Genomic DNA, 284,667 nt, shown 5'->3' with positions numbered 1-284,667 from the left:
GATTTTTTTAGAGGCTTTTTTAAGGGTCCCCGGAACCGCCCTGTATATATATATAATACGGTTTGGAACCATAACCGTGAACGTGAATCTACAAACCAAACCATATAACACGGATTCTAATTTTTTTAAACCATGACCAAATCATACTACTAAAAAATCAAACAAAACCTTTCGGTTTGGATTGGATTCGTGGCTTGACAGATTTTTTGCTTACCCCTAATATTTGGATTGAGGTGGGGGTAGGCTGCAAACGAGCCAAGCCGAGCTTTACGGTGTTCAAGCTTGTTTATTAAGTTTTTAATGAACGCGAGCTCGTGCTCGAGCTCAGTGAAAACTTAACGAGTCGAGCTCGAGCTGAGCAGGTCTTGGCTTGACTCGAGCTCGAGCTTGTTCACAAGCCTTAATGAATCAACGAAAAATGTATATATATCATTGCATAGGCCTAATACAACCAAAAATATTTTGATTGTGAAGGTATATATCTTTCATTTTCCTATGGAGTAGGGGTGTACTAATGCGCGTAACTAAATCCCCCAGGATAGAGTAGAAAGTGAAAATGGAAAAAATAAATTATGAAATAACAATAAAAATCCTAAACTTAAGTATATATACTCCGGCTCGCGAGCCGACTCAAGCCGAGCTTATCCTAGCTCGAGCTCGGCTCGTTTACAAAATGAGCTGAAAAAATTGGCTCGAGCTCATTCGTTTAGCTTCCGAGCCGAGCTTGAACGAGCCACTAACGAACCGAGCTGCGAGCCGCTCGCGAACGGCTCGGTTCGTTTTTAGCCCTAGGTGGGGGTGTCCAAATTATATCCCTCCCTAATGAGATATAGATATCCTCCCAGCCACTTTTTACCCGGGTTCTTCAGTGCAAACAAATGCCGGAGATAGCACACTCGGATTTCTATATCCGGCTCCTGTATCCTTCTAAACAAAGAGCCCATGAGGGTGCTTTCTGGGCGGAATGTGAGGCAGTGTTACCAAATACCAATCCCAACCGGAACCCAAAATTTTGTACTATTTCTTCTCCAAACCTAAACCAAATTAACCCGAAAAAAAATCTCGAAAAGCCACCTATATTATAGCGAAGCAGGGGAAGGACCACGTTTTTTTTTAATCGGCAGGGAAGGACCACGTTGGACCCTAGTTGTAATTGATGCCAAAATACCAGTTAGAAAGTAATGTACTAAATGGTAGTTGTTCTAAATAGACATTGTGTCGAGGCTACCCAAAATACTCATGTAAATTTTCTACGCTTTTGGAACACTACTAACTAGGGCATATAAGAAAAACGTAACTAAATCCCCTGGAATAAAGTAGATTACAATTAACGAATGACCCAAAAAAAAAAAAAATAGTGATGTGGATACAGTCGAAAGTGAATAGATATGTTCAAAATCGTATGGTACACGTGAATCTAACACACTTGATGTGCGATTTGTAAAAATCGTATATATACTCCCTCCGTCCCGAATTACTTGCCTCTTTTGGAGAATCGTGTGTCTAGCTTGCACACAAAAAGAAATAATGTGTTTATGAAAACAAATTTTACACAATTTTTTCCTTTTCAATGAGATTTTAAATTGGTGTATACAAAATGCACGCTAATACATTATTTTTTGCATGGCAAAATGAATGTTTCAAGAAAAAAGGGCAAACAATTTGGAACGGAGGGAATGATTACAAATACACCTGTAATCGGATCTGTACACATTAATATAATGTGTTCGAGTTATTTTTTAGGGTAGTGATTTTTCATATTTCTTTTTTTTTATAACCGTATTTTTATTTTTGTCCTCTTGTGATGTGAATTCATAATGTTGTCTTTCCAAGAGGGTAGGAGTTTACAAATTAAAGGTTAATTTTATACGTTTACATCACAAGAAGACACTTGGGTAAGTAAAAAGAAAAGTATGGTTATAAAAGAAGTGTAAAATCAATTACTCTCTCTTTTTAATGTGAGTTAGTACCTAATTAAAGGGTTTTCAGTACTGTTGAAATAGAATAATTACCCCATAGAGGGAGTAGTATATATATCCCGCGTTTGGTTGATTGGATGATAAATGAACCAAATTAAAAATATATAATTGCTCGAATTGAATATTCGTAATATACGATTCCACAAAATATATAACGCATATACTGCCATGAGGGCCGTTTGTTTGGCAAAATTAAGAGTGGAGTGATATATAATTTTCAGAAATATAATCTATTTGGAATTAATACTTATGAGATTAATAATATTACACAGTACCAGCCGTTTTTATTGCATGCATATTGCTCGCATGCTTTATAAATTCATTTATCTAAAGCATTTTAATACGAACCATTGAAATTCTAATTGAACACCAGATACATAGCCCTCTTGGATATTTCGTCAAAATTTGATGCTCATATCCCGTCAAAGAGCCCGGACCTAAAGGGTATGATAGTCAGTTCCATAAAATTAAATAAACATCTCATTATATTACTTTTGCCATATACAATATATTTCATTACAAGTCTCGTCAAAAAAAATAACTACTCCACTAGAATAGGCGTTTCCGGTAGTGAATAAATTTTGAGAAATAATATTTTGCAATCAATTTGTTAGCTGTTTTCGATAGTGAATAAATTATAAATGGGTATGTAAATGAAAAAGTTGTTGAGAAAAAAATTGTTATTGTCAAGTTATTAGTTAGTGTGAACAAAAAAGAAAAAGCAAAAATAACAAAACTTGTTGATTAGTGTGAACAAGCAAGATGGTAAAAGGACAGTTTTTTCACCAAAAACTTGGTGCAAACGCCACCTGAGTGGCCAACTGCAGCTTTGTGAGTAGAAGTTATTTGTACTTTTTTTTCTGTCAAAAAAATATATGCAGTTATAAAGTGTATAAATTACGCAGTCGAAAAATGAGAGAGTGAAAAAAAAAGAATAGAAACACGAAGATGAGAAAATTGAAAACAAAGAATAAAAACACGTACGATGACGAGAAAAATGGAAAATTAGTATGGCGCGCAAATATCGTTATCATCATGCCGATCAAAACAAAAATATCGTTATCAACATACATACTGAATCGGAGTCGATGGAAGATGATTAAAAATACCATTGGGATCACAATTATTGATGGTTTAATTTTAAATGAGGAAATCACCAAAGAGTTTCAGTCATGATCAGTCCTACAAGTAATTTTTCATGAGGTGGGACAATAGTAACCACACAATAGATGCATATGGTACACACTTTAAAGGGGTGTGTATTGAAGACTTTCCCCCTGCCATATAATGCATTTTGATGCTGTTCGCTTTCAAAATCAAGTTGTGGAACCTGCAAAGAGCAACTAGAGAGTAGACAGACCCCTTGTTGGCCTAGCTATCTTATTATTATGAGAGATGCTGACGACCAACCCGTGCTTAACCATCTCTTTCTGGTTGATTGCAGCTGTTCGCTTTCAAATTCAAGTAGTGGAACGTGTAATATTGCATACCGTTTCAATGGAATCTGTGCTATCATTAATTTGGAGATGTTTGGCTTGATTAATTCAATGCTGAAGAATAGTCTAGGATGTTAGCCTGCCATGCCGCTTTCAATTCTGAGGTGTTTTGTTGCTTGTTGAAGACCCCAAGTCAGCAAACATGCTCATTTTCATCTTGCTGATGCAGAGTTTTAGTTTTTTTTTTTTTTTGGGAACGGCGAAAAAGAATTTTATTAATCTTTGAAGATGTTACAAAGATTAATAGGACAAGGAAAGAAGGGGAAGTCCAATCCGAGACCCAAGCCCATGCAGAGTTTTAGTTGGTGCATTATTTTCCATTTTCATCAAGTTTTCGTAGAGTTTTAGTTAGTTCATTTATTTTACCCTGTGTGTTTTTTAGGTTCATTTACTGGTTTATGGTACGTTTTTTAGATTTGATGTTTTTAGTTGACTTCTTGCCAACTTCTTCTTTCTTTTGGTGGCGGCCGGGTGACATATGATTGCCTCCAACCACCTAGGTGTCAACATAGCTAGAATGTAGGTTGTGAATTGTACGTGATGCAGTTTTTCCTGTTTCCTGTTAATCTTTGTAACGTTGGTTCTTTGATTAATAAATTTTCTTTGCCCTAACAAAAAAAAAAAAACTTGGTTATTCGAGACTTTTGCAAAAACTCGATTCGAAGATTCCGATATACCATCAGAGATTAGCTCAATTGATCACCTTTATACGGTTCCACAGTAAAAATCAATGGGTCAATCATTGCCAATAGTAAGTATTCATCACTCGTTCTTCTGAATGGGGGTTATTTATTTCCTTAGAGCATCTTAATTTATAAGTGCAATTCTTAAAATTGGCAACGAGCCCTAAATTTAACACATATGCAAAAGTGGTGTCCAATTTTATGTGCTTAAAGATTTGCTAATGTAGTCGTGGGAGGGAGCTCCAATGAGTTCCCTAACATGGGCTCTTAAAGTGTGTCCTTAGAGTTTATTTGTGCAAAAAGAAATGTGAAAGGCTAGGGTTCCCCATTTCCCGCACTCTCCTCCTCTCTTTCTCTCTCTTCTCTTGACTCCCAACTCACACCCCTAAACTAAGCACACCAATTGGTAGCCAAGCCATCCTTGGGAGCACCTGAGCCACTGTGGAAAGTCCATTAGAGAATTAAAATGAAGAAATAATTACTAACTTTATCCATGTCACCTAGAAGCCTACTGAGGATGCTCTCAATGGGCTATTAGGTGGGCTTATTATGATTGGTGCCTATTTTCCAATTTATGTAATTCGAATACTTCTATTCTTCTACCACTTGTAGTAAAACGGTAGTAAAACAAAAAAAAAAAAAAGGGTTCGTTCCTTCGAGATATGTTTTTTTTTTTTGGTTAAAATTGTAGAAGATTCATTGTCAATCATACAAAATAACCGAATACATCAAAAAGACAGTCACCACTCCCAAAAAGGAATCAATATACATGAGGCCTAGCTTCCAAAGTTCTAATGTCAAACCTCACAATCCCCTAATCTTGCGAACGGGCACTGGAATTTTTTTTTTTTTCATTTTCTTGTTGGTTCGCGATTCTTTGTTTCTTCTTCTCCCTTTTTGTGGAGGTTTTCTCTCCGATTTCTTGCCGTGAGTTTATCTCCCGACTAGGTTTCTCCCAGTTTGGTTGTTTTGGGTTGTTTCTTGTCTCTACAAGAAAAAGATTTAGTTAGTTTGGGGTATAATCTGTGGGATGAATTTCTGCTGTTTTGATTACTTGATCCTTTGTTTAAGGATGAGTTTTCATCTTAATGTAATCTTTAATTGGAGTTATAATATCATCTATTATCGGTTGGCAAAAAAAAAAACAGGGAGAAACAACTCCACAGAAGAAAATTTAAAAAATAATAAATAAATCTACCGGTTTCCCTTCTCGTTTATTTGGCCGACAATCCATCAACCCCAAACTCGGTCGGATTCGCACGTACGGGAAGGGTTGAGATCAACTGCATTTCATTATTGAAAACATTATTATTGAAAACAACTGCATTTCATTATTGATTTGATGATGTGGTGATCGATTGATTGCAACATTCTAAATTTCTAATCCAAATTAATTTGGGTTACAATTGGTGGGCCGATGGAAACGTGGTCGAATGTGGGCCGAGTGGCCTCTAGATCGGATATTCCAAGTTCACACTTCAGGTTTCAACTTCCAATTCACGTGGAAGCAATTCTTCTAATAAGTTCTAATAAATCTAGATCAAATTTTATTAGGGTTGGCACTCCTCTGGATGCAACAATCTTCAAAAACAAATAAAAAATAAAAAATATAATTTGAAATGTGAGAGTCAGAGAGGTTGGGCCCAGAAGCAGGCTCAGGATTGTGTAATATATTATGTGGTTCTGCCCTAGGAAGAAATCGAGAGTGCATTATATGTATATCCTCCATTTAATTTTATGCATGCGACCAATAAAATTGATAACTCGAAACTTTTTTGGGATTTTTCAACGCACATAGGAATTTTGAAGAATCTCTATTATAAAACAGAAGGATGTGGGGACAAGTTATTGTAACGGCTCAAATTTGTTTGATCCATGAGTTAATATGTGCTTTTCAACTCTCTTAAGAAAATATCCACAATTTTTCAAATATTTTACAAAAATGTCATCTCTTCTTTTTACCCAACTTCTGTCATTGGCATAATAAAATAAATAAATTCCAGCTCCTCTCTCTCTCTCTCTCTCTCTCTCTCTCATCTTTCGAATCCCCACCGAGGTCTATAAATCCAATCGGAAGTTACGCCAAGAAACATTCCTTTCGATTATCAAAAAACAAAAAAAAACATTCCTTTGGGATTTTTGATTTATTCCGGCGAATTTGGTTGAAGAAAGTTCCGTGAAAGCTAAAGTAATGGGTCTAACAAAGAAACCATTTTTTGAAAATCGTGTGAAACATTCCTTTGGAATTTTTTTTGGAATTTTTTGGTGTCTGTTTCTTTCCAGGATACAAGTAGTGTTTAAATTTCAATCTAGCTGCTCTTTCAGGTGGAATTTGTGCTTGTTCTGAGTGTTCAAGAAATTTGGGTGATTTTTTTGGTGTGGGTGGATGGGTGTATTGTTAAATGTTACACATAATCGAGTTTTGTTATTTTGATTCCTTTTGACATTCCGTTTTGAATTATAGTTTAGTAGTATAGTCCACGCCCAGATCCATGTGTTTTTAGACTCTTCTCTCTTTTTTTCTCCCTTCCTTTTTTTGTTATCATCAGGTTTTTCGTGCCTACAAGGGTAGAAATTGATGCAAATCTTGACAGAAATTGAACTTCTAAATAGTAACTCCATGGGTGATTTTCAGCACATTGAGCCAATTCCAATCGGGATGGGTAGTATCATAGGTACACGCAAACACTATGCCATCGGTGATCGCTTACACTGAGGGGTTTCAACCAAAGTCTGAGTTCTCTGTATCTTTTTTCGATAGCCTATTTTTTTCTCGCGGTTCGAACTAATTTTTTTTTACTCTTTATATGGTTAGTTTATGGCATTTGATAACTATTAGTGATTGAAGTTACATTAAAGTTTTTGATTTCTGGGTTCTAATATGTTCTTTTATTTCTGCAAATAGGTTTAATGTATATGATGGGGATCCAGAGCAGTGTTATTTTAACTTTTTTACTTGGTATTTACTTCGATTCCATAAGCAAAATGATATTATTTATTACAAACTTAAAAGTTTAGTTGGGAGAGTGCCGTAAGCACAGATAATTCTCTTTCGTGTTACTAAGAAAAGGATCACATACTACACACTAATGAATTGATTTAGCATTTGAGCCACTAGCTAACAAGTGCCATAGGCACCGGTAATTCCAACCGGGGTGCATAGCGCCGTAGGCACGGGTAAACAGTAGTCTCTATTATAAAACAAAAGGGTGTGGGGACAAGTTGTTGGAATGACTAGGATTCATTTGATCCAAGGGCTCATGTGTACTTTCCAACTCTCTCAAGAAATCACACACACTCTTACAAATATATTACAAAATCAATTTGTTTTTTTTTTCCCTACCAATCTGCTTCTGTTTGTTGATTAAAAAAAACCTCAGTAGTCACCGCCCCATCTCTCTCTCATCAAAGCCTCTCCTCTGATTGTTCGGCCACAAACAGTCATCACCCTTGCTGGTGAGTCACCCGGAATCCGGAATCCAGTGTCCTAGGTAACATACTCTCTCACTCTTTCTCTGATACGTAGTACTTTTTGGTTTTGGTTATCATTTTCTCTATTTTCCTTTATCTTTTCTAAAAATTTTACAGCTACTTAAAAATTGAAATAATGTTTTGAGCCACTATCAAGATTTAAATGGTAATTTCAATTCCAATTGGGGTGAGTAGTACCGTAGGCACGGGCTGAGGTGGGGTGAGCAGTGCTGTAAGCACGGGTAAACACTATTTCTTTTAACTCACGAGACTTATAGGGGCCAATTCCATGGAAGTATTTTTGGTAGGGAAATTAACATGAAAAACTAGTAGAGTATGTATTCGAAGTTGTGCAGGAGCCCGAGCACCCCAACACCCTCTTGTGTCCGCCCCGATTCTTTAAGTTGTGTTTGGAGTTGGAGGAAAGAATAATGAACATCAGATGCCTGCTTACTATCTACGAGTAGATATTATCAGATAAGTATTAAATAATGAAAATAAATTCTTTACACCGTCGGTGTAAATATTTGTTTCCTCCAAATCAATTGCATTACGCCACGTCGCCATGTTTTATTAATTGGGACCACTATTTTAACACGTGTCGCAATGCAATTGATTTGGAGAAAATAAATGTTTACACCGACGGTGTGAAAAATTTTTTCTTAAGTAATATCATATGAGAGAGAGAGAGAGAGAACGCGCGAGAGCGATAGAGTTGCATGCCCAATAAATTAAGGTCCCTCCCTTGCCCCATTTCCAATAAATTTGCAATCTCAAAGTAAACGAATCACATTAATACAAATCCGATCAAAGTCCATGTCACTCTATTACTGCATCACATTAATACAAATCCTCAACTACTTTTGACGTATTTTAATTTTTGAGTACAACCCTTGCGACTAAATCGATCCAACTAAATCACTACCCTTTTGGGGCGTCATGTCATACGGACTCAATCACATGCGTGGTTAGACTTTGGGCTTTGGCTCAATGATCTTTCGCCTTCGATTTGAGTCATAACTGTGAAGTCATTGTTGAGGAAATAAATCTCACATTGCTTGGGAGTGGAATGGGTGATCACTTAATAACATATGGGACCTCTTCACTCATTGTCAATTGGCTTTGAGATGGATATAAAGTTTTTACATAGTATCAGAACGGGGCCCGTTCCACCCCACATTTTAAAAATTAACAATCAACACCCCACGATGACAGACCAGCAAAAAGGCTGCATGATACACGTAAAGGGGGATGTTAAGGAAATAGAATCACACTTTGCTTGGGAGTGGAATGGATAATCACTTAATAACATATGAGACCTCTTCACTCATTGCCAATTAGTTTTGAGATGGATATAAAGTTTCCACAGTCATGTGTTCAAGCTAATGGAGCAGTTGTCGGCCTCTTTGTAATACTAACATTCTACTGTGTTGCAAAAAAAAAAAGTTTACCAACTTTAATAAAAGACTGAATTACATTAAAAAAAACCTCAACTATGACCTATTTTTACCCAAGGTGTGCCACAAAGATAGATCTAATGAAAGCCTACAATTTAGTTTGTTGGAGATTCCTTTTTGAAGTCATCATGACATCTATGGAGTTTCCACGTCAATTTATTAGTAAATGGATCAAGACTTGCATTTCTTCTGCGATGTATTCAATGGTTATCAATGGAGAATTAGAAGGGTTTTTCAAGGGTGAACGAGGACTAAGACAAGGACATCCAATCTCCCCTTACCTCTTTCTTTTTATTATGGAAGGGTTGTATGCTATCTTACAAAGAAGAATAATCTAGGTAGAGGTGCACAAGAAAACCATTAGAACCGCAAAATCGGTCTGATCCGGACTGAACCGTATTATTTGGTTCGGTTCTGCATTTCTATGATCAGGTTCCAAAAAATTAAGAACTGTTAATTTCCGTTCGGTTACTGGTTCTCAATCAAAGAACTGTGGTTAGAACTGAACCGGACCGTTTACAACGAAGATAAATATAGAAATACATACGTGTGTGTAATTAAATACTATGTATTTGGATTTGGTAGTTTAATCTTTTCCTTACTAAACTTAATTTTATTTAGAGATGAAATCTCATTTATTTGGAAAGCTTTTATCTTCTTCCTTCCTTTCTTATTCCAGCAGATTACCTTCTTATTTCTTTAATTTTATGAGTTTATATTTTGTGAATAAGTGTTTGAATGATAATTGAATAGAACCGGAACCGAACCAAAATCGGACCGGTCTTGCGGTTTTGTTCTGGTTGGGTTCCATACATATATTGATTAGATTCTGGTTTCCAATTTTCTGCAACCGTTTGAAATAGACCAGTTACTGGTTTTCTAGAAAACCAGGCTAATTTGGACCGTGTGCACCCCTAATCCCAAGGACATTTTATTTTTCATCCAAAATGCAATGACCTTTCCATCTCCTACCTGGCTTTCTGTTTTTTTTAATTTTTATTCTAGCTGGTGCATATTGTAGTTCTATTGAATTTGAGATTATTAAATATGCCTTTGATGAATTCTATCACTCTTCTGGGTTAAAACATAATCTCCAAAAGAGTCGGATCTTCTTCTGGGTTGGTCTTGAGCTGAAAACTACTATCTTAAACATTCTCCCTATCCCTAAAGGAACTTTGCCGGTGAAGTGTCTCGGAGTGCCCCCTTATCTCCACCAAATTGAGGTATGAGGATTGTGTCCTTAAAGAAAGAACACAAGAAAGAATTGAACGTTGGTCCAATAGAACTCTCTCTTTTGGTGGAAGAGCTTTGTTGATTCAGGCCATTCTCTTTAGCATGCAGACGCAGACATACTGGTGCTTTTTGTTCATTCTTCCCTAGAAAATCTTGAAGGAAGTAGAGGCGTTACTTAGGGCTTTTCTTTGGTCAGGCCTTATCCTTAAAATCTATGTAGTCTTTGGCATCCCTCTTCCAACATGCTAGGGATCGAGAATTCTATCCCTTAGTGGTTTTGATTTTTTAGTATATATAGTAGTTTATTGTATGCTTTCGATCTATATAAAAGTTTGATTATAATGGGGTTTTCCTTCCCTGAAGTGTTTGGTTGGTTATAAAATATTGCATTATTTACCAAAAAAATTAAATTAAATGTTGAAAGGTTACGTCTAAAATTCTAATGTTTTGCTAATGAAAGTGTAGACATCCCAATTTAGGACTCTTCGAACCACTTCAGATCTCCAGTGATGATACAAGAGAACCATAAAATTTGGAAGCTTGATCAATGAACTTTCCAAAGATCCAATTCAAACCCTGTTTAGCGCTAAGAATGAACTCCTCAGCACTGGGCAATCTAGCCCCAAGCCCAGCAATGGGCATTCCAACCCCAACGCTGGTGTCAAGCCTCATTAATGACAGTTCTGACTGCTGCAGGAATCTCATTATGACCCTACTAAGCATGCAGTCGACTCTCATAAAAAGCTAGGCTAGCATAGACGCTCCTCCTCCATTTTTTCCTTTGAATACAAGTGCTTTGAGCCATATACAAAAACTTCTCCAACTCTTGAATCTCTCTCAAAGATATTTGCAACTCATATTTTGGAATTTTCCTCATATGCACTTGAAGAAAATTCTGAAATATATATCTTGCACTTTGAGCGAAAAATACCATTTCAAATCCGGGTATTTTTCAAATCCAAAAATTCTCATTATTCTCCTACTCCATATGTTAAAGTCTTCTTTCACCATTGTCCAACTCAAATCAACCCACAAACCATTCAAACCAAGCTCAAAAGGTCTTGATCAAGCATTCAAAGAGGTAGAAAACTACCTACACTTTTGGTTTCTATCATTCTGAGGAAGCCAAAAGCTCAAAACAACTTTAAGAATCAATTGAGGTGTCCTAAGACTTGTTCCTGAAAATGTAGCCAAAACATGACTAGCGCTGGTCATAACTTCCCCAGCACTGGGCATGCTCTCCTGGACTTACTGATTTTTCTTATATCAGTTAAGTCTAGAGGCTCTATATTTTACTTTTGTCTTTTATTCGATCATTTTTAGTATTTCTTCTTTCTGTTTTGCTTTGAGAATGATCATAAAAACCATTTTTCCATGAAAACATTCTCATTAGCCCACTGTTTGGATAGTCTGGAAACATTTTCAGAAACTGTCCTCTAGACAGAAGCCCAGCGCTAGATATCACAACCCTAGCACTGGTCTTCTATCTGTATTTTCTAGATTATCAGCAGTCTATACCCTTTACATGCTATCATTGTGCTTCATGTTCATTTTATATTGAACTATACATTCTGCACACACCTACACCGCACTTATCACATGCTACTTGCTTTAAGATTAAGAATATAAGCATTTTCAAAAATTCCACAAGTATTTAGTAGAGAACGATCTTGGCATCGAGCGAGAAGAGTGCCAAATAAAAACATTCTCTTCTCGTAACCTGGCTCCTGAACCCAGAATCTCTGGTTTATTTTCAAGCTCAAATATCATTTTCAAGTTCAAGGTTTCTTGAGTGACAAACCATTTTATAAAAACTCGGGTGGCGACTCTAACATTCATTCAAAATTCTCAACACAGGGGCCCGGCCTCAGGCATGGTAACCCACAGGAAGGAGCTTAATGTCATATGAATACTTTAAGGGTGTTAAGCATTGAGTTTCATACATTAAGAAGGTTAAGTGAAATTGGTCATAATTAAGGGAGGTTTAATATAATTTACTTTTTTTTTAGTGCCCCTTTGAAAGTTAAACTTTTTAAGGAGACACATTAATCGCATTTGAAGGTTGTTAAACTTTCTCAAATACCCTTTTGATAAGCACCCAATAATGCATATTCTTGGTGCTTAAGTCCTCTAGTATGTTGTGTTTGTACATATATATTGTCATTTTTATGCGATATTGCACGTAAGGTATGTTTTTGTGTATTTCAGGAAAAACGTGCTAATAAGGCAGTTTTGATGCCAATAAACGTTCCGGGATGAACCAAGTGTCCAAATGCCCGCCGGTACTCATTTCATTGTCACCGAAGCCTAACGGTGCCACAAGAAGCCTCAGAGATTGGCCGGAGGTCAAGGTTGGCAAGGAACGTGCCAAAGTGGTTTAAGCAAGGCATATGCATCGAGGATGGCCCTCGAGGGTATCCGAGACTCCAAGGCCACTAGGCATACCTCTGCCAACTCCCGTTGATCATGTAATGAAGCATCGGAAGGCCGTCGGGGCACGACAAGGCATGATGGCCCAAGCTGACCCTGTTCTGCTGTTTTCACACAGAGGTACCAATACCTCATTTTTTAGGTATTGGTACCATCATGCCGAATTAGAAGACAGTTGGATTGGTACCAATACCTCACTTTTTAGGTATTGGTACCAATGCCCTTCGGCCAGCAGCTTTTTGTGCTGAACATTTCAACCTTCTATTAATAGAAAGTTTCTACTTCTAGTATGTTTTTGGGATATTTTGGGGGCCTTTTTGTCCATTGTAAGGCTGATTTTGTAAGGCCTATAAATAGTCTTGTATGCCATTTATGGAAGAGATGGCCATTAGTTAGTTTTTAGGCCTAAGTCTTTTTCTTGCTTTCTAGGATTTTCATGTTGTGTTCTTAGCTTTTCAAGCTTTCAATCTTCAAGAACTCAAGTAAGTTTAAGTGTTTTGATGTTTTCTCATGTATTAATGTTGTAGCTACTTGTTAGATCTTCTTATAAATCAAGTTTATTTTCGTTTTCATCGGTGAATCATGTTTTTCATGCTTAACTCTTTTTCTAGTCTTTTTATTATGAGTGAGTAGTTAATCGGTTCGGTCATGGGGTGAGGTTCACCCTATGGATTAGTCCATTAAATGGTTTCTCTTAACTTTAGCTTAATCTCAAGGTTTTGAATGAATTAAACCCATGATTTCTAGCTTTGATCATGGGGTTGGTGGCTTCTTTGATCAATGAAGTTTATCGCCTTGTGCTACGAGCTTGATAATCCTACGCGTGCGAACGATCTTTTTTCGTCTCTCACTTGCGTTAAATGAGTTCAATTTGAATTAGAGCTTTGAATTAAGTTATAAGTAGTCTTCAGCTTTTAATTCTTCTAGTGGAATCCGGACGGTTTCGGTTCACTCATGAGTTAGATGAAGGAACCGTTTGATGGCTAAGTCGTGGGTAAATCAATCCCTTTGACTCGACCATCTTAACCTAGTTTATTTCCAAGTTTAATTTCATCAATCGAATCAAAACTCTAAAGTTGGCCGCTTGAACGCCGCAATCTTTAAGCAACTTCTATTCCAAATTCGCTAAAGAAGATTTCTCTGTGGGAACGATCCGGTCTTCCGGTTTATATGCTATCAACGACCTAGCCCTACGCTTGGGGTGCAAACCTATTTCTAAGAGGTTAGGTTGCGACGAGAAGCAATTTTTGGCGCCGTTGCCGGGGAAGTCTTATTATAGCTTATTTGGAGGTTCGACAAACCACTGTAAGTACTCCGTTTATTTTTCCTTTGTGTAATTTGAACTCGATTTAGCGGATACCTCTAACCGAGCCACCAATTCGACTTGAGGTGTAACGAAGCTAGATTGAGCATCAATTGCCTTTTCTTTTGTTGTGTATATATGTGGTGGTGGCTTAACCCCACGGAACTGTTTTGAGAGAGGTGAAGGCATAGCCCCTCTGGCCTGTTTACTTTATATTTTTATCTTTGTAATAGAATGGCGGCGGCAAATGAGGAAATAGTCCCCAAGACTATGCGGGAGTACCTTTATCCCAATCAAATTTTTACACCCTCTTGCATAGTCACCCCTTCTGCCAATGTTTTAAATGTTAAGTCGGGCATGCTTCAAGTGTTACCTCATTTTCATGGCTTAGCCTCTGACAATCCATGTGCACACATCATAGAACTCGAGGAGCTTTGCATGAACGATAAAGAGGTCTTATTAAAGATATTTCCATCATCTTTGAAAGACATGGCTAAAAGTTGGTTTTATTCCTTGAACTCAAGATCAATACTTACATGGCAAGATATGGAAGAACAATTTTTCAAAGAGTTTTCCCCAATGTATGAGACTCATATGCTACTATGTGAAATCGTAAATTTTTATCAATTTGATGAAGAGTCTTTTGCATGTTGTTGGTGGCGCTTTAGATCTCTCATGCTTTATTGGTCGCAACATAGCTATGAAACAAGACACCTTATTCTCATTTTCTATAAGAGTTTAAATTCTACAACGCGTCAGCTTGTAGAAAGGATGTTTGATGGTGCCTTTTTGGATAGAACCGCTAATGAGAGTTGGGATTACTTTGATAAATTAGCTGAAAATTCGGAATCTTGTCTTAATGATGTCAATGTTGAAGATGCCACCTTAAATGTCATGGAAGAGGAAATTGAGCCACATAGCATTGTTGAAAATGTTTGTTTAGATTGTGAAAGCTCTGCAGAGTCAGCATGGAGTGATGTGCCGGATGATGAGCCCGATATCCAGTGTTCTCCCCCTGTTGATCCCCCTTTGTGTGACAATTCGGGGGAGAAATTTCTCATTTTTAAGGAAACGAATGCGGAGGTAGACTTCTTGAATGCTCTGCTGAATGAGCAGGATGGGAAGAATGTGAATAGACCTGAGAGTTTGTCTCCTTCCTTTGAGGAGATACCTTCCATAGAAATTTTGAACTATCCAATACTCTCAGGTCTAGACGATGCCACCCCTCCTATCGAGTCTCCACCAGTGCAAGAGTTTTTAAAAGTTGAATTGATTGATTTTGTTGGTGTTAATGAATTTGATTTCGTTTACCATCCTTATATTGTGGATTTTGTCAACTCTTTGAAAATAAATCTATTGTGGAATGCGCACTTGGTTGAACTTAAATGTCTTAAGCAAATTCGGCAATTGCGGTACTCAAAGTATCTATTTTTGTGGCATGGTCGGATTCAATTTTTGAAGCAAAGTGTGGAGTGGAGTGCTATGTTCATTTTATTAGCGCTCATTGGCATATTAAATGTTAGAAGCCCGCGTTTGGCTGAACGTACATAAACTCTTTCTTTTTCTCCTTCTCTTTTCTTTTTTCTTTTTTTTTAATTTGATGGTCTGGTATAGCCACCCGTTTCTCGCTTGAAAAATGGGGAGAAAAGTAGTACCCGTTCAATCACGTGACGATTTGGTGGATTTAATTTTACTTGTCAGTTGTTAGGGCCGGATAACATGAGCCGGGTGGTACTAATGTCACTTGCTTCTTAGTAGGTAGTTGGTTCTTAAGTCTTTTGCAGGGTAAGCATGCTACCACACCAGCCTTGGTGGTTTAGGTCTAAAAGCTATAGTGAGTGAGGCATTCAGGAGCCCTAAGCATGGGTGCGATTACGTGTCGCGGTTGTAAGACCAAGAAAGCCCCAGCGATGACCTTGTGTGACTAGCTGTGGTTCCGATGGAGGAGCCGAAAGAGTGAGCCTTGGAAGCAGTTCCAATGATGAAGGGAAGCAATGACAAGAAAGCCTCCAACTTGGTCGAGGTATATGGGGGTTGACATTCCCTCCGGAGGTACAATCTTTTGTTCTTTCCCTCTCAATACTGTTGTTCTCCATGCTATGAGGACATAGCATCATTTAAGTTGGGGGGAGGGATATATATGTTATATATATGTTTATGAGACTTGTCTCATTTTTCTGTTTTTGGTAAAATTTTCAATTTTTTTGTGCAATCCTCCCTTGTTAGTAGTAATTTCGCTTGATAGATACTTTAAATATGCTCAATTGTGTCAATATGGCAAGAGTCTTGTATCCCATCGAATTTGATTTTGTGTTTGAATTCATGTCATATGCATATACATGAACGATGAACAAGTTGAGCCTAAAAGTCAAGTCAAGTGTTATGCATCGCTAGAGTAGATATTCATTTCTTAAGCATCCCATGCTTTTTGCTTTCATTTCCCGCACTTGCGTAAATAACACCTTTTGTGCATGCTTAAGTAGTGTTTATATCTTTCATGCATCTTGTTGGAGTTGCTAGCGTACTTAGGAAATGATTCAAGGCATTTTTGTTTGATTAAACCACATAAGAGTCTCATCGTCCTTGTTTTGAACCACAGTCCGAGTCTCTTCCATTGTTCAAACCTAGGCAACCGGATGTTTGGAGGGTTGTGTGTCAATGATTTTCAAAGATTCAAGGAAGTTTGGAATGGTATGAATATGATAAAAGTGGTTGAGATGTAAAAGGCAATGAATTGATATGTGATTCCCTATCTCTCCTCTCCCACTACAAAAGGTAAAACCCCAAATTTTCATCTCCCTCTCCAAAGCCCTCAAAATTGGCTCCTCAATGTCTCTCACTACAAATTTCACTTCAAATGACCCTATTCCTCAAAGAAAAATCAAAGAAATGCTATGAAAGAGCAAAATCATATTCGAAAGAGGGTTGACTATTATGATGAGAGGATTGGTGTGACCTCCGGGTTAGCTTACATTCCGGATGAGAAAGAGTCCGATGGAAAGGGGGAGCTCGAGGCTCAATACCATGAGGAGCCGGATGAGGATAACGACTATGTGTTGTTGAGTCGGTGGTAGTAGTTTTTCTTAATTTCTTTTTCGTAACTTTGTTTGGTGTTTGGCCGATATGTGGCCATGCCTTGGGTAGTTTAGGGTTGGTAGTGGCCAAGGGTAGATGAACCGTGCAAGTATATGGCCACTACATTTTTGTAGTCTTTTTCCCTTTGTATCCAAGGTCGTTATAAGCTAATAAAGTCCTCCGTTGATCTTTTGTACGCTAATTAACTCCGTTTGATGCATGATCGATATCTATTATTACTTAAGTTGTGATATTCCTAGTCTTTCCATACTTGTCAATAATTAGCTTTTCTTTCTTTCATAGCGCTCTTTTGATAGCATGCATAGCTTTTTGTCTCTGGCTATTGCATTTACTCGCTAGCGCTTGTCATGGGATGTATCTTTATCTCACTGTGTGAAAAGTCGAATAAGAGCGTTATCCTTGTGAGTTTTGGAGTTGAAACTCATTGTGATGCATGCATGCTTGACTATTCTAATATGGCATAGTTTGTTCATCCTAGTTCATGGCATGTTTGTGCGTGGATTGCATATGGTCAGATTTGAAGGGGTGTTTTGGACTCTTGCCTAGTTGTAGTAATTGAGCATAGTTTTTGTATCTTAAATCTCGGAAGGATTGCATAGTTTAGTTAAATACATTTTGTTTTAGTTTGCTAGGGACTAGCAAAGTTCAAGTTGGGGGGTGTGATAAGCACCCAATAATGCATATTCTTGGTGCTTAAGTCCTCTAGTATGTTGTGTTTGTACATATATATTGTCATTTTTATGCGATATTGCACGTAAGGTATGTTTTTGTGTATTTCAGGAAAAACGTGCTAATAAGGCAGTTTTGATGCCAATAAACGTTCCGGGATGAACCAAGTGTCCAAATGCCCGCCGGTACTCATTTCATTGTCACCGAAGCCTAACGGTGCCACAAGAAGCCTCAGAGATTGGCCGGAGGTCAAGGTTGGCAAGGAACGTGCCAAAGTGGTTTAAGCAAGGCATATGCATCGAGGATGGCCCTCGAGGGTATCCGAGACTCCAAGGCCACTAGGCATACCTCTGCCAACTCCCGTTGATCATGTAATGAAGCATCGGAAGGCCGTCGGGGCACGACAAGGCATGATGGCCCAAGCTGACCCTGTTCTGCTGTTTTCACACAGAGGTACCAATACCTCATTTTTTAGGTATTGGTACCATCATGCCGAATTAGAAGACAGTTGGATTGGTACCAATACCTCACTTTTTAGGTATTGGTACCAATGCCCTTCGGCCAGCAGCTTTTTGTGCTGAACATTTCAACCTTCTATTAATAGAAAGTTTCTACTTCTAGTATGTTTTTGGGATATTTTGGGGGCCTTTTTGTCCATTGTAAGGCTGATTTTGTAAGGCCTATAAATAGTCTTGTATGCCATTTATGGAAGAGATGGCCATTAGTTAGTTTTTAGGCCTAAGTCTTTTTCTTGCTTTCTAGGATTTTCATGTTGTGTTCTTAGCTTTTCAAGCTTTCAATCTTCAAGAACTCAAGTAAGTTTAAGTGTTTTGATGTTTTCTCATGTATTAATGTTGTAGCTACTTGTTAGATCTTCTTATAAATCAAGTTTATTTTCGTTTTCATCGGTGAATCATGTTTTTCATGCTTAACTCTTTTTCTAGTCTTTTTATTATGAGTGAGTAGTTAATCGGTTCGGTCATGGGGTGAGGTTCACCCTATGGATTAGTCCATTAAATGGTTTCTCTTAACTTTAGCTTAATCTCAAGGTTTTGAATGAATTAAACCCATGATTTCTAGCTTTGATCATGGGGTTGGTGGCTTCTTTGATCAATGAAGTTTATCGCCTTGTGCTACGAGCTTGATAATCCTACGCGTGCGAACGATCTTTTTTCGTCTCTCACTTGCGTTAAATGAGTTCAATTTGAATTAGAGCTTTGAATTAAGTTATAAGTAGTCTTCAGCTTTTAATTCTTCTAGTGGAATCCGGACGGTTTCGGTTCACTCATGAGTTAGATGAAGGAACCGTTTGATGGCTAAGTCGTGGGTAAATCAATCCCTTTGACTCGACCATCTTAACCTAGTTTATTTCCAAGTTTAATTTCATCAATCGAATCAAAACTCTAAAGTTGGCCGCTTGAACGCCGCAATCTTTAAGCAACTTCTATTCCAAATTCGCTAAAGAAGATTTCTCTGTGGGAACGATCCGGTCTTCCGGTTTATATGCTATCAACGACCTAGCCCTACGCTTGGGGTGCAAACCTATTTCTAAGAGGTTAGGTTGCGACGAGAAGCACCTTTCCATTAATTGATGCATTTAATTTGATTCTTTGAATTTGGAAGGGTAAATACAAAAGAAAATGACAAAATATGAAATTTACCAAGTTTTACCCATTGAATTTTCAAAATGGACATTCTTTTAGGGACAAACCAAAATAGAATAGTGAACACTTAAAAAAGGACAGAAGGAGTAACATCCGAATAATGGGCTAGTTTATTCTCGGGTTTGGTCCGAGTGGGCATGAGACATTAGTTGGAGGGCATACGCCAAATAAATGTCGCACGGTTGAATCTTACAAAGGTCAAACATTCCAAATTTTGGAGTCACTAAATGTTTGTCCAATCGTTAATTTCAAGGTCCGACAAATATCGAGATTCACGAAAATTGAAACGCCGTTCTGGAAGAAGGAAATTGGCAATGGGTTAGTTAAGTTTTGTTTGCAATAGCTTGCATGAGTATGATATAGGAAAACTATTACTAGTAGCGGCGGAATTTGGACCTCAACATCACAGATTTCTTGAGGTGAATTTATAACTTGGCCTAATGTGGACAAAGTGTATTTTAATTAGCAAATGGACAATGGAACCAAACGCCGGAGCCGAATCCATCAATCACACTCGTGAAGGTGGGTGGAGAGACCAAGGGGAGAGGCAAGGTATGAAAAGAGCAACTCTCGAGATGACCCGCCGCACCAACTAGAGCTCGTGCTGCCGCAGACTGAAGGACTGAACCCGTCGTAGACGCCGCCTCCGCTGCCGTCGAACCGCTCATAACTGGGATCATCTTGCTCGTAAAAAAAGAAAAAAGGATGGCCAAGCAATATTAGACTGCGAGGGTGGATCCACAATTGGGCACAAGATGGGACTCTCTTTTTCTTGATGGAATCAGTTCTGTAAATGTAGACTTTAGATTGATCTAGTCAAGCCCAAGGCAGAAACAACAATGATACAACCACACCCATTTACGTTGGCTATATACTACACATCGCTCAAATTCCTTCTAAGTCCATTTGAACGATGGACTAGAGAGAAGACGAGTCCAACTCAAACTTAACCCATATACAATTATCAAAAAACAATGATCGAATGTATGTGTGAATTTTATAAAACATTGGTCCTGAATTACCAAAGTGAATATGACTTATACATCCGAATTTAATACGATTTAATGAAACCGCAAGTCTTCACGCATGTAGGATAATTTTCTCCAGACAAAAATAATATGCAGAAAAGGAAACACAATAAAAAAGTAATGACATTGTAAGAGCATCCGCAATCGCAATGGGTTTGGTATAAAGGAAACAATGAGAGAATAATGCGTCGTGTGTTGAAAGGTAAAATAATACTCCCACAACTTTTCATATATAAGTAATGTACGACTATTTTCATCCTGTAAATTAATTTGGTTGTGAAGGAGAATTCGCTGCGGCTTTGAACATCACGTCAAAAGAATTTTGGACGCATGACTTGAACTTATTTGGATCAATGTGGCCTTTCTCTGTGCCCACTGCAACCCTCAATTTCCCCATGTAACTCACCATGGCTATACTGAGACTCTGCGATTGCAAAAAAGCAACATTTCAGAATAGTCAAGTGCATGTTATCGAGTGTATCTAAATTTATACTGCTTTCGAATTTTGGATTTGCGGAAGGAAACCGAAAACATAGCCAAAAACATTGCCCGAGTCGTTATAACGAAACAAGAAATCAAGAAACGATGAACGTAGCACAGAGAGAAGGTCACAAGATTCATATGGTTAGGCATAAATCCTATGTCAATGTGCCTGGATCAAGGAGGGATCTCTCTATGATAGATGAAGATATACTGGACTAGCAAATTGAGGGATCTCTCTATGACAGAACAGATGAATATAAAATTGAACAGAATCTGGGAACAAACTCTGCAACACAGGATCTGTGAATAGATTTTAAGAACGTAATATGAAATAGCAAATTGAGGCAGCCAGTATATCATACAATATCCTTAAAACAGATTCGCCCCCCTCATCGAACGTGGTTGAGGGATTTCTCTGGCATCTGCCTCCCAAGATATACAACGCTTTCAGGCAATTAGGTCGCACCAAACTAAATTGTCCGTGAATCAAACTATGGCTTACTCTCACACTAGAAGGGAGATCGGACTAGATGATGAATTGGAATTCAACTTTTCAACTTCTAACTCAAACAGTGATGAAATCATAAGATTCTTTGTTTAGACTCTTCCGTTCTTGGACCAGAAAATTCTGGGAGCCCAATCGATACGAGCGCGTGTGGTAAATGGAGTCAAGTCCTATGGAGGCCGGGTTAAGGATACTCGACACGTATCGCGATACGATAGATATACCGGGGAAAAATTAACGATACGCAATATATATGATCCCGTTGTTACAACCTTGATGTGCACACAAACACATTAGATATACATCATCCACATTCACATTTAGTATACCTGTGGAACACCAACAACCATGAAGTAGATGCCAGAACATGGATGATTAGCTATAGCCATTTGTTCGACAGGTCCAACCATGTTGGAGATTGTCATGCTTGAGTTCTTGAGGGTGTTACGTATGTGCCGTGCTGTTGCCTGCAGTATATATAACCTCACTCATGACCAACTCAATCAAAATTTCGTGTTTTATGTTATGTTTTTTGTCAAAGATACTTGAGATTAATTAATCGTCTCGACTTGATAAATAAATAAAAACACATAAGAAACCGGACTGACGCTGAAAAAAATTCAAACAGGACAGTCTTTCCAAATGTTTTTGGTCTTCAGTAAAAGAAATTTAGTTTCTGATCATAATGTTTTAAATTCTAGAGTTTAATTCGCTCATCAAAACGAATGATTAATCTAAAAATATCGCATGAATATGACAAAAATTCAGAAACAAAAATACACTTGATTTATAATTCATGCCAAACCCATCCTAATTTTGTTTACTCTTAATCCCAAAGGGTTTGGCAAAGTAGTTGTGAGAAAGCAATAAGTGCTCCCCCATGAGGTCACAGGTTCTATTCCCGCAGGGGCTAGACATTTCAAACCTTGGGACCACAGGGGGTTATGTCCGGTCGTTACCTTCACAGCTCAGTTTGGATGCCCGTAATCTTTTGTAGAAATAAGAATTTGATTACTAGGAATAAGAATTAAATTCCTAGTAATTTGATATCCGGAGTGATTTTATTCCATCGTTTGGATTAATCAAGTAATTAATCTTCTCTAGGAATCATTTATTTAAGAAATATTCTAAAGCCAAATATTTACTTTTTATATTGATCGAGCTAGGAATCCAAGATTCCCAGGGGGTGGGAGGGATCAAATTCCTCATGGATTGAGAGATCAGTAATCTCATTCTTCACAAACATAGGAATGTCCGGAATCATATTCTCATTTCCCCATAAGATACTTTTCATCCAAACACAGCCTCTAGGCTTCAGAATTAGTCAAGGCGCACATAAACTGTCCCGGACATCCAGTTATCAAAATAAAATAAAAATTAAAAACAAATTGTTTACTCTTTCTCCGTGTGTGTGTATTATGACTGTATATAAGGGCAGCTATAAAAGATGCATATATATGTACCTCAGGTCCTCTGTATTTCCTCAAGGTTTCCAAAAGCTTCCCGGTGAGGAAAACCGCAGCAGAGTTTTTCTTCCTCTTGATTATTTCCTGGGCTTCAAACACAAACTTGATTGGGTAAATCTCATCGGCTGCCTTCATCAACTCTGGGATCGACACGTGTATGAACCCGAATTGGTTGCCCCACTTTGTATTCGGGTCGGGTTTGACCATCTCCTCGACGGATTTGTACCCGGAAATATTCCTTGTGTTGAGCAAAACCAATGCAGTGGAATTGGATTTGGTGGAGTGGTCTTGGCCCGTTTCTTGCATGTATAATCGGGTTCCGTAGAAGATTATACCCGTAATCACGTCGTTTATCGTCTAATTAGAAAAAAATACAATGGTTAAAAAAATATTTCGAAGAAACTCCAAAACTCTAGACTCTAGTTTAGGGATAACTGCACGTTTTTTCACGATGGTCTAATTTTACGAGACAGATTAAGTATCGAAGTTCATAAAAAACGGAAAAAAAATAGTTTAGGGATAGGGAAAGACTATAATACATACCATTTATTTTGGTGTGCATCATATGCATCCCTCAAAATGTTATGATTTGTAAAGAAAATGTTACGAATCGTATTGCTAAAAAGTTACGAATCGTATAAAGGTTATGAGAGACACTAAAATGTTATGAATCATAATGAAAATGTTACGAATCATACTGTTGAAAGGTTATGAATTCTAGAACAAAAGTTACGAAACACATTAAAATGTTATGAATGAACCATAAAATAGGTGCATATAGTACACCCTTTTAAGGGTGTGTATTGTAGACTTTCCCTAAGGGATATAATTGTGAACTACATAAAAAAAAAGTTGGGATATTTTGAGTGAGCTTATGTAGGCAATTTTTCCCGTGAGATAGTCGAATTATGTAGGAAAATGAGGTTGATGGAGACATTATATAGGTTAAGTTGGGACTATCTTGAATTTCTGATTGATTTTTTTTTCATTGTTAGTGATTTTTAAGCTTTTTTTCCTAAATATTTGAATTTTTTAATTTGTCTCAATGAGAGAAAAAATTGGACTGATTTTTACTTAATTTGCCAAATCTCCTAAATTAACAATAATTTGCTGCAAAATTAACAAAAAATTAACAAAGATAAAAACTAAGTGAAAACACATAACATAAGCCAAATTTTCCTTTCATGAATGAATTCAGGGTAGCCTAATGTCAGCAACCTGAAATGATAGAGAGTAGTCTCATGTATCGTTATTAGAAGGTGCCTTCATGAAACGCAAGGGCTGTTGTGCTCATCTCAATGTCTGTTTCGACAATTAATAGTTCAGAAAAGAATAATTATTTTATGACCGATAATAGGATACTATTAGCTAGAGGTGGCAATTTCAACCCATATTCTCTAACCCGCCCAAATCCGCCCACTTAAAACTAGGGGTGAGCAAAATGACCATGAAACCGTGAATCCAGTCCAAACCAATCCAAACCGAACAGTTTGGTTTGGTTTTTTAATGATGTGGTTAGGTCTCGGTTTAAAAAAAATAGAAACCGTGTTAAATGGTTTGGTTTATGGATTTACGTTAATGGTTTTGGTTCCAAACCGATCCGAACCGCGTGATATATATATATATATATATATATATATATATATATATATATAGTTTGTTTAGATATACTTAATAAACTTAAATTCTTTATCTAATACTCTATTCCACCGCCCTATTCTTTTCTTTCACTTCCAATATTAATTTCCTAAACTTTCTATTCCTACAATTTCATTACGCTAAACATACATGGTTTGGGCTTAGTAAAGTAATTTCCTACTTTTTTTCTCGGTAACTTATTTTCTAATGTATTCTATTCTTATTTAGTTGGTTGATGTTAGTGAGTTTTGATGATTTTAATATATTAATTTCAATATAACTTTTAGTTTAAGTTATCTATGCAATTTTAAGTACTTAAAATAGTTTATAGTAATGATATCTCAATTTTAAGCAAACCATGGTTTCAAACCGAAACCAAACCGCCTTTGAATGGTTTGGATTGGCTTGGTTTTATGAATTTTATGGATTGGTTTGGTTCTCTAAATTCATAATCCGTAAGTAGTGGTTTGGTTAATGGATTACTATAAAACCAGACCAATCCAATCCATGCTCACCCCTACTTAAAACCCAATCCAATCCGCCCATATTGTATAATGGGTTGATATGGGTTGAACCCATATCAATCCATATTTACTTGGGTTTAGATGGGTTGAAAGTGAGTTAAATATGGGTTAGAGTTAAAAACCCACTTTACACACTCCAGCCCATACAATGCACACAAATCTAACAATTCTACAAGTACCCGCCCATAAATCAATCTCTCTCTCTCTCTCTCTCTCTCTCTCTCTCTCTCTCTCATGCCAAAAAGGGTCTCCCTACGAAAATGGATAGTCAAAATCAAACCAAATTACTCTCAATTTTGATCGGTTCTAGCTCAAACAAAATTGAGCCGACTGATTCTTTTAAATTGCTTTTTACTAAACATATAGGTGGCATACTTACCCATAAGAACATATAGGTGGCATTTAATTTTTATTCTCCCCTGTAAAAACGAAAAAAAAAACACTTTCGTCTAATTTAAAATAACTAATTTTGTTTTGTAATTTGCTAATTTCATACACTTGTTTTTTTTTTTTTTTTAAACCAGTCAATTTCAGACACTTTTTGAAAAATTCCTTTTTCTATAATTTCCATTCTTTCAAAATTTCTTCCTGCTGCCAGGTGTTTTTGAATTCAGACCCCGTCCCACTTTAAATTATAAGTGATGTATTGTAAGAGAATGACCTGTCTCGTAAAAAGATAAAATAAGTACGTAAAAAATAAAAACCTTAGCAAAACGGAGCCTCATTGAAACAATTGGGCATTCCTTCATTATTATTAATTTAAATAAACTTACTGATGTGGTCTGGTCAGTTTTTTTAATCCTTTTTATTGAAGTGTGCTAAGTATAGCATAAGCAATCCATTTCGACGCCTCCAAAAACGGTTTGAAGAATTTGCTCGATGTTTTTTTTTTTTTTTCCTGAAAATTTCAAGTGTTCTGAGTATATCCTCCGCGCCGTACCGGACCGAATTCGGTCTTCATTCTGAATGATCAAAAAATAAAAGTTGGTCTTCACTATTCAATCCAATCAAATTCGTCCACAAAAATTATTTTTTCGATTCTCACGTCGAAACGAACTAATAGGGACAAATCAGAGAAGGGGGGAGGAAGAGAGAGGAAGGACGGGGGAAGGAGGAAAAAAAAAAAAATTGAAAATGGGTCGGGTCGGGCGGGTTTGGGTTTGGCTTGACTCATATTTGACCCGACCCATTTCAACCCGTTTACTTTTTGATCCATATTTGACTCGCCCATATTTAACCCACGACCCGTTTCAATCCGCCCAGACTCACCCGCTTGCCACCTCTACTATTAGCAGTAGGCTGCTGGAGTTGTACCTGCTTATTAATTGGGATGTACCACTTTTCAGGCGCCCTTTTAATTCTTACCTTAATTGAAGGGCCCAAAATATGAGGCCAAATCCACCCCCCATCTTAATACAATTATAGACTTAATTTATGACGAAAGGCCCCTAGTCATACCATATGGTTGAACTGTAGGAACACCGGGCCCAATCAATCACACTCACACATATGCCTAGACACATATGTTCGAAATAATTAATAATGGATAATAGGGTAATTACTCCACATATCATTTTCAATAACTCCCAAAGATTTAATTTCATTGCCCAAAAAAGAAATGAAGATCATAATTATTGATGTGCACACAAGTATCAGAAGTCTTACCACTTGAAGATTGGACTTGATTAGCTTGATCTGATCCAAACAAAACGTGATCGTAAATATATCGACAGGCCGAAACTCCACCCCATCGTCCCCGGACCGGATCGGCGTCCGATCATCCTCCGCAAAGGTACTCTTCATGAGGCTCCACCCGAAATCCAACACCGTATTGAAAAACCCGGAAAAAGCATTCCAAATCCCCTTACCACCCTCCGCGTTCAAACTCAAATCGTTCCGGAGCAGGGGAAACGTCAGGGGCAGGGACGGATCGTCGGCTCTCTGCAAACAAGAGAGCAGGGCCCCCATTATGGAGAACCCGTCGCCGAGCGCGTGGTGGAGCTTGAAAACCACGTGCCCGGCCGCAGCTCTCGTCGGGTACTTGATTACGTGAATTTCCCATAGTGGCCTGCTCTGGGGGAGCTGGGACAGGGATATTTTGGTCAAGTAGTCGTTGAATTGTTGGTCGTAGAATTGGTCTCCGGTGGCTGTTGGGAAAATAGGGACGTTAATGTGGTCTTTGAGATTTACTTTCACTCTCTTCCATTGTTTTATCCCATTCTTGTCCCTGACCTGTTCACAAAATATCCAACGTGCAATAATTGGAATGTATTTATGGAAATTATGAAAAATAATTATGACCGAAATATTGCCCGTACGATAGTGGCTCAGAAAGCAATGAATTCCTGGCAAGGAGGTCTTAACTATTGCCTTAAATTTGCAGCATGGGGTTTGGTGGATGAGATTCTTGTAGGTTTTCTGCATCAGTTTGCACTACTTTTGAAACTAACGTCCGAGCAAATCTTCAATGACTTTTTAAGTCTTTTTTAATATATCATATCTATCGTAGTGATTGAATTAAAGTTCTTTCGTATATACAAAGGTTTGAAATATAATTTGCCGTAGGACGATGTATCCTAATCCATGTCGTGATAGTTTTTCGTTTCCAATTGAAATACGTATCCATTATTCTAGTTGAATTTTAATGTCTGATTTCAATAGACAATTTAAATGAATACAATCCAAAATGAAATAGCGATAGGTAAGAAATAGGGTGTCTTAACTTCAAAGAAACAGATTCTAACATATAGAACACATCAGTCTATTAGGTGAATTATATAATCATACCATGACCACGAAATTCTATTATTACGCTACAAATATGAATGATATGATATAATAGTATGATCAAACGTGACACTTACTGGGCATTGCTGTTATTCCGCGGTGAAATTTTCCATGACAAGTTTGTTGTTTTGTAAAATCATTGGTCAAATCATGTATTTGCGAATTTGGTGGGAGGCTAGCTTGAAAGTTGAGAGGGAGAAACAACGAACAAGAGAGTAACCCTAAAGCTCGAACACTAGAGTTATCAAAAAAAAGACTGAGAGTAAGCCTGGCTTACATGACAATGTGGTGTGTGTGTGTGTGTGTGTGTGTGTGAGAGAGAGAGAGAGAGAGAGAGAGAGAGTATTGTATATATACCATGATGGAGGAAAAGCGAGGGTTGATGGGGAGGAAGACATCCTGGAGAAGGGACAGGGTTGGGGAGTCGTCTATGGGAACTTGTGATTCCAAAACTCCAAGAACTGAAATTGATAGGACTGAACTGTTGAAGTATTGCCCGGTGGGACTCACTGGCTCTTCTTCTTCCTGCTCCAACTCCATCGTTATTAATGGGCGGGCTTTCTTGCTTTCTTTCTCCTCTCGTGCTACCCTTAATTTCTTCTCCACCACAGCCGTGAACTGAAGTATTTAAACTGGTACTCTCTCTCTCTTCTCAATTTGTACACCGGCCCCCACCCCCCCCGCTCTCTGTGATCTCTCTGTGCGAAGTGAGAACCCACCTGTCCCACATCGGAACTTTAAAGAACCACCCCCCCCCCCCCCCCCCCACTTGGCAACTATTTTTTTTTTTAAAAGCCTTTTTTTTTTTTTTTTGGAAACGCATTAGAAATGCATTGATATAAGAGAATATTACAACCTACCGTTGGAGCAACTAATTAATACAATTGTTACAAAAACCTATTACACACCGGGAGAAAAATAACACATCTAAATCAAATGAAGTACGAGTCCAACGATAAATTGATCAGACAGTTAGATGTCCAAGCCATGCATGGTTCTTGTCAATGTTCAGCTGTCATGGTAATTCCACAATTGACTATGCTTCCCACAAAGACCGGCCGATGCCAACCTAGCGCGACTGATACCAACGTGGTGGCTTTTTTTGCACTTTTTGGTAGAAAGCACTGCGTCCATGGAAGAGCCGCATGCAACTAGATGGTTGTGAAGCCAACTACAGTGCAGAATCAATAGTGAAAAACCAAAAACCACACCAAAACCATGGTTATTGAAACTGAAACAGCTACAGCGGTGTACCCTTGATTAGCAGCTATTGTGTATAACCTGAAATTAACTTTTTGAGTCACATGGTTAAGCTAAGGGTTGTCAGGTCAGCTGGCATGAATCGTTACACTCTCTCTCTCTTGAAAATCGTTGCACGTTTATTCAAAAAAGTCAGTAAAAATAGTATGCAAAATATTGTCCTCTAGCCAAAGATTGTAATTTTTCAATCAAAGTAAATCTCAATCATCAATTTCACTTTTTCGGATATTTTCGGAGAAATTTTTCCTAAATCCCAACATTTTCGGTAACTTTCACAAGGAATTAATTTTTATGGTGAAGTTCTGAGTGATGAGTAGTCCAGCTGTGTGTTTGTGCCATGTTTTCATGCATGGAATATAAATGACAAAGATGATACCAAAAAAATTCATAAATCAAGCACTGCAGATTGGTAGCAAGCTCACTGCAGTCCTGTTTTATTGACAGGGGTTAGTCTGGCACTCTTGGTTTGGGACATAAGATTTGCTCCTAGTTAAGGCTCTCAAGTTTGATTTCTCTTTGCCAGCAACCAATGACGGAACGGAACCGTTTCTCTTTGCCAACAACCATTTCCCCCTGCATAGTTTCTGTTATTTTTTTTTAAATTTTAATATGAATACTTAAAGTTCACACGACAAGTTAGGAAGTTCAAACAATAGTTTCAAGAATAAATCTTAATCATTTTGAGCATAATGCCGTTTGGCAACCGGAATTCAAACACTTGAGAAGTATTTTAGGGTTATGTCAATGGTTGATTGAGACTAAAAGATCAACAACCTACTTACTTGTCTATAGAGTGGTGATACTTGTGCTTAATTACTCTTCATAATTCGGCCTCCCCGTTTACGAAATCTTGGTTTCCGTCCCTGCCAGCAACTCGATCTTGAGGCTACCTCACCCCTACGCGTAAGCATATGCAAAGACTGGGGGAGGGATTATTAAAAATATTTCGAGATGCACGCAAGCTGGCTGGGACACGCCGCATTACCAAAAAAAAATACTAATATTTCACCACTCCACTACAAGAACTTGGAAAATACATTGCCAGATAGTCTTTTTTCTTCTCATTGCATTTTCGATCGAGAGAGAGAGAGAGCGGGGGGGGACACGCATGGATAATGCAAAAGATTTGGACATGTATTGAAATTAAAAGCCCCAAGTAATACCAAATCATAATGACTAAACTTTTTACTCAAAAAATGGAGGAAAATTTTGATCTCTGTTTATTGACCCGACCAAACTTTTCGGTTGTTTGGGCCAACCGAAGACCAACTCGTATGGGGTATATCATTGTAAAAGAAAACATTAATTCCTAATTAACATAAATAGTTATCAGATAGATGGACGACTAGTATGATATAGTACATTAAAACCAAATTGCCCCAAGGAATAGTCCGGTTGTTTGGCGGATTTGCTCCCCAAACAATTAATTAATGTTCTATTCTTGGAATCAAGCTGCAAAAAAAAATATTTTTTTGTAAATTTCTTAATACCAGTGTGGATATCCATTTGTATTTGACCAAACCGGGGAGGAAATTAGTCGATGTGCTCATAATTAGCTAGCCTAGACACCCTTATCTGTCAAACCAAAAAAATAAAAATAAAAATCAAGCCTTCATGGGTAATATATTCAGATCCATTACATAAATTCGTTTTTGCCAACCTACTTTATTGATGGGTATTAGCCTATTATAGGTTTATGGGTTTTTTTTTTCAATCGGCATCACTTGTACTTGTATTATTGCTGGAAACTTGAAACATCAAGAGTAGCCTCCCTACTAGTACAGTTCGGAAAATCTTCTTGCCAGGTCATCGGATGTTCAATAGATAGGCCATACTTAGCCTTCAATGAAATAGATAAAAACAAATACTATCCTCATAAAAAAAAAATCTACAATAATTTTATCGGAACACTATCGTAAATTTATTAATTATAACTTCACAAAATCGAATGGAACAGATGCCCCACTCGACCCGTGTGCGTCCGTCCCTGATTGCAATGGATAGGAAGATGCAGCCCATTCCCAACATTAACAGCTGTAAGCTACGTGAGCTCCATGCATGTGATCAGAGCATGAGAAACACGTGACCGGAATATCAGCCAATCTTTTAAAAAAAAAGAATAGCAGCCAATAAAAAAAAAAACCAAGTTATGTGGGTATTTTGGTGGTCATTATAAGTAATGGCAACCACTTTGGAGGTGGTTAGCTAGGCATTCATAATCAAGATTCAATGCTCTCAGCTTTCCTTTTCTGTTTGTTTCCCTATTCAACTTTAATCAAGAGTACTCCATCAATCAAACTAATTTTTTTTGCATTTGGTTGTGTGAGATCATTAATGTTCTTTTTAGTGATTTGGTCTTCATTGTGGTTATTGTATTTCCTTTGGGATGGCTATCCGGTCGTTGTACTCTCTTCGTTATCAATGAAGTATCCTATCATTTGAGTGCAAAAAAAAAAAGAAAGAATTATAACCCAAGTGAGGAGGAGAAAGTAATAATGTTCGTCCTCTATGAAATCGCATGTCCGAAACTTCTGAGGACAAACTTTCAAACCTTGGGCTAGGGCCACTGAGGTGTGCTCGGTCATTTACTTCACGGACTCAAAATTAGTCGAAGTGTGAGCAATCCGGCCCAAATATATATCAAGTTATAAAAGAAAATTAAAGACTCTGGAATCATTCAATTTTGACTGGTTGTTTTCGAAAATGTCCTTTTTAGTAGGTGTGCGGTGGTCACATTTTAATATATTTAATAAAGTGGCTTTAGATTGAGATTGATTCGTACACAGCTCACGAACATCATTCCATGTCTGCGCTGATTGAATGTATTTCTTGCTTTACGTTATTTATTACCCAATTCGATATTCCCATGTGAATATGAGTCTATAATATTTAAACGATGTCATTTGGATATCACGATCAGACCGTGGCGAAACTAAAATTTAAATTCGGGAGGGGTTCAGACCGTGGCGAAACTAAAATTTAGATTCGGAAGGGGTTCAAGTTAAAACGGAAAAAAAATTCAACCTCAAATTAGTGGAGCCTTAATAGCAATATTCAAATCAAAAAAGTCAAAAACACAATCCCGAATTCCTAATTTGATTTGTCAGAAATTATGCAATCTCATCGAAATCAACAAATCCGTAGTTTACAGGGCAAGGAAAAAAGGAAAAAATAATGAAGTGGGGCACTTACACACCTCTGCCATTGCGTTTGAGCATCTCTATCCTTGGCTTCAAAAATAGGAATGTCAATTTTTTTTACAGGCTTATGTTTGCAATTTGGCAGGTTAGAATTGACATATTTACAATGTCTATTCCAACCAATACGTCTATTATATCTATTTAAGGATAGTTATTAAGTTTTGGGAAGTAAAATAACCAAAGAAAAAATTTGACATTAGATTCCAAATTTGACATGAGAGAGGAAATGGCAAATGACACCCAAGCATTTGACACTTTGGTTGGACTTACTTCACATATCAATTCTTCCACTTGGCATGTCATATCAAATTTGACATTTTTTTGTTAGAGATGCTCACGTGGATTTGAAAGGAGCCTCATGGCTACCAAATTGGACGCCACCATCACCTCATGCCAAATTACATTTTCTTCAAAGAAGTTATCATTGGTTTTTAAAAAAAGAACCGTTTGATGTAAGAATTCGATGTAAGGGTTGGAGAGAGAGGGTTTGATGCGAAAATGCCACGTAACCTTTCAAAAAAAACTTGTGACATCTCCAATTTAAAGCCATGAATTGGAGATGCTCTAATTGGCATAAGGAAAGACAGCTTGGTTAGATGGGTTCTAGCTGCCAAAAGGAGGGGAAAATAACGGCTCAGGGCGTGTTTTGATAATTAATACCCGCCAATGACAAGTTGAGAACATTTGAGAACATTTGTTAATACTGAAAATGTCCTTAGAAAGTATTAATTATCAAACACGTCCTTGGCCGTCATTTTCCCCAAAAGGAGCCGTTACTTGCTCCATGTCACTTTTGACATCTACCATTTTAGGCCCAATAACATTCAAAGGCCCAATTCCTTGTTCAATCGCAAAGCACCCATCAAATATTAACCCACTCTTTTGGGCCAAGAAATCTTTTGAACCCTATTCCTAACACAAATATGCATACAAAACAAGAAGAAGAAAAAGGAGAGGAGGTACCGATCTTGGTGTTTCCATTACATATTCGCTAAGGGATTATCCAGAGTGCACGTACTTGCTCAGGGCACCCTGCATTACAAAAATAATAATAATAATAATAATAATAATAATAATAATAATATATTTCCTTGATACTCTAGTGTGGTTTGATCTTGAAAATACGACTTGTGCCAAAAATTAAGTCTATGGTTTGAGGCTTCATTCACCTAATCTCAACAACCAGGGCCCAAGGCTTTCTGTGTTTGGGGCTGCAACATGAATATTAATGCCTTTTGGTCCAAATCTACATACATACCGCGTAAATGGTAAGATACAATTCTGTTTATTTATTCTTCCTCATGACTTCATTCGATTGATCTAACCCTGGGGAATATATATACATCTACGCAATGAACCATTGAGACTAATAGTCTAACGCTGAGAAAATTACATGTATCGTAATCCCAAAGTGTTGTATATCTCGTGTTTGGTGATTAGTCGTTTAACAAAATACGTAATCTCAACACAAATGCCGCATTTATATAGCAAAAAACGCGGGTTCATGAACTGTGTAATCTGATCCTTTTTTTAATTTAACCAATTAAACAAGCAACTGATTTTTATCAAGAGTGACAAATTGAACCCAAACTCACCCACTAAAATACAAACCCAACCCAGCCCATTTATTAATTGGATCAGAATGGGTCTAACTCATCTAACCTATTTATTAATTGAACTTAATTGAGTCAACTTAAATGACCCAATAAATCATTAACCTAACCGAACAAGAAAGACCCCCTCATCACTATGGGTCGATCTCTCTGGCCGAGTGAATTGGTCTCGTTCCGTCTCTTCAACTAACTAACTCTCTCTCTCTCTCTCTCTCTCTCTCTCTCTCTCTCTCTCTCTCTCGTTTCGTGGCTTTGTTTGATTATTGTTTATTAAATTATTCAAGGTTCTGAAAATATAAAAATCAGTCGTTCATAAATTAATAATAATCTCCTCCGTAGTTTGATCGCAACCATAATTCTTGATCACATGCATGATCACCTAAAAGCAATTTCATTGTCTGAACTAGGGGTGGCAAATTATATCCAAACCCATTAATCAATCCAGATCCATCTATTAAAAAATAGACCCAACCCAACCCAATTATTAATTGGGTCAGAATGGATCCAACTCATCTAACCCATTTATTAATTGGGTTTAATTGGGTTTTAATTGGGTCAACTTAAATGACCCAATGGGTGAGGAGTATATAACCCAACAAAGAAACCCTTTTATCAATCGATATTGATCTCCTCCCTTCCTCGCAAGTCTCGACCTCTCTCGCCGAGCGAATTCGTTTGCTCTCTCTCTCTCTCTCTCTCTCTCTCTCTCTCTCTCTCTCTCTCTCTCTCTCTCTCACATCTGGGATTCGTTCAGAAACCCTAATCTAAACCCTAATCTCTATCGAAACCCTAGACCAATTTCCTCTGGTTGAAGTAGTAGTGGGTCGTGGTTCTAAAACTCTCGTTTGATTTCGGAAGGACATAGGACTATGCCTGTGCTTCTTGTGTTTGATTCCAGTTAAACAACCCACTTGGACAAACCAGAGGAAATTGGTTCTTCAATTTGGGTCTGTTCTTCTCTGCAAAAAAAATATTTAGGAAACTCTGTGACTAAACTTAATTGTTGTTTGAATTTTATCTCTTTGGGCTAATCCTGAAACTATTTTTCTGCATGAAGAATTTGAAGAGGTGCGATGGAGGAAGAATTGGGAGAATTTGAAGATTTTGAAGATTTTGAAGTGGTTGATGAGTCTGCTTCAAGTGCTACGAGGAAATTTAGATGCACGACATCTTCAGTGTGGACAGAATTTGATAAATACAAGGATGGTTCTGGGAAAGAAAGGGCAAAATGTAAAAGGTGTGATCACAACTATCTTGCTGGTGAGAGTGGCACTAGTAATTTAATCCGTCACTTGAAAAAAATGCATAAAGACGATGACACTTTGTTCAATAATCAACCGTTGAATCAAGAAATTTATAGGGAACTGCTTGCAAAGGCCATTGTTGACCATAATTATTCCTTTTCATTCACAAAACATGCAAGCAATAGAAGGCTTCATGCTTATTTGAATAGAAAGTGAGGATCAAGTAATTTAAGCAATGGCAAAAGTTATGAAAGAAAAATTTGGTAAATACTGGGATTGTTATAGTGTTGTGTTGTCGTTTGCTATCATTTTAGATCCCCGATATAAGTTACAGTTCGTTGAGTTTTGTTATGAAAGGCTCTATGGCAATTAACATGCCAACAAGGGCAGTTAACTGTTTTTTTCATCATAAAAGTTTTTTTAAGTGGTCTTAGAGTACTCTTAATCAACCGAAAGGACAACACTTTAGGATCAAATTAATGCGACTTAACTAAGCAAATTAATTAGTGATAATTTTTTTATGCCAACCGGTAGGAGAATTACATTCCAAGAGTTACATTAACGGAATCGGGTGCCTCTAGCGAGCTGTTATATATCACTTGAGCTTCTAACGCCCCAAAACCCGGTTGTTTTTGGGCCAAATTAGTAGGGATGGCAATGGGGAGGGTCTGGGGTGGATACAACTATCCCTGTCCCCGATCTCCGAACTCAAATTCCTCCCCATCCCCGCCCCAATCCCCACCGGGGATTTATTTTTACCCTCCATCCCCGCCCCAAACAGGGAACGGGGATCCCTGTGGGGAATTGGAGATCCAAAGATCCCAAAACTTTTTAAAAAAAAAAGTCACCTGTCATAAAATACGAACCAAGAAACTAAATTCAAAAAAAAAAATCAATCTACGCTGCCATTACAAACCAAATGTCAAGGAAAATAGCCACAGTTACTGCCATAGTACCATTACAAATCAAATCAAATCAAAATGAAAACAGTCACATCTGCTGTCGTAGTGTCATTATAAACCAAATTTAAATTAAAACAGTCACATAATTGCTGCCATAGTGCATTACAAACCAAATTGAAATAAAAACAGTTTCAAACAAACAAGACAAGTAGGCTAGTGGGGCTGGGGATTGCAGACGTAAGTCTCTAGAGTGGCGACTGGGAAATGGAAAAACCCTAACTTATCTATATATATAGTAGGCTAATGGGGCGGCAATCAGGAACCCTAAGTCCCTAACTTGTGTGTGTGTGTGTGTGTGTGTATATATATATATACACACACACACACAGTCGGGTTCCGGTGAGGGATCCCGCATTTTTTTAAAATGCGGGACTCCCCTTCCCAATTGAATTTCGATGATCCGAGCCGCTCAAAGTGATCAGAACGTGATTTTAAGGGTTCCCGCGAGAAATTAGCAAAAAAAATGACCGGGAAGGGCTTCATCCAAGCAATTTTCATTGAACGGTTCAAAAAAAACTGCTCGGATGAAGCCCTTCCCGGTCATTTTTTTCCCTGATTTCTCGCGGGGACCCTTAAAATCACGTTCTGCATACATTGAACGGTTCGGATTTTCAAAATTTGATCGGGAAATGAAAGTACCTCGTTTTAACAAAGTGAGGGATCCCTCACTTGATAATTTGTGTGTGTGTGTGTGTGTGTGTGTGTGTGTGTGTGTGTATATATATATATATATATATATATATAGTAGGCTAGTGGGGCGGGGATCGGAGCGGGGCGGGGATGGGGCGGGTACTACCTCATATCCACCCCCTACCCGTTCCCCACTTTTTTTAAAAAATTATCCCCATACCCTACCCGATCCCCAAATAATCCCCGAATCCCCTACCCATTTGGGGCGGGGAACGGGACGGGTTGGGTCGGGGCGGCCGGAATTGACATCCCTACAAATTAGGCGCAACATTCAGCCCTAGCTCCTCCCCTCCTACGTTACCAATTGTTGTGTCAGGTTCACTTTTGGTCCCATACAATTAATCCGAGCCAGTTAATAATTTTATAATAATAATTCGAGCGATCTCGTAAAAAATGAGCTCAATGTGTATGCATTTGTTATGTTAGTATCTTTCATTTTTGTCGGAAAAGTTTTTTACACATACAGAAAAAAGCAAAAGAAGGTTTTTAATTTTTTTGCACTAGTCATGGGCAGAACTCTAGTAGTATTATACTGGTATTATACTCTGTTTTGAGTATTATTGGTGCATGTTGTATGAAATGGTTCTCTGCCGCCCATAGGGATAATATGGTAATTTTAGTGTACATGGGTATTTTAATCATTTTAAATTTTAATGTATAAGTAATTGGGTTAATGAGCGGGTCAGGTTTAATTTTAAATAAATCTGTCGGGTCGGGTATGGGTCATTGACCTCATAACTAATGGGTTCTAAATGGGTCAATGACCCATTCTAAACCCAACCCACTTATAACTTACCCAATTTGATCCTAATCAGCCCATTTAACACCCCTAATTTATACCAAACTCTGGAATCAATCGCAGTCACAAGAAATCTCTAGAGCCCATCAGTGCTCTTAACAGTTGAGTCACTCGTGAAAAATAAATGCCAACTTATTTCAGACCCAGATGTCTCCACATGACATTAACTGGTTCATAAAATCCAAAGGGTAATCTCAAGAGGTAGAAAGTTACACAAATCCGAAGGGTAATCTCAAGAGGTAGAAAGCGCGGAATAGTTGCCTTGCAGACAGAAGTCTCTCGTTCGACTTCCATTGAAGACCTAGCGGATCCTTCATCCTTTCAGTTTAACCGTGAGAGTTTCTCTTCTGATCAATTGCCTACTCCCTATGCAGAGATGGCTTGACAAAACTGGAAAAGAGATTAGTCGAATTGCCCACATTTAAGTCGGCATTTGAGCAAAGTTATTGTCCATCCAAATTTAAGGTACAGGGAAATTTCGTAGCAGCTTTGCCAACAAAGAAAGTCAAGGCCCCCATTTCCTTTGGATAACTCATACTACTACTAGTAAAAGCTAAACCCTCCAACCAAAAGGCAAAGCGAATGAAGTCCACATGTTGCCATTGTAATCAATAGTAAATTGGATCTTTAATTCTTGCTAAATTTGCACGACAAGTTTGATTTTGAGATCATCCAACTCGTTAGGTATTTAGGTGTGGACAACTTGTTGGCTGTATGTCATTTCGTGGAAATAGATGAATATGATGCTCTCCTTACATATCATGATGGACTGAATTTACCTCACTGGTAATTTACTCAATAGTTCTCCTTCATGCCAAGGAAAATGGGTTTTCAGACACGACCTCAACGCAACACGAAGTTCAAGGGTTTGGATCGATCACTTTTTTTTTTTTTTAACACGAACTCAAATAAAAAACGACCCACCCGACAATGCAAAAATTAAACAGGACGAATACGGGTAGGACTTGCGTTACTCAAGGATATTCAGATAACCGTGTAATTATCCGCGTCAACCCGTTAACTCTAATGACACAACTCAAACACGGCACGACATTATGCAAGTTATTTTAGTAGTATTAGACTTTTAGCGTACTTTATATATTGAAACTTATATCATAGTGTTGGTGCTTTTTATTTAGGTAATAATAATCATAAAAATGTTCAAACGTCTAGCATAATCTTCCAATGTCAAATTTTAAGAAATTCGAAGGTTTTGCAAGGTTATACCTTATAATTTATTGGTGCTCCTGAAGACTCTACAAATATGGAATCAGCCTTAAATTCTTTCTTTCCCCCCATCCGCCTCCTCATCAAATTTTACGTTCCGGTAGCGCACTTCAAATGCCAAAATCATCCTACAAAGGTGAAATTGAATTTGAAGAGCTTGTTGGAGTACACTATCAAGGTAGCAAACGCTAAAAAAGTAATCAAACAACACAATTTGAAGTATATTCTGGTAAGTTATCAAAATACACTGGTAAGTTATCAAAATACACTTTTGACTTTTGAGGCTAATTTTTCCTTTAAGTTATATATATGCTGACGCGTACGCTTGTGGAGAATTTCAGGATTATTAGTAGGTATATTATGTGGTGAACATATTCTAGGGTCTGATCCCCATTATCTTAATTTGAACTGAACTATTACAATTTGAAGGTTTAAAGTTTTCTCCAAGTAGACCATTAACTAGGATAGTGGTGACACACCAACTAAAATCTAGAATATAAGTTGGAAAAAGGTTGATTGCTCAAAAGAGAATCCAAGGTAAACATAAATATGCTAAGTAGCTTTCTAGCTAGTTAGATAGAAAGAGATTAGAAGCACTTGGAATCCATCCTAGTATTACTCTCGTCCACGCTCTCATCCTAGTACTACTCTCGTCCACGCTCCCTTCCTAGTACTACTCTCGTCCAACGTGGACAAGAGTAGTACTAGGATGGATTCCAAGGGCTTCTTATCTCTTTCAAGTCATAAGAGTAAGACTACACATGTTAGTTTTCAAACTAAACACCATTGTATTCAATACAATTATAGTTATCATCAGGAGCAAATCCTAAATTATAATTTATTTATTTTTGATCGACAAAAATATATATAGATAAATAGATAAAAACTCGACAAAAGTACATTAAGAAAGGAAAAAAGCCAACACCGACAAGGATATTGACATGCCATGGGACCAAGGGAAGGTGGAGGAGAACCAACGAAGTGTTGGAAATAGTGAATAGCATTCTATGCATGAGTGACCGGAATAGGTATTTACAATTTCTTAACTAAATACAATTTTACGCTTGAATGACCGAAGGCTTTTGTAGAACTAGACTATTTAGTGTGTATGTGCATGCGCGCGTGTTTCTAATCTACAAATAGCAGATAGGCAACCACGTATTCTTTTATAATAATAAAAAAAAGGATAATTTTCCCGACTTGAACTCACCAAGTTCGAAACAGATAACACTCGTCATAAGGCGCGCGTTTTGTATATTTCCCAAACAAGACTCTTTCATCAAACCTTGCTCTATTGAGAAGGAAACACTCAGAGGTCGTTTAATTGGGTGAATTTTCTCCATGTTTTTCAATAGTAGGTAGACTTTACTTTTTGAAAATAATGTCACAATTATCCCGATAGGGAATTTATGAAGTTGCAAGTCTCTTCTAGTCCAGTTGTTGGACTTGTGGCAGACAACATAGTCCTTGCCTTTACCTATTCTTCTTACATTACATAAAAGACTTTTGACTCCCTACTCGCTAGTAGAAAAGAACAAAAGAGGGAGAATTTGATTCTTCTCTTTCGTTTCACTTTTCCACTCACTGAAACCAGAAAGTACGCCAACTGCCTAACAAAGGCATCTATAGGCTATAGGTAGCATTTGGAATTTTCTTAGGAAATTAAGGTTTAAGTTTTAGCTTTAGGTAGCTTATTCCTAATCACTTGTGGAAAAACAGTGGATATAAATCAAACTCATAGTTGAACCTTATTTAGGTTGGGAGCCATGATCTCTGTGTGGTATGGTCAAATACACAAAATTAGTGAAAATTCTCAAAATTTTAGTGGGGTATAAAATTTGGAGGCCCAAATGTATGAAAACTGATTTTATAATGCGTAGTAATATTAGAGGGTATCTTGAGTAAGTTTACGTTGTCGGGTTTCACCCCACTTACCACTATGTGGCTCTGCTAGTCTACTCGAACCTTATACCTAGAGATGTCGTCACGTTAGTTTCTTAATTATCTTTGTTTTAACTCAGATAATCACGATTTATCATATATAGAGGAAAATTTTGGGCCCCCGGCAAGTACCCATGATACGATTGGTCCCCCAGACAAGTCCATTGACACTGGTCTCAAGTAAGTAGAGAAAAAGAAAGAGATAATTACCAGAAGTGGATAACATTGGATTAGTCAATCATATTGTTGGACACTACAGCCCTGTATCTGCATTACGCTATTCTATAAATCCTACCATCTTAATGAGGAGAAAGGTAGAATCAAACTTATAGACATGACTTTATTGGCAGGACTTTACCTAAATTTTCCAGATGTATGATTGGTTTGATAATGATTAGTAGGAAATTAAGAGAAGGTTTAAACATATTTGAATGTTCAGTTTAGATGTAAGATAGGTTCGAAACTATGTGAAGTGAACTTGAGCAACTGGTCAGACACAATTAATCACCACATATGTATTGTATAACATTTATAGATGATGTGTACCCTATCATTTATCCGTGGGGGTGGCCTGGTGGTTAAGACCTAGGACTTATGGATTTACTCCCACCTAAGATTACAAATTCGAAACCTCTCGAATGTTTTAAACTCATTCGGGGTCAGTCCATACAGAGCTCTCCCAAATGGACGGTGGGATTAGCCCGAAATTATCGAAATCTGCAGCTTGTCAACTTGGGTGTGGAAAAGCTTGGTCTGAAACAGTTAGGTGAAAATGAGCTGTGTGATAAGGACCCACTATTAGACCAGACGAGATTGTAGACTTTAATTGAGATTGAGAAAATCATGAGATTCGCAGCCACAAGAAAAGCCAAAAGACAGAATACATATATTAAGGGGTTGTTTGGCTAAATAAGTCAAATGACTTCTTTTTTTTGTGTTTATTTAATTTTTTTTTTTGCATTTGTTAATTTTTTGTCAACTTTTTATGGATTATTGCTTCGTCACGACAAGAAAAATCTAAAAAGTACAAATTTATGATCGAAATCCAAATTATTTTAAATAAAAACGAAAAAATTTGGCTTTATCCTATTTTTGGAGACTTCTCATAGCCGTACGCATATTCTATTTTTGAAGACTTCTCGTATCACCAAATCCATACTCAATTATTGTATCCAAATTCCATATTCATATCCATATCCATGTTTCATAATTTTCTGAAGGCAAGAGAAATGTTACTGATAAGATATATTCTCCACGTGTTGGCTTTACTTAGGCGATCCCAAACTAATATCCCACAATGATGAGAAAAACAAAGGTAAAGGTCACAGAAATCCTACACAAACAAAAGAGGCTTCAATCTAAGAAATGGAACTATGGAAAAGCTCAAATTACTGGTCCATATAATCATTGCCTCCAAAATGATTTGTTGTCTTCCAGAAGGCTGATTGAAGTTAAGGGTATTGTTTAATAAGAACATCCAAAATTGGGCACCCACTTCCTTAATTATTTAACAGGGTGACTAACCATTAGACCAAATCTATTAATTAATTACATTGATCACTTGTACTTTAACCACCACCACAACATTAGTGTCAAACCATATAATGGCTGCTTTTTCCCTAACTCAATTAAACTCTTTGATATGGTCTTTCTTTTTTCTTTTCTTTTCTTTTTTTTTTATAACGAGATGCCTGGGCCCGCTCAACTTAACTAATCCTGGGGACCAATGCTACCATCCACGATCCAAGGTCCCATTCAAAGTCAAAGCAAAATTCTGTGTGGATTGGCCCCAAAAGTGTTTATAGCACCTAAGAAGTTTAAAGCCTGAGACCTTAAGAGAAAGCAAACACCTAAGCCTGGGCTAAACGGTTTTCTTTGATATGTTTCTTCAACACCCGTCAAACTATCAAAGTATCAAACCCACCCCCCAAGGCCCCAACTGAACAATAAAAACCAAACTTCCACTAAACCAAGCCAAATTTGTATCAATCTCTCTCTCTCTCTCTCTCTCTCTCTCTCTCTCTCTCATCAACCTTAAATAACCCTTCCACACCCAAAGGCAACCCTACAAAAACTAACCACAAGAGAGAGGTAAGAGACCCATCAATGGAGAATACACAAAAGGCCCTAGAGAGAGAGAACCCATCTCTGCAGACCTCCCCTAAAAGCAATAACATATGTATCACCACCAATAACAATGATGTTGAAAGCCCTTCAACACCAAAACACATACCCAAATCAGAAACCAATGGCTTTCCAACAACCTTTATTCATGCAGACACAAACTCCTTCAAACAAGTGGTCCAAATGCTCACTGGTTCCCCAGAAACCGCCACCAAACAAGCCTCCAAACCAGGCGGTCCAGTCAAGACCCGACCCAAGAAACCAGGTTTCAAGCTCCATGAGAGAAGGAACAGTACTCTCAAGAACCTCAAGATCATCACCGGGCTTTCGCCCACAGGTCACACCAAGATATTGTCACCCAGTTTTCTTGACCTACAAAAGCTTGATATTCGTGATAGGTCTTCTTCACCTTCATCATGTAATTTTCTCTCTCTAGAAGAAAAACTTGTTGCAGAGAGAGGGTTTTATCTTCTTGGATCGCCCGTAACAACGCCCCAAGGGTCGGAGCCTCAGCTTCTGCCATTGTTTCCGTTGACTTCCCCAAGAGTTTCGGGTACTTCTTGAAAAGTTTGGTTTTTACCGATAGATTGTAAGATTTTAGCTGGTAGAAGTGAAAAAGGTCATCAGCGGGAGGGAGAGATTCAGGAGTTGATTCTAATTTTATATACAGTCGTTCTCTACATGATATGGCAATGGTCTAATTTTAAACTTCTTTTTCCACCTGTAGTTTTCTGCTTAGTATTCTGTTATTGTTCCACTAGGACCTGAATCTATTTTCTGGAAAATGGATTAAATGTTGCAAAGCAAAACAAATAAAAAGGCAATCTATTGAAGTGAATATGCTCTCAGACTCATATATATAAGTTCGGTATCCAGGACGATATGGGACTTCTTCCCTTTCACATGCTACACCAAAAATAGTGCGATATTCTACGAGAAAAGAATACAGATCCAAATACAAATGTCCATACACCATTTAGCAATCTACACCCTAGTTGATGGCACTTGTTGAACAGTTAAGAGTTCTTCTAGAGGGACAAGGCAGGAAGAACTTACTTGCGAAGGCTCAATCACGTAATCTCCCCTAAGGGCCCCAGCCTTCAGAACCCTTGTCACATTCCCCTGCATTCACAAGTGCCATTGACATTGCAAGCAGAACATGGCACATGGCTTAGAGTAGACCAGTCCAATCCCAATTGGTGAAGCTTGATGACAGCATCAAAGAGAGTGATAAAATTCAGCCTGATAAAACAACTGGCACGTCTGAGGAAAGTCTAAGGGAGGATGAACCACATTATACAAAGAACAAAAAGTTTGTTGCAAGGCTATTGACACAAGCTTGAACTAAATTTACCCCACCGGGCCCCTCCCCACATAATTTGCCTAGAGTCATGTGACAAAACTCTCACTAATGTTCAGAGTGACAGCATTCCTGGCTGATATCACAGCAAACATCTAGTTGTGGGCAAGATTGGCTGGAACCGAATATTTAGGTAGGTAACGATTGGTTGATTAGGCTGCCAGGTTACGAGAAAGATTATCATTTGCCATAATACAAGAATCAATAGCAAATATGTATCGAGATTAATGGGAATGACAATATCTTCTAAAGTACGAGTACAAAGGAACAAGGGATTGACGATCTTTTTCACCCAATAACCTAATCTAGCTCTTGGAATAAAAGTCTACTTCCTAGGAAGCAACTTTAAGACCTTTTTGTTTAGGAAACCAGATGATAGACAGTAGTATTTCAGCAATCCATTACAGTATGTTAGAGCTCACCATTTCCAATAGTTAGAAGATAAGTTTTAAATGTAGTAAGGCAGGAACATTGCAGAATCAAGGTCGAAAGCAAGGGAAATCATGTTTCATTCTGTCACAAATATCGAGGTATAACTCCAATACCAATTTCTTAGAACTTTTTCTCCAAATCTACAAGAGACACAAAACTTCTCCCGTGAACATACTAGAAAACGGGATATAAAATAGAAAATTGCAGGTTTTGGGTTTACACAGTCACCAACCACTAGCCTTGGAACATATCTGAAAGGTTCCCACCGGTGGTCAAGCATCTTGTTTTGTTCAGCATTCCAATAATTTTGAGCCTCCATCATTCTCCATCAGAAGTCAAACCTTCAGAAGAAAATGGACAGAAATGACCTTGAAAGGGCCCATCTACAGATCCAATGGACCACATCCCTGTGTTTGGTTAGAACATTAGCTGCCAGGAGTAAATATCCGTCGCACATTATGTTCAACAAAGCATACGAGATACAGTAACATGGGGGTGTGGTAATATTAATCTCTAACAGTCAAACAAACAGGGCCTAAGAAAAAAAAAGAGAAACATGCACAAGCTCTTTTCTGTTTCCCGTGTGAGTTTAGTTGTGCACACGCAATTATGGGTCAGAGAGGGGGCTCGCATTTCATAAACTGCATTCCGGCAATTACAAGAACATATTATGTTTCATAGTACATACAATTCATTACTAACACAGTTATTTCTTTTGTTCAATTCCACCTTTCAGTTTAAAACCATTCCTTACTACTCTGTTGTCTCTGATTACATCAACTCATCAAATGCTTACTTCCGAAAACATCGAGTGTGTAAGCCTCAGCTATTAGCAGTCATTTTCCAAGAAATTACACTTGTAATAAACACCCTTGCACCTACTGATGATGTCTGTGGGGGGCTGAAATCACCTTTGACCCTTCTTCCCCTTTGTTGAACGGAGGAGGGACGGAACGGTGAACTGAGTACCTGAAAACTGAAGGGGGGTGTACCTCCGGGAAGTGTGAATACATATTCTGTATCTTGAATATATATTATGTATCTTCTTGTAATATGCTATTTTAGGACATGTATCGTAATCAAATCATAGCATAATCATAGGGTAATCATATCGTAATCAAATCATAGTATAATCATAAGAAAATCATATCGTTATCAAATCTTGTAATCTTCCTTTCTTAAGCGTAGCTTTACTCTATTTAAAGGTGTACTCACCTCATTGTAATTCATTCAGAAATAACATTAGTATTTTCCGTTTCTGTTTCTCTATTTTCTATAATGGTATCAGGGCGGGTTCCGAAACCCTAACACAGGGACAGACTAACATTGAGGCAGTGCAAAATTTCTGTAGGAAGTAATATAGTTTTGGGGGTATTTCTGTAAATTTGCCCCATAGAATATTTTCCCCAAACATTTTGCCCCTATACTGCAACCAAACTACAATGTTGCCCTTTCCACTTTCCAGTCACTTTTTCCTCCTCCTCCTCTCTCTCTCTCTCTCTCCGGAAAAAATTGAAGAATGGAGAATAACTCACCCTGTGAAGGAAAAATCTAGAAACCCTCGAATATCGATCACCACCGCCGACGAACTCAGCTGGAATTGGACCGGGAATAGACCCGTTTTACAGGCGAGTAGTTTAGATCCCATTTTTCTTTTTTACAGAGTGGATTTCAGCCATAAATACTCTATTTCTCTAAATACTTTTTCTCTCTATATGGATAATGAATATGGGAATGAAAATAAGAGTTTCTGGCTATTTTTTGGAACTTATTTTTTGGAACTCATTGTTTCTGGAACATGGACGAGGGCCATGAGGCCTAAGGGAAAGGAAATCAACATTTTATAAATAAATATCTCATTTTGGTTATTGTTCTATTATTTTTGTTTTTTCCAGATTATTTGTACAAGAACAAAATTATATGTTGTAAATCGCATAAAATCCTGGGTCCGCCACTGCCCTAACAATGCAATACAGCAAGCAATCATACAACAATTATGCGATCAAGAGATCATATGTACAATGTGCTATGCAAGATACAAGATTGACAAAACCCCCAATTTTTTTTTTTTTTTTACTTTTTTTTTAAAAGATCATGGCAAAAATAAAAAATAAAGAAAGAAACAAATTTATAAAACCTACCGGAAAAAGAAAGACTTTTTTTTTCAGAACTCCTAACAATTGAGGACTGTGGCAATCTCTCACAAGTCAAAATTTATTTATCTCAAGAGAGAGAGAGTTATGTAAAGACTTCTCTTTATTTCAAGAGAGATAGACTCTATCACAAACTCGTAACAAAATGAAATTCATCTTCTACAACAATTAAAACTCTAGAGAGTGATAATCATTTAATCAAGCAAGAGTTTGAGATATAGTGCAACACATAGTCCTAACCTGTTTTAGATTTCCTGTCCTAGTTTGGAAAGAGTTCTATGGCTTTCTACTATATGCAAAGTTTCGGGTAGTCTCAAGGGGTGCTCCGTTAGGAGTTTGCTGGAACCCCTAACATAGCCCGTGACATACCGGATATTAGGTGACTCAACGTGGGTTGCCCGCTTGAGGCACATGACAAAGAATTAAATAAAGCAAATATTAATTCCATGTTGAACTTTCTAGTTATGGCTCTCAAGTCCCCAGCAGAGTCGCCAAAACTGTGGACACCACCCCCAAGGGGCATCACCACACATATATTCTCACTACATGTTTCCTCTTCATAAACTCAAAATCGTGGATATTCCCATGGCTAGGAACATCGCCACACGATAATTAGTACCACTGAATAGAGTCACCACTTAGTTTATTAAAACTAAGAAAAACAGGTAGAGATTCTAGGTACGGGAGCCGAAACTACAATAAGGGGAAGGTGTTAGGCACTCCACTTAGCCCGGTTGCAAGACCGGCCCATAATTATTCAACATAGATTTAATATTCGCTTTAATCTAATTCTACAAGTAAACTAATTGTTAGCCTTTAAACAGTTAATAGGTGATCCAAGACAGTAAGTAAGCCACATGCAACAAAATAAATTAATAAACAAAATCTATCCCAACAGATGGATTCTACTGGATTAATATACCGACCGTGGGAACGATGTCCGCCGATATTCTTCCTCACACTAGAAAAACGAATAGTTTAACAAAGAATCAGAATACTATGATTTCAATACAGAAAAGGGAAATAGATTAAACCATAGGCCCTTGGGCCTCACCACCTTAATCCCTCAGTGCACAATTGCTTCAGATTAAGGGTGATGTCCCAGCAGATATTTTTCCTCACACTAGAAAAAACGAACAGTTTAACAAAGAATCAAAATACTACGATTTCAATACAGAAAAGGGAAATAGATTAAACCATAGACCCTCGGGCCTCACCACCTTGATCCCTCAGTGCACAATTGTTTCACATTAAGGGTGATTGATTGAATTGCTTCTTGAAACCCTAGGATTAGGGTTTGTACTTCAGGGTTTGATCACTCGAATTGCGACTACTCATGGGAGGTTAGGGTTTTTGTAGAGAGGATATGAAAGATGATTTCTGCAGAGTTTAGAGGTATGAGATGGAGGAATTGAATGTGTATTTTGGAGCCCTAAAGTTCTCTTTATATAGGCACTAGATGACATCGCCCCAACCAATCACAATGTACGAATTAAATGAGAAGTATATAATCATTAGATCTCTTCTCAAAATCCTTTTTGTAGCCCTAAAGTTACGTGAATTGGCTGCTAGGGTTTTGTGATCGGATTAAAACGCTGACAGAAGGTTCCAGATTCTTGGCCAAAACAATCTGCTGGCCGCCAAATGGATCTGGCGGCCGAGAAATCAATCTCACGGAGAGATTTCCAACACCATATTCTACAAGATTCCACGGGTAAAGAAAAGAAGTAACGTTCGTGAGATCAATCCAACGGCCAGCAAATCTATTCTACTCAAAAATTGTACTTCTGTTCCACAAGGCTATTTGGCTCTCAGTTGGGTCCTCTAAATAGCTAAACGTACTCATCAAAGTCCTCAGGTTTACGAGAAGTCAATCGTCAATCGCATTATCCTATTCATCATCGGGATGGTCCCCAAGGTGGAACTTGAAATACTTGTTAGGCCAAATTGGGGTGTCTACGCTACACCTTCACTATCTATTCCAAATGTCTTTTATGTTCCTCAGTTGTCTTTAAGCCTACTTTCAATCAGCCAATTATCCGACTCTGGTTTTGATGTTTTCTCTTCCTCTGGTTGTGTTGTGCAAGATCGGGATTCCAAGAAGCAAATTGGGGCAGGCTGATGTGAAATTTTAATGTACTTGCAAGCGCACGAATCGTACCGAAGTATAGTAATGCAAGAGCGAGGTCGAACCCACAGGGACTTATGATTCTTCTAGGAAAAATAAATAACTTAAACCGATTAAACCCTAACCTAGTCGACAAAAGTTGTGATAGATTTTTTAAACTAAAAGTAAAAAGTAAAAACAATAAACTAAATTATCAAAGACGAGGAAACTAAAATTTCTTTTTAATCAAAGGAGAAAATACTAGGGTTTCGGAATCCACACCCATTAACTAGTATCATTATATATTCATGATCATTAACTTTACCCAAAATTTCTTCATGATAATCTGAAAGCTAATTCTGTTACCATGGAAAATATCATCGTGAAAATTCATCAAAAAGTCTAATATTTGTTCCTCTCCGCTCGCAAGTATAAAATCGAATCATTAATTGTATCCGCTTTTAACAAATCACAATAAATATCCAGTTTTATAGTTAACAATGAAAATTCAGCGTTCAATGTTAAAGACAATTCCAAATCATGAGAAAAACATGATTGAACTCATATCCAAAATTTATCCCTAATAGTTGATTTGGAGTAAGAACAATTTAATCATAATCAAAATCACATATTTGGGTAAAATCAAATCTCATAAATATATAAATAATAATCGTTAATGGGGCTTCATCCTCAACCCTAGTTGAAGAGTTTAGCCGCTCATGGAGTCAAAACACATACTCAAATAATAAAAGAACTCCATTGAAGAAAATAAGGTCTCACAAAATATGAAAAGATGTTCAACACTTATTCCTCCTTGCTCCAGCCGAGGTAGTGCTTCTGTTCTTTTGCCCGTCAGTGAGTTCTCTCCGATTGATCTCCTTATGCAAAGCCTAATGCCTTTTGTTTATACACACTGCCGAGATTTATTTCCTTGTTACTTGGTCCACTCAAAGATTTCTCTTAGAAATTGTCTTTCCTTTTTTTTTTGATTCTCAAACCCAATTCTGCCTTTTATGATAGCCTTTGATTTCTAAGAATAAACTCTTAGCTGCGTGTAGATTTCCAATTACCAGTACATGCTCCTAAATCATGAATCAATGACTTGCCTTAACCGAGTCCTAATCACGTGCAGAACAAAATGACGTGTTGCAAATCTTTTCTTGTATCAGAACCAAATCCGTTGCGGCCTATTCTTGATTCCAAATCACCACTTAATTGGACCCCCATTTGCTTTGAATACAATTATCATCTTTCCTGCATAATTAAGTAATTTAGCATAAATGATCAAAAAGATGATAACTATATTTAATTAGGCACAATAAAGAACTAGAAAACATATGATATTGAGGCTTCAATATGTCAATATTTTACGCTCATCACAGGCCGTAGAGTTGGTGCTCTATCTTTTGGAGCACTGGCATCTCCCAATAAAATCTTCTTCCACTGCTGTGCTATCTTTTTTTTGTTTAGATCATAAGTCGTCTCTGTTTTATCTTTGGCATTCTGGATTAGGACATCTGTCTAGTGAGCGTCTGAAACTTTTAGTTAAGTCAGGTCATGTAGGTCATTTCTGTCAGTGATATTTCAGAATGCAGTGATTGTAAGTTTGAAAAAATGCCAACTTTAACTTTCAAAAAAAGTACTTCTGTTTCTACTTCGCCTTTTCAGCTTGTTCACACTGATTTATGGGGCCCTTCTCCGGTTGCTACTAAAGGTGGTTTTGTCTATTATGTCTCATTTGTGGATGACTTTAGTCGGTATACTTGGGTTTACTTAATGACACACAAATCTAAGTTCTTTAAGACTTAAAAGAATTTCCATGCCATGGTTCAAAATTAATTTTCTACATAGGTTAAAATTCTTCGGTCTGACTTGGGTGGGGAATATCCACCAATCGTCTTGCACTGACACTCCTGCCCAAAATGGTAGAGCTGAAAGAAAACATCGTCACCTTCTTAATACTACTCAGTCTCTACTCCTGTCTTCCTTCGTCCTATCCTGTTACTGGAGAGAAGTTGTTCTCACCGCGGCCTATCTCCTGAATCGGATGCTCACCCCTCTTCTCTCTAGTAACTTTCCTTATGAGCGGCTTTATAGTCAGGTTCCTAATTACTCTCTTCTTCGAGTGTTTGATTCTACCTGTTTTGTTCTCCCCAAGAAAGACCGCACTAAGCTCAGCGCCCGTTGTGTCTTAGGTGTTTTTTTGAGGTATGACATTAATTAAAATGGGTATCGGTGTTATGACCTCGTGACCAAAAAGCTTTATGTTTCAAGGCATGTTGTCTTCTTAAATCATCTTCCTTATTTTACTTTTCCTCCTACACTACTCCTGTAGCCAAAGAAGACTTAATCCATATTGACCCCTTTCCTATGGATATGGATATGCCTCCCGAAGAGTACACCTCCACTCTTGAGCTATCTGATATTTCTATAGCCCCCTCAGCATCACCTCGCCGTGCTCCGACCACCCAGGTCTACACCCATCGTCCAACTTCTACAGCTGCTCCACAATTTGCCTCCGCAGATCCTGATCCGCCTGCTCGCCGGTATCCCCTTTGCGACAATCGTCAACCACCGGTAAAATATGACTTTACTAATACCTGTTTCTCATCTTCTTATCAATCATTCATTTCCCGCATTCACACTTATTTTGAGCCTAGGTCCCATAAAGTAGCTTGCAATGATCCTAATTAGGTAGATGCCATGCAAGATGAACTTACTGCTCTTGCTCACAATCAAACTTGGGAGTTGGTTTCACTTCCAGATGATAAGAATCTAATTGGTTGAAAATGGGTCTACAAGGCTAAAACTCATTCTGATATTTCTTTGGAATGGTATAAAGCCCGTTTAGTTGCTAAAGGGTTTTCTCAGGAGTATGAGATTGATTTTGAGGAAACTTTTGCCCCCGTTGCCAAAATGACCACTGTTCGCACCTTGATCTCAGTGGCAGCAGTGCATCAGTGGCCTCTTTCTCAGTTGGATGTAAAGAATGCTTTTCTCAATGGCAATCTCCTCTTGGCTTCTCTCATCCTTCCAGTATGGTTTGCCACTTACGTCATGCTCTATATGGCTTGAAACAGTCCCCTCGCGCTTGGTATTCACGCTTCCAGGATGCTGTTCTTCAGATTGGCTTCACGCCTAGCATGCATGACTCTGCTCTAATCCTCTATTGCACCTCTCATGGCCTGGTACTTCTCTTACTTTATGTTGATGACATGATCATCATTGGTTCTAATTTTGTTGCTATTGTTGTTGTTGAAGTCAAAATTCATCTCTTTCGTGAGTTCGATTTGTAAATGTCCCATTGGTTTGCATATGATCGATTAGTTTTTGAACCAGTAAGTAGATTAAGCATATTTGCATTTAAACTACAATTTAAAAAAAGGGTTAAATACCCGGACACCCCTCCAAGTATACCTCTTTTTCTCGGTCACCCCCTCTAAGAATTTTGCCTACGGCCAGACCCTCTCATTAAAGTTTACTTTTCTCCTAAACCCCTTCTATTAGCCTTTTGTCAAGAACTGTTAATTTTTCCATCTAGATTCTGTCAAAAATAATAAAATGTTCCAATATTGCCCCCTACTTGAATATACTCCCTAAAATAACCCATCCTCCTAAAAAGTCTGGTTTACAATTTCGTTCCCTTTTGGAACCAAAGGGGTTTGCGAGAGAGGTGAGAAGATTTATCGTTTTATGTCGGCTGAATTGGTTGCGTTTGGGGCTCGATTGAAGCTCCAGATTTCCTTCTCTTTCGCCTTCTTTTCCGCTCTCTGCATGCGACAACACCTCTGTTGTCTCCCCTAGCAGACAACCCACCTGTCTTTCCCCTCTGTTTCGATGCGTTTGAAGCAAATGAGGAACAAATATTTTGTCCATTTACATGTTTTTCGTGGTTTTTTGTGTTATTTAATGTTTTCGGGCTCCGATTTGAACGGGGTTTTGATTTCTGTTGTTGCAGAACTTGTTCGGGAGTGGGTTTTCACGTCTCTTCTTGTTCTTGAGACGGCCTCACTTAGTAAATCTCCATAATCTTGATTAGTGATTCCCTTTCCTTTTTTCGATTTCTAAACAAGACTTACCACAATGGGGGGCAATATTGAAAAGGGAAAACAGAGCATATACACCCCATCTAACAAAAACAGAGCAGATCTACTCGTTGAACCTAGATTAGTTCCGACGCATATGAGAGAGAGAGAGAGAGAGAGAGAGAGAGAGAGAGAGAGACTTCTGAATATTACCGAGAGGTAGAGCCGGTGAAATTAAAGTAATTTTTCCAAATCAAAGAGAGAATAAGTAATTGAAGAAAATTAGGTTTCAAATTAGTAAGATTGTTGAATGTAATATAGCAATCTTTTCCCCCTTTGACCTTTTCCTGCATTTATCTCTCCTAGCAGAGAACTGATAGCATGAGAGAGACGGAGAGGTGGCTTCGGTGGAGGTTGAAGGTCGTGAATGTGTTTGGGATTTGGGGCAAAAATTTTGGTATTCTATTTGCAGAGAGAGAAGTGTGGATGCGGGTATATATATGTAAGGGCAAAATGGTCATTTCATTTATTCCGTCCAAAGGAGTTAGATCCTCCAAATGAAAACTTTAATGAGGGAGACTGTCTGTAGGAGAAATTCTTAGAGGGGGTGTCCGAGAAAAAGAGGTATACATGGAGGGGTGTCTGGGTATTTAACCCTTTAAAAAAACTCACCATTGCATCTACCCTCACTGGGATGGACTTCGAACCACATCTATGTTTGGACTTCATTTCGCTCCGATTCTTTATGTTTTTAGTTGATTTGTTCTACAAAAACCGCAAAAAAAAAAAAAGGAGAAACAAGATCTGCAATTGATTAACTGCCTATATCATTACAATTAACTGCCTATATCATTACAAGTCGAAAAGAAAAGTACCATGCAAAAAACATAACCAACCCAATTAAACCTGTTGAAACAATTTTTCCACATGTCCTATACAAAATAAGCTCGGGTAAAAAGCAATATCATGAATCACTAACTGAAAGTTCATGCATGCATTTCCACATAAATGAAATAGCAACCTGTGCATTTCCATTAAATACGCTGAGCTAAAAAGGAAACTAAACATGTGCACTTCCCTGACTTAAAAATGAAAATGTAGTCTAAATTGGAACTGATGCAGATACAGAAAATGAAAACAGGTTTCTTCCGAATTGATGCAAAAACAGTAACAGAAAAAAGACATCATAAATGCAGAAACAGATGCAGAAGAACCAATACAAAGCTTCTCTTTAGCTTGTTTGGTTCTATATGGATTAAATCTCCTAAAAAAAGAAAGATCAGGGTTTTACGAATTTTTTGTTAGGATGCTTGAATAGGACATGGATATTCCTTGGTCAACGAAGTTACCAGAATTCGGTATCACTCCATTTCTTATAAATTAGACCGATCCACTGCTTGTGACTGACGCCAGATGGTGGGTGGCTTCTGGCATACTCTACCCCCTTAGTAGTTTTAAGCTTATTGTACTTTCTGTAAAGCATATAACTGTAATCACTCAGTCTACGCCAGTTAGGTAAATATTTTTGATAGTCGTCATGCTTAAGATTTGAGAGAAAAAATTCAGGGGTACTCGCTTAAATTTTCTAATCTCTACTTCCGCTTCAGTTTACATCTCTATTGTGTTGCTCAGTCGGTCATATGAGATGGGGTTTTGGTGACTATAGATTGGAGAAATACTAACATATAAGTGCATATATATACATCGATCCATGTACAAACATATATATACAAGATTATGAGACCTTTGGCCCAAGTAATCACAACAAATCAACTGGATTTAGGATCTTTGGAGGAAGATATGTAAAAGACATAGAGAAACTTACCACCGTACCTGAAATCTTAGACTCGAGCTATTAGAAAGACAAGTAGAACGCTATTGTGATTCTTGATGCTCCGATCAAAAAATAATTCACTGTGGCAAGCTATGGCGGGTTCATCAAAGTGTTCTCTGCCTTTTTTCACCACCACCTCTGTCACTCCACCACCTCCACCTCTGCCTCCTTTGCTGCCCCTCTCCCCACAACTCATCAGCTTCTCCCCAACACAAAACCCCCACTGCCACCTAAAACCGCCCGCTGGCTGGGTTTCATATCCACCTCACTGCAGTGGATAATTCATCTTATTTAAAGCATAAATAATGCTCAAAGCCTCACAAGAAGAAAGTTACTCACTCGGTAGTCCACCCATTTGTCTAAGAATATCAATTGGTTGGGTATCGAGAACTCTCGCTTGTACAACCTCCCGAGTATGCCTACTAAGCTAAGCAATGAAATCAGTTACTATTTATGTATTGAAATATAAATATTCTGGTTCATGTAGTAAACAAACCATATATAATCAACAGTTCCCATGAACTTGGAGTGATAAGATTGCCAAGGGTTCCCCGTGGTTATCCCTTGTTATCTCGCATCCCTGGGCAATTGACTCGATGTGTATTTTTTTAATATCAACATATGCAGCACATTTAAGTAATAAATAAGATAGGTGTATTGTCTTGTATGCTACCGCTTTTTACTTTCACCTGAAATAAGATGAGTTACTCCTTCAGTCCCCGTAGCAAAACATAATTCTTCACAACTCTATCTATAAATCGGGGCCTTGAGACAGAACTCCAAAAGCTGAATGGGCATAAAAATCAGTCGATTAAATTGCTTATATCAAACATAGAATTAGATTACTCGACCTATGCATGATACGGTAACACCTGAGAAGTAATAGTGAATAATGCCATTCTTTTCCATAGAAACAACAATCACAGTAGCTTTGTTCGGTTAACATTTCTGTTTTTGTTTTTGTTTTGTTTTCAATCATTACCCTATTTCTTTCTCCAATTATTACCCTATTTTTTCAATTATTACTTTCTCATCTCTCTCTATGTCTCTCCAACCATTACCCATATCTTCAATCATTACTCTATTTCTCTCTCCACCCACTACCAAAACTAAACTAAACTCCCAACCAAACAAAACCAGTACAACTTTCTTTTTTCTCCTTTTTCCTTCCAATTTTCAGGTTCAAATGGATAATCTCATTTCCATTGTGTTTATACATTTGCTGGTTCTCCTGTTCAAATGCAAAGAACACATGTAGACCATTTCACTTTCGCCTTGTGTCTCTCTAAAACACTTGAGAATATGCAAGATGGAAAAAATTTTAGGAGGAATTATGAGTACAACCGGGCAGCATACTTGTCCTGATGTTGCGATGGTTGATCCTCCAAGGGACAAATAGCTCCTGAAATATTTCTTCTATCGTGTAGTTGAAGGTCCAACTGCAACAGATTAGAACCAATTGAGTTCCAAATGCATAAATCTGATAACAGACTGATGGATGTATTTTTTAGTGGAGTGCAAATTTCAGAGAATGCTTGTTAGACAGTGGCAGTGTCTATGGTCTGGATACAAAGAAACGATCTACAACTCACCTCAGTTGAAGCTAGAAACTGATACATTGCACTCTGCACATGATAAGAGCAGAAGTCAGTAATACTGAAGCGAAGGGAAAACTAAAACAATGTATTCGCTTACAAACGACGAAATTAACAATTGCAAGTGAACGAATAACTTGGAGCATGCTGTTAAAGTCCCCAGCAAGCACGACAGGAATGCTGCCCCACTCCTGTGACAGTTCATAGGCCTTATTAAGAAAAAGTCAAATCTACAATAGTCATGTTACATGGAAAAATCATAAACAATATCAGCGATGTCATATATTGCAAAGCTATAAGTTTTCCCATTTTAACATGTACTCCATTTACTCCCTTTTCACATGTAAACCTTTTTCCTTTTAGCATCTAAACAGTTTCTTTCCCATTTAACATCTAAACAACTTATCCATCAATAACAGACAAAGATACCAAATATAGTATATATTTACGAGAATACAAATTCCAAGCGCAGATTTGAAATCTGCATCTTAATATCTTTTGAGAATATAAATAATAAAGTAATAAAGTTTCCCCTTTCTCTAACAGCATAAGCTTTTAGATGAGCTGGTAGTTAACAACCTAATATGGTATCAGCGTAGACAACAGATCATGTGTTCGAACGGCACCGCCTATCTAATGATTAAAATTTACACGTGTTTAGTCTGCTTATAGAGGAGAGTTTGGCTACACATGAGTTGAGAATATAAATAATAAAGTTCTCCCTCCTAGTAGTTAACAACAAAATATAACATAACCTTAAGCTAAAACGAGTGTACAGAATCAACAAATTCGAAGAAACCGACCACCTTCACCACCCACACTAATCTTGATAAGCTAGAACGAGCAATCCCTAGCCCAGCTTGATATCTCCCCGCTTTGGGTTGAAGAGCACATGAATATTTCCAACCAATAAACTTCGAGATTTACCGGCCCTAGTGAAGTCTGATTAAAGAAGCAACATAACAGGTATCTAAAATGGTTACTTCATCAAAGAAGCAACATAACAAGTATCTCAAACATTAATTTTAAAATTCTAATGAAAGGACGAAAATTTCATTCAAGCAACATATCATATGTGATTCAAAAAGAAGGATAGGAGAATTGCAAGATACCCGAAGATGTTTGTTTAGAAAATGATATAACAAGTATCTAATAGGGGTTTTGATGTGCACGCTATCAGCTGCCTAACGCTTAGAAAATGATATTGAATATGTTAAATTTAGATGGTTTAAAGCCCTTGACAAATTGAATCACAAAGAGGGATTATGTAGCCAACCCAATTGATTGGGAATCAAGGCTTGAACTGATTTGGTTTGGTTTGGTTTGGTTAGGCATCTTTCTGAAAGTCTAATTTGGCTACTATACGCAGTTTAGGAGTTCCAGAGAAGCGAAGCTCTACGAGTGATGAATTAAGACAAGAGAACTTTTATCCTCAAAACATGTCTAAAGGTATCTATACATATTAGGTGAGGCGCACGTGCTAGCACGCGGAGTCTCGAGCCTGTGAATTTTGTGCCCATGATGTGGAATTACCAAAAGTCTCTATGAATAGGGATAGACACCAAGAGCATTTCTTTTAGCCAAGAGGGTAAATTGTTTTAAACATAGAGGGCAGGGGGGAAAGGGGGGTTGGGTTTAGCGTGGAAGAAGTGAAAGAAATAGAGACCGAACCAAGGATGAAGGAAGCACTCCTTTACAGCCTTTTTTTGCAGCTTGAACTGATAAGCCCGGACCAGACTCAAATGTTAAGACTAACAACCTAGAATCATATGTGAAGTTTTGTAGCAAAATAAACATCAGTGCTAGAGTGCTTGAGAATGTCAACGCATGTAAGACCTTTGGTCTTAGCCCATCTAAAAGGCTGAAGAGATGCCACACTTCCACTAAAGTTGGCAAAGCAGCGTCCACACAATTAGAGATGGCAATATTGAGGTTTTCAACTCCAAACCTCCCAAAAGTCTTCATGCAAGTGGAGAGAACCCTATGCATTATATTTCATTTGACACTTGACTAAAATTCTTAGCCAACGATTAAAGGCAGAAAACAATACATAGATCATCACGTTGAAGCTCATTATGAAGGGTCAACGTAGAGTGTGATTAAAGGCTTATTGCTTCAGTAAGCAAGCTACTGATCTATGTCAAGGAAGCATCAAAGGGTGATTATAATCCTGCCTTTAACCCATACAATCACCAATCATACCTGAAACGGATAAAATTGAAATTAGCTCCAAGAACGAATTGTGTGGCGAATTACCACTGATCTACCTCTGTTTCCTTGCCCAAATTGTGTACTTCTTGCATGCTATCTATCTTTTGCCCCTATGTCAAATTACAACATGCTTAAGGGAAAATGGAAAGGAAGTTTTGGGCGGTGATGCATCAAAAGCGGGACACAAAACTTAATCTAGCACATGTAAAACGTAGGGGAGAAGGATAATTCTTCTACTATTTGTTATATACGTATCACTATTTATTTATAACTGGTTTGCCATGGTGATAGTTCTCCTGCGAAAATGAATTTTATAGGTATATAAGTGAAACAAAAACAAAGGAATCTTGCAAACTAAATCACAGCAGGTACTATTAGATAAAGATGAAAACATCACTCCCATATATTGAACACTTTATTGACAACTAAATATGGACACTGATGAATATGTCATCCATCTAGCTATTGTTTTTTACCTTTCAATTGTGGTTGTCCTTATTCAAAACAAAGGCACCCACACTTGAATAAGTAGTCTTCTTTGTTTAGGTGGGTCATAGTTTTAAGCGAATTCGGTTTAATCAATTTGGTGGGAGCCATGGTAACAAATTGGTTTATCAATTCTAGATGTTACCCAATTTCAATCTCAACAAGTTCATGGGTAGGGGTAGTGGCCTAAAGTGAAGCATAGCTTCGAGAGTCTACAAAAATAAAAATTGGAGATAACGAAAAAGTCTCTTAAATAGGTGATCAAACACACATGGTCCCACACACAAAAAAAAACCAGAATCAGTGAGGCAGTGGTGTCCATTTATTCTCTGGCAATCTTAATAGAAACTCTAGACATTAGTACGAGAAAAAGATAAAATAATCATCACTTATATTCATATATCACCTGCCGAAAGTATTAAATAATTACAACCCATGTTTTACATATAATAAGAAAGGGTGAGAAGTAAAAATATATAGGAGAAGAAAGTGCCAAGTTCTACGAAGCAGACTTTCTGTTGTACCTCACTAGCCGAAAGCTGCAAACATCACTTCCATAACTCTGTCATCGTTTGCATATAACAATGGCCTGTAAGTAATTGCTAGTACAATAAGCAATAGGAATGACACATCAATGAAAAATAATAAATAAAGATATCATTTTTGTTAGGAAGAAGCAATGTAACCAACTTACCACAATGAAGTTCCCTAATCGGTCATATGACCATGTTCATTAAAATCCAATCACAAACCAAAATATATATGATCGCCAAAAGTGAGGCCCCATTGCTTCTCAAGAACCCACTAAAAAGAAATCTATTTTTCAGTTGTGTTCTTCGTAATATCAATTTCCTCGTAAATTGTATCATAAACTTGAGCCCGTTGTACGAAAGATACCAGGAAACAGTGTTAGCCCATAAAACCATATATCTCAACTTCTAATTTAAAATACTTTGATTCTTTAAACCACCCAGTTTCAACCACCGACGCTCCTTTCTGCATTTAGAGAACCACGAACTAATAGCAGATACCTCAAAGTGACTAACCAAGCTCGTTAACTCATTTGCCTAACCTTTAAATACAAACAAGTGCAGGCCTGCAGGGATCCGCAAAGATGTTATGTTTGTCAAGAGTCAAAATGAGAGGCAACCTATGCCAAAAATGCCCCCAAATGGGCATGCAGTTGTACATAGAGTTCAATGGAGTAAGACTTGGAACATTTTCACAAGAAGTCGATTAGTGGGTTTTGCGATTCTATGAACATATTGCAGACATCACAAATATGCCACTCGACAAATGTATCAAATATCCTTGATCTTGTATCTTCACTACTTATGTTAGTTTACCACAACCATTCCCAATTTCCCTTCAAAAGTTGGATTACTACTTGGTCATGCAAACTCAATTTACATAAACTACATCAAGAGGGTATAAAATAGTTTTGTACTATACTAAATTCTCTATAAGTGAAATTCAGCATTGATAGCATGCTCCGACAAATTGACCAGATCAAAGCATGCTCAGACAAATTCATTTCTGGAATAAGAGTACCATCCCTCCAATTATTACAAATAATACAAATCTTCCATCTACGCCATATGTTTTTCTTACAGTATCACTACACATAATATGATAAAGATGCTACACATACAAACGAAAACCATTTACAATCTTCTCTCTAATTGGACTTTCATGAGACATCTTTTGGAGAGGGCGTTAAATCTTTGTTCCACAGATTCACACATATAAGTTGAGCAAAACCTAGGGTTTGGTAAACTGGTTTGATCATTTAGATAAATGCAGTGAGAACACTGAAAGTAAGAACTGGCCGTACTCGCACTAACAAAAGAGAACCTAATATTACTTTTTGATCAGCCCATCTGAGTCGTTGATTGTGGGAGGTGGTGTTGAGTCTGTTGGCTATGCTGTTAAAAAAATTCATTTTAATCATCAAATGCCTCTTCTATCGCTACACCAAGGCATATTTTTTGAAGCAAAAACTCGTGGGAAATAAAGGGAACATGATTTCAACCACAAAAGAATTCAAAGCCAGGGAGATCTCATAAAACCCTATTTTCCCACACCAAAAGCATATAGTGACAGAAATTAGTAGGAAAGACACAATAGTACAAACAATTCATATGAGAAACCCGAAAAAGGAAAAGGAAAGAGATTCAGAGAGAGACCTATGGGCTTTGTTTTGACTCTCAGCTCTGCTGACTTCGGCTAAGAAGTTCTTGAGAAGTAATCTCCTCCTAGCTTATAAAAAATGCAATGATGAAGCTCTGCTTGGTGAGTTAGGAAAATTTTAAAAATAAGTCCCTAATTGTAGATGCTAACTTACATCGCAAAACTTTTCGAATCTAAAAGCAAACACTAGGGAAAAAATAGTAATGATTTACGATCACAACGAAGCCAGTACAATCGACCATGGACGCAACAAACTGTGTCAAAAAAAAAGAACTTTTTTTTTAAAAGATTGCCAATCCAAGCGTTTTATTTCATCATTCAAACATACCGATTCTTTTGCATTTTCTTCGAGTGTTTTCACATCGATTGCTAAAGTTTCGTGGTCAATATTCTCATAGACACCGTAGACGTCTTCAATTCCTTCCAATTCCTCGTCCTTTATGGGTGTGGTTTTGACGCACTCGAAGCGACTATAAATTTATGGAAAACTCAACTCGACATAACCCATTTGTTCACGTCGTTAGCCTGTATATCCAAATGAATCTTATCAAGCAAAAAAGTGAGCAGACAAACTAAAAATCAAGATCAACTAGCCCAAGCACAAACAAAAAATCAAAACCCTTGGAAAAAAGCAACATACCCAACTCATGAGATAAGCACAGAGGCAGAGGAATGGAAGATGAATGGACCAAACTCATACGGATCCCTTGGTTGTTAGCGATGATCTCGATGGGGTCGTGCTCCCAACGCACGAGTATGTTGTTCCGAGATCTATTCCAATCGTTGGTCCTCAATAGCAAATATACCCTCAATAGCAAATATATATATCAAAAATAAGAACACAACAAACAGATCTATAAGCACCATGTGGTATGCTTATTAAAACAATCATATCAAACACTACACACGGATCTATAAGCACCCTCAAACACACACTTAATAGCAAATATATATTCAAATCAAGAACACCACAAACAGATCTATAAGCGCCGTATGCTTAAAACAACCATATCAAACAACCCAAGAAGCAAAGAACCCAACCTGAGGGGAAAATAGTATCAGATCGCATAAAACAACCCAACTATTATCATCATCAGAAGAAGAGATAAACAGAACAATATATATGACAAAATCAAAACTATATTGCTTCTTTTGATTGTCAAAAAACTTGTCCCAAAATTTCATATAACTCTTATAAACTCCATCATTACCTATGCAGCTCCTTTACAAATGAGTTCTACAGCCCACGTGTATATTTATTTATTTATTTAATATAATTTTGGGAAATTACAATGTCCATTAAGCACAAATGAAAGCAAACCATAAGGAACTAGTCCTTACTCAATTTACAAGCCCAGGAAGCAACTGGGAGAAACAAACAAATGAGACAAGAAGCCAACCCCAAAACAATCAGGGGGAAGAAAGTTCTAATTGCCCCCCGCCGTGACGTATCCGTGTCTCATCCGTTTCCCCCTCTAAAAATTCAATCTAGCCGTGTTCCCCTCCACGCGGCGTGTACGGACACGTGTCCCGACACTGTGATACGGTAACCCCGAGAGGTGTCAGTGCTTCATAGGTGGTTCTCTATTATGCTGATCAAAACAGCTTTCTCGCACAACTAAATTGAATTATCAGTCCTCTACTCTTCATGGTGTTCTATAATCCGTATGAAATTTATAAGAAATGTCTATTTCGAGGAAAGTTCTTTTTAATTTGCTGATCAGATGTTAGGTGCAGGGAAAAATATATGTAGTGTTTGTTGGTCGGCAACCTGGACTCTATACCACATGGGAAGCAGCAAGCGCTCAGGTCACCGGATTTAGTAATGCAACTCACAGATCTTTCGAGACTAGAGAGGATGCAGAGAGAGCTTTTGCAAAGTTTGGGCAGCTCAATGTCGACATCCAACATGCTAGTCCAGCTCCAGCTCCAGTTCACGATAGTGCCGAATACAAAGAGTTGGAATGTAAGTTAGACAAGGTGCGTGCAGAGAGGGACTTTGCTTTTGATGTTGCTGGTGCATATGCTGAAATGTTAGCACGTTTGACAAATGTAGACTTGAGTGATTAACACCTGAAAGGTTCTTATAGGTGTGGAATGTAAATGTTTGTGTGGAGCTTTTGTGGGTGGGTGCTAATGGGTGAACATTTGTGTTTTGTGGATTTATTTTTCTTTTGGGGCTTAATTTACTAGCCACCCTCTAAAACTTTGCCCGTTTGTATAAACCATTTCATGATTTTGCACTAGTCTTTTTTGTTTTCCCTTTTTTGGGTTTTGTGGGGTTATGTCTTTGCTTCCCTTGTTTTTGGTCCCAGGTGCATGTTTCTCTGAGTATACTCATCTCAGCTTGGGAGTATGTTTTGATTATGCTGCTGTCACTTGGGACTCTCTCTTAAGATGATTCAATGGGGTCAAAGTGTAACTTCACTTTGCCTATTTTGGAGTAGATCAATGCTGCTACTGCTGCTTGTTTCTGGTGCGCGCTATATGAGCTCTCACTTCTGTTTGGGAGAAAATGTTGTTTATGCTGCTGGTACTAGTGACTCATTATTAAGATGATTCAATGGTTAAGTTTTGCTTCAACTACTGAGAAGTATTTGCATCTACTAAGAGAGGATAAAATGGAAAATTGCTCAGTTCAGATAATCAGAATTTTGCCTTATGAGGTAGCTTTTTTAGTAGAACCATACTTAAAAAAAAAGGTAGAACCAAAATGAAAATAGAACACCACTTGCTGGAACAATAGCTTATGGCAGCCCTAAACTCCTGGCTCATCCACCAAAACAGATGGTTTCTTGGCTTTCCAAAGGATCCCCTGGCTGTAAATATAACCAACAAAATGTACGTACTATTTTGACCAACTAAATACAATTTTCAAAGAACACAAATAAGGGAAAAGGGAGGGAAAGTCCCTGGCATCTATTGAAGAAAATCTTGGAATACATTACTGTTGCTACTGCCGCTTGCTTTCTGTGCAATGCTGCTACTGCTACTTGTTTTTCCTGTGAAAAGGGACATGCTGCTATAGTGGAATACTGGAATGACAATCTCAAGCGAAGAACAAACTGTGGAATGCGAAATGCAAAATTGATGATGTCGGATTGATACATTTGATCCAATATTGATATGTTCGCCACATTTGATCGAATATTGATACATTTGGTTCAACAATATATCAGAATATATCAATATATCATAGTTGCATTATATTCGAGACATTTGATCCAATATATTGAAATTTAGGAGCTCAAGGTAGTGAAATTCATGAACTTCAAGCGAAGATAAAATTTAGAGCTCTAACGTAGTGAAATTCACGAACTTCAAGATAAGTGAAATCAAGAGCTCTATCCTAGTGAAATTCACGAGCTTCCAGGTAAGTGAAATCAAAACCTCTATTCTAGTGAAATTCACGAGCATCAAGGTAAATGAAAATCACACGCTTAAGCTCGTGAAATTCACGACCTTGAGGTCGTGAATTTCATTACCTTCAGCTCGTGAATTTCACTAGGTTAGAGATCTTGAATTTCACTTACCTTGAAGCTCGTGAATTTCACTACGTTAGAGCTCTAAATTTTAATTTAACTTGAAGCTCGTGAATTTCATTAATGAAAATCAAGAGCTGTAACCTAGTGAAATTAACGAGCTCAAGGAAATGAAATTCACGAGTTAGTTAAAATCTAAGCTCAAGGTAATGAAATTCACGAGCTTCATTCTCGAGCTTCAAGGTAAGTGAAAATCAAGATCTCTAACCTAGTGAAATTCACGAGCTTCAAGGTAGTAAGTAAAAATTTAAAGCTTTAACCTATTGAAATTCACGAGCTCATCAGAACAACTGAGACATGTCTTAAGGAGAATCTGAAATGAGGCATGTCCCATAGTCGACTTTCAGAAATACACCATGTTTGTATTTGAGGGTTACAAAACACTCGTGAATTTCCAGCACACGAGTGTTTCAAAACACTCGTGTATTTCATGTTGTATGCTACAACATGAAACAATATTTCCAGCATGGAAGGATAAATAGCATTTTACCATCAAATGCTTTAGATAACTTAAGAGTGGAGAAGTTCGACATCGACAAAGAGAAGCTGACGACTGCTCGAGTGCCACCCCCCGATACCAATCTTTCCAAGGAGATTATGTATTTCAGAGAATGTGGGAGCCGTTTGCTTCGCATACAGATTCAGCACAACGCTACAGACTTCAACGTGCTTGAGATGACCGACGGAGATGATAACTTCCGGTGGGCTCTCAAGTACCGAGTAGATCTAGCACCATTAATTTCATTGCCATGAAGAAAAACCGGTAAGTTTATGGTGGTAAGTGTCACGAAAGTAGGAGAAGATGAAAACGATCTTGCAGTGGTGTTATATGTTGGGCGCAAAGTCGTGCAATACAATATGTGCAAGACACTAACGGTGCTTTGTGATTTGCCCGGACGCTACTTTGCTAGCATAGTCCACCCTTACATGCATTCCTTCCACTTCATCGAAAGTCTAGCGCCTCTTTGATTGATGTACAGTTCAAGCTTGAGTTCAGCTCATTTGTAAAGGAGCTGAAGCCAAAGCTAACTTACTTAATGAGTCTTTTTAAATTAACGAGTCGAGCTTTTGAGTGTCGAGTTTGCAATATATCAAAATATAACTATATATCAATAAGATGCAGCAATGATATATAGATATATTTTGAGCCAAATATATCAATATTGAATTTTGATATATTGCCGAGCCAAATATATCAATATTGGATCAAATGTATCAATATGATGCAACAATGATATATAGATATATTTTGATATATTGCCGAGCCAAATATATCAATATTGGATCAAATGTATGCAGCAATGATTTATCGATATAGTCCGGGGTTGAATATTGGATCAAATGTATCAATATTATGCAACAATGATTTTTTTTTTTAATTTGCTAGATTGGTGCGAGAAATCTGAAGTCTACAGGAAAATAGTCTGGGGTTGGTGGGAACAAACCAACCAGAAGGGAAAGCTTACTGACTTTGAAGATGTGATGCGTTTGGACGGTGATCGCCTTGAGCATATTATGAGTAGCATTGGTGGTTTTGACCTCGTGATTGGCGGAAGCCCATGTAACAACCTCGCAGGTAGCAACCGCCACCAAAGGAACAAGATGGAGGGTAAGTCAGTAAGCTTTCCCTTCTTGTTGGTTTGTTCGCACCAACCCCGGACTATGTTCCTGTTGACGTCACGAAAATCTGGGAAAATTATGAATACCTAAAAAAGAGAAGCAAATATTAAAAAAATACAAGAAAGCATAAAAGGGAGACTAGAATCACAAGGAAAATCGAGAGGAATGTACCCTAGATGGGTAAGAAACATGCGGATTAAGTAATTATGATACAAACCAAATCAGGAAGCACCATAAATCGGCTGGACTACATATCCACGGAAGGGAGATCTATAGCCTCGATCAATTTCGGAAACCAACAATCTACAACTTGGATGGGCAAAAGACATGCACAGAGAAACAAAACAAATCAGAAAGCAGAATAAATCATCCTAACTATATTTATGGAAAGGAGTACTACAGCCTCGATCAAGGTCGAAAACCAACAATCTACAACGTACAATAAACAGATACGAGAGAACCGATCTTTTGGAGGGGTAGAAGATGGACCGAACCTGCCGAAGAGAAAGTGTCAACCTTTGAGATGAGATTTCAACACCGCAGTTCGACGAACCAGAGCAATTAAGTGGCGTAGAGACCAATCGCGAAGGACGGCAGCTGATCTCGTTCGGCAAAGTAGTGCTCTAGAAGCGCAGTTCTGGTATCATGGTGCCGAAAAGACTTAATTGCCCATCACAATAATCCACCAACACAAATTAACCCAGAAAGATGAAATTACCTTAGAGTTATAAAGGGAGCCTGGCCAATGGAGGAGCTCAATTGGAAAATTCGGACAAAAATTGCCGAGCCATTCAATTGGCTTCAAGGCTCTTTTACTTCACAGGATAGACAGAAGCAAAATGGGGGAAACAAACCATGCATTTGCCGAATAGCAGTACAAACAAAAAGAAAGACGAAAAAAGGACCAAAAGTAGTTACACTAGTGACCAGTATGATGAAAACAAAGTAATTGAAGCCATCGAACGCCAAAATCATGGGCCCACCAGGCACCAGCATAAAACCAATTGATTACACTTGAAAATATGCACTACATACTAAAAAGGCACAAATTATGGCTTGAAAAAGAAACTACATTGACATCAAGAGTAACTTGGAGGGGAATTTGTGTATCAAAAGTGGCTCAAAGGCACAACATGCCAATCCTGTGGATGTTGTACAGGATCAGCGTTGTAAGCCCAGGCTGGACTAAATAGCATGACTACCTTCCCCAGCACAAGCATGGGCCACATCTCTACCTACTGAGGAGAATCGTGTCAAGGATATTCATGATGTCCAATTGCTATTTCCCACGACACTACATGGGTTTATTGTCTGCCACACAAAAATCAACCAGATACACAACAGGACCGCGACTAGTAGGCTTTACAACTTTTTGAGAGGTAAATATCCCTAGCACAAAACTTCCTATATTGAATAATTTACTTGACAGCCTCAAAGATGGGAACAAATAATTGTCACTGAACAATAACATGGCTATGTGAGGAAAAAAAAAACCTTTTAAAGCAGTAAAACATCAACAATCCTTTTGGAATCAAAAGTACAAGAATAAATAGAAATACTCAAACTCAGTAAGTAACCATCTACACTGTAGCATCTTGTACTTGAAAGATAATCAAAATTCGAGAAAATAAAATGTAGATAAATCACGAAATCCGCAGACCTTCAAAACACAAAGTTGAGCGACATTATTAAGAAGACCAAATATCTGGAACTCTATGCTCTCTTGATGAAAAAAGGGTATCTCTGTATTTGAAATATGAATTGCTAAAAGTCAGAAGCTAAAGGGGTATCTGAATGCAACTAAAGAACCAAAACCATTCCAAACATACAAAGCCATTAAACTCGAGAAAATTTAAAAGTGGTATTTTCCTGCTTAAGACAATTAGTATTCTGAATAAAGTATGTGTTTTGTGCGACAAAATACTCCAAGTCCAATAACATGTTTGGATGATGTTTCACGGAAATTAATGCTCTTAACAATTGGTCTCTAAAATGGTTCGTGAAGAATAATTAGAAGAAGAGTTGCATGAAAGCGCATTTTTTATGTGGGAGAACCTCAAAAAAATTCTACCATAAAATCAACAGCAAAAGCATAACAAGTTAGCATACCCAAAGACAGTAGGAAACCTTACAGCTCATTTTTCCAGAAAATAGCACAGCCATCACAAGCTTCACCTGTTCGAGCCTTTTGTAAAAATGGAAGCAATGAATTGAGTTACCTCAAAACATTGATAAAAAAACACATTAATGAGCTTAAATAATCTTGGATGAACATAGATACCTGGTAAACACCTCTGAAGCCATCCTTTTGGAGAAGATTATCTATATCAGAGAAATGGTTGACCTCCTGCAATTTTATAATAGTAGCTTATAAAAATGCAAATCATGAACAATTAAGCGTCCTAAACTCCAAACAAAGATTATAAAAGAAGTTTGAATACCCACAGCTAGCCACATACTCATTCTCTCTTACAGCATACACATGTACTTACTCAATGGTTCAATGGTTTGTCTGATAAAATCAAGCCTACATTAATGGTTTCTCTGGTTACTCATTCAAGATGAATTGATCTGATTAATCCCAAAACACTCCTACCGTTACAATTTGGTTTAGCCCAAAAGCTATTGTTGCTTTGATTAGATCATCTCTAATTTGTGGCCAATATTTTTTCCATTCAACTATAACTACAGGTGATAAAATTTGGATACAAAGTACAATTACTACATGCACTTCTTACAAACATGAAAAAGAGAAAAAGAAAGGTACGGAAAAAGACTCAAAAGTTCAAGATGAAGAAACAGAAAAGATTTGAGCATATGCAACACCGAAGTATATCACTACAAAAAAAGAACATAAAAGACTGACACTTAAGTTTTAAAGTACTGCAACATTGACCACAAGAACCATATTAGAGACTCATGTTTTGTATTCATTTACTTCTGGTGATAATTAGATTCTAGAAAGAAGAAAATTATTAAAGAGAGACAGAGGCACACATCAAAATGGGTCACCCAAGAACTTGACATTGCTAACTTATGACATCGGTACAAGTGGCTCTCAATGACACACAAACTATTCTCTCTCTCGTGTACACGCATATACACCCTCCGTCCCAAGATGGATGTCCATTTTAGGGGTTCTAAAAAAACTAGGAGACAAAATTATTACCCTTTTCAAGTTATAGCTTTCCAAAGATGCCCTTCAATCATTACTTTTTTGTCCTTTTTTTTAATACCCTAATTAGTTAGAGAAGGGCAAAAGTGGAAAATAAGTGGTTTTGTCCTTCTTGACTTTTCAAAATGGACAACAAATTTGGAGCAGCAAAAAGCGACAAACTGGACATCCATTTTGGGACGGATGGAGTATAATGCAAATACCAAGGTGTTGCTCTTAGGGTTCGGTATTGATATTGATGTTTTCACCCATACTCAAATTATGTGCATTAGATAAGCCAAGGAAAAGTTAACTGGCTGGGTTTCATATCCACCAGCTTAAGCACCTCACTTTAGTGGATTATTCAGCTTATTTAAACCGTAAAAAATGCTGACAGGAAGAAAGTTACCTTACTCAGTAGTCCACCCATTTGTCTGAGAATATCAATTGGTAGGGTGTCAAGAACTCTCACTGGTCTCGAGTATGCCTGCTAACCAATGAAATCAGTGACCAATATTTATGTATTGAAATATGAATATTCTGGTTCATGTTATTCATCTTATTTAAAGCGTAAATAATGCTCAAAGACTCACAGGAACAAAGTTACCGTACTCAGTAGTCCACCCATTTGTCTGAGAATACCAATTGGTAGGGTATCGAGAACTCTCACTGGTACAACCTCCCGAGTATGCCTGCTAACCAATGAAATCAGTGACTAATATTTATGTATTGAAATATGAATATTCTGGTTCATGTAGTAAACATACCATATATAAGCAACAGTTCCCATGAACTTGGAAGTGATAAGATGTTGCCAAGGGTTCCCCGTGGTTATCCCTAGTTATCTCGCATCCCCGGGCAATTGACATTGACTCGACCGCGTGTATTTTTTGATTAACAGCACATGCGACACATTTAAGTAACAAATAAGAACAAGAGATATTTCATCGATCTATATATCCCGGTCAAGAATGGAGAAGAGAATCAAGCGAAAGATGAGAGAGAGAGAGAGAGAGAGAGAGAGAGAGAGAGAGAGAGAGAGTATCCGACATACCTATAGGGTTGCGTAGGAGAGGGTTGGTGGTTGCGCTGGTGAATCGGGGTTGCAGTATGATTTTGATCAGAAATCTCTGTGCACCGTTGTGATCAGTGGATAGGAAGAGAGAACGTGTAACGTTGGGCCGCCGCAGGCAAATAGGGTAAAACCTAAAAGTCGCCGGACTCCTTCCTCCCACTACTCTTCAATTTTGGACCTAAAAGTCGCCGGACTCCTTCCTCCCACTACCCTTCAATTTTGGCATCGAGCAGACCCAACGGTATCAGAAGAAACTTGAACTTATCGTGGGGAGGAAGAAAGAAATTTCAATTTAATTTGGGAGTTCCAGGGATTTTGGTATATATATATATATATATATATAGAGAGAGAGAGAGAGAGAGAGAGAGAGAGCAGAATGCCCAACGGTAGGAATTTATTTTGGAAATTCAAGGGAGAGGGAATGACTTTTATGCGTGTAGGGGAAGAAAGAACCCTAGTAACACCCGAAATTGAATCGGAAGGCCCAACACGGAAGAATTGTGCTATCCGCACGCACGGATGAATAATTATGCATAGATTGTTTGGAAGTACCCACACACACATACAAAAAAATAATAATAAGCATAGATAATGCATATACTTTTTGTTGACCCCACCCAAAATCCCGTAAGTACAATCCAAATTGTTTTTTAAGCATCATAAAAAAAAATCATCTCAATCGGATATTGATAAGAATTTTTTAAAATTCGTAAGGCAAAATCAGTCAATTTCGCGCCATGAATTTTGCAAAAGTCATTACTGATATCCGATCGATATAATTTTTCACAATGATGCATTAAACAATATTTTTTTAAAAATGAGCAATCGGATTGTCCTTGCCAGACCTAGGGTGGGCCCTACAAAAAATCTATCAGCAGTGGAAATTTAAATTCTTCCTCGACCAAAAATACCATCGGCCCTATATATTTTGGAGCCCTGGGCCGAATTGGAGTAGGGGCTCTATTTATTTTTCAAAAGAATACAATTAAGACCACTTTAAAATGTCAAATACAATTTCCCAAGTAAAAATTGTGTTAAAAAAGTATCTTTAAAATATTAAAACTCCAAATATGAGAAAATAAATTTTGCATGGGGATGTAATTTTACTTGGAAGTTTTTGTTTTTCTTTATCTAAATGGCGCTCACTTTCTTGTTAAGCTATAAACATATCTCAAAGTGATTAGGATACTCCGCTTAACTTTGTACGTCTCAAGTTCCAAACATTGGCAAGGTCAACATTTATTGGCATTCTCCATAAAATTATTGGAGCTCGCAAGATTCAGACTCTAACCATGCCAACTGTGAAAAATCATGCATCCTCACCATTGATCTAATGTATAAACCGTACCACAGTACAAAATGGAGCTCTATTTTGGCCACAACTTATGAATCCCTGCAGCCCCTCTTCACAATGGTATATACAACTATACATTCAAGAAAATTCTATCCGTTAAAGCATTGCCTTACAAATTCAACTAAATTTTACTCCAGAAAACAATTCAATTGTCCACAAACAAGGGGTTAGACCGTACCGTTGAAGTTTGAAACCAAAACAATCTGGAACTCGCATTCCAAATTAGGGCATTTTAAATGACGATGGCGATGAATTTGCAGAACAGAGTAAAGAGAGAGGAGAGAGAGATTTTTGAGAGGGAAATTGGTAAGAGAGAGAGGCTTTCGTTGGTGGAACTTCCAACGATCCAGCGAACACAATTGAATGCCTATATCTTGGGCTATAAATGAGCCAAATCGAGCCGAGCTTTATAATATTCAGATTTTTCAAGTATGTTCAGATTTTTTAAGTTTTAAACAAACTCGAGCCGATCACGAATTCAATGATAATTTGGGATTTGGGGAGCCTGCTGACTGGGGTGCTGGCCAAAAAATGACGTAGGTATGGAACAAAAAAACCAGCTACCAACTATATTATTGTTGTGGGACTCAAAATGGCCCCTTAAAAAATCAAGAAACTGTTAATCTTAAATTGAGTGATTCAACCAAATTTTAAAAAAACTTTTACCGATATCAGTTTGAACTAATTTTTTTGTAAGAACACATAAAATAAATTTCCAAAAAAAAACGAGCAGCTTGAATTAGGGGATGAGTTCAACTAACTCCACTCACATAGGAAATAGTAATACTAGTTGGCATATTGGATGAAACGAAAAGTTTTTTGTATTTTGACTCAAATACCCTTTTGCTTTACCTTCCCTTCATTTTCATTTTCATTTTTCTTAACCTTTCGCATTTCCTAGATTTTTACTTCTTTCTCTAATATTGTATTAGTTAATGGATTAGTCTACGGTTTGATTTTTTTTCTTTTTGATTAATCTATATTTTGATGTTGTCCATCATTGGGGACCTTTTTTTTCGGTCGGCCGAGCACGAATGTAAATGGGAGAAAATATTGGACTAGTATGGATGGTAACCGTTCGGTTTGGGCATCATAGTTAAAATAAAATAAAATAAAATAAACATAATCAAAACCATCGGTTACCGTTTATCTAAACCATCGGTTACCCCAGTTCAGTTAGATTTATTGTAACGACCCTAATTTTTTCGAATAAAATTTAATAAGCTTACTCCTAAATTTTTAATTGATTAGAATAATTAATTTAGTTAAGGGTAAATGACCTTGTGACTAGAAACCTAACCTAACTAAACCCATTACATTCCCATCCATCCATCACCCTCCACCCTTTCAACCCATCACTCCATGTTTAGCCATATATGGTCGTTCCCTTTTCCGAACCAATGAGTTGTGGACTTAGAAAATTTTTGTTGATGTTGTCGTGGTTAAAGAAAAAAAAGGAAACAGATGAAAGGTTGTAGGCTTAGTAAGACCTTGGGGGTAGCCTGACAAGATCTCGTGTTATCGGAGGTAGTCTGGTAGGAGCTTGAGGGTAGCCTAAAAGACCAAGTATAGCTAGGGTGGCCAAACAGGACCTTAGGGGTAGCCTGGCAGGACTTGAGGTATTGAGGGTAGCCTAGCAAGACCTTGAGTGCAGCTTAATGGACCTAGAATTATGAGAGTAGCCTACTAGGACCTCGGGATGTTGAGGGTAGCCTAGCACGACCTGTAAAATATGTCAAGTGAAATTCTGAGTTTGGAACGTAATGAATATTACGGTGTTGAAATGTTTATCGAAGTTGAGAATCTGATATCTATCAATGTAATTACTTGTAGAGTAAGAATTAATAGGTAAGATTTATCTACTGAGTGTCAAAACTCTTTTTAATGCCGTTTGACCTGGCGTTTCATGCCAGGTATTCAAGAGACGAGAGGTGATCAACACTTTGAAGAAGAGAACCCAATTACTGAGACTACGCAAGAGGAAGCTTGGAATCCGTATCAGAATTAGAGTCTTGCCTAACCTTTTGTTAAATTAAGTTGTCAGACTTTTGTACTCGTACTCTTAGATGCTCTAATTTATTTTTAGTACTGATTTCAAGTTCCAAGAAATATAATCTTAAGTGATTAACTTCTTCTATTGTAAGACTCAAATTATGTTTATCTTTAATTTGAATTTTAAGATTTCCGTTGCTAAACTCTCTTTTGAAGATAAATTAACCTAAATTCATTTTAAAGTTATTAAATCAATTTAAAATAATTTAATTAACATTTCCAAAAATCGGAGCGTTACATTTATCACCGAATCCAATGGTCAACATTTTCAGTCATCTAATCTTAATCGACCAGGGGTAGCAAAAAATAAACAAATGTAAAATTAAAACAAAGTGAATCCATCATCTTCAATACACCGACAAAGTGACGGTTATAGTTCATACTTAGTTTTATTTCTAACATAATGGAATTTTCTGCAATTGGTGCAATTTTCTTCATTTAGTTTTATTTCTGTATGAATTTGGAAAAGTGGCACCGAGTGAGAATAAATCAAAGACAAAACTGAGGAAGTTATTATTTTCTTAACATATGCCTTGGGGGCATACATTAACAAAATTCTTGTTCCAAATCTATGTCTCGTTTCTTTGACCAGCGCAGCACATTCCCTGAATCTGAAAATTTGACGAGCCGAGCTTGCCAAGGTTTGACTCGAATTTGTTCACAAGTCTTAACAAGTAAAAAATACTTGATATTTATACTGTCATACGAGTCTAAAACTGCAAATAAAATTCTTCATATTTTTATGGACTTAAAACTTAAATCTAAAACTTGTCTTTATTTGAATTTTTTTCGCATTTGTTATTTTGCACCAAATTTTTGTGGGTTATTGATTTGTCTCGACAAGATGAATCGAAAAAGTAAAAAAATTCACTTTTACCCAAGTGTTTTGAGAAATAAGAGCAAAAAGTCACTTTGTGCTCTAAAAAGTGGTTATTTCTCAAAATATTTGGATAAAAGTAAAGAAATGCTACTTTTTTCCGATTCCTCTCGTCAAGACGAATCAATAGCCGTCAAAATTTTAATGCAAAACTAACAAATTCGAAAAAAATTTAAATAAAAATAAAATTCTCATATTTAAGTTAAATTTAAATTTAGTTCATAAAAACGCAACCTAAACCAACTCAGAGACGGAACTCAAACCCATCAAATCATTCAGAGCAGGTTTGATTCACATTGCTTATTTGGTTTGACTATCATTTACTTTTTTTCCTTGTTGTACTATTGCTTAAGTGATTGTTCAACGGATAAGCAAAAGCAAATGCATTAATTAATAATAACAAAAACCATGCATTAATTAATAATAAATAATAGTAACAATAATCCAACCTAAAAATGAAATGAAAACCAAAAACAACAATGTAATCCTTGAAATACACACCCCATGAGTTTCACAAATTGAGCATGCAGCCCCTAAATCCTACATTCTTCTCAACCCTTTAGGAACTAAATTAAACCAACCCAGAGACCAAACCAAGAACCAAACTCAAACCCATCACTAATCCAACCGAACCACCACCAACACCCGCCGCAGTCGACGGAGCCGGCGCCGGGGCTTGAACAACCGTCGACGGAGCCGGCTCCGGCGACGTTTCGATATTCGGGGACTCGGCTTTCGGGCTCTCAACAACATCGGGAGAGGCCGCTGCTGGGTTGGCAGCAGGAGATGGAGACAGTGTCGACGGTGTTGGGGACGGAGCTTTGTGAGTGGTGTTGTTCCTCACGGCCAAGACTATGATCTCGAGCTTTTGGCCCTTGTTGCAATTTTCGGCCTCACCACTTATAAAGAAAATCGGGCCCGATCGATCGATTTTGTACACGGAATCACCACCGGATAGAGATTGAATGGGCTTTGCTTTGTTGCAATTGTAGTAGTCATTTTTTTTCACGATTAGAACCGAATCAGACCCTTTATTGTACTTGAAGACTGCAACAAAAAATAAAGTCACAAACGTAACCCGAAACCATTGGAATCTAGTTTTGCTGATCACTTATTTTTCCTAATAAATTATAAATCACTCACCAACTTATTTACTTTTAAGCAGTTCAATGGTTTTCCTATACAAGTAAACTATTTTGATCTTCTCTAGAAAGGGGGGAAAAAAAAAGACATCTTTTTTTGAAATTCCAAGGAGTTATCAAGAAAATCCAAGTCCCGAAAAATCGTAAACCAAAAATCTTGCGTTTTTTTACAAAAACTAAACCCGGGAACAAATTTTGAAAACAACAAAACATTACTCGAGCATGACAATTACTATATGCACGTTATGAAATAAACAGACGAAACATGCATGCATAAACTAACATGTAAATATACATATATATATATATATATACATATATATATATATATATATAGAGAGAGAGAGAGAGAGAGAGAGAGAGAGAGAGAGAGAGAGATTACTAAGAGTATCATTGACTTGAAAGCGATTTCTTTGAGCCCAGTGACTGTAGCCTTCAGATGGTTTCAAGGCCCAACCATCTTTCCCACCAACATGGAAAGTATAAGCTTGTGAAGACCCCAAAAAACACACCAACACAAGCACAAAGCCCATCATCTCTCTCTGAAACTCCATTCCACAACCAAATCTTTAAAAAAAATGCAGAGAGAGAGGCAGAGAGGAGAGAGAGAGAGAGAGAGAGAGAGAGAGATGGAAACTCAAAGGAGGTGTGATGGGTGTATATATAGGGAGGGTGTGGTGGGGTTACCGTTGGGAATTAGCTAATGCCTAATTGCAAGAGTAAATGAGGAAAACGAAAATCTGTGTAAAGGCTAGGCTGGAAAATTAAATTTTTGGAATCCCACGACATTTATTTTGCAAGCTAAGCGTTTTTTCCAAAAATGAAAATAATCACTCCAGTTTGATTCTCCTGCCAAGTGTACTTGGCATGGCCTCAATGATTTTTAACGGTCGTTGAGTAATTTGAATTAAGTTAAAATCTTTTCTTTTCTGATTTCACAGCCTATGGTTTATCTATTTTTATATATTACAAAAATACCCAACAAGAATGGGATTTTTTTTATATGGTCAAAAAGAGTAAGATTTTTAGGATTGTGGGTATCTATATGATAACACCATAAATCTCAAAAAATAAAATTACAATGAGTCAATTGGGGGAATAAAGCAGTTTGACCATTTGCCTCACCAATTTTTTAAGCGCCATGATGACTGAATTGAAGAGAAAATAATTAAAGCATTTTATAGTTTACTACGGAGTATTTTTGGTAGGGCAATTATTATTTACCAAAATTCTCCTATGGTCCATAACTTGATTTTTTTAAATCATAGTTTACAACTCTGAGGTAAGTAACTTATTCGTGACTAACCCATAGTTTTCTCTTTTTTTATTCCTTATATCTCTAGAAATCACTAATAATAGAAATGACGGGCTGGTGTACACAGGAGCAATGGCTGCCAACTAGGGGCGAACGCAACAAGGGGCACATGACCCCGACTGGCTGGTGTACACAGGAACAAAGGCTGCCAACCAAGGGCAGTCGCAACAAGGAGCACGTGGGGTCCACCCAAATTAGAGGGGTTAATTTTTTTTTTTTTTTTTGTAATTGCTATCCTTTTGGGTTTTATCCCTCAAATTTCTAAGAGGAATTGTTCCACAGCAAGCTAACCCACCGCTACAATTTTGGTTTGAGAGAACTAGATATCCGGGTCATTTTGGGCGCATCTCGACTAAATCTGGGGTACTGAAGTTTAATGACCGAACAAACCCTCTAATGGCCCCAAGGGTTTGGAAGGTTTGGTCTCCTCAGGATTTGATCATGCGACCTCATGAAGGACAAACATTAATTTTCTCATTTCCATTTGGCCAAACCCGGGGTGGTCTTTTGTTTGATATATTACATATTGACTACTGTACCTTTACATTGGAGCTTTGATTTTGATTAGTTAGGAATTCTTGTTAACTAAATTAGGGGTACCTTTTTTGATAAACAAATCACGACTTTCTATATTGAAAAAATTAGGGCTGTTAATGCATTTTGTAGCCTCATTTGTAAGATTTTGTACTTTTATTGGTAAGGTTTTGCCTCAAACTTGGTAGTATTTGAAGTTTATCTTATTTGTGTAAAGTCAAGGAGAACCATTTTTTTTTTTATTGAAAACATGGAGAAATACCTTAAAGGCACGTATATTGTGGAAACTTTTTGTAGACGTACATATTATATAATTTTATTCGATACTGAATAAAACAATATGTGCCCCCACCGTTGTCATTTTCTGGGTCCGCCTCTGCTGCCAACCAACCCAACTCAGCACTGATGAGCAAGGCCGGCCAGAGGGTAAGCCCCGCAAGCCGGCCAGCTCGGGCAACCCCCGGCAAGGGGCAACCAAAAAAAAAAAATTTGTATGTATACAAAAAAAAAAAAAGAAATCCAGCAAAAAATATATTTAGGGGCATCATCCAAAAAATTTTGTACAAATTTTTTAAAAAAAAGTAAATATGTATAGTTTCCACCTACTTTAAAAAATTATGATACTTGAGAAAATTAGGAGGGTAAAAGAGAGGTTTTAACATACCTGGGGTAAATAACAGATAAAAAAAAATTATGAGGGCAAATTATTAAGAGAGAAAATTATGAGGGCTATCAGAAAAAAAGAAAATGGACGCTATAGCTAAAACAAAAAGGGACGAATGATGTAATTCAAGCTAAATGGACAATATAATCTTGTTTTTGTCCTTTTGTTTTTGTTGCTTGTATGTCTTTTTTTTATACTTAACACTAGTGGGCAACGAGCCATGTTATTCGCAATAAAGATTTGCAGACAACCACATAAGAAAAAATTTGTTTGGGCTCATTCCAGGTCCTACAAAAATCTAGGAAAATATCCATAAATTTTTTAATATTATTTTATGGGGTCCTGTAAAAAATCAGCTCCAACGGACATCAGTAAGTGTTACTTTTGAATTCATATGGGCGAATTGAGCAGTTTCGCCCCAACGAATCCAAAAGTAATACTTTACCGATCGATATCCCTTAGAGACCATTTTTTACAGGGCCCCATAAAATAATATTCAAAAAAATTTGGATATTTTTCTAGATTTTTGTGAGATCCGGAATGAGCCCAAACGCATTTTTCCTTGCGTGGTTCTCTGCAAATCTTCCTTGCGATTAAAATTTTCAAGTGGGCAACCAAGAGGAAGGTCAGGCTTGGGCAATCCAAATATCAGGGCCGGCACTGCTGATGAGGTATATCTGAACCACACATTACTTTTACGTTCTTGCTAGTTTTCTATATCAGAAAGTCTACACACACATATAATCTGTGCACAGATTTCATTGTGGGATCCACCACGGGTCCCACACAAATCATCCGAGCCGTTCATTAAATGTAAAACATTTTTTTAAGGGTCCCCGTAAAAAATAATCTCAATTCGATACCTATAGGTGCTCGATCCAATCATATAACTTTTCATTATCCGAAAATCTGAATGAAAAGTTAGATAGTTGGATGATACACCTATAGGTATTGGATTGAGCTTATTTTTTACGGGGACCCTTGAAAAAATGTTTTACATTTAATGAACGGCTCGGATAATTTGTGTAGGACCCGTGATGAGCCCCACAACGAAATCTGTGCACAAATTACTGTGTGCGTAGCAGGACTGTTTCTATACTTGTAGAGCTGCTTGTACAATAATTGTCACGCATAAATAATATTATTATACCCAACTTGGGTACGACTTGCACATTATTAAATTATTATGAGCTCGAATTCTCTTTAATAACGGAACGTTCAGTCCCAAATTTGTTTGGCCGTGTGAGATAAGATAATTTGAACAATCATACACTAGAGGCTGCATTCTTTTGACTTAAACTTAATTTAAATTTGAAAATTTTGTCTTTATTTAAATTTTTTTCGTATTTATTAATTTTGCGTCAAACTTTTGTAAGTTATTGATTCGTCTTGACGAGAGAAATCGAAAAAGTAAATTATTTTTACTTCTACCCAAGTATTTTAAAAAATAACCATTTTTTAGCAAAAAAAATGACATTTTGACGCTAAAAAATGATTATTTCTCAAAATACTTGTGTGAAAGTAAAAAGAGTTTACTTTTCCAATTTCTCTCGTCGAGACGAATCAATAACTCAAAATAGTTTAGCACAAAATTAACAAATGCGAAAAAAATTAAAATAAGGACAATTTTCAGATTTAAATTAAGTTTGTTAATGTAAAAGAATGCAGTTAATTGACCAAATCTTCCAAAGTACACTATTTCTGTTAGTTGCATAATCAGTTTTCAGTAGAAATATGTCCAAATCTAACTTCAATTGTAGAGTTACCCTATGCTATCTCTCTTCTTCTCCTCTTCTTCTTCTTCTTCTTCTTCCCAAATAGTACGCTATCGCATTCGACGAAAGACTAAGTATGCGAACTCCTGTTGAAATAATTATTGATCAAAAAAAATTGGAGGCTAAAATCTCAAATAGTGGGAAAAATAGTTAAAATTGTGGCTCATTGAGTCCGGGGCTCTAATCCTAATTATATATAACCTTTATCCTTTCCTCACATACTGAACGTCACAAAAGAAAAAAAAAAATCTAAATCTTATTATGAAAGGCCTTTTTGTATCCATATTATTGTATGGTCCTTGAGAAAATTATTAGAGTAATTAAGAAATTCAATGGTTATGAATGCATAAGAGGCTTTCAATTTTTGAGTTGACCGAAAAGACAATTATCTACATTAGTCAGCAAGCTTAATATATTGGTGAATCAAGGAAATAAATGCGTAATAGGATTGTTATGATGGATATCAATTATTTTTTCCTAATTTGTAGTTTTTACATTCTACAAAAGAAAAAAGAGAAACCAAAAAGAAAAAAACAATGGAAAATAACATATTGTTTGAACATGTCAATTTTTATTTATTTTTATTAGAACTAGGGTTCTTCTCCGTTCCGGAACTTAAAAAAGGTCCTTATTTTTTAAGAAGGCAATTTCAAGCTCAAAAATTATGGATTTATTGAAATCTAAAAATATGCATTATGGATCTTATTTGAAAGATCTCGATGAGATGTTTTATATGATGCAAAAAAAATTAAAAGAATATTTTTCATTTACATTATTTTTTAGTTTGAAAATATGAAATAAGCTGCTTTTTTTTTAAGAAGGTTTCTGGAACGGGGTATGTTTCACGTAACTAAGGCCTCGTTCCGCAACGCTAAATAAGTACTTATTTTTTAAGAAGACAATTTCAAGCTCAAAAATAATGGGTTTATTGAAATCTAAAAATATGTAATATGGATCTTGTTTGAAAGATCTCATTGAAATCTTTAATATAATGAAAAAAAATTAAAAAATTATTTTTTATTTGCATTATTTTTTAGTTTGAAAATATGAAATAAGTACTTATTTTTTAAGAAGGTGTTCTGGAACGGGCTCTAACACACCCACTGTGTTGGTATGCGGAGTTTGAGTGAGAGAAATAAAATACAAAAATTGTCTAAAGTGAGACGTTATTTTCTTCTAAATTGCAAATACAACTGTCTAAAGTGAGACGTTATTGTCTTCTAAATTGCAAATACAAACGTTACACATATAATTGGGGACCACATGAAAATTTTAAGTGCAAAAAACCCTTCAACCTGCTAAAGACGTTATTGTCTTCTAAATCGCAGATACAAACGATACACATATAATTGGGAAACCACATGAAAGTTTTGAGTGTAAAAAACCCTTCAACCCGCTAAATCGATTACGACCAACTCGTTCTGACACGTGGTCGGGGAAGATGAGCAGGTTAGGTTTTTTATTTTTGATAATCACATTTCATTGAAAAAGCACAAATCAATTACAGAACTAAAAGGGGCATACCCTAGTAAAATCAAATCCCCCTATAAAACATTCTGGAGCCAAGAAAGAAACAAAGCAAACAACAGCCTATCTAAGGTATCAACCTTTACACCGAGAAAACGCTTTCTGGAAGCCTCCAGCTTGCTCTCAATGATTTGTTCAAAGATGGGCAGGCTAGGTTGAGCGGGCGATAAACTGTGCGGTGGCGGAGATTGACTATAGGTTAAACATTATTTCCATGCATTATGAACCCGTGTCGAACAGTTTTATATGTGTTTGAAATACTGGGCATATTGCTGGTAAAACTACGGAGTATTAAAATCTCCAAGGAGTTAGCAAAAGTAGGCGTAAAAAAGTAACAAGTACTTAACCGTTAGAGTGCATGACTATCGTAAACCTTGGACCGCTAGGGGTTTTTCTCGTTCATTACCTTCATGTACTGGAATTTAATTTGAGGTGTGCGGATCTCATTTTTTTTTTTTTGAAAACAGGTAATTCAATCATTTATACCCGAAGACAAAAATTATATCACAATATACAATAATGTGCCAAATTATCTAAATCGGAGACAAGAGTCACTCCACAAAGTGAGTTATTGCACAAATCACACAAAAGATTCAAGGACATCCACTAAAAGCAACCGAAACAAGTTTACAATTGGCGGTTGCTCGATTATGAAATCAAGAAAAGCATCAACAAAACAACTTCCAAGAAAACCTTCTCCAGTACACAAAACAAAAAGGGTAGATCTGAAAACACACAGAAAACTGAGAATTCCCAGTTTCCATGTCGTGGCACAGCTTCAAAGAGACTCTCAAGCCCTGCACTAACCTTTCATCCTCCTCCTCTGAACCCATCTCGTCTTATTCACAGTCTTCAGTTTCCCACCAGTTTGACATCCAAACAAACCCTAGAAAACCCCCCAAATCCTCTCTCTCCCAGCAGCTTCTGCGCCTCCAAGACCCCCAATTTCTGCCCCAAACCCAGCCACAAAGCCAGCCGGAGCAAACCCAGTTGGTAAATGAAGGTGCTGGAGAGGATGAGGATGAGGATGAAGATGATGAAAAACAAGGTGGGTCTGGGAAACCCGTGTTGGATTCTTTCCAGTTTGATCAAACTGGACCCTACGAACCACTGGTTCTGTCTTCGCCCGGAGTAACCCCCGTGATTCAGGTGATTGTTTCCTCAACCTGTTTACTGTTATTGATTACTTCTTTTTTTGGCGAATGTTAGTATGGTTTGAATAGCTAGGATCAGGGACTGAATCAGGATTTTGAATACGGAGAGGCCCATAATAGCATCAACAAAAATTTCAAATTTTAAAAGCAAAAAAGTAAAAGTTTCTCAACATGTTACCTCAACTAGGGAATCAAAATGTAATGCGGCGCTCTTTCAAATCACAAAAGCCATCAATCATATCATTGAGTCTACATTAAATTTCGTTCTTACAAGGAAGTGTGGTTTTATTGTGCACCTAGAGAGAGAGAATTGAAATGTGTGGTCCCGAATGAGGAAAAAATGTGTATGAGTGTGAAAAATATGGTTGTAAGTTTCCAATTCTTTCTAAAGTAACGTTTTTTCTGGCAATTTATGAGGGGGCCTGGCCTGCGCATGGTAAGTATTATATGTGAAATGAAAATAACTAGATAATTATAGATTTGTCCAAATTGGGGGTGGCCATTGCTCCCTATAGACAACTGCTAATTCCGTCTATGGTTAGGATAACACCATGGAAGAGGAGTTGAACTCCCGACCTCCTTTCTCATGACACCTAAGTGCAACCTTGATGCCATAGGGCCGAAGGCCTCTTGGCTTGATTACTTGTTAGTTTTAGTTGAAATTGTGGGGTTAAGTGCCGATTTACTGCTTGTACAAGTCTTGTTATTCTGATATGTTACGGTTTCGGTAGAAAGAACGCGTTTCAGGAGGTAGAAGTCATTTATTTTGAGGACTAGAAAGATAATTTACTCCTTTAGGAGCGCACTTCTGCATATCTTGAGTTATGATTTCCGCACGAATATTGGTGAAGGCACTCTTTGTGGTGCTGCGTTTTCTCCGGTGGAACTTTGAGAGGGAATGCGGTTGAGTTAGCGTGCTTTGGTTATAGCCTGCACAAGAAGCACCTGCGTTAATACACAAACTCGTTTGAAGGTCCGGGATGGGCACTCCGACGGCTTAGTTAGTCCTGGAAAAAATGATGATTGTCTCGTAGGTTTTAGGTCTCTCTGCCTTTTTTTCACCTTTGTTATCCCTGCCCCTTATATAGACCGAGGAAGTATGGGAATTAACCCACGTCCGGGTATCACGCGCCGCCTATTGCGCCCCCAAATCAGGTCAAAGATATGGGTTTCCAAAAATGGTCTCCACGATTCGCTCCCGCAGTTTTAGGTAGCGATATAGGGCCACCTGTCGCCCCTATCAAACACTTCCTGACTTTCCCACGTCAGGGAACAGGGGCGGTTCGGTGGCTGGGGGCTCTGCCGATCGCATCACTCCGGCTGCAGTCTTATTCCACACGCCAGGTTCGGCAATAATCCGCCGAACATAGCACGCACCGTGTGGTCCGTTTAATGGATTGGGTCCGGCTGATGGATATCTCAAGGTATGTGCCGAACCCCATTCACCGAGCCATATCCGCCACACTCTTCATGCAATTTATATTACTCTTCATTGAATGTGTTTTTATCTGTCTAAGTGATTTGTTTTCTATGACCTTGCCACTAATTGGATTGTTTGTTTTAAACTAAGGTTAAATTCATCCTTTTTGTTAGAATGGACGGGTCAAGTGATCATATATAGTTTTAACCAAGCACAAATAGTGGGGATGAGGGAAGCATTTTTCTTTCGTTATTAACCCCTTCAAGATGTTAGAACCCAAACCTCACTGGAGAGTGGGACGGCAATGGAACAAGGTTTCTTTCAGATGGATGGTGATGAGCGACTATCGATGAGAATAATTTGGAGCTGCCTCATTGGCCCCATTTGCTAGCACTTATAATCTAACTTAAAAAATAACAATTATGAATAATTACTTATTTGGCTTTTCTAGCTTATTTGACCCAAGAAAGCTCGATTATTTTAAGCTCTTATTTGACGCTTTTTTGCTTATTTTAATTTGTTAAAACATGAATGGACAAAAGAATCCTAAAGTAAGTTATTCTTACTCAAGTTTTAAGGACAATCGAGACATTTCGTTAATAAAAAGCTATTCGACAGCTTATTCAAGCAAATAGGTTATATTTTTTTATAACTAGTAAAAAGCTATAACAAACACTTATATAACTTACTTTAGTTTGTTTAACCGAATAATCTAAAAAGCTAACTTATAAGTGCTAGCAAACAGGGTCATTGTTGTTCGTGTGACTATTGTTTTTCTCTGCTAAAGCAATATCAAGCACGAGTGAGTTATTGAAGTTCCCATTATGCTAGTGCTCTATAAAATCTGATTCAGAATTTGGTAATAATTTTAACTTTTAAGCTCTCCAACAACACATATTTTATAATGGCTGAAGAACATTTTCCTAGACCTTTCAACAAGCTTGTTTGACAGCAAAACTGTTTTTCTTGTCGCAGGTTCCTGCATCCATAAACTGTAGACTTCTGGAGCATCAAAGAGCAGGAGTGAAGTTTTTGTACGACTTATATAAGAACAACCATGGGGGCATTCTTGGAGATGATATGTAGGTGTATGTATTGCATTACTACAGTGCAGTCTGTACTGGATTGTCTTGCTGGCTCTATCTTTAGAGTTTCTCTCTCCTTGGCGGCAATTCCAATTGGGCAAATGTTTGTTCCTTTTAGATGCATAGAGTTGCATAGAAAACGTATAAACTTGTTCTCTCTTGTGAATATGATGAGATTGGTGTTATTTACTCAAAATGAGTAAATATGAGGCACTAAAGAAGGGCTGAGTCATAAGTTTCTGTTCCTGTGCTCACACAGTTGTATTACCAGTATATCTGAGTTTGGGCTGAAGTTTCTTCCGTCCACTGAAAGTTGCGAATCTATTTGACATTTAGTTAATTAGTTGCAGTACATAATTTTGACAAGTTAAGCTAGGTGCTCAAGTACTCTTAATTTCAGATCTTGTTATTTCTGATTCTATTTCGTTTAATATTACGTATGTTTGGCATGCCACTGTGATTGGATTGGATTGTTTAATAGTTGGTATCCACGTCGTCTGTGTGTATTAATATTAAAGGATATGCTAATTAAATGTACTAGTCTGTGTATTGTGGTGAATTGGTGATAAATGACATTGTGCGCTAGTATTTTCCTTGATCTATTTACAGCAACTTGATTTGTTTTTTTTCATAAGCCATTTTTCATATTGCTGAGGGCTTTTATTGTGGAGATAATAGTACATAACCCTGTCCATACGGATTCTGCCTATCCAGATTATTGTGGGTACATACTTTTTTTATTGGCGGAATAAATTTAGTTAACTCAAACACTAAGTACAAGGTGCTAAAGGGAAATTGGCTAGAAGCATCATTGCAAGAAAAATATAACCCAACAAGATTGGAACATATAAACCTGCAATTTAGCATTAAGCCAAATAGGGAAAGGTTAGCAAGACGCCAACATAACAACAAAGTAACAATCAACACCCCGAAACTACACTGTACAGCCTAGACACGAAGAAGTAAACTCATGGTAGTACTGCAAAACTGGCTGATGGCATTAATCGAACGTTCGCACCATAATTGAAGCTAAACCTACACCTACATGCCTGTCAAATATCAGTAATTAGATCTAACTCTTCAAGTCTCCTAGGTTGCTAAAAGCCGTGACCACACTGTGCTTCACGTGTATGTCGGTAATCTTGCCCAAACATCCATTTTCGTTGCGTAGAAAGTTCAAACCCAGAGTTTTGCCCACGTCAGTATCTGTTTTGGCATATCCTTAATATCACTTGATTTCGGTTCTGGATGTCGTCCAATGATAGATACTCAACCTTGGTTATGAGCACTGTTCTATATGCATCATGCTTTGGCATTGGATTGTGCTATAAAGTATAAAGTTTGGTAATCTAGCGTTAAACAGAGCCAATGCTGTTTTGTTTTGGTCAAGACTCAAGAGTATCCAAGACATTATTTTCCCTGCTCTGCTGAGCATGTTTATGTTAGTTCAAATAGTGAATTACCGAAGGATAATATCTAGAGGACAGTACGTAACAAATCTCACTCTTTTAGCAAGTTGGAGAAGCTCATGTCACTACCTTACTGGTACCCATATTTATGTTAATGTTGCAGTTATGTTTTCTGGAAGTTCTTATGGGGAGTGCAATGCTTCTATAGTCAAATTACAGGTTTCTCAACTCCTTCAGCTGTGGTGGCTAACTTCAGTAGTCCTGTTTTATAATTTGAGTTGACCCCTTCGTGTTTGGGTATAAATAAATGATAGTGATAAAATAAAGAACAGTTGGTTTCACACATGTTTTCTGATAATACAGTATCTGCATAGGCATGCAAATGGAAACAACTTTATCATGCATAATACAAGAGAATGTGGGTATGTGGATGTGCATAATGCTGACTAGAAGTGCAGTGTGTCTATTGAATGTTTGTCCCCCAACGATGTCATCAATATTCTTGCAATGTTTTATCTGTTCCTTTTGCATGGATTCAGCTGTCATGTTTCTCTGTGGTGTTTTTTATGATTCTTATTTGCAAGCTGTCTCTGTTTTACTTCATATTTGTTTGCTCCGCTTCACCATGTGATGATCATTTTGTTTCCTGTTTCCGGAAAATTTGTAAAAGGGGGCTGGGAAAGACCATTCAAACAATTGCTTTCCTGGCAGCTGTGTATGGAAAAGATGGAGACTCGGGTGAATCCACATCTCTAACTGGAAATCGGGTTGGGAAGAAGGGCCCTGTGCTAATAGTCTGTCCTACTTCTGTTATTCACAATTGGGAATGTGAATTCTCTAAGTGGGCAACATTCAGTGTGTTTGTTTACCATGGACCAAACCGTGACCTGATTTTTGAGAAACTAGAAGCGCATGGCGTCGAGATACTCATAACCAGTTTTGACTCGTTTCGAATTCATGGCAGCATTATGTCAAACATACAATGGGAGATTGTGGTCGTTGACGAGGCACACCGGCTTAAAAATGAGAAATCAAAACTATACATAGCATGTTTAGAAATTAAAACCCTGAAAAGATATGGTCTCACAGGGACTGTAATGCAGAATAAAATTATGGAACTATTCAATCTCTTTGACTGGGTTGTTCCTGGGAGCTTGGGAACTCGTGAACATTTTAGACAGTTTTATGATGAACCCCTAAAGCATGGTCAAAGGTCAACTGCTCGGGAAACATTTGTTCGGATTGCTGATGAGCGGAAGCAGCACCTTGTGGAAGTTCTACGTAAATATCTATTAAGAAGGACGAAAGAGGAGACAATTGGACATCTTATGATGGGTAAGGAAGATAATGTTGTATTTTGCGCCATGAGTGAATTGCAAAAGCGAATTTATAGGCGAATATTACAGCTGCCCGATATCCAATGCCTTATAAATAAGGACCTCCCTTGTAGCTGCGGAAGCCCCCTTAAACAAGTAGAATGTTGCAGAAGGATTGTGCCGGATGGAATCGTGTGGCGCTACATTCACAGAGATAATCCTGACGGTTGTGACTCATGCCCCTTTTGCCTTGTTCTTCCTTGCCTTATCAAGCTTCAACAGGTAACTAACCTTCCAAGTGTGCATTGTTTACGGCCTTGTGAGGACTAACTTGTGTGAAAATGTGTATGGTCCCTCTTGGAAATATTTGTACCTCTATTACTGTCTGATGTTTACATTTTGTAAGATATTTGACAGATCAGCAATCACCTGGAGCTAATCAAACCCAATCCCAGGGATGAGCCGGATAAACAAAGGAAAGATGCTGAGTTTGCCTCTACTGTTTTTGGTGCTGACATTGATTTGGTGGGAGGGTATGGTCAAAATGAAAGCTTTATGGGCCTGAGTGATGCTGAACATTGTGGAAAAATGAGAGCACTGGAGAAATTGATGTTCTCATGGGTTTCAAAGGGTGACAAAATCCTCCTCTTCAGTTACTCTGTCAGGTGATGTGACATGATAACACTCTTTTGGCCTTTTGCATGACTTTTAAGAAATGAAGAAAAACTCTATTTCCGTGTGTTCTCAGCTTACTAAGCAATACATTTCTGGTGGCATACTAAATTGTTAGTTTTAGCCATGAAATTTTTGTGCTATCATCTCCAGTTATTGCTGTCATTCATCGTGATTCCTAGTGTACTTGTTTTTCCGGTATCATGATTATACTTCGGGATGACAAATTGAGGATGCCTTGTAGGATTGATACAGCAAATTGGACATTTGGGTGAAGCACTCATTGATGACTGTGTCCCCTATTCTGGGATTGCATACTTTTTACCATTGATATAGAGGTAACAGGGAGACTGTTTGCGGAGGCATACTCCACTTTTGGGGTGCTCCTAAATGGTCCCGAATCATGTAAGAATATATGTGAGTCAATTCAAGTCTGTAGGAAGGTTTGTGCTAGAAATTTCCCTATTCTCTGATGTGGCTAGTAGAGACTGAACTGAAAACTGTAGTTGGATTTGATTTGGGGATTAACCCATGTACATAACATCGTACCTTTTTAACTTTTCTTTTCGTAGTGTCCAATTTCAATGTATGGTAATCGCGAGGATGGAATATGTAGTGTAGAAGTTGTTTGTGACCTTTTATTTTTTTTTATCTTTTTCCTTTTCTGTTCACCTTTCTTCTGCTACTTAAGTAATATATGATTAGCAGGATGCTAGACATACTAGAGAAGTTTCTAATCCGCAAAGGCTATTGTTTTTCACGACTTGATGGTTCCACTCCGACTGGCTTGCGTCAATCTCTCGTTGACGACTTCAATTCAAGTCCTAGCAAACAGGTGAATTTCATATATTTAAGAATCAAGATCAAAATATGTGATCTAATTTCTAAGGCAGTCTAGTTCCTGGTTTAGGTTTTCCTAATATCAACTCGAGCTGGTGGGCTGGGATTGAATCTTGTCAGTGCAAACCGTGTGGTGATATTTGACCCAAACTGGAATCCAGCCCAAGACTTACAGGCCCAAGACCGGTCATTTCGTTTTGGGCAGAAGCGACATGTTGTGGTTTTCCGCCTTCTCGCTGCTGGATCACTTGAGGAACTTGTTTATTCCCGCCAGGTGTACAAGCAGCAGCTATCAAATATTGCTGTTTCTGGAAAAATGGAGAAACGATATTTTGAAGGTGTCCAGGTAAGGGATAAGCCGAGGGAAAAGAAAACAAAAAGAAAAATTAAGTATTGGTGTTTCTCAACAGTATTAAGAGAGAATAATGGTTTTCCTGCTTTTACATGTAATTCGGTTTCTTCTCAGGATTGCAAGGAATTTCAGGGCGAGCTTTTTGGAATCTGCAATCTATTTCGTGATCTATCTGACAAGCTTTTTACCAGTGAGATCATAGAAATACACGAGAAACAAGGAGATAAAAATGGGCATTGTGCCAGTAGAAAACAGGATCTTAATGAACTTGGGATGTATTTTCTTCCTGTGAAAGAGGCAAATGAAACTACTTCATCTGGGACTGCTGCAAGTAAACCTAAAGATACTCAGAGACTGTTGACAACTAAGCCAGTACTATCAGATTTAGGTGAGCATATATAGTTCTCTTTCTTTTTCCTGTTCTACCATATCTTTGGAGCTTTAGGTAGCAACTAGTTCAGGAAACTAACTGTGACTCAGTGATTTGTCGTGGTTCTATTGCACTGTGTTTGGTTTAGTGGATTTGTAGAGGGATCTACCAAGGGAAAGGAAAGTGACGGAGGTTTAAAGAATATATTTGGCTTGTTCACTTTAATATCTTTTAGTATTTTTTGTTTTCTCTTTTCCTTTCCCTCTATGGAATCCAAACCCATCCTTAGTCACCATGTTTGAGGAAATAAAACTCACGTTCTGGGTACATTAACATCTCAACAATCAGTCGACAGAAGTATTTCATATCTTCATGATCCCAACCAGATTGTCACTTTCTTGATGCTCAGGAATTTTGTATGCTCATCGCAATGAAGATATCGTCAACTCTGGGCCTGGGACCCAAGGAAAGAATGAAGTGGGCATGCCTAAAAAAGATGGCATTACGCAGTCACGTCTCCCCACTGTGAGGAGGAAATCAGATGCGGTTTGTGGGAAGGAAAATGCTGCTGCTTCAATCAAATCCAGGAAAAAGAGCCAGTATAGCCTCCTTGCACAGTTCATGAATATGGGAGAGGTTGAGTTCAGCAAGTGGCTAATGTCTGCTACTCCTGCAGAGCGGGAAAGAGTGCTTCAAGACTTCAAGAGGGAGGAGAAGGTACCCGATGGTTGATGCTCCCTTCGCCTTGTTTGTACACTATTCTAACTCTAGTTGTACATTATTGTAGTATATGAAAAGAATGGAGTACAGGTTTCTCACTGTTTGTTGATAATTTTTTCCTCAATATTTGGTTGTATAATTGTCTGTTCATCTTTAGTTTGATTACTTGCGGCAGAGCAATTTCAAAAAATAAAAGTTCATTGTGGCAGATAGCCCTAAATTCCCTGATTTACTTTTCAGGTTGTTTAAAGGACATAATTTGGTTTGACTTAGCAAGAAAAAGAAGCGACTTCTGCAATTTGGTGAATTTGGGTATTAAGTTGGGGGGCGTAGAGCTCTGAGAACAAGCAGTAGTTGGCATGAATTTTCAAATTGTTGATTTTTGTTGTTTTTTGTTTTGTTGTCCACAGAAGTAGAAACAATGAAAAGTTCAATCACTTCCTTCTGATTTCATATGCAAAAATAGTCCAAAATTTCAGGAAACAGAGTGCTTGGTGTTCTCGAGCATTTTCAAGAAAACTTCACAAATCTAAGTCTTTGCAAACAATTCACCTGGAAACGGCACGAAAATGTTACTGAGCTGGTATCAATGTCCTTGTTCATTTTCTAATCTTCTTAGGGTGGTTTGCTGGCATTTTCAATCTCCGGCAAGGCTTTCTTGAAGTTCATTATTTATCATTTCTATTTTCGGAAATGGCTAAGCTAGCCCAGCAGGATAAGGCAAAGCTCTGCTGCAGAAGTGAAACTTTCAACCTTTGTCTCACTTGGTACACCGTTAGAGAGAGAACTGACAATCAGGAACTAGAAAAACTCAAAATCAAGTTGTTCAAGGGAAATTTGATTCACTTTTCACCAACATATCATGTTCCATATCATCTACTTTGTTCATCGTTGTTGAGAAAACATTAAGTTACACCACCTCCTGCACCCTCGCCAAAAATAAAAAAGAAAAGAAAAAACCCCATGTCAGATCTGAATCCCCCTGATTTAAAGCTGTGTTTGGATCGTGGAATCATGGACGGATTTCCCTAGGAAACTAAAATGACGAGGCAAGGAAAGAATATTTAACTTCACTTTATTTTTCCTCATCCTTTCCATCATTCTTTCAATTCAAAAATCCCTCCACAACTCCACGGTCAAAAGACTCAAAGCACCACCCCTAAACAAACAGGACATGATCGAACCCAAATTATCATGTTTACATCATTAATCACCATCTTGCACCTTTCCTCTTTTCCTGCTTGGGGTTTCACAGAAACTGCCTATACCAAAGTGATAAGTTGGATCTCTGACATATTCTGCGTATTCGCACAGCTACCATGGCTACCTTCTCTGCATCTTGAATCTAGATACTGGTTTTGACGGTTGGGACGTAGAAGACTGCAAAGGACAAAAGTAGTATTCGGTTGAAGTTAGGGAACAAACAAGGATCACAAGACTGCTGCAAGGATATAAAAGACAGTAGATCAACCTTGGACGAAGTAGTCGTCTGTTCCCTTGGATTTGTTTCTAAGTTGTGAGTGTGCTCCACAATTGAGCCTGTAAAGGCCTGCAAGTTGAGGAAAGAGAGAAGGATGCATTACACATTAACTTCCTTTTTATCCAATAACTGAAATCGATTATCAATAACTGCTCTGAGGACACACTTGCTCTATGACTATCGCTACCTAGTTTAGATGCATAGATAGGAAATTGTGAGAAAAATGCCCAAAGGTACATTAATACTAGTAAGTATTTTAGACAAGTTATTTGCTGACCTATGTGTGCCACCACTATTTCAAAACAAGCAAAAAATGAATACTCATTGCGCCTATGTAGGCAAGCAACCGGGGGTTTGAACTGCACAAGACGATAAGTAACAGAAGCAATAAAGCACAAAGAATACTGAGGAAGGACTCAAATACCTTATTTTGCGAATAAGGTTCTGCTTGAATATTCTCCTCCACTTCAGGAAGTACCAAAGCCTTCTCAGCCGAACTGGATTTAGTATGTGCAGAAATTTGGTCACTTGGAGATTTACCTGAAGTTAATAATGACTGCGGGGTCAATCCGTGGAGGCAACTTGAGATAGAATTACAACTATTGGTGGATAGCTTATTTCCAAATCAAAACTTATGACTACATGGCAATCAGCTTAGCAGAAAAAGAGCATCTCTCCAACAAATCATGGTACCATGAAAACTACAAAAGCTTCAAAGGAAGTGCGTCAAATTGAGCGATTATTCAACACAGAGATCACTATCTCAAAGAAAATGTGGGCCCTGAGGTAGTCCACAATCCCAAAGGGATGTTGTCTTTCAATTGTTCCACAGGTTCTAAAGCTATGGAGGTCTTGCTTACTTTTGCGAAGAAACAGAGAAGCTAACACATTATTTTTCTGCAAATTGCAACTATCTCTAAAACTTATCAATGAATCTTAGACCTCCTTCAATATTAACTGGACGAATGTTGCTTAAATCTGTTATCCTATCAGAGCACCTAGGGAACCAAATCTTAGAGAATGAACAAATTCATGTAACATCTCTTTCCGTTTTACAGTTTCTCTGAAGGTCTTTGTGGGACTGCATCAGATTAGGTTATAGAGGCTAAGAGCCGGGGCTGGTCACATAAACCTCAACGGTAAATTCGATCTTACCAGGGTCTTGGTTCTTGAGTTGGTTCAGATAAACTAACCCAGAACTCACCTGACCGGGTTGGTTCTCCAACATTTGTGACCAGCACAATTGGTATGGTGCTGATTAGTGATTACAAAAATTAAGATAGGGGGAGTATAAAAGAACAGATTTCGCAAATGCATTTCTGATAATACATGAGAAAATTCTTGCAAATTTGACACAACAATCATATACAAGCTCATCTAAGATGAATTTTCAGAGACACCGATAAGGGATCAGAAACAGACTAACCTTGACAAACTGATTGCAACAACTTTGAACCTTCAAACTGCATTTTCAAGTTTCACAAATGAGAAAAAAAAAAAAAACAATAATTACAGTGACTGTGAGTTACGAACACACTCACAAGACGTGTAGCTAATCCAGAATCAGAAAAAGATGGAAAATAGTATAGAAAGAAAAGCGATGATGAAAGATACAAATACTTCATTCACCTGCTTGTGCAATTCTTGTTGAAAAGTGTGTTGTTTACTTGGAAGCTCTTTAACAGTAGGACGCTCATCCTTCGACTGCTTTGGTGGATTAGTTAACTGATGCCCCTATTGGATCAGTTACAGAAACTCAAGAGGATCGAATGAAAATTGGTGATTCTGCCAGCTTACATAATAACCAAAAATCAACTACCCTCACTCCTCAAAACTTACATGTCTTTGATCAAAAGAATGCTGACTACTGTAGCCTTCATCACTCTCACTGACGCTTTCAGTTGCAAGTTCCTTTTTCTCAAGTTCATCGAGCTTCGACATCATATGACCGTATTCTTCATCATTTTCATCTTCATCACTTTCTTCTGCAAGTTCTTCTTTCTCAAGTTCATCAATCTTGGACATTAATTTAGCAAATTCCTCTTCTTCAGTAAGAGCGTTCATACTGTCTGCCTCAGAAACATTAGGATCTGGTTTTGCCGTACCGGGAACCATACAAAGAGTGTTAACTCCCCAACTACAGATAATCTAAAATTTGGGGGGTAACAAATCGAGATGTCCAAATAAGATGCATTCATGTGACATGAAGAAGTTGACGAACTTGACCATCAAAATAAAGACACGCGACTATAAGTCCAGGTACTTAACACCTAACGGTGCAGCAAAGCACCAAGAATATATCACATGTTAACAGGAACTGGAAATGATTTCTCTTGGTTGACGGTCAACAAACAGCACTCCGGTATCATTTGACTGGGAATGTATATAGTGTAGGTGGCCAGTCAAGTAACTTCAAAACATGTATAAGGGGGATTGTATGAAATACAACATACACAAAAGTGGCTATGTTCTCGATGTGTGGAAAGTGGAAACATAAGTTCAATAGCATCAACTATCTAGTAAGGATAACTTCAGTTAAAAGATGACGCATAAATAAGAAGCAAAGCTTTTTCTTATATAAACCGGTAGAGCATCAACCTCCAGATAATGAATAAGACTATTGTTAAATCACATAGCATAAAAATCCAACAGAAAAAACATTTAAGAGAATAAAAGACAGCAGCAACATCAATCGACATATTCTCCAAATAGTTGCACATTCTATCACAGTCCAAACAGTTCAATAGAAGACAATAAGAGGCAGGAACCTGCCTGCTTTTGACACCTTCTCAACCGAAGTTTCCTCAATATATTCTTCCGTTATATCCACAAGACCCTCCTGTTTTACCCACGGGTTAAAATATCAATAAAAGAACAGCAACATGAGAAAGAAACACCAGAGAAGTGAAGAACAATGACAACTTAAGGAACAGAATATATAATTACATAAGCAACCCACCAAATCAAGCAAAAACACAGGTTATTTTGCCCTCAAAGCTTGGACGAGAAGTTGAGAACGAGACAAGGGACACTGGACACAGTGGTACTTTCAAAAGCAAGCTGCTATTCCACTAATGATAAATCGATACTCTATGCGGAGTCTGGACAAAGCGTTGAGTCATACAGTCCATGCCACATGGTGACTTAGTATCTAAGACTCAAAACTAGTTAAAAAAATTTTGAAAGGCCAAAACTAGTTAAATTTAAGGCACACCAGAAGTTGCTAAATTTTGCAATCATGATATTCTCCACCACTCACTAACTGACTAAAGCCCCCGTTTCAGAATGGCCCTCCGAGGTGGGCCTTGCAACCCAGGTGACGGTCCCTCTCCAAACTCATTGTGCCCCCATCAAAAGATGGTCCGCATGAGGATCTTGGGCAAATAAGATTTTGTTACACTTAGACACACCATACTACAGATACCGCTATCATGGCCCCAAGTCCTTTAAAAGTGTCTACCGTGTACTTGAATATCGGTTCACCGGTCATTTTAGTTAGTTTTAGTAACAAAAATTCTTTGGATTTTTTTGGATACTAGAAAAAGACGAAAATGAAACACAGTACATGTTCGAACTTCGAAAACCAAAATAAAACCTCTAAAGTATAAATTATCAGACAACTAAATACTAACCTGGTAGAAGCTTATTCTATTATTCGCACAAAGGGCGCAATACAACAATTTGGTATTGAATCTCAACATGAATTGGAATAAAAAAGTTAGAAGCCAAACAAATTCCCAAACACAGAAATTGTATGAATCTGACAAAAAGGGTAGGGGGGGCTATAAAAAAAGGTTCACGGAATTATAAGAGATACCATTAGCAACAATTAATTACCAGAAAAGATCAACAGTGCTTCAATGTGTGGGTAGGTCTTCTAAGGGAAGAGATCAAAGAAATCTTCCTAACATGGTAAAGAACATGATTCAACAAACGTCAATAAATCTAAGGATTCAAAAAACTGGTTTTTGGGACTGGGGTTTGCCACTGTAAGAGAAAGTAAGAAATGTTGGAGTCTATAAGTCATAGAGAAGTACAAGAGGAAGAACATCTTGTAATAACAATTGAAGCAGCCCATCTTACAAAAGGAAAAAGTAGGGAAACAACTTTGTTGGGGAATCAGGGTAGCCTTGGTAGGTGCTAACTCAAATTTATTTCCGATAAGGAATGGTAGTACAATCTCCAAAGTCCAACCCTATTTCAAATCTTCAAAATGAAGAACGACTCCAAAGCCCAGCTGACTTCAAATTTTCAAAATGAAGAATGAAACCTTTCCAACCATTCTTCATTTCCCTCCTTCGAAATGAAGAATCAAGTTTGAGTCTCTGTATATGAGACTCATTCAAATACGAAGAGCATTATTCATTTCTAAATGCGTAGCTTATGACATTATGATCTAATATTGATAAAATTAGCACCGTTGGAAAGGTATTCACGGCACATTCAAAATAAGATCAGCATTTCATATACAGTATGGATAATAGTTTTCCAAAATGCAAATTTGAATTTTGGTGAAAATTTTAAGTTCAAGAAAATAGAGATAGAAGTGAAGAATTATTGTTCGTACGTGTAATACATATATATAGTAATATACTCTCTAAGCAATGTTGGAATAAAGAATACAATTCTGAGTTTTCAGAATGAGGAATTAGGTTGGAGATTCTCTCTGCATATATAGACCCAAAACTTGATCTTTGATTTGATAAAGGATGCCAATAAAGTTAAGTATGGTTGGAGATGATTCTTTCTTTTATTTGAAGATTTAAAGAACAGTTTTGAGAAAATTTGAAGGATAGTTGGAGATGCTCTTCAAATATAATATGTCCAGACCCCACAAAACAATGAAAATGATGGATCACATTACACTATCTATCAACAAAATTAAGTATTTCACAGACTTACTGCCACTTCAGCAGCTGTGGCATCAAAATACGAAGCCTGGGCCATAAGATCCTGCATCACAGCCGTAATGGAGTTAACTTGGGATTCCAAAGCCTTCCCTCTTCTTTTTAAAAGGTCAATGGTTTGTTTAGATGTTCGTTCAGCATAATAACCGTCTCCCAAGAGCACCTGCACATCAATCCGTCCAATAATTGTCAAACAGAAGGTTGAATTACACAAATTTCTAGGCTTCGTTGGTAGATTGTCTATAATTAATCATAAGTTCTATGAAGAAGTCATTGTATAAAAACATTACTAAAAGGCTAAAGAGTAGCTACATGCATCCAATCATGTGATAGTTTGACGCCCAATCCCTCCCCCAAAACCTAGGAAAACTATTCTGCAATTCAGTAGCATAGCAGCGTTTACACCAATTACCAGCATAAAATTAAAGAATTACCAGGAATTCATTTGTGTGAATCAAACGACCAGGGAAGAAGGCAGCTTTCCCAAATGGAACCTGACAACCATACCGACAAAATGAACAATCAAAGACTAACAATGAGACTCATCATGTCTATAGGTATACATGCAATAATTCAATCACAGGGTTACTTCACAGCTTTTTAAGCTTTCATGATAAAGTATCTAAACTAGTGGGCAAATAAAAGAAGTAAAATTTCCATATATTGACCAATTAAAATTGCCTCCCAAAATCAATTACTACCTCAAAAGATCCTGTATGCATACATTGTGGGATCATTTGAATGACACTCAAGAAGGTCTAAGAGCTCTCCAGTCCTTACTCTGCAATTGACTCAAAATTAAATTCTGAGTAAAAGCCCCTCTAAACTCACTCAAGTCCTAGACTCAAACTCATACCACATTGATTTTTAACCAAATAAAGAGGACTCAAATTTTTTTAAGGCTTGTTTTGGTCTTCACAATTTACGACCATGCCAATAATGAAGCATTTTTTTGAACTTTGTGCTTAGATTTGGATTTTTCCAGTAGAATGGTTCATACCAAACACAGCTTTTTACTCAATTTTTCACTCAAATTTGAGAAACGGCTGGAGATGCTCTAATAAATTGGCACATTTTCGCATCTAAGATACAAACAGATATTGGACATCGTATTCACGTAAGTAGTTTGATATGTGCAAATAGCCCACCAACAATCAATAATTGCCCCAGAATATCCCGTATACGTACAAACTATAGAAAATTAGTCTTAGGTCCATTATGTGAACTTCATAAGCCCACTAGTCCACCTACCTATTAATTTTTAAAGCTCTCAAGTCCATTTTTGGGTACCCTACCCTGAGGTTTAGGTACTTTCATAAGATTTTAGGGTGCACATTTTTATTATAGGATAGGGTATCCTAGGTATGGTAGATTACCCTAGCGCATGGTATCCTAGAGTTTAGGCACTTTTATAGGATTTTAGGGTTCACTTTTCTATTATAATGTTTTAGTAGTTTAAGCACTTGGTTTAGAGTTTTAGACACTTTCATACAGTGTATCCTAGGTTTATGTTGCGTGGACTTGTGGCTTTACAAATTAGGTGGACTTGTGGGCTTATGACACTCAAGAATGTCTACTGAAATTGGAAACACGTGAAACAAACACTGGACATTTCACACACATGAACATTCATACATGTATGAATGACTACAGGTGTGTTGTGTGCTTGCCATGATGTCGTGGTGGAGTTGATCGGGGAGTTTCTGGACGAGACTGATGAGACTGGCGTTATCGGCGGTGAAGTCGCGAAGCTTATCGAGATCTTTTCGGTGCTCGGAGATGGTGTCCTGCACGCGCTTCGAGGCTTCATGGACTTCCTCCGCCGGGAAGAGAGATGACAGCGAGGTTACCGTTCCTTTCGCCGGCTCGTCCATGGCTTCTGTAATCGGTCCTCAATTTCAATGGCTATTGGGTAGTGAAATTGATTGTGAGCGTTGTTTGTGGAGAGAGAGAGAGAGGGAGAGGAAGAGGAAGAGAGGGACCTGTCTAGGGTTTTAGCGGGGTTATGCAATTCTACCAGTATCACAGTCAGTCGAGTCCCACTCCTATCCGGTCTATAGGCCCCGCTCAAATGCAGAAAAGTACAGGAGAGAGGATAGAAAAATTAACTTTTCTATAATTTTTTAATGTTCGGTTGGCAGAAAAGTAATGAGAAACTTATTTTTAAGTTTTTCTGCAAGATTTACTTTCTTGCAAAAGTGATCTGGCCAAAAGCATAGGATTTTGGGTCACGCGAAAAGTTTTTTTGCAAAAGTGATCTGGCCAAAAGCATAAGATTTTGCGTCACTCGAAAAGTTTTCTCTATTATGGGGCCAAAATAATTGACAGGTAAGAATAAAAGTGAATGACGCCAATACCAAAAAATACGAATTAGGTTCTTAAAAAGACACTTTGAGATTTACGTGAGTAACAACAATTTTGACTACTATGGTGCTTTCTGAGATAATTGTTTTGAAAAAAGATTGGTAGTTTATTTTTTTTGAAAATATTTATTTATTTTGTCATTGGTCTTCAATTTTGTTTTGTACTAACTAATTTTCAGTGAGTTTTTGCATCGGCAACTAATTAAGCATGGTTGCTTAATATTTATTTATTTAGTTATCATCTACTTAATTTTTAAACTTCATTTGTACGGTTGATTATCAGAGAGTGTCAATTTAAATGAACATTTTGCATGACCATTCAAAATATAGCCAATTGAATATGGAATTGCAAGTCAATTTTTTTATTTAATGTTAAGGCATTGCATTAAATAAAATACATTTTTCGTATGTGTTAATTTTTGAAATATGATAGTCTATTATTTAGCTCTCAAAATTACTTTTATTTAAAATTAGCCATGAGAATAAAAATAAAGAAGTTTCTCATAAGTGTCTTTTTCCGGCAAATGAAACACTAAACTTTAGTTTTTTTGCAAAAAAAATTGTCAAATGAACACACAAAAAAATAGATTTCTTTTTCTTTTATTTCACTTTATTTAACTTTTCCTGAGAATAATTTTTAATTTTTCGATACAACATTCATGCCAAGTGAACGGAGCCATAGGGAATTGGAGGAGGAAGGAAAGGGAATGAAAACGATTTGTACGGAAGTAGTGCACCCGTCGGATTACACCGTGTCGTGCGGTTGATCTAATCGTCTATTTCGGCATGAACGACTTAGATTTAATCTGAGCTCCTACAAATCCTAACCGTTCGTTGTTCAGATAAAAATCCAAACCGTACATTGCCAAGATGGACTGACGAATTGACCGCACTACATGTGTAATGCAGGGTTGCACTACAACACCCTAGGTCCGAAAAACACAAGAAATCAAAAAAAAAATTGAGACGTTGAGTGGGTTTGAATTAAAAAGTTAAGTAACTTATATTTTTTTTGTCTTTATTTAAATTTTTTTGCATTTGTTTATTGTATATTAAACTTTTGTAACTTATTGATTCGTTTCGACGAGAGAAATCAAAAAAGTAAAAAAATTTGATTGAAACTCGTAATTTTTGAATAAAGACAAAAATCAGTAAAAAAAAAAAGAAGAGTATTTTTTTTTACTGATTTTTGTCTTTATTTAAAAAAATTTGCATTTGTTTATTTTGCGATAAACTTTTGTGACTTATTGATTCGTCTCGACGAGAGAAATCAAAAAAGTAAAAAAAAAAAAATTGATTGAAACTCATAAGTTTTTTAATAAAGACAAAAATAGGTCAAAAAACCTTTTTTATACTTATTTTTGTCTTTTTTTAAAAAAATAATGAGTTTCGATCAAAATTTTATATTTTTCCGATTCCTCTCGTCCGTCTCGGCGAATCAAAAAGTCGCAAAAATTTGATGCAAAATTAACAAATGCGATTTTTTTTAACAAAAAAAAATTTATTCCACTTATAAAGCCAAATCCACCCGTTGTCGTTTGCCAGTAGACAAACTTCACCAAAGACTTTCCTTGGGATCCGAGGGCTCTGCTGCCCAGAGGGGGCAGCAGCCCCAACCCACACCCTCAAAACGACAAAATGACGTCGTTTTGAGGGTAAATTGCTGGAGCAGTTATAGAACGGCAACGTTTCGATGGCAAAAAAATTTATTACCTTCTGTTTGCAATCCTATGAAGCAGAAACGTGATTATGAGAGCTTTAAAGACAAAATTTGATTATGTCTCTTTAGAATAATATGATCAAAATAATAAGATCTTCATATCCGTTCAAACGAATTAAAAATTGGAACACTTAATTTTTTAACCATATTTTTTAATATTTAAATGGTCTCAAAAAATTAAAAAATTAAGTGCTCAAATTTTTACTCCGTTTAAATCGGTGCAAAGATCTTATAATTCTGATCATATTATTCTAAAGGGTCATAATTAAATTTTGTCTATAGTGCTCTCATAATCACATTTCTACTTCACAGGATCCTAAATAAAGAGCATATACTTAATATGAGAGTCATAAAAATAAAAAATTAAATTACGATCCTTTAGAATTATATGATCAGAATAACAAGATCTTTACACCGATTTAAACGGAATGAAAATTTGAGCACTTAATTTTTTTACACTGTTTATATATTAAAAAATATGGTTAAAAAAATTAAGTACTCCAATTTTTAATCTGTTTGAATGGATGTGAAGATCTTATTATTTTGATCATATTATTCTAAAGAAATATAATCAAATTTTGTCTTTAAAGCTCTCATAATCACGTTTCTGCTTCATAGGATTGCAAACAGAAGATAATAAATTTTTTTGCCACCGAAACGTTGCCGATCTGTAACTGCTCCAGCAGTTTACCCTCAAAACGACGTCGTTTTGAGGGTGTGGGTTGGGGCTGCTGCCCAGAGAGGGCAGCAGAGCCCCCGGATCCCTTTCCTTGACTTTTTGAGAGTGTTTGGGCTTGAATGCAGAAAATATTTTGTGACAGCCTCCAACCAAGTTGTGCTCAGCTCAGCATAAAGATAAATTTATGCCACCTTCGCTAAAATTCTTATTTTTTAAGTACTTAATTTTTATTTTACGAGACAGATTATTATTTCACTATCTTTAATTCAAAAAATAAATATTTTTTTAATTTAAAAAAATACTTATTTCAGTTAGTGAAACAACACACCTTTACTCTTACAATAAATTTAGCCCAAAAAGTTGCCTTCTATTCAAATACATTTTTTTCGAAATAATCAAAATGTCCCAAAAAAATTTTTTTTGTCCAAACTCATCCTTAGTGTCTTTTTTATCGTATGATTTTTTTTTTTCAATGTTAATCTGTATTTTTATAGCCATTCATTGCGAGAATTTCCTTACACTCCTCTTCTATTATCCATTTTTTGTTTTATTGTATTTGTTACTAGTATTTTCCATAAGATTTGCCTATGTTTAAGGTTTTTCTAAGATACTACAGTAAATGCGTATTTTTAGACATTTTTTTAGGGATGTTCATTGAATAGATGTGTGTCATACTTATTAATGTAGTTGATTAAATGAACTCTGTTCGAAGCTTATTTATAAACAATTAAGAGAAGTCGGCTTGGTGTGCTCAAAGCGTGTTTTTTTCGTGCCGTTAGTCACAAGCAAACCCCTAGTGTTAAAAAAAAATGAACGGTTCCGATTATTATTACGAGCTCATTTCAAACCCACAAAAGCCCAAAAATGAATCATAATTTAATTATAATTTGGGCTTCTATTGGTTCAATATGGGCCCAAAATTATGATCGAAATCATTCAATTATGTAGAGAGAATTAAATGCACTATTTACACACAAAAATTAGCTTCAATGACATCGATTGGTGTATAAATAGAACAAATTTGTGCGTACAGTTTTTATTTTTATTTTTAGAGAAGGCAAGATAGTAATTTCACCTATCAAACTCACCTAGGCAATTGCTGATTAGGGAAAGGTAGAGTGAATCCTTTAAACACGCACACACAAACCCAAACTCCTGATGTGAGAGTCAGCCCAACTGACGCAGGCCCAAAAGCCCTGCTGCGAAACGCAGCACAACGACAGCGGACCCAAAAGGCCTACAAAAGAGGTCGGATCCCTTGTTTTTCCTTCAACAGTTTAAGGCCCCGTTCCAGAACGGATTTTAAGTCCTTATTTTTTAAGAAGGCAATTTCAAACTCAAAAATTATAGACTTATTGAAATCTAAAAATGTACAATATGGATCTTTTTGATAGATCTCATTGAGATCTTTAATACAATGCAAAAAAAATTAAAAAATTATTTTTCATTTATATTATTTTTGAGTTTGAAAATATGAAATAAGTATTTATTTTTTAAGAAGGTGTTTTGAAACGGGTCCTAAGGCCATCCATAGTGGTATAATCAAAAAAGGATAATCAAAAGTTGACACATCAGCTTTTGACTATTCATTTAAGAGGTTTTCTAAGCTTAACAATGTTAAGCTTCACTATGGTCACTTCTAGTCCATAACCAAAATATGGGGTCCACTACAATTTCACTCTCTATCCCCCTCCATTTTCCGTCATTCACTTCCCTCCATTTACGTTTTTTATGGGTTAAAATATATCGATTCCCTCTCTTAATTTTGAGAAAAAAAATCGGTGACTTCCTTCCCTCCTATTATGAATTTTTTTTTTGGTGGGGTGTGTGTGGGTGGGGTGTGTGTGTGTGCGCGAGGGGGGGGGATTGAAACAGGAAAGAAGAGTTAAACACCTTAATCCGGCGACGATGAGTTGAATTGTAGATGATCGAGAGATATGAGTTTCACTTCTGAAGGAAAAGAAAGAGAAATAGTTTGTGGGTGAAGTGAAGAAGACATAGAGTAGGCGAAGAAACTTGGCTACATAAAATTTTTATTCTTCAATTTTATTTTTTTTACCAAAAAAAAAAAAAGAGTAGGCGAAGAAGAGAAAAAGAAAATACTAATTGAAACACGTGTGTATACAAATTTTGGAATTAGTTAACTTATGTGGTGTAGGGTTCACAAATTTTGATTATTGAAAAAGGTTGCTAGTTTTGGTTATCCAAATCCTAAAATTTGATTATTTCTAAGAATGTTGTTAAATTTGATTATACTATTGTGAGCGATCTTTTGTAACAACATTGTTAACTTTAAAAATAATTGACATTTGATTATACCACTGTAGATGACCTAAGTTCCAAAATTTTCCCCTTGTTTTTCCTTGAACATCTCTGCCATCTGCTACTACGTTAATGCAGCATTTGATGTTAGATGAACCTGAATTTTTCACATCTCTATCCCGTAGTTAATGTGCTCTATAAAATGAACGACGTGGATCTATCGTTACTGATGGGCGCTCATCCTGTACCCGTAAAAGGCCAACCCGAACCATGATTAAAAAACTGGAGGAGACCTTGTTTACCCGCACAAAGAACGAACAACCCAGAACAACGTTGCCACCAACCATTACTCCAGCTTAGAGAGAGAGAGAGTGAGAGAGAGAGAGAGAGAGTCAAATTGAGCCCAAACCGCCCCAAAAAACACCCAGAAATCCTTTATATCTAATTGTATAGACTAGTCTAATTATTGCACATGTATACCTGTATCTTCACATAAAAAATAAAAAATAAAAAACTTTTGTAATTTCTGGGTCTCTATTGAATTAACTGGCGAAGGTCTTGCTTGTTCAAACTTCAAACAATAGTAGTTTCCATCATCGGTCGTTGGGCTCTCACTTTCGGCCCAACCGATCGGCGTGAAGGTCTGCGTCGCCGTTGTTGGGTCGTTAGCTCTTTATTGTTGACTCCACTAAGCAACCTTCTCCCTCCTCCAACTCTCTCTCTCTAAAACCCTCTTATGGGTTTCATTTATTCTCTCTCTAAAACCCTCCTCCAGTTAATTGGGGAAAATCGCAGATGAATCGGGCCGGTGCCGACGAGTGTATGGCGAAATGTTCGGATTCTCCGGGGTTGCAGTGGAAGAGATTAGGGTTTGTGGTTGGTTTCTTCGTCTGTTTCGTGTTTTTTCGGCCTGCCTCGGGGCTGAGGCCTTTAAGAGAGAGGACTCGCTCGTGGGGCGATGAGGTAGTTTGAATTATACTTTCTCTGAGCTTACTTATGGTTATTTTTTTTGGGATCATTGATTTGTCATTGGTTATGCAAATTTGCTGTGTTGGTGCTGTCTGATATGTTTTTAGCAATAAAGTAACGACCTTTAGGATATTATTAACGAATTTTCAGTGAATACAGTATTGTCATTGTGATTCTATGTACAACAAGAAAGTAGTGTAGTTGTTGATTAGATTATTGATACATTTAACTATACAACCAGGGTTAGTGATTTTTTGGGCTTGATTTTCTGTGCGTATATTGATTTGACTTGGTTTGTAGTTACTGGATAAAAATGTCATTGTTGTGGTTCAGAGGAAAAGGAATTATGCCAGTCACTGATTTGGTTGCTGATACATGTAAAGATAGTGATGGTTTGGTGTTTCTTGAGCTTGAACTTCGATTTCTTTTCCCTAGTTATGATAAAGACGAGTTTGAATTGTTGTGGATTGTTGATGATCAGTTTTGAAAACTAAAGGCAGGAGGATTATGTAAAGGGCAACAAACTCTAACATAGTTTTTTTTTGCAAAATAGTTCAATGCTACATTGTAACATTGCTATATCCTATAGATAGAAGATAAGTTCTGGGGTTGTGTTGGTAGATACACGGTCCTATAATTTGGATTGAAGGATTTTCCCACTTAGGAGCCCCGAATTCTGGGTATAAATATTAACAATGGAGGGGAAAAAACACAAGGGAATGTAATAGGAGTGAGAGCAAGTGGGGGGAAACCTATAATTCCAGCTCTGCGTGTAAATTTGCTGGTTGGCATCTGCAGGATTAGGATGCATCTTTGCTGGTGTTAGGGTGCAAATAAAACTTACTGATATGATTTAGGAAAGCAAAACAGTTTCTCAAACTGAGTAGTCGTGGTTTTTCTTTCTTGGGTTTCCTTTTTGGTTGTTTGTAATTTGTGGTTTACTGGTTTGATTCAGCGCCTTATCGTTTTCTTGGAGACAAACATATTCTGTCCACTTGAGAAGGAAAATCGATTATACCCTTTTTTTTCAAGGGCTCATATGTGTATAGAATTGTACAATTGCTCTCGGAATTTGTTTTCGATGTTCCCATAGGTACATGAATATGATAATTTCTGAACATTTGAGTGTTGAAATGTTAGGCATTTGACATTACTATGGCTACCACGTGGTCTTATCTGAACTTGTTCTTTCTTTGTCATCTGTCTTGCAGTGGCTCCCTGTAAGAAAAGATGATAATGAATTTGGACCATTTTCTGCTTGGAACATAACAGGGACATACCGAGGTTTGTAAGTTCTCTTTTGTGAGTATGACCATCTACTTGTTGCAGCTGAATGGACAGAATTGTTGTTTTAAGAGTGTCAAATTGCTTTATGAATTTTCTTCTTTAACTGCATTATATGTTCTATCCTTTTGGGGCATTCAGTCATAATCCATCAATTGTAGCCTGACCCCTTTATAGCTTAGTCGTTGCTGCATTTGGTTGTCTGCAATAAGGAAGACAATTTCAGACTCATTTCATATAGTGGGCGCAGTATAGTAGAATGTTATTTCTCCATTACTTACGATACACCCCATTTGCTTGGCACTTTTCTTGTTTGCTCTCATTACCTACCTGTTTGGCATGTGAGATGCAGGGTCTTGGAAGTTCATAGACTCAGCCAATAGCTCTTCAAGATTTCCAGATTTTAAGAAATCCAATGGCAATTCCATCATTGAGTTAGTTAGTACACCAACAAAAATAACTGGTGTTCACTATGTCCAGGTGAGGTAGTCATTTCGATTGTAATCATTGCCCTCATGTCTTCTCAGTATTTTTGTTATATTTTTCTATACAGATGTGCTTCTCGTATTCCTCTTTTCTTTCGCACTACATCTACTAAATGAGTTTTTTTTTTTTTCACTCAGAATGGGTTATTCCTCTTTTCTTCCTATTTGAGTTTACTGATATTAACTGCCTTTTCTATTATTCTACATAAATGCAACCTAAATTCTGCTAACTTCACTTTTGTTTTTGGTTTAATTAACTTAAATGAATGTTTCCAGCATCCTACTTTTCATGTGGAAAATGTCAGAAAGGAAATACCATATTCCCACGCGCACAGCTACGACCCACCCACCTGCACACATACACGCTTGTAATTCCTTTATTGACTGAAGGAAGCTTTCAATTGTTGTCCTATATATCTATATGTTACACGGTCTTGGGTTGAACTCAACTCCAAAAGCTAGCTATTGAAGTAAGGGTGCCCTCACGCTTATATTCTTCATATTACTTTGGTACCCAAGCAAGGTTGGACTTCGCTTCACACTATACACGTCTCACGGGTATAGTATATATAACTCGTACCGTTGCATTTTTATTTATAGCTCCTCATATGGCTAAGTCCAAAGTCAACATAATGGTTGTCTTCGTTTCTACTATTTTTGTCTTAAGTTGCAAAATGCCTTGTCGTTCTTCATTTATCTGATGGATTGTGGCCATTGTTTTTGTAGTTTGGTAATTAGATATTTTCTTTACTGGGCACAACAGGGGGTGATTATTTTTCATGATGTGTTCGACAATGAACATGAAGTTGGTGGTGCTCAAATCAAGGTAGAAGGAGTATATATCTGGCCGTTCAGACAACTTCGAATGGTAGCCAACAGGTATAACCCTGGGTTATTGCCTGAGATCTTAAGCTCCTCATATTATTTCCAATGAAACGTTCTTGTCAGACAAACTTAGAACTTCTTTGTCATGGGTGTAATGGAGGGTAAGCTGAATATAGCTGGTCTTGCCTGCAAACTAATGAAACCTGACTACAGTGGACATAGTGTCCTACATTTGAATATTACATGCTATGGTCCATGGACTCTTCATTATAAATCACTTGCCTGACACTTGAGAACTGGATAAGGTTGTGGAATATGTGACCGATACTTTTCATCGGACACCTGTTATCTACATCATTATATGTATGTTGTGTTGCATAGCTGCTATAAAATGAGTGAAGTGGCTTTTTACCTTTATGGGTTTGTGTAGCATTGTGTTGAAATAAGGGTTTGTCTTGTGGAATGCTTTGATGCTCCCACCATTTAAATTTTTTGTCTGCCACGTGGTTTTGTGATCAGTTTGTATCACAAAAAGAAAAGAAGAGAAAGATGCTCATGAAACAAAAAACAGATTATGGTTTTGGTGCTCCTTGGTTCACCGACTCGTTACCTATCCACAAGCCAAACATTTTAGCATATAAAGACTAAAATGTTCTTCATGACATCCCTGTGCCACAAAAAGGCATTAGCTAGGCAATTACACACACACGCACAGAGACAGAGAGACCTGTAGAGAAAGCAGTTAACCAAAAAACTAAACGTGATTGCTTGGGAGCAACGAGCAATATGGATTTATCTCGGATCCCTTTCTCTTTCTGTTTCTGTTCTAAGTCGCAACAACTGATATTCAATCTTAGCGTCACTTATGAATTTTCCAATTCTTGTTGATTGAGTGAACAAGTTCACTGTCCTCCCATATATAGGTTTTTCATTGAATGATTTAGCTCACTTGATTGTCTTGATTTCACTGGCTTGGAATCTGGTAATAATACATGAATGTCTAGAGGTGGATCTTTAGCTGGGATGGTCCTTGCTATTGACAAATACAGGATTGAAATTTCTAATTGAGATAATAATTAGAGGAATGAGATTAGTGTTAGTACATGATAAGCTTGATTGTAATGTCTTACTTTACGTAGCTGATCATCAAATTCAGAGCTTTTCTTTTCTTCTTTGATCAACAAGTGTTGGTTTCCCCAATTTGTCGCTTGGTTCAATAGGGCCCACAAATGAGCTCACTTTTGCATCCCTTGCTGTGACGTTAGGGTTTCCCTTGCAATTTAAATGGCTATCTCATGTTCATTTACTATTACTTGCAGCGGAAAAGAGGGAGAGTTCGGCCAAGAAGAAGATTATATATTATCCAATCCATATCACTTGGTAACCCCTCTACGTACCTTGATTAACATGTTATTAATGATGATTCGTCACAATTTTTTAGTTCTATACATCTAGCTGCTGCTTGATTTTCATGTAGTTAGATAAAATTTGCGTTGTCATGTTTCATTTGTTCACATTACTGGTAATAGAGTGATATGGCAATCGAGTTATTTGTGTTGGATGGTTTAATATATATTGATGGGGCCAAATTTTTTGCAACATAAGCTTTTGGGACAACTGCTGATCTCAACATGTTAGCAGACTCATCCCGGCTTATCAACAATGTACTTCCTTCAAGGATGGAAAAGTTCAGCTTAACTAACCAAACCAAACCAAACCGAGCCTTTAGTCCCAATCAATTGGGGTTAGCTTAAATTATGTCAGAATAAGTATTTCTACAAGAAGATTTCTGATGTTTGTTACATGTGTTACTTTTCCAGCTAGGAGTGTTCTCGTCTCAGGTATTCCAGGAGTCTCCTCGGGACAAGATTTGGAAGAGGAAACATTGTAATTTTGTCTTTACACTTCCATGTTCGGTTTGTTTTACCTTAACCTGGTTTTAATTATCGCGTTTGCTTATTGCAGCACCAATGTATGACATGGAGAAACGTTGTAATATAGAAATTGCTGCTCAAATTTCTCGTGTATCGGCAACCCAAAATGGTATTTGAGTTCTCTCAGCGTATGAATTCTTTCTTCTTCTTCTTTTTCTTTTTTCCTTTCCCACTATGCGTGTCTGCAATCATATCCTCGAATCTTTTTCTCGCCTGTGTGGTGCTGAAATTGTTTCCTGCACACCGTACTTGTTCTACCAACTGCTACTCCACTAGTGCAGTCCATTTTCACAAGGAGCGATTTCAATGTGGGCATGGTTATGCTGCCGGCTGGGATGTGTCCATATCCAAATCCACTAAACTGTCGAAAAATCTGGTATATGGGGACAAGCTGAGCTGTGCTGTGCTGTCAAACTTTTCTTCTGCTGGTCTTATGTAGAATGATGTGTCATATGAAGTGCCTTCGATAGGTTCTTAAGTTACCAGTAGTCTCAAAAGCTCATGCTGTTAGGAAATGGGCCCAACAAAGTATATCAAGTTATTCACACCCTCCCTTATGTGCAACCTTGTCTTGCATGTGGAGATGCAAAGATTCCAAGATAGATTGAAATAGAATGTGAAGGGGTGAAGCAAAATGCTAACGAGGAACAAATGCAGACGGAGAGACCTGAATTCAAGAGCAATCCGGTCATATGTTTTTCTTTTTGTCATGGAATGGTTTAGAATTTAAGAATATGACCTAACTGAATTCAATTCAAAGTCCTTGACAAAGCATAAATGGTGAAAAAAGGATTCTTGTGCAATGCCCCAAATGATTGGACACAAAGCTTAGTGTGTTTGGATTGGTTTCGACTTGCTACTTCTTGTTGGGTACATATGCCACGTCAGATGCTTTCAATTGATCTGATACTGGCAGTCTCACAATAGGCCTGACACTGGCATTTTGCCTTCAATATTCTTATTTGTGAAGGAAAATAAACACTTGCGCTTTATACCTGTATAATATCAGTTAAGTTACGGGCTTTTTCCTTCATTAGTAAAGTTGCTCAGGGCAGAAAATCAGACTACAATCTAGAAGATCTTGTCGAATGGTGGAATAATCTATTGGCTTGCAATTGCCTTTTTACATCATTCCTTAATGGAAGTTAAAGTAACCTGAATTATGTTTTCCTTCACAAATGTCCGCATTACTACACTGAAAGGACTGCAGTTTAACTTACAAGGCATTCCAGGCAAGTGTCCAAGAATGTCCGAAAGGATTAAATACATTTTCAAAATGAAAAAGGTCTCTTTCCTTTCTAAAATATAATATGGATAATCTAGGAAGCATTGCAGATGCATCACAGAGCATTTTGTAGAAGTATTCGGTTGCATTGGGGCCTGTGTTGTTTGTTCAACTGCAGATAGGGGATAAGAACTTGTGTTACTTCCGTACATTAACTTCTGATGAGGTTTTGGTTTATGGTTCATCCAACATGAATATATTTCCTCCTTGTAGATGGTGATCATGATCGCTATCACATAGAAGGATTAATGGAAAGTCCTTCAGTTGATGATGATGGAGATTGCTTCTCCCCCATGCTGTTGAACACTACTTCTGTTAACGTTGAGGTTTATTACAACAAAGCAGTCAACTACACCTTGATGGTCACTTTTGTATCCTTCACTACTTTTTAGTCTTGTGGCATCATCACATTGTTATCAGCTGCTTTTGGATGGATTCCTTGATTCTCGATGCATCAGGTTTCGTTCCTTCAAGTTCTTCTGTTAATACGGCAAATGGAACATAGCAACACACAATCTGTAAGATCAATGTCTCTATCATTTTTGGTACTTTTATTTGGCCAAGACTTTCCTATGTTATGTTGTTAACAACATTTTCAGTTTGCATAGATGCTACTTATAGTTTGTGTTTTGTGTAACACGATAATTTTTGATATTTTGTCTTCTGTGTCTTCATTCTTATAATAAAAAATATGAATTTCATTCTTTTAGGGGGCTGCCAAAGTTTCAATAATAATGATTGGGCAACAGGCTATTATGGATGCTTATCTTTGCCTTCTACATCTGACTGCTGGGATCCTAGTTGGTAAGATTGATTTAGGCAGAGTGTTTCTTTTTAATCTCCTTTACCTTGAGAGTGTTACAGTCTGTGCTTTTAATGCCTTCCAATGGAGTTATAAAAGGTTATTGCCTCCCAGAGTGGTGAATATGAATGTAACTTTCGGCCATTGTCTGCCTAAATCATCCTAATGATAGCATGGTTAGTGTCTTTGAGATAGAGGGCCTTCCTCTATTGGTATTAAGTCCTTTTGCGCATTGCGATTACAGACACCAAATATTCCTTTTACATGCTTCTGTACAACGTGGTAAATATGTGAATTTCATCTTGTTAATCTGTGAAGGATTATGATCATAAGGGAAAAGGAGATGCTATTGACACTTGATGAATACATTGAGTTCTTTATATGTGCCTTTGTAAGTGTATCATATAGTAACACTTTCCCCATACGATGCATGAATTGAATAACACCAGTACACCATACTATCCCGCTTTGACAACCTTGACTGTTTCATATGAACTTAAAGAATGACAAGTACATGCTTGGAAGAAACAGATATCATAACTATATACTGTACCTAACTCACAACTGTATGCTTGAGTTTTACTAGAAAATTGCACATCCTTTTTTGTTTGAATCCATGGTAGCATGCATATTTCTTGTCCTGCAGCATGCATTTTCTTTCTACTTTTTCCTTTTGTCGTTTGCATTATACCAAACATGCATGTGTGTGTACTTTTACTTGTGGAATTAATTCCCCTGTCCTTCCTGTCTTGGAGTCCTTGTTTCAGCGCTTTTGCTGAAAGGGTCTGGTATGCAATTGTGTAACGCAAAGTGCAATAAGCAAATGTATCTGGAGTAGCCAGAAGGTGGAAACAAGGCCATATATGATTGGTTGTTCTGAACTGGAAGCAATACATTAGTTTCTACCTGTAGAATTGGTTCCAGTTTCTCTTTTGACTTGAATGCGCCGGGGGTCTCCCAAGGTTTATAGAACCGGCAAGTCTGCAACCCATGCTTGTTAACATATTTCAGAGCATCTCCATGTAATGCCTATCGGTGTTGTGTACGGTATTACCATCATCACAATAAACTTTTGCCTGTCACATCACATAACCTCCTTTCTTGTGTGCCTTCATTGCTGATTGTTAGTTTGGTTGTTGGGACTAATTTTTACTTCTTTCCATGCAGAGTCCCTGTTTAATGCTTTTGCAACTGCTGCTTTTTTCAAGTTTGTTGTCTTTTCAATATTTGAGATGAGGTATCTTCTTGCTATATGGAAAGCAAGTAGGCCTATGAATAGCGGAGAGGGCTGGGAAGCCATGAGGCGTGAGCTTTCTGTTCTTTATAGCCGGTTCTGTAAGTATTATGCCTTCCATCCATACTTTTCATATTTTGAATGCAAACTAGATATTGTTTGGAAGAATTATTTTAAAGATTGACTTGGTGAGGAAGACTGTTACATATTGGAAACCCATTGTTTTACTTTGAAGTTGTGTATTTGGTGGATATATTCTTTCAAAATGTAGTGAAAGGACAATCACATCTCTTAACAATTTCTTGCCCAACAAGCTCAAGTCAATGATATAGAAGATATTTTTAGTTTTACATTCCTTTATTAATTACACTCTTTCAGCATTGTTGGATCAACTGTTTTTGGCTTCGGAAGTATTAATATTATCGGGTCATGACGGAGTGGGATTTCCATGGAAAAATCTTTGCTCGTGCCATTGGATATAGATGGTATTTTTAGTTACTTTCCCGTATTAATGTGATTTTTTCACCAATGTTGAGTTAAATGTTTTTGGGTTTGGAAGTGTTATCTGATCATGACGGAGGGTGAGGAATTTGGTTTATTCCATGGAAGAAATCCCTGCCCCTGCCATTTGATAAATGATATCCATGATTACGATCTGGATTCTGGACAATCTAAACAGACACATAAACAACAGTTTAATGCTTGCCTGTTGGATATCGTTTTTGGTTTTGTTTTCTGTTCTCATTTCTCAGAGTTTTCCAAGAGAATTTTTTTCAAAACCACCTGTTTTTTAGAGACAAGAAGTTTTCGAATTCTCGACAACTATTTTTGCTAAACACTTAACATGATATTAACATTTGGTTTTTGCTTTCAAAACTAATTTTCGAAATCGCTATGCAAAATTGTACGCTAGAATGGGAGCCAAACATGGTATTTCAAATGCATATCGAACCATATTGTAGTTACATTTCATCCCTTCGATCCTAATTTGTCCTGTGAAACGTCTTCAACCAAGTCCAAAAGTGGAAAGTATTGCTATCTGTCTCCAAAATTTAGGCATCTAGAGCTTTGTTTGATGCTCTTTCAAAGCATTAAGCACATCTATGAGAGAATATGAAGACCCAGGCAGTTTAGCAGAGTGATGACATCAGCACAATCATTCCAAATCACTCTGTTGATTGGAAGAAGAGGGACTTCCACAGAAAATTTGAAAAGTTGGGCAATGATGGTGCTCAAAGTAAACATGATCCACCTACGGCTACAAGTAGGCCCCACATACCAAATAACTTCTTGACCTTCCTCAATGGCAATATAGGGATTCGCTTTCAATTCTCAGACTAAATTATTTGAGGTCACTATGCAGTTTTTCCTTCATTACCATATGCTTTTGCATATCATTTAGAACGGGGCGGTTCAAGGGACACCCAAAAAAACACCCCAAATCTCAATCTCATAGTTTCCGATCAAATTTTTATGATCCGAACCGTTCAATGTGTGTAGAATGTGATTTTAAGGGTGCCCCCAAGAAATTAGCAAAAAATATGACCGGGAAGTGCTTATTTTGAGCAGTTTTTAATTGAACCGTTCATCAAATCTAAGCTAAAAACTGCTCAGATCAAGCCTTTCCAGGTCATTATTTTTGCTAATTTCTCGCGGGTAACCTTAAAATCACGTTTTGATCACATTAAGCGACTCGGATCATCAAAATTTGATCGGGAACTATGAGGTGTTTTTTTAGGTGTCTAATTAGTTGTCCCCGGAACCGCCCCGCATTTCGAAATTCCAACCCGTTACTGCATTTGTGGTGATTAAAAAACTCACTCTGATCTGGCTTGAGTTCCTTATTTAATCTTGGAAAACCTTTGTATAAGATATTTACATAAGTTACTGACTATAACACCATGTTGCAGATGGGATACTTTTAGGTGGCATTTTGGTCATGTACGAGTTTCATAAATTTTTGCGGCCTATTCTTCTCCTTATACACTCCTTTTGGATACCTCAAATCATCACCAATGTTGTTCGTGACTCAAGGAAACCATTGCATCCTCATTACATATTAGGCATGACTGTCACAAGGCTGGCTATTCCATTGTATGTCTTTGGTTGTCCTCACAACTTCATGCGCATTGAGCCGGACAAGATTTGGTGTATTTGTTTGGGTGTATTCCTGGGATTCCAAGCATCAATTCTTCTTGTACAGCACTATCTTGGATCTCGGTGTTTCATTCCTCGTCAGGTTTGATTCATGATCATTTTTAAGCTGCAATAATGATATTTGCTTTATTTACTGATAGTATACAGAGTCGATAGTATTCTCAAATACAAAATTATGTACTATCTCGACTTTCCTCCACAAGGAGCTCTCACCCACACTTTTGATGGACATATGAACCTTTCTTATAAACCAAAAAAATCAGATGCCATCTTGGTATGCAAAGAATTTCTGCCATAGGGCAAGCTTGACCCAAGTATGCAAGTGACTTCCTTGTGGTTATTTCTTTTCTTATTTTTTTGATTCCACAACGTTCTTTAAAACCCCAAGATTTCGTAATTATGGACCTTGATTATCTATGTGAATATGCTCATCTGCAGTTCCACAAGCACTTGTACCCACACAAGTAAGATTCAATTTTTTTGAGCCTTCATCAAGTGATTTTTGTAATACAGTTCCAACTACTTTATGCCTTTACGCAAACTAGGACTGGAAATGAACCAAGTGTTTGTAACTAGTTAGCTGTACCTCTTTATTGACCGATTCAAGCCCAGTTTAAGTGATGAACAAGTTGATTTTGGCCCTCTTGAATAGCTCATTCAGTTCTCACTTTAAGAAATGCTGATTGAATTAGCTTGCTGAGCCAAAATGGGCCTAACCTTGCCTCTATGAAGCTCATCGATTTTGGCCCTCGTGATCCAAAATTTGTATGGGACCTTACTGTTTCACTCTACAAGTAATTATACTTCAGGCCCCATAGTATTCCTCAGAACACAACTCCCTTGTGGTTCAAAAGTAATCGTTTAACCACCATGTGGTTTGGATTCATGAAATTTGATGGAAGCTTTCACAACTGATATTGTGTGAGTTGCGTTGATGAACTAAGTGGAGAGTACTTCGACAATATAGGGAGCCTGGAAAAGTAAATTTGGGGCATCTAATGTGAAACCAGCAAGTTAGAGCTTCTAATATGCAAATCCATTTATCAGGTCCTCAGACTATTCAATCATTGTACTGTTTCAGTGGCACCTTGGAGTTCTTTGGAGCAAACAGCTTTAGACCCAGCTAGTTTGTGTGGGTCTTTTAGGATTATATGTTCGGGTAAACTGAAGGGTCTAATACTTCTACTGTCCCTCTTTCTAGTTGTCATTTCTTTCGGATGGCTTTTATTGTACAATAAATTTATTTCTCATCTTTGGCCTAAGACAGGTTGCCTTGTATGACTGTGCATGCAAAGTACTTGGTTGATCAACGCAAACCTATATAACTTTTTTTTATCTCAAAACTGACAACCAAACAAAGTGGTCATTGTTTACAATTGAGCTTGAATTTGTCATTAGTAGGGTAGCTTTGTTAACAAGTTCAATTAATGACACGATCTTCTTTGTAAAACAAGAAAGCAGAAACTATTCTGCTCTGAAGCACGCATCGTTACAGCTATTGTTTTGCATTTTATTTTTCATTTACAGAAGCAGAACATCAATTGGATTGCGATGCATGTGTAACTTTAGCCTTAAGGTTGCAATGGCTGATTTGACAAAGATTTTATCTTGATATGATGCTGCAGATCCTACCTGAGAAATATAGCTATTATAGAAGGTTTGAGCAGGATGGAAATTATGCCACCGACTGTGTCATTTGCATGACTTCCATTGATCTCCCTCAACGTGCTAATGACTGCATGGTATTGTATTTTATTTCTGGTTTAATCCGTTAAAGATGCAATCTCTATTTGAGCATTATTGACTCAACTTTCCAATTTTCATTTGATAGGTAACGCCATGTGATCATTTCTTCCACTCTGGTTGTTTACAAAGATGGATGGATATAAAGATGGAGTGTCCAACTTGCCGGCGTCCACTCCCACCAGCCTAAGAAGATCATATTACTTTATGCTTTATATCTCTGGATTACTGACATGGTGAAACCTGTTAATTGAGGTAATATTTTCACACAAAGAAGAATTGCTAGCCTGTTGTGAACTTTTAGGCCATGTTTTACTGGACTATTAGTGAGGGATATATATTGCCATAGGATGAGCAATCCGCTCAAACTGATTGTGTGGGGATTAGCAACATTTGCTAAGGTACTTTATACCCCATGTTTTGCTAAATTGGTTGTCCAACCAATTGTTGCATCGGAAGGCTGGACTGACCTCCCGCGGGATTGAATCCAGTCCCGTGTCTCATCGGGCCAGTCAAGCGGCCATAAAGAACTTGTGGGCCAGGTGGTTTTGCTGTCTCTCCCATTGGGCAGGGTAGAGTTTGATTTCCCCAGAGGGCATGTAGATGGTGGATTGGGAGCCCTGCCTATTGTCTAGGGTCAAATGTTCAGACTATGAGTGCATTACTAGGTCACTGACTGCTGTTTTTTTCGCATAACCTAAATTTTGTTGGGGTTATGAAGACTCTTGGAAAGTGTTTGATTATTTTCATACTTCACGTATGACATGTGGGAAAACAATGTCTTGAGTATTTCAGAAATACTTCAATGTCCATTATACACGCGGCTCAAAATGGTGTAGAATTTTTTTTAATCCAAGTGTTTTAAAATTAAAAAATATATTATTCATCTGAATTTTAATTTTGTTAGTTATACATTTTGTATTCATGCTTGCTAGCATTTCCTTATCCCTGTGATTTGGTTGAGACTAATTTTTGTAGTAGTTTTCATCTCAGGTCAATCTTTCATTTATGTACTTACCATGCCATTTCATTTCAGGTGGCAAAAAATTGTAGATTTTTCAGCAGCACATGCTATCATTAACATAATAAATCTGGGGGTTTTGCGACTACGCAACTGTTTGTAGCTGGCTTCAGTAATGTTGTTTGTACGATGTGTATTATAGTTCCTGTTTTTCGATGCCAAGATGTAAATCTTCCGATAGTACTTTGCTGTACCGCTACACTTATTTTTCTTTCTAAAGAAGTAGGTTAATTCTAGGTTACTGCAGAAAACCAAAAGCAGTTTGAAGCTGCCAAGTTGATGTAGATATCCTTTTTCCTTTTCTTTCCTTCCTCTTTCCGTATCGTTGTATCAGTGTACATTTATTGTAAGGGTGATTGGATTTTGGAATGTTCACCACAAGTTCACAAACCCTTTGGAGATTGGAAAGTACAATAGAGTGAGATTTTATTTATTTTTTTTATCCGAAGATAGAGTGAGATTAATGGAGACTATTGTTGAAGATGTGATTTATTTTTTTAGAAGACAGAGTCCACTCCTGTTTCCAGAACGTATCTTTGCCGAAGAATTGATACGAATTGGTCATTTTAATGGGTTGATTACATTTGATTTGGAAACTTTTACAAGCTTTGTTTTCAATTTGGTCAAGTTGTAGACAAATGAGCTTTAATCGATCGAAGCTTAGTGGTTCGGTTTTTGAAACCTTTTAAGCTCATCAAGTTGGTAGCACACTGTTTAAGCTTGTTTTGAAAACTTCCGCAAGCCAAACACAGGTAATTGGGGTTTTTTCCGGAGAACATGGATTCATCAATTCGGGTGGTAAATTTTTCTAGACTTGAGTAGACTGTCTCGTCCGATTTTTCTACCTTTTGACGTGTAATATTACAAGTCGGTCTCAAAAGGAATTGGATTATCTCTGGTCCTTAATTGGACGAGTCAGCCTAAATCTGGATCATATATTGCAACATTCAATGGCTCGGATTTTATTGGCAACTTTTATTGGCAAGAGTTACTCTTTCTTACCGGTATGAGCTTCTGGGCAAAAAAGTTTAGATAGGTTATAAATGCATCGTGCAACTTATTAGCTCTTTTATTTGCGGATGAGCTTCGACAACCGCTCAAATAATTTTCATTTTTCAAACTTTTAAAGGTATATCCAAGATGATGATGTACATATTATAAAGACGACCCACTCACCAGGACACTTTAGCAAAACATAAACAGGCGTAAAAACTCACACAAATGTACAGACTCAAAACTAAAATTGTTCACAACAGACTTGCAGATTCAAATTTGAATCTTTATTCTAGTTTGTTACTCACTAATTAGGCATGGATAGGAGCTGGAGCCTGCGCCACCGGGGCACCACCGCAGGGATAGTGATAGCAATCCACAGGATGCTCAACCACAGGATCACACTGCTCCTTGGTCCTCTGAAGCGGCTTTTCCGGCAAACAATTCCGTCGATCGTCGAACACCACCCCTTTGGAAGTCAAGTTCCGGCAAACCCCCTCTTCCTCACAGAAAAAGTTGTAAGAATAAGTGAAATTCACCAAGTTTGGCAAAATACAAACCCCTTCTGGCACGTTTCCACTCATGTAATTGTGGGCTACATTCAGCTGCTCCAAATGAGCTAACCCTGAAATACTATACGGAATCGGACCCTCCAGTCTGTTCGAACTCAAATCTAATAGTTTCAATTTATACAGAAATCCCACTTCAGGTGGCACACACCCAGATAAATTTGTGTTGATTAGAACCAATTCTTCCAATGTATCGGCGAAGTTTGAAATGCTTGGCGGGAGACAACCACCAAAGTTGTTGTTTGCAAAAACTATAACAGTTGCAGAGCTTTTACCGAGATTTGGTGGAATTGAGGAAGTGAACCCATTGTTATTGAGGAAAATAGCATCAAATGATTTACTAAAGAGCTGGGGAGGAAGTGGGCCTTCGAATTCATTGTAACGGAGATCGAGGTACTGGAGACTGGGAAGAGAGAGGACGACGGTGGGAAAAGGGCCGACGAGTCTGTTGTTACTGAGGTCGAGCTCGAATAGGAGAGAAAGGTTCGATAGAGTTTGTGGGACTAGTCCACAGAATCGGTTGCTGTTGAGGTGGATCAGGGCGAGGTCGGAGAGGAGGCCGAGCTCAGGGGGGAGGAGTCCGGCAATGTTTGCGGAGTTGAGGTCAATTCCGGCTACGGTGATGGTGGGTTTGGTGGCGTTGGGAAGGTTGCTGCAGAATACTCCGGTGTAGTTGCAGACGGACTCACCCACCCAATCGGACGTGAAGTTGTTCGGGTCATAGAAGATTACCCTTTTCCATGCTTGGAGAGCAATGTAAGCTTGTTGGAGTCGAGGGTTCGATATGGTGGTGTTGGCTTTGGTGGTTTTATACGGGGTGGGTATATGGTGGTGGTGGTGGTGGAGGTTGGCAGAGGAGTAGCTGTGGTGGATGTGCTTCGCGGCTAGATTGTTGTGGAAGGAAGAGAGGTGGAAGAGTGAGAGAACTAAGAAAGTGGTTAGGAGGGTAGAAGAGAGTGAATTAACCATTGTTGTTATTATCTCTCAAGGGTTTTGGGTGTGGAAGTGTTGCGAGATTTCTCTGTTTTTGTAAGCAGTTTCTTTCATTTTCAAAACCAAGTTTTCGGTCTCCTAATCGATCATAGTGTCCATGCCTACTGCTACCAACACTTGATTTCCTTCACAGAATTTTTACAACATGTTTTAAGGAACTATCACGACGACTAGTTACAGCGACCGTTAACCGTTACAAAATGACTACTAATATGTATTGTTTTCAACATGTTTTCAAAAACCAGTTGCAGGAAATGCTCTTGTGAAAATTGAGAGAGAGGATAATGGGCATGATAACGACTTACTTCCTTCCCTGTAGCTTTCGCAGTTGTTTGTAGTGGAGCAGGAGAGAGACAGATTCAGCGACCCATGAGAGACAAAGAGAAGATTTGTTTTCTTGAAAATGAAGGGATGGTATCATGTTTTCCGGCAAAGGTCTTGAGGTGATCAAAGTAGTAGACTAGCTTCAGACATATGACAGTTACAAGTTCACTTTTTTCCTTTGTTTTGTGCTTTCCCGGATGAACCGGTTGCGAAGGACGACCGTGCGTAATGACCCCCTTAAGCGCAACTACAAGGTTCCTAGCCGATGTGCTATGTTCGGCTGGAGGTGCTCTTGCTTGCAAAATAGCTACCATCTTGGAAAGGACAATCCGTCACCATATATAGCCTCACTAAGGCGCGAGTTTTAGTTTTACAAGAGTACCCCCACGTAAGGCATTTAGTTCACAAGATTACTACCGCAAAGGAGGCTCAAACTCGCTACCGCATGGACAGGGAGGGAGTTTCACCCTGGCATATTTGCCTAGTCTTGCTACCCGGACATTAACATGCCCGAGAACCTAAGAGATAATTCAAACAAAAATGAAGAAATGATGACTAACGCTATACATCTATTGTCAGCGACTAGCGGAAAATAGAGAGAGCGACTAGCAGAAAATAGAGAGGGCGATTCGCATCTTTACGAGTGGGATTTAATTTTTCCAATGTCAACAAGAGAAAAAAATCCACAAATATGAAGAATGATAGATCATATAGCAAACTAGACATTCATTCATGTAAAGGAAGTTAACAGGCATACAACAAAATGAACAATCCCAACGTCAACAACCTCTACGAGTCGAAATGGAAAGCCCAAAAACAAATCGAGTAATCCCATGTGCCTGTGTCATCACCTGACAGTGACACTGGCACTAACATACGTCGTGCCAAAGGAGCCAATGGGCTAGCCCGGTAGTAAGCAATACGGGATAGATTTTTTTTTTTGATCCGCATAAGGGATAGATCAGTTGGCCGGAAATTTTATTTATCATCAAGAGGTTAAGGGTCCAAGTCTCATCATATGCAAGATCCCTCTCCCTAGGCTATGTCCTCTGAAGTACCAAAACAAAGGGATAGGCCAAAGAGAAATAAAAGTATATGCGGGCATGAGGCTCACAGAGGCACAAAGATCTGTTGGGGCCTAGGCGAGAGGCACAAGGCGATGTGCGCTTTTTTGAAGCAAAGCGCACCTGGGCAAAAAAAAAAAAAGAAGGAAAAATAGCATACACCAATACTATGTAGCCTAATTATATGTACACAAACAACACTCTTATATATACATATATATACACACACACACAGTAGTTTTCAGGTCCACTCGCCCAGATTTTCTTATGGTCCAGATTTTTCATTTTCCGATCAATTTGCGATAATCCGAGCCGGTTAATGTGTTCAGAATGTGATTTTAAGGGCACTTGCAAGAAATCAGCAAAAAAAATGATCGGAAAGGGCTTGATCCGAGTAGTTTTTTACTAAACCGTTCAATAAAAAACTGTTCGGATCAAGTCATCCCCGATCATTTTTTTTTGCTGATTTCTCGCGGATACCCTTAAAATCACGTTCTAATCACATTGAGCGGCTTGGATCATCGAAAATCGATCAGAAAATGGGAGGTCCGGACGGTCCACACCGTAAGGCGTCCGGACCTGAAAAGAACTATATATATATATACACACACAGTAAGCTTCTAATGCGGACCTCCGCATCCAAGCAAAGTGCGGACCACCCCATTTCTCCCCTTTTCCGATTGAATTTTGATGATCCGAGCCGTTTAATGTGTTCAAAACGTGATTTTAAGGGCAGCCGCGAGAAATCGGGAAATAAATGACCGGGAAGGGCTTGATTTGAGCAGTTTTTATTTGAACCATTCAATAAAAAATAAACAAAAGCTGCTCGGATGAAGCCCTTCCTGATTTTTTTTTTTGCTGATTTCTTGTGGGTACCCTTAAAATCACGTTCTGAACACATTGAGCGACTCGGATCATTGAAATTCAATCGGAAAAGGGGAGGTCCGCACTTTGCTTGGATGCGGAGGTCCGCATTAGAAGCTTACTCTCTCTCTCTATATATGTGTGTGTGTGTGTGTGTTTCTGTAAACATTGAAAAAAAAAAAGCTTTTTCATTTTCATATACAGTAATATATGTCAACTATATCCTTGAAGAGAGAAGATGGACTAATGATCGAGAGAGAAGAGACGAGAGGAGAGTAAAGAGGAGAGGACCGAGAATAGAGAGAGTAGAGAGAAGATCGATCGATGATAAGAAGATATATGTGCTATTTTCGTCTCTAGTGATCGAGAGAGGAGAGATTTACAATCAACAGAAGTGAAGGCTGAAGGAGTGGAAGTAATACGTTTAACCCAGCTTTCATCCTATGGCTGTGATTAAAACTGAAATAGGGGCGCCTTTTCTCACCTTCGCTGCATTTTATTGAAGGCGCCTCGCCTGGGCTCAGTCAAGGCACTAACCCAGCGCCTTGATGCACCTCGCGCCTAAGAGGTGCGCCTTTAACTATGTATCAACTAGGATAACTTTCATGACTTCCTCTTCGTCTTCAGTTCATCAGCTTAAATAACTTTGATAACTTGCTGACATCAGTTATTATGAAGATAACCATGTTCTAAAAAATCACTAGGCGCTAGTCGGGCGGACAAGGGGGCGCCTAGACTTGACCACCTAGTCCCTAGGCGCCGAATAGTCAACTGCCTAATCAAGGCGTTAGACCACCGCCAAGCACCTACGCCACCTAGGCGTGGTCTAGTCGGCCGAACACCGAGGAAAACAAACAGTGATCACCCATAAAAGTATTCATAATGTATCCATAAGTAATTCTCAGAATAGTTCATTGCAATAACTTGAAAGCCACAAACAAGAGTACGTTCCCAAACACATCACAGTTGACTAACCATTGTCTAATTACTTCTCTCCAAAATGGCCACTAAAATAAAATCTCCAGCTCTAGTGCATGAAGATGCATATAGGTAAGGACTAGTATGAAAAAAACTCGGAGACATATATCAAAGGCACCATAGTTCGTACAAAATGTTCCAAACAACACATAATTAACCTAAATAACCATACCATACTTTATCAACGTCATCATCATCACCATGGACATATTAACCACCACCGCCAGAACCATATTTCTTACCAAGAAGAACGAGCTGCAACTTGTCGTAGCCGGCGAGCACTCCAGCTCCTGCAACAGCTCGTAAGATGTTTGCTCCAGCACCCTTAAAGAGTGATTTAGGACCTTCATTCTTCACGATTTGAGAGAATGCATCAAGGGAGCTCTTATACTTGACAGCTTCTCCTGAAGTCATCATCATCCTTCTCCGAACGGTGTCAATTGGGTAAGAGGCCAATCCTGCACCAATGGTGATCCCCCATCCCAGCAAGAAACTCGCCAAGAAACTATCCTGCAGATATCAAACACGAACAATTCATGAATGCCCTAACAGAAAGTTGCTATGGCAGAGCAAAGGGTTCAAAAGCATTAAAACTAATGCCATCCACAGTGGGACAAAAATCACAAATGGGTTCAAGGCCGAGACAGGAGAACAAAAGTCATACAGTGAGGATGATGCAGAAGAATAACCGCTTTGAACTACCAAGTGTCCAAGTCTTTAATCAAAATATATGTTTGGACTCTTATAAATGTCCAAAGCAACTATTTATGGTACCCAAGACTCATAAGGATATAAGACGTGTCCAAAATTATACACATTCACCTCGAAAGCATATCGTGCAGTTTGAATGCATAACACTAATACAATATGCATAACTTGCTCTATGACAGGGCAAACACCGTTTACAAAACAAAAATATACACTCAGAAAAAAGGAGTATAGACAGTTTCGGAAAATAAGAGTATTCCCGTCTTTGACATGAGAATAACACAGATCTGACGCATAGACATTTCCAATTGCAAAAAACCAAGACACAAAACTTTTGTTCCCTCCTATTTTATTTAGTATAGAACATGAAAGCGAGAAAAAGTTACCTGCAACTTATCAACCAGAACAACCGGTTTCAGGGAATCATACATCCCAAAGTAGAGCCCCCGGTAAACTATAATGCCCACACATGAGATGTTGAATCCACGATAAAGCCCAGCAAGGCCATCAGTTTGGAGGGTTTTCTTGTAAACATCAATTAAGCCATTAAACTGCCTTTCACCACCCTTCTTGGCAGCTTTAGCATCATTAGCCAAACGTGTTCGAGCATAATCCAGGGAATAAACAAACAGAAGAGATGAAGCACCAGCAGCACCACCTGATGCCAAGTTCCCAGCAAACCACTTCCAGTAACCATCCTTATCTTTCTTGAAATTAAACAAACTCTTGAAGTAATCCTTGAAAGCAAAGTTAAGGGCCTGAAAAGGACAAAAATACAAGAAAATAAGAGATAAAATTCAAAAGATCATGGATTTGTGTATTCCGCAAGCCATTCTCAAAATCACCACATGATCTGCCAACTAAATGATACGTCAAAATGGAAATTAAATCACATCACATCAGTAAGGCAAAATTTGTGATTCAGACTTCCACAAATGGCAGGATGAAGCAGCTTGGATGACCTAAATCAACTCCAGATTATACAAACGAAGACAATATCAACTTGCTTGGTTTGTTTGCATCCCTAGCTCTGGAAGATGCGTTCTGGACCATGGAATAATAGTTCCCTAGCTAGTTTTGTACAGAAAAAGGAAACAAAAGAAACAGCAAGACTTTGTTATGCTAAGTCTTATTAAATGGAAAAATATCAATGCAAGAAGAATTTTGACTAACCTGGGTTGGGAAGTATCTGATCACATTGGCAGTGTTGCCTCTCCAAAGAGCAATAATGCCTTCGTCCTTGATAGTTCTTGCGAAGCAGTCACCAATTCCCTTGTATGGTTCAGAAAGTCGACCAGTTTTGAGCATCTCGTCCTGATTCTGAATCAAGAGCTTAACTCGCTCTATTGGAGCAGCAGCGGTCTTGGATACAGCAGCAGATACTCCTCCCATGAGGAAGTCCACCATAAAACCTTTAAAACCTTTTTCCGAGGGAGCTTGTACAAAAAGAGGGGATAGCGGTGATACAATTTCCAGGCCAGTGCCTTGGCATGCTGCCAACAGAGGACTCTGCAGACCTCCATTCATGTATGCACTAGTCACATTTTGTAAACCAGCATTCCTGGATTGCAAGTTGGGAGAAATCTGAGAGAAGAAATATGATTGCCCATGCATCTTCCGGAGTATTGATGGATGCTGTGATCCATCCGCCATATTTTGAACTCAAGACAGTGACCTGCAAACCGAGAGTAAGATCAATTGCATGCACGAATCAAACAAAACAAGAGTAACCTGAAGAGACATAGACTCAAGGGGATCATCAAGATAAACGGTTTTCCCTTGCCAATGGATTCCCTATAAAAATTGATGCCACAGAACTAGAATTTTCATTAAATTACACTCAAGCATCCCTCCCCTTAAATAATCAAGACAAGAAGATTAATGTGAGTATTAGCAGGTTGATTTATGTTGTCCATGATCAATAAAAGCACATATAAGCCTATAACCCAGCCCAAGTCCAGGTCCCCACACAAAATAAAATTTTGAAAAGAACCAAGGAAAGTGGATCAGTAAACTTTAGCAGAATCTTTGGATCTTTTGACTCTTTCATCTAATTACAGGTATTCCCTCTTTCCTTCCATAACACAAGGCCATATCATAGATTGACCATTACACAGGTTACAACAATGTTCGCATATTCGAGAAACCTAAAATGAGACTACTGAACACTATTGAGAGATAATAACGTAAACACGAATAACCCCACCAGACACAGGACTTAAAAATAATATGACAAAATCAAATAAACAAGAATTAGTTTAAAAAAATTACTCCTACCACGATAGAGGTTTCGAATCATGAAATATGCAGTCCCTAGACTCCCTACATATACTTAAACCATTGCTCCAAAAGGCCAAACAAGCTTAGAAAGTTCCATTGAAAGGGAGGCAATGACTCAAAAGTTAAAACAATAATTGACCTTACAATAGAGATCTTCCTTAGGCTGGCAGCCAAAAAAGAAGCAGAAAATGAAAACAAATCCAAGCTCTTTTCCCATAAGAATCCAAAATAAACAAACATCTCCTTTAAGCTGCATGGTATTTCTATATTGATAGGTATCCACAAGCTTCTCATCCTTGGAATACTAAAACACTGTCCATCAGAACCCAAGCTACAGGCCCATCATTCCAGTATTTTATTGCAAGCAGGTTTTTAAATAAAAACCGTGCCATAAACGGGATTTTGGACCTCCTATACTGTTATTTACCGGTATCGGCCAATACTATCTGATAGACAGATATCGACCATTATATGGCCGTATCACGTATAGCACTACATTTCCCGATTCCACTACATATTCCGATACCGCAATTTAAAACAATGGTTGCTAGTGACCGGAGCGAATAAATGGGGGAAGAAATATTCGACTTCTACTTCCCAACCCACTGTATCTACTTCCTAGTAGAATGTTAACATCAATTAGAACGAACAAGTTATGACAGTTCTCAATCATTTGAGAAGTCAACATAGATATACACTAGCCAACTTTGCATGGGCGTATTGCTTCTGGAATCACATAGATCCCTAACAAGTTCAGGAAAACATACTAACAACCTGACATTTAATTCCTTCTGATGGCTCAATTTGATTCCATTTACTTGCCATCGCTACTAAAAAGAATGAATCAAATAAATAGTGAGCAAATTCTCGTACTATATCTGAGAGCTAGTTATAACTAATTACACGATTACATCCTCAAACCATTCAACAGCACTAGTACAGTCAACACGAACAGAGCAAGACGGCACTGAAAATCAGGTAAAGATCACAAAATCAGAGATGCAGACAAATTGTGACAAAATGAAAGCGAACCCCAAACCTGATACTTCTCGCCCTCGCCCCCCTAATTGAACTCTATGAAACCATAAACCTAATCTAAATGAGATTTCATCACTCATACAGAAAATCACAACGTCAGACATTCAAACCATAATCATTCGTCATTTCCATTCGTCTGTTCGATTTTCGCGATTAGAAAACGCAAATGCGAAGATCGAATGGAGAGAGAGAGATAGAAGAATCACCCGAGAGAGGTCGCGGAGGTGGAAGCAACGATCCTGATTCTGAGGAGAGAAGAAGGATGCGGAAAACCCACGATATTGAGCGTGAGAGTCGAGAGAGTGTTAGGGCTTGTGAGTAATTTACGGATCTGACACTGGTATGTCTTCGTTATTACGAGGTGCCACTCGCTCGCTGCAGAGCCGAGCCAGCCAACTATCCCGAGAATTTCTAGATTTCAATCCCAAAATTAGGACCGTGTTTGGATTAGATTCTCTTCTAATATACGAGTACATTTTAACTAGGAGTATTTATTTGGGATACATTGGAGGTCGTGAATTTGGGACCGCTAAACAAACCAAACTATTCGAGTCTGAACTTGTATTCTTCCATTAAAAGCTCATACAAGATTGGTTTGTAACGTAAATAAACCAAGCTTGAACAGATTTTTAAAACTCGTTAATAATTCAAGCTAGGTTTGAACAAGCTATTACTCGGCTCGTTCGGCTTATTATGTATTAAAAAAATTCAAGCTACTTGATATTGGCTTGTGTTTTGACTTGATTAATGCTCGTTTGAAATCGGCTCGTCTCAAAAATAAGCTAAGGTCGAACATATTTTTTAAACTCGTTTAGTTATCAAACCAAATCTGATCAACTACATGTTTGGCTCATTTATCACCCCTAGTCATGAAAAAAAAAAAAAATGGAAGTCACAACCTGGATTTTGGGAAGGATATTCTCCTCTCTGGAAAGACTTGAACTCTTCAACCTACTTTTGCTTGCATTCCAACAAGTACTTTAAACTTTTTATTTCGTAATTTGGTGTTTGAAATTTAGTTCTCACATATCAAATTTGAAGAGGAGAGAAATAAAATTTGAAATGGAGTTTGATGTTTGAATTATCTAGTGGAACACCAACATGCCACCTTCTCTTGAAGATCTAAAATTATTAACCATGCTACTACAGTTAGAAAGTACTGGAAAGGTTTTTGTCTTGCTATTGATATTTTCCATCTGTCTTGGTACTTCAAGGTTAGTTGTGTCCGGCTAAATGTTGCGATGCGATCCATATCCTACTCCATTAAAGTGTCCGACTATGGGTACACTAGACTAACTAATGGTGTACCCATAATTTTATTGCTCAGGAAATTAAGTAAAAGATTTCATTTGGCCCTTTCCTATCTCAACTTTTGACTAAAAACTTCATTTGATGTTTTCCAGAGGTAGAATCATGCAAGCATAGCACAAGTAGAAGGTCGAGCAAATGAAAAGCAATTGATTGAACAACAAGAAGTTATGCATGAGCCATAAATCATGTGATCAATGAAAAAGTGTCAGGTTCTCAAGTTTGCTTGTCGACACACAAGCAGGGGACCATATGTATTGCTGTACACACAGACAATTGGAAGGATCATCAGAAATAACGTCCACCGTTGCAGGATTGGACGAAGATCTGGAGAAATATTTGTCGGAAATGGACTAAGCAGAACACAAGGAAGTTCTTTGCTTCACCAGTAACTGCTTTAGCATTTTTATCAGTGAAGGATTTGAGCAAATGTAATCCTGGAATGACTCCCTCAAATTCTTCAATAACTCCTTATGATTCTCACTGGGGTTCACATTAAGCAGTTTCGTGAAAAGATTCTTCCACAGATCAACCTGCCAATAGCTGAAGAATGGAGAAAGAATTTCCATTAAGTAAAAACTTTACAACATAAGAATGTAACTTTTAAAACAGAGAAATCAGGGCAAGCTACACGTAGGAATTATGTGTATCAATTTTACTGAAAATCCTGTGTAACACATATCTAGGAGCATATGACCAATTTGTTGTTACATTGTTTCTCACCATAGCTCTACTCTATTAGATTTTCATTTTATTAAATGGAAATGTCTCTCCAACTGAAAAATTGGATGAAGTCAATACGAATACCTTTGGGAATCAGAAGTTCCAAAATGTACATGCTAGGATATTGACGTACTTTTGGTAAATCATGTTCAACAACAACAGCAAACTTGCTGCATGTATGCAGAGTGAGAGAGCAAATACCGTTTGAAGGATGATTTGGGCAGATACAAATAGCCACCATCGGAAGATGATTTCTTGTCAATTTCCATGTATGAATTGTGCAGCATCATATGAACAATGACACAGAGGCCATAAGTGTCCACCTGATAGTCAGTCAAATGGAAGTGTTAATGTGCAGCAAATGATAAAACATTCATGTGGATTTTCAGAAATGTGCAGTTAAGTTGACACTGGCCTGGAAAGTCCAGGGCTTGTTCTCTTGCATTTCGACACAACGAAAACCAGAAGTCCGACAGTCTCCCTTAAACTCTGTCTTGTCAGGAAAAAGACTCAGGTCTATTCCCCTCCCCCAATCCACAAGACAAAGCCCCTGCACAATACGCACATTAGAAAGCACATAACTGAATCGATATCAACATTTGAGCCAACAGGAAATAACCTGATCAAGCCAAGGGCCTGTACGGTCACGAAAACCATCTTCGGTAAGGTCATCCCTGCCAAAGAGCCAGGTAAAGTCACTGCGTTCTAAATTTGACATTGCTTATGTCACGCCAGTTTACAAACCACAATACCACAAGCAATGAAGAAAGAAAGCAACTAATCAGACCAAATATGGACCTCGAATAGCCAGTTTCCTGATAAACAAACCAACCCTTTTTCACTAGGTCTAATGAAGACCTAACAAAGAAGCTAAAAGGAAAAACAGGCATTCATGCATGCATAAGCAGTATCAGTTTCAGGAGAGTTATACAAGAACATTTTTCAATAACAAGCAGGTAAGCAACCAAAAAGGAAACATCATAAAGCTCCAGGTTCAAGCAATTATTTTTGGCCCATTTGAATTTTATGAATGCGAGTCTCCTAAAAGCTCTTTGAAAACTAGAAGTTGACTGCTAGTAAATTTTTTCACCAAGTGACGATGCACCACATCAGATTAAGCCTTCACGACTGAGGAAAAGAAGTTCAACCTAGTTCACCAGTTAACAGTTACAGGTCATCAACTGGTTCAGATTGTTCACATCATGAAATCTACTCCTACTGGAAGATCAAATATTTGGGTATAAAAGAGCCAGTTATCCACATTGATAAGTTTCATTCCTGAGTACATTGACAAGGTTTGCATCCATGAAGATATGAATTCTATTACCTAGGATAGCGAATAAGCAGATTATCCGGCTTGAAGTCACCATGAACCATGCCAGCAGAATGCAGAGTTTCCAGCATGTAAAGCATCTCTATTGTGTAGTACATACATAGAACTTCTTCCATGAACTCGCCAATCACCACACTAGAGTTTATAGCATCCTGCGGATGTGCTTGAATGGAAAAAAAACATAAGGATTATAAGGTTGGAACTGATGCAAACATAGAGTATGGTACACCTACCTGGAGTGTCCCGTGTGATAAATAGTCACAGACAAGTATACTGTAGTCAGAATACAGATGAACTCTGTGCGCACAACCAAAGCTTGACCTCTGGCAACATGAGATAGAGAGAATAAGCAGCAGTTTCATGACCAGAAAATGCCAATGAATGCTTATAAATCCAGAAATGGCATACCTCCTTATCAGGGATCCGTTTATCAAGTTGACGATAAATGTAAAACTCCCAAGGAAAAGCTGGCTTTTGTATCTGCCAGAATGTCTCAAAGAATTTAGTACAGCATATTGAGGATAGATACAATGATTCTGAATTAAGTGAAAACAAAGTTTGAAGTTACTGGTCACCTTCAACGCAACAACATCATCAGGATTACTGTTCACATATGCTTTGAACACTTGAGCAAATCCACCTTGGCCTGCACAGCCTTTGATCTGGTATTTCTTTCCACCTTTGAAGATCCCGAATCCACATAGGTAGAACAATCATTAAAAATAAGAATGGTAGAACGCAAAGAAGTGAAAAGTAAACAGTACTGTAGTATACTATTGTGAACGTAGGAAAAATTACCTATCTCAACAACTTTATTCCTTGCTGATTTTTGCAAAGAAGACAAGGCCACTTTTCCCGAATAAGCTTTAGTACTTGAATGGTATCCCTAAAACAAGTTTCACAAATGCTTGTTAAAAAAAGGTATGAATTATAAATTAGAGGACTATACATCATCAAGTCAACATAATCAACTATGATATAGATTATAACATCCACAAAATAACTGTGTAGCCTTACATCGTATTTTGATATTTCAGAATGCATCTTCCGCAATAGATCCTTAACAATCGAGATTGACCATGGATTAATACAACTTTTATCATTCTCTATAGAACCAGTATCACCCTTCTGCAGTAGGAAATGCAATGGATCAATCAGCTCATACCAGGTATAAAAATTTAATGCACTAAATACTCTGTTGAGAAATGCACTGGAAAAGCAGCAAAAACAATTAAGTGAGATAAGACAAGTATATTCATCAGCCTCCAATCTCCATTCCTTCAAAAGATTGGCCTTATTTCATCTAAAAAAACATGCTTTCTAATTGAAAACGATAAGAAATCATGTGAGTCAAAGTTGTCATAAAATAATGCAGGATGAAAATTATATGCTTAATTACAGAATAAGGATAGCACAAATGCCAAAAAATGGTGAAGAAATATGCAATCTGCTTTCAATGGAAGGTAAATGACTAGAGAGACTTGAGATTCAGTGATTGGAAAAAGATACTATTCTAGACTTTGGGGGAGGGTGGGAATTGTGAAAGGAATTATGTCGTGGGCCTGCAGCCAAAGTGAGACCATTTTGGTATTCATCGGACCTCAATGTTGAAATCCAGATCAGGTCCTACTATGCAAACTTACTTGAGTCCATTTTATGTTATTTATGTCATGAACTACTTTCTTTTTTTGTTTCAGAAGATTTTAGTTTAGTGATCTGTAGCTACATTCTCCCAATTCTAGCAAAATGATAACAACAACGATATTACCACATGCCGATCACAAAAACCAAAATGTTACCACATGGCACAAACAAGAAATTTATCTCCAGTTCCAGAGTTCTAGCAACATAAAATCCAAATATGTTAGCAACCTAGAGGGACAAAGAAAGAAATATTGGGCCACTATTCCAAGGCAATAAGCCTATAACACAAAAAGTCAAAAATAACATCAACATATGTGAACCCAGAAACTTGAAGGGCTCTTTGGTTCTGTATCAGACATTAACTTAAGCATACCTTCTCAAGTGAACAAGCATTTACTATTTCAGACATTCTATCGCAGAATAAAGCCTTTGCCTTCTTCAACCTCTCTAGTGGCTCAGCATTTCTAGCATTAAAGCAACATACAAATTATGAGGCATGAACATACATAAACACCCGTACATATATAGCGTCTATATATCTACACGCAAGCACACACCCACCCCCCCCCCCCCCCCCCCCACACACACACACATATATTTTTATTACATAGTACTATTATAAGGGGAATACCCGTTGTGGTGTGAACCTAAATTACGAGGCTGAGTCATGCTTTAGTTTCCTAAATTACCCTTTTAAATGGCTAAAGAAACTACCAAAAAGAACAACAAAAACTGCCACCCTAACTTTTTTCTCCCCTATGCCATTTGAGCACATCACGTGTGCCCAAGCGTCTATTATTTTTATATCAGTATCTGGGCTACGACACACACACACACAGAGAATGAATGAATGAATGGAGAACCTTGAAATGCCTAATTGATAAACCACAAGTGCATCAGTCAACTTCCCCTTTGCTTCCAGAAACAACGCATATGACTCGTACAACATAGAATTGTTCACACACATCTGATTCTGCTCCATTTCTCTGAAAACGCTTTCGAAATCAGGGCTAGCATCCATCTGGAAGACCACCACAAAGACCATCTAAATATTGAAAATCACGAAAACGCCCAAAACATCACTCATTCTCAGCAGACAAAGACATTACATGTAGAAACCATATCTTGAGAAACCTGACGTCGTTTCGGTACCGTCCGTCAGTCTTGAATGTCCTGATGCAATTTGATATGAGCTCATCGAGATCTGTGCCGCCATGGTCGGATGAGTTGAGAGCATCAAGCGATTTCTTAATTGACCTGGATTACAAAGCAACAATAAATTGCAGATGATTTATAGAGAGAGATAGTGTGGATGAACCCCAGGGGTTGGCCTGGTGGTCTGGTCTTCGCCTGTGATTTAGGGTTTGCTCTGTCCTAACTTCTAAGGTTCGATTTAGCAAAAAACTCTTGGGCAACCTCACCTCACACGTAACATGTGAAACGGCCATGAAGGGCTGTATGAATTAGTACGAGGTGCGCGTAAACAGGCTCGGAACACCTTCATTCCAAAAAAAAAAAATGTGGAGTGAGAGAAGTTAAGAGAGAGAAAAAGTGTACCGGAGCCATGGCAGGAGAGGGTCGTGGACGGGGGAATCTTTGTCCGTTCGATCTCTGCTAATCACGGCCATGTCCTCTCTCTCTCTCTCTCTCTCTAGATTAGCATGTGCAGATCGAAGGAGTGGAACTGAACAGTGGAAGAAATGGTTTGAGGATTCAAACGAGGCGGGGAAAGTGTTGGGCTATGCGGTGTTTGGATCATGCGAGAATTTTGAACACCCAACAAAAAAATAAAAAATAAACGTTGTGGACAGGCGTGTTTGGCTACGGAAATAAGTTGTCCCAACCCCTCGTAGGGATGGATGGCGTGCACCGTCCGTGAATCTAAGCCACTCCTGGCACCAACCAACTCCCTTGCTCCCTTCCTTGTTCTAATTAGTAGTGTTGTACCCGTTCGATGCACGAAATAATAGAATTAAAGAATGTTTACATTGATTTTTTCGTTTTCATGCATCGAACAGAAACAATATTAGTTATTATGTTTTTCAAAATAGACTGGTTGAACCATGTAAGCACTAAAGCGTTGTTTCTGTTTTTGCTGGGAAAGCTTTTATCTCTTTTTATGAATTACTTAAAATCTTAAAGTGTAATTTAATAAATTTACAATTGTAAACAAATATATATATATATATATATATATATATATATATATATATGATAAAACCACCAATAATTTTTTGGGGTGCCTCAGGAACACCCAATAATTTTTCTCATCCCATGCTCTCTCACAATTCCCTTCCCCACCTGTTAAGGATAGTTATTGCCGTAAGAGCAAGTCCAAGTCCACAGGTGTGGCATGCTACAAGGATAGCTATTGCGCGTATAAGAGCAAATCCACACGTCGCTCACAGAGTGGTATTACCAAAGTCATTCTTCAGCTTGTTACACTGTCATGAGGCCCCCCAAAAAAAGAGGAAAACCGTTGCACCGATTTACCGTCATCTTATCACAGTCTCAGATCTAGATCATTAAATTATAGTAGTACTTAATGTATTTTTCAATGCAAATTAAATGGTTCGAATGAGTGGCAAGTTTGACGATTTTCAATTTTGATGCCAAATTTCGCGCCAAGAAATTCATTGCCAAAATGTGACATTGAGTTTGGCACAAAGGCTTGCTGTTCCTGATTCCTAATTTGGCTTTGGCACATAGGTGGACTAGCTCTGAGAGCAAGTACAATGGTTAGGGGTGTGCACGGGTCGCACGGGTAGGGTTCAGCCCGAACCCCTGACTCGACATGTCGGGTATCAGTTTTTTTTTTTGTCCCGAACCCGAACTGAACAAGTGGGAATAATCGTCTGATTTTTTTGGTTGGGTCAGGTCCGCCCAAAACCGAAGTAATCTATATGAATTGGTCGGTTTTGGTCGGGTCGGGTAAGAGAAACAGCGTCTCGAGCCTCGAACCGAAAACTGATTTTTTTATAAAAAAAAATGAACCCGTATCCGACCGAACCACATGTTCGGCCCCACCCGAGACCCTTCGGGTCGGGTTGGGTTCGTTGGGTCATGGGTTTTTTGCACACCCCCAATGGTAGTTCAAAAAATGCTAGTCTCATGGTAAAAAAATGGCATGAAAAAGAGTTTATTTGCCAAGTTCTGACATTGACCCCGAGTGATTGGTAATATTACTAGAACCAAACGATTACAAATTTTCTCTTACCTTCTCTACCTCCATTAAACTATATACCTTCTCACATAATAGTGCTATGAACTTGATATTTTCAATTCATTGATGCATTTTTTAGATAAAAAGCGATCAGAGCCCATGAAATTTCTCGCATAAGACAAGGACTGAGCCCTTTTAAGATAAGAGAATTCTTCCTGCGTTCACCCGTTCCGGATTCGGAAATAAGTACTTATTTTTTAAGAAGATAATTTTAAATTCAAAAATCATGTGTTTAAGCAAATAATTTTTCTAGCAATATGGATCTTGTTTAATAGATCTCAGATCTTTTAAATGGTGCAAAAAAAATCAAAAAATTATTTTTTCATTTTCATTATATTTAAGTTTGAAATTGTAAAATAAGTACTTATTTTTTAAGAAGGGAATGTGGAACACCATAAAATTGTCCAAAACTTATTTCAGTATTTTTTTTATTTTTTCATAACGTTTTGTTTAATTTTTCTCGTGATTTTTGGGCTTAACCGTTCGTCTTGTCGAGACGAATCAGAAAAGTATAAAAAATAGATCGATGTTTGAAAAAGTTCATATAAAACGACTTGTCTGATACTTTTTCGTCTTTAGTGATTTATTATTATTTTTTGCTTATGTCATAAATATTTTTTACTTTGCAGACTTCTCGTCGAGACGGATGATTAATCCAAAAAATATAACTCAAATCTAACATTTTTTCTTGCTTTTGTCATAAATATTTTTTACTTTGCAGACTTCTCGTCGAGACGGATGATTAATCCGAAAAATATAACTCAAATCTAACAAAAATTTAGAAAAAAAGAAGAAGAAGAAGAAAACACATAAAATGAGGAAAAAATTTACTCCTATACAAGAACCCACCCATGTACATGAGATTAAATTAGGGTTAATTTTAGAAATAGTCCCTCTAGTTTGTATGCAATCTCAATTTTGTCCCTCTAGTATTAATTGTGTCATTTTTAACCATGTAGTTTATATTTTGTCTCAATTTGGTCCCTCTCACTGACGGTGTTATTAGAATTAACGGAACTCTGGGGCAAAATTGACATTTCACTCGTAGAGGGACGAAATTGAGATAAAATGCAAACTAGAGGGACCGTTTTAAAAATTTTACATTTTTTTTTTGATTTTGCAAAAACAAACTCATACCTAATATATTTCTCACCTTAATTATTTTTCTTTGATTGAATAATCAAAATATATTTGAGAAAATAAAAAACATTATTTTAGAATATAATACAGATAATATTATGAAATTTGAAAAGAATCCCTTAGTTAAATAATTTTGCATTGTGTTTTTTCTTTCAATGGATTTATCTTGATTTTTACAATCTCATTATGTTCTTTTTTACGCTATTAGAAAAAAGAAAAGTGTTTCGTACAAAATGTTTCATCACAACTTTTTCCTTATTCACCAAAAAAAAATCTTTATTTTCGCTATTAGAAAGAAAGAAAAATGTTTCATATAGAGATTAAAAAAGTGTTTCATAGCAAATTTTTTTTTTTTTTGTAATTGCATAGAAAAGAACATATATAACGGGATTGTAAAAATTAAGATAAATCAATTGGAAAAAAATCGATGCAAAGATATTTAACTAAGAGACGCTTATCGAATTTCATAATGTTATCAGTAATATATTTGAAAATAATTTTTTTAATTTCCTCAATACATTTTGATTATTCAACTAGAGAAAGGTTTTAGGTGTGAGTTTGTTTTTGCAAAATAAAAAAATGTAAATTTTCTAAAATAGTCCCTCTTGTTTGTATTTTGTCTCAATTTCTTCCCTCTTAGAGTTAAATGTCAATTTTACCCACGAGTTTCGTTAGTTTTACTAACGCCGTCAGTTAGAGGGATCAAATTGAGACAAAATATAAACTATAGGGTTAAAAATGACACAATTAATTCTATAGGGATGAAATTGAAATTACACGAAAACTAAAGGGACTATTTCTAAAATTAACTCATTAAATTATTTCCACCAGCGGTAGAAACGATGAATTTTCTACCACTGTAGTTATGGGTCTTATTGTGCGTTTATCGGTGATCCAAAACCGTTCATCTTCAAGGACCCGCAGAAATCATAATGTCTATCTTATAAACTAAAATTCAATTTTTGATAGATCTATCGATGTCCAAACAATTTTTTTTTTTGCGTAAACACACTACTAAATCTGTCATACAAGTTGAACAGCTTAGATTATAACATTAAATGTGTTGTAGGTCCCACAACGGTGGTGGAGAAAAATCCACCGTGGAAAGAATTTAGGGTTAATTTTAGAAATAGTCCCTCTAATTTGTATGCAATCTCAATTTTGTCCCTGTAGTATTAATTGTGTCATTTTTAACCATGTAGTTTATATTTTGTCTCAATTTGGTCCCCCTCACTGACGGTGTTATTAGAATTAACGGAACTCTGGGGCAAAATTGTCATTTCACTCGTAGAGGGACGAAATTGAGATAAAATGCAAACTAGAGGGACCGATTTAAAAATTTTACATTTTTTTTTTGATTTTGCAAAGACAAACTCATACCTAATATATTTCTCACCTTAATTATTTTTCTTTGATTGAATAATCAAAATATATTTGAGGAAATAAAAACATTATTTTAGAATATAATACAGATAATATTATGAAATTTGAAAAGAATCCCTTAGTTAAATAATTTTGCATTGTGTTTTTTCTTTCAATGGATTTATCTTGATTTTTACAATCTCATTATGTTCTTTTTTACGCTATTAGAAAAAAGAAAAATATTTCGTACAAAATGTTTCATCACAATTTTTTCCTTATTCACCAAAAAAAAATCTTTATTTTCGCTATTAGAAAGAAAGAAAAATGTTTCATATAGAGATTAACAAAGTGTTTCATAGCAATTTTTTTTTTTTTTGTAATTGCATAGAAAAGAACATATATAACGGGATTGTAAAAATTAAGATAAAACAATTGGGAAAAAATCGATTCAAAGATATTTAACTAAGAGACGCTTATCGAATTTCATAATGTTATTAGTAATATATTTGAAAATAATTTTTTTAATTTCCTCAATACATTTTGATTATTCAATTAGAGAAAGATTTTAGGTGTGAGTTTGTTTTTGCAAAATAAAAAAATGTAAATTTTCTAAAATAGTCCATCTTGTTTGTATTTTGTCTCAATTTTGTCCCTCTTAGAGTTAAATGTCAATTTTACCCACGAGTTTCGTTAGTTTTACTAACGCCGTCAGTTAGAGGGACCAAATTGAGACAAAATATAAACTATAAACTATAGGGTTAAAAATGACACAATTAATTCTATAGGGATGAAATTAAAATTACATGAAAACTAGAGGGACTATTTCTAAAATTAACTCAAGAATTTAATCTAAAAAAACCCTTACATTCACATGTGCTACCAATCATTTTATAGTCACAAATCTACTCACATTTATATTGGGGTCCACATACATTACATCTTCAGTGTATGTAGGACCTAGGGATGAAAAAAAATCCGTTAAACTGTGAATCTAGTCTAAATCAATCCAAATCGGAAGGTTTGGTTTGAGTTTTTAGTAGCATGATTTGGTCATGGTTTAAAAAAATTAGAAACCGCGTTATATGGTTTAGTTTGTAGATTCACGTTTACGGTTATGGTTCCCAACCAATCCTAACCGTATATTAAATACATGTTACACACACACACACACACACATATATATATATATATGTGTAGACACTATTAAATCCACCTCAATATTTAATTTAGAAAAATGATATTGGCACTCCAAAAATTGATGTAGACACTCTAAAATCAGTGTAACTCTAAAGCCATTTTCTTTATTTTTTGGAGTGTTTGCATCAATTTTTGAAGTGCCAATATTATTTCCCCTTATTTACTTCACTGCCAAGATAATGATATGAACCTTGACTTGGAGTGATATCACAAGTTGGTTTTTACCAAGCTGCTACTGCTGCTATTTTGCTGCCTCATTTCAATTCAATAGTTTTAGAAATTTTTTTTGGTCTTTTATTTGTTTAAACTATCTTAAGATGTTTAGTAGTTGGCATTCTTAATTGGTTCATTTTATTGACTTACCAGCATTTTATTTTCTTAGTTTAAGATTTGAGACAATTTTTGATATCCTATTCGTAATTAGTTGATTGATATTTTAGCGTCTTTTAAAAATTTGAATGGAATTGGTTTAAATATATGTATTTTTTTAAATTTATCTTCATAATGTCAAGTACTTTAAATATTTTTTTAAAATAATAGCTTAGTTCAAAGCAAATCGTGGTGTAAAACCAAAACCAAACCGTATTTTAATGGTTTGAATTGGTTTGGTTTTATGCATTTTGTGGGTTGGTTTGATTCTCTAAATTCATAATCCGTAAGTATTGATTTGGTTCTTGGTTTATTATGAAACCGAATCAATCCGGACTATGCTCACCTTTAGTAGGACCCATCAAAAGATGTAAATGTGTGAAATATTTATGTGAGTGTTTGTGATTATATAATATAATAAATTATTAATTGTGGTGCTATAGCCTCTAGTACACGAAATTTTTTTCAGTGCCGAGCGGGTATCATGTGGTGCCCGCTCGCGCATCTGAGCTATCTATTTCATATTTGAACAACTGAGATTTAAAGGGTTTTAATTCGAATTATCCAAAAGTATATCGGACGGTTCGAATGTGCCGAACAAATACAAAGTACGATGTACTCCCTCCGCACCGAAAAATCTCTCCCAGTACACATCCAGAAATGAAGAAAAACAGCTGAATCACCAACCGCAGCAAGAACTATTTCTGCCTCTTCTTCGACGCATTCCCTCTCCCCGCTCCCTCTCTCTCTCCCCGCAAACGACCAATTCCCCTTTATTTTCTCTCTCATCAACAGACGAAGAGAGAGGGAGAGAAAGAGGGAGGGAGGGAGAGAGAACGTACATCTCCGGAAACCCAGAAAGCCTGGGTTGTCTCACCGAAAGCATCAATGCCTGCACAGAAGCGTCACTCGCCGTCAGAGAATCTTCTCAACGGCGACAGCTCTCTTCAGCAGCAGCATCACCGTCGTCACCAGCAGTCGCGATGGGAACGAGGAGCTGAACAAGAAGAAGAAGAAGAAGAAGAAGAAGAACATGAAGGAGAAGGAGTAGAGCGAGATCCAGACGACGAAGAAGTGAAAGAAGAAGAAGATGACGAAGAAGAAGAAGAAGAGGAGGGTAATAATTCATGGCGTTCGCTTATATATAGATATTTAAAATATATCTGTGTTTGTGATCCCTGATTTGGCTTTTTTTGTGATACTCTCCATTATTACTCCTTAGATTCCGATGGAAGCCGTTCGTCTGACGACCCTGCAAAACTACCCGAGTACTCTCTCTCTCTCTCTCTCTCTCTCTCTCTCTATATATATATATATATATATATATAATATACATCTTTGTATATACACACACTCTAGAAGCTCAGGCACGTGATGCGTGTGCAAATCGCAACGATGCAAAGAGGAAAATCTTGAATTGAGAGTAGTTTGTAATGAAATCTGGATGTGAACGTAGTGCTAGTGGCTACTCTACCACAACACCAATCACACCCGCGTGCGTGGCACTGCATGATGGTAACGGGAGAACAACCACTTTGAAACTACTTTACATAACGGGAGAGCAACCACTGCATGATGATTATGCAAAGTAGTTTCAAAGTGGTGGTTCTCCCAATACCATCATGCAGTGCCACGCAGGCAGGTGTGGTTGTTTTGGTGGAGTGTTGTGATCCTAGCATTATTGATGTAGAAAATAAAAAAGAGGGGAGAAGAGATTTGGGGCAACATTTTTGTTTCTTCCTGTATTGGTAGTTTCTTTAGGTAGTTAAAAGGGGCAGTTTGGGAAAAAAAGTGTGAGCTCGCCTCAAAACTGTTCCCCTTTGTAATAGTAGTAGGTATGGGTTTTATGTGCATTTGTGTGCCTGCATGTATGCATATGCTTGGATGTGCTTCGTGTTGAATTGTACGTGGGTTGCATACTTGCATGTATTTGCTTTCTACGTTTAGCCGTTTGATTTGTGGTCAGGTTGATTTATGTGCATTATTTCTGTCTCTTGCTTTGGGTTCAATGCTTCTCAAATCTCACTAGCTGTTGAATAGCCGGATATATACATTGTTGGACGCAGTGCTTAGCAACTCAAGCTTTTGAGTAACCGGTATCGGAGTTGAAGTTAGAATAGGTCTTGGATTCAAGTCTTTCTGTTTGCATTTGTTTACCATTTGTATTCTGCTTCTCCCATTCGTAAGTTCACTCTATCCATAGATATGTGCATCTACACGTGCAAGACAAGGTTGCACATGAGTGAGTGTGTTGAATTACTTGACATAAATATTGTCTAGCTTTTTGCTTTTCCAGCACCATTTCTGAGCATTGACATGTCTGTGTGGAGTATTTCTCTAATTGGACTTGGTTCAAAGAATGTTTCATTCTTGGTGAAATTTGGTGCATATTTTGTATTGGTTGAAGTTTATTTTTCTTTGTGTTGATGGCTAGCTTCTGCTTGGTTTGATGCGCAAGAGGGCGTTGCACATTGCAATTTGCTTTTGTTCAATGTCTTATCTTTGTTGCTGTTCTCTAAAATACTGCTGTTCTTGGGTGTGTTTGAAAGGTTTTGCGAAATGCAAAATTGGTTTTCCTGCTTCACATGGCTTTGGCAATTCATCTGCATCAGATGCATAAATTATTTTCTTATTTTCATGTCAGGTGGTAGTTGAACAATTTTTTATTGGTTGTAATTAACTTCTTGACTATGTTACCATGCAATGTACTTGATTTACCGAATAAACCCCACTTGATTTGTGCCATTTCTGGGGCCTATGATATATCATGGATTCATGCTATATCTGGGACCTGCTTATAACAGAACCTTATATCCTTCATGTGTGTTAACGTGCATGCTTTCATGTGCAACTGTTTTGTCTTTTTCTTAGGCATTATGATTCAGCTTTATTCTTCCTTCATCATATGCCCCACTTTGATAACCTTTGTTAATTTATTTTCAAATTTCCCTAGCATTTTGTGGAGTGCATGTGTAATGATGGGTCAACTAACAGTGCTGCATTAAGCTGGTTGTACCTCGTTGTTAAATCGGTAATGATTTTCTTTTGAGGTTCTTGCTTTTACCATTTGACATTTCTCTATGTGCGTTGTAGCCTTTGCTCATTAATAAAGCTTGGTCTCGTACTCTTGCGTCGTTTTGGTGACAATTTAAGATTCATGTGGATGAGCGAATCAGGAATCAATTCGAAGATCCCAAAGGATGGGGACACAAATTTGATAAATTGATTTAAATTGAGTTGGATGAGTTTAGGATGTAGTTGTTTAATTGTCATTGCTTCCCATTTTGTTTTTTTTTTTCACTAGTGGATTTTTTTTTGGCCATAAGTTAATTCATTAAGAACCAAAGCAACAAAAAAAAGAGGACCATGGTTATGCCCTTGAAAATCCAAAACAAGACCAAACCAAAACGCCAAAACAACATAGGAGGGAGCCTCAAAAGATTAACCCATCCCCTACGACACTTAACAAGACTACACAAACTGTCCAGGAAAACAAACGTTTATGCATATTCAATTGGCGGTGTAACAATTGATGAATGCGTCAAACAAACCTTTGTCAAGTGTTGTTCTGAAATTGCATATTAAACTCTCCTAGACACTCCTTGTGGGCCCAGTCTGAAATATCGTAAAAGGTATACCCATCTATCATTCGCTTTGGAATATATTTCGTAGCATTGCTATTTGTGGAACCGCAGTGCTATAGACTGCACCTGCACCTTCTCTCCATCTAAACAGCCATATAACCAATTGCAGACAACACCATTGCAAGTTCTAAAGCTATCCTACCTAAAAAGTGGCTGTTGAGGCATGTCTGAGCTACGAACTATGCCTGCGTTTGTTGCTTTATACCGTGACAAGGAATTGATAGTCGTCTTACAAGTATTGCAATTTGGTACTCTACTCCTTGAAATATAGTTGCATTACTTCCAAATTGGTGTGGTGTCTGTCTACTTCAAGCAACTCGCTTTATTCCCCTTCTCACACATAAACCATGTACCTGAAATTGGTTTCTGTTTTTCTGTTGTTTTCCAAGAACTCTTGTGTTCGTATTAAGCAACTATGAGTTAGAGGTGTTGTGACAAGCTTGACTGATTTTTTGTTGTTTAGTCAACGTGAATAGAGTTGACACATCTGTGATAAATTAAGTTGTCTTTTTGCAGATGGTTAATTGTGCATCTATCAACTCTTCGTAGCTGTGTACAATGTCCAATATGTCTAGGTATTGTCACTATGCTCAGTTCCTGTAAAAATCCATTTGGAGATTTGATATATGTTCAATTTTTTCTGCATGTTAGTTTACCATTGGTATTTATGTTTGAAATGTCTTGAATCTAAATGGTTATGGTTGGAATGTTTGCTAGGATGTGAAAAGCTAAAAAGCTATTTCTCCATTGTAATATCACCATTGGCACGAGTCTCCATATATATCATTTTGTGAAGTTTTAAATGTGGGAGAATCGAGAGGGAAAAGGAGAAACTCTAAAGTAGTAGTCAACCAAATGTTTACATACTTTTCAATGGGTAAATAACATAATACTGGACTGTTTGTTTGTTTCTTCAGTTGAAGTTTAGTACTCCACATATATGATCAACTGCAGTTTTTCTGGGAAAAAAAGTTAGACATTAATAGAATCAACTTCATGGAAAAAACAGCGGGCGTTCACCTGTGAACATCATATTTCTCTTGATCTAACAGAAATCCCAAGACATTGTTATCTTTTAGTTATCTATAGGTCAGTATGGGTGGTGTGTATTTCTACATGATTTTGACTGTACTTTTTAGTGTCGCTTCTAGGTTATGTTCAAACTGCATGTGAAGCAGTGATATGTAATAAGCAAAATTTGGGCTCAACTACTGTGAGTTGGGGAAATGGTGATGCTTCTAACTCTCTGCCGAGTGCCAAGCATTCCTGAACTGACTAGGGAAGAAATAGGTTGAGAGGATGGATCCTTTGTACTTCAGTATTGTGTAGTGCATCAGGTCATGAGAGAGCTCTTTTCCTAGGCCCCTTCCTCTCAGCTCTCGGGCCGAGTTTCCTCATCTTTGCAAGGAGGTTGTTTTGTGTAGCCTTGTTGGATGTGTCATCATGCATACGCAGGGTATGTATCTTGACCTACATTGTAAACTTCTACATTTTGGTAGTAAAATTGCTTTCTTACCCAGGAAAAAAGGTATGTTTAATTTGCAGAATTCGTGTTATTTAGTATTCGTGTGATTTGATTCACTTCAGCTTAAGAAGTCTTTCTAGACCATTACCTTGAAGTCCTAGCAACAAGCAGCATTGTCCTTCTCAGTGTGATTATTATATGGAAAGTGTTCCCATTTCCAATCCATGGCGCATTCAGAATTGAGTTTCGGACTCGATTTATGGGTTTTTGTACTTTAGTCTTAGCTCTGCCTTGTCAGGACTTCTGTTGTTTTTTGTGTAACGTTTGGGTAGTTTTTGATTGAGGACCACACCTTAACTGTAGTTTCCCTCGCTTTATGTGTTCGCTAATTACCAGCCATAATTTACTTGCACATAGGGTATTCTGCATCTCTCCTCTTTCTTATGGTGTAATGAACATACTTTTAAGGTTTTCTGTTTCTTTATTATGGTATTGGCTCTAGAAACTGACTTCCTACTCAGGGGATTCCGTGCTTGGTTTTTATTGACGTTCATGACACATTTGGTAAAGTGGGGTTTTTGAAAAAGCTGTCTCCTCTGTTAAACCACTAGGTAACAGTATAGCTGTCAGCTCCACCAGTAACAAGAGACTCAATGTGAACAAAAATTGCAGGTGTTATGGTCTGTTGCTGTTGCCCTTACCCATATCTTGAGTGTAAATGATTTTCAACTAATCTGACAATAGAAGGCTGTTTCCCCCATTTATTTTAGCTCTGAAAGCTTGCGTAAAACACATATTTGGATGACAATCTTGGATGTACATCATTTGAATGACCAGTCTTGAAGATCTACTACACTTGACTTGCAAACAAGGCTTGAACTTAGTTCTTTTCTTTTTGGATAATTTTCAATTGATCCCTTCAAGAATTGTGATGATTAATATTGCTTTTGAGGGCAGATTTCTTGACCAAACATTGGAATACCCCATTTACTTGAAAACTGTGAGTAATATACTTATGATTTTCGCAGGGATCATTAAGAAAACAAGAACTGTGATGGGATGCATGCACCGTTTTTGTAGGGAGTGCATTGACAAGTCAATGCGCCTGGGGTATGCAACATAACTCTGATGTTATAACAATTACTTGACTCAGAAAACAATTTGGGTGCATTGTCTTGGGCTAATTTAATGTGCGAGTTGATTTAAATCTTAATAGTCTTAGACTTTAGTTGCTTTGTTCGATAATTGATCATTGTTGCAGGAATAATGAGTGTCCTGCCTGTCGTACACATTGTGCCAGTCGACGTTCTTTGAGAGATGATCCAGAATTTGATGCCATGATTGAGATCCTATATGATGACATTGAGAAGTATGAAGAGGAGGTACAAGTATATTCATTTTTTTGAACGGCGAAGAAAATTTCATTCATCACAAGGATAAAAAAATGAAATTGATACAATAGGAAAAGATAAGCAAAAATGAAATTGGTTCTAGTATATTCATGATTAAGCCCGAGAGTACTTTGCTATGCATTTCTGAGATTTTGTATTTGATTTGCCCACTTCTTGTTGAATATTTGGATTCAGGAATTGGCTTTTCATGAAGAGGAGAAGACTCGCAACAAGCAGGTAAGTGTCGGCTGACTTGGCTTCATGTTTGCAGATGAATGTCTTCTGGCTTGCTTGCTTGCTTGTTTTTTTGCACAATTTGTCTTTTACGGACCATTAGTATGTTTTAGGGAACCAGGAACCACTTAAAATGGTCATGGTTGCTCAATATGGATGCTTTCACAGCCTTGGTGACTAGAAATAGAACAAAACTCATGCATCTGCTTCCCAGCTATTTTTAGAAAGACATCCGAGTTGCTGATTTCATGCTGAAAATTCTTCGACAAGCAAAGGCTGTGTTAGCATTACAGCTTTGTAGAGGGATTTATCAATGGAAATAGAATAGTACGGGAAGCCAAAAATAAAATTATCTTCACACTTCATTTCTTCTTATTATGTTTGCCATCCCTCTACCAATTTTCACCAAACACAACTAAAGGGGACTGGGGTTTCAAATGAGGTGTTATAGACACATAATCTAGTCAATCATGGACGTCACTGGTTGAATCTATTTCAAATCAGCTCCGACCTAATTAGGCATCTTAATGGAAACCATCTTGGCTTGTGAAAGGCTAGTGGGCAAATTCAGGCGCAAATGGTGCTTGAATTGTGAGCTTGATTTATATACATGATTACAAGGTTACTAGTTTTGGTATTTGTCATTCCTTTCCATGGCTACTCTCTCTCTCTCTCTGTCCCTCCCTCTCCCTCTCCCTCTCCCTCTCTCTCTCTCTCTCTTAGGAATGGCAACGGGGCGGGTTTTTGCATACCCCGACCCTGACCTGAAAATCATTACCCGCCCCGACCCCAACCGGGTTTTTTTTTGGGGTACCCCCGTCCCCGCCCCGATCGGGGAACGGGTTTACCCGCCCCGCCCCGTAAAAATTTAAAAAATAAAAGTATAAGTAAAAAATTTAAAAAAATGCAGAATAAAAATAAAAATTATCTAAAAAATAAAAGTTTTGAAATTATTTTTGTGTCTTGGTATCACGGTTTTATCTAAACTTTTAATTGCAATCAGTATTTTAGATACTTCATTCCATTTCTTTATGTGTAGGATTTATTATAAATATTTGAAGAAAACTTTTTAAAAAATCCACTAAACACCAATACATATCAATTTTTATTTCTTTTTTAAATTTGATTAGACTACTTGACAGTAAAGAGACATTGTTTTTTGGATTAATGCTAAAAAAATTAAAGGACATGTATATAAGTATATATACATATATAAATACATATACATATATATACACACACGCTGGGTCGGGGTTGGGTAATTTTGGGGTGGGGTACTTTCGCCCCGAACCCTACCCGAACCCGGGCGGGTTTGGGAAATTTAACCCCGACCCGACACCCGAAAATGGAGTGAAAACACCGCCCCGTTCGGGGGCAGGGCGAGGCAGGTTCGGGGCGGGGCGGGTACGCTTGCCATCCATACTCTCTCTCTCTCTCTCTCTAGACAGGACCTTTCTTGAATCTATGACCCATACTATATTATCATTTTTCATTTGGGACTCTGCTGGCTTCATTCTATAGAATTGGCTAAGTTTCCCTTTTACATGGTTTAAGCAACATATCGGGTCCCTTCTCTATGTGATTATGTGTCTATAACACCTCATTTATCCTTCTCTCTGCTTCATGCTTAACATTCACACTTATGTCTTAGTTTTTGTTTGTGGGGTTTGCTTTTCACTATTATATTGGACAGATTCAAGCATCAATCGCCCAGATTTCGCAGCGACAATCAGAAGCACTCGTAACACGGCGCAAAGCGGGTAAAGAAGCAAGATTACCACGCAATAGTGGGAATTCTTATCCTAGAAGAAGAAGAAACACCAGGGGAACAGAGCCTGAAGGATCTGATGATAACGAGGATGAAAATAATCATGATGGGAACAAAGATTCATCATCATCTGATGATCGAGGAACGGAAACTAAGCGGAGGAGGTACAGGAAAAGGGCAGGGGCTCAGCCCTCCCAGCCTTCTCCCTCAGCTGCAAATTCAGAAGGTGGAGCCATTGAAAATGATTTAGAAGCAAGCAGAGAAAGTAAAGGTACTTCATGTGGGCCTGTCAACCCAGAAATGCTTGCTTGGGGAAAAGGGGGTGCTCGGAGCAAGAGTGTCCGGAACACCCGCATAATGAAGCTGACTAAATATCTTGAAAACTTGAAGGAGAAGGATGACAAGGTATTGCTATATTATGTCAATTTCTTTTCAGGTGCAATGAACAGTATGTCATCCACAAACTTTTATTATGTACTCAGGTTTTGAGGCTATAACATTCTCATCTAGGTAGTGTTGGGTTTGCCAGATTAATCTAGGGATGAATTGAATGGTCATTCATTGGCCTCCTAATTGAATGACATTCACCTAAATCGGTGAATGATCATTCCATTTGTAATGCCACTCGTCATCTGTTAGCAAACCCAACAGCGGAGTGTGTAGCTCAGTGAACGACCATTACATTTTGTGTTCACTCCAGCAAACCAACGCTGCCTTAGTTCTTGTGTTTCACTAGTGTTCCAATAAACCTTTCATGTATTGCATTCTGTGATTTCAATCTCTCTCTGTTACTGCAATTTAAGGTTCTTATTTGCAGTTAGATGTCAATCTCATGCTTATTTCTTTGGAGAAACAAAGAATGCAAGGTTTGCGGCACCTCTACCTCTGTTGCCCACCAGGCTTTTCAGTTGAATGCCTCAAGGATGTAAGAGTTCTCTACGCTATCTTTCTCCATTATATGGCAGACATGTTTTGGGGCACGTCCAAACATTATTTTGTGTGTGGCAGATATAGAACCTTTATTCATTGAAAAGAAGAGAGAATGCATAGATACAAGGCAGAAATGAAGAAACTACAACTAGGGGATTACAAGTTCACAACATAAGAGAAATATTAACGAAGCCATTCTAATACCTAATAAAAACTATTCAGGCATGAAATCATAAAGAGAAAAAGCATCAATAGCTATGTTATGTATTATGTGTTGGGCAAGGAGACCCGCGAACCTAATCTTGTTTTTTTCTCGAGACCCCGAATTTATATAGCTTTTCTAACTTGCTATTTGCATGCGTGATGCTTATACCATGTATAGTATGTTGCTCATGAGACCCAATTACGGACTGAAGATATTGAAATACTATTGGTGAAGAAGCTCTTCAGTCCCAACGGTTTTCAGACCACTGTTGACCCTTCAACCTTAATGGACAACAACGATGTGCTGCAAATTGTTGGAGGGCAAGAAACTTTGGCAGGAATCAGACCAGATTGTGCTTCAAATAGAAACCATTTGGTGAGTAAACAATCTCTAATATGCATGCGTGTTTGTTGGGTGCATTTGGTAATCATTGACCTCCCTTTGAATCCTACATTTCTTTAGACTGTGAATCTGTCGACAGCCGCTTCATGTATTTGATGCAGAAGTTCATCAGAAGTTAGTGGAGTAGCCGTATGATCAGCATCTCCTCGCTTGGTCACTTTTTTCTGCTTTGAACGTTCAGGACGCCAGTTGTCCAAAATAATTTGTATTGCCTTAATTGTTTTCGAGTTCACTGGAAGGAAAAATGAACTGCTTTGGTATTTATCGGTGCTTCAGTGTTCCGAATTAGTAGTTTTGCACTGTCATAATTATCTACATTTTCTGTACTCTTTCAGGTTCTGGCATATCGACTCAAGGAGAGATACGACTGTGAACCCAAAGCGGGCCTTTAGTAGAGGACCACACCATGTCTGGAAAAGAAGAAGATGTAACGACGTGTAGCCTGATATGTGTGCTGAGTTTTTAGATAATATGCTGCCTGTAAATTGCTAAGGAATGAGGAAAAAGAGGGGAGAAACCTTTAGCTGGTTATGTATGTGTTCAAATCTATGGAGTTAGGAGTTACTTGGACTTGTACAATGGATCCAACCCTCTAAAAAGGGTTTGATTCCGTTTTTCTTTTTGGTAAACTGATTCCAAAATTCCTTTTTAGGAATACAAGCTTGTACATGCAGGTGCACTATATTTGTTTTTATATTTTTTGGAAAAGTAGAAATGAAGAAATATGGGTCTACAAAGTGTTTGGCGTTGGTTAGCCAAGTATGGCGGGAATTAGTTTTGTCTCCCTTTTTTTCTTTTTCCAAACCTGTGAAGTGGATCGAGGCTTGAACGTAAATTTTCTCAGAACAATAATTCCAACATTAAGCTGTTTAGGCTTAAAACCCTCTTCATTTTAGTTCCTGTTTTAGTTTGTTCCAGTTTCCATGTCCGTAAAAACCCTCCGCGTTTTTGTTCTGAGACCTTGTTGACGGGATGGATAAAGTTGGGATTCAAACGCGTGACCCAAAAAAAGGAAGAAAAAGCTGGGTATTTATGTGATTTCATATTCATAATAACTTATTTTTTGTCAGCTTGTTCCAATTTTGTTTTCGCACCCGGCGGTGATGCACTGCGCTCTGTTCATGAGTAGCCAGCATATTTTCATTATGATTTGCCATCAACTAAAAAAATGTGTGGACAAATAAAGGTGATTCGTTAATGAATTTGCACATTTCTACAGGTTGTTCGATTACATATTGCTACCCTTTTGTTCCTTCTAGCTTCTTACAAAAGAATATGCATAGTTAGTATCAATACAATGATGAATTGACAGCACAATAAGTTGGTTCAAGAGTGCTTGAACGACCGCCCCCCTGGTTGTGTTCGTCGATTGTCACCTCATATTGGAGGCGGCACTGGAAGCGGCTGCCACGGCACTTACAAACTTTCGCCTATCTTGTCTTCGGTTAACACGCAATATCGGGGACTTCGGTTTTGTGATTTCCCTCAAAGACCTATTATGCATCATCACGTTGTTGGCAATCAGTACACAAGCCAAACTCAACTCAGAGGGCAAGATTATTGTTTTCAGAATCAGAACGTAAATATAAGGCACTTTTCAAAACATTCGCTTGGTATTCAAACCTTGTTTTTCGGCAAACTTATAGAATTAAACGGTGCCTGTGTTTTCAAAAATTGTTTTCTGATAAGTGTTATCAAAAGAACTTGATTCTAAGACAGTAACCAAGTAGTGTTTCCGTACTTCTGTGGTAAGAAAGGATGAGCAAAGTCTGGCACCGGTCTTGCATGAGGCACCAATGTCCTTCTCAATTGCTTCAAGGCCTTCTCTTCCTCCATCTACAAGACCACCAATAAGTAGATTATAGATTAGAAATACTCCTCCCATCATCTCATTTTCTATCACTTTAAATAACTTTAAGCACACGGTTGTTATATACCATCTTTGCAGACTCGGCCTCCTCTCTGTATCTCTTATATGTCATCTCCTTCTCCTTAATCTGTCAAACATGCCAGTAGAAAGAAGTCATCAAATGGGCATTGAGAAACGCCTAATGTATAGCATTTCTTTGCATGAGTTCTATGCATTTGGAAACAATTATAGACAAAGAAACAATAGCAAGAAAAACATTTCATGAAAGAATAGCTATGGGGAAAGGTTTTGGAAGTAAAAATTCCCAAAAGTCAAAAGAGTTGTATCTTATGCTGTTCTTTCATTCCATTATTATCTTTCCAGCTCTAAGCTTTTGGAAAGAAGTAGAAACAAAAGTAAGAAAAACAGTTCAGGGGAAATGAATTATGGGGAAACGTTTGGGAGTAAAAAAGTCACAAGAGTTGTATCTTATGCGATTCATTCTAGTAGAAGCATGCTATATACCTTTTTATCGAACTCTGCTCTATCCACGGCTCGATGTTCTATGTGCAGATTGAATTCTTGAACCTCTGTCAGTGGTTTGCGTACTTTTTCAGGAACTGGAATTGGGTCCCTACAGATTGGTGGCCATAATAAATAGTCAGTTACTTGGTTAGAAGGGTGAAAAAAAACTCACGCATTCAGCACATTGAGAGTCTTACTCTTTCAATATTGGCTGTGCCTTAAAAATCCTCATTTGAGCTTCTTCCTCCTCCATTCTCCGCCTCTCTTCCATTTCCTTCTGCATTTCCTCTTCATGCCTCGTCAAACTTTCCAATTGGAAAGGTTCTGGTTTTGTGCAATGCTTCGGCTCCGGTTTAGGCGGAATCTGTATGCAGTTAGGCATTTTTAATAAAGCCCACTTTTTGAGGCCTGATAACAAATAGAACTAAGGGCTAATAAGTTTCTGTACCACAGGATAATCAGTGGTATAAGGGTATGGGTTAGCCTTTGGAATCCTGGCTCTCTCCTCTTCAATCAGTTTCTGCACGACCTCCGTCACAAATTTCCTCTCTTTCACCACTCCTCTTTCCTGATGATGTCATATTTTGAATAAAGAGCATGTTTGGTGTAAACAAACAAATCGACAGCAATTTTTTTTGGAAGGATGTTCATACCTCTGTGTGGAGATGGAATGGGTTCGGTGTAGTGTTCCTTGGAATTCGTTTCTCATGGTGAGCTTCCGAGCACAATGAAAGCTAAAAAAGAACATTTATATAATGAGAAAAAATGTCAACATATTTTATAGCTCAACTGGAATTGGAATTCAACAGAAAAGTTCGATAATAACCTTATCAAACATGTCAGCAATGTTTGCGGGTGGGGGAATCCTTTCATCTGTTGCAAAGTGAAACTCTTGAGGAACAGTGACGTGCCGCTTTGTGTTGCAAAACATACCTAGATCTCCTTTACTTTCAAATATCTGCAAGATTCAAAGCATTTGGACATATTAAACTGTAGAAATGAAGTAACAAGTTTTTTTTCTTTTGCTGAGTAATATAATTATAGAAGTGATATGATGATTGCAGTGCAGGTATACCTTCTTATTCAAAGGCCTTGCTTTGAACTTTGGAACATTTTCAAGTACTTCCTTTTCCAATTCTTCCGATGTTTTAATCCTCGGAGGCCGTGCCCTCAGAGATGTTTGAAGAAGGGGTGATTTGGGTGCCGTAAGATGATGAGGTTTCCACTGATGATTCTGTAATAGACAATGTCAACAACTTATGGCGACTACACACGACAGAAATTTTCTAGTAATAGGTTTCCTACTCCAGTTACTTGAAAAAGAATGGCAGTTTCATAAAAACTATTTCTACATCAGAGAGGATCGTAACAAAATTTGAAAAAGGAGAGGATATACCTGAGGAGCAGATTCTATTGAGGCTATAGTTGATGTTTCTGCATTGTGATTGGCCCTTTCCATAGTCTCCAAATGAAATTCCTGCATCATAATTCCCAATTGAGATCTTGTGTGATTTCACTATATTCTTGCTTCTACCAATTTCATGCACAGCATACCTGAAATTCTGGTTGATGGGGTGTAGATCTTGGAAGTGGTGGTAAGCTTGGAGCTTCAAAAATCTGCAAGGAGCAAGGAATCAGATCACAATGCAATATGTGGAAGAAGGGAATCCATAATAACAACCAAACTTAAGAATAAGTACCTTCTTGTTTAGAGTCCGAGCCTTAAACTTTGGAATTTTAGCCATCATCTCTTCCTCAAGTTCAGCAGAACTCTTGACCCTCACTGACCGAACCCTCTGAGCCGTTTCAAATTCAGGTTCCTTTGGCCTGGTCAGTGTAAGTTTGGTCTTCTTCTGTGCCAATGCATTATCCTGAAATTGAAAGGAAATTATGGGATAAGAATAATAAAAAAAATTGGAGTAGTTTTGTAGCAGAAGTTTTCATAAGGAGAAGCGTGTAGTCGTTTACATGAGGTAGTGAGACATCTCTCGTATTGGATTGGAACTTTTTCATCATCTCTGCCATTGAAATGAATGGGGCGGCTGGTTCCCGAACATAAACCTGTTAGCATAAAAAAAAAAGATCAAATAAGTCTAACGGTAAATTCCATAAAGCATATGAAGAAGCTCAATAGCATGTTGTCAAAACCAGCAAACCTTTCTGTCCTCTTTACGAGTTCTGGCAGTTGAAGGGCACAAGTTAGAACTGCTACTGATAAGTCCGGGTCTTGATTTATGGGGCAATATTTGAGGCTTGATGTTAAGAATCTACAATTTGAACATGAAGAAGTACACATTCAGGTGAAATAGTCCAGAAAAGCAAGATAAGTATGAAAATGAAAAAGAGTAACATTTCACCTGTCTGGATCTCCCTCCTTCCAACTTTTGCCTTTTAATGGCTTGGTTTTCTTGACCAAAATTAGGAGTTGAAGCATTTTGTTTCAAATTTGTTTCCCTATATGTTCCATCCAACCACCCCCAATCAGACAACATCATAAAAAACTCCAAGCAGAATAACAGAAGATTTTGACATGCAAAAAAGTACGCAAAAAAGAGAAGCGTATTCTACCTTCTCACACTAGCTGGTTTAGTGCTTTTAGCTTGTGATAACTGTGACCGATTTTGTGACTTCAGCGCTGATGGGTTCCTGAGCATACCACTGGCAATCTTTTTTGCTGTTTGCTCTTTCTTAGAATCGGCCTGTAACAGGTGGTTATTACCCTTTCCAGAAACCATTGTTGATGCTTTTGGGGTGCAAATAATTTCTGGTGTCACTGGCAGCTTATGCTCATCTTTCTGGGGTCCAAGTTTGACAGTGCAAGAATCCTCTCCAGTTTTCATGCTGAAAAAAATGAAACCATTCAAAGAAGTGATAAAATTGCACAATCTCCGTGCCTATTTCATGAGCCTTAGATGGGATGTTAACAAACCTTCCAGTTTCTATGGTGGATACAACATCTTTAACTTCGCAAATATTCTCAGCTGCTGCAACCTGAAAGGTTTGTGAAAGTAAGACATAGAGGCCAGATCCCATAGGCAAGAAAGATTCTTCTGTTTTCAATTTATGAACTGCTAAAAAAGGAGTTGACATAACTACCATACCATATTGATATGTCTTTCACTGGCATCTACTTTGGTCTCATTTGGGACTACTTGTTCCCTCATTTCGGTGGGCCTGACCTGAGACTGAGTCCTGATTGAGAAGGGATAATCAATCATAGCATTTCAGCACCATGTATAAAAATTGTGTCCCTTCCAAGTTCCAAGGAAGGAAAACAAGAACACCAAAAAACGAAGCAATATTAGGTGGGAAAGTTCCAAAAGAGATGATGATCCAAATGACCTTATTTGATCATTCTCTGGTGCCAAAGTTATTTGCTCCGTGATTTTTAATGCATTAGTTTCTGTTGAAGTTGATGCCTGCGACCAGTCAAAGGCACCTTAAGTTCCAAATGCTAACAGTAATGATAATGCATTTATTCAATAAGCAAAGGAGAAAAAGGGTTATATTACCTTCTGCAACTGCTCGGCTTCACTGAAATCACAAAGGCTTTCAACCTGAACTGATCGTCCTATCTTTATTCTTTGCATAAAAGCTGCAGAATTTTAGCCCCCAAAAATCAGAATTAGCCCTTTTCCTGAACCTAGATGCAAGGATGAAAATTGTCTATCTACCACAGGTACTAAAATTCGCCATTTGATAAAGCATGATGCTCAGTGTCATACCGAAATCTAATAATAGAAACAAATAAGCAGATAACCAAATGAGCTAGCGAACCAAACAAGACCTGAGCTAATCGATTTCATACTGAAATCTAATAATAATAATCGACTAGGATGGGAAGAGAACTAGTAGTTTTTAAATGTTCCAGAAATCCTATTTTGTTTTGTTATCGCTTATCCCTCATATAATGCAGTATTGTTTTGTCTTACCAGATTAAGAGAATGATTTTTATACCAAAGCTCATAAAATAAGATAGAAAAAGGCTTAAAAATGCAGAACAGCATACCATACATAATCGATGAGTGTAACTGAAAGATTAATATGTGGTCGTAAGATTACAAGATTTTTAAAGATTTAAAAATGAACAGAGTCTGTGAATCGGTAGGATAGCACCACTTGAAACCCTAAGTTAGTTTAGTCACTTATAACGGAAACTATAGATACAAAACACCAAAGAACAACTACTACAAGATTATCATTCGATAGGAGAGAAAGGCATGAACTAAACATGGAATGATGTTCACTAAATTCTTGACTGCATAGCTCTTGACAAAGTTGAATCGGCAAAAAGTTACTTGACAGCCCTTAATTTTGTTTACTCTTGTTTACACACCATTATACAGAACTGAATGCCTAACAATCAAATCAATCATACACTTTATGTTGCCAAATAAACTAACCCCACGCATTTGAAACCCTAACCACCAAGAAATCAAATTCAAGGCAATCTCTCAAAATTGCAATTTTTTTAACAATAATTTAAACCCTAAACTCCGAAACGGCCCTAATCAAGTGAAACAATTCTCAAGAGAGGAAAATTAGGATCAAGAAAACGTACGAGAAGGGGCGTAGGCGAGGGCGGTATCGAACCATAGCTCTGCCGCGCGCGTCTCCTCCTCGGACTCTCCCTCGATGAAGTCGTAGAACTGAGGCGCCGAGAACTCGTAGGCCTCGTCAATCACGCCACTGGAATCGTCCACCATAGCCATTGAATCTTTTCCACTCTGTTTCCGTTTCGTTGTAGACAGAGAAAGTTGAGCGGAGTTCTAGAGAGAGAGAGAGAGAGAGAGAGAGAGAGAGAGAGGACTGTGGGTTGTGGTGTTTGGTTCTTACAAGAAAGTGTTTTTCTATTGGGATTGAGAGAAAGATCTGAGGGAGTGTAGGAAAGGAGTAGCAAAGCAGTATTAACGTTCCGATTTCTAACGGTCGGATTTTTGAAAGAGGGGCGCCGTGGGGACTGTTGATATTGCGGGGCGTAATTGTAACGGCTATAATGACGACGATTCGTTCTATGCCGGTGCAGCGACGTCGTTTCCAGATTAAAGCTCTTTGGCCGTTCCTACCTGATACGACGCCGTCGGAAGACTCCATAAGTAAAATTGATAAAAAAACAAAACAAAACAAAAAGTCTACCCACACAACTTTAAAATATAACTCCGGACAACCCTTCGATGCATGTGCTACTTTAAAAATTGTTTTTCACTAATTATACACAAAAAGATGCTGAAAGGCAAAATTTGGAATACATGTGCATCGAACGGCTACGGACGCAGTTGTGTCCAAAATTGTGCTTTGAAGTTGTGTTGGTAGTTTTGCTGGAAAGAAATCCTTAACAAAAAGGCAGGGAAAAGGTCTTCTTAGGGGGCTCTAATGGATTACGGAGGTGTAGAGTCGTTTCAAAAGACTCTATAGAGATATTATATATCATCATAATTTGAACAACTCATTTTATAAGGTTCGTTTTACAAGACAAATCTATCTTGATTATGTGGTTTTCAATATTCGTCCACTTAATTTTTTTTTCTACGAGTGCAGTTTTAGCGAAGCATACAAACTGAATGGAGGCCACCAAGGCGCATTACACCTGTGGCGTATTATTAAGCCATATCCAATTCTTTGAAATTTTGCTTATAATTAGATTTCATATCAGACTCGAGTTCATCACCGGGGGCATGCAAAGATTGGTGAAGAAAGAGTGAAAATCAATCATTATAATTCGATGAAACTTTCTAGTGTAGTTTAACCAAAGGTAATTGGAAATTAGAAGCAAACACTCTAACGTTTATGAACTTATTATCCTTGTTCCCATAATTTTGTGATCACTTGAAAACCTTGTCTGTGTTGAGTTTTTGTTCAACTTTGTTGAATTTTGTTTTGTGTAGGCTCAATTAGAACATGGAAAACCGTAGACAATTCGCGGTTTGAATAGAAAACACATCCACCATGAGTTTATGAAGTGACGATAGGATTTTACAAGTACAAATCACGATAGTATATAATGACATAGTGAAATACTTCCAGTTTAGGAGTAACGGTGACATTATTCGTGAAATAAGCGTTTTCGTTCTTCTTGTGTATACATCCTTATTAGACAAATCCCCTTATTTGTTTGCTCGACGTCGCCAGTGCAGAATTCGCAGCCATCCTTACGATTAATGACCGCTAGGGCAGCCTGAGTGAAGAGGAAAACCACGATGAACTCCGCACATGCTCGAAAGTGCTTCATCGTGTGGTTCGAGTATGGTACCGACCACCTCCACCAAGTCAGCAACACACTTACAAATCCTCTGTGGACCATCCTTACGTCCTGCTATTGTGTTGAGCTTTCCAAGCTGACCACAACAGGCTGGGGCCGGATTGGGTTCGAACCCCTCGAGGAAGTTCATGCATGGGAGGAAGTACCATGCCACGTCGGCGCCGTCGGGGTCGGTCCAGGGCTGAGGGTCGCCGCGGTAAGGATTAATATAAGCCAGGACTAAGCCTGACATTAGAAGGAGTACTGTAAGGGACAAAAGAGAGTTAGTCATTGGAGATCTTTCAATGGAGGGAAATGGTGGTGGTTGATGCAAGGGGGCTCCGTGACAAAATATTTGAGGTTTTAAGCAACAGTTCGCTGAATTTCCTGGGGATGTAACAGTGGGTGGTTAGATGAGTTGCATTGCAAAGCTCGTGATCTTTGAAGTACTGAAAGACTGGTTTGAGAAAAATTTCCACCAAGAAAAGAATTAGGCTTCTCTTTGGCGGTCTTTGGACGGCAGAGAGCAATATGTGATCTCATCCGTCCAAAAGTATTTTTAATGGTAAGATTTCGTTGGAAGTTTCTAGTCAAGATGGGAGTCATGGACTGCGGAGGCTTCTCTGCCTGCACAGAAGCCGGATCCCCAAGAAAAAAAGTAAAAGAAATTGCTGAAAAAACAGTAAATAGGATTTGGAAATTGTTGAATGCTAGAGAAATAAATCGTCCACAGAGTTTTTTTCCGGAAAAAAAAAAATGATTCCCCACACTTCAAGAAAAGGAGATATTCATATATAGTTATAAACAAACAATGAAAGGAAGCATAAGATCAAAAACTTGGATCACCACCTCTCTCATCGTGAGGCTTATTTTCCACTTTTTTTTTTTTATTACAAGGTTACACGAAATTGGAAAAGAACACATAATTCTTTTCCATTTTTCTTATTACAGGGTTACACGAAATTGGAAAGAACACATTATTCTGCCAACATAAATAAAACATGAGATCAACGTGCGCGTGTTGATCATCACACTAACCATTCCTTCGAAATCCTCAGCAGAAACTGAAGAGATGAAGCAGGATTTCTCATTTACTAGAAAGAGGAAACCATCTTATTGCTTTTTGGCATGCCTTAGGTAAAAAACCTTTATCCTCCCAAGACCTTCTTCAAGAGATGATGGCTCAATGGCGAATGTTATGCGAAGCCAGTTCTTTAGTCCAACGGCAACCCCTGCAAAAAGAGGATGTTACAAATGAGGATATCGTATATGGTGGAAATTGCTTCTCACATGGGGATCATTGTCAGGTAACGAAGAGGAGAACTGTAAATTTCAATGCATTGAAAAAAATGGTTTGATTGTTTTGTTTTACCTGGTAGAACCACCACAGACTCCTCCTTCGCCAGCTTCACACAAAAGTCAATATCATCCTTAATGTCTTCAAGTAGTGATAGGTTTAGTTTAACCTAAAATAAAAACCCGAAGAAGTCGTAAGAGGTACTTTAGATCTGCTTAGTTTGAAGCACAATACAATTGCAAGTTATGCAGATCCTTACCATTACAAACATGGATCCTTCAGGTTTGTTTGGGCAAGTAATGCAAGGGATCTCCGTAATTGTATCATAGCAAACATCTGCAGCTTCTCTAAGTATGTTAACAATCTTGGAAAAGAAAACATCTCCCGTTTTCTCAAGAATTTGAGGAACTGCCGCCTGATGGTACAAAAACCATTAAACAATATTCACAAAAGCCAGAAGAAGAGCAAGATCATGAAGGTAGCATGACTAGATTCCATGTGCAATAATCAATGGAATTCCATAAACACAAAATACTACTCCCTCAATCCCATAATTAGAGTGTTTTTCGAAAGTCAAGCCATTTCTCTGATAAAAAATAAAGTACTTATGCTCATATTTTCTTTAATTTTTTTGCTCCAAATTAAAAGATCTCAAAAACTTGCATGACTTCCGAAAACAGAGAAAAATTAACGGACGGGGGCATGGGCGGACATAGGGATGTTCAAGCGGGCCCCAGACCCCTACACACCTCCCAATTATCCCACTAATTATACTATATTTTTAGATTAATTTGGAAAATTTTTGTAAGATCAGCCCCTGCAAGTCTCTTGAGTGAAGAAAAAGTTGATAAAGTTTCTATGTATGTGTAAACCCCCCCTATAATTTCAAGTTATCGACCATCTTTTGGTCGTGGTTATATATAATTAAGTGCGATTATGTATATATGTACACAATCTCGTCTTTTCTCAGAACTAGTAAGAGCATATTTATGTTATAGACTAATTTTTTTGTTATTAATGTAAAAATGCAAATGATTCGGGCTCCCGCTGAGTACAAATCTTGCATCTGCCACTGGACGGGGGCAGTATTCATTTTCTACAGGTCACAATAATACCAATACTAACTGTCTAGATTAGTTTTATGCATACCGTAATTATAGAAACTAGTGTAATTCGCAGAAATGTCCTAGTATTCCAACCAATATGTTCGCTGTAGACAGTTAGAATTGGATGCTAGATTAGAAGAGAATCACAGCCACTGATGTACTGAGTTGATATGAGCTATCAAAAGCTCCAGTGCTCAACATTGCAACAAGAATGGTTTTTTTTTTTTCTTTCTTCGGTTGATATAATCTAGTCGAATCATTTGTCATCAAACCTTTAGTTGCTGTGTAAGTTCACCAGCTAGTGGATAATTCCCTATTTGATTCTTTGCCCTTTTCTACTGAATGCTCCATCACAGAAAGGCCAATTTAGATTGTACACTGTAAAGTATCGTGATCTTATTTTTCTCCTTAACATGTTACTCAGGAAAGGCATGATGAAGTACAAACCTGAATAAAGGTTGCCGGGTCAGAGGAAATATTGAGAAAACCCTTGATGCAATCAACAATCTGTAAACCAGAAAACAACGACATTAGTTTCTTGTAAATCACCGAATATAATTCACATTTCCAAATGGCTATGAGATCTAAATTAACAGAACAATCAGAAGCAACAACAAATTTCATGTGGATGTGGCTTTACATGTAGACAGGAGCACCATACAACCAGAAACTTTGTAAGAGAAAGTGATGTTCATCTATTAACACTCCAACCACAAGAATTGTGCTCCCTGCTTTGAATGCAGCAAAAAAAAATCCATTATCCAATTTTATCAAGCGATTTTGCCATCTCAAGGGTCCCTTGAAGGAGGAAACATTCCCTTAAATTTGAAACAGGATTATTACAGATTCAGTTTTCTGAAGACACCGAAGCAATTTGTAAATTAACATTTACATTGTTATTCATTCATGTCTATTTGTCTTATTTTCTAAGCATCTGCTTTCTGAAACTGTAGACTAGTTCTGGTGAGAAAGATACATCCACATACTAGATTTTTTCTTTATCCTCATTACCATACTAACTTGTAATTTAAATACAATTCGGTTTTGTAAGTTTTACTTTCTTTCACGGGACATCTAAACACCCTTTAAGTTGTGTAGGTTATAATAGAAAAGGAATCAAAACAGTAACGTGAAGGAAAATTAGCAGCAGCACAAAGCACGTAAGGTCCAGCTGCAGATAGATATCATATTTGTATTCTTATATCCCTTCTTGTTATCTTATTGCTTGAATGGAACTATGGAAAATAGGAAGGAAATATATTGATACACTCGAACAATAGAAAGACAGGATTAGTTGGTCAGGTCAACATGTGTTCATCTTGTTATTGCTCTGATAAGAGATGAAAATAAACTCCTTTGGTTCTTCTTTGGTTTATGGTCATTAGAAGACTCAAAAGCACGAATTTATCCACCTTTATCACACAGTTAGTTCTTGAAAATCAAAGCTAAGATTCTGATAGCTAACACAGGTACCTGTACTCAAGAGGAATAACACAAACTTTCTATGACATCAACAGTGTAGTTGGCAATGCCTCTTATCAGGAAGCATCGCATCTTTTAAGTTCAACACCAGAATTTCAGCATAATAGAAAAAAGAAGAAGGATTCCTTTCTCTTTTTTTTTCCTTTTCTGTTTAATTGGGAAGGATTGCTCTCATGAGTAAGGATTCCTCTCAGATTATGTATTCAAGGAAAATAAAAATTATTTCAGCGAAAAGAAATTAGGCATAACGCCTTTTTATTCTAGGGTGAAGAAAATTAATGACATAATTAAGTACAAACAAACATGGCATGGTTTCCCAGGGGAGGCTACTGAGAGAGAGAGAGAGAGAGAGAGAGAGAGAGAGAGAGAGTACCCCATGTTTTTCGAGAATGCCATTGGGATCGTTTGTGACAAGCCAACCAAGTCGCCAACCAGGAACAATCCACCTTTTTGAGATAGACCCAACGGTAACAACAGGAACAATAGATCCAAACACTCCCATAGGAACAAATGGGTTACTCCCGAAAGTAAGATGATCATAGACTTCATCAGCAATCACTAATATCCCAAGCTTTTTTGCAGTCTCAGCGATCTAAGAATTATGCAACCAATCACCAACATGGTATGCAAAATCATCAAATAATAACCAGATTATGCATTTATATTTCCACAAAACTTAAACACACACCTTCTTTAAATGTTGGTATGTAAAGACATTCCCACAAGGGTTGCCTGGGTTGATAACGACCATGCCGACAGTATTCTCATCTGCCAGAGATACAACTGCATCAATATCTACCTCCCAACCCTTCTCTGGAAGAAGATCAAAGTGGCGGACTTCAAGACGGCTATATGCTGCACGGGCTTCATAGAATGGGAAGCCTGGTCTTGGCAGTAGAATGTTGGCCTTAGGTCGAGCAAGAGCTGTTAAGATAACTTCAATTGCTTGTGTGCATCCAATTGTCAGATAAATATCACCTGGTGATAATTTGTATGGAAGATCTTTCGAGAGGTAATCTGCTATGGCCCTATATAATATGAAGGTGTAAGAATGACGGTAATTGGATGAACTTTATCTTCTACAGAGTAAGAACGTGTATTATCCTTTTCTTTTCCTACAGAGCACACAGAAGGATATAGGTAAAAATGGAATGGATGAACATGTCTAGATGTTCAAGTAGTGAGGAGGGAAAAGAAATTCAATCAGTTTGCGTAAAACCTTGAGGCCTTGTGATAGGTGGTGGGATTGGACTAATAATCCTGTGGGCCATCTAATATTGGGTTTGGTGTGTTGCCAAAATGGATAGGACGAACAATCCCATGGGAGTAGGAATCCTCTCACTAGGCAGGATTGGCCATCCCATGGGGACATGGTATTGGCAATCCCATCCCATGGGACTAAGGCTAAAAAGAATACATTACCCATGAATATTAGCAACATGACACGTACAATTGCCTCTAATTTAGTTTGGAACAATTCTCCCGGACTTAGGCTGACTTTTCAGGTAGCCTAAAAAATGATAGTCTGTGATAGATACCGTACATGGGATATAATATCTACACCTCATGTTTCAATAAAGTTTTTTTGCCCCATGTTTTAATCCCCTTCGGAGGGGAAGAGCTTAACATAGTTTACCAATAAAACTGTTTCTTTAAAAAAAAAAAAACAGAATTACGTGGGAGGAGAAAGGATACACCTTAGAAGATATTTGTGAGATAAATAACTCATAAACACTCTCAACATCTCTCGCTGCAGGCCTTCGTACTGTGTTTAAAACCACATATGTCGCATTTCCACCCATGTCCACATATCAAGATAATGCAACCGTGCCCAAAAAGTTAATTGTAACTTTGTGGATGCTGAAGCTGTAAACAGTAGAAGGGAAAAAAAAGATGCAATGCCACCTTTCTGTTTACAAAGCATTCTAACATTGAAAGAGAAAACACCTTTAGCCCGTGCAAACAAAATTGTGAAATTGTGTCACAAAAGTGATTTCCATGATCGCCTAACAAAAAAAATAAGTTTTCACAACTACTCTCACTGCGGTGTGAATTAATTGTTGGGAAAAAAAGTTTAATTAGAAACTGTATACAGAGTGAATGGGAAGCAATTGACATCGATTGAACAAACAACAACAAAATAAGCCAGGCATTTCCGCCCTCTAATATAGTACTGTATTAGATTTTCATTAATAAGTCTATGATAACCGTACCATTTCCCCTGCTCCATGTGGGGTCCATTCCGGGCCCCACAAAATGCAAAAAAAAATACCCATAAATTTTAAAATATTTTTTATGGAGTCTTATAAAAAATCAGCTCAATCGTATATCAGTATAAAAAATCAGCTCAATCGTATATCAGTATGTTTTATGAATTTGTAGAGTCGAAACTGAGCAGTTGAACAAATAAGTATATGTTATTATATTAATGAATGAGTATCTGATAGTATCAGCTAAAACATCATTATTTGGTGATGTCAAAAGCAATTTTGCCTTTTCCAGTCCAAGAGTATATTATCATGACATCTAGTCATCTACGATCATTCATGACGCCACCCCTCACTTCTTACCTTCAAAGGTTGGTTTTTCTACAGATGTGACAAAATTAATTTCCAAATTGAAAGCACCAAGCCACCAACAAAAAATAAAACCGGTCAGTTGGCCGGCCTAACTTTTCGGGAGTCTAAAACGAAAATATGATGCGGGAGTCTAAAACGAAAATATAATGCGGGGCAAATTTTTACGACCAAAATATAAAGTTGAATCAAGCACTCTACTTTTTTATAATCACGCCTCACATCCTCTTAGTGGTTTTTTCAAAATTGTACTATGCTTATTTACAAAAACAAAAATGCTACAACCACACTCAAATCACACGTGCAAAAATTCCAAACAATAACAGTACTATAATGTTGCCGATCGGGAAAAAAAAAGAAGACAACATAAGATTTAAAAGCATCACTTTAATATCACTAGTTTAAAAAAATAACCAAACGAAGTCACTTGTCACTTTAATCTCAAAGTAGTAGTAATGCATGTTCATATATATAAAAATATATTTCGAATGTCGAAGCAGACGTACCTTCTGGCCGGAAGAACACCGACGGTGGGGGCATACCCGTTGAATTTGGCGGAGCGGAGGGCGTCGGCGACGGCGTCGTCGGCAATCTGGGTGGTCCGAAAGCAGGGGAAAGCAGAGGGGTCGCCGTGGCCGAGAGGGATGACTGGCCTGGGGTCCGATTCATTGATGTTCCCCATGACCTCGTTGAGTACGCCTCTGATTGTGATTGCCGACGCCGTGCTCAGCACCTCGTTCCCCCTGAATCCCCATCTCTCCGCCGTCCCGTTTTCCATCTCTCTCTCTCTCTCTCCTCTTCTCTCAGATTCAGTTCAAGAGTGAGTGTGTGTGACTTGTCAATGAGAGAGAGGGTGGAGATAAATATCTAGCCAAAGTGCATGGTGGTGTGGAACCACGTACATAGAGACAAAAGGAGTTGGTTATGTTGTGTTTGGCAATCAGGAAACCTATAAAGAAAGAAAAGAAAAGAAAGTGGAGGAGAGCAATTTGAAGACAAACTCTGAAATTATGTTGCGATTTCGCAAGAGAAAATCTTCTTCAATAGTTGTTTACGGCGTTAATCACATGGTCTGGATGTTAATGAAAATTTTTCACGAAAAAGTTAAATTTTTTTCTAAAAAAGTTTCATTAAAATCCGGACCGTCAAGAACACTTTTAGACGGTCGTTATTGATTGCCGTTGTAAAGAAGCTTTTTTTTTTTGGAAACAACAAAAATAAATTGGGAAATTTTTAGGCCAGTCCTAAAAATTAGGTACAGACTTAATTTAGTCCTGCACAATTATTTATATTTTTTATTCCAACCATGCCCCTTCACGCGCATTAGCGCACGAAACTAGACAGTATTTAGTATAGAAAAATTATCCAATGTTCCATGAGCATTGGTGAACCATTAAAATATTGTTTAAATTTTAAAAAGTAATATCTTTTGTGGTAGATATTTATTTTAAAAAAAATTATATTTTTGGAACCTACTCGACAATATTTACTAAACAAGATCCATATTAACTATGAAATTATGTAAGATTAAAAAAATACCCTTTGGTATGAGAATTATTTTTATGAGAATTGTCTCTATGAGAACTGTCTATGAAAACTATTTCTATGAGAACTGTCTTTATGAAAATGTTTCAGACAAAAATACCTTTGGCTATGTGAACAGTCTATGAGAACTGTTAATTCTCATAGTCAGTTCTATGAGAACTATGTGAAATGGCTATGTGAATTGAAAAATACATAGTTCAAATAGCCCCAGCATATACTAAAATACACAGTTCTCATAGAAAATACATAGTTTTCATATATAATACTCAATTCTCATAGAAAATACATAATTCTTATAAAAAATACACAGTTCCCTTAGAAAAATATACAATTCTTATATACAGTTCTCATATAAAAATACACTGTTCCCGTAGAAAATACACAGTTCTCATAGACAGTTCTCATGTATAATACACAGTTCTCATATAAAATACACAATTTTCATAAACAGTTTTCATAGAAAATACACAATTCTCATAGAAAATACACAATTGTTATAGAAAATACATAGTTCTTATAGACAGTTCTCATAGAAAAATACACAAAACTCATAGAAAATACACAGTTCTTATAAGAAAAAACACAGTTCACATAGCTTAACCACACACTAAAATAAACATATCTCATAAAAATTAATAAACAGTTCACATAGCTTAACCATACACTAAAATAAACAGTTCGTAATGCAGTTCTCATAGCCAACCGCAAAATTCACATAGTCTCATGACACACTAAAATAAATAATTCGCATATGCAGTTCTCATAGTCCACCGCACTGTTCACATAGCTTCACGACACACTAAAATAAACAATTCGCATATGTAGTTCACATAGCTTTACGACACACTAAAATAAATAATTCGCATATGCAGTTCTCATAGCCCACTGCACAATTCACATAGCCTCACCACATACTAAAATAAATTGTCTATGATAATTGTTTCTATGAGAACTATAGAATTATCTCTATGAGAACTGTTTTTTTTTCTTTTTTGAAAAATCTATGAAAACTGGGTTATGTAAACTGAAAAATATATAATTCACATAGTTTCACTACACACTAAAATACACATTTTATATAGCCTCAATACACATGGTTCACATAGTCGATTACACAGTTTACATAATCGAAAATACACAGTTCACATGGTTTTACCACACACTAAAATATATAGTTCACATAGCCCCTACACATAATTCACATAGCCTCAAAATACACAGTTCACATAATCGAAAATACATAATTCATATAGTCTTACCACACACTAAAATATACAGTTCACATAGCCTCTACGCATAATTCACATAGCCCCAAAACATACAGTTCACGTAGACTCAACACACACGGTTCACATAACCCACCATACAATTCACATAGCCCAAATACACTAAAATACACAATTCACATAAAAAATAATTACAAAATTTTAAAATTATGTAATGATTACGACAGATTTTGAACACAAAACCCACTCCATATAACCACACAAATTACTTCCTACACATATACACATCTATATACATATCTACTGTACGAAGAGAAGCTTCAACGGGCAATGACTGCAGTCAATACTCCGTAGAGGAGCTTCGAAGTCATGAACTAAAAGCTGCAATCCAACAAGAATCAAATTCATATTTGAATTCAGATCTTCAACATGTTCTTACTTTAGAATCAAATTCAACTCTGTTCAATTACATGTATGAGAAATGATTGAAGGAGAATGGAAAAGATCAACCACACTAAAATTGAATCAATCTGTGATGGAAAGCTGTCGAACTCGTCCTTGAGTTTCTGTTGGGATTCTTGGTCGTCAGAGATGGAGAGGTTGGTGGCACCCCAGTCGGCAACTCGGCGCTGTAGAGGATGAGGGTGGTGCGGACTTGAAGGAGCATGACGACGTCGATAGGGCAGAGGTAGTGGTAGACGGCGAAGGCGGACTCGTTGGAAAGGTCGATGGCGATGTCGATCTGGCGCTAGGCATTGGCAGCGGGGGTTTTGCTCAGGGGGTGGGTGGCGAGAAATGACAGACATTTAGAGAGGAGGGTACATTTGGCTTTGGGGTAGAAATGTCAACACGTACCATTACCGAGCCTATATAGGTTCGAAAATAAAATTCAGGGTTGAGATCAAACCGACCCTAGAAAGGAGGACCGGCTTCTAATTTTCTAAAATAAATTTCATTAACTCATATAACACGAAGTACAGAGATAATATGAGCTTGGGTACAATGGCCTGACCATCCAAGACCCTCTTCTCTTAACCACAAGGAGAAAACTAATTTAGGCCCAACAAGCTGAGTCCAAACCAAGAGGAAAAACTCAAAAAACAACCCAACGATTGGTAAGGAACAAACCCAACAAAAAAAAAAAAGAAACCCTAATCCTAAACACCTGCACAAGCCCCCCAAACCCCAACACCGCCACCGCAACCCTTGACCACCATTAGCACCAACCCCAGCCAACACCAAAAACAGAGCCGCCGTCCAAACAAGCCCTAGACTAACCATAAACCACCACCATCAGCAACCACCAAAGCCAGAAAAATGGTGATGCACGCTCGCGCCACCCACCAATCAATCTAGAGGAGCGCCGGCCACTGATTAGAATCAGCACGGCCAAGGGAAAGTCGCAATAACAGCGGCTGCACAGAACCTTCGCCATTAAGCACAAGCCCGCTCCCCAGAAATGGCAACAGGCCGAAGAAACCACGCGCCCAAATTGCTGACCCTCTCGCAAACCGCAATTCCACCAAGCCGTTAAGCATCAACTGGATCAAACTAGGGAAAGAAACCGACAGGAGAGGATGGCAATGCAGGGAGGAAAACGGTGCCAGAAGGAGCACGAAGACGGAAATGGGTGAGGAGAGAGGAAGGAGGAGGAAGGAGGAGATGCTCGGAGGGATGAGGGAAGGAGACGCTAGCCTCCCAAGCGGCTGAAAACCTAAACTGTAAAGAAGTTGTTCACGGCTAAGCTGTGAATAAGTTTCTCTCATTTCATAGAGGTTTGGTTTCGGCGGCCAAGGTACATATGAGAAATATGAATTGATGAAAAAAATGTTAAAACCATTCCTTTCAGGAATTCAGATTGAAAATTCATCACTTTGTGCTAGGTGTGATGAAGAAGATCCAGGTCAAAGGAGAAGTTTTTCAGTGCCAGGTTGGCACCGGCCACGTGGTGCCGAGCACCATCTCGGCCGTCCAAACGTGTTTTGGAAGGCCCAGATCTGTTTGGATAAATTTTGAGTGTAAAATTACCAAAACATCCCCACAAGCCCAAACATCTGGGCCGTCCAAAACACGTTTGGACGGCTGAGATACGTGCTCGGCACTGAAAAATTTCTCAGGTTAAAGACATAACTAGTAGTGCTCAGGACCTCCCCGTGGTTCAAAATTTTCATAATTAACTATATCTTTCTTAATATCAAAACTGTACTCGATGGCTCCACTGAATAAAGAATGGCGGCCAGAAAACATTTCCTACTATGAATATTGACATATTGTCAAAATCGCAACAAAATAGATGATGAGTTTTCCACAGATGCTTTAGTTATATTCATTGAGAAAAAAATTGACGCAAAAATTAGTTCCAATGCAATCATATATGATTTTCGAGATATCAAGGACCGTTGCATTCCATTTCGATACATGCTTGACGTATAACACATTACATAAATTTAATTTTTTTGGCTTTTTATTTGTTTCTTTTATATCTATTAAGAGCACCTAGATATTGTGTTTTGTATCGAGTATTATTTATGTTGTGTTCTGTTTCATGTTTAAAAAGAGTTTTTGAACTTAAAAAGAGTTTTGTTGTGATCGGATGTGAGTTCTTTTTTACAAAGGTGGGCCATAGTGGGGCAGGCCTTTATTTTTTTAATCCCATCAGGCCATCACTGTTCTCATTTCTTTACCCGCTGGTTTCTTCCAACGTTCACCCATCTTCACTCACCTTTATTCTTCTTCATCTACCCTGCGTACCCTACGCTGCCGTCATCTCCTTCTGAAACACCGCTGGTACAGCCCTCCGCAAATCTCTTTCTCTCTCTGAATCTTTCAGCCCTGCCCTCAATCTCTCCGCGAATTTCACCTACAGATTTCTCTGAATCTGTCAGCCCTATTTCCTTCTCATCTCAGCCTTCCTACGTTGAAGATGTGAAAGGGTATTCATGAAGGAAACCTAACTTCAAGCCAGTATATATCGACTTTCGTCTCATACAATATGCACCGGTGGATGAGGCAAAGAAAACTATGGCCGTAAGTTAAGACACCCACAACGAAGAGAGCCCCTGAATTTGTAACGACTCGGATTTTTGACCCAATTTTTTTTTCTAAATATAATATTATTAGGATTATTTTCCTTAATGCAATTCTTTTTTTTTAATACAATTATGCATGCAATATATACATGCATTCTTTTTAAAATTTTCCTACGCACACATGCATGCATGTACACTCCTTCTAGGGATGGCATTCGGGGCATTCGGGGCGGAAATTGGGTTTTTCGTCCCCGATCCCCGAACCCGAAGTTCCGTCCATATCCGCCCCGATCCCCGAACGGGAAGGGAAGAATGAAACCAATTTTGAGCCATTCGGTTTTCGGGTAATCCCTGAACCGAACGGATACCCGATCGGTATTCTAATCCAAACAAAGAAACAAAAATTGAGTCAAAACCGATGAGTATCACTCAATTTCTGATCGAACCACAGACGAAAAATCAACTGGTAAATTGCAGATGAGTAATAAACTAGAAACAGATCTGATCGAATAAAACAAATAATGATTAGCAATCAATGGAAAAATACTCAGAGATGAGATCCGAAGAAGAGAGCCGGAGATGAGAGAGAGCACGTCATTGCCGGAGATGAGAGAGAGCACGTCGTCGCCGGAGATGAGATAGAGCATGTCGTTGCCGGAGATAAGAGAGATAGATGTCGAACGGAGAAGAGGAGGGGGTTGCGGCGTGCGTGTGAAGGGGAAACTGATTCGCCGGAGATGAGAGAGAGAGAGACTTACGGCAGAGGGGGAAACTGATTCGCCGGAGATGAGAGAGAGAGAGACTTACGGCAGAGAGAGTGAGATTGACGATGAACGGCGGAGGGTTGTGACGAACGGCAGATGGGTGAGGGGTTGCAGAGGAGATCAGGAGAGGAGGGGGTGGGTTTGAGAAGAGTTGGCTGCGTGGAGTGGAATTGATGGGAGTGAACCCTAAACAGCAGAAACATCACATATATATATCTTGGGTATTTTCGTAATTTACTTATTTCGGTTCAGTTCAGATACGGTTCGGTTCGGGGATCGGTTCGGGTAACAGACAAACCATACCCGAACCGAACCCGAACGGATATTTCTTACTCTCAACCATATCCGTACCCGCGGGGAAAATTTCGGTTATTTTTCGGGGAAAAACTTCGGTTACAGTTCGGGTACCCATCGGTTCGGTTCAAATTGCCATCCCTAACTCCTTCTCCTCCCTCACCTCAAACTCCTTCCGTCTCTCCGTCTCCTACTCAGTCTCTACTTCCTCCCTAATCCTAAAATCAAGCCCAATTAGTCCATTTCAAATTCCATGAACCCAACCCCATTAAATTCACTCTTATCATCTTCCACCCAAATTCTCCTATAAATACCCCATCCCATTGACCCACGAAAATACCATGATATTTCCCAAACTCCACCGACCAGAAAAGAAGAGAAAAACAGAAGAAACCCAAGCTCCAATCAATGGAGTTTTAGAGAGAGAAAGAAAAAAAGAGAAAAGTGGGTTTCATAGTTACGCCCAACCGAAACTCAATTCAACCATCTCGATCACCTCCTACAACCCAGAGCATCCCCAAACAAGCCTCAATCCGATCCCAAAGTCTTCCGATCAAAGAACCTGAAGTCTTCTTCCCCAAAATTCAAGATTCGTTTTTAAATCAATTTGATCCGATTCAAGGTATTATAATCCTATCCAACCTCTTCTCCAAGTATATTAAGTGTTTATATGCTTAACCCTATGTCCCGAACGAAAAAAATATAGTTCACTGCGCGTTTTCTGCCGTATTCACCAATTTGATATTATTTTTGAGCCCGGCATTTTATTTGTAATTATTTACGAAGAAGATGACCCTTATGATATTTTTTTTACAATCTTTCTGATATTAATATTATAAAAAATTACTGACGTGATATTATTTTCTTACAATGTAATATCAACTTAGTATAAAACGTATTAATTATATCAGTTTAATTTATCTGGTAGATTGAGTTGGTTTTAAATGTTTCGAAACAACTTTGCAACCTTTCAACCCTCATTTTTGATGCCCGAACTATTTTTTTTAGACTTTTCACACCTCAAAGATCATAACTTGTTAAGATCATATTTTTTTTATTTAATTATCTATTTATTGAATTATTTATTAGTTATCTTTCAAAGTTTATAAACAAAAAATCTTTGCGACCTTCCAAACAACGTTTTAACACCCAAACTATTTTTCATAGACTCCTTGCATCTCAAAGATGATATCTTGTTAATTTAATATATTTTTTAATTTAATTTACTATTTATTGTTATTTTTATAGTGTTTCCAATCAAAATTACTTTACGACCTTATAAACCATATTATTAATGCCCGAGTAATTTTATTTAGACTCCTTACATTCCAAAGATGAAACTTTGTTAATCTCAACATATTTTAATTAGTAACTATTTATTATCTATTTACTTCACTTTCGGCCACTTTATTTAACGTCTTTATTTAAATTAATTCCGCGACTCTCCGAACCCAACTTTTGACACTCTACTGGTTGCATAGGACCTTTAGGACTCTTATTAAGGTCATGTTAATTATTCTAATATTTTACATAATTAATGCATTTAATGAGTTTTTAATTAATCTAATTACTTGAAAATAATTAATAGGAGCTTAGAATTTTTTTTTAATTCTTTTAAAAAATTCTTACTTATTATCATCTGGTCATGCGGTATTAGGGGCAACGGCTCATTCATAAAAAATTGCATGATTGCATTGCTTACTAATTGTTTTAATTATTATTCGTTTTAATTGCATATTGCCCGATACTTGATTTGAAATGCTAGATTGGACCCTAGAGACATGGGGTGGTATGCGAATAGAATTCACCTGGACGATGCTAGGTAATGGAAGAATTGGAAAGTTTTATTTTTAGATTGCCTGTAGGCGTGATTTTGAGATGTGATGAGATTGAAACTGGCGTGTGTCCAGTGATGAATTGATAAACTGGCATGTGTCCAGTGATGATGGTGAAGTGGTATATAAGATAGGCAAACCCTAGTTGTGATTCAGGCATGATAAGCTTTTCTCTTGTTGTAGTTATTGGGGTGTACACTCGGTATATAACTTAGGTGTACCTGCGACAGCAAAGGGAAGTGACCTCATGGGACCAAGCATGGCTAGTGGTTGGGGGAGGAAAGATCTCGCGGAGAGATCTTAGATTTCACATTAGGATAATGAATAGTAATAAATTGGTGTTTGTAAATCTTTATTCTGCTCTTTCGCATTATTATTATCTTGTTGCTTGTGAGCTGTAAAGTAAGGGGGGTAGTTGGGTTGGATTATTCTACTGAATGATTTATCACTCACGGATACGTCTGTATCCTGGCAAATCGTTTGCTTCGGCGATCAATTTGTCAGTGGGCGCAGGATTCAATGGAGAGGATTCGAAGATGGTGCAGTTCGACACGGAAAGAATATTAGGAAACGAAGATCGAGTATGATTCGGATTTGTATCAAGCCTAGAGTTAGCTCTGAAATTAATGTATTTTGAATCAGTAAATTTATCTTGTAACTGTAATAGCTAAACTTTATTTTGAAAAATTATATTTATTTAGCAAATTTTTTTAAGATTTTATTTTATATTGTTTCCGAAAAAATGGGGCATTACAGAATCAATAAAGTGTGGGAAGTGGGATCTAAAACCAACCAAAATTCGAACAAATAGAGGTATTATTCTGTAACTTACTCCAATTTGTTTGTATGAAAAGTTAATTTCATAGTCCTATATATAGATATGTGGTATGTATTTGTTTTGAAACGTATACTGTTGCAATCGAGCATGTAATCTGCTATTTGGGTGTCTCTGATTAAAAAAAAAGTTGTTATATTTGGGAAGAACATGAATAGTGAAGTCAGTGTTAGGTTTGAATTAGGTCTAAATAAAGGCCTGATAGTTTTTTTGAGGCTAAAAAAGAGAAAAAATTTGGGGCTTAACGTCATCACACTGTCATCCGGAATGAAGGGATAACAACTACCAATAATACAGCTAGCTTTGTAGACAAACAGAATTCTTGTAAATCCATTAGTCTATTTGCTCATCAAATAACTTGAACTGTAGGGAGACTTTTTCTGCAAATGTAGTCCGACATGATAATCGATTGGGCTTCCTGATGAAACCCATTGGATAGATGATGTGTACTATTAAAAATAATGGTTTCAATAAAATTGGCAACTAACCCGCTGGTGAACGATTTTGAAATTGGAAGCTCCATTATTGCAAAAAACTCGTGAAAAAAAGCACCACAAGAACGAAGTGGCAGTGGTACGGGTGTTCTACCTTCAAACTGGAAGGATGACATGAGGCCACATCATTCAACATATAAATTTGATACGGATTTCCTCTTTTATTACCTTACTCAGTTTGAAATACAAAGGTTGATAGTTGAGGGTAGATAGAGACAAGTGACATGGTTAAGCAAAATGTATGCTTGAGGAATCATGCAAGGCTGTTTAGGAATGTTCTGCTTTGAAGTGGTCGGTCTTGCGATCAAGATACTGTTAGGACTCAGATAAGCTTGGAGAAATGCATTATTGTGAAGTTATTTTGTTAGGACATTGCAGTTGTTCTGCAGTTACTCATTTCTTATTCTTTTTTGGAATAGCTATTTCAGCCCAAGACCAACAAAGAAACAACCGACAACTCATACGAAAAAGAGGAAATGACACGCTTCTCCCACGTCCTCAGCAAACTCTGTTGTAGGTGAAAACAACGTTCAAGCGGTATGTCTACTAACTTCTTGCATTGGCTAATAGACTTGGCAATAGACAAATTACTTTTTTAGGACATTGCAGTTGTGTTTTCACTAAAATTTGACCTTGCATGATACTTGATTTGTCTTTTATTGGAAGTTTGAAAGAGCATTTTAAAATTTGTTGACAAAGTTATTTTCTTTAAGATGGTCCATAAACCATCGAAGTGCATTTCTGGAACATTTGTGGAGATTATACATGATAGCATGGAGCACAAAAAAAACTGGCAGCCTATTTTTAGTCCTCATGTATACATACAAGTTGTACTTTATATGGAAACTTGCTATTTGTGGCCCTTTTTCGTGATGTGTAACCCATGTTTATTATTGTTTCCCACACGGTAGCTGAAAATGGACCATCCACAAATCGTGTTCAAGAAATGGACTTATGCAATTACACAAATATTCATTGAAGTCATGCTTCAAGAGGCTAAAAAAGAAGAATCAATTAACTCAAAAAAGACGAGGACTTTTAATCCCCACCAATGGGTGACCATTTATGAGGAGTTTGGGAAAAGGACAAACACAGTGGGTTACTCAATTCAAAAGCTGAAAGAAAATTTTTCCCGTTTGAAACACGAGCTCTCAGTCTTCAAAGACCTAAAAGATCATAGTGGGTTCGGTTGGGACCCCGTAAAACAAACCGTCACTGCACCTGAACCTATGTGGTAGGAATATATATAGGTATACTCACACTAGTGAACCAGTAACTTTACAACTTTTGTAGGCACCCTTGGCCCTTATAGTATTTTCATTTCGTACTCTTTATTTCCTTGTAGGGACATAAGGATGCCAAACAATTCAAATCCAAAGGCCTTGACCATTATGATGTTTTGGTAGAGCTTTGTGAAGGCACGTTGGCCACAGGTGCATTTTCTGAGTATTCTAGTACCCTAAAGGGCCCCACGACAGAGGCAGAGCTCGAAATGATGAAGTAAGGCAAACCCATTTGAATGGCAAATCAAATGTCGATGGATTCGCGAGGGAAGAGAAAGTCCGATGGAAGTAGTAGTAAGTCAATCAAGATTGATGAGAAGAGTCGAGCATATGCTACTTTTGGATATGCACAACAAAAAAGAGGAGAGTACTTCGAAAAATTGACAGCAGATTAATTGTCTATTGCCGATTGTATTAAGGCCCTGGATGAAATTGCGTCTTTTTTCAATGAGGATCAATATTACAAGGCCTATGACATACTTGCTTTCGGTCCCTCTGTTGGGAGGCAAGGGTTCATGGGGCTATTAACTAACAGGAGGATTGGTTGGGTGGAATGAATAGAGCGTCAATCGTGATTAACATCTTGTTTAGGAACGGAAAGTTTAACTTCGAAACAAAGACTAGTAGTAATTGTTTGTATTATTCTGGATGATATTTAGTAGTAACATCTTGGTGTATTATTCTGGATGATATGTGTTAGTGCTATGGAAACTTTGATGTTCCTCATTTTAGTATTATGTCCTACTTATGTTAGTGCCAGGACTAGTAGTAATTGCTCACGACTCATATTGCGTTGAATTGTTAACTAACTGATGTTCCTCATTTTAGTATTCCGTTTTATGATTTCTGTTGAACTTATGTTAGTGCTATGGAGAATTGCTAAGTACTCATATTGTTTGGAAGTTTTTACAAAAATAGATTAGCAAAGGTAAAAAAGTCACAATGTGACAATTGGAATTCCACTACATAAACTTGACGATGACGAAGACGATTTGGCGGACCTCGAAGCACTCAAACTGTTGGAAGAGGACGAAAAAATGCCACAACGAACTGCTAAAATGTTTGGTCAAGACTATGTCACATTCTTGTTGCATGGACATCCTCGTACGGTAAAGGATATTTCGATAAACATACTTTTAGAGCCTTGGTGAGAAAACTAATTCTTAAAGGCCAGCTTGACTGGGATCATAAGAAGTTGTCTATCGAAGAGTCGTTGGCTATTTTCTTATATATTTGTGGACACAGCGGAAGACATAGACTTGCTGCTAACAAGTTCCAGCAGTCTACGTCTACTATAAGTGACCACTTCAACTAGATGCGTCGCGCTATTTGCAGACTCGTGCCATACATAATTAAACCACCAAATCTTGAAGCAACTCCTTCGAAAAATTCTCCATGGCGAAAGATACTGTCCATGGGACCATGGTTCACAGTAAGTTCGAATCTGTCTTTGTCTGTCTCTGTCTACAATACTTTCCCATGTCTGTGTCTAGTTTCTATAATGTTTGGGTAAGCAGGCAGCTGTGATTTATAGTTTCAGTTTACTTAGGCTGGAATCTTTCTTTCTTTGATTGCATCCAAACATTGAAATGCCAAAACTACTTATGATAGGATTGTGTTGGCGCGATAGATGGAACCCACATAGAAGCTTCGGTACCCATCGAAATGCAAATTGCATTTCGTGGAAGAAAAACCACGAAAACGCAAAATGTAATGGCTGTGTGTTCCTTTGACATGAAGTTCATATTCGTGTACCCAGGTTGGGAAGGTAGCGCACACGACAGGCGTGTGTTCTTAGCAGCAGCCACGAATCTGGCCTATATGTTCCCATACCCACCAGTCAATAAGTAAAGATAAAATAAGATTATTCTTATCTTGTTTCCTTTTTTCCCAAAGTTTTGAACTACACTTACACACTTTATTTATGGTTTAGATAAGTACTATGTCGTCGATTCTGGATACACCAATATGGTAGGGTATCTGGCTCCATACAAAGGACAAAGATATCACAGAGACCATTGGAATGGGGCTAACACAATATTCGCCACACCACAGGAGCTATTCAACTATAAGCACTCGTCGTTGAGGAATGTAATCGAAAGATGCTTTGGGGTGTTGAAAGCGAGGTTTCCAATATGGAAGTCAATGCCAAACTATAGCCTAGCTCGTCAGCCGTCGATAGTTACGGCGTGTTGTGTTGTCCACAATATGATCGTAATCCACAAAGGGAGAGATGAATATTTCGACGGCTATATGGAAGCGGACGAATGGGAGGGAGATAGTGATGATGGTGGTGGTGGTGCCGGCCAAGTAGAGCTTGTCAACACGTCTCTTCACAGTGTGCAAACGATGGGAAAGAGGCGGGACGACATGGCTATTGCTATGTGGGATGCATATTGAATTTCATTCATAAGCCTTGTGTGTTTAATCGCATTTGTAATGTTGTACTATAAAATTGTACGGATTGTAATTTTATTCGTAGGTAGGCCGTGGCTAACTAGTTATGTTGTACTGATCCTTTTTCCACATCTTGGGAATGTCATATTTCGCGGTACTGAGAATCGCAATTAGTAGTATGAGATTATGGTGTTACTCATGGTGGGATTCTGTATGTTTGGAGTTCACTATGCTGGATCTGTGATGTTATGATAATTGTTAACTTTAATTTTGTTTTATGAATTAAGACTCAAATTATCCACCAAGATGTCAGAGAAGTAAATAAACTGATAAGTAAGGAGTACCAAACTGGCCTTTGAGTATTATTGATATTCAGTTTCATATGTTCTGATTGCCTTTATGTTATAGGAAGTTAATTTTTTTATTCATCCTTCTTGTTTCTTATGAGGAGATTAGATTCATAGGTGCATTTTTATGCTATTGTATTGCTGCTTCTATCTGCTACTGCTAACTGCTGTTGTAGAAGTAGTAGTAAGAGTTAAGGTGTTGGCTGCTGATGATACTATATCAATGTTGTTCTGGCCAGTATATAATTGCTTACTGTTCTGTCCAGTTTCAGATAGAATGCCATTCTATTGTCTGCTGTTTGGTAACTGCTGCAAATTCATTCTCGGCTTGTCCATTTGATTGCTACTGCTGTTGTAGTGCTCAGGACAACATGGTCCTATTCTATGTAGCACCGACATTCCACCAGGGGTGACGTACCAGTGTCAGACAACGACATGCACTGGACACGCGGCTGACACGTGTTGGACACTTCTCTGAAAATGTCCTGTTATTTTGGACAATACTTTGGAGTCCGACACTTGACAGACACTTTCGGACACTTTTGGGACACTTTTTGTTGCAACGTATAGATAATAGATGTAATGACTTGGAAAACAATGTACTGCATAGGTGAAAACAAGGCTATCTGGATAGAATATTATGAACTTTTAACTTATTTGAATTTTTTTTATTCTTGATGTTTTATATATATATATATGTGTGTGTGTGTGTGTCCCCAAACGTGTCGTGTCCCCCATTTTCTGAAAATTTACGTGTTGGGGTGTCAGTTTCGTGTCGTGTCCGTGCTACCTTGGTCCTATTTATAGTTCAATTGTGTTGGCTAGTATATAGTTTAGTTAGGGACTTGAGCACTGTTCTTCCCACAGTGCCTGCTACTGAGCTGCTAATGTCTTGAAGAATCTGGATTCATATTTGGTGGTGTGTCCAGTTTGAGAAGTGAAGATGGTATCCTTGAAGAATCTGGATTCATATCACTTGCTTCTTGTGAAGATGATAACATGCTTTTCCTTGCTTCTTTTACAGTTTTGTTGTTAGACGATTGCTATGGCTTCTGATTTCCAGTTATACAGTTGTTGTTTGAATGGTCCATGTTATAGCATGTAATACATTCGTGGCAAATACTTAACATTTCCTGGAATCGCACATAAGCAAACCATTGAACCAAATAATCAGTCTGCTTGCATACATTTCCCAATTTTTTTGGATTTAAGTGAACCAAATAATCAGTCTGCTTGCATCCAAGCATAGCCATAGGGAAGAGCAAACAACTATACTGCATGAAAGTAAAAACTCAAAACGAAACGTGCCGATGCCAATTTTCTGTATCGCTCCAATTTTATCAGACACATCATCAGCTAGCTTACCAAATCCTCCATGGAAGAGTCATCCTTCTACAAAGCTTACAAAATTTTACTTGCTGGCAAAACATTTCACAAAATCTCAAACCCATATTTCTCTTAAAATTAATTACCACTGGAAAGAAACATAAATGTTGAGGAAATACACAGCAGCACCATGTACAAAAATGAAAAACACAACTTTATTCATTCTCACAAGTTATTCTTAAACGCCCTAGATACATACTACAATGCACATAGCAGCCTCAGTGAATTGTGTCAGACTCTTCTCGTTGACTATTGGTTAATCTCAGACCTGAATCGATCTCCCTCCCCATCCGATCTTTGTCTTCTTCGCCTTCACATTTCTAGTTCAAAAGATGACCCGTCATCGAAAGACTCGGGTATGTCCATCTCGAGGTTGGAAAAGGAACTCTTGTTCCCGCGCATAGAGGTAGAATCAAGCGGAGCACAAGTTTTGGAACTCCAAAGCTGAAGAAAATGCATATTCATTCTCCTCAACTGAAGATTTCTTCTACCTGCATAATCTGACAGTGCATGCCACAGCTTGTGCCCAATATTTGAGCCTCGCTTTGACGTCTTCAGGATGATCACCTAAGATGATAGATGACACGTTAGAACTAAAATATAAAGAGTCAAAATAGCAGAAGACATGTAACTAACTATCATAAGGTAACATAGCTGAATTCTATCTATGATGCCAACAATATGACTAAGAATTCCGCGAATGGTGGGAAGTATATTGACTAATCACTGATTATTTGGTTCACTTATGGAATCCAAAAAAATGGTGAATACGAACGCAGGTCACATTGTGAGGTATCATTTAAAACGTAAACGCATAGCATGGAATTTTATAACTTCATTCATTACATGTGGTGCACATAAGTAATAAATATATCAAAGTAATAATAGATATATCACGGATGGATCGCACATGGCGCAAGTGTATCCTTCAGTAACAATTAAGTTTCAATTGTCCATAATGGGTTGCTATTGTTACCATATCTGTGGCAGGCCAAATATTGGACAAACTCATTCAAAATCTACAGTCCGTATTTCCCTTCGAAAAAATACATTTAATAGTCCGTCAGGCCTAAAATCCAACCCATGTAAGATAAAACTTGGAGAATTTGGGGGTAAGGGAAAGAGGAAAGCCACTGGTGTGTTTTGTGCCTCTATCACCCGTACCCACCTTCAGCTCCAAACCCCAACATAACTACTGGATTGACAAAACATCAAGAAATAGCCTCACAAAGTACTCAACACAAGCAGCCATGGTTTTAAAACCCAACAAAACGTACTATGAATGTATGCACACACACACACACACACACATATATATATATATATATATATATATATATATATATATATATATATATATATATATATATATATATATATATATATATACAGACAGAGAGAAAGAGAGAGAGAGAGAGACAGAGAGAGAGGAGAGTAGGCTAAAGAATGTATGCACAAGAGCTACTCAATGTTTAGGTTTGAACAAACCAAAAAATCCCCAATTTCACAAACCAGAAGCCACTGCACTTCTCTATCTATCCGAAAACAACATAAATATTGATAAAAGTAGATTTTGAGTTTCCTCTCTTTAGGACAGGTTACCAATTATCTGGTAATTTTATGAGTTTCCTATTATGAATTGAATTTATCAAAAACAGATCACGGCATCAATTTTCAACTGAATCCTAATAATTGAAGGGGGTTTTCAAAGCCATGAGCCAAATCAAGACTCATAGAGAGAGAGAGAGAGAGAGAGAGAGAGAGAGAGAGAGAGAGAGAGAGAGAGACCTTGGTGGTCGTAAATGGCGTAGGTGGTGTCGGTGAGTTTTTGGTGGTCAATTTTCACTACTTATGGTGGTCGTCGGAAGTAGAGGGTGAGGCAGTGGTCGCGCGGAAGTAGGCCTCGCCGATGGTGTCGTTGCCGTGGAGGGGGCCGTTCTTCTCCGTCTCCGTCTCCGTCTCCCCCCTCTCTCTCTCTCTCTCTCTCTCTCTCTCTCCCTCTCTAGGTGTGTCTTTGACGATCTGTTTCGGTTTTCATGTTTTGTTTTTGTTTTTTGTTTTTTTTTGTTTTTTGTATTTTTTGGGGGGATGTCCATTATAGAAGTGTGGGGTCCAAGGGTGGACCGATTTTGAAAAACTTTTTTCAATTTTTTTTTGAAAATATGGAACTGAACACAGCATTAGTTATCTAAATATTTTGTATACCTGAACCCTTAAATTTCATAATCATGTCCGATCCCCTCGTTTATAAAATATTGGTTCCGCATTAGCTTGGAGCAACACGTGGCCGTGCTTCAAGAGCAACTAAAATTTTTCCTTTAGAAATGGTTACAACTAAAGGCTAGTTTGATAACATAAATTCAGCACTTAAAACTGAATCAATTAAGTAATAAGTGTTTCAGTAGGTTTGATAACGACATTATACATTGCTTAACAATTAAGTGCTACTTAAAATGTAGGCTAAAAAGTTGAAAAAAATTAAGTAGCTTTGAGCTACTTAATTCCGGCTGAATTCATGTGTACTTGCATTTAATCACCATACCACCACCACAACCACTCCCATCACCACTCCTACAACCACTCCACCGCCACTTCGCCACCATCACCATCACCACTACCACCACGACCATCACTTTGCCACCATCACCACCCATCACCACCACTCCACCACTTCTCTACCACCACCATCACTACATCATCACCACTCCCCTATCATTCCATCACCACCACCACCATTACCACACTGCCACCACCACCACACCGTCGTTGCCGCCGCCACCACAAATACCACCATTGCACAACTATCATTCTACCGACATCACTCACTGTCACCATTACACCATCACTCCACTGCCACCACCACCACCATTACATCACTATCACTCCACCACCACTATTATACTATTATCGCCAGCACTCCAACACCACCACCGCCACCGCCGCCACATCACCACCAACACACCACCACCACAATCACCATTCCACCATTATTATAAGTGCATTGTGACCATTAGTAAATTAAGAGAGAATTGAAACTAAAATTAATTTATTATTTTTTTAATTCAGTACTTAATATGTTTATCAAACAGCCTTTCAGCTTAAAAAAATTTAGCATTCAGCTTTTAGGACTTAATTTTTCAACATTCAGTTTCAATTTTATTAAACAGGTCCTAAGTCAGACAATGATTGTGAGCGAGAACAAAGAGCGTGAAAGCTCAATATCATGCACTATATATGTTCAAACATATTGGAAAAAGAGAAATTGGCCGAAAGAATAGAAAAAGTATTCTAAATCTAATAAAAATGTGATGGTTCGTTGGGGCCAACCAATCGAAGCTTTTACCAAATCTCTTTGCGCACCACCCCCCCCCCCCCCCCCCCCCCCCCCCCCCCCCGCAATAATTCAAACACCCAACCCACGGCATTTTCTTTTTTTACTTAATAACTTTTATATCTTTTTTTATTTTTATTTATTTAATATTATTTAAGTGTTCCAATTTTCAATCCGGTTGAATCGATGCAAAGATCTTGTTTTTTTTATCATTTTGCCTTCAATGATCATAATGAATTTTTGGCTTGAAGGCCTTTCAACAAGTACCCTAAGACTTATTATTTAGTTTCAGGTCTCTCTTAGGGTGCTCATTGAAAGGCCTTAGAGCCGAAAATTAATTATGACCATTTAGGATGAAATGATAAGAAAAATAAGATCTTCGCACCGGTTCAAACGAATTAAAAATCGGAACACTTATTTTTTTACTCTTTATATGTATTTTTAAATTATTTAATATTATACCCTAGCAATAATAACTTTTATATCTTTTTTCATTTTTATTTATTTAATATTATTTAAGTGTTCCAATTTTCAATCCGGTTGAATCGATGCAAAGATCTTGTTTTTTTTATCATTTTGTCTTCAATGATCATAATGAATTTTTGGCTCGAAGGCCTTTCAACAAGTACCCTAAGGCTTATTATTTAGTTTCAGGCCTCTCTTAGGGTGCTTATTGAAAGGCCTTAGAGTCAAAAATTAATTACGCCCATTTAGGATGAAATGATAAGAAAAATAAGATCTTCGCACCGGTTCAAACGAATTAAAAATCGGAACACTTATTTTTTTACTCTTTATATGTATTTTTAAATTATTTAATATTATATACGTGAGTAAATTTCTTTATGTTATTGAAATTTTACTCTTATTTTTTTATCTATTAAAATTTTATAATTCTTTTATGTTGTTGAATTTATTAATTTTGTATTTATTTATATCTTTTATCTAATTTATTTCTAATCACTTATTCAGATTTCCTTTATCTTCTTATCTTCAACTATAACCACTCATTTAGATTTTCTTTTTATCTTCAATTACAATCACACATTCAGATTTTTTTGTTATCTTCTTATCTTTAACTATAACTATTCATCCATCACCCCTTATCCTTATATATCCAGTATTATCCTTCCAAAATCACCATCTTCTTCCCATCACCTCCATCTCCCTGCTTATCCCTCCAATATCACTATCTTTTCAGCATCTATTTCTCTCTCCATTCCTCTGTCACGGCTCCTCCTTCCTTTTCCACACCGTTTGTAAAACATAGAAGAAGATTATGGATAACTACAACTTGTCATTTTCAGATAGTTGGTCCGTTGAGAATGATGTTCTTAGTGGGGAGGGCGTCTCCCATAATTTTCGTGACTATACACCCGAATTCACAACTCACCAGGTTAGTTATTACTGTTGTTCTTATGCATATTAGTTATTTAATTTAAAAAGTACAGAAATTATGCATATTAGATTGGATCATGTTGCACTTACATATTCTTTTTTTCTTGCTTATAGATTTTTCAAAGTAGAGACGACATGGTAGCTTGGGTGCGAAGAGTCGGTAAAGACAATGGTATTGTTATTGTTATTAAGAAATCTGCTAGTTTAATTGGTGGCAAGCTGTCAAAGTGCATTCTTAGTTGTGAAAGAAGTGGGAAGTATAGATCGGCATGGAATGCAGTTGAAGGGCAATCCTCGCAAAAGAATACTGGGACAAAAAAATGCGAGTGCCCATTTGAGCTGCGAGGTATACCAATACCTCCAGCGGGTATCATGTGGGGTGTAAGGGTTGAATGTGGTATCCATAACCATGAAACAGCTGAATATTTTGATGGGCATGGGTACCCGTCAAGGTTAACACTAGAGGAGAAAGAAATTGTGCGCGACATGGCGGACAACACAGCACCTCGTGAAATTCTTAGTGTTTTAAAGAAAAAAAATCCGTTAAACACTACATGTGCCCAAAGCATATACAACCTCAAATATACGGATAACATAGCAGAACTAGACGGTTTAAATCCTACCCAGTTTGTCTTGAATCAACTAATACATAAAAGATACCTCCATGAATATCGTACAAATCCATACACCAACGAAATCACTGATATTGTTTGGGTTCATCCTCAAAGCCTAGACTTATTTGTGAACTTTCCGTCCGTATTGGTTATTGATGCCACATACAAGACCAACGAGTACCGGTTACCACTATTGGAGGTTGTAGGTATCACATCCACAATGTGCACTTACTCTCTCATGTTTGCACATCTTACAAATGAGAGGATAGAGAACTTGACTTGGGCCCTGAGTACCTTAAAGAAATGGATGCTTGGAAGGGGGGCATTGTTGCCATCGGTGTTTGTTACAGATCGAAATTTGGCGCTTCTTAGCACCATTGAAGCATGTTTTCCCTCGGCACGTCACATTCTTTGCATTTGGCACATCAACCAATGCATAATAAAGCACTGCAGAGGGGTCCTTGGTCCGTCGTTTAACGACTTTAACATGTCATGGCACTCGCTTATTAATTTTACGACCGAAGCATCTTTCAATCAGAAGTGGAATGCCATGTGCGATGACTATAAACAACACCCGCAGCTCTTACAATACCTTTTCAATACATGGTTAATGCCGTACAGAGATAGGTTTGTGGCAGCATGGATAAATACGTGTATGCACCTCGGAAGGAATTCAAGTCAGAGGTATAGTTACTTTATGCATTGTTACCTTTACTATTTCAATTACGTACATTATTGTACTACTGTAAAGAATATTTCTGTAACTTTCGTATTTAAACACAGTTCATTATTATATTACAGGGCAGAGTCCGCACATGCGAGGCTGAAGCTATATTTGGGGGGTACTATGTCATCCTTACAACAAGCTTTTAAGAAAATAGACAAGATGTTGAAAAATCAGTTCGGGGACATTCGGAGGTCATTTCAGAGATCTATCAACATCCCCCGCCATTGGCAAATACATACCGAACTTTTTCAACAAGTAAGAACTCGCATTTCATTAGAGGCAATGGAGCTCATCAATGTTCAACTACAATGCGCTGAAGATGCATCCTACCTCCAGTTCCAGTTGTGCGATTGTACAATAAAAATTACGCACGGATTGCCATGCAGACATGATCTTGCATATTACCATTGGTACTCCATGCCAATTCCGATTCAGAGTATTCACGATCATTGGACTAAGTTGTCCATGCGTGCGCCCATTGTGAATGACGACGGAGAACGACCGGACAGAACATATGAAGTTGTAGACAGATTACGTGGGATGGATCAATCTACCCGAGAGCACATGATAGACAGGATTATTGATATGACGGATCCATCTCAGAGCACAGTTCGAGGCCCATCTTATAACACGGCTCATAGAGGTCGACCTACTGGTAGAGAGGAGCAAAGTGGACGACGCATTCCTTCCTTTACAGAAATATCGACTTCATCATCTAGGATCGAATCTGGGAGACGTGGGAGGGGCGAGGGAGTTCGCAAAACTCAAGCGAACCGTGATGAATTTTCAGTTCCATCCATCCGTATCGACTACATTCAGCATTTACCTCGAGCTTATCAGCATTACATTTCTCACATTAATGACGTCCGAGGTGACGGTCATTGTGGATTTAGGGCGATAGCCGCTCACATAGGGTATGGTGAAGATCGTTGGGCTCAAGTTCGAAGAGATCTCATTAATGAGATTGAACAAAATATGGATCTATGTAATGCGCTATATCCAGAAATAGGTTGGGCAAACTACCTAATACGGTCTTTAAATTACTTTGAAGATTCGGCACCAGATGAGTATTGGATGGATGCTATGAGTATGGGAGTTGTCATCGCTTCGGCGTACAACCTTGTTCTGCATACATTTGATGCGCTTCCTTCAGGTTGTTTTACTCACTTCCCATTGAGATCCCCTCCAGTTCCAGCCCAAGAGCGCATTGAAATAGCTATTGCCCGTGTTGGGAACAATCATTTTGTGCAACTTTTCTTGCAGCCTCATTACCCTGTACCACCCTATCCAATATGGTGGTGGAACAATTCATCAGACGAAGCTAAAAGATAGGCTGCTCGTTATGCAACACGAATTAGTTTGTGGAAAGAAATAATGGAGACAAAACCAAGAGGGACAGGAGCAGAATTTGATGGAAACATTGATTAGAAATTGAATTTTCATGTATTTTCACTCTTCAATGAAATTAGTAAAAGTTATGTTTGGTTTGATTAATTAACATTAGTACAAGTTATGTTAGTATAAGTTATATTTTAATTATTCATTTATTAATTAAAATTATAGTAAGAAGTCTTTTAAAAGTAAAATAAAAAACTACTAAAAGTAAAACAAAAAAAAGATAGTAAAAGTTTTAAAAAAAACAGTAATTAAAGTTTTTTATAAGTAAACAAAAAAATTAGGAAAAATTAAAAAAAATTAAAACAGTAATTAAAGTCTTTTAATAGTATAAAAAAATTAGTAAAAGTAAAAAAAAATAAAACAATAATTATTTACTTTTAAAAGTAAAACAAAAAAAAATCAGTTAAAGTAAAAATAAAATAAAAAAACAGAAAATAAAGGGGCAAAAGTGAAAAGAGAGTGGGGCCGGGGGGGAGGGGGCGCGAGAAGAGGCCCTCAGCTTTTATTGGGCCGTAGAAGCAAGCATGTAATTCTTCCACCGCCAAGAGCGAGCGAGAGGTATCCTGACGCGTTGCCCTCTACTCTAGTGCCCATGACACCCGGGCCTTCGGCTGGGACCCATGGACCAACTCCCTGCTTGGAGAGGGCGGGCCAGTAAATAGCACCATTAGGCCCTGCTCACGTCCCATTACGGGAATGCCCCCACTTGGATAACAGGCTTGCACTGCTAAACCCTGCGATTAGTTGTTAATTGCTTGGAGTTAATGTAGTGATTAGCAGCTTTCTTCTTTGGCGATGTGGGACTTATCTCCATGCTTAAGCTGTAATCCAGATTTCCTGTTTTTTTTGACTTTTTGTGAGTACTAACTAATTGCCAATCTCCAGTGTTTTTGGTCAATTCAATTGCCAAAAAAATTGGTTTTGTCAAATCTTTGGCAAAATAAATTGTGCTAATTAAGAAACGAGATTGGCGCCTATGGCAAACGTCCTCCAAAAAAAAGAAGCACAAGCATACAACAATTGGGAAAATATTTACTAATTCTACTCCATTGGAGATGCTCTAAGAAAGAATGAAGTTAGGGTTGTTAGGATAGGAGAAGCGAAGAAATTTCAACTTTTTCTAGAATGTTATTCCTTTTTATTTTGATATTCTTCGAGAAACCCAATCTTGAAGATATATCATAGAGACTTAATAACATATTGTACAATGTATCTTTCGATACAAAATGCTAATTGGCACATTACTCATACGACCAAGCCAGAAGTTTGATGTCCTCGTAAGTTTTTTCTTCAGGCTTGGAAATTTCTCATTGTAGATATCAGATTTGTGATTATCGATCCGTATTTTTTAAGCATGTCTTTAATGGCAGTTTTTCAAGTCTAGAAACTCTATTTCGAACAAGGGACACTTTCTCATTTTTTGAACAAAGTATACCTCTCATAGGACCAAGCCAGAAGTTTGATGACCAAAAACGAGAATATTACAAGTCTACGTTGGGATATGCAAAATGCCCTTAGTGATTTGTAAGTCTTAATTTTTTTTAATTATAAATTCATCTCAACGACCGGAACTCGAAAAATATGAAAAGAATATATACAAAAATTAAAAAAAAGTATTACATAAATAGCTTAAAATAAGCGTAAATATTTTCACTTGTATATTTGTAAACACCTAATCTTGAAATAATACAAACATTTTATGAAATCGTCAATTCTATACACCCTAAGTCCTATAAACTAATTTATGTTCCTTTGCGAGATTTAATGTCCAAAATTTAATTAATATTCCATTCTGCCCTCGTTTTAGGACCCAAACAAAACTCTAGTGATAAAACAATGCTTTGAGCAATTATAGAAAATAAAAATTTTACAATAAATTATTGTGTCTCAGCAAAAGTTGAATTTTCAAATAAGAACTTAACTTTTTAGCAACAGCTAGAGTGAGTAGTTTTTAAGGTTTGCCAAACTTATAACAGCATGTGAAATGGATCATAACAAAAAGTGATAGTTCTAACGACGGGTCCTGATCTGTAGTGGTCCTATACCACTCAAATCGCATTGAGCAGGGAGGCAAGCACGTCTCAAGGCTCTGATCGTTCTGCTGCAGCCAAATCCACCCTCTAGGGCAACGAAGCCGGCCGGGCACCTTTCGTGTGGGCTGTGCACGCAAGGGCATTGAGCGGGTAATCAATTCACGACCTCATGTTCTGTTCTCGGGTCAGAACCCACGTATAGATATGTTCCAACACTTTAATGCCCCCACTTGGGTCACAAGGCTTGCGTGGCTAAGCCCGGCAAACAGTAATCCACTTCAGGAGGTAAATGAAGGAATTAAAAGTTGTTTCACTTTACCGATGTGGGTCTTCTTCCCTCTATCTATTCTTACGTGATTGCTATTCTCTCCGACGGACTGCAAGAAAAACTCATCACCAAATTCCGTAACTGTCCCCATTAGTTGCAAATTAAACTGAAAGGGAAACATATATAGAAATTCAAAGCTCGTTAAGATTTAAAATAGTCTCGCAAGCAGTGTTTTCAAATTGAGTTACGACGTATCTCGTATCGGGGTTTTTCCATTACATGAATCATATCAAAATACACATCGCGTATCGTAAAATAAGAGACATACATACACATCATACAATAATATAATTCAAATATTGCCCATAAAAGATTCTCATCAAAATGGATGAAACTGATTAATAAGCAAACAATTGAATATTTATCTATCTATTACATAAAAGCATGGCGTTTAGTATAAGTTTCTAACAGACGGAACAAGGTACAACTTGTCGCTTTTGGATTATGATGTATACAAAATTAAAACTGCTCAAGATCTACTCGTGTTTGGCTTGATTAAATTCCATTTGAGATCGACTCATCTCATAGACAAGCTAAACTCGACATTTTTGAACCTCCTTAAATTTTCATTTTAAAGTTGATCAACCACCTACATGGTTCGTTCGGCTTGATGTCTGATTAAATTTTCATATTAAAGTTGATTAGTCTTGACCTCCTTTACCTTGATATCTGATTTTCTCTTTTCATACTTTCTTTTTAGTTCTTTCGAGACCTACAATTTTACAATATTGTTCCATATATTGAAAAAAAATAAAAACTGGCCGAGAGAATAGGAAAAAGTTTCTAAAAATAATAAAAAGGAGACGGTTGCATCGTTGTTAATATAGTGATTAGCCTTTTTCCTCCTTGGCGATGAGGGACTTATCCCCATAATTAAGTTGTAATCCGCGGTTTCGCAACGTGCTGTTTTTTTGAGAAATTGGCCAATCTAGCTCCAATGTTTTTGTTCAAATCAATTGCCAAAGCTATAGATGTTCTCCGATGGTTTGGTAATTACTAATTAGTAGCCAAAAACATGGTTTCGTCAATTCTTTGACAAAATAAGTTGTGCAAAACTAGATTGACAAGTTGGGGTTCTACGTAAGTTGAGTGGAATTTGGTTGCTGCCTCCGTTATACTTGCACGAACATAGACAGGGTTAGATTTTCATAAGCACCTAGTCCTTACATAGCTCTGCTCCTGATGAGCAATGAACGAGGGAGGGGGGGGGAGACTAAACATCTAGCCAAAGTGCATGGTGAGAGGACTTGGGTTTAGTACCACGTGCATAGAGACAAAGGGGGTTGGTTTTGTTTTGTTTGGCAATCAAGAAACCTTAAAGAAAGTGGAGGAAAACAATTCGAAGACAAACTCTCGATTTTACGTTGCAATTTCGCAAAAGTTTGGTTTCGGCGGCCAAGGTAACGTATGAGAAATTCAGATTGAAAATTCATCACTTTGGTTTTGCTAGCAGTGTGATGAAGAAGATCCATGGAGCCAAAGATGTTAACTATTAGTGGTGTCCTTATGGGGGAAAAATTTTCAGTGTCGGGTGGGTATCACGTGATACCCGCTCGTTGCAACGGATTTAGAGAGAGAAAAAGTGTTGGGGTGAGAGGAGAGAGAGGGTTTCAATTCGAGCCGTACAAAAGTGTATTGGACGGTCCGAATGTGCCGAACGGATTTCATGTGGAATATAACCACCTGACACCGGAAAATTTCTCCCTTATGGGACTAGCCCCTCATGGTTCAAAATTTCCATAATTACCTTCTTTTTCAATATCAGAACTATACACAGTGGCATTCATTGAATAAAGAATGGAAGCCCAAAGAGCATTTTTAGGTGTGTGAATATTGTCAAAATCGCTCGTGTTTGATTTATTAAAGACCATTTGAAATCAATTTATCTCATAAACAAGTTAGTCTTGAAACATATTTTTGAACCTCCTTAAATTTTCAAAATAAACTTGAACAACCACCTGCTTGGTTTGTTCGGCTCGTTTATTATCCCTAGTCTTGACCTCCTTTACCTCGATGTCTGATTTTCTCATTTTATACTCTCTCTTTTTTCTTTTGAAAGCTTCACCTACAATTTCACAATATTGTTCTTCCGACGTAAATAGGTTTTTCTTTAATTTCCCATACAAAAAACTCTGAAAGAAAATATACTTTAGGTGATGCTGAACATTGTGTGTGCATAATGGAAAATTGAAGGAAAATAAAAATTGGAAGAGAGAATAGGAAAAAAGTTTCTAGAAATAATTAAAAGGTGACGGTCCGATAGAGTTCAACCAATTAGAGCATTTATTGGGCCGTAGTTGCGCTGGCCCACAATCCTTCCACCACCAAGAGCGAGAGGTATTCGCTGCTCTGTGAAACCAGCCTGACGCGTTGCCCTCTACTCTAAGGCCCACGAAATCCAGGCCTTCGCCCTGGCTTACATGGCCCAACTCCCTGCTTGGAGAGGGCGGGCTAGCAATTAGCAACATCGGGCCCGGCTCTTTGGAGCCGAACTCGCGTCCCATCACCGTAATGCCCCCACTTGGGTCACAGGCTTGCGTTGCTAAGCCCGGCGATTAGTTGTTAATTGCTTGGAGTTAATCTAGTGATTAGCAGCTTTCCTCTTTGGCGATGTGGGACTTATCTCCATGCTTAAGCTGTAATCCAGATTTTGCTGTTTTTGACTTTTTGTGAGTGTACTAATTAATTGCCAATCTCTAATGTTTTTTGGTCAAATCAATTGCCAAAAAACTGTTTTGTCAAATCTTTGGCAAAATAAATTGTGCTAATTAAGAAACGAGGTTGGCACCTACGCCGACAAACGTCCTCCCAGAAAAAAGAAGCAAAAGCATACAGCAATTGGAAAAATAATTACTAATTTGAAGAAAAACTACTCCATTGGAGATGCTCTAAAAAAGAATGAAGATAGGGCCGTTAGAGTGTCTACTTTGGCCGACGTGCTTAGTGGATTTTGTCCACGGGATTTGAGTTGTATCCTCTTGCTGTGTTGCTGCTGTCGTTTAGGAATCCACGGCTTATTTAAGTTTATGCATTGATTAGAATCTGTGATCCCTTGGGTGCCTATTTTTGGTCGTTGGCTAGTTTTAATGGCATTCACAAAGTGTCAATTTGACTTGTGCAGTGAGTGTTGTGCCTTGATGGAAGAAATTAGGTAGCCCTTTGCTGTAATTTGTGTATCTGTTGGTTGGGATGCACATATTTTTTGATTTCTGTAACTTTGGTTGGATTCCTTGTAAGTGCCGCTTGGCCTTTAAGGATATACTATGTGATGGTCTATTCTCAAAAAAACAAAAAAAAAAAAAGGAAATGCAAATAAATTTCAACTTTTTCCAGTTTGTTATTCCTCTTTATTTTGATTTTCTTCGAGAAACCCAATCTCCAAGACATATCATAGAGACTTAAAAACATAGTGTACAAACATATCTTCAGTACATAGCTAATTGGTACATTACTCATAGGATGAAGCCAGAAGTTTGATGCCCTTATAAGTTTTTCCATTAGGCTTCGGAATTTTTCATTGCGGAGATTAGATTTGTGATTATCCATATTTTTTTTTCCGTCTCAACTACTGGAACTCGAAAGATATGAAAAGAATGTTAATCAAATTAAAAAAAGGGCGTTAACATAAATAGCTCAAAATAAGCTTAGGGTTGGTTTGGATTAAAAAGTAAGGAGTATTTTATTTTATTTTTTTGTCTTTATTCAATAAGTTAGTTTTGCGTCAAACTTTTGTGACTTATTGATTCGTCTCGACGATAGAAATCGAAAAAGTACGACGCAAAACTAACAAATGCAAATTTTTTTGAATAAAGACAAAAAAATAAATCACTCATTACTTTTTAATCCAAACCTACCCTTCAATATTTTCACTTGTATATTTGTAAACCAAACCTAATATTGAAAATTGAAATAATACAATCATTTTAAGAAAACATATGTCAGTTTTATACGCCCTAAGTCTTATAAACTAATTTATGTTCCTTTGCGGAATTCAATGTCCAAAATTTAATAAATTTTCCATTCTGCCCTCGTTTTAGGGTTCAACCAATCAGAGCGTTTATTGGGCCATATTGAACCTCCTTAAATTTTCATATTAAAGTTGATCAACCACCTGCTTGGTTCGTTCGGCTTGTATTTACCTTGATGTCTGATTTTCTCTTTTCATACTCTTTTTAGTTCTTTCGAAACCTATAACTTAACAATATTGCTCTTATGACGCAAACGTAATTTCTTTAATTTCCCATATATTGTGCCTAATGTTCCAAACACACATTGGAAAAAATTAAAATTGGCCGAGAGAATAGGGACAAAGTAAACTAAAAATAACAAAAAGGTGATGGTCCGATAGGGTTCAACCAATCAGAGCGTTTATTGGGCCATAGTTGCACCGGCCCGTTAACCTTCCACCGCCAAGAGCGAGAGGTGTTCGCTGCTCTGTGAAACCAGCCTAACGCGCTGCCCTCTACTCTAAGGCCCACGAAACCCGGGCCTTCGCCTAGGCTCCGTGACCCAACTCCCTGCTTGGATAGGGCAGGCCGGTATTTAGCAACATCAGGCCCTGCTCTTTGGGCCGAGCCCACGTCCCATCACCGTAATGCCCCCACTTGGGTCACAGGCTTGCGTTGTTAAGCCCGGCGATTAGTTGTTAATTGCTTGGAGTTAATATAGTGATTAGTGTTTTCCCTTCTTGGCAATGTGGGAGTTATCCCCATGCTTAAGTTGTAATCCCGGGTTTCGCAACATGCTTTTTTTATTTATTGAGTAATTGCGAATCTTGCTCCGATGTTTTTTGTTCTATTCAATGACAAAAGCTATAGATGTTCTCAGATGGTTTGGTAATTAGTAGCCGAAGACATGGTTTCGTCTATTCTTTGGCAAAATAAGTCGTGCAAAATCTAGATTGACAAGTTGGGGTTCTACGCAAGTGGAGTGGAGTGCAGTTGGTGCCTCCGTTATACTATCATCCACATGGGCAGAGTTCGATTCCCGTAAGCACTCATCCTCTTTCCAAGTTCTCTAATAGAGTATATTAGGATTAACGAATGACAAAAAAAATAAAAAAGAGGTGGAAGGGGGTGGGTTTTCCACCTTTGAATTGGGTGGCTATGCGCCCTGTCTTTTCTTGTACTCATTTATTTTTCAAGCTGATGCTTTCTGTGTAGCCCTATGGGTAGTTTTTGAGGATAAAAAAAAAAAAAAAAAAAACATTCAAGCTGACCAAAAAGAGAATGAAATTAAACTAAGGTTAACCTTATGAGTCAAGTAAATCTCACATCAGGAAATAATAGTAAGGTGAAATGATATGTAATTGAATCCGACCAGCTATTATATAACTTGAGGTTAAATTTATGAGCTACAGAGTCAAGTGTTTTAGGTTATGGATTAAGCAGGTCAGCTGACACTAGTCATTACTTAAAATTGAGTTTATTTTTTGAAAAATTGCTTTACTTGACGAGCTCTACGAAATGAATGTTTCTGATCATCGAAACGAGATTGGAGCGGACCCCGCTTAAGAAGGACAGCAGGTTGCTCTGCTTGACGAGTTCTACGAAATGAACATTTCTGACCATCGAGATAAGATTAGAGCGAGCCCCGCTTAGCCTGGACAGCAGGTGCTGTCCCCCGTCGAACTGGGCCCTCTTAGCAGCCACGACGAAGCTGTCCTTCGCGTGGGCTGCACGGCTTGCGTTGAGCGGGGCAATCGAACCGGCAACCACTTGCCCTCTTCCCTGGGCAACTCGCGTTCCATCACCTTAATGCACCCACAAGGGTCACAGGATTGCGTGGTCCACAGTGTTTTACTGTATTTCAAGCGGTCATTTCCGATGTGGGTCTTCCTTCTCTCTCTCTCTCTCTCTCTCTTTTTGATCATGGTCTTCCTTCTGGGGTAAGATCCGGTTAAATTTCTTCCGACCAGTTTTATTCTGAACGAAATTGTAGACGTGACCGGATCCGCCCCCCTTCCTTCTCTCTATTACCTCAAATTTTTTCACAGCCAAGATTTTGTAGCAAATCTCAGACCGTAGGAAAAATCGAGCAACGTTGCGTACATTCGACTGATCACTCCTCCAACCACTCATTCTCACATGTGTCCGATCCACACATTTAATTATAAAATGAACCCCACACATATATGAGAAAGAAGTGACTTGTGGATGCGTACCTAGACTTACTGGGAAAAATCTCTCACGAAATCCTGAAATAAATAGTACCAATAATGGTCAACGAATGCTTTTGAAATTATTACAACAAAAAACAATAGCAAAGTGAGAGCGATTACAGTTAAAGTTAACCCATTCAATTAAGGACTAACAAGGAGTACTTAACAACTTAATCCCTTAATAAGTTGCAAAAAGAAAAACAAATAAACATGTTACATATAAGCCAACCTATAATAATGTTTATTAGCCTTATATGTATATATATATATATCTACGTTGATATGTTATCAGTGGTCAAGCTTCCATCGGTGGGGGAAAATTAAGATCAAGATCTAAAACACCTCCGCGATTGCCCTCGCGCGGGTTACAGTCGACAACAGAGGACGAGTCCGACTCACTCTGCGCTCCCCCTCCGACTCCGCCCTCCAACTCGGCGGCGACACGGTGGTGGTGGTACGATATTCCCCTGCCCACCATCCCCGACCGCATCAGCGCGTCAAAGTACAACGCGTGATGCGCCTGGGGCACGACCGCCATCCCAACCCCCGCCGCCGCCGCCGGGTTGTAAAAAACCGGATACCCAGCGACAGATACGCCACCACTTGAACCCCCACCTCCTCCGCCGCAACCGAAGCGGCGCGTGAGGTCGAGCTCGACCGGCGCGTGGGATGCCCCGCCGTGGCTGGACGACTCCACGGTGCTGCTCTGGCTGGGGCTGTGGTTGTCGGGGGCAAGGGGTTCCGAGGGGTACGGGAAATTAGTCTTGGCCTTGGGTCCGCGGAACTCGACGGCGGCGGCGTCGTAAGCCCTGGCGGCCGCCTCCGCGGTGTCGAAGGTGCCCAGCCACACGCGGCTCTTCTTCGTGGGGTCCCGGATCTCCGCCGCGTACCGGCCCCACGGCCTCCTCCTCACCCCCCTGTAATGCGCAATGTCCTCCTTGTTGACGCCGTTGGGCTTCCCGTTGCCTCCCTTAACGCCGCCGGTCTTCCCCTTCGCAGCCATTTTAAAAATACGAGAGAGTTTTATCGAGATATGGATATGCGTGTGAGATGGTGTTGTGGATTTGGTGTGGGGAGAGGCAAGTCTATTTATAAAGGGGAGAGGTGGGGGATTTTAGAAACAAGCAACGTAACAACGCAATTTTAAAATATAATTTTAGACATAACTGTGTTCAGAATAAATGTAATGAACACAACTTTAAAACATAATTTCGCAATTAATTGTGTTCCAAATTAAATATATCAAACGATTCTAAATACGATTGTATAGAGTTCCATTTTAAAATTGTATTCTTACTCTGAGTAATTTTTTATTTTTAAAAGGAGAGAGAGAGGAGTGGGGCCCCGGGGGGTGTGGGGGCGCAGTCAACGAGGGGATTGACTGGTGAGAGGGGAAGCGCCGCCCGGGGCCACGGGGGTAGAGAGAGAGAGAGAGAGAGAGAGGAGAGAGACAGGAGCAGGTGGCACTTGTTTTGTTTAATAATGGAGGGGGTACGTGGCACACGGGAGGTTCGAGACAAGCGGCCCAATATAGTTGTGCCGGCTTTCCCTCAAGACGGCCGTTGTTCAAGCTAATTTTCCCACGCTCTTCTTCGGAGCGTATTCATCACTCTCTTATGGAGCACTAGATAACATATGGACTAAAGCTCCGTTTCGGAACGTAAATTAAGTATTTATTTTTAAAAATGTAATTTCAAACTTAAAAATAATGTGTTTATATAAATAAATTTTCTGCTAATATGGATCTTATTTAATAAATCTCATCAAGATTTTTAATACGGTGCAAAAAAAATTAAAAAATTATTTTTCATTTATATTATTTTTGAGTTTGAAAATATGAAATAAACTGCTTATTTTTTAAAAAGATTTCTGGAACGGAGCCTAAGTACCATCCCCTCTATTTTGTCTAATTACTAGTATTTAATTATTCAATTAATTGTTTGTTTTGAGAAGCCTGAGAATGGAGTCTGAAGAAATTTCTTCTTTTATTCTATTAGTACTTCGCAAAGTAAAGAATATGTAACTATTCAAAAATGCATTTCAATTCAAATAGCAAAACTGATATTGGAGTAGTATTAACTTGTTTTCTAATTAAAGTAAAATGGTTAAGGCTATGGTTGAATTGTCTTACATTTTTACTTATGAACAATCTTAAAATGATTATCATAGAGTAAAAATTTCTTACGTAAGTTGTAATTAATTTCTTCTTAAAAAAAAATATAAACCGCATTTTGATGATGTGTCCAATATCAATATATTAGTTTAGGAGAGCGATTATCGCAATTTTTTTTTTTATAAACCGCATTTTGATGATGTGTTCAATATCAATATATAAGTTTAGGAAAGTGATTATCACACTCTTTTTTCTTCTTTTTTTTTATAACCGCACTCCCTCTTTTGTCGTTTTAGCTATGTAAAATTACAATATTGTCTTTAAATATGCCACAAAGTGAGATCTTTAAAGGGCAATGTTGTGACTTCACATGAATAAAAACAAAAAAAAATCAAGTTCACTTATCAAAAAAGGAGTGTGAAAATCACTCCAGTAAATTTAATGTTAATACGCTAAACACTCCCGTTGAGTTTTTCAAAAAAAAAAAAATATGACTTTGGAATTGAACTTGCTAGAGTATATTTTAAAACTCGAGTCCAATCCAACGAAAACTTATTTCCGAAAGAAGAAAGAAAAAAATTTCAAAAACAAATGAGAATTTATATGATAGGATTGGAGTGTGAAGAAGACGCGTAGGTTTGGACTTTGGAGGAAGGGGCATTTAGGGAAAGTGAGGATGGACGACCAATTCAAAACCACCACAAAGGTGCACCGACTACCTAATTTTTCCTATCCTATCCTATCCTTCCTCCTGCTACTACCTATTGCTTCGCCCGCTCTCTCTCTCTCTCTCTCTTTCTCTCTCTAGGCTTAGGCCACTTTTTTGAAGAAAGCGGGACTTCGTGGTTCCTCACAATTTCGGGCCGACAGCTGCTTGACGACCCACCACTCCGAATGGGACACACGTCCTTCTTTTGCGCAGTTACGCGTCTTTTAGGACACTCCCGTACCAGTAGTCACTTGAGTCATCATCTTATTACGCCGTAGATGTCCAGTACGCAGGCCCAATCTTGTATACCCTTCTGTGCTGTGGATCCGATTCAAGATTGGAAAAATCTAGGATCACATTTTCCGAACCAACGCTGCTGCCCACACATTTTAAATAGGTACATATATTCTACATAGATTTTTCGTAGGGTCTATTTTGGATCCCATATAAATGATTCGAGTCGTTCATTTGCGCTAGCAAAAAAATTAGTTTAATCTGATACTTATAGATACTCGATTCAATCATCTAACTTTTTATTTTGATTTCCGGATAATATATGAATAGTTAGATAATTGGATTGAGTATCTATAAATATCGGATTGAGCTAATTTTTTGCGATGACCCTTCAAAAATATTTAATGAACGACTTGGATCATTTGTGTGGGATCCGAGGTGGGCCTCACAAAAAACTGTGTAGAATACGTACCTTATTTATCTGTGTGCTTAGATTTTCTGTGGTTTTTTTTTTTTTTTTTGAAGATAGACATTCTCATGTTCATATGGAACAAAAAATTGTCCAAAGGCTACAAACGCCCAAATTGTGAAACCATCTGTTGGATAAAAAGATCTTAACATTTGGGTTATTCATATGGGTTGGGTAGACACTCACCAAGTACATTAGAAAAAGTTCCACACATGGAGAAGGGTACGGAGTTGAAGACGAGGAGGTGGTGGATAAGGGGAGGAGGGTTTCAAGAGGGGAAAATGAAGGAGGAAGGGTCTAGATCTAGAGCAACAGTGAAAGAAGAGGAGAAGGTGGGTCGCGAGTAGGGCTGCAAACGAACCGAGTCGTTCGCGAGCGGTTCATAGCTCGGCTCCTTAGTGGCTCGTTCAAGCTCGGCTAGGAAGTTAAACGAACGAGCTCGAGCCGATTTTTTCAGCTCGTTTTGTAAACGAGCTGAGCTTGAGCTAAGATAAGCTCGGCTCGCGAGCCGGGGTATATATACTTAAGTTTAGAATTTTTATTGTTATTTCATAATTTGTTTTTTCCGTTTTCACTTTCTAGTCAACCAAGAAAAACGAGAGCACACGCACATCAATACACCCCCGCTCCATAGGAAAATGAAAGATATATACCTTTACAATCAAAATATTTTTGGTTGTAGTAGGCCTATGTGAGGATATATATACATTTTTCGTTGGTTCGTTAATACTCGTGAACAAGCTCGAGCTCGAGTCAAGCCAAGGCCTGCTCGGCTTGAGCTTGATTCGTTAAGTTTTCACTGAGCTCGAGCTCGTGTTCTTTAAAAACTTAATAAATAAGCTTAAACACCGTAAAGCTCGGCTCGCCTCGTTTGCAGCTCTAATCGCAAGTGATGGGGACTATGGATGGAGGATCTAGATCGGGGGAGGAATGTGACAGGGGAGAGAGTAAAGAGGAGAAGATGTACGTGGTGGAGGAGAGTGGCTGGCTGGAGGAGGGAAGGGGAGGTGGAAAAGTTTATAGAAAGAGAGTAGAGAGAAAACAGAGCGCTTTTTCAAAGGGTAGTGCAATGGATTAAGTACAGTTGTGTCCGAAATCATTCAATAGTGGATCAACATGCGTCGAATTGATTCTATCAGAATTGTTGACACGGGACAATCATATGACCGAATTCTTACCAGTGATTCGAGTTTTTTCATGCAATAGTACTTGTTGAGTAGAACGCTCACGTCGAATTGATTCTATCAGAATTGTTGACACGGAACAATCATATGACCGAATTCTTACCAGTGATACGAGTTTTTTCATGCAATAGTACTTGTTGAGTAGAACGTCCACACCAAAATTCAAGTTTATTGGGTACATGCAATAGCTTAATTGAAGCACTTTTTTCGGGAGAGAAAAGTGAAGGGCCTAATCAAAGACGCTAGGACGGACGTAGAATTTCAACGTTTTATTTATTGTAAATTATAACATACAAACGGTGAAATGAATTTTTGCTAATGTGAATTGTGCAAATACTACCACAAAGATTACTACTCCTATATACTTTATGTGTGCGATCAACCTATTTATATAATATATAACTAAGATGTCGCCATCTATAATTGTGCATCCGTCTATCATTTTAAACGGTCTTGCTATTGTCAGCCCAGTAGGCTGACGATAAGTGCACTAAAAAACAAAAAAAACACGTAATTCTGTGTACTTTTTGCACTCTTTAATACACATTCACACACTAATTATTGTCAGCCCATTGGGCTGATTTTAGAATTTTCCCATTTTAAAAAGTAAAATGGTACTCCTAAAAAACTATTGACAAAACTAATCTTGATTTTCCAAAACTCTTGGTTGGGTGAGTGTTTGATTATTCGAAACAATGTTGAGCGGGCAAACTTATATAAAATAACATTTTTTTAGATAAGAACTATTACTCCTATAATTCTAGTAAAAATTTGAAGCGTAGGTAAGGCGAACGTATGGGCTCATCCGCCTTTCAGTCCATCATTGGGCCTAATTATCTTTTTGCAAGAGATGATGAAAAATTAGAAGTTAACGTGTATCTAATCAATAATTTTTTTTTTTTTGGATGTACTATTTGACGAGCCCTATAACGACTCAAATCATCAAGCGGGATTCGTGCCCATATTTTCACATTAAGATACTATATATTGTAGGAGTATATGTCTAGTCTTTATTTTGTATGTTTCTTATCTATTAATTAATTCTATTATGGTTTTCTTCATGATCATGTCTAGTCATTACTTTGTGTGTTTCTTTTTTTTTTTTCTTTTATATTCTTTTATGGGTTTCTACTTTCTTTATGATCCAGGTCGATCATGTGGTGGGCAGTAATTTTATATGAACATATTTAATAATTTATATATAAGTAATATATATGAATATGTTATAGGAGCATTTGTCTAGTCATTAGTTTGTATGTTTCTGATTAATTTATTCTATTATATATGGCTTCTCTGAGAGGCCGTTGTCGTCTATTTCAATATTAGTAAGTGAAAATGCAAAATTGGAGGGCTAAGATTGTCTTTGGTTACTGTTGGGATGAAAAAAAAAAAATCTCTTTTGACATCACTAATTAATATCGTTAAATTGATGGCACATATCCGTTTTATTAATCTTAGAGGGTGGGCACACCACACCAGGCAATTATTTGTGTTGTTTGTGTCATTGCTTTCCATTTGCTTTGTTCCATATGCTGCGGTGCAAAGTGGTCGATTAAACTGTTCATCTCGACAATCGACAGTCGGAATCTTAACCGAGTAATCAACGGTTCAAATTTATATGCGATTTTTATGTGCTCATATTCGAATGACCAATCCGGCTGCTTTGCACCCGCTCTATAGGGAACTGCTCAGCAGCATCCCCGGATCATGTGTCGTTCTTACATTTTCATTTTAAATAGGGCAACAGCAGACCACCTTTCGAAAGATCTTCCGTACAAATTATCACCGGATGATATTTATCTGACTCTTGGAGGCACACAACCAAAGTTGTGAAATCCGTTCCCGGCCGGTACGTACCGTATCGGAGCTCAAAAGGAACGCAAAGACTTGAGATCCGTACTGCTTGAAATATCGGACTGTTCCGCCAAATACCGGATGTACCAGACAATATCGGTGTGTTTCGGACATTTTCCGGTGTTCCGGCGGTACAAATTTACACTGTGTTTTTTTTCACGTGAGTGCCTAACGAGTGCTTCAGTGCTTGTGTGGCTAACCTGAGAAACAACACAGTGAGGCAGGGAGTATTGGAGTAAGATGTGACGGAGAGAAATGATCCAGTGAGTCTACGAGTAATATATCAACTGTGTTGAGGACCTTTTTTTATTTTTGAACCAGCTGTTTTGAGAACTTTGTTTGCATATGAATTAGTCAATAAATGAGTAGTTCAATGAATGAAATCTGTTGGTTTATTGTTTGGAAGTCTTGCTTAAATTTTATTTATGTTTATACTTCAAACTTTGCAATTAGGTAACATATATTGAATATAAATAAAAAAAATTGCGGCAAATTCGGAACGGTACCGAGATACAGACCGATGCCGGTACGTACCATTCCAATAGTGAAAACGGTACGCTGGCCGGTACGGGATTGACAACTTTGCACACAACTACACAAGCAATTGAAGTTATCTTAATGGCTCTCGCTCGACCCAAGGCCAACATTCTGTTTCCAAGACCAGGCTTCCCATTCTACGAAGCCCCTGCTGCATATAGCCATCTTGAAGTCCGCCACTTTGATCTTCTCCCGAAGAAGGGTTGGGACGTAGACCTTGATGCAATTGTGTCTCTCACGGATGAGAATACCGTCGCTATGGTCGTTATTAACCCTGGCAACCCTTGCGGGAATGTCTTCACGTACCAACATTTGAAGAAGGTGTGTGTTTTTGAGTTTTGTGGAGTCAGAAGTGCATAATCTGCCAATTTGATGGTTTAGCATACCATGTTGGTGATTTTGTCGTTTGAAATTGCAAAAAAGCTTGGGATATTGAATATAGTCGGACACTTATGTAATTATGCTAAATGCATTAGAGTATTAACATAGTACTTTTTAAAATTTGAGTGGGGGCACTTGATCCCACGTGCCCCTGCGTATCTATCGATCACTAGTGATTGGTCGTTTGACTTCTTAGATCGCTGAGACGGCAAAAAAGCTTGGGATATTAGTTATTGCTGATGAAGTGTATGATCATCTTACTTTTGGGAATAACCCATGTTTGGATCTATTTTGCCTGTCGTTACGGTTGGATCTTGGAGGATTCTCCAATCCTTTGAGAATTGGAGTTGCACATCTCCCAACTTTTTTGACATTAAATTTCCTTAGCAAGGAACACGATCGCAACTTCCCTTTTTTCACCATCATTCCCATAAACTCCACAAGAGAATACCACAAACATAATCTCGTCATTTTTTAGAAGACAATGCGGCTTCAACTAGGACAACAATTTTGGCTACCAAAAGCATTAGTTTGAGAAGAAAGAATCAGAAATAAAAACCACGCAAATCCTTTTAAGTGTATGTAAGCATTTTGCATTGAATTTAGGCCTCATTCCGCTAAGGTTCTTATCATTTAAGTACTTATTTTCCGCTTTACGAGACAGATAAGTGCTTATTTTTTTTGAATTAAAGGTAATGTATTGTGAGAGAATGACCTGTCTTGTAAAGTGGAAAATAACTACTTAAAAAATAAGAACCTAAACGGAACGGGGCATATGCAATGCAAAATGTTTTTAACTAGCGTGCATAATTACTCACATCCTCAAAAAACCAATCTTGAGTAAAGACCATACATTTATAGGCAACTAGCGTGCAGAATTATCTGCGTGACTGCGTCCTATGAGATCATCTTTCTATTTGTAAACTATCAAGCTCCCACAACTTTAGGCAAGACCTCCGGGATAATCATTAAACTCTCCAAGAAGCTACTTATTCTAGAATTACTCACATCCTCAAAAAACCACTTCTCCCTCTTCCTTAGGATGTACGAATAAAGTGGGGCACTACATTACCATGCTTCCCACCGGTACTACTCAAAGTTTCCAACAATTTCGCTCATTACCCAATAAACGCTGTTATCTGCCACAGAGAATCTCAAAGAGGTGGGCTGCTCTTGGTTGGCGACTTGGTTGGCTTGTCACGAATGATCCCAATGGGATTCTCAAAAAACATGGGGTACTCTTCTCAAAAAACATGGGTCTCTCTCTCTCTCTCTCTCTCTCTCTCTCTCTCTCTCTCTCTCTCTCTATATATATATATATATATATATATATATATATATATATATATATATGCATGTTTGTTGTGCAATAGTCATTACTTTGAGTCTCCCCTAGAAAGCCATAGGACAAGAAAATTTTCATTGTCATAAAGATAAAAAGATGAAATCCACGCAATTGGAAAAGAAAAGCACATAGAGAACTTCAAAATTTTGAACAAGACTCTTCTAGTACTGCTGCTTGCGAAATCTCAAACTACCCCTCTGCCCCTTGATTTCAACAAAAGAAAAAAGAAAAAAAAAAGAAAGGAATCCTTTGTTTATAAATGGGAAAATTTCTTTTATATCCCTTCGACTTTCAGCAAAAATTCATTTTGGTCCTTCACCTTTTAATTTGGACAAATAAATACTTCTATTTTTGATTTCTTTCCAATGTCATCCCATACTTGGATGGCGTTAGTTTTTTGGATGGAAAATTGTCATGTGCCCAGCACGTGACCGTTTTCAAGGGTAAATTTGTCATTCCACACCTCCCTCAAAACCCAAGTCTCTCTACTCCCTCCCTGGTATCCCTCTCCTCCGTCCATATTTGGGCCACCCACCTCTTCTGCCAAAAGCTCCAACCTTTCAACCGATTTTGCATTACCACCAATACCCATACCAGTATTGTACTCCACACCACCAAATTCCATCGTCCAGTTTTGTTTGTTCCTGTGAAGAGTTGTTTGACATCATTGTTTTATTTATGTTGGTTTCGCTGAAGGAGGATCCGCGCCCACTGCTGCAACCACCCTCTCCAATCACCGGTGGCCAAAAATCTATACCTACGCATGAAATCACTCACTTCCCATCGTCCACGACTAAAAACTTATACCCACTACCGACCCAGTCGAGCAAATAGTTCTACCAAGGCAAACTTGATCTTTAACTTTTTTTAATCCTATTTCTAATAAATTAACCACAAAGACTAGAGAAGAAACTGTGTATATGACCCAATGTTACCAAACTCAATTCTAAACTGAAGTGGATGAGTCAGATGGTGTAAAAGAAATTAGATTTTGAAAAAGCAAAACATTGACATTGGTTCTAATTGCACGACAAGAAAAAATGATGAGAACTCTTAAATCCCAAATCCCTAATTTTGTAAGAATTGCCCCCAATTATTGATCGATACCCAAATTGCAAGGGTTTGACAAATTGATAGGCCAAAAAATAGAGGGAGAAGATGGAGTTGGGTGGTATAAATCAGAGATGGAGAAGGGCTGTTGTGAGGTGGTGGACCAGTAGAATGCTGCTCGAACTCTGTAGGAGGAGGGACAAGTCGGCCTTTGGTGGAGCTAGGGAAAAGTTAGAGGCAAGGAGATTTGTCAAACCCAGGTGGAGTAGAGCTTGCTGGCGTTGGAAGAGACGGCTGGAGTCGAAGCTTCCCTTCCTTGGTGACGTTTCTAGTGGCGGAGACGGCGGCGGTCGCCAATCACCCTCCTCCTCTCTCTTTCTCTCATGGCCTCTCTCTCTCTCTCTGTTCTCCTTCCAAATATGTTTTCAATTTTTTCAGCAGTGTTTTTTTTCTTTTACCTTGAAGGGAAGAGGGAATGGGCAAATATACCCCTCCCATTAGCTCACGTGCCAGAAAAAAGGGGAATTTTCCGTCCAAAAAATAACGCCATCCAAGTATGGGATGACATTGGAATGAAATCGAAAATGAAAGTATTTATTTGTTCAAATTAAAAAGTGAAGGACTAAATTGAATTTTCGCTTAAAGTTGAAGGGATATAACAGAAATTTTCTCTTTAGAAAAAAAGGCACACTGACATGAACTTATAAAGATTGGTCTTTTTATTTATAATATATATGTCTCTGTCATCTCCAAAAAACACAATCCGGAGATGCAAAAATTGCAAGTTGAAGGGAATGATTCCAAGCTCCTTCAGGGACCCTTAAGATGAAAAAATTGCTTCAAGAAAACTGGATTATGGATCTTTGTTTTTTTGGCATTTAAAGCAGGGAACACATGCAATTGTCGTGGTAGGGGTGTTGCTTTTGAATGATTGGGAAATATGTTGAGCATCATACGTTCTTGCAAAATTATAATCACAGCTTTCTAGTTGTGCGGTTCTTCTAGCTACATTAGGCCACATGAATATATTATTGATTCCGACTAATCTTTCAATTTAGATTTCATATAGCCATTTGAACATTATTGGTGATTCACAAGAAACTAATGTCGTGGTTTTCTCGTTTACAGATTGTTGATTTCATTAAGGGTTTTCTCAATATTTCCTCTTGACCCAGTAACCTTTATTCAGGTTTGTATTTCATCGCGTTTTCTCTAAGTAACATGTGTATGCTAAATAGGAAAGTTTAATCACAAGTAACAAATACTCTTCGATCTAAATTGGCCTCTGATGTGGTGGTGCATTCGCCAGATAATTAGGGAGAAGAATCAAGCAGGGAATTTTCCACTGACTAAATATTACTACTACTATGAAGAAGAAGTTTCTAGTTACAATATTCTTATGCACTAGAGCTTTTGATATATAGCTCATATCAACTCAGTACTGAAGCAATGCTTGTGATTCTCCTCTAATGTAGTATGCAATGTTGAATTGTCTGTACGTAGCGAATATATTGGTTAGTTTACCAGACATTTCTGCCAGTAGTTTCACGTTTTATTCAGATGACTAGTAAAGGAAATTACGCTCGATGAATGCAATGTGAAATTGATTCTGGATATGTGGTATCAGTAGTATTGCGAGTCTGTCACGGTTATACCAGGTAAGAGCAAACAATCTAACCATATTTCTTTAGCCTCTTGACTCAAAGATTTCTTGTTAATTTTTGAATGCATTGAAATCACTAACTTCTCCTTTGAAACATCCTTTTTCTTTGCAGGGGTGGTGGTTGGACTAAAGAATTGGCTTCGCATAGCATTCGCTGTTAAGCCATCATCTCTTGAAGAAGGTCTTGGGAGGATAAAAGATTTCAGCCGAAGGCATGCAAAAAAGCAATAAGGTGATAGCCCCTCTTCAGTAATTGAGGAATTCTGCTTTATCTCTCCAGTTTACAGGTGAGGAATTCACAGGAATGGTGTGTGTGATGATCAACGCGTGCCGTTGTCTTGCATTTCATTTTAAGTTGTCATAATTATGTGTTTGTTCCAATTTCTTTCTTGTAACCTTGTAATGGATTTTAAGTTGGTAAAATAACGTTGTGAGGAAGAACGTTGTCTCATGTTCGTGTTTACTTTTGTGTGCTAAAAATATTTGCAGCATACCAAAACATTATGTTGAATTTGTATCTTATGATCCGGGGTTGGTAATATGCAACAGACCATTGCTCATTACGTTCGATCAAGCTAATTTTTTTTAATGTAAATGACAAACTCAACGAGTTCTACAAAATGAACGATCCGGATCATTGTTATAGGCCGGGATGGGCCGAAACTGGACTCCAAATTGGACAGGAGCCTCCCCATTTTTTAGTTTTGTTCAATGCTGGATGGATCCTGTGTGACTGTGTCCAAGTTACAGAGGAGCAGGAGGAGAAATTTTTAGGTGCAGGGTGGATATATCTATGTGGTACTCGTTTGGCATATCCGAGTCGTTCAATACACTTTTAGACGGCTCGGATTGAAACTCTCTCTCTCCTGTCACCCTCCCGGCACTGAAATTTTTTTTCCAGGAGGTGGACCCATTTTATCCTCTTCTCCCTCTATGATTTGGATTCATTTGAAGGAAAACCCCACAGAAAACTATTTAAGCTTGAAAATAAAGAAAGAACTGAAAATAGAAGAGGAAGAACAACCGACGGAATGGCGATTCAAGGGAAAAGAGGAGCTGGGCAAAGCATTGGCGTTCACCATTAAAGGCGTCGTCTTCACCCTGATGAAGAATCTCAACGAATCTGATAACAGGCCGGTTATTCCCCTCGCCCGCGGCGACCCCTCGGCGTCTCCGTGCTTTCGGACCACTCCCGTAGCCGAAGACGCCGTCGTTGAAGCCGTCAGATCTGCTCGATTCAATTCCTACGCCCCAAATGGCGGTATTCTTCCAGCCAGGAGGTAAAATTTTGCATACGCATCAAAATTTATTTTCTCTGTTGTGTACAAGTGGATTCGTGGTTTGCAGTATAGTATGGTTATGTTGTTCTTTCTTTTCTTTTTTTTGGGATGTCTGAGCCAGTTTACGCGCACATTTCCTCCCTTGTTCAGACGGATCCACGCAGGGACCAGGAAATTCGCAAGAAATTACTTTCTTGCACCCCAAGAATCGAGCGTGATCAAATTGTGTTGAGAGCAAATCCACCAACCAACTGGACTGACTCTTGGGGCTAGTTATTCAGGCTCTAGTTGTGCTTGCGACCTTAAAGTGTGTGGCAATAAGAATGCCCCAAGCGTAGGGCTAGGTCGGTTGTAGCATAATAAACTCGGAAGTCCGAGGTCGAATCCACAGGGAGCCAATGGAGCTAGGCCGGAAGGTTTGCTTTACGAAAGGGTTTTTAGCGTTAGGACCGCCAACCTTTAGATTTGGCGTTGAGACGGCCAACTTTTGAGTGATGGATCGGAATTTCTCTCTACCTCCTAATTTTAATGAAAAATGAAGTTTGACTAGAAATTAAAGCGGCAAGGTCTAAGGGTTCATTCCGCCCATAACTTAGGCCGTTTAATTCTTCTCTTTGATAACTCAAGTGTGAGTCGAAGTCATTCGATCTCACTCGGAAGATTTAACTATGAAAATCAAGTTTAACTCATACAACGGGGTTTGGAAATGGATGAAAACTCGTTTAGGCATTTTATCGAACACAAAGAGAGCCATGGTTCCAAGCATTGGGTATGCCAAGAGACTTGTCTACACCCAATCAAAGAAGTTAACATCTCTAGGTTTAGACCAAAGATTAGAGCTTAACAAGTTCTTTGAGGCATTTTGGCAAACACAAAGAGTGACATAGCTTCAAGCATTATATGTGGCAAGAGATCAAGTCCTTGCCTACACATAATCAAAGAGGTTAACAACCCTAGGTTTTGTTACATTAAAATGAACTTAATCCATTCATAAACCACATTAAGCACAAGAAATGAGAGAAGCCATTAAACTACCTAAATCATGGGGTAGAAATTACCCCATGACCAAGCCTTGAACACTACTCACCCTTAGTGGGTGTAAACATGAAGGGAAATGAGGAGAGATACGAAAACATTCACAAAAACGAAAATAAAAACTAGATTAAGAAAGATCTTGAGTTAACTTACAACTTTAATGAAGAACACAAGCCTCCAAACCCTAGAAATCAACCTCCTTTGAAGAGAGAGTGAGAGCTAAGGAGAGGAGGGAGGTAGAGAGAGAAGTGAAATTGAAGGATAACCTACTAAAATGAGGTTAGAAAGTACTTATAGGCCCTCAAAGTCGGGTTACAAAGGTCCAAAATACCCCCAAGTCAAAGTGCAGTCGGGTACAAAAACACAGATTTTTCCCAGGTTGTACCGGTACCATGAAACCCCGGTATCGGTACAGGTCTTGTTTCTTAGCATTTTGGACCAAATCTGTCCGAGGTGTACAGGTACCACAGATTCGCAGTACCGGTACATCGCTGGCAGAAAACTTCCAAATTGTTTTCTTCCTCTAACGACCACTTTGACATCCCGAACACTCTTCGACACTTCTTTAAAAGCTCCTTGGGACTTGGTGGCGGGGTGCCACATGGTCTTGGTTCTTTGGATGATCCCGGGTTGTTTTCCTTGGCGTTCAAAATGCCTTATTTTCCACTTTTAACCTGTAAGGGCCAAAAACACCAACTCCGCGCAATATCATCTAATTAAAGCAAGTTACGCACGCGAGAGTGACAAAATAGGGATCTATAAGCCCATTTATTTACACTATCGAGGGCTTATCAAGTTGACGACAAATGTATAATACTAGTTGAGAGCATCTCCGGCCCTTCACCCATACTTGTACTCGAAATTGACTCAAATTTGAGTAAAAGTTTGGGCAAAAGATTTGAAGCACCCCAATGGACAAACCTATATACCAACGTTAGTTTGAATAAAGAGAGAGTCTTTTTCTCGGAGGTTGTTCACGGAGCGGCGCAATGCCGCAATCTCAGTCATCTATTTGCGCAATTAATGGCTGAGATTTGTTTTCAATTATGACCGGTTAACTCTTCTCCGGAAAAGTTTCATTAACATCTGGATCGTTCAAAAACACTTTGGACGGTTGGGCTCTGTAACTTCTTCTTTACAGAACAACCGTAAAGAAGATTTTCTCTTGAATAAAAGCTTCCTTCATGGCGTAGTTGTACACTTGGGAGGGAAAAATTAGTTGTGTAAAATATGAGTACAAAATTTGAGACTCCCTTGATTTGTGTATAACTCAATTTGCTATAGGTTTCAGTTAAGGAGTGGACTTGGTTTAATGAAGTTTCAACTCAAATTTGGATTTCAGTGAGGAAAAAAAAAAAAAAAGACAGTAAGGGATGCTCTTACTAATTCTAAGATATTATGAAAGCAATAATATCCTGAGATCTTGGATTGAAAAACTTAGAAGGTAACTACAACCTTGACATTATTATCCACATAAACGTTAGATCCCTATTATCCATTAATAAAGATAACTAAAAGAACACCCACTATACAAGCTCAACTCTCCTCAACCTCTTTATTCTGCTCTCTGTGTTACGGAAACGCTTCTAAAAGAATTCAATATATGAGTCTCCGATACTTTGGGCTGGGCTATAGGCCTAGCCTAAGCCCCCTGCCTGAGTATAAGGCCATTATACAGTTACTTTATAACTGAGCGTCCATTAAAATACAAGACACCTCACAACACAGAGTCACAGATTGTTGTTTGGATAGCTCAAAGAGGAGAGCAATGGTGATAGTTATCGATTTTTTCCTTGACATTCATATTCATTTGTTTCCTTCACAATTCCTCTCTTCTATCTATTTTTTGAAACTGGAGGAGAGCCTTGTGAAGCCCATGTCGTTCTACTCAACATTGATGGCCATGCTGGCTAATGTGTTACAAGATGCTAATTAGTCTTTTCTCTTCTTTTGCGATTCTATTAGACGACTCTAAGTTCGACCAGCTATCCCTCAAAATAGTTATTTACTTAGCAACTATGCTAGATACGGAATGAATAAATTCATCTTCCTTTCTCCAGCATAAAATCTTTTGACATGGAATGCTAGTTAACTATAACTATGAAGTACACTGACACAGGGTAAGGCTCTTGCTGACGCTGTGCCCCTGCACTCCTCTTAATCGCATTCTTAAGTTTAGGCACCCCGCCCCCCTTCTGTTGAGATGCCATCATTTAGTTCTCTCGATTTACCTGTTATATGTGAACTTAAATTAATGCTTAGTGTCAATTGCAGAATCTCTCTCTCGTGATCTTCCATACTACTTAGCACCATATGATGTTTATCTCACTGTTGGTGCTAAGCAAGCAATCAAAATCTTATTGCCAGTCTTTGCACGCCATGGTGCCAATATATTACTTCCTAAACCAGGGTATCCGTTGTATCAATCTCATGCTACACTGAGCCATCTTGAAGTCCGCCACTTTGTTCCTCTTCCAGAGAAGGGTTGGGAGGTTGATCTTGACGGTTTACAATCTCTTGTAAATGAAAAAAAACCGTTGCTATGGTTATAGTCAATCTGGGCAATCCTTGTGGGAATGTTTTTGCATATGAGCATTTACAAAAGGTGAATTATATCTTGTTTATTTCCTGGCATCAAGAATGTAACTAGTGTTTGTTTTGGTTTTGAAGTTAGTCATCATTGGTGTGAGTATTTTTTTAGATTGCGGAGACTGCAAGGAAACTTGGGATACTAGTGATTGCGGATGAAGTTTATGGCCATCTAGCTTTTGGGAACACCTAGTTTGTGCCTATGGGAGTGTTTGCATCAATTGTCCCTGTTATTACAATTGGCTCTATATCAAAGAGATGGACTGTTCCTAGCTGGCGACTAGGTTGGATAGTGACAAGTGATCCCAATGGCATCCTTCATAAATATGGGGTTTCATGTTTCCCCTCTCTCCACAATTTTGTTTTGTTTATCCTTATGTTACAACAATTAGTTTCTACATAGTTTGGACAGAAAATCCTTAGTTTGTCCAATTCCGTTTTTGTGGGGAAGTTGAACAAATCCACTGCTTCCCATAGTCCTCCTTGCATCCAACTTAACACTTAAAAGGGCCGGTCAAAAAAAAAAAAGAGAACTAACACTTAAAGGTCCAAGCTGACAGTTTAACTTGGTACTATCGTAACGAAAATTAAAACTGATAATCTCAGTAGTTTCAAATCCTTCCCTGCACAGCTGTAACTGAAACAGGTATGCAGACTACAGAGAGTGATAATATATAGACTCATTTACTTGCTACATTAGAAAAACGAGGAAAAGGGGGGGGGGGGGGGGCGGGGAAATCTCATTAATAATGAGACTGCAATGAACTGGATTTATTTAACGAGGCATATTGTCTATCCCTAATTACTGCCATTGACAAGATATTACATTTCATCTTTTTGTAGTTTTTTTTTTTTGGGTGGGGGGAGGGGTTGGGGGCAAAAGCTTAGACGAAGATTGTGCGATATGTGTAAAATCTTCAAAATAGGGATACCACATAGTGATTACTTTAATAGTAATGTTTACTGGATGCTATGAATTTTCTGCGAGTCTGTCTCAAAAGAATTATTACACTGCTTTTATTTGAAGTTCTAATGTTTAACTTGTTGTCTCAGATTGTTGATTCTCTTAAGGGTTTTCTTGCTGTTACCTCTGGCCCTGCAACCTTCATTCAGGTATATGCATTTTGAGATGCTGCTTATTTAATGTAATCGTAAACAGTGCTATACTTCTTGTAGCACTTGTCTTTTCGTATCTGTACAAAGATTATTTTGACCTGGGATCGATTCCGATTGAAGCCTTGCGAAATCAAATAGTCCAATCTTACATTTGGCAATCAGGAGATAGACAGGACATTTGAGTTATAGCTATGATGATAACACAAATATACTAGCATACCTAGTCTAGATTGTAATCTGAAAAAGAACTGCTGTAGAGTTATATAGTCACACTGCTGAAATAAGGTAGTTGGTGCGTTATTATGAACTTAACTTAAATTTATAGATCTGAAAATTTTGTCCTTATTTGAATTTTTTTCCGCATTTGTTAGTTTTGCGCCAAACTTTTGTGGGTTATTGATTCGTCTCAACGAGAGAAATCGGAAAAGTAATATTTTTTTTTACTTTTACCAAAATATTTTGAGAAATAACCAACTTTTTAGCAAAAAGTCACTTTGAGATACTTGTCCATGCAATGGTTAGCATATGAACAATTGGAAACTTTTCCTTTTATTTAAAACTGAAGGGGTTGAAGACCATCTAAAGTGCAGGGTCTGATTGACTGCAGGTCAAGTTAGATTTGTCATTGTTGGAAGGAATTAATGATGATATGGAGTTCTACGTCAAGCTTGCTAAAGAGGAATCTGTGATTGTTTTGCCAGGTAAGGATAGAAATGGACCATCAATCAAATTTCTTATATCATTAAGTTTGGCTTTTTGACGAACCCTGATATAGTTTCACGTGTATTTTGGCAATTTTGTTTACTGTTGAGATCTTTTGTCTTTTCATTTTTACCGTTAGAGTTTTGGAAGAATCTTTTCCAGGTCTATTTTTGTTTCTAAAATCTGAGATCTGCTTTTTGTCAATTCGAACATGATTTTGAAAATACCGGTCACCCACTGACTGGGTATCTTTTGTTGGAAATGCCCATGACATAACCACAACTTGATCAGAAATTGCCTGAATCGTTTCATAGATGGATTTTACCTAAGCCTTTACCTAATCTGGTGTAATACTCATTTGGAGGTTTTGCTCAGGTAAAATAGCTTTTTAGGTAAAAACCTCAATTGATAAAATTGCTCTAAGACCTCGTTCCGCTCTCTCTAAAAACCTAAGGGTTTCGTAGAAAAAAACTAATTAAAAAAGGGTTTCGTAGTGAACAGTCCTTCGGTACTTGTAGAGAAGAACCGTAGATGGAGGAATTTTACCGACTTGTTTACAGAAGCTGGTGCAAGAGATTTTTTCTCATTTTGAGCAGCAAAAATAGCTAAAAAGACTATTTTAGTTTATCTGATAAACTTGTTCTAAGCTGCCATTTAGGGTATATAGTCAAGATTAGTCATCATACGTGTCTGGTTGTCATTAATTTGTTTCATCATTTACTTGATTTGCAATTGACCTTTTGCAACATCTTTTGTGCAGGCCCTGCAGGGGTAGTTGTTGGACTGAGGCCTCGTTTAAGAAACTTTTTTAAAAAAGTAGTTTATTTCATCTTTTTAAATTTAAAAATAATATAAATAAAAAATAAATTTTTAATTTTTTTATCGTATAAAGATCTTTCAAATAAGATTCATATTGTATATTTTTAAATTTTAATAAGCCCTTTTTGAATTTGAAATTACCTTCTTAAAAAATAAAATTTTTTTTTCCGTTGCAGAACGGGACCCGAAGAACTGGCTCCGGATTACATTCGCTATTGAGCCATCATCTCTCGAAGATGGCCTCGGTAGGATAAAAGCCTTCTGCCTGATGCACGCAAAGAAGCACTAGGACTATCAATTGACGACACCGCAATCCCACGCTGGATTGACAACTGCTATTGTGCATGGGTTGCAGCTCATGAATTGAATTGTACTATTAATAAAAGTTTTGGTAAAAGAAAATTCTAACACTACATTCATTCACACATTTATATTCATAATAAGAATGGGGCCATACACACTGAATGTGTAGTGTGTGTAGGCTCCATTCTTGTTGTGAGCGTAGGTGTGTGAATGAATGTGATGGTAGAATGATTGTTTGGTAAAACTTGTTGAGGCCCTATAGTTGGACCTTACTGTACACCAATGAATAGCAATATAGCTAGTCAAGAGCCCAAAATCCTATTTTACCGAGTCATTTTTAGTGCAATTTTGTTCACATTATCCTCTTTCTTATTGGTTGAAATGATATAGATCCCATCACAAAGTGATGTCATGTTTACCATGCAATACACTTTTTGGTAAGTATGACATCACTTTGTACTGAGATTCACACCATTTCAACCAATAGGAATGATGGTAATGTTTACCCTCTTAAGTGAAGGGTGAACAAAATTCAACTCGTCATTTTTGTTTCAGAACTCCAAGAGGACAGTCATTTTCAGTATTCTCCCAATTGTGTTCTCTCTTTCAATCTCGATGTCTTTTTACATTTTTTCTTGTTTCTGTATCAATAAACCCACTCCTTTTGTACCATTCTGTTTGGTTTATGAGCACGGAACTCTGATTTTCAGCGATGTTGTGAAGAAGGCAAGGAACAGAGATGTGCGTCGAGATGGATCCTGAAAGAAGAAGATTCAATTGTTTATTTATTTATTTTTTATATTATGTTTGTTTGTGCGTAGTTGTATCAATTGTTATTCCTCGGGAGCTATACATTTGTGTATTGATAAGATATTTTACGGTGTCAATTATAGTACTAGATCCTTTGATACGAATGTTCTTGTAACCGAAAATAAAAATAGAAGAAAGGGAGAGGAGTCCCACTTCATTGGCTCTGATTGAGTTGAACCGGATCTCTGTCTTTTACAAACGAGCAGTGCTATGTGCACAGCAGCTTATACACAGCAGCTGTGCACAGATGCCATTTTCTCCCGGCTCGGGTCGCACAAAGATGATCGAAGCCGCTCATTTTGTTCTAAATATGTCGTTTAAGGTCTCTGTAAAAAATGAGCTTCGTTCGATATCGTTAGAGGAGTTAACAAAACACCCAAAATCACTACAGAATTTAGGCTCATTTTTTACAGAGACCTTAAACGACATATTTAGAACAAAATGAGCGGCTTCGATCATCTTTGTGCGACCCGAGCCGGGAGAAAATGGCATCTGTGCACAGCTGCTGTGTATAAGCTGCTGTGCACATAGCTTTTCTGTTTACAAACGAAGACTTTTAACATTAAACTCCCCTTCATTGGTACACAGATGTTATATTTGTATATGCAACCAATGATAGCATCCATTAAACCACCGGTCAAAGATTAAAAACACATCGTAATTGTTGATTGACGAGATTAACGGTCCGTGTTTCGCACTACATGTGCACTACACCGGGGTGCTTTATAGCACCTCCTGTTCCCTAAACCACTACCCCATACGTAGGGCTGTTCGCAGTTCGGATCGGTTACGGTTTTGTCCACGGATTTTGTTACGTAAGTAAGCAAAAATTAAACACTAGCATATAATCATATATTTCGCTGACTAAAGCATTATTACAGTTCAATGCTGCATTCCAATTCTAGAACAGAGCATACACCAAATGAAAGCAAACACCAAATGAAAAACAATACATGCAGTTCTAGTCTTCGAGACGTTCATTTAAACCAAAGAACAATAAAAACATCAAAGTGGAACAAAAAAAAAAAGCACCATATATATATACTGGATTGGTATACAAATTTTATTAATTTATTTATAGGTGAAATTTTTTTTTTTTTTGAGGAAGGGTAAGAGGATAATTTCATACTTGGGCCCGCTGTCGTTGTGCTGCATTCGCGGCGAGGCTCTTGGGCCTGCGTCAGTTGGGCTGGCTCCCACATTGAGAGTTTGGGTTTGTGTGGGTGAAAATTATTTATGTATAGACATATATATTAATATATACATATATATATTTATAATAAATTCTTATGGTCCTGTTTGGCTAATCCACGGTTTCGTAATAAAAATCCGTGGACCGAACTGCGAGTCACGGTTTTTTAATTTTTCAATCCGTGTTTGGATCATTAATCTACGGATAAAATCCAAAAGGTACGGATCAGATCGGTCGGTCCGTTTTCACAGTTCATAGGATTTTTTTGCACAGCCCTACCCTATAGAACATGACAACTATCCTATCGCACTAACCATGATCTCCTACCACTGATTTTCTAGAAAATATGTACGTAACATCCTTTTTCTTCAAATTTCAGCATTGGTATGCATATTCATAATATACCATGAGCACTTTGAGGCGTCCTGTTAATTCACTTCTATCCATGTGGGAAGGAAAATGTCTATACTCTTCTTGCTCCAAAATTTGTTTAACACGTTATGGGAGAACCTCTCCATATGCAGAAGAAGAAGAAATTGAAAAGGTTGTCTTATTCTAAATTTCCAGTCATGACATCTCTTCTCTTCCATTTTATACTTCGGAATGCACCGTTATTTTTTCCTGAAAAATTACATTAATTATTGTCTAAAAAATTGTTTATTAATGACCGAAGAATATGAACTTTCTACTTATGATCATGAAAAAATACTTTATTTGAAGATGGTGAATTGATGATGGTGGAAATACATTCCGTGCTTTAATCCAAATCAAGCCAAAGGAACGTATTCAATAATCATGTGAGTTTTTTTGTTTTTGTGTTTTTTTCTTCTTTCGATGGCTAGGAATGTCTGGACTAGCCATCCACACGGGAATTTTGCTAATTTTGTAATATGCTCTAGACTCAATCACCGAAAAGTCTACGCCAATCACTCAATATTTACCGCTTTCCCACCGTTCTCAATTTCACCACGGTTCGGATTTTAAAAAAAAATTCCACAAGAGTTTTTTCAAAATCCGAATTTTCATTGTCGAGATGGACGGTAATCTTGTTGATCAATCACTATAATGCTTGGTGATAAAAAATAAAAAAAAAATTCACGCTTGCCCAAAGAACCCACTCGTGCTTCTTTACCGTTGCAATTTCCGGACCCACCACTTCCGCCGTAAAAAGATTCAAAAGAAAAGCCTTCTCTCTCTCTCTCTCTCTCTCTCTCTCTCTCTCTCTCCAACGGCTCTTAACCATAAGGCATAAGCCCTCCTTCGACACCCTTCTCTGTTTTCCTCCGAAGAACAACTCGTTATTTCTCTCTAGAAAACAACTCCTCACAGCTCTAAACACATCAAAATCTCGTCCATGGATTCAACACCGCCCTCTCGCCGGTCTAGACCCCGGCTCATCATCACCTCGTCTTCCCGCCTCTCTCGCCTCACCCACTCCCAATCCTCGCCCTCTCCCACTCCCCGCCTCACCCTCGACCTAGCCACATCTCCCAAAATCACGGCCGCTCCGTCACCATCACCCTCCTCTCCCACCGCTCTCCCCATCCGCGAGCTCCTGCTCCTCTCCCCATCCCCTCTCCGGAAATCCAAGACCCGTCTCGCCGACCGGCTTGTCGAAGCGGCCGAAGAGCCTCCTGCTGTTGAGCCGGTCGGGTCGAGGAGGAAGTGCAAGAATCGGAACGGGTCGATGGGGGTTTTGGTTTGTGGGTCGCCTAGGAATGGGAGGAGGCCGCGCAGGCGGTTGGAGCCGGAGGTGGTAAGAGAGGAGAGGGATTTGGGTGTGGTGGAAGACGTGGGTAGGGGTAGAAAGAGGCGGAATAGCGGGCGGTCTAAGAAGGATAAGCTCGGTTCGGTGACTTCGATTCCACCCCCAAGTATGTCTCACTTGTTACTCCTCACGTTTTAGACACCAGATTCAAGGGACTAATTGGGAATTTTAATTTGGTGTCAATAAATTTTAAAAATTATGCACAAGAAATAATTTATTTTTGATTTGAAAAAATGCACGTCTTTTCATAATGGACTGCCATTTCGGAACGGATGGTATTAGTTATTCATTTATTTGACTGTGGAGGGTTTTTGGTTTCTTGGGATTTTGTTGTGATGTTTCTAATTGAGTTTGAATCGATTGATTTGGGATAATTTGTGTGGTGTTATTTTATTTTATTTTTAGGAACAAGTGATGGAGATCTGCGTAATCTGGATCGAATTGGACAGCTGGTGACTGATCTAATTATGTGGAATGATGTCTCAAAATCAAGCCTTTGGTTTGGTTTTGGTTCACTGTGTGTCCTGTCTTCTTGCTTTGCTAAGGGGGTTAGCTTTAGGTATGCAATTTAGTCTATCTCCGTGTGTGTTAAGCTTTTGTTTTTATAATCAAGTGTTTGAGCCAGCTTCCACGCCCCGACTATTATCCTATGGATCATAAACACACCATCCACTAGTGGGGCCACCACTTGACCGGAGCAAAGTCTCTGTGTGGACTGGCCCCAGGCTTGGGGGTATGTTTGTGTGTGTGATAAGCTTTGATCTGTGATGCCTAAAGTTTTCCAATGATGTGTTTGTAGCATCTTCACTTTGATCTCTCAATTGGGCCTCCTTTTTTTGGGACTGTCATTCTTCTCCAGTTCAATCTACCAAAGGTAAGCCGCCTTCATTTTCACAGTATATTTTCTTGTGCCAGTTACATCATTCTCCGATTTATAATTTGCTTGAATGGCCAATTTTCACAGGGTTAATGAGGAAAACAAGCGAGAATTTAAGGTGGAAGAAGATGACATATTGAGAGTGGCTAGAGTGATACTTCCACCACTAAACCTAGCAATTTCGAAAACACGAGACCTTTTCTCGGGCGAACCAACCATGACTCTTAAAGTATTTGGCATAAACTTACTTTCCTTTCAGTCTAGTCTTTAGAACTGCAGAAATGGGTACTCAAAATTCAACCTTTTCTGTGTTAATAGGTTGCTCCAATGCTGCTCATGGGATCTGAGTATGGCCATCTCATGACACTAAGAAGACTTTGTGCCATAGGTAAGATTTTTATTGAACACATGGTTTTTAAGCATTCCTTGAAACTCTAGATGTGAAAATCTTGAATCTAATTGAGCAAATCTGACAGGATTTTTCATTAGCTTTACCGGGCCAAAACTGTATTCCTTGTATTGTGTTCAGATCAACACTAAAGGTAAAAGAAAAAAACTTGCGCATGCAATTTGTGTATTTGGTTGAATGCAATCCATATTGAAGGCTTACTAAGGAAGAGGGTGTTTTGTAAAAAGCAGTTGAGTGCTTGAAAAGGCGGGTGTTGGAGGCATGGCGGGCTTGTTCTCATAAGAAGATTGTGGCAGCATCAATAGCTACGGCCTTTTGGAATCTGACCTCGATTAGAACACGTATATTTGCAGGTAAAGCAGATTTACTGCACAGTTTTAATTGGAAGATAGATGGCGTGCCTGCAATTTTTTGTTGAAAATGTTCGGTATTGTTTTCTTTTCGGATGAACTATAACGGTTACAACTTCGGGTACAGTCAGATAGTTTCTAACGACGCTTTGGTTTCATATAGCTTTCATATTTGTGGTGATACTGCGATACAACCGACAACATTTGAAAACAAAAGTGGAAGAAGAACAAGAAGAAGAAGTGGAAGAAGCAAAAGAAGGAAAGCAAGAGCAGAAGGCATTGGTTGTGGTAGAAAATGGGGTATGAACAAGTAATACTGACTAAACTACACCTCTTCCACCTATTTGACATGAAATAGTAGGAGGCTTAATTCTATTACCTGTATAAATAAACTCACTCTGATGTGTTCTTGATTTTGCTCAATGCATGCTCACGTTATAAGCAGAGTTTGCTTCGTTTAAGGCTCCGTTCCGTTAAGGTTTTTATTTTTTAAGTAGTTATTTTCCGCTTTAGAAGACAAGTCATTCTCTTGCATTACATCACCTTTAATTCAAAAAAGAAGCACTTATTTTTCCAAAGAAGTATTTAGGAGTATTTTTAAGTGGTGCAAACTATGGCATTGATCATCAGAAGCCTGATCTCACTATGTTTTAGATTACATTTACTTTAAACGAATGGGAAAAATCACAAATACCATCATTCTATGTTAAAAAAATTCTGTGAACTTCAAAATCCTCGATCATATTCCAGTAGAAAACCTCAAAATGGATAAAATCCGTTGCTTTGATTCAAGACTAGTTTTCCAATTACTAAGGTTCAATCTTGATCTTTATCTTTCCGCCTGTTTCAATGGAAGGATTCCTCTACCATTGATGATGCGTGAGAGGGACCGTTTCTTATTTTGTGAGGAAAAATGATTTCACAAAACGAAATTTCCGAAAAAAAAAAGAAACAGAAAAGAAACCTTACTGGAATAGATGATTGCGTCATTTACCAAATTATGACTTCGTGGATGGGATGATACCAAAAATCCGGCAGGTTTTATTCAACAATACAATCGAAATGTATGTACATCAAACGAATAAATCAGATTAAAGTCTGCATAAATGAAAACTACGAGACCAATCCGGCTGCGACAATAACAATCGAAATATACATGAAATGAATAAAATCTGATCCAAGACTGTGTAAAAATGTAGTCTATATAGTCTTCTCTTTTTTTTTTTTTGATCCGCGTAGTCTATAGTCTATCAATCCCCTTTAGAAGCAAGCGTCCAGCACACAGCAGCAGCAAAGGGCAGCACAACTGCACAACACAGCAGATCATAAACGTAATGGTATTAGTAATTGGATCAAATTCTTCCGTTCCGCTAAGTATCTTATTTTTTAAGTACTTATTTCTTGCTTGACGAGATAGTTTATTCTCTTACAATGATGACTTTTAATTCAAAAAATAACGAACGGAGCCCTATACAACCAAAAAATTTCAATTGGCGTTATGGTCACCACATCTAAAATAAATGTAAGCCATAAATTGATTTTTTTCAAATAACTTTGAGAGAGAGATTGATTTTTTTCAAATAACTTTGAGAGAGAGAGAGAGAGAGAGAGAGAGAGAGAGAGAGAGAGAGAGAGAGAGAGAGAGAGAGAGAGGGCTAACCATCCTTTCCAGAAGCCATCACCCCTGGCTTGAGTTTTCCCCGGAGGAGGGAAATTATTGGTTTGAGATTGAGTGTCTTTCATTGGATAACCCATCGGCGGCGGAACCACGTATGGACCAGAGTACGCAGCAGTGCTAGGTGGAAGAGGTGGAGGATATACCGCTGCAAAGTTAAATCAAGAAACCAAGAATTAATAAACCAGAAGTTTTTAATGGAGTTTAAAAGCAATGAAAAAACAAGAAACGATGTTTCACAAAAACAAAAGTAGGGACAATAATTAAAGAAGATGTAAAATTACCTTGGGACTGGTTTTGATTATTGTAGTGATTCATCTTGAAGACAAAAATCCAATATAGAGAGAGAGAGAGAGAGAGAGAGAGAGAGATGCAGGAGATGTTGAATTGTAGTATTAAGTTGGGAGATGTAGGGGGATGATAAGAAGAAGGGTTGATGGAGATGAAAGCTGACCTTGGGGGGTTATATACTCAGGAAGAGAGAAAATTCTACACGGCCCCTCCGTGTAGAAGAGGTTAAGGGTCAAAGTGATGAAGGATTGACACGTGGCCAATTTGGAAGGAATCGTTTCATCCTTGCTGATGAGCGTTTTCTTTTGGTACATTGTAGAATAGATACTTGATTATGAAAGTGCTAGAGACAAAAAATAAATTATGACTCTTTAGAATAAAACGATAAAATAAATAAAATCTTCGCACCGGGTTAAACGGATTGAAAGTTGGATATATTTTAATAAATAAACAGTCTAAAAAATTAAAGTGCTCCAATTTTCAATCTGTTTGAACCTGTGCGAAGATATTTTTTCTGATCATATTATTCTCTAGGGTCATAGTTAATTTTTGTCTTCAAAACTCTCATAATTAAGTATCTACTCTACAGGATCCCAAAGAAAGAACAAATATTTAATTATGAGATCTCTGGAAACAAAAAATAATTATGACCTTTTATGATAAAATAAAAAAAATCTTCGCATCAGTTCAAACGGTTTGAAAATTGGAGCACTTAATTTTTTCACCTTATTTTTAATATATAAACAGTCTAAAAAAATTAAGTGCTCCAATTTTCAATCCGTTTAAATCAGTGCGAAAATCTTATTTTTTTGGTCATTTAATTCTAAAGTGTCATAATTAATTTTTTTTGTCTATAGAGCTCTCATAATTAAGTATCTGTTCTTTCTTTGAGATCTTGTAGAACACATACTTAATTATGAGAGTCTTGAAAATCAAAATTAACTATGACCGTAGAGAATAATATGATAAAAAAAATAAGATATTCATACCAGTTCAAACAGATTGAAAATTGGAATACTTTAATTTTTTAGTCTGTTTATATATTAAAAAATATGGTAAAAAATTAAGTATTCTAACTTTTTATCCGTTTGAACCAATGCAAAAATTTTATTATTTTATTTTAAAGAGTCATAATTTATTTTTGTCTTTAACACTCACATAATTAAGTATCTATTCTACAAGGTACCAAAAGAGAACGTGCATCAATAAGGATGAAACAATTGCTTTCCAATTGCCACGTGTCATTTCTTCATCACTTTGCCACTCAACCCATTTTACACGGAGGCGCAGTGTAGAATTTTCTCTCATATATATAGGAATTAGATATTGAGGGCTTTTGGAAGTACTCCTATCGGGAGGGGGGGGGGGGGGGGGGGGCGTGGAGTAGTTGAACGGGGATTTGGTTGCTTAGTAGATGACCCAACCGAGGGCGGCGACACCGCGTGGTCGTGGGAAAACGAAATACACGCATTCCCAACGGCAAATATAAAAATGACCCTAGAGAGAGAAAGTCCGACGTCTCCCAAGAAATCTTTTCCTGTTTTTTTATTTTTTATTTTGGGGGGCGCCGCCTCCTCGCCTCCCTCCCCTCCTCTTCTCCTCTTACCCCTCACCTCTCTCATCTTTATGCTTCCGGATTCCGCAGGTTTCGGATGACGGTTTGTTGAACGGCGAGGTCTCTTTGGGGTCGGCGGCGCTGACAGAGGCTAGTTTTCTTCCTTCGTCTCAAATTTGAAGGCCTTGGACCTGAGGTGAGGTAATAAGGTGTGCGGTTGGGTTTAGGGGTTTTCTGTGTTTCGTTTCTTTTCTTTGTTTTGTTTTTGCCAACGGTTCCCGTTGGCTTTTTACCGGCTGTTTTGGGTTTCCTTCAAATCAGTCCGGTTTAGTACCAGTTTGATTGTTTTCCTAAATTTGGTATGAAAGAGGTGGTGGGCAAATAATTTCAGCGCCTATTGAGGATTAGTCAGATGATGGTGGGTTGATTGTGGTCTCGATCTTGCTCTTGGCCTCACGCCGGTGGCTGTTTTCGGGCTCCAGATTTCATAGGTGTTTTCTCGATTTTGAATTGGGAGTCCGGTCCGTTTGAGATTCTCTTCTATTTGGACCAAGATTGGTTCTCTCTTGGCGATTTCACCGGTCTTGCTTCTGCAGGAGGTGCCTATGTCGAAATCTTGATAGTTTTGGTTCATTCTTGTATCTTTTGATGAAATCTGTATTGCTTTCGAATTTTGTTATGAAATGAAATGACTGTGTTCAAAAAAAAAATCTGCAACTATAAAGAGGGCTACCTATTAATACGATCAAATCCAACAGGGTTTAATAGGATTACACTATCTAATGTTACATTACATGATCTTCCTACTAACCATAGGATTAATATTCAAACAAAATACTACTCCCATCCCAATTTAAATGTCCTCCACGGGGAATCGAGCTTTTTAAGAAATCAAATTTTTTGTTTTAAATTTCCAAAATTAACCTTAAAACGTACTGTGAAGTTAATTATATGTAGTTAAATTGCTTATACCTTTTCATATGAATCTCAAAAACTGCGTAACATAACATGGATCTTATTTGAAAAAGATCTCACTTGGTTTTATTACATAGAGTTTTCAGAATCACGAAAATCTATAAAATAAGGGAGAACGATTTTTGAATCTTATTTCTCCACAAATCCTAACCATTGATTTACTCCATAAATCCTACGGCTCTCTCTCTCACTCTCTCAAATAATAGTAATTGCACAATTGCCACTATTTAGATCTCATATTCAAAATTCATATATATATATATATATATATATATATATATATATATATATATATATATATATATATATATATATATATATATATATATCTCTCATATCTTCTTCTAGCTCTCCGCTCACAAAGCCGACGCCCCCCTGTGATTTTCTTTGAGACCGAACACCCTTTGAGAACGAACACTCCTTTAGATCAGTTTTGGTGACTCTTCCTCCTCCTCCTCCTCCCCCCCCCCCTCTCTCTCTCTCTCTCTCTCTCTCTCTCTCTCTCTCTCTCTCTCTCTCTCTCATTTCAATCACGAAGCAAGTCTATTTTAGGCTCTCTCTCTTGAATACACACACTCCCAATGGTAGCAAATTCGAAACTAGATTGACTCCATTTTTTTCTCAGCTTAAATGGCTATTTCGATTGCAAAACTCCCACGATTGTCCAATCTGTAACATGATTGTCTACCCTTGGGTCGAATTTTGAACGACCCATCGATGTTATATGAACAGGTTGATACTTTGTTCACGATTACAGTATTGATTTGCATGTGTGCTGATAGTTCAATCCGTGTCTTCGGGCACAAGCATGCACTAAAAGAACTCTGTTTGAACCTAATTTTAAAAAAAAATATTCCCGTATAAATTAGTTTTGTTGGCGGGTGTGGTCAATGGTTTGGTAATTCATTTTAGTTGTATTTAAAATGCGTTGCGCCGTGCCTTCAAGCACGGGCAAACCCTAGTATCATATATTGAAAGATATTGTCAATCTAATAACAAAGATATGAATACCAAAATCTGTCAAATTAATTAGTAAGGAAATGGTACTTTTGAGGTGTAAAATTGAAAATTTGGCATGTTTTGATGGTTATTTTTAAAAAGTGGACACTTAAATTGGGACATCCCAAAATAGAAATATGGACACTTAAAATGGGAAAGATGGAGTATCAAATTTATTATTGTTCATAGTACTATTTTTGGAATTAATAAACATAAAAAGAAGATAAGTTGCAAAACATATATACTACAGATCATATTCACATGTTGGGTGTGGTGGGGTTAAACTTATCCTTTTGTAAAGGAGATCAAGCATCTAACCCGAACGAGTTTGGCTAAATGGACATAAAAAAATTAATTTGTGTTTATCCTCTATAAGGTCACATGTTTGAATCTTACAAAGACCAAACTTACCAACCTTACTGAAAGATTTGCCCCATCGTTAACTTTAGCCTTTCGAATTTAATTGAGGTGCGCAAATTGGTTTGGATATTTAATTATTAAAAAAAATAAAAAGAATTAAGCATCATCCGCGAATATAGGTAACATAGACAGGAGGTGTGTGGAATGGGGGCATACATAGGCCCAATGTAGGTGCACCCTTACGGCCCATTTTTAAGGTTTTTGGGTGAATAAGGAAGAAATGTTGATAAGAGTGGTGTCCCGTGAATGTGTTATAAGAGGGGTTTAGTTAAGGAGGGGGATTAGCTTTTATTTTGTTTGAGTAGTAGTTGATATGAGTGAAAATTACTTGATTATCCTCATTAAATCGTTGAATTGAGAATAAAAAAGAAGTTTAAGGGATAAATAGGTCTTTTTTTCATCAGGATAAGCTAATTAATAGTGTGGAATAGAAGTTCTGAATTTTGATGATAAGGAACACACCTTAATTTATGTCTACTTAGTCAATTGCGGTTCATTGAAATAATTTTTTAAACTTTCCTAAATAACCTACTCATTTTTTGACTTGTCAATAACTCTGTACAAGATTTGTATACTACGTTTTTGGAACATAGGTCGTAGTAATTAAGTCAAAAGAAAATTTCAAATAAGAAATCTATGCTCTTGGAGGATACAAAGTCATGCTTTGAAGGAAAGGAAAAATAAGATATCGAAGATTCTGAGAGAAAATTTGATTGGGTTTAATTGAAGACACACATCGATGATTTTGTTTTCACAAGTTGGAAATAATTAATATTGACAATAAACCAATTGGTGATTGGCATGATTCAAAAGCAGCAAGATGTCAACACAGCAGTTGGGGTTCTAATTGCGGATGTGACCCGGCTAAGGCAAGAGTTTGAAGATACAAGAGTGAGTTTTATTCGAAGGATTGGCAATTCGGCGGCGCATGTTGTGGCCAAAGATGCTGTGAGAGGGAGTGGGATTCGTTCGTGGGAATTCTATCCCCCCCTTGGCTTTTTTCATCCATCATGTGAGGATGAGAGCCCTTCTTGATGTATTGATTTTATTTCCCTGAGATTAATAAAATCTATCCTAAACTTTGGCCAAAAAAAAAAAAGTTCTACGAAGATTTGAGCGTGCTAAAGTGTCTCCAGAGTGACTTATCATTATGACGAATTAAGATCATCTCATGTGAAATTCGTCACAAGATTTCTCAGGTGATGCAGAATGGGACCGACCACGAGTCCATTTGACGATGCAGTTCATTTTGTAAGTCTCGATGAGGTTAATGTCCATGCAAAAAATTCAAGTTCATTGGACATTGATATCCACTCGAATGAAACATATTGTCACAAGAGTAATATATATACAGGTAGAAGACTCTAACCTTTTCTTCCTTTTCAGTCAAATACGATTAAGACTGAACTTTCACGATTCACCGATAAACTTGATTTTTGGCTTGGACATTAAACGCATTGAGAGCTACTACATAAATGGCGTGGATCGAAAAATAAAACTATAATGATTCCCGTTTTGCATCACATGAGAAACCACATGGAAAATCATCACATGGGAAGATCTTGGCTCATTAATACAACATCGTTACCAATATACGATGATAACATGTAACATCCACTACAAGAAAAATGAAAATTGGTGACGAAAAAGTGGCGACAAAATTTAATTTCGTCACTAAATGAGTATATTTGGCGACGAAAAAATAAATTCGTCATTGTTTTAACAACTTCCTTGACAAAATTATTTCGTCACCAATTATACTTGTTTAGCGACAAAAAAAATATTTTCGTCACCAAAGGGTACCCATTTGGTGACGAAATACATTTTTCGTCACCAAAAGCTCGTCACCAAATATAATCATTTGGTGACAAAATATATATTTTGTCGCCAAATGAGACCAATTTAGTAACGAAATATTTTTTTCGTCGCCAAATGCTTAACTTTGGTGACGAAATTTCGTCACCATTTTAACGTTTTCAGTGACGAAAAATATATTTCGTCGTTAAATAGGTACCTTTCGTGACGAAATTTATGAATTGCGCTTTGTCACTAAATATATTTCGGACATAACTTGTTACTAAAAACTCCGATTGACATAATTCAAATTGGGTTTAAACAATAACTCAATTGCCTACAATTTTCATGTTTATCAAAATTGCTAATTTTAATGTTTAAAGGTTCAAAATTACATTCGAAATATATTTTCATGTTAAACATATATGTTATATATTAGATATTTCAAATATTTACTGAAAAGTGTGTATGGTCCAGTTGGTCGGGGCTTATACGAAAAACTCAAGGGACTTGGATTCGAAACCCAGTAGGAGCAAGAAAGAAGTATTTTTTTCCCATATGAAAACGTCTTTTGCAACGAAAAATTTTATCACCGATTTCTTATATTGGTGACAAAAAATTTCGTCATCGATGTGACCCATTGGTGACGAATTTTTTCGTCGTCAAACAGCATAATAAGCGAGGAAAAAAATTTCGTCACAAATTATTCACTTTTTTGTGACGAAATATTTCGTCATCAAAAAGCACTATAGGTGACGAAAAATAGATTTCGTCACCAGGTAGGAATCCTCGACAACCTTTAGTCGACAAATTTTTTTTCGTCACCTATATTATTTGTGACGAAAAACATGAAATTTGTGACGATTTTCATTCGTCACCCAATGTAATTTTTCTTGTAGTGATGCTTTAGTTTCTACAAAAACAAAAACCATGTAAAGTTGGGGGCTGTTGTCCCCAACTTGAGGGACAGCACGCAACTGTGTTGTGCCGGGGCAAAACGGCATCTTCCCGAGCCCAAAAACTTGATCCAAAATGTTCACTTGAAAAATCTCGTCGCGTATTATGGCCCTACAAAAAATCAAGGGGATCGAACATTGATAACCTAGTGAACAAATAATAATTTCATGGTTAGCTCTGCCTCTAATCCTATCCCATCCATACCCCCAATAATTGAGGACTACTACCTCCGTCCCAATTTCATTGTCACTTTTGAGAGTTCGTGTCACTTTTCAATTGATTATATCTTGTAATTTATAATGTTTTAGGTGATTTTTAAAACATTGTACTATAGAACAAATCGAGATCTATCAAACAAGATCCATATTTGATATAAAATTCATTACCAATTTAAAGATATAGCTAGTTTTTTTATCCAATTAGAATAGAACTGGGACAAGTAAATTGGGACGGAGGGAGTACATAATAATTTCATGGTTAGTTCTCATATTTATCAAATAGCATGTTTTAATTAGAAACTCTATCGTCATTTTTTGTTGCTTTTTCTACGTATGGTTTTTATAACTATATGAAGATCCAATCACTGGCTTTCTTTTGATGATATACTATCATTTAGTCTTCTTTTTCTTCATGGACTGATTCAAGAATTGGCATGTTAAAAACGCTCTATGTTCATATTTTTATTTGTTTTTTCAGCCATTCCCTTGATATTGCTTAACACTATAGTTACTGAACATGGTTAGATAGCTGCAAAAGAAGGTGGAAAATTACTTGGATAATTTAAACTGATCTATTCTTTTATAAATCCACTTTCTAAATAAGGATGGGTCATACGAGAAGCCTATTTTTTCAGCGAAAATTGCCAGAAAGAGTCAACTTTGAATTTGTCAGAGGTGGTTAATAATCGCACGGGTTTTGTTATCATGAGACTGCAAGGGCCTTTAAGGGGGAAATAATCATATTGGTGTACTCTATCTATAGCTCATCACGGATCAAAATGTATTTTGAATGTTGTTGTGCACATTGATGATCTTCCTTTAGTCCCTATTAATTTTTTATAGTAGTAATTAATGCTCATTTCATCTTTACTTTATTGACATAAATTGTCATTTGATAGTCGGCTTTTGCGAAGGATTTTTTGGTAGCATTGACATCGTTTTGAATAAATATCAGGAGAAGTCGACTTGGACTTTTTAGGGGGCAATAAGATGATGGGGTGATTGGTTTAGTTTTTAGAATTTGTTGCATCTTTGTTCTTCCCTCAATCTCACGGACCACTTATCATCCTTATTTTGTTGTTTTTTTTGCCCCATTTTCAGGTTTCAGAGAGGTTAACTGTAACGCCCCCAATTTTGGGTACGTTAAATGAGGCATTTATTATATAATAAAGAGAGTCTGGCTCATTATTACATCATAAATACATCATAAGGAAAAGGTACATTTATTCAACAAGGAAGGAAACTAGGGTTCCTAATACTACTTTGCTTGCTCTTCCATCCTAGCAAGCTCCTCTGCTCCAAAAGCTTCCACGGTGTACATCTTATCCTGTTCATCTAAGAAATCTGACACATTATACCGGCGTCGCCACCCATATAATATGTCAGGGTCACCAAAAAGGCAACACCGTAAGCTACAACGCTCAATAGAGTAAACCCTACCCACTAACTCATAACTTACAAACAGTAAATCATATACGACGAATAGTAACAATCACACATCCACATTCACTATTCAAGTATCGTTGGTGTCCATGTTTTTTTTTCTGTGTTTCTCCTATGCAACTCATCGTAGACCGTGTCTCCATTTTCACTTTTCATCACCAAATCAACATTTTCAAAAATCCGTTTTTAACACACCCAACCTCGGTTCCGCCGTTCCGGGTTCCCGAGTATCCTCACAATGGTTCCGCCGTCCCGGGTTCCCATTGGCACACATTTGCATTGGCTCCTCTCCGCGGATAACCAAGCCACACACCCAACCTCGGTTCCGCCGTTCCGGGTTCCCGAGTATCCTCACAATGGTTCCGCCGTCCCGGGTTCCCATTGGCACACATTCACACACACACATCTCACATAATGCCATCAAAATCGGTCATTATGTAGTTTCACAAATATTTCCTCCTTCGAAACACATTTTTCTTGTTAACCACACCCTAGGTGTCATGTTTCTATTTTCTCGATTTTCGTGTCTCGTTCTCATGCATAGACTCCGCGGTAGGACCTTTCACATACGCAACCATAAATCATTTATTGTAATCTAAGAAGATCATCCAATTCTATATTGCTAAGCATGCTCGAAAAGATCAAATATGAATACTTCAATTCAAGCGTTAAAATCTTATCTTTCGAAAATCGTTATATCTTACTTTTTGAGAAATTCAATACAACATATGTTTATTCAAGACAAAGTCATTTATCCAACATGTTCATACCTCCATTAGTGAGATAAACTTATTGACAATCATGCATTTTAAACGATAAGCTTATTTACTTGAAACCAAACAATAGATAATCTTATCTACGATATTGATACTTTGAATCAAGAACATGCTACTTTCTAACGTAGATTCTATACTATACGTAGAGTTATTGGACTAGGGTTCTACGTATACTTAGGGAAGTGAGCAGAGAAAATCTACATGATCGTAATGTCATTTCAAGATTTTGTAAAACGAGCTTGCTATTTATTCCTAATACTTTAACTTGCCTTATCATAAGCAAAATAACTAAAGTTATACTAGGGAAAATGAGTAGAGATTTATCTACCTTGATCCGAAACTTAGTCGGGGCCGAATAAGCTAGTTGGAAGATTTTCTACGGGCGGTGAACTTGCAAATCTGGACCAAACTTTGGATGGCAGTAACTCGGTCAATATTTGGCCGAATACGATCGTTCTTGGGTCGAAGTTGAAGCTCTCGAAGTGCTCTACAACTTTCGTGAAGGAAGTTGATCCTAGAAGCTACTTTAGGTATGAGAAAAATGGTGATAAAGGCAGAGACAGTATGCTGTCTGGAAATGGAAATCCGAGATTTTTACTGAACTTCGGATGCCAATATCTTTGTCGTTTCTTCACCGATTTGGATGGTTCTTGGGTCTAACTTGAAGGTTTCGAAGTGCTCTACAACTTTCTCGAAGGGAGTTGGTTCTAAAAACTACTTTAAGCAGGAGAAAAATAGAGATTCGTGGAGGGCAGTAAGCTGCCTGGAAAAACAGAAATGGTTTCTAGAGAGGAGTGAGAGCAAGAAGTGATGGTGTGAATTGAATGGAAGGCATGGGGTGCTATTTATAGCCAACACTTGAGCTCCTCCTCCCTCCTCTATGGCCGGCCATATCTCTCTCTCTCTCTCTCTCCCATGGATTTGCTCCATTGTCATGTCAAGCTTGAAAGTATGCCAAGTCTTCCATGAGTTGTCACTTCCATTTGTTGGCCAAATCTTTAGGTCATCATGAAGGGTTTTGGACTTGTCAAGTCTATGGGGAGGTTGCTTGCAAGAAAGAATGAAATCATTGGCTAACTTTGTACTTTGAAAGACTAGAAATGGGTTGGCATGTAGTCAAAAAAATAGGCTTAAGGCTATAAATGTTGCTTGTGTAAGTAATCAATACTCATGCACACACTCCACCCCACTCTCTCCATCCGGCCTCTCTCTCTCTCTCTCTCTCTCTCTCTCTCTCTCTCTCTCTCTCTCTCTCTCTCTCTCTCACTTGTATCTATATACATCCAAGAAAATCTAGGAAAGTAAGTCTAGGATTTTAAGACTAGAACATAGGTGTGCATGCATGGCAAAGCTAGCCTTGCTTCCTTGGAAGCAAAATGATGAGATTCCTTAGCCCATGATTTTGTATTGTCAAATCAAGGCTTCATTGGCAACTTAATTGCTATTAACCAATGGTCAAAAATTCTCCTAGCATTTATTAACCATTGGTTAAAGAAGGTAAGTATGGGCTTGAATGACTAGTCAAATCTAGGTTCTCATTATGGCAAGTCTAAGGTTGCTTCTTTTGGAAGCAAAATGATGGGATTCTTGTATGACTTGTCTTGTCATGCATTTAGGCAAGTCAAAGGTCTAATAACCAAGGGACAAAAATTCCCCTAACAATTATGAACCAAGGGGTAAAGGGATATTGGTAATAATTTGATATGACTAGTCATGGAAATCTATTGTCCAAGGGATAATATTTTCCCTAACATTTATGGACCAAAGGTTAAAGTTTTCCCTTGCCTTTATTATCCAATAGGTAGGGTAAGTAATGATGCTAGGTAAAGTGAAATGACTAAACATAGGAATAAAATGATTACTCCTATAGTCTAATGGTTCAATTAGGGTTCGGGGGTTCAAAAGGCTCAAAGACGGTCAAAAAGGTCCATCTAGGATTAGGAAATTGTAACTAGATTGAAACGGTAATTAAGGTTTTCTAACGAATTGGTTGGAAACTAATTCTACTTGCCAAGTAGGATTTCTAGCCAAGAAATATAATTTAAAGATTTTATTTTAACTCACTAGAGAAAAAAAATACGAGTGCTTCTACAAGCATACTTGTCTTTAGAAAATGACTAGATTGCTCGGCGTGAAAGATATAATTTTATAAGTTTCAAATCTAATTATGACGGATTATAAAAATTAAAAAGAAATTTTTAGTAGCAATCCAAGTAATTAAGATAAAATTTAAATATTTAACGAAATTTTTATTTACCAAAAATCAGGGTCGTTACATTAACCCTAATGAAATACAATATAGAAGTAGCATTTTGTTTAGTGCTTTGCAACTGTGTTAGATTTGTGTAAAATGATCTTTTCTTTTATCTCTAATTTTGTCGTTTCTTATTTATGCCTTGATAGCAACAAGGGGTGAACGATAGATAAGTTATTGAGATTGAATGTGATTCAACAATGCAAGGGCTGAATAAATTCTTTAGGTTGAGATTTAATTGGTTTTTGCATATGTTGTCACTCTTAATTTTTAGGGTCATAATTTGTGTGCAATGCGGTCTTGGTTGGAGTTGCATTATCGTGGAAAGAGTACTTTTATTCATCTTCAATTCCACATGCAAATTTTTTATTGGCAAGGTGAATAGGCATGAAGGGTTGTTTACTGGTGGAATAATTCAGTCATCAGTCTCATGAGCCATGACTGAAAGGGTGTATGGTAGAAAATCTATTCCCTGGGTTTCTGTTGCATTTTTATATTTTCATCGTTGTTTTGAATAGGGAAATGATTTCATGATAACTCTAAATTTTTTGAGGTTTTATGCACATTTGATTTTTTGCATGCAGAATTTAAGGATTAGTAAAATATTTTTTCTTTATTTACTGAATCAAGTTATCGAGATCAATTAATGAGTATGCTTGCTATTTTTTTTCGTAGTTGGAACTTGGAATCGTTGGAGAAGGGGTTGAGATATTTTGCATGTGAGCCCATATTTTATTTGCGTGTCTTGGATGTTTGAGTTGTGCCTTATTTTACTATGTTTTAGATTACATTTACTTTAAACGAACGGAAAAATCAAAAATCCATATCATTTCATTCTATGTAAAAATTATATGTAACTTCGTATTTCAGTAGAAAACCTCAAAATGTATAAAATCCGTTGCTTTGATTCAAGAAAGTTTTCAATTACTATGGGGTGTTTGGTAACCTTTTTGTTTTTAATTTTCAATTTTTTAGAGTTTTTGTAAATTATGGAAACTACAAAGGGTGTTTTCTCTAGTTTTTTTTTGTTGAGAATCATAAATATTACCAAACATATTTCTTGTTTTTGTTTTTATGAAAATATAAACCTATTTCTACTTCTAGTTTCTTAAAAACAAAAAACTGAAAACTGAAAAGATCCAAACGCATCATAAGGTTCATTCTTTTTTTTTGTTTTTTGTGGTCATTCGTTAAACTTAATCTACTATATCCTAGGGACTTGAGGAGGAAGACGGATGCGTACAGAATCGAACTCAGTGCATGGAAGTATAAATGGGGTTTTTTTGGCTTAGTATTTCGATCAACACCTATGCGCATGTATATAGATCTTTTATCTTCCCAGCAGTTTTTACATTGATGATGCGTTGGAGGGATCGTTTCTTATTTTGTAAGGAAAAATGATTTCACAAAATGAAATTTACAAAAAAAAGAAACCTTACTGGACTTGATGATGGCGTCATTTACCAAATTGCGACTTTGTGGATGGGAGAATAGAAGAAGGATGATAAATACCAAAAATCCGGCAGGTTTTATTCAACAATAACAATCGAAATGTATGTACATCAAATGAATAAATCAAATCAAAGTCTGCATAAAAGAAAACCACGAGACCAATCTAGCTGCGACAATAACAATCGAAATATACATGAAATGAATAAAATCCGATCCGAGACTGTGTCTGTAAAAATGTAGTCTATAGTCTATCAATCCCCTTTAGAAGCAAGCGTCCAGCACACAGCAGCAGCAAAGGGCAGCACAACTGCACAACACAGCAGATCATAAACAAACATAATGGTATTAGTAATTGGATTGTTAATTGAGATGTGCATCTATACATTACAAGAAAAGAGTGGATAAAACCGCTAAGATTTTTATTTTTTAAATATTTATTTTCAAATTATTCTCTCACAAATTCACGATACACCATATTTAATTCAAAAAATAAGTGCTTCGCTGAATGGAGCTATATATATCCAAAAAATTTCGATTGGCGTTATGGTCACCACATCTAAAATAAATCTAACCCACAAAATGATTTTTCCAAATAACTTTGGGTGTAGGAGAGAGAGAGAGAGAGAGAGGGGCTAACCATCCTTTCCAGAAGCCATCACCCCTGGCTTGAGTTTTCCCCGGAGTAGGAAAATTATTGGTTTGAGATTGAGTGTCTTTCATTGGATAACCCATCGGCGGAGGAACCACGTATGGACCAGAGTACGCAGCAGTGCTAGGTGGAAGAGGTGGAGGATATGCCGCTGCAAAGTTAAATCAAGAAACCAAGAATTAATAAACCAGCAGTTTAAAGGAGTTTAAAAGCAATGAAAAACAAGAAACGATCTTTCACAAAAACAAAAATAGGGACAATAATTAAAGAAGATGTAAAATTACCTTGGGACTGGTTTTGATTATTGTAGTGATTCATCTTGAAGACAAAAATCCAAGAGAGAGAGAGAGAGAGAGATGCAGGAGATGTTGAATTTGTATTAAGTTGGGAGAGTTGTAGGGGATAAGAGAACGGCTGATGAAGTTGAAAGATGACCTTGGGGGGGTTATATATAGGAATTAGACATCGGGGGCTTTTGGAAGTACTCCTATTTGGGTATAGAGAGAGAGAGAGAGAGAGAGAGAGAGAGAGGGCGTGGAGTAGTTGAATGGGGTTTTGGTTGCTTAGTAGATGAGCCTACCTACCGAGGGCGGCGACGCCGCGTGGTCGTGGGAAAACGAAATACACGCATTCTCAAACAGCAACTATAAAGAAGGCTATTAATACGATCAAATCCAACAGGGTTTTAATAGGATTACACTATCTAATGTTATGTTACATTACATGATCATCTTCCTAATAGCCATAGGATTATATTCGAACAAAATAATTACTTTCCAGTCTCAATTTAAGTGTCCTTCACGGGAAATTGAGCTTTTTAAGAAATCAAATTTTGTGTTTTAAATTTTCAAAATTAATCTTAAAACTGTGAAGTTAATTATATCTATTTAAATTGTTTATATATTTCAATATGGTTTTCAAAAATTACTCTATGTAACAAGGATTTTGCTTTAAAGATCTCACTTGGTTTTATTATACAAATTTTTTAAAATTATGAAAAATATTATATATTGAAAGATATTGTCAATCTATCAAAGATACAAATACCAAAATCTATCAAATCAATTACCAAGGAAATGGTACTCTTAAGGGGTAAAATTGAAAATTTGACATGTTTTGATGGTTATTTTTAAAAAGTAGATACTTAAGTTGAGACATCCCAAAATAATTAACATGAAGGACAGATGGAGTATCAAATTTATGATTGTTCATAGTACTATTTTTGGAATCAATAAACATAGAAAGAAGATAAGTTGCAAGACATATATACCACATATCGTATTCACATATTCAATGTGGTGGGGTCAAACTTATCCTTTTGTAAAGGAGATCAAGCATCTTAACCCGAAGGAGTTTGGCTAATGGGCATAAGAAAATTAATAAGTGTTTGCCCTCCACAGAGTCATATATTTGAATCTTACAAAGACCAAACATACCAAACTGTGGAGCCACTAGGGGGTTTGTTCATTTTGGTATTTGAATTTTAGGTAATGAGTGGAGAGAGATAGAGAGTGAAATAATAGTAATAATTGAGACATAATTTATTGAGAACTCTGCGCTAAGAGAGAATCCAAAATCCCAAATATTCCCTCTCCTATCCCTCAACTAAAAAAGCCGCTAGTGTGGAATATAAGTTCTGAATTTTGATGATAAGGAACACACCTTAATTTATGTCTACTTAGTCAATTGCGGTTCATTGAAATAATTTTTTAAAACTTTCTTAAATAACGTACTCATTTTTTGACTTGTCAATAACTCTGTACAAGATTTGTATACTACGTTTTTGGAACATAGGTCGTAGTAATTAAGTTAAAAGAAAATTTCAAATAACAAGAAATTTATGCTCTTGGAGGATACAAAGTCATGCTTTGAAGGAAAGGAAAAATAAGATATCGAAGATTCTGAGAGAAAAATTGATTGGGTTTAATTGAAGACACACGAGGAAGATTTTGTTTTTCACAAGTTGGAAATAATTAATATTGACAATAAATTTATTGTTTGGGTAGAGGGTTCACAAAATGAGTGAGTTAGTCCTACGAAGATTCGAGCGTGCTCAAATGTCTCCGGAGTGACTTATCATTATGACGAATTAAGATCATCTCATGTGAAATTTCTTCACGTGATTTTTCAGGTGACGCAAAATGGGACCGACCACGAGTCCATTTGACGATTCGAACAATTCATTTTGTAAGTCTTGATGAAGTTAATGTCCATGAAAAAAATTCAAGTTCATTGGACATCATTATCCACTTGAACGAATCATATTGTCACAAGAGAAATATACATATAGAAGTTATCACATTTTATTCCTTTTCAGACAAATACCATTAAAACTAAACTTTCACAAGTCACCTATAAACTTGATGTTTTGGCATGGACATTAAACACATTGAGACCTACCACATAAATGACGTAAATCGTAAAATAAGACCGTGATGATTCCCGTTTTTCATCACATGAGAAATTATCACATGGGAAGATCTTGGCTCATTAATGCAATAGCATTACCAATATGCGACAACAACATGTAACGTCGATCCTTCTAGTTTTTACAGAAAACAAAAACCCTGTAAAGTTGGGAGCTGCTGTCCCTTGAGGGAAAGCAGCGTGCTGTGCCGGGGTAAAACGGCATCTTCCTGAATCCGAAAACTCGATTCGAAGCTGTTATGGCTTCCACTACTCTTCTTATGGCTTCCACTCCCAAGTATATACACCATCTCTTCATACCCTCCCTACTCTTCTTATGGCTTCCACTCCCAAGTCGAAATCGAGATTCGAAGCTGTTCATCTCGTAGAACTTGTAGTTAGCTGCGTTTGAAAAAAAATTAAACTCATCGGACATTTATAAACCTGTATAGCGTATACAAATCACGTTTTTGTTTCAGACATTGAACAAGTTAAGTTTATATTCGCATAGCTTTCCATTTTGCGATTTGAAAAAGCCTTTGAAAAATACGGTTCTTAATGTTCTATAAATCTGAATTTTTTTTCAAAAAGGACGTAGATTACTGTGGATTTTGCGAGATGAATTGTTTCGATCATCGGCATTGGCTTGGGAGTCCTGGACGCCACAAGGGGAATATGGAATAGATAATTAGAGGCATAACTGTATCTAAAACAACTATAACATACAACTCAAGACATAACTATATTTAAAACCGTTCGATATGAATGTGGTCCCTTTCATATCAGATTGCTCCAAATGATTTTAACCTTTTTTTTGTCACTCTCCTTTATAACCGCATTTCTATAATCTGACAACGTTGTAAATTTTCATCGCATAAAGACATAAACAGCATATGATTACAGAAAAAGAGGGTGTAAAAATCACTACCCCATACCATAGATAATCCTCCTAATCTCTAGCCACAGTAATAACGCGCTTGCGTGTGAAATACTCCAGTAGTCCTACCGACTGTCACGTGGCAGTTTTAAAGGACACCCTTTCCTTGCTACGGAGTACTCCATTTTCTTTGGGAAGTTTGAGAGTCGTATGGGGGTAGGGTCACGTGTGGACCCGCGTGCTTTGAAAGCCGGGTCGAAACCCGGAACTTTCTCTCTCTGATACGTGACGTGATGGGTCACTTAAACCACTCCTTTTGGAATTTTCCTCAACCACCCTTAGCTATGACTAATGACTCCCTCCACAGGATTGGATTTGACCAACAAAAAAGAAGAAAGAATCCAATCTCCTTTCTATTCATACCCACTAAATTACCAATAGAATAGAACGTTCTTTTTTCCCAAAATTTTCATAGCATGAGACGAGGATCATCAGATTATCTTTTGATTCTTGTCCCCATAAAAGATGGGATTGTGGCGTCAACATCTTTTAAATTGGACCAATAGGAGCTTGGTTACCCCAGGTAGTGGTTGCCAGGACGGTAGACGGTGTGAGGGTGAAACCCCTCGTGGAGTTCGAATCCAGAAACTAGATGCCGTGTAATGGGCACCATCTGTCCAGCTTGCACTTTGATAGGGCTATGGTGCCGAGCTACCCTCTCATAGGTGAGAAGGTTATTCCAAATGAAAATTCTAGTCAGCTTGACTCATTCAATGGTGTGGTATTGGCTCAACGGCTAAACATTCTATGGCGGCTGGGTGCCTCTCTTGTGGGGGTAGCAACTTTGGTCTCTTTCTCCCAACCTTCTCTCAACCTTTTACTCGGGGGAAAGAAAAGAAAAAACTAGCAGCTACAGGAAAACGGACAGATTTTAAACACCAGAAAAAAGGACAAATTTTCAACACCAGAAAAAATCAACCTCGCCAAATGAAAGAAACTAGTACTTTGATGGCGTCCTAATCAATGGCGTGTTGCCATGAAAGTACAAGAATTTTTTGTGTTTTTTTGAAGTATCGTCCGAAACTGCCCTAAGGCTTACAAAACAGAATCAGAAATTACAATAGCTGACAGAAAAGACGAGGTAACAGACACCCAGTTAATAGGGATTAGTCCTCTACGAGCTAAGGCTGCCACTGGGTGAGCCAGCTTGCTTTCTCTGTGCGACGAATCCAATTGAACTTCAAAGCACTTGATAAAACCAGTTCCCGTGTATCCAATGCTAGGGCAAACACCTCCCAAGGAAGAAACAATTCGGAGACGCTGAGAAGAATGGCCTCCTTTTTATCAGATTCAACAGTCGTGCACAAAAGACCCAGGGCCTTGAACATAAGACAGGCCTCGTGAGTGGCAAATAGCTCCCCTTATAAGGAGGATGAAATGCGAACTGGTCTGGTTTGAGAGTACAAGAATTGGGTCCAGGAAATATACGACAAGAGCTGGTTTCATAGGAGCAATTTGACAGTTTAAACACAATTCAGCTATTAGCCTTTCATATGCAGTTAGTCTAAATGAGCAAACTGTCCAGGAACTGCCGACTGCTGAGAGAGAGAGAGAGAGAGAGCAACATTTGGCAATATTTGTGTCAACTGTCAAAAGTATCCAGGATACAAGTAAAATACAGCATTATAAGCCTACTTCAAGCATTTCCAGACATTAGGGAGGTTTTGCTCAAGCCACAAAGTAAGTCTCATTACAACCTAGAAGTTCAAACACCCAAACAAAAAAAGAAGAAGCCGCAATCCATTGTATATCTCAACTCATCAAGAAGTGAAAAACGAAATCTAAACAGCATCGCAGTACTAAGTTAATGACAAATTCTACGAATAACTAACTCCGTCACCACTTACGATCTCGCCAATACGGTATGCTGTATGTGCTCCCTGTGCATCCCCTAGTATTCTAAGGGCTGCCTCTTGGCTGACAACAAGAACCATCCCAATACCCATATTAAAAGTCCGCCTCATTTCAGCATCTTCGATTCTTCCCGCCTAAAGATGTAAAGATAAAATGGAGGGTAAGAAGTTTAATATGCAAAAATGCATAAGAGGACAACTCCTTGTCTCAATCAAACCATAGATCCAAGAACCATGCTTTCTCCTAAAAATAAAGGGTTGGAGAACAATAGTGGTAAAAGCAGGACTGTGGGTCCTATTTCCAAACTGGAATGTTACATCCCACATATCCTAGATCATCACATTGACACTGATTCACGTTGGGCAATCTGGCTTATACTGAACAAGTCTGAATAATATCATTTAACTTTCAGCAATAACACTGTCAAATTTGGATTCAAAGTTTTAGAAGAGGTTCAACCCATGACCAAACAGGCAAACACATTAGTCAACTGATCTGGCCCTCTAGTCACCTCCCAGATTGAAACAGATTTGAACATTCATGAATAGCAACTGCTAAAACAAGACCAATATAACATTCAGGAAAGAGAGCAGTTCTACCAAGGATCACACATTCACATGCAATAAAGCAACGGTCAGAAGCATTTTTTCCAGGGTTTTGCATTTTTCTGTCCAAGGATAACTATGACTCAAAGTATAATAGAAAACGGGTTGTGCGAAACAAGCGTAACCAAGGTCACAACACAAAACAATGGTCACAAGTTTGATGATATGAACAGTTTCAAACCCAGAGCAACATTGTTCTGGTAGTCCTGATGCTTCTCTGACTACGACTACTGTCTTCCTACTCAAAATCAGTCTTCTTTGCTCCATTTTTTTTACATTGGCTCATCAAGTACAAGGCACTAACACATACCAAATATCTCACAATTGGAAAACTGGAAACAATATGCGACTTGAATGAAAGGGAAACCAAAAACTCTACTATCAATCATTCAAATGAAGGTTGAGAAAGAGAAGTTCTCACCTCCTGTATCCATTTGAACACTGGAGGGACTACCCAAGAGTCCTTGTAGACGACAGCTCCAAGGCCTTCGGGAAACACTCGAGGTATGTTATCCGTAAAACCACCACCAGTAATATGAGCTATTCCTTTCACACCTCCCTTGCTAATAATATCAAGCACCTTTTTCAAGAGAAACAAATGGTCAGATCTTGAAGCAAGCAACAGTTAAAGGCAACAGGATTGAGTGAAAGCATACAGAACTGAAGTACGACATGACCTGCTTAACGTATATAACAGTGGGGGCCATCAGAGCTTCCCCTAGTGTAACAGATCCACCAGGAAGTTGGTTCTTCAGAGAAAGGCCACTTCGAGCAAGAACCCTACAAAGATAAGACGGTTAGGTTAGAGCTCAAACGGCCAGGGAAAGTTGATGTAGCCAAGGTCAATTTGGACATCTCACATAATTGATTCACTTACAATGACAAAAAAATAGAGAAACAAAGAGGCAAACCTTCTAACAAGAGAGAAACCATTGGAATGCACTCCACTGGATGGCAAGCCAATGAGGACATCTCCAACACTGATGTTCTTCCCATCAATAACCGAATCCTTTTTCACAATGCCAACCGCAAAACCACTAAGATCATACTCACCCTTCGCGTAAAAATCTGGCATCTCTGCAGTCTGAAAAGCACATTGATCTTCTGAGAGCAGCAAAAGAAGATATTTTTTCTTTCAAATAGGGGCTTTTGACCCCTAAATTTCTTCTATATTGACATAAATAAGAAACAATTGCTCAACCCCGAACCTCTTATTATTGAGTTCTTCTAAAATAAAGAAGTCTTCCAAATCATGCAAAGAGGAATGATCAAGAAAATGTTAAAGTTAAATCAACAGAGATCAGCAATGCATTTTTTACTTTCCCCTACATCTCTGAATTCCAAGCAACACCACACTCAACTCACTACCTCACCCAAAGCCCCAAACTACTTGGGTCATTTGAAAACAATTTACTTCATTTTTCAAGCTCAATCACATGCCAACTAGAATCATAATAACCATTCAGCAATGAACTCAAGCAACATATGGTCACTGGAAAAGAATATCTGACTGAAAACCCACCAAAACACCTTCAACCCTTGCTTGGTTGTGCTAAGCAGCAACTTATGCATGATACTTACTAAAAGGTATAAGCCATAGGCCACAAACTTTTTCCCTTTCTTGACAGGTCTGTGTTCTGACAGATAAAATCAACCATTTTTAAGCTAAATTCTTAGCATTCTATAACCATCAATAACATTCAAAGAATTATATGCCCGACAGAAGAAAAAACATGGTTCTTGGTGTTTTACCTAAAACTTTACTCATGGAACACAAAAACCATCATAATCCCTAACGAGAGAAACCTTTTTTGTATTTTTCGTACTACTATAGCTTACAGCAGAGTGCAGCCCATACACACCCCTAAAATACTCTATTTAGTATTGGAATTGGACCATGCATAGCAGTCAAATGTCTCCAGCAATCCCCCTTCTTGTCCTAGCCAATCCCAGAATCTGAGACTCATGGAATGCCCTTGAAGCACTACTCTGCTAACCTCAGTTTTGCACTGACAACCTTCAACAGAAGGATAGGGTAGCCAGGAGGGGATGAGTCTATTGATATGCAATGATCAACAATTAAAAATCTTTGATCAAGGGAGCCTACTAAATGCATATATTCACCGAACTTGAAAACCTCTGCAAGTTTATAGCTAATAGACCGTGAATATCAACCAGAAAGGCTAGCATTGCATGAAAAATACAGTGTCAATCATTAGACTACAAAAAGGTCCCTAATGCCCAAAATTGACGTTTTCCTTTCAGCCATGCTCAACACGGAAAAGCATATCGAATTGCCACTGATTACACAAGGCTCTGAAAAAGGTTACTGAAATTACCTCTCCGCCCAAAAGAGTACAGTCAGATTGTTGGCAACCATCAACAATGCCTTTTATAACCTGAATAGCACAAAGGAAGATAATTATACATCTCAAATTGACATAGATAATTACACAATCTTAGAAACCAAAGAAAAACCTGTATCTAAAGAAACTGAGAGTACCTTTTCAGCAAGATCAACATCGAGATGGCTTGTGGCGAAATAATCAAGGAAAAATAAAGGCTTTGCTCCAGAAGTAACAATGTCATTGACACTCATTGCAACCTGCAGAGAAATACGTTATATAGCCTAATCATTTGTTAACTAGAAAGGTTTGTTAAGATGCAAGACAATAAACATGAGACAACAGAGACATTTCGAACATCACCAGATCAATCCCTATTGTCTCATGGATTCCAGTTTCAAATGCGAGTTTAAGTTTGGTACCAACTCCATCTGTCCCAGCCACAAGATACGAATCTCCTGAAAAGAGAAAACCAAATCTACCATGAAAATAAGAAAATAAATTAGCAGCAATAGCTAAAAGAAAGAAGAATAACTTGCATAAGGGAAGCATCAAAGCAACAGCCCTATAATTCCTAGTTCATATAATACACACAGTACACTCATACAAAAACCACAATGTGGAGACTGGAGAACTCTGGACATATAGGTAACATATTTATGCCAACCTGATCAGAATGAACCGCCAGCATAATCTTCTAAGTTACATTGAGAAGAGAACGACATGAAAGTAACAATTGGAGGATGATAAGAAACTAACTTATGACTGCCATGAAATCTAAAAGAAGCCAATGTGGAAACCAAAGGAATAATTGGAGGATGATGAGTAACTAACTTATGACTGCCTTGAAACCTAATAGAAGCCAATGTCGAAAACGCAGAATAATAATTTCACGCCACTTGCAAGTTGACTGTGAGAGGTAAAAATCATTAAGTGATAGTTAGCAAGGCAAACAGGTGTAAGCAAAACCAATTATAAAAAGCAAAGATACAGCTTGGAAATCAAAATTCTTCTCAGAGTCAACAAGGAAACAACAAGCATATATTCATTGGAAGAAATAAAAAGACATATTTTTTAAGGAAAAAAAAAAAGCACCCTGCAACAGAATAAATACAAGGTAATGGGAAAGGTGAAAAAGGGCAATACCAAGAGGGAAAAGACCTCCAAATCCGCCAATACCAGGAGCCATCTTGGCAATTCTCCGAACAAGTTCAGACCCAGCATCTATATCAACACCAGCTTCCTTATAAGTAAGCCCACCTGTTTCACCTCGATGGCTGCTTTTGCTCGACATTGAGACCGTTGCCCTAACACCCGCTTCTTTCCAAGTTAATTTTGGTATTGCAAGAAACCTTTTTGAGGAGCAATTGAAGTTGGGTTCGGAGATGTACGACGGTGGTCTGTGAGAAGAGAGTCCAGTAACACACCTTGAACACTCTGTGTTTGCTCCCAAGGTCGTCGCCATGATGGGGGTGGTGGGGGTTACTCTGCCGTCCCGACGGCGGAAGACGCGGCGGCGGGTTTGCTTTTCTGCTGTCTCAGAAGCAGGAAACGACGCCGATTTACTGATTTAGAGAGAGAGAGAGAGAGAGAGAGAGAGAGAGAACGAGAACGGGGGTTCTGGTTCTGATAGCCCCAAAGCACCAAACAGCAACTGGCTCGGCTGTGATGCTCCAAAGTGTTTATAGCCTTTGCATATATCTGATTAATCCGTCAAAACTCGAGTGCAATTTTGTTCACCCTCCGTAATAGAGGGTGAACATTATTCTCTTTTTTATTAGTTGAAATGGTGTGGACCCCACTTCAAAGTGATGTCATGCTTACCATGCAATGCACTTTTTGGTAAGCATGACATCACTTTGTGGTAGGGTACACATCATTTCAACCAATAAGAAGGAGGGTAATGTTCACTCATCTCTATTTTTTCTTTTTTTTTTGGAAGTTTCAAAAAACAAAGAGAGTACATTAATGGTTAGCAAAAAAGTGGCGTGAATTTATAAATTCTCAAAATCTAAAACGTTTTCTGTCACAAAGTGTTGCTCCATCGAACCAGTGTAGTGTGGAGCCTTAGAGCATCCACAGTTGAATAAACAAAATTAAAAGATTGTTAAAATTAATAATATTTGTTCAAAAAAATGTTTACAGTGGAATAATCAAATTTAGCAATATCTTAACAACTTATCAAATTTTGGCCTTTGAATAATCAAAATTAGCAATCTTTTAACAATCTTTTGCCAATAACCAAATTTAGTGATCCTCACATTTTCGGAAATGGCTATGATGCTCCCAAGTGGTATGGGAGCATCATACTCCCAATGAATTACAGACAACATTTACCATTCATTAAGGCAACACTTACCATTCACCAAGGCAGAACTTACCATACAAGTGTGGTAAGTTCTGCCTTATACAATGGTAAGTGTTGCCTTAGTAAATGGTAAGTGTTGCATGTTCTGTGGTAAGTAATCCTCCGTTTTTTAGGTCAAAACCGCCTCGTTTTATAACAAAACCACCCTATTTTTAGTTTTTGGATTTGATCTAAGGGCTGTGATTTATCTATGTTCAATCTAAGGGCTGTAATTCATTGGGAGTATGATGCTCCCATACCACTTGGGAGCATCACAGAAGTTTTGCACATTTTCTCGATCAAAGTACACTCATCATTACACAAAAATCTTTTCTCTCACTCAACAATGTTTTCAAAAAATAATTTTAAAAAACTATTTATTTTCGGAAACTTTTTCTTAAAAAAATGGTCTTTTTATGAACTTTTTTTTTATTTATAAAAACTATTTCTTCAATTTTTTTAAAAACCATTTTTTAAAAAAAATTGTATTTACAGAAAACTGTTTTTTTTTTTTTTGCACAATTTTTTTCATAAACTATTTTTTTGTTCAATTGTTTTTAACTTAAACTTTTTTTTTTCCAAAAACTGTTTAATAAACTATTTTTTCCAAGATCATTTTTTTTTAATAAAAACTCTTTTTAACATAAACTAGTTTTTCAAAAGATATACTTGAAATGAAGGAGAAAAGTTTGGAGAAAACTCAGGGAATGAAGCAATGGTCTCATTGATTTTGATTATGAGCAAAAAATAACCAATGTGAAACTTGACATTGCTAACTATATTAACCTCTAAATGGATAATCAAAATCTGATGTGGCATGTTTTGATTATTCATTTTTGCTTATTCCACTAAGGATAATGTAGTAGGTTAGGAATGGCAACAGGGTGGGCAGATTTTGGTGTACCCTGACTCCAACCCGAAAATTATTACTCGGCCCGACCCGACCTCACCTCGCTTGAGTATTTTTTGGGTACCCCGTTTTTGTCCCGATCGGGAAACGGGTTTACCTGCGCCCCGAACCCAGTCGGGTTTTAGGATTTTAACCCCGACCCTATACTTGAAAATGAGGTGGAAAACCCGTCCCGTTCGGAGCAAGGCAATGCAGGTTTAGGGCGGGCCTGATTGCCATGCCTAAGTAGGTGTGACATTAGTAAATAGTTTGTAGAATTAGTTTCTGTAGTAAGTAATACTACAGTACAATTTTTGGCTGGGAAAAAATAAAATCATCTATTTTTAGCAAACTTGTCCTATTTTTTTTGGATGGTTTTGATCTAATAACTGTGATTTACCTATTTTTCAATCTAAGGGTTCATATTTAGTAGTGCGAGCATGATGCTCCCATATCAGTTGGGACAATTGTAGAAAATTTCAACAAGAGCAGGTTTTAACTAGAAAAGAGATTCTCGACTAGTAAAGAAGTTCTGGGCAATCAGATCTGAGTTTTTGCTTGTGACTTCAATTTGTCAATGATTGTTTTTCAAGCTCTCCGACAACGATGGGGAAGACGTGAGCAACTAATTCAGTTCTCATCTTTCAATTCTGGTCTGGCTTATTGAAGCAGGAACAGGCTTACCATTTTGAATTACACGGATGTTGTATTTTTTGTTTTGTTGTCCTCTGTTTTTTAGGAGTAATTTTTTCGGATACATATGGGACAATCTTTTCACTCGGAAAAAAAGGTTCTACCATATAAAAAATAAAATCCGTTTGGAAGCTAGGGAAAGAAAATGTTTAATTTAGAAAGAAAAAGTTGAGGAGACATATTGTGCTCAAAAGATTTATTTTTTTATTTTTCTCTCACTTCCTTTCCAAGCCAAACAGGAGTACAAGGAAAGGGAATTTTTTTAATTTTCTTTTCTCTTCTTTTTTTTTAAGATCCAAACAAGTCCTATATTTTCCCGAAATCAAAGAAGTTCTACCCTTTAACACACCCTAAATCCCTTGGGAGTGCTCGCAATATAGCCCACAGTTCACTCATTGCTGATTTGATTACTGTTTTTCAAATTTAAGAAAACTGGCTAGTAACCAAATAACTATTGATCACTCTTAGGACGGTGGTTAATGGGTAAAAAAGCATCATGATATTGTAAAATTGGATAAAGAAGTATCTTGATATTCGTAAAATGGACATAAAAATTTGTGAATGTGCATAAATAATTGCGACATGTGCCTTAAAACTCTAATTTCTTTAGCATTCTTTTAGTGTCTTTAGCATTATTTGAGTATTACAAGCTTAGTGCTTGGTTAAAAGGAGGGAAAATGCATAATTTTAGTGGGATGAATAGTACTATATGTTTGGGATAATCTTATCATGATTGTGGGGTTGAATTTACACACAATAAAATAATAGAACTTTAAATTGATTAACAAAATAAACATGAAACTCTCTTGTTTTCGAAACTGTGATAAGCCGGTGCAATTGATGGGGTGTACTGTGTTTTTTCTTTTGACTATTGGAAGTACTTTGTACAGTACTCACAAAAATAGGTTTTGCAGTCTTTTATGAACACAATTTTGACAACAAAAAAATTTGTTTGATCAGTCTAATTTTTAACAAGTACTACCAACTCAACAAGCCGAATAAAATCAACAATTCAAATTAAACCTCGTTTTGATGTTGTTCCTTCTTTGAGTTCTTTCTGAATCCTGGGGAACTTTTTTTTTTTAGGAAAATTTCAAAATACCCCCCAACTTTTGAACCAAAATTCAATTAGACTCCCAACCTTTCAAAAACTTCAATTTTACTCCCAACGTTATCTTCCGTTAATCAAAATGCCTCCTTCCGTCCAAATGACTAACGAATTTCGTTAAAAGCTCCGTTAAATACCGTCCCGATCGAATTTTGATAATCCAAGTCGCTCAATGTGTTCAAAACGTGATTTTAAGGTTATCCGTGGGAAATCAGCAAAAAAAAATGAACGGGAAGGGCTTCATCTAAACAATTTTTTTATTGAATAGAAACTGTTCAGATGAAGAGCTCAATAAAAAAAACTGTTTCAGATGAAGCCATTTTCGTTCATTTTTTTTTTTGCTGATTTCTCTTAGATAACCTTAAAATCACGTTTTAAATACATTGAACGGTTCGGATCATCGAAATTCGATTGGAAAAGAGAAGGTGCGGATTGATCCGGACTTTGTTCAAGTCCGAACGTTAGGATTTTGCTTTGGTCTACACCTCCTCTTTTACGATTGAATTTCGATGATCCGAGCCGCTCAATGTGATTAGAATGTGATTTTAAGGATACCCGTGAAAAATCAACAAAAAAAATGACCGGAAAGGACTTCATCTGAACAACTTTTTATTGAATTATTTTGAACACATTGAGCGACTCGGATCATCAAAATTTGATCAGGACGATATTTAACGGAGCCTTTAACGAAATCTGTTAGTTATTCGGACGGAAGTGGGCAATTTGATTAACGGAAGATAACGTTAGGAGTAAAATTGAAATTTTTAAATGGTTGGGAGTCTAATTGAATTTTGGTGTAAATGTTGGGGGGTATTTTGAAATTTTCCCTTCTTTTTTTTGGGTAAAACAGAGATGCATTAATAAAAATTAAGAGTTTACGGCTCTAGGGTAAACAACCCCAATCAAGTCTGCATAAAAAACATTAGCAATACAACTTGGAATGCTATGGTAAAAATAAAAATCTCCAACAAGAACCGGCGCATCACTTGCCAATGCATCTGCACATTGATTTGCTTCCCGATAAATATGTTTAATAGTCACCACCTCAAAGTACTCTATTAGCGACCTGCAATCAAACAAAATATTACCAAGTGGATGATAGAGATAAATTTTTACTCCTATCATTGATCAATTGGACAACTTCCAAGGCATCTGTTTCCACTTCCAATCTTTTAAAACCTTCACTTTTTGCAGAGATCAGACCATCCCGTAAGGCCCACAATTCCGCCATAAGGCTAGAGGTTGCCAAGATATTCCTGTGGTAACCTCCAAGCCATCTGCCATGTTCACCACGAAGTAAGCCTCCTGTTGAGGCATTTATCCTATCGTGTAGCCGTTCTCATTCCTGTTAGATCCAAGTGTTTGGCATTTAGTTCTTGTACCAACAATTATGCGAACTCTCGCATGATGGAGTTTATAAGTCCCACAAGCCTGAGTTTACGAGACTCACACATGGCTTGTTGGACCCACAAACTCCACGATGTGAGAGAGTTTGTACAAATGTTGGTGCCTATATCTTTTCGCAATCAGATATTCAAGAGTCAAGACCACCGTGAACATATACATCCAGTAAGAAACAAGAGAAAGGAGTGCCTATTGGATTGTTCAAAGCTAATGCACAATGTGAGAAAGTACATTATCAAAAGGTAAAATCAACCACTTCATTGGAAAGCCGAAGGAGTAGTTAGGAGAGGAGTTAATCCCTCATCTGATCCATGACCATCAGCTCAAAATCTAGCAAGTTATCAAAACACGCATAACTTTGATGGTTCAAACATGGTAAACTTGCAACTGCGAATTTAGAAAAGAAAGCAAAATTAAAAGAGGATGATAAGCAAATCACAGACAGGAATTTGTCCAACAGCTATACTTCAGTTTTCCGCCCACTGTCTGAGACTGCATGAAGTTTTATTCAAGATCAACCCTGGAATTTCCCATCGCACAATCATCATGCATCGTCATTACATGCTGATTGATATACAGTCAATTAGTGCAATGTTTCAATGATATTGTCGATATCACGAGAAAAATTCAAAAAGAGAAGAGTAGAGAGATAGATAGATCAACTAAAAACTCAAAAATTCATTTTCTGCTTCACATATACTGGTTCGTTCCTACCGTAAAATCAAACAGAAAATGGGTGCATCTAAAATCTAGAAATTGGTAATATCCACTGACTAGTGGCTTATTTAGGTTTGGAACAGAGCCAAGTTGGCTATTATGCAGCTCAATTGAAATCCCTACTTATCAGTTGTTGCACTGCGTTAGAGGTAGAATCTTGTAATGAGAACTTCGCTTGAATCTCTAGCATTCATCACACATCACCATTTGAAGCTGATTGATGAACACTATTAGTAAGTTATACTTGCCCTCTAGAACGTATCAGATGCAGTCTTTGAAAGAACTTTACCAATATGCAGATGAATATAACAAATGATGAATGTGGAAAGTGTGAAGTGTGAAGGAAAATTAAATCACTTACGAGAGAGAGTGCATCACTCGTCAAAACCAAAAACAAATCCAGATGTATAAATAAAAAGCATTGTGTTATGGAGTTGTCAATTTACAACTCCCAAACTAATGGCCTCTGTCATTAACAGTGGATTATAGCCAGCCGCCTAATCTATTGAACACGCAAGTTACTACAAAGCTTCCAACTAAAAATAAAACAAATCATTTCATTTTTGCTTGTCCACCTTCATCTAGTCCAGTCAATGCCTACAAGAGAAGAAAAGGAGTATGCAACCCTCCATCAAAACAAGAAGACAAGATTTAAAGGAAAAGTGAACAATCATTAGGACTGAATTCAAAGAAGAACAGTGAAGTCACACTTTAATTTTTTTTTGGTAAACTATGATCTTATTAAGGCAAACAAACTACAAACACAGCAGGAACTAGACCTGTCAAAGCACTGAAAGAGAACAGAAAAACAGACCAATAACAACCCCAAAACAATCAGGGAGCAAAAACCTTCCTATGAAAAAGGAAAGGGGAAATCAAAGAAAAGATCAGAAAATACAGTTAACTTAAGTGAACCTATATATCTATACAGAGCACTTTCTCTAAGGACGCCCTTATAGGAGTAAAATGCGGACTTGTTACCTCAGCTGTTGGATCGTGTTTTCAATGGCCTGGATGGTCCATTGAAAACACGATCCAATGGCTAAGAGGCGATGTCTGCATTTAACAAGTACAAGGGCGCCCTTATTGGAAGGGCCGTGTATATCTATATATATTATATTTTTTAATAAGTAACTTAAGTGAACCTATATTCATATCCACCTATGAAAAGACGCTAGGATGCATGATAGAAAGCTAGCCTATTTTCATCACAATTGAGGAATATCCTACTCAGTTTAAAGAACTCCCAGTAAATACTAACTTACCAGAAACTCAAATGTGGAAAAGCACATCAAGGAGGGTCCTACAAAGTTTTGCTAGATACCTAAATCAAGAAAGAAACGTTGGTCAGGCAACCAACAGCAAAAACTATTTTGTGGAACATGAAAAATCAATCACTACACAGGTCAAGTGAAAATACCTACTGCTATTGGAGAAAGAAAAAAAAAACATTTTCATGATTAAAAGGGACAGAAGAAGAAAACATTTAATGGGATTACGATCACAATTTGCATAATCGTGCTGATATTGTAGATTCTCTGGCCTTGTTGAAAAAGATTTGGATATCGTGCGAAGATTGCAGAAGATAAATGCCTTTTTTTCAGACTATTTGGAGGTTAGTGTTTATCCTCCTCTCCTTCACTGTGGGGATCCCTATATTACTGAGCTTCTATCCCTTGTCAAAGAGCTCACTATTCGCTTGAACAACAGGATCCAAATGACGTTTCTCCGGTTGGTACACTCAAACCCAAACCGGCTCTTGGCTTGGTTTGAGTTATGGGCATTATATTTGAGAGTAAGCAGAAATGCCATTTGGCTTGATTTAAGAGCAAGGAGAAACGCCATCAGATCCTGGATATGGTTTTTCTATTTCAAACCAGTGAACGACACAGCTCAGAAACCAGTCCACGGAAAGAAACTTCTCTGAGTTATGAGCATGATATTTCTGAGAAACAGCAACAGAAAGAACACTAAACATCCCCTGCCATTTCCAATGTCAGACACTTTTATCTATGCTTTATCAATCGAGGATAAAGGAATAGTCTCACTAATGACCATTGTTTATGTATTGTTCCACTCGAGCTTTTACGTCAAACATTGCTCCAGAGTTATCTGCACTGATTGTGACCTCGACTTATTCTAACAAAGAAAGTTCCAACTCCTAAATTTTAGGATCCACAGTGTTACTGTTAACCAATAAACAGTGATTCTTGGACAACCATAGTGTGAAACAACTTGAACTGTCCTATTCCCTCAATAATACCATAAGCTATGTAGCACGGAAACGGCGGGGGACCAGAGACGAATACAGGACACTACAATTCTCAAACAATGGGGAGCCGGACAAGACAGGGAACATTGCAAAAAAAAAAATCTTAAGGTTAGAACTCCTGTCGAATGCAATACCAACTGATGGTGTATGCCTATACACATACATCTTATATTACGCTTTTGGCCCAATACATTTGAAGTTGTAAATATTTTACCTCGAAAAAACTTTTGAAATTTATAAAAATCACTCTGCCTTGTCCCAAGTGTGCCCCAGGCATGTCCCACCGTGAGGAATATCATAATTTATTGGACACAAAATTTGGTGTGTTCCCTACGTGTCCCCAAAGTGTCCGATACGGATGAGGCGATCTCTAGGAGCGTTTTTGCTTCATAGCCTACAAGGCAGGAACTAGGCTAGAATCAGCCCACAGAGAGATAGAGAGAGTCGTGCATAGAATAAATTGGTAAAGCACCAAAGGGTAATCTTATCAATGAAAAGGGCAGCCTACTTTGTAAAGACAAAATCAACAAGTCATATTAAAAGAAAAAGAAATCTCAAGCGGGAATGGTTAGGTCCACTTCTTTATTACAAAAGGCTACCCAAAGAATTTTTGTCCCCAATTGAAAAAAAAAAACTATCTCCTCCAAATAAAAAATTATCAACTAGAAAAGGCTTGCAATATACATCAAAAAATTTCAATGCAAGAAAGTAGAATTTCAGATGAACAACCTAATTTTGCCAAAAAGCATAACGGTAATAGAAAACACATGGAGAGATATGATTTTAACTAATTAGCTTAACCCAAACACATAATGATGAACAAGATAAATAAATCATGCAGAACCAAATCAGACATTCCAACTAGGACCTAAACCGTAGCCAACAGCCAAACTGTAAAATCATCAAACGGAAAAGAATGAATTCAAATGGTACAAAAGATATTACCTTCGGGAAGCCACCCGTAACCGCAACGCGAGATGGAGAGCATTGAAGTCATCAATGCCGAAGCAGTAGCAGTGTGGAATGGTTGCATTGAACCAGCAAAAACACTCATTTCAGCCGGACACCTGCCAAAAGCAAAACCATATTCAACAAGAAAATCCACTTTCTATGAGTTAATTTCAAGCCCTTGCTCATACCTTGACTCACAATTCTATTTGGGTCAGAAACATCTCAATCCAACTCAAATCGTTTAATCAAACTCGTATCAAAATGAGTTTTGCATGATTTCCACTGAAAATCAAGGAGGACTGTTTTCTTTAACCAAAATCAACGAGGTTACCTTGGGACTTTCAAATTTATCACTTTGCAAATAATGCAACTTCCACCCTATTTCATGCTTTAATTTCAGTCCGCAAGTAGGAGTGCTTCATATGAGGAAAATGCTAAGCCTTCGACGCCCCTCTTTCACTCAACAAGGGGAAATGCAGTATTTACACCTCGAACTCAAAATGAGTCCCACTTGAATGTAATGACAAGGCCAACCAACTCATGTGAGTAGGAAAAGTACGTCAAATTTGCTAGTTTGATACTATCGCTCTTCGTTTCAAAAGAAACTTCTACTCAAATTTCTAAACCAATACTTATATTCATGTACACTAACACAAACACACACATACGTGACACTAGTGTTATTCCCGTTCTATGCACGAAAAAGACACATCACTGTTATGAATACAAAATTTGAAGCCTGAATAAAATTAGCTCAAATTAATTGGAAGTTATGAAACACACTAATTAATTCAATATTATGAAAAACGGAGTCTAAACAAAACAAACAAACAAAAATTAAAAAGTGCGACTTTTAATTATTCTATCTTCTTCACATAATGAAGCCGAACTTCCCACTGTCCAAATCTCTCTCTCTCTCTCTCTCTCTCTCTCTCTCTCTCTCTCTCTCTCTCTCTCTCAACAAGAAACAAGAAACAAGAAAATCAAAACTTTAAGAATGTAGGATTGGAGGCATTTGAGCCTACTACATTCGTATATACTAGTATTGATAGATGAATATAAGCACGAAAGTCAACGTAAATATCGGTGGTTTTGGTCGTGATATGCTAGTTACCTGAAGATTCGATGAGAGAGAGGACTTCTGCTCGAAACGCGGAAGGGAGAGGAGCGAGCGGCTTTCGCTTCGGAGGCGACTCTGGCCGCCACATTTCGAACGGCATTCGATCGGAAAACGCATCTGGCGGCGGCGGCGCTGGCCATGGCGGAGTCTAAAGATTTGGGGTTTGAGTTTTATGGATTCAATGGGAAAGTAGAAGGAGTTCCTGTGGTTGTGATTTTGCAAGGGGTTTTAGTGCTGTGTTTGCATTCAAGAAAGATGACTAAACCCTAGGGAGGTGTTTGGCTGGTGAAAATAGCAAAACCTGGAGTGTACCAGTTTATTGTTCTGCACCAAATTCAACTGAAATAGTGGCTGTGCTTTCCCTGTTCTTTTTTTCGTTTTATTTATTATTTATGAAGAAAAATGAGAATGGAAATCAATTTACTTATATACATGTTTATTTTAGGAAATAACATTAGTATAATAGCATAAATAATACTCCGTAGAACCACAACATAGTCATATAGTAATTCTCAATCGATGAGAGTATGAGTAGAAAAGGACTAGAGGCGTTTGATATATATGTGCGGAGTGACTGTTTTTATAAAATCTTACTACTACGAAAATAGGAACCTCTTATATTACTAAAAATCGAGAAACTCAAACACGGTAGGCAAATTAGAGAGGACAGACCGAGACACTTTTAATTTGTGTTCTTATTTCCTTGCTTCCTTCGTCCAGAATCCAAAGTTTCATTAATGCAGAAAATCCTTTGACATATTCAAATAATAGAAAAAAATCACTATTTTCTGTTGTCTTCTCTTCTCCTAGTTTTTTCAATTTTTTTTATTGACTCTACAAATAAAAAATCGAAATTTACTGTGTGTCCTAGCTATAGCCAATGTTATGAACTTTTTATTGCTGTATTTTGTTCCTTAATGAACAGTTAACCGTCTAATAACAATAGAGTATGATTTGGAGTTCTTTAGCAATTCTCAAACTGAACAAATGTGATTTCAACTTTCAACACTAGTCTCTTTTTGTTTTTGTTTTTGGGTACCGGAAAGGAGCTAGTCTTATCTACCAGTACTAGTATTGGCAAATGGTTAACACTTTGCTTAGCGGCCTATCAAAAAAAACACTTTGCTTAGTGAACGAAATGAATTAAGAGTGAACAATCTGGCGGTCCGAGTGATCATTCAATGCTCTAGGGACCTCTACCACCCCACATTCACATGGGGTCAACATTTTTAGTCATCATGACGAGCAATTACTTCGATCATAATATTCGGAGTAACATCATGAAAGTAATAGTCAAAAGTTGTATCCTACTTTTGATCATTTCTACTTATGAAGAGCACTGAGAGTTCATCCCTGCTTTCGGTAAAATATTCTAGAATATGTATGCATTGTCAACATTAATGGCCCTTGGTGCACCAGAAGGCGGGGCTCCAAGAGCAAGTAAAATTTTTCCCATAAATAGGCCCAAGGAGGATACTTGGAAGATTCATTGGTAGAGGCAATGCAAGAACGACGCTAAGGTTTATATACACCACAATTTGGTCCAAAACAAGCATATGGAAGAACAAAAGATCTTGAAGGTTCAACAAAACAAAGAGCACCCAAAATTCCTTCCCAAAATAAACCACATGACAAGAAAACCATACATTACAAGAAGTTGATAACTCTTAAATGTAGAAAATACGCCTAGTATTTGACTACGTCGATGGATTAACTGTGTCTGCCAAAACTGTTAAGACGGTTTCTTACCTCCTCACAATGTTCTGTCCTCGTACGAAGAGTTTCATTCTGTCCAAATCCGATGAATTGGTTGAGGGAGAAATTTTCAGAAACTACCAAAGCATCGCCTTCAAGCTGAGAAAGGAAATAACTTATCTTCCAAGCACTCAACCGAACTATGTTTACACACATGCTATAACTGCATCTGTTTCTTTTGTACATAACACATCACTCAACTTCTTTAATGATTCTCTTTTTCCGTATTGACTCCCTTGGAATGCTTCCCGGGGCACTATGAGCCATCCTCCTCGCATCTTTCTTTCTCTCAGCATCAATCATAATTCGTCGAAGGGCAGATGCCTTGAATATTGGCTTCGGCAAGTGCCTGTGCCTGTACGACAATAATCAAACACAATGAAAAGAGCAGGCTCAGGTTACTGGCCCAACAATATAGAGCAAGTTTGGTCAATTCTCAAAACATAACTTGGACGGGGAATTTACTGAGAAGTGAGCCCGAATGATAAAATAAATAATTTACTGAGCCCAAGACTTCATAAATATGAGGTAAACCCATAAATGTGGACCAATATCAACATGGTTTAAGATTCTAATCCCAAATAAGGGACATGTTGGAAAAGAACAAGTTCAATCAATTTGTAATAAGGGAAGACTCAATCACACGACTTGCTGTACAGAATTTTCATTACTAGAGCCTACAAATTGATTGCTTAAAATTGACCAAATATTTGTTGAGAATTCACGTTAGACACGAATACGAAAGAAAAACTACTACATACGAGAGCTCCCTCTTAAAACTCCAAAATAGTAAGGTGCTCCACTGGTGGTCTTAGTATATCTCAAGATACTAAAACCAGGTCAACAAAGCAACCATAACAACCTAAACCATCAATAAGCATTTGTTCAAACCAATATTACCTCACAATACGCTTAACTTCAGGAAGGTGCTTATAGCGATTCTTGACAGCCTCCCGATACTCATGATTTTTACGTTCCCTTGGTAGAAGCTGCAACAGTGTCAGAATCCGGGTGATAATGCATCCAGATTGATAAAGTAGGATCTACTATGCAGTTAAGATAATGGATCTACCAAAAAGTGAAGCAATGCAACATAGTCTAACAATCTAAATCAAGCTATACATCTCAATTCTTGTTTGCATTGTATTTTGAATATGTCAGATCACCAATGGTCTCCAACTCTCCAAAGCTAAAGCTATTATTACAAATACGCCTAACAATGTAAATCATGCTATTCAGAACCATCCCTCACTTCACGTGCAACCTTGTCTTGCACATACAATTCTAATTTCCACATATAGAGCAAAATACAGAGGGGTAGAAATGCAAAGACTCTCATAACATGGTAAGTCACCAACTCTCCCGCAAGATTAAGCTGTTAGGAAATGGTCCACCAAGGCATATCATATCTCCCTCACTTGCAACCCTGTCTTGCATGTGGAGATGCAAACATCCCATGTACATAAAAATAGAAGGCAAATAGAGAGAAACTTGATGCAAAAAGAGGAAATAATTGAGATAAAGAGATTTGACAGAAACCAAAGTTTTGATGCCATGTTAGATTACTACTTAATAGCAAATGCACCCAATATCAAGTGATTTGTTAAGTTTAAATATTCTTAGTTCGCATGAAAGTAGATGTACAATAATGCAGTACAAAATATGGGCATTAGATCAGAAACTTATCATTCAAAAGTTCAAGTACCCTATTAAGAAAAAAACAAATGGAGCAAGAGATTCATACAACGCCCAATTGTTCAGATGCATTGGCCTTCCAAAGCCGAAGATTGGTATCATCACTCCCTGAGATAACATAACTCCCATCGCAGCTGAACTTGGCGCAAAATACCCTGTGTTGATGACAAAATTTCGGTTAGGTCACAGTTATTTGTGGATAGTGTATCTACTAAACATCCACAATAGTTAATGTCTACACTGTGTAGGAAAGAAACGGCTCATCATCATCAAGGACTACGACTGTGGACAAGTTCACAACTTTGTAGTTAGTGTTTTGGAAGCCAGTATAGGGCAATGATATGGAGGCAGAAGCCTAAAGTATGATAATTAAAAAATTTAACCAGGCACACCTTTGCATTCGTTTAGTATGGTAGATTTCCCTGCTGTGGCCACCATTATACTGAAATATTCTTATCTGCAGGAAAGAAGTTCTATCAGGAGATTGTGCTGCCATCTCTTAAAGCCAAGAGAAGTTCAAAAGAGATAGAGCCCGCTTTATCGCATATCACTAACCGTTCTGTCATAAGATCCAGTCACAAATTCACGTCCAGTTGGAGAGTAATCAATATCCATCCTGTGGGGAAAAAGTAAGAGCATCAGAATATATGATTTTTTAGACGTATAAATTCTGGAACTGAGAATCTTTTACTATGCATCTGGGATCTTACACTGCAGAAACATGATCCTTGTGTACACACTTGGCTTCATCTAATTTTCTAGCATCATAGCTATAGCAATTGCAATCCTCATTTGCCTGTCCATATAAATAGCACTTGGTAAATTTTTTTTAAAAAGGGGCAAATTTTGTACACAGGAAGCCACATTTTTACAAATAACCACCACACCAGGAAGTAGCCAAAAAAGATCATTGATCCCCATTTAACTTCTTACATGCCAAAATGCCAGCAAAATGCAGAACAACCAATAATGATGTCATGAAGTAGCAAAACCGTCGGACCCCAACAAACATTGTCCAAAATCTCAAGCAACAAATACTGCTAAAATGATGCCACATTACAGTAATTCCAAAACCAACCCTAGCACAACACTTTCCATGAATTAAGGACTTTTGGCTAAATAAGCTTCCAAAAGTTTCACTTACAGCTGTTAAATTCATCGGCTCCATTGGATTCCAAGATATGGAATTAGTTTTGGTCTGTAACAAGAACATACAAGTTAGAGACTCATCAAAGAATTAAAAGAAAAAAGGGAAAAAATCCCAGGGCTAAAAGTAACAAAGATGCAGAATAAGATTTTCTGAGAGCGCCATTATAAAGATTATTCAGTATCTCTACGCAATCATTTCTCAGATGTAACTAGTTTACAGCAGGCGTAACGAACTAGTTCAGAAACGCAACCGTAATCAAATTCCAACAAGTGGGGTTAAAAACCGTAATCTGTAAATGTAGGTGTTGACCACAACAAGAATTAGTGAATTACAATGCATGATTGAGGTTGAGGTTTTTGTTTTCCTGTTAAGCTAGGGTGTTAACCAATTTCGAGTTTAAAGTAACCAACTAGATGCCAAGTGCATATACTACACGGAGGATCCTAAGAGACTAAAAATGCCCACACAATTATCTCTTGAAACATATTAACATGGTACATGAGACCTACGTATAAAGAAGATAAAAGCAAATACCTATTTAACTGATAATGTATTCGAGCTTAACTTTTTCGTTTGCCTTCCCAATTTCAACCAATGAATACTACCAGGACTGAATCCTTCTAGGGCACGATCCACTGAAGCCATGCGACACATGCGAGTGGCAGGCAAGACTGAGAAATTAACTTTTCTATACATAATTTATCCTTTCTTAAAAGTTTCTCGTCTCAGACACTCAATAAGAATACTACACAGTAACACAGGTGTTCATACCATCCACCACCGGAGGCCAGGCCTATCAAACATATACATGTGTTCGATGAAGCGAGTGATTCCCTACCGAAAACCGCGATACTTGTTTGCCATTAGGTGATGAATCGGACAGAGATAATAAGTTGGCTGAGGCAATTCCCAGTGTGGTTGCAAGGAGGGCCCCAATTGGTAGGAACAAAAGTAAATGAACCAGCGCACATCTAAACAACCAATTTTAAATCCTATTTTTTTCCAGATAAATATCTAAGGCTGTACAAAAATTAGGAGAGAATTGAGCAAGAGGCCAGAATTACCCTCATAATAAGCTTAGTTGTCGGGGACGACATTCGCAAATCATAAATCGCTATGCTACGATCACTACAGAATCAAACAAAATAGTTTAGCAAAGAGATTAAAGCATACAAGGATCTCAATCACCGAATAACAATCTGAAATTAATGACAGGACTTAGTGATTACAATCTGGAAGTATCCAGGCCAGCAAACTGACTGGAATACTCCCTTAAAAAAATGAAAACAAAAGACATCCTACACCATTCAATTGCCATGTAAGAGCGCTCATTACTGCATAAAAAATAAACAAAAAACAGCCATGCAACGTCATGCAAGTTCGGTAGTAATAAAGATAAATAAGACAGACATTAGTTGTCTTTTACACAAAAGAACAGCAAAAAACTCATGTGCCTTCCCACCTTTTGATTCCCGTTGCATGGCAAGGCATAACATCTGGGAAACAGTAGCACATACAAGCCTCGGCATTTGTAATTTGTTTGCACTTACTTTCAAATTCAAAACCAGCAGGAAATTTAAAACATGGATAAAATATAAACATCAATCCATTTCTAGATGGAATTCCAAAAGTTCAAGTTTTGTTGTAATAGGCCTAACATTGATCACTTGGCCAGAAGAAATCATCAAGAAAACACGCCAATTCGTCAACAATCTTCAGCAGAACCATAAAACCCTATGAATCTAAAGAGATATTCAATACAGAAACACGGCATAAATTAAACATCTATATCAGATTAGCGCATCAGATACAGTGGCAAGACAACCAAGCACTAATAGATTCAATATAAAACTGCACATGAATTCAGAAATGTGGGATCGACCAAATCATTCAACCATCAAGGCGTGCGCAGGGAGATGCCATGCATACCTAGCTGATGTTGCCAAGACATTTGGTTCTCCAGGATTAAATCGAACAGATATAACTGTGTCTTTTCCCCACTCAAAACTATTCACTGGCTGAGACCTATTTTTGAGGAGAAAATGGCATGTGAAGTTTCTATAATTCAAGAAACTAGGGAAAAATCGAAACAAGTTCAGATCAAACCTGTTGTGATCCCATATGTCTACTTGAGCTCCAGCCGTGGCAAACAGATTACCATCACATTGGTGATCAACGGCCCTAAAAAACAAATAAGGTAGAATTAACATAGAAAGGATGAAGATTCATTGTAATACTCTTTTTAACAAATAAGGATGATAAATCATACCAGAAAGCATTTTTCCAAACATAAGCAGCCAATTGCTGCACATACAAAATCAGAGACAAAAGACAGAATAATCAGTCATTCTATTACACAAGACATGCACATTTCAAAATTTAACTACGACTGACCTTAGCAGAATTATCAGACAAGTCATCTGACTCCATACCAGTAGCAAGAGGAACATTCCACAGTCTGACGCTGAGATAAAAATAAAAAAAAAGGGTCCAATTTCCCACAAGGGATACATATTGCAGTGTTATTTACAGACAAATGCTTCGCGTTAATTTCCTACTTCAAAAAAGGAATAACATCAAACAGAAGTTTGCCTTACGTGCAATCGGTACCACATGATACAAGAATACGTCCATCTGTAGACGCTGTCAGACCACGTACAGCACCTTGGTGACCAGGAAACTGACAAATTGTCCGCCTTGGTTTTACAAGACAGAAATTAGATGCCAAAAAAAAAAAAAAAGTTCAGCAACGCATGGATATAGCATCCTTTAAAAATAAACAGTATGATTTGTAAAATATGATTGAAATAAAAATATTTGGATCATGCGGGTTCACAGGTAGTGCTGAAATGCAAACAGATAACAAAGATAGAATATAAAATAAAGATTCGCTCTGAGCCAGACAATTAACGTGCCACCACCATCACTACCATGCTTTATGTTATGTTGGCTCAACTCATGAAATTATACAATGTTGCAACTGTGCACAGCACGTTTCTATCATGCCACACACAAGTTCACAACTATGTCCATTGAGCAAATAGACAAACCAAGATAGTTGTGCTGAACTAACGTTACTAACCTACATCTACCAAGATTTGAAAGGCCTAGAATTTTGAATGAGACCATTTCTCGGAAAACCCTATGACGACGTGTCAGTCTCTCAATTGATCTTTTATATGATTTGTGCACTAAGAAATAGTTGCATGGGATTTTCAACCCATGAATGAAAACAGTTGAAACGAAAGAGGACACCACAATTCACAAGCAACCCAAATGAGGAAAGAAGTAGAGAAATCTCATGCTTCGGTATAACTCTAACAATGTCAATGAGCAGGAACTATACAAGTCCCAAATGAACAAAAACGACCTTGATACATGAGCATTGAAGTAATACCTGCTCAGCACAGTGTCCCGAGCCTGAAGCCGAAATGCTCCCCTGCTCCTCAGAGCCTTTTTTTTTTTCATTTCCCCATCGCCACTACACCTATCTGGTCTACTCCTACAGGCCTCCTCAAGTTCCTTTACATGCTCTATTTATTGGCAAAATTCAGACAAAAAACCCTAGTTCCCACACAATTAGGAGAACCCTACACAACTTGGAATGGATTCGGAACACGACAAACCGAATCAAAGTACATAGGAAAGGAAAATAAACTGCACTTCTCGCAGAGTACAAGACCCACCCAACATCTCACTTTTTGAAGCTTCCAAGGAAAAATAAAACCTAAGGATGGAGGATCAAATGCAATCTAAGAAGAGGCAGTAACTATGCTGAGGAGAAGTTGGAGAGGAAAAAAAAAACCAAGACAAAATGATATAGGTTGCTAGCTTTAGCCGCATCCGACAACCGCTAATGTACGATAACATGATGACTGGCAGAATATGGTGTTAAATGCTGCAAAATAATACCTGGATGCTATGTCCCAAAGGCGAATATCTGCAAATAAAACAAGAAGTTACATCAAACCTTAGAGCTACGAAGCTAGCAATACGCAGAGTCGCAGATTTCACATAACACAATGGCGATTGAACTGGAATAAAAACTGGCACTCCAAACTATCTAACAGTATGGTTTAATTATTCTCTGCTAACATAGAAACTATATGTATAGCACTCCATAGTTTTTGTGAAGATGTAGTACGAAAGCAAACAAGTCAACTACTGCCGGACAGAAAAAAGTCATTTGACATGTAGTCATGTACACCTTTCCTTCTCTGTTAAAACTACTAATGAACATTTTATTAAAAGGAAAGAAACAATAAGCTACAACCATGCTTATCAACCATCTCCTTGCCGGCATTTTAGGGACTACTTAAATTGCTTTAAGTGCTGAATTACAAATGCTTAATTAGTTTATGCTTTGAAGTAAATTATGTTCTTTGGAAAATGTTAGCCCCATGGGGCCTAGGAGTGATGTCGCCTTGCGTTTTATGAACTTCACAAATAAAACTCTCAGAAAATCATTTGCCCCTCCACTATTCACCTACAGTATACACACCACTGTCACCAAGGTTAATCTTTAAAAAAGGCATGAATACTAACTGTGACTAAACAGCATCGTAGCAACATACCTCCGTCCATGGAACCAGAAAATATCCCTTTCAAGTGATTCGGGTTCTTAGCCATACATGAAACTGAGTCTATATGCCCATCCATTGCTCCAACAAATGGCCTTGCAAATATCTAACAAGTAACACCCAAAATGAAAGCAATTACTCTTGCAACAAAAATATACTGAGACGCCAAATGGCTAAATACAAAATTTTAGCCACATAAACTCATTGCAAAATCACACCAGAAAAACTCGAACTGAATCACCACTAGTTCAAAATCAACCACAAAATGTCATAAGTCCACTTTCATATATATGGATAGGGGTGTAAACAAGCCATGCTGAGCTTCATAGCGTTCGAGCTGCTCCTTTACTAAACGAGCCTAAAACTCGAGCTCGGCTTGGTTGTCAATGAGCCGAGTCCTTGACGAGCCAAGCCTAGCTAATTTACTTAATGAGCCTCTTTACAAGAGTCCAGTCAATACAAACGAACCGAGCTTTTGAGTGTTGATGTCGGCTAGTTTAGATTATAGAACGAGTCGAGCCAAGCCACGAGCTGCTCGTGAGCAGCTCGATTTGTTTGTAGCCCTTAATATGTATAAAATGGTACAATCCTTTGTAACTACACCCCAACTATTTACGCCAACACCACTAAACTTTGCAACTAGTACCAGAAAATCTCATAATTTGCTATAGTATACACTTTCTCCGATCAGCTAATCACTGCCATAAATGCATGTACATACAAATAGTCAAATAGTGAACTGAAACTGTAGCTAATTGGTTTAGAAAAAAGTTACCTTGTCCATTTTGGCTGCGTTAAGAGCCCGAACATATTCGACCGCCTTCTCTTGCGTTCGCAGGCTTGGGTCGAAGTTTCGAAACACTCTCTGACACAATTCAATCGCCAAAACATAAACAATTTTAAACAGAGAGAGAGAGAGAGAGAGAGAGAGAGAGAGAGAGAGAGTTAGAGAATGGATGCAGTGAATTGTAGAGAGTTTGAAGCTTAGAGACGCTGCTCACCTGGAGATCATTACTCCGTTCGCGAGTGAATTCGTCTGTTGAGCGCGATATGACCTTGACTTTCATTGCTGTTAGGGTTTGTTATAAGCAACGGTGAACGAGAGAGGGAGAGGGAGACAATTAGGAATTGGATGAGAGAGAGAGGAGATGCAGGGTTTGGAGTCGGGAAGAGAGAGAAGGTAAAACCCTGAGAAGGAGAGAGAGTGGGCCAAGCGGTTTTGACCAAAGCCCAGAAGATTTGGAGGACAAGTTGATTACAAATGGGCTGTGTTCAGTTGTCATATTGGGCTGTTGAACTGATTTTGTCGAGGCCCAACATGATTTCGTCGGTGAAAAAATTCAATATTTTTTTCATTTGGTCATAATTTTTTAGTGCTCAAAATTCTTTCATCGAGACAAATAATTAATTTAAAAAATTAATGCAAGTTGAACAAAATTTTTAAAAAGACGAACAAAAATACCAAAACAATACTTTAGCAAGAACAAGTTCGCAAATATACCGTAATATGTATTTTATTTATTTTGCTATTCACAATGAGGTTACAATTGATTCACAGTTGTAATAACATTTTTAAGCTAATTATAGTATATTTATATACTTTTACCATCACTCCTATAGTCCTATTCATGTTTTTGTTTTTCAATGAGTTTACATTAATTACATAAAATAAAACGCAGAGCAATATCAAGAGACAAAAGACGTAATTTTTAGATCAAAATTGAGGTTGAGTTTATCTAATGAAAGTTACTAAAAAGCTCAAATAAAGTGCAAGCACACAAAAATAATATTTTATTTAACTTGATCAATTAAAAACTGAACCTGAAGGGCTTGTTTGAAACTTGAGAAAAAGAAAGGAAAAAAGGGAAAGGAAAGGAAAGTGTGGAGAAAATTTATCTTTTGTTTTGTTATTTTCCTTCTTGTTTCCTCTCAAATCAAAGTTGAAAAAATAATTTTCCTTACTTTTCTTTCCATATATTCCAATTCTAGGATTTACATTACTATTATAGACACGGCTATTCCCTAGTTTTACCCTCTCTAGCCATTGTCTGGTTTGCATTTTTGTGGGTCTTTTACGGGTCCACAACAATGATCGAAACTGTTCATGCTGTAAATCTCGTTGAGAACTTCAACCTCAATAAAAATCGTGTTGATCAGATATTGTTTAACACATTTATATTGAAAAAATATATCGGTCATGCTAGATTTGAACCCATTTGTGAGGGTTTTTTCAATAAAAATGTATATCATCAAGTTTTGAACTTTATCCGATCAACATGATTTTACAATGGTTAAAGTTTTTAGTGAGATTTACAACATGAACAATTTCGATTATTGTAGTAGGTTAGAAAAGTGCCCATAAAAACTAAACTGGACAGTGACCGGAGAGAAACCGGTTCCACTAACTATTAGTAGAACTTAAGTACTACTACTAAATTACTACAAAAAATTCTAAAATCAGCCCATAATACTAAGTATATGAATGTGTATTAAAGAATGTAAAAATACACAAAAATATATTTTTTCATTGTCTTCTAATATATTTATGATCAATCTAATGAGCTAATAATAGCAAGATCGAATTACTAATTCGTACGTCTAGCTGGGCGACAGCGCCCGAGCCTAGACCCCGCAATTTGACGGTGCAAATCGAATTCTGACATAAGTAGCAAGTGGTTGTTCAAAGCCGAAGCGAAATTCACATATCCAACTTACACGTGGCCCAACTAGATCATGGTTTGATGGAATTCGAGTGGCCCAAAGGCGTGGAAACGTGATCAGAGATGTGTCCTGTTTAAGGACCATAGCAATTGCCTCAAGCGTTCCTTTGTCTGTCACTTGACTCGCTTGTCCCAACTCGAGCAAAGAGACTCGATCTCCAACCAATCAGTTCCCATGCATTTTCCCAAGAAAAATATCACCTGAAAACTCTCCAGAGAAAATCTCAAGGCAAAATTCCAAACCCCATTTCAGAATTCACTTGGGTCACCGATATTCTGACATCCAAGAAAAGTAATGGCTCTCCAGATTAGCAGTGGTTTTTTTGCGGCTGCTGCTACTTTCAGTCCCAGAAGGGTTCAGAGAATCAGAGCCGTTGCTTCGACGGAAACAGAAGAAGGGATGGCGAAGCTGGGAGGTTCTGAGTTGAAAGTGACGAAGCTTGGAATTGGGGCTTGGTCTTGGGGAGACACCAGCTACTGGAACAACTTTAAGTGGGATGGTAAGTTAGAAGAGAAATTGGAGTATTGCTTTGCCAGAAATAATAGAATTTGCTTTCCTCATCATTATTGTATTGGTTAATTTGGTTTTGTTCCTCTTTTGGAGTTTCGATGGTTTATATGTAGAGTTTGCTTTTCAATTTCACTTGTAGCATTGAAATGTTTGTGTATGTGTGTGTTTTCTTAGGAGGTGGATTCAATATTGGTGTTGATGATTTTCTCTTGTGCTTTTGAAAGCAATATATCTTCTTCAAAGATTGTTTTTTTGCAACTTAGGTGCCGGAGCTAGCTTGTGCACATCTCGTCTAATGTATATTTTGGTGTACTTACCATAGTAGAATTATTAACTGAGTTCTTTTTCCTTATAAGTTTACAACATTTAGATGGTTAATTTATTCAGAAAATTTACATCAATATTACATATGAAATGACATATTTTTGTATGTGTGTGAGGAGGTGGATTCAACCTTGCCATTGATGGTCTTTCCCTCTCTCTCCGTCTCTCGCTCTCACTGCCCCTGTTTTGTTTTCTTGTAAATAAGTTTGGCAAATTTGTTGAATATCAGAAGCACCTTTCCAAATATTTATTTTACCTATCATGGTAGAGTTGATAGTTTGGCTGATTCTCAATAAAATGTCTACCATGTAAGACCTTGATTTGTTGGTTTCCAGGAATCTGCAGAATTATGGTAATGCTAACCATTTTCCTTTTATTTTGTGTTATTTTCCCTTTTCTTTTGAATTTTTAGTATCTTTACCAACTTTTCCTAAAAGCTTTCGCTGTGACCTCCGGTTTGAATTGATTTCTGCTGCCTTGTTTTTTCTGTCTATGTTGTTAAGTTAGATGCAAAAATTGTCTCAGTTTCTATTCAGGTGTGTAAATAACATACTTGTTTCCTGCCTTCTGATGATTGCAGATAGGAAGATGAAAGCAGCAAAGGCTGCTTTTGATACCAGTATAGACTGTGGTATTACGTTGTTTGATACTGCCGAGGTTTATGGTTCAAGGGTGAGAAATGAGTTTGATATATGTAGTTTCCTTTATCATTAACATAATGAAAAAGTGACTGATCAAAAAAGAACGTGTGTTCATTTTTTGTTGATTCAGCTGTCATTTGGTGCAATTAATTCTGAAACACTACTAGGAAGGTAATTCTGAGAAGTTTATCATGATTTGCGTTGCATTCTATACCATGTTGCCGTGAACATTTTCGTTAATCCCTTGTTATCCTTAGCATCATTATCTTCCTCTTATGTAGATTTATTAAAGAAAGGAAAGAACGAGACCCTGGAGTGGAGGTTGCTGTTGCAACCAAATTTGCAGCATTACCATGGAGGCTTGGCCGTCAAAGTGTCATTACTGCCCTTAAGGATTCCCTATGTCGTCTTGGGCTCTCTTCAGTGGACCTCTATCAACTCCATTGGTCTGTGCTTTGCTGGCCTTTCAACTATCATCATTCAGTGAAATTCTGTTAAGTGTGCGATTTTTGATTAAATGTGTTTGTTGTGAATTAGGCCAGGATTATGGGGAAATGAAGGTCGTCATTTGTAGCTGTTCTTTCGCTCTACGATGAGTAGATGTAGTAACTCAAATTGTTCGTAATCATTCATGCTCAGGTTCAGAAGAGGCTTAGTAGACAAAAATTTTGCAGGATATCTTGATGGTCTTGGGGATGCGGTGGAGCAGGGTCTTGTCAAAGCTGTTGGGGTTTCTAACTATAGTGGTTTGTTCTCATTTCTGCTGCTCCTTTTTATCTAGGTTACACTTTTGTCAAGTAGGCTATCTGATCCTAATAATCAATAATCCGCTTTAATCTGTCTGCGTTTATGGGGTCAGTGGCGGAACTGGGATTTTCTCCTAGGGGGTGCCACACCAGCACAAATACAGTTTTGGCATGCAAATTATAGTGCATGATTTATACAACACAAATTTTAGATGCAAACTTCAGATTATACCCACTGCTTTGACAGTGTGATTTTGTCTTTTGCTTTCCGAACTTTGACTCTCTTACGTTTTCATCGTCAATTATTGACTCTTTGGCCAACTATACAAAGTGGGTTTCTTTTAAAGTTATAAACATAGATGGAAAAAGACAGAAATTGAGATTTTTTTTTTCTGGATAAATGATCAGATGGAATAGTTTGGAAAAAGTTCTGAAGAGAACCATTTGTGAGGATTTTTTTTTTGAGAAAAGTGGGGTCTGGTGGGGGAAGGATATGCTCCTCAACAAGATTCTGCAAGGATTTTTTCAGTTAAGGGGGTGCCAATATGATGAAAATGGACAATTCATGGCAGAAGTAACACTGAATATTCAGTGGTAAGTGAATGGTTGGCACCCCCAGCCTAGTATACGGTGATTTTAAAATTTCTTTGCAAAAGGCATATTACGAAAAATTTAATCCTGTTAAACATATGGTTTTCCTTAATAGACATGATTTCCTCTTTCAGAAAAGCGTCTTCGTGACGCATATGAGCAGCTTAAGAAAAGAGGCATCCCACTGGCTTCAAACCAAGTGAATTACAGTCTAATATACAGGCTTCCAGAAGAGAATGGTGTGAAGGCTGCTTGTGATGAACTTGGAATCACTTTGATCGCATACTCACCTATTGCTCAAGGTGAAACCGCTATCGTTTTGTAGTATTGCTTTGTAGATTTGTTGATGTCTCATTGTATTCTACTGTTATCACACAACTTTCCAGTAGAACAACTCTGTGTTCATGCTTGCATAAAATAGTTTTCCACGATGCTGTCATTTACGCATAACAGTTAGCTTGAGTAGAAAATCTCACCTACACCAAAGAGGATATCAATTTATTTGCTATGATCATGTTGTTGGAATTGTAAACCCTTATAAGACACCTACACAAGAACTATGACAATACGTCAGGTTCATCGTCAACTCTGGTAGAGTCAGTTGGTTTGAATTGATGAGGTGAGAATGCGCTTTTTATTTGGCAGCTGTTTCGGGTTGCAAGGTTAAGTCGTTACTTCATATTTGGTGGTTCCATTGCTATTTTGAAGCTTTATAAGTCAGTGGAGATGTAGTGGAGCAAAGGGGATTAATGGATTACCATACAAGTCTTTGGATACATTGTTAACATTTAATCCCGTAACAAAGTGACCAGAGTAGCTTTCTCCAACGACTTCTCTTCTCCTCTGTTGAGTTTAATGAGGTGTGCATACCTTAAGGGCTTGGGGATTGTTTATAAGGCAGCTTACTGCATTGAATCACAAGGATTTGAGGAGCTTGTGGAGAATCTTCATGTAACAGGTGGCCTGTAAAGAGGGTGATAGAAAAGAAATGCAGGAATGCTACAGGAGACTATTAGCTGAAAGTAGTGAGTTCCTAAGGGGTAGGGTCGTTGTAAGGTATTTGACATTGATGGGAGGACTTCTAAAGTTTTTGTTGTTGGGACGGTTAGTCGATAGGTTATATATCGTGGGTACGGGATATGGTTCTAAAGGATATATTCTAGAGGTTTACTTTTTTGGGATATCAGCGGATCCTGTTGTGGCTTCTGCATGTTTACAGGTAAGGAAGTCCTTTTAGAGGCCTGGAAGTTGAAGTCAATAAATCTGTTTGGTTGTTTTATGATACTTTCAATGATATCTTGCGATGTAGGCCCTCCAAAACGACTATGCTGGGCGATGGTGCCAAGTGGGTGGGCAGACTGCATCCCCCTTCAAAGTATATGTTCTCAGTTGTGCAACTGGTGGTTTTTTATTTAGGTTTTTAAAGCAGCAAAATTTTGGCAATGCTCGTTCGGTAAAAATGCTTTAGTGCTTCCAAAGTTGCATCGTCTGTCAAAGAGAACAGGAGACCGCTCATCACCTCCTTGGTGCCTAGAGACCTATTGGCTATTCCTATAACCTAGTTGGGATTCAGTTGGTTAAGCCAAGATTTCTTAAGGAGGTTTTTGATACAACACCAATTGTGTTAACAAAAAATTTACCACATGATCTTGAGAAGGGTGTCAATATACTTTTGATTGACTATGTGGAAGAAGTGGAGAAGGTCTAGTTTTCATGATGCAGAGTGCCAAATTTCATGGGAATGTGAATAGTAAATTTACCTCTTTCTCCATTATCAGTCCAAGCAACAGATGATGAATCTAACTTCACCGCCTACTTGATTATTATAATGATTGGTGACGTTTGGCCCGCTTATGGAGGAGAGTTTGGCAATATGTCAGGGGTGTATGTAGGGGATTATGAAGTTGCCTTTCTTTAATGACTTATGTTTTTAGATGAGTTGGTTTTCAACAATTTAACAAAAGTTATGAGATGAAGCAGCTCATTTTTTTTTACTGTCAGTGGTGTTTGTTTACTAAGTCCTCCATAAATTCTCAAAAAATATGCATTTCTGTTCTGTACGGGTGTAGTGATCATTTTTACTCTGCGCAGAATTGAATTACGCCCATTTGGTCTTTTTTCCTGAAGTGAACTTTTACATATCAGGAAAGGAAGTAGGAGATGAAGATTGCATACCACATGTTGCACTCCAAATCTCATCCTGGGCTTCAAGAATGAGATTAGCACTATTGATAGTTAGTAAACTACAGCAAACGAGATTGTTCAGCTGTATCCTATTCATTTTGAATATGATGAGATGGTCAACTGATACTGTCAGAAAGACTACAAAGCATGCCATTCAAAAAAAAGAAAGACTACAAAGCATAGCTAGCAACCTCCTTTAGATTTCTGCAACACGCTCTAAAGTAGAAGTCCAGCTCCCTGCTATGTGGCATCTAAGCTAGGGAGTTGCTAGGAGCAAAACCTTGTTTGCCTACTTTGTGATTAACTGTTTGTTCCTTTTCTGAGCGGTATTCTCATGAAACCAGAACGCAAGGTGCAATTGTGGAACAACTTTTATGAGCCTCAACCGTTGAATTCTTTCTTCGACCAATAGCGTGGGGTGCATACTTGTTGAATCTCCCATGACTTGTGCTCCTAAATTAGCGTGTAGTGCATACTTGTTGAATCTTCCATGAATTGTGCTCCTACATTGGCATGTTGCGTTGCCTACTGTCCTTGTTTAATGTCCAGCACTAAAACATCCTTTTCCTCAATGTTAAAAGGGGTGACACCAATTGCAATGAAGTCTTTGGGGGTTAGATATGCAGTTTCCAATCCATACTTTTAGATCTTGTCCCACATTGGTTAACTATCACCTCCGAAACTAGCATATGGGACCGGGCGGTTTGTCCACTCATTGCCAATTGATTTTAAATTGAATGTTTTAACAAGGTATTAGAGCTAGGCTTTCAAAAACTTTTGGAGTTTAGACAAGGCTATCTCCATCTACTGCCCCTTTGTTTGTGTCTTAAGTGCACCTTATCTTCGTGTGGTCCCATGTTAAGTATTCTTTATTTACGTCTCTGTGTTCAAGTTGAAAGTCACATGTTCAAGGCAGTGTTAGATCTTTTCCCAATTTGATTAATTTGCACATCCGAACTAGTATAGGAGTTTGTGCGACCTCTTCCCTCATTGCCAAATGATTTTTAAGTCGGATGCTTGAACGCTAGTGAGAACCGTCACCTAATGTTTAAGAGAGAGGTTCACAATTTGAAACATTTGATTACCTTGTGAAACCAGAAAGCTTCATGATGCAGAAACTTTCCTATATGACATACAGGGACAGAAACAATATTGCGATTATCCGGTGCTCGTAAAAAAAGAAAAGAAAAGAAAAGGATAGTTTGATGGAAGCTTAGATATTACTCTTGAATTGAAAATAAACCAAACAAACAGGAAAGAAATTCTGTCATGGAAATTTAGCCTGGAACCTTCATTTTGCTTTCTCTACTTGAGCCTGGAAACTTCGCCGGTTTATGTCCCTATTGTCTGGGCTCTAATTCCATTCCATGGTTGGACACATTAGATACACATTGTATGACATATGTTCCTTCCAAATTTTGCAGGTGCTTTGACAGGAAAGTATACTCCACAAAATCCTCCTACAGGTCCTCGAGGGAATATTTACACCCCCGAGTTCCTAACGATGGTATGGGCCTCGGATTGTATGACAACCAATTAATGGATATCACCATTTCCTTTAATTCGTGCAAGTGTATTTTTGTTTTTGTGCCATGCAGCTCCAGCCTCTGATAAATAGAATCAAGGAGATAGGAGAGAAATATGGAAAAACTCCTACACAGGTTCTATTCATTCTTTTCTAGTCTCTGTTTTTAATCAAGTTAGATCATGACTCTAGTTCTCATTATTTCCTAAAACATAACAACCAACAAACCAAGACAAGTATGAGATAAATCAGATCCATGATTCCATGTTTCTTACCATATTTTCTGACACATAGTCTGCAAGATGGCACTGGAACTTGTTTTCGTTCCTCTGATTCTTGCACAAAATAGACCCCAGAAAATGCTACATATCAACCATCTCGTAATGAAGTTCATTATCTGTAGCAGCTCAACCATTAGGCAAGTAAGCTCTCCACCTGAGCCCTCGCATTTAGTACGGCCCCCCATGTTTATATGCTTCGATACATCATGTGCTAAGTTACATGCATTTCTTACACACTGTTTCTAATAGTAGCTTTTGCAGAGATACACTTAAAACTTAAATTCGGCTATGTTACAAGAAATCATAAATGAACTATCAAAAATATCAGTTTGAAAGAGTATTTCAGAAAGAACTCGAATATAAAAGCTTAATAAGTATTTTTGCATCTAAAGAAGCAAGAAGCAAAAATTTCAAAAACGAAAAATAACGATGAAAACTAAGCCCCATTTTGTACTTGAAGTCTTAGGTTCCTAAACAACATTGAGCCGCCTCTGATCGTTGTAAAGATTAAGCTCAAACATTCTAGTTGGCAATCACTTTTGTTACGTATAACCTCTCAACAAGGCAATTTTCTCGAACCTAAGAGGCAGCCTGCTGCAGTTTCTTGATGCGAAGATTCTGTAAATTGTAGTACTTGTTTCCACCATGCAGGTTGTTCTCAATTGGTTGATAGCACAGGAGAATGTTATCCCAATCCCAGGGGCCAAAAATGCAGAACAGGCTAAAGAGTTTGCCGGTGCACTTTCATGGAGACTCACCGGTGAAGAGATTGCTGAGCTGCGTTCCTTGGCATCAGAAATAAAACCTGTTGTTGGTTTTCCAGTAGAAAAGTTGTAAATTTTAACACGCAATTGTACACAAGTTCGTTATAACGGAATTGTAAAAATGTGCACTTGCTCAATACCAACAACCAATACCTGAATGCTACTATCAAATACCATGATGTGTCTAATCCGTACGCGTCATTACTGGCTTTCCACTCCTGTCCGGATTGAATGAAAGTCCGAAGAATGCTTGTAATTCTTATGATTTTTCGTATATAAAAATTGGTCATGATGTTTCCCATACTGTAAAACTACTATCAAATACCATGACAGTTTGTTACCCTTTAGAGTAATTTGTAATTTTTGGACTCTTCTACTGGCTGTTGCCATGGGTAATTGAAATTCTGGGTGTTATGGAAATTTTGAACCCTTTCTTTCTTTTTGCTAATCAAAAAAATTTGAACATTTGATTATTTTGAATAGGTTTGCGCCTCATTAAGAAGTAATTAGTTTAACGTGCATGCAAGTTCTGGGAGGGGCCACAAAAACTTATCACATATTCAATAGATTTCATTTTCCACATGAAGTATAGTTAATGTTAGAATTACAAAACAAAAAAGACTTGAATCGTCAAGTAAAATCGCAATGACATTAAAGGATCATGTGACCACATGATAAGGGGCAAGGTCCCGTCCAGTTTACCTTGCAATCAATTCGGTCTAGTTTGGACCCTTTGTGGGTCCTTTTCGGGCCCACAACAATGATCGAAACTATTCATTTTTAGAACTCGTCGAGAGTTGATCATGCCAAAAATCACATTGATTGGATATTGTTTGGTATGATTTCGAAATGCATTTATCTTCGGATAATTGTGTCAAAAGGGTTGCAATCCAATGTTGCACACCTTTTTTTTCCCAACCTTAATGCATTTCGAAATCATATCAAACTATATCTGATCAATGTGATTTTCGGCGTGATCAATGTTATCGACGAGTTCTAAAAAGTGAACGATTCTGATCATTGTTATGGGCTCGGAAAGGGTTCAAACTGGACCGAACTGGTTGCAAGGGTAACTGGACCGGACCTTGCCCCCCATAATAAAGGCTCTTCATTTCTGTTCCCTGCCTACCATCTTTGATTTTGCAGAGAGAGTTGGGACCCCAGGGTCCGAATGGTCCCAATGTTGGATTGATGCCTACAAACCACCTGACAAAGACACTCTCCAAGGCACATATCCACAAGTTTCATTCAACGTGCTTTCCATTTTCCCATCTTTTTTGGTGTTTTATTGTACCTTTGTACTACTATAGGTGAATGTGACAGACCGACCCCTCCGACCGGCCACGTTTAATGGAGCACCTACCACTTTCTTTTCTTTGGATGACAACAAATTGGAAAGGAAATGGATCCTCGGGATCGGAGGAAACAATTCTGATCGGAACCGTTCATTTGTTGCGATCAACGAGTCGGATTCATTTTTACGCTTTTACCGGTGAGAGTGTATTCTTATGGGTAGAAGTGTATGAGAAAATGCGAACTATTGAGTTTACCACTAGACAGTTCCGATTTGGACTGTTTCATCCGGTCCAAATCATTGGACCGGAGAGAAGCCAGACCCAATTGGAAAAAGACTAATGATATTTTAATTCATAGCTTGGAGGATCTTTCTCCTACAAGCTGCATGTGTTTTAACGCGCACAGACAATGCACATGTTATCTTGTTCTTTCCGTCCTGTCCCCCCTCTCTCTCTCTCTCTGTCATCCTTGTTGGCCCCGCCCTTTTCTCTCTTTTGCTCCCTCTGTCTCAATACTGTTCTTATTCTATTTTAATCAGATAAAAAATTTAGTTATATTTTTAGATGGATAAAAAAATTTATATTCAATATAAATTTTGTTTAATAGATCTCAATTAATTATATAATATAATATTTTCAAAATCTGTATAATATAAGATATAATCAATTGAAAAGTGGCACGAACTTTCAAAAATAACAATTAAATTGGGACGGAGGGAGTATTTTAATTCTTAAAATCTTATAACTTTTGTTTTATAATCCAATTTTTAAAATTTTTTTTTTTTGGAAATCTACTTGATGAAATCTATCCAACAAGTACCATATTGAATGTGAAATTATGTATATCAAAAAATTTGATTTTCTTGGTGTAGGCTCCTATTTATTTGTGCACTATAAACTTTAAAAAGATATAATTTTTATTATACATGTCTGTTTTTCAAAAAAATTATATTATTAATAACCTACTCGACGAGAGCTATCCAACAAGACCAATATTGAATGTAAAGTTATGTGTCCAAAAAATTGAGTTTTTGAGAGTAGGCTCTTCTTTTTTATTTTTTGCGTCATAGACTTTAAAAAGTAAAAATTTACAGTATGAATTTTCATTTATAAGAATGTGTGGATTGTGAATTGTTAATCAATATCATAAATTATTAATTTAACAGTGTTAATTGTGAAATAAGCATTGTACATAGTACATTGTGAAACAAATACTGTGAAATTTTAACTATTAATTTATAAAATGAATATTGTTAATTCTATATTTATGCTTTTAATTCTGAATTTATATTATTAATTGTGAATTTAACTCTAATAATTGTTAACAGTGTCAAATTAATATTGTTATTTGTGAAATGAACACTATTAATTGTGAATTTAAACTAATAACTGTGAATTTTAACACTATTATTGGTAAAATAAACACTGGACATTGTGAAACAAACACTATAAATTCTGAATTTATACTATTAATTTTGAATTTTAACAATTTTAATTGGTAAATTATGAATTTAGACTATCAATTGTTAATTTGAACACTGTTAATAGTTGATTTTAATTATGTTAGTAGTGAATTCAAATGTTATTTATGAAGTCAAGCAAAAATTAACAGTATGAATTCACAAAAATTAACAATGCTTTAACACAAAAATAAAAATTAACAATACTTAAAGTAGGCAATTAATAGTTGAAACAAACAAAAATTCAGTCACAATAATATAAAAATTACATTAAAAATTGGAATTTTGGTTGAAAATAATTTTACATTCAATATAAATCTCATTCAGTAGATTTCAAATATATAATTATTATAAAAAAATAGATATGCATAATAAAAATTCAAATTTTTTTAGATTAAAAATAAAAAAAGGAGAGAGAGAGAGAGAGAGAGAGAGAGAGAGAGAGAGAGAGAGAGAGAGAGATTATGCCAAATTCCAAAACACGGGAATTATGTAGATTTTTCTCATACTCATTTTTATCATAATATCTCAAAAAGTAAAGTGTGTATGGCGAAAGTATATTCGGACTCACCATCACCACCATCATCAACAATGAGGAGGAGGAGGAGGAGAAGGGAAGATGCCAAAAAGGGTGTGTGAAGATAACAGTGGAAGCATCTAAGATTCATGGTGTGCCTGTGATGTACTTGAATCATGACCCCGGCCTCTCCAGTGGCGGACTTACACTTAGGCAAGGGGGTAGGGCTGCAAACGAGCCGAGCCGAGCCAAGTTTTAGAGTGTTCGAGCTCGGCTCGGCAAAAATTTAGTTGGCTCGAGCTCGGCTCGAGCTCGTGACGAGCTGCAAAACTCGAGCTCGAGCTCGGCTCGATAGGTATTTACGGAGCTCGAGCTCGGCTCGTTCGGCTCGTTTATGAAACAAATATATATAAATATATATATAAATAAATATAAATATGTAAAAATATATATATATATAAATATATTATATAATCGAGCTCGCGAGCCAATTCGAGCCGAGTTTCGACTAGCTCGAGCTCGGCTCGTTTATGAAACGAGCCCAGGACTCGAGCTCGAGCTCGGCTCGTTTTTGTCTTGAACCGAGCCGAGCCGAGCCGTTATCGAGCCGAGCTCCGAGCCGCTCGCGAGCGGCTCGGATCGTTTGCAGCCCTAAAGGGGGGTCCACTTACCCCACTCAATGGAAAATTTCTGTGGAGAGTAATATAGTTTTGGGGGTATTTCTGTAAATTTTCCCCATAGGATATGCCCTCCAATCATTTTAACCTTATATACCCAACCAAATTACAAGTGTTGCCCTTTCCACTTTCCCCTTTTTTAAGAGTCACTTTCCCCTCTCTCTCTCTCTCTATATCTCTTTATCTCTTTTTGGAAAAAAAATGCAGAATGGAGAACTCACACTTTAAAGGAATTTTTTTTTGAAACCCTCAAATCTTGATCACCACCGATGACAAGCTGGAATTGTACTGGGATCAGAGTCATCAGAATCGTTTACAGGCGAGTAGCTTAGTCTTAGATCCCAATTTTCTTTTGTACAAAGTGGATTTGAACCACAAATACTCAATCTCTCTAAATACTTTTTCTCTCTACATAGATAATGGCTATGGAGATGAAAATCAGTGTTTGTGGCTATTTTTTGGAACTCACTGTTTATGGGCAAGGCGCAAGGGAAAGGAAAGCATTTTATATATTAGTGAATGTTTCGTGGGTCTCTGACTCTCTTAGATTAATTTTGGGCTTATTGATTAGTATTTTTTATGTAATGAATGTCTTTGTGGATTTTTTTGGGCTAATCGATTCCAGAATATGACAAATCGACGTGTCAATTATAGGTGAAATGATATGTAATGGACGGATATGCTTTTTTGCTTATATATTATAAATCAGTTTCTCTTTTTGGTTATTGTTCTATTGTTTTTGTTATCTTTCAGGTCATTGTGTACAAGTGCAAAATTATATGTGTTGTATATGCTTGACGACTTGACCCTAGTGCAATCAAATCCTGGGTCCGCCACTAGACCTCTCCATGCAGTTGTTGATCAAGAAGGAAGCATCCTGTTGGCTATTTTAGGTTTTCAAGGCATGGGGTTGGACCTGTAAATTTGAGGAGTTTGTATTTTCTTTTTTCTATTAATTTGCACATGTAGGCCATTGGCCAAGGTTGTTTGTCTTCACATGATTTCTCCATTGTTGCACCAGACACCAGTACTAAAGAGAGGGAGGAAATAATATCGAATTTGTTATTCATAACTTAAATCTCATTTTCTCATAAGTAGATAGAAAGTGAGAGTGAGAAAGATTGAGAATTTTAAAAAGGGAATCCATGTAGCATATCAAACTATTTGAAAAATGATTGAAAACTTAAGTTAAGAGAGTTATTAACTTATTATACTAGGACGTTCATCATATATATACACCTATAAACCGGTCACCTCTCACTTGCCCTAGGACCCATATTCAATTTACTCAAGAATAAAAATGTCAAGATTTTGAGCTAGAAATGTTCTAAGCACAAGGGGAGATGGTCTAAGCATGTTTTCCGGTATTTCATAAACTTTATTTTCACCATTTCGTGAGTATGTAATTCTTTTGAATTATCGATAATAATATAATTGCGACATTGCTTCCCCAATCAGAGCATCAAAAGATCTGATATCGGACCAATGTCGATTAAATATTAATGCCCGAGTAATGCTACATGCATGCTAATTAAGTAGACATGGAACACGCATATAGACTAATCAACAAATTGTAGATAAACTAATAATTTTAAGATCAACCTAGACTTCAATACTTGGATTTCATGCTTCTTTTAGGTGGATTGCGCTATGAACAATTAGATAAATTCTTTATAAGTTGTCGATAATAAAAATAACAGATTCTTTAGTTAATTTGGTATATTGCTTTAGTAAATGCGCGCAGTGTCGTTATTTTCAATAATAAATATGCATGATTAGGCATTTATATCTCACTATAAATACCCGTAGCATATACTAAGAGATAGTACTGTTATTTGCACCAAATCCACGGACCTGGAGTGCTGTAGTGCACGTGTAGTGCGGCCGATTCGGCCCTTCATCTCGACAATGGACGGCTAAGATTTGTAAGAGCTTGGATTAAATCCAAGCCATCCGTGCCGAAATGGACGGTCGGATCGGCCGCACTACACGGTGTAGTGCGGCGGGTGCACTACGGCCCCTCCCATTCCCAAATCCACATGGCTGAATAACGCCCTAAACATGATTTTCATGTGTGAACTTTTCATAGTCTCACATATATTAGGAATGAAATATTATGGCTGCAATTGTTTTATAGTTGATGCATAATCTTCATTAGTACTTTTCCAGGACAATATGTTTGAATTTGTATAATTCGGTGGAAAACACCTTTTCAATATTGTACTATTACTGTAATGAAATGTATTACCGTAATGAAAAATGATTGATGTATGTGCATGCGCGTGAATATGGATGGATTCAGAAATTTGCACCGATGGTGACATACAAATTAATAAATCCGTACGTTTATAGTCCCATCGCTCAATTAAAAATCCGGTTCAAATTTAGAGGACCAAATGTGGAAAATGAAAAAAGTGGAAAACATGAGCCCCTCCTCATGTCGTTTTTATTTTATTTATTTACTATTTTTTTGTTATTCGTTAAACATAATCTACTCTATTCTAAGGGATTTGAGCAGGGGGATGGGTGCTTACAGGAAAATTCGTATATTTGGACAAAATTATCTTCCTTATGGACCTAAGCAAAAATAAATAAACAAATAATCCTAATTGTCTTTTCTTTATTTAAACAAAAATTATGTTGATAAAAGCAGGCAATATATATTAGGATGGGACCCACTAGGGTGACATTAATTTTGTGTTGGTTCATATCTATTGGATCACAACCATGTGGCAGTTTTTAACTTCATACGTAGGAGTAATTCTCTAAGCATTTCTTCAAGTAAATGGATTGTACACGAAATTGGAGTCATAAATATTGAGAGAGATTATTTTCAATATTTAACTGCAATAAATTATTGAGAGATTTCTTATTCATTAGTGGATTATTCACAATAAACATTATGCAATAACTCCACCAGTGATCAAGTATGGAGTTACTGGGGGACAAGTGATAGTGACCGCAACAATTGCGATTTTTCGAAAATATTGCTAGTACTATATTAGAAATTCCAGGTCTGCCACCATTGGCTCTTCTTCTTTTTTTTTTAAGATTTATATTGTTATATCCTGACTCTTTAGTTTTTGAAAATCGAAGTTATTGGCAAGTTTCTTGATAAATATTATCCTTATGGTTTCACAGAGCAAGAGAAATTATATTTTAAATTTTAAAATTTGAATATGTACCATTTTAGAATTGTGTTAAATGTGGAATCAAACCCAAATGTCCACAATATATCAGTTTTTTAACAAATTAATTCACCTTGTATTGAGATTACCCACGTTTGTGACACAACATGCATTGTCATATGTGACTCTCTTTTTTCTTTTTTTTTGAAAACTAGATTGCGTACGTGCATTGTCAGATGTGACTTTTTTTCAAAACTAGATTGCTTACGTAGTAGGATGGAAAAATGAAATTTGTAATTGACTATTTGCTCGATACCATATGTTGACTTTTTTAAATTAATAAATATTCATGGTGTAGTCCATCTTTTCATTCAACTTTAGAATACATATTGGCCGCAATCAGTACGCTAAAATCATGACTTCGTCCCTGCATGTGATTATTTTAATTTCAAATAATACTCGTCGAATTCTTTATGATAATGAATTAAATCCTCAAATGAACTATGATAGACCAGACTCGCGTCGCAGGAATGATTATCGCGTGAAGGGATCTTGATTAAATTAAAATCACTCGTAAATTAGAATCCTAATCCTAATTATTAAATAGAGTACATAACTGTATCCTACCTCAATGGTCAAACAATTTTTCTTTTGAACACCGCCAGTGGTCAAACATTGCGGAGGAAAATCCAACAACCTTAGCATGCAATCAGGTTATGATTTCCCAATTACTGCATGATTACGCAATCAAACCTAATTTAAGCTGGTAATTAGGTCCAATCGCGGTAACGTAATCAGATCCTCCGCCTCACACTTTTCACTGCCCAACTAATAAGCATCCGCCACCTGGACACTCTTCAAAATGTCTCACCTGCCCTCCGCCACTACGTGGGTCCTACGTAGCCATCAGTGCCCAAAATTAGGGATGTAAATAAGCCGAGCCAGGAACCACTCCTAATATAGTTGGTAGCCTACCAATTTTCTCCTTTAGGAGGCGGAGGTTCGAGCCCTTCCGTGGGCGGTTTGGGATCAGGGCTATGGATAGTTCTTGCATTCTTTGTGCTAATCTAACACACTTCGCTAACTCCCACTAACTATAAC

General features: G+C 37.6%; 23 protein-coding genes, 5 long non-coding RNA genes and 2 pseudogenes across 47 annotated transcripts; 13 read left to right on the top strand and 17 right to left on the bottom strand.

Moving 5' to 3' along the window:
* Positions 1-20,456: 20,456 nt before the first annotated feature.
* Positions 20,457-28,621, bottom strand: LOC131329566 (wax ester synthase/diacylglycerol acyltransferase 4-like). Its single transcript, XM_058362769.1, has 5 exons — positions 28,270-28,621; positions 26,791-27,357; positions 22,961-23,320; positions 21,827-21,964; positions 20,457-20,933 (listed from the first exon to the last, which is right to left on the bottom strand). Exons 1-5 carry the CDS (start codon positions 28,450-28,452, stop codon positions 20,775-20,777), a joined length of 1,407 nt encoding a protein of 468 aa, XP_058218752.1. The 5' UTR covers positions 28,453-28,621; the 3' UTR covers positions 20,457-20,774.
* Positions 28,622-42,509: 13,888 nt separating this feature from the next.
* Positions 42,510-43,680, top strand: LOC131330181 (VQ motif-containing protein 4-like). The gene has a single exon (XM_058363678.1). It carries the CDS (start codon positions 42,955-42,957, stop codon positions 43,534-43,536), a length of 582 nt encoding a protein of 193 aa, XP_058219661.1. The 5' UTR covers positions 42,510-42,954; the 3' UTR covers positions 43,537-43,680.
* A 102-nt stretch (positions 43,681-43,782) lies between these two features.
* LOC131330183 (uncharacterized) lies at positions 43,783-46,072 on the bottom strand. Of its 2 annotated transcripts, XR_009200994.1 has the most exons (3): positions 45,980-46,072; positions 44,997-45,193; positions 43,783-44,214 (listed from the first exon to the last, which is right to left on the bottom strand). It is a non-coding gene; the product is annotated as an uncharacterized LOC131330183 (long non-coding RNA). The 2 variants fall into 2 exon arrangements; XR_009200993.1 differs by having other exon boundaries at positions 44,997-46,055.
* A 9,692-nt stretch (positions 46,073-55,764) lies between these two features.
* LOC131329807 (uncharacterized) lies at positions 55,765-56,213 on the bottom strand. The gene is made up of 2 exons (XR_009200854.1): positions 56,027-56,213; positions 55,765-55,812 (listed from the first exon to the last, which is right to left on the bottom strand). It is a non-coding gene; the product is annotated as an uncharacterized LOC131329807 (long non-coding RNA).
* Positions 56,214-59,468: 3,255 nt separating this feature from the next.
* Positions 59,469-67,747, bottom strand: LOC131329806 (uncharacterized). Its single transcript, XR_009200853.1, has 5 exons — positions 67,022-67,747; positions 62,006-62,136; positions 61,694-61,890; positions 61,362-61,538; positions 59,469-59,764 (listed from the first exon to the last, which is right to left on the bottom strand). It is a non-coding gene; the product is annotated as an uncharacterized LOC131329806 (long non-coding RNA).
* Positions 67,748-75,429: 7,682 nt separating this feature from the next.
* LOC131329411 (early nodulin-like protein 3) lies at positions 75,430-76,815 on the bottom strand. The gene is made up of 2 exons (XM_058362514.1): positions 76,564-76,815; positions 75,430-76,086 (listed from the first exon to the last, which is right to left on the bottom strand). Exons 1-2 carry the CDS (start codon positions 76,733-76,735, stop codon positions 75,611-75,613), a joined length of 648 nt encoding a protein of 215 aa, XP_058218497.1. The 5' UTR covers positions 76,736-76,815; the 3' UTR covers positions 75,430-75,610.
* A 5,756-nt stretch (positions 76,816-82,571) lies between these two features.
* LOC131328796 (switch 2) lies at positions 82,572-91,554 on the top strand. The gene is made up of 8 exons (XM_058361701.1): positions 82,572-83,145; positions 85,546-85,652; positions 87,735-88,662; positions 88,798-89,045; positions 89,761-89,887; positions 89,963-90,238; positions 90,359-90,632; positions 91,024-91,554. Exons 1-8 carry the CDS (start codon positions 82,759-82,761, stop codon positions 91,344-91,346), a joined length of 2,670 nt encoding a protein of 889 aa, XP_058217684.1. The 5' UTR covers positions 82,572-82,758; the 3' UTR covers positions 91,347-91,554.
* A 602-nt stretch (positions 91,555-92,156) lies between these two features.
* LOC131328797 (uncharacterized) lies at positions 92,157-99,794 on the bottom strand. Of its 2 annotated transcripts, XM_058361703.1 has the most exons (10): positions 99,392-99,794; positions 98,156-98,215; positions 97,717-97,884; positions 95,587-95,653; positions 94,654-94,904; positions 94,444-94,548; positions 94,241-94,277; positions 93,239-93,354; positions 92,806-92,883; positions 92,157-92,714 (listed from the first exon to the last, which is right to left on the bottom strand). In XM_058361703.1, exons 1-10 carry the CDS (start codon positions 99,593-99,595, stop codon positions 92,658-92,660), a joined length of 1,143 nt encoding a protein of 380 aa, XP_058217686.1. In that variant the 5' UTR covers positions 99,596-99,794; the 3' UTR covers positions 92,157-92,657. The 2 variants fall into 2 exon arrangements, with proteins under 2 accessions (XP_058217686.1, XP_058217687.1); XM_058361704.1 differs by lacking the exon at positions 94,241-94,277 and having other exon boundaries at positions 99,392-99,765.
* Positions 99,795-104,982: 5,188 nt separating this feature from the next.
* On the top strand, positions 104,983-118,874 carry LOC131329154 (transmembrane E3 ubiquitin-protein ligase FLY2-like). The gene is made up of 15 exons (XM_058362232.1): positions 104,983-105,708; positions 106,926-106,998; positions 107,351-107,478; positions 108,247-108,362; positions 109,628-109,688; positions 110,129-110,195; positions 110,274-110,351; positions 111,741-111,898; positions 111,986-112,045; positions 112,238-112,331; positions 113,497-113,664; positions 115,474-115,802; positions 117,346-117,462; positions 117,552-117,718; positions 118,500-118,874. Exons 1-14 carry the CDS (start codon positions 105,541-105,543, stop codon positions 117,651-117,653), a joined length of 1,719 nt encoding a protein of 572 aa, XP_058218215.1. The 5' UTR covers positions 104,983-105,540; the 3' UTR covers positions 117,654-117,718; positions 118,500-118,874.
* A 677-nt stretch (positions 118,875-119,551) lies between these two features.
* On the bottom strand, positions 119,552-121,475 carry LOC131328798 (leucine-rich repeat extensin-like protein 4). The gene has a single exon (XM_058361705.1). The coding sequence runs from the start codon at positions 121,013-121,015 to the stop codon at positions 119,789-119,791; it is 1,227 nt and encodes a 408-aa protein (XP_058217688.1). The 5' UTR covers positions 121,016-121,475; the 3' UTR covers positions 119,552-119,788.
* Positions 121,476-124,182: 2,707 nt separating this feature from the next.
* Positions 124,183-128,681, bottom strand: LOC131328799 (ADP,ATP carrier protein 3, mitochondrial). The gene is made up of 4 exons (XM_058361706.1): positions 128,502-128,681; positions 126,151-126,652; positions 125,364-125,735; positions 124,183-124,779 (listed from the first exon to the last, which is right to left on the bottom strand). Exons 2-4 carry the CDS (start codon positions 126,628-126,630, stop codon positions 124,480-124,482), a joined length of 1,152 nt encoding a protein of 383 aa, XP_058217689.1. The 5' UTR covers positions 126,631-126,652; positions 128,502-128,681; the 3' UTR covers positions 124,183-124,479.
* Positions 128,682-129,731: 1,050 nt separating this feature from the next.
* Positions 129,732-135,118, bottom strand: LOC131329156 (mitotic checkpoint serine/threonine-protein kinase BUB1). Its single transcript, XM_058362234.1, has 14 exons — positions 134,861-135,118; positions 134,413-134,560; positions 134,167-134,324; positions 133,677-133,767; positions 132,677-132,787; positions 132,458-132,545; positions 132,235-132,338; positions 132,068-132,139; positions 131,893-131,982; positions 131,654-131,811; positions 130,946-131,000; positions 130,742-130,876; positions 130,528-130,649; positions 129,732-130,146 (listed from the first exon to the last, which is right to left on the bottom strand). The coding sequence occupies exons 1-14, from the start codon at positions 134,929-134,931 to the stop codon at positions 129,957-129,959; spliced, it is 1,593 nt and encodes a 530-aa protein (XP_058218217.1). The 5' UTR covers positions 134,932-135,118; the 3' UTR covers positions 129,732-129,956.
* Positions 135,119-141,245: 6,127 nt separating this feature from the next.
* LOC131329378 (putative E3 ubiquitin-protein ligase RING1a) lies at positions 141,246-151,370 on the top strand. 2 transcript variants are annotated; one of them, XM_058362473.1, is made up of 10 exons: positions 141,246-141,711; positions 141,817-141,862; positions 144,755-144,813; positions 146,732-146,813; positions 146,965-147,085; positions 147,290-147,331; positions 149,022-149,501; positions 149,914-150,021; positions 150,409-150,606; positions 150,969-151,370. In XM_058362473.1, the coding sequence occupies exons 1-10, from the start codon at positions 141,483-141,485 to the stop codon at positions 151,023-151,025; spliced, it is 1,422 nt and encodes a 473-aa protein (XP_058218456.1). In that variant the 5' UTR covers positions 141,246-141,482; the 3' UTR covers positions 151,026-151,370. The 2 variants fall into 2 exon arrangements, with proteins under 2 accessions (XP_058218456.1, XP_058218457.1); XM_058362474.1 differs by lacking the exon at positions 144,755-144,813.
* A 451-nt stretch (positions 151,371-151,821) lies between these two features.
* On the bottom strand, positions 151,822-157,886 carry LOC131329095 (protein TPX2). Its single transcript, XM_058362166.1, has 21 exons — positions 157,569-157,886; positions 156,520-156,602; positions 156,350-156,426; positions 156,109-156,199; positions 155,937-155,998; positions 155,576-155,848; positions 155,365-155,461; positions 155,164-155,274; positions 154,976-155,068; positions 154,708-154,878; positions 154,562-154,624; positions 154,404-154,484; positions 154,083-154,241; positions 153,834-153,965; positions 153,661-153,741; positions 153,456-153,575; positions 153,205-153,371; positions 153,008-153,116; positions 152,571-152,630; positions 152,375-152,469; positions 151,822-152,126 (listed from the first exon to the last, which is right to left on the bottom strand). Exons 1-21 carry the CDS (start codon positions 157,717-157,719, stop codon positions 152,006-152,008), a joined length of 2,397 nt encoding a protein of 798 aa, XP_058218149.1. The 5' UTR covers positions 157,720-157,886; the 3' UTR covers positions 151,822-152,005.
* Positions 157,887-160,015: 2,129 nt separating this feature from the next.
* LOC131329096 (probable aminotransferase TAT2) lies at positions 160,016-166,641 on the bottom strand. Its single transcript, XM_058362167.1, has 7 exons — positions 166,213-166,641; positions 163,819-164,158; positions 163,504-163,722; positions 162,096-162,155; positions 160,802-160,957; positions 160,618-160,711; positions 160,016-160,477 (listed from the first exon to the last, which is right to left on the bottom strand). The coding sequence occupies exons 1-7, from the start codon at positions 166,482-166,484 to the stop codon at positions 160,359-160,361; spliced, it is 1,260 nt and encodes a 419-aa protein (XP_058218150.1). The 5' UTR covers positions 166,485-166,641; the 3' UTR covers positions 160,016-160,358.
* A 9,357-nt stretch (positions 166,642-175,998) lies between these two features.
* Positions 175,999-177,635, top strand: LOC131329094 (uncharacterized). The gene is made up of 3 exons (XR_009200628.1): positions 175,999-176,265; positions 176,640-176,978; positions 177,074-177,635. It is a non-coding gene; the product is annotated as an uncharacterized LOC131329094 (long non-coding RNA).
* An 824-nt stretch (positions 177,636-178,459) lies between these two features.
* LOC131329093 (uncharacterized) lies at positions 178,460-179,686 on the top strand. The gene is made up of 2 exons (XM_058362165.1): positions 178,460-178,850; positions 178,945-179,686. Exon 2 carries the CDS (start codon positions 178,980-178,982, stop codon positions 179,409-179,411), a length of 432 nt encoding a protein of 143 aa, XP_058218148.1. The 5' UTR covers positions 178,460-178,850; positions 178,945-178,979; the 3' UTR covers positions 179,412-179,686.
* Positions 179,687-185,748: 6,062 nt separating this feature from the next.
* LOC131328619 (uncharacterized) lies at positions 185,749-188,540 on the top strand. The gene is made up of 3 exons (XM_058361539.1): positions 185,749-185,865; positions 185,982-187,165; positions 187,283-188,540. The coding sequence occupies exons 1-3, from the start codon at positions 185,749-185,751 to the stop codon at positions 188,538-188,540; spliced, it is 2,559 nt and encodes an 852-aa protein (XP_058217522.1).
* Positions 188,541-197,185: 8,645 nt separating this feature from the next.
* On the bottom strand, positions 197,186-198,238 carry LOC131329873 (ethylene-responsive transcription factor 4). Its single transcript, XM_058363285.1, has one exon. It carries the CDS (start codon positions 198,128-198,130, stop codon positions 197,423-197,425), a length of 708 nt encoding a protein of 235 aa, XP_058219268.1. The 5' UTR covers positions 198,131-198,238; the 3' UTR covers positions 197,186-197,422.
* Positions 198,239-200,864: 2,626 nt separating this feature from the next.
* LOC131328618 (probable aminotransferase TAT2) lies at positions 200,865-208,897 on the top strand (annotated as a pseudogene).
* A 647-nt stretch (positions 208,898-209,544) lies between these two features.
* LOC131328617 (probable aminotransferase TAT2) lies at positions 209,545-216,574 on the top strand (annotated as a pseudogene).
* A 3,141-nt stretch (positions 216,575-219,715) lies between these two features.
* LOC131328260 (reticulon-like protein B17) lies at positions 219,716-222,360 on the top strand. The gene is made up of 8 exons (XM_058361218.1): positions 219,716-220,386; positions 220,686-220,839; positions 221,080-221,154; positions 221,245-221,386; positions 221,476-221,545; positions 221,634-221,699; positions 221,797-221,919; positions 222,080-222,360. The coding sequence occupies exons 1-8, from the start codon at positions 219,867-219,869 to the stop codon at positions 222,220-222,222; spliced, it is 1,293 nt and encodes a 430-aa protein (XP_058217201.1). The 5' UTR covers positions 219,716-219,866; the 3' UTR covers positions 222,223-222,360.
* Positions 222,361-222,937: 577 nt separating this feature from the next.
* Positions 222,938-224,010, bottom strand: LOC131328265 (protein CYSTEINE-RICH TRANSMEMBRANE MODULE 6-like). Of its 2 annotated transcripts, none has more exons than XM_058361231.1 (4): positions 223,876-224,010; positions 223,577-223,739; positions 223,162-223,222; positions 222,938-223,121 (listed from the first exon to the last, which is right to left on the bottom strand). In XM_058361231.1, exons 1-3 carry the CDS (start codon positions 223,907-223,909, stop codon positions 223,177-223,179), a joined length of 243 nt encoding a protein of 80 aa, XP_058217214.1. In that variant the 5' UTR covers positions 223,910-224,010; the 3' UTR covers positions 222,938-223,121; positions 223,162-223,176. The 2 variants fall into 2 exon arrangements, with proteins under 2 accessions (XP_058217214.1, XP_058217213.1); XM_058361230.1 differs by having other exon boundaries at positions 222,938-223,127; positions 223,166-223,222.
* A 12,772-nt stretch (positions 224,011-236,782) lies between these two features.
* On the bottom strand, positions 236,783-237,787 carry LOC131328264 (protein CYSTEINE-RICH TRANSMEMBRANE MODULE 6-like). Its single transcript, XM_058361229.1, has 3 exons — positions 237,659-237,787; positions 237,363-237,525; positions 236,783-237,032 (listed from the first exon to the last, which is right to left on the bottom strand). Exons 1-3 carry the CDS (start codon positions 237,690-237,692, stop codon positions 236,987-236,989), a joined length of 243 nt encoding a protein of 80 aa, XP_058217212.1. The 5' UTR covers positions 237,693-237,787; the 3' UTR covers positions 236,783-236,986.
* Positions 237,379-237,993, top strand: LOC131328266 (uncharacterized). The gene is made up of 3 exons (XR_009200497.1): positions 237,379-237,510; positions 237,647-237,855; positions 237,886-237,993. It is a non-coding gene; the product is annotated as an uncharacterized LOC131328266 (long non-coding RNA).
* A 4,290-nt stretch (positions 237,994-242,283) lies between these two features.
* Positions 242,284-247,201, bottom strand: LOC131328261 (phosphoribosylformylglycinamidine cyclo-ligase, chloroplastic/mitochondrial). The gene is made up of 8 exons (XM_058361219.1): positions 246,668-247,201; positions 245,885-245,979; positions 245,680-245,781; positions 245,516-245,575; positions 244,088-244,260; positions 243,854-243,956; positions 243,598-243,756; positions 242,284-242,705 (listed from the first exon to the last, which is right to left on the bottom strand). Exons 1-8 carry the CDS (start codon positions 246,984-246,986, stop codon positions 242,535-242,537), a joined length of 1,182 nt encoding a protein of 393 aa, XP_058217202.1. The 5' UTR covers positions 246,987-247,201; the 3' UTR covers positions 242,284-242,534.
* Positions 247,202-251,386: 4,185 nt separating this feature from the next.
* Positions 251,387-257,344, bottom strand: LOC131328262 (protein NUCLEAR FUSION DEFECTIVE 6, mitochondrial-like). 13 transcript variants are annotated; one of them, XR_009200493.1, is made up of 4 exons: positions 257,017-257,339; positions 255,897-256,018; positions 252,406-252,526; positions 252,191-252,292 (listed from the first exon to the last, which is right to left on the bottom strand). XR_009200493.1 is itself a non-coding variant. In XM_058361222.1 (4 exons), exons 1-3 carry the CDS (start codon positions 257,160-257,162, stop codon positions 252,430-252,432), a joined length of 321 nt encoding a protein of 106 aa, XP_058217205.1. In that variant the 5' UTR covers positions 257,163-257,342; the 3' UTR covers positions 252,191-252,292; positions 252,406-252,429. The 13 variants fall into 13 exon arrangements, 8 of the variants coding, with proteins under 8 accessions (XP_058217211.1, XP_058217204.1, XP_058217205.1 ...); XM_058361222.1 differs by having other exon boundaries at positions 252,406-252,482; positions 257,017-257,342; XR_009200494.1 differs by lacking the exon at positions 252,191-252,292 and adding an exon at positions 253,945-254,003 and having other exon boundaries at positions 252,360-252,526; positions 257,017-257,338.
* Positions 257,345-258,524: 1,180 nt separating this feature from the next.
* Positions 258,525-267,418, bottom strand: LOC131329526 (uncharacterized). 3 transcript variants are annotated; one of them, XM_058362691.1, is made up of 17 exons: positions 267,204-267,418; positions 266,978-267,067; positions 266,197-266,308; positions 265,535-265,562; positions 264,220-264,318; positions 264,017-264,086; positions 263,892-263,926; positions 263,729-263,803; positions 263,552-263,647; positions 262,687-262,750; positions 261,617-261,670; positions 261,183-261,268; positions 261,028-261,088; positions 260,865-260,929; positions 260,522-260,627; positions 259,678-259,766; positions 258,525-259,132 (listed from the first exon to the last, which is right to left on the bottom strand). In XM_058362691.1, exons 1-17 carry the CDS (start codon positions 267,267-267,269, stop codon positions 258,970-258,972), a joined length of 1,359 nt encoding a protein of 452 aa, XP_058218674.1. In that variant the 5' UTR covers positions 267,270-267,418; the 3' UTR covers positions 258,525-258,969. The 3 variants fall into 3 exon arrangements, with proteins under 3 accessions (XP_058218674.1, XP_058218673.1, XP_058218675.1); XM_058362690.1 differs by having other exon boundaries at positions 263,552-263,803; positions 267,204-267,417; XM_058362692.1 differs by lacking the exon at positions 259,678-259,766 and having other exon boundaries at positions 263,552-263,803.
* Positions 267,419-268,983: 1,565 nt separating this feature from the next.
* Positions 268,984-276,829, top strand: LOC131329369 (uncharacterized oxidoreductase At1g06690, chloroplastic). 2 transcript variants are annotated; one of them, XM_058362467.1, is made up of 10 exons: positions 268,988-269,422; positions 270,338-270,429; positions 270,529-270,569; positions 270,680-270,844; positions 270,936-270,958; positions 271,073-271,144; positions 271,870-272,037; positions 275,344-275,426; positions 275,518-275,580; positions 276,377-276,829. In XM_058362467.1, exons 1-10 carry the CDS (start codon positions 269,218-269,220, stop codon positions 276,560-276,562), a joined length of 1,098 nt encoding a protein of 365 aa, XP_058218450.1. In that variant the 5' UTR covers positions 268,988-269,217; the 3' UTR covers positions 276,563-276,829. The 2 variants fall into 2 exon arrangements, with proteins under 2 accessions (XP_058218449.1, XP_058218450.1); XM_058362466.1 differs by lacking the exon at positions 270,936-270,958 and having other exon boundaries at positions 268,984-269,422; positions 271,038-271,144.
* On the top strand, positions 272,449-274,087 carry LOC131329370 (uncharacterized). Its single transcript, XM_058362468.1, has 2 exons — positions 272,449-272,954; positions 273,045-274,087. Exons 1-2 carry the CDS (start codon positions 272,724-272,726, stop codon positions 273,201-273,203), a joined length of 390 nt encoding a protein of 129 aa, XP_058218451.1. The 5' UTR covers positions 272,449-272,723; the 3' UTR covers positions 273,204-274,087.
* Positions 276,830-284,667: the final 7,838 nt, after the last annotated feature.

Source organism: Rhododendron vialii, chromosome 6a (genome assembly GCF_030253575.1).
Source record: "Rhododendron vialii isolate Sample 1 chromosome 6a, ASM3025357v1".
NCBI lineage: Eukaryota > Viridiplantae > Streptophyta > Magnoliopsida > Ericales > Ericaceae > Rhododendron > Rhododendron vialii.
This window is presented reverse-complemented; position numbering and strand designations above follow the sequence as displayed.

Excerpts from the sequence above, each read along its gene's own strand:
- LOC131328796 (XM_058361701.1), top strand. The coding sequence starts at position 82,759 with ATGTCGTGGCACAGCTTCAAAGAGACTCTCAAGCCCTGCACTAACCTT. Across the intron at positions 89,888-89,962 it reads ATTCAAGTCCTAGCAAACAG|GTTTTCCTAATATCAACTCG; the intron begins GTGAATTTCATA and ends TTCCTGGTTTAG. Across the intron at positions 90,239-90,358 it reads GATATTTTGAAGGTGTCCAG|GATTGCAAGGAATTTCAGGG; the intron begins GTAAGGGATAAG and ends GTTTCTTCTCAG.
- LOC131329873 (XM_058363285.1), bottom strand. The coding sequence starts at position 198,130 with ATGGCTGCGAAGGGGAAGACCGGCGGCGTTAAGGGAGGCAACGGGAAG.
- LOC131329378 (XM_058362473.1), top strand. The coding sequence starts at position 141,483 with ATGCCTGCACAGAAGCGTCACTCGCCGTCAGAGAATCTTCTCAACGGC. Across the intron at positions 141,863-144,754 it reads GACCCTGCAAAACTACCCGA|ATGGTTAATTGTGCATCTAT; the intron begins GTACTCTCTCTC and ends GTCTTTTTGCAG. Across the intron at positions 144,814-146,731 it reads ACAATGTCCAATATGTCTAG|GGATCATTAAGAAAACAAGA; the intron begins GTATTGTCACTA and ends TGATTTTCGCAG.
- LOC131328619 (XM_058361539.1), top strand. The coding sequence starts at position 185,749 with ATGGATAACTACAACTTGTCATTTTCAGATAGTTGGTCCGTTGAGAAT. Across the intron at positions 185,866-185,981 it reads CCGAATTCACAACTCACCAG|ATTTTTCAAAGTAGAGACGA; the intron begins GTTAGTTATTAC and ends TCTTGCTTATAG. Across the intron at positions 187,166-187,282 it reads GGAAGGAATTCAAGTCAGAG|GGCAGAGTCCGCACATGCGA; the intron begins GTATAGTTACTT and ends ATTATATTACAG.
- LOC131329156 (XM_058362234.1), bottom strand. The coding sequence starts at position 134,931 with ATGGCCGTGATTAGCAGAGATCGAACGGACAAAGATTCCCCCGTCCAC. Across the intron at positions 133,768-134,166 it reads TATCAATTAGGCATTTCAAG|AAATGCTGAGCCACTAGAGA; the intron begins GTTCTCCATTCA and ends CTTTAATGCTAG. Across the intron at positions 130,147-130,527 it reads CCCAAATCATCCTTCAAACG|CTATTGGCAGGTTGATCTGT; the intron begins GTATTTGCTCTC and ends TCCATTCTTCAG.
- LOC131329526 (XM_058362690.1), bottom strand. The coding sequence starts at position 267,269 with ATGAAAGTCAAGGTCATATCGCGCTCAACAGACGAATTCACTCGCGAA. Across the intron at positions 266,309-266,977 it reads ACGCAGCCAAAATGGACAAG|ATATTTGCAAGGCCATTTGT; the intron begins GTAACTTTTTTC and ends GTTACTTGTTAG. Across the intron at positions 259,767-260,521 it reads CATCTGAACAATTGGGCGTT|CTTCTACCAAGGGAACGTAA; the intron begins GTATGAATCTCT and ends ACACTGTTGCAG.
- LOC131329566 (XM_058362769.1), bottom strand. The coding sequence starts at position 28,452 with ATGGAGTTGGAGCAGGAAGAAGAAGAGCCAGTGAGTCCCACCGGGCAA. Across the intron at positions 23,321-26,790 it reads TCAAGTCCAATCTTCAAGTG|ACGATAAACGACGTGATTAC; the intron begins GTAAGACTTCTG and ends TTTTCTAATTAG. Across the intron at positions 21,965-22,960 it reads GGAAATACAGAGGACCTGAG|GCAACAGCACGGCACATACG; the intron begins GTACATATATAT and ends TATATACTGCAG.
- LOC131328262 (XM_058361220.1), bottom strand. The coding sequence starts at position 257,162 with ATGGCCAGCGCCGCCGCCGCCAGATGCGTTTTCCGATCGAATGCCGTT. Across the intron at positions 256,019-257,016 it reads CTCTCTCATCGAATCTTCAG|GTGTCCGGCTGAAATGAGTG; the intron begins GTAACTAGCATA and ends TGCTTTTGGCAG. Across the intron at positions 252,350-255,896 it reads TTACGGGTGGCTTCCCGAAG|TTGCAAGTTTACCATGTTTG; the intron begins GTAATATCTTTT and ends CTAAATTCGCAG.
- LOC131330181 (XM_058363678.1), top strand. The coding sequence starts at position 42,955 with ATGGAGAATACACAAAAGGCCCTAGAGAGAGAGAACCCATCTCTGCAG.
- LOC131329095 (XM_058362166.1), bottom strand. The coding sequence starts at position 157,719 with ATGGCTATGGTGGACGATTCCAGTGGCGTGATTGACGAGGCCTACGAG. Across the intron at positions 156,200-156,349 it reads CCAGAGAATGATCAAATAAG|GACTCAGTCTCAGGTCAGGC; the intron begins GTCATTTGGATC and ends CTTCTCAATCAG. Across the intron at positions 154,242-154,403 it reads CAATAGAATCTGCTCCTCAG|AATCATCAGTGGAAACCTCA; the intron begins GTATATCCTCTC and ends TGTCTATTACAG.
- LOC131329411 (XM_058362514.1), bottom strand. The coding sequence starts at position 76,735 with ATGGAGTTTCAGAGAGAGATGATGGGCTTTGTGCTTGTGTTGGTGTGT. Across the intron at positions 76,087-76,563 it reads TCAAGTCAATGATACTCTTA|TCTTCAAGTACAATAAAGGG; the intron begins GTAATCTCTCTC and ends TTTTTGTTGCAG.
- LOC131328264 (XM_058361229.1), bottom strand. The coding sequence starts at position 237,692 with ATGAATCACTACAATAATCAAAACCAGTCCCAAG. Across the intron at positions 237,526-237,658 it reads TAATCAAAACCAGTCCCAAG|CGGCATATCCTCCACCTCTT; the intron begins GTAATTTTACAT and ends TTAACTTTGCAG. Across the intron at positions 237,033-237,362 it reads GATGGCTTCTGGAAAGGATG|TTGTGCTGCCCTTTGCTGCT; the intron begins GTTAGCCCCTCT and ends TGTGTTGTGCAG.
- LOC131328265 (XM_058361231.1), bottom strand. The coding sequence starts at position 223,909 with ATGAATCACTACAATAATCAAAACCAGTCCCAAG. Across the intron at positions 223,740-223,875 it reads TAATCAAAACCAGTCCCAAG|CGGTATATCCTCCACCTCTT; the intron begins GTAATTTTACAT and ends TTAACTTTGCAG. Across the intron at positions 223,223-223,576 it reads GATGGCTTCTGGAAAGGATG|TTGTGCTGCCCTTTGCTGCT; the intron begins GTTAGCCCTCTC and ends TGTGTTGTGCAG.
- LOC131328797 (XM_058361703.1), bottom strand. The coding sequence starts at position 99,595 with ATGGACGAGCCGGCGAAAGGAACGGTAACCTCGCTGTCATCTCTCTTC. Across the intron at positions 94,549-94,653 it reads ATTCTTTTGATCAAAGACAT|GGGCATCAGTTAACTAATCC; the intron begins GTAAGTTTTGAG and ends CTGATCCAATAG. Across the intron at positions 94,278-94,443 it reads AACAAGAATTGCACAAGCAG|TTTGAAGGTTCAAAGTTGTT; the intron begins GTGAATGAAGTA and ends TTGAAAATGCAG.
- LOC131328799 (XM_058361706.1), bottom strand. The coding sequence starts at position 126,630 with ATGGCGGATGGATCACAGCATCCATCAATACTCCGGAAGATGCATGGG. Across the intron at positions 125,736-126,150 it reads TCAGATACTTCCCAACCCAG|GCCCTTAACTTTGCTTTCAA; the intron begins GTTAGTCAAAAT and ends TGTCCTTTTCAG. Across the intron at positions 124,780-125,363 it reads TTCTGGTTGATAAGTTGCAG|GATAGTTTCTTGGCGAGTTT; the intron begins GTAACTTTTTCT and ends TGATATCTGCAG.
- LOC131328260 (XM_058361218.1), top strand. The coding sequence starts at position 219,867 with ATGGATTCAACACCGCCCTCTCGCCGGTCTAGACCCCGGCTCATCATC. Across the intron at positions 220,387-220,685 it reads GACTTCGATTCCACCCCCAA|GAACAAGTGATGGAGATCTG; the intron begins GTATGTCTCACT and ends TTTTATTTTTAG. Across the intron at positions 221,387-221,475 it reads AACCAACCATGACTCTTAAA|GTTGCTCCAATGCTGCTCAT; the intron begins GTATTTGGCATA and ends CTGTGTTAATAG.
- LOC131329096 (XM_058362167.1), bottom strand. The coding sequence starts at position 166,484 with ATGGAAAACGGGACGGCGGAGAGATGGGGATTCAGGGGGAACGAGGTG. Across the intron at positions 163,723-163,818 it reads CATACCAACATTTAAAGAAG|ATCGCTGAGACTGCAAAAAA; the intron begins GTGTGTGTTTAA and ends CATAATTCTTAG. Across the intron at positions 160,712-160,801 it reads AAGGATCCATGTTTGTAATG|GTTAAACTAAACCTATCACT; the intron begins GTAAGGATCTGC and ends TTTTTATTTTAG.
- LOC131329093 (XM_058362165.1), top strand. The coding sequence starts at position 178,980 with ATGGTAGGGTATCTGGCTCCATACAAAGGACAAAGATATCACAGAGAC.
- LOC131328798 (XM_058361705.1), bottom strand. The coding sequence starts at position 121,015 with ATGGTTAATTCACTCTCTTCTACCCTCCTAACCACTTTCTTAGTTCTC.
- LOC131328261 (XM_058361219.1), bottom strand. The coding sequence starts at position 246,986 with ATGGCGACGACCTTGGGAGCAAACACAGAGTGTTCAAGGTGTGTTACT. Across the intron at positions 244,261-245,515 it reads GTACTCTTTTGGGCGGAGAG|ACTGCAGAGATGCCAGATTT; the intron begins GTAATTTCAGTA and ends TGTGCTTTTCAG. Across the intron at positions 243,757-243,853 it reads CTGTTATATACGTTAAGCAG|GTGCTTGATATTATTAGCAA; the intron begins GTCATGTCGTAC and ends CTCTTGAAAAAG.
- LOC131329154 (XM_058362232.1), top strand. The coding sequence starts at position 105,541 with ATGAATCGGGCCGGTGCCGACGAGTGTATGGCGAAATGTTCGGATTCT. Across the intron at positions 105,709-106,925 it reads CTCGCTCGTGGGGCGATGAG|TGGCTCCCTGTAAGAAAAGA; the intron begins GTAGTTTGAATT and ends TCTGTCTTGCAG. Across the intron at positions 109,689-110,128 it reads TATCCAATCCATATCACTTG|CTAGGAGTGTTCTCGTCTCA; the intron begins GTAACCCCTCTA and ends TTACTTTTCCAG.
- LOC131329369 (XM_058362466.1), top strand. The coding sequence starts at position 269,218 with ATGGCTCTCCAGATTAGCAGTGGTTTTTTTGCGGCTGCTGCTACTTTC. Across the intron at positions 272,038-275,343 it reads ATACTCACCTATTGCTCAAG|GTGCTTTGACAGGAAAGTAT; the intron begins GTGAAACCGCTA and ends CAAATTTTGCAG. Across the intron at positions 275,427-275,517 it reads CCCCCGAGTTCCTAACGATG|CTCCAGCCTCTGATAAATAG; the intron begins GTATGGGCCTCG and ends TGTGCCATGCAG.
- LOC131329370 (XM_058362468.1), top strand. The coding sequence starts at position 272,724 with ATGCAGGAATGCTACAGGAGACTATTAGCTGAAAGTAGTGAGTTCCTA. Across the intron at positions 272,955-273,044 it reads TGGCTTCTGCATGTTTACAG|GCCCTCCAAAACGACTATGC; the intron begins GTAAGGAAGTCC and ends CTTGCGATGTAG.